Source organism: Solea senegalensis, linkage group LG17, assembly GCF_019176455.1.
Source record: "Solea senegalensis isolate Sse05_10M linkage group LG17, IFAPA_SoseM_1, whole genome shotgun sequence".
NCBI lineage: Eukaryota > Metazoa > Chordata > Actinopteri > Pleuronectiformes > Soleidae > Solea > Solea senegalensis.
In genome coordinates this window covers 10665434-10908205 of record NC_058037.1, presented here as the reverse complement: position 1 = coordinate 10908205, position 242772 = coordinate 10665434, and the positions used below count along the sequence as shown (strand labels likewise).

General features: G+C 41.2%; 10 protein-coding genes and 2 long non-coding RNA genes across 17 annotated transcripts; 7 read left to right on the top strand and 5 right to left on the bottom strand.

Annotated features, from left to right (window-relative positions):
- Positions 1 to 1634: 1634 nt before the first annotated feature.
- LOC122783826 (G-protein coupled receptor 6) lies at positions 1635 to 4203 on the top strand. Its single transcript, XM_044048712.1, has 2 exons — positions 1635 to 2119; positions 3133 to 4203. The coding sequence occupies exon 2, from the start codon at positions 3161 to 3163 to the stop codon at positions 4166 to 4168; it is 1008 nt and encodes a 335-aa protein (XP_043904647.1). The 5' UTR covers positions 1635 to 2119; positions 3133 to 3160; the 3' UTR covers positions 4169 to 4203.
- A 7767-nt stretch (positions 4204 to 11970) lies between these two features.
- Positions 11971 to 15419, bottom strand: ccdc167 (coiled-coil domain containing 167). The gene is made up of 4 exons (XM_044049655.1): positions 15305 to 15419; positions 15035 to 15129; positions 14591 to 14643; positions 11971 to 14097 (listed from the first exon to the last, which is right to left on the bottom strand). The coding sequence occupies exons 1-4, from the start codon at positions 15353 to 15355 to the stop codon at positions 13979 to 13981; spliced, it is 318 nt and encodes a 105-aa protein (XP_043905590.1). The 5' UTR covers positions 15356 to 15419; the 3' UTR covers positions 11971 to 13978.
- A 23-nt stretch (positions 15420 to 15442) lies between these two features.
- kif25 (kinesin family member 25) lies at positions 15443 to 22250 on the top strand. Of its 2 annotated transcripts, XM_044049654.1 has the most exons (16): positions 15443 to 15677; positions 15931 to 16141; positions 16270 to 16335; positions 16525 to 16647; positions 16775 to 16916; positions 18216 to 18319; positions 18427 to 18512; positions 18621 to 18660; positions 18745 to 18812; positions 19274 to 19348; positions 19514 to 19660; positions 19881 to 20057; positions 20268 to 20422; positions 20513 to 20749; positions 21107 to 21262; positions 21399 to 22250. In XM_044049654.1, the coding sequence occupies exons 2-16, from the start codon at positions 16001 to 16003 to the stop codon at positions 21548 to 21550; spliced, it is 1869 nt and encodes a 622-aa protein (XP_043905589.1). In that variant the 5' UTR covers positions 15443 to 15677; positions 15931 to 16000; the 3' UTR covers positions 21551 to 22250. The 2 variants fall into 2 exon arrangements, with proteins under 2 accessions (XP_043905589.1, XP_043905588.1); XM_044049653.1 differs by lacking the exon at positions 15443 to 15677 and having other exon boundaries at positions 15685 to 16141.
- A 1536-nt stretch (positions 22251 to 23786) lies between these two features.
- wasf1 (WASP family member 1) lies at positions 23787 to 73827 on the bottom strand. 4 transcript variants are annotated; one of them, XM_044049242.1, is made up of 11 exons: positions 73449 to 73825; positions 51470 to 51624; positions 51200 to 51334; positions 43525 to 43678; positions 39810 to 39927; positions 35400 to 35483; positions 31313 to 31369; positions 30471 to 30637; positions 28607 to 28786; positions 25938 to 26509; positions 23787 to 25537 (listed from the first exon to the last, which is right to left on the bottom strand). In XM_044049242.1, exons 2-11 carry the CDS (start codon positions 51600 to 51602, stop codon positions 25380 to 25382), a joined length of 1758 nt encoding a protein of 585 aa, XP_043905177.1. In that variant the 5' UTR covers positions 51603 to 51624; positions 73449 to 73825; the 3' UTR covers positions 23787 to 25379. The 4 variants fall into 4 exon arrangements, with proteins under 4 accessions (XP_043905177.1, XP_043905179.1, XP_043905178.1 ...); XM_044049244.1 differs by lacking the exon at positions 28607 to 28786 and having other exon boundaries at positions 73449 to 73827; XM_044049243.1 differs by lacking the exon at positions 35400 to 35483 and having other exon boundaries at positions 73449 to 73817.
- On the top strand, positions 30637 to 37509 carry LOC122784138. Of its 2 annotated transcripts, none has more exons than XR_006362144.1 (3): positions 30637 to 30697; positions 33660 to 33745; positions 35183 to 35353. It is a non-coding gene; the product is annotated as an uncharacterized LOC122784138 (long non-coding RNA). The 2 variants fall into 2 exon arrangements; XR_006362145.1 differs by lacking the exon at positions 30637 to 30697 and adding an exon at positions 37421 to 37509 and having other exon boundaries at positions 33160 to 33745; positions 35183 to 35224.
- LOC122784139 lies at positions 39864 to 43620 on the top strand. Its single transcript, XR_006362146.1, has 3 exons — positions 39864 to 39963; positions 40639 to 40722; positions 43062 to 43620. It is a non-coding gene; the product is annotated as an uncharacterized LOC122784139 (long non-coding RNA).
- Positions 73828 to 74302: 475 nt separating the features above from the next.
- Positions 74303 to 87749, top strand: cdc40 (cell division cycle 40 homolog (S. cerevisiae)). The gene is made up of 15 exons (XM_044049246.1): positions 74303 to 74732; positions 75011 to 75097; positions 76169 to 76298; positions 76401 to 76487; positions 76564 to 76703; positions 76781 to 76877; positions 77191 to 77330; positions 78065 to 78139; positions 78288 to 78333; positions 80269 to 80370; positions 81385 to 81500; positions 82498 to 82631; positions 84674 to 84750; positions 86591 to 86735; positions 87208 to 87749. Exons 1-15 carry the CDS (start codon positions 74541 to 74543, stop codon positions 87383 to 87385), a joined length of 1746 nt encoding a protein of 581 aa, XP_043905181.1. The 5' UTR covers positions 74303 to 74540; the 3' UTR covers positions 87386 to 87749.
- Positions 87750 to 87810: 61 nt separating this feature from the next.
- Positions 87811 to 115484, bottom strand: mettl24 (methyltransferase like 24). Its single transcript, XM_044049248.1, has 5 exons — positions 114846 to 115484; positions 101840 to 101938; positions 98480 to 98613; positions 93195 to 93420; positions 87811 to 88854 (listed from the first exon to the last, which is right to left on the bottom strand). The coding sequence occupies exons 1-5, from the start codon at positions 115167 to 115169 to the stop codon at positions 88537 to 88539; spliced, it is 1101 nt and encodes a 366-aa protein (XP_043905183.1). The 5' UTR covers positions 115170 to 115484; the 3' UTR covers positions 87811 to 88536.
- Positions 115485 to 120792: 5308 nt separating this feature from the next.
- On the top strand, positions 120793 to 128477 carry slc22a16 (solute carrier family 22 member 16). Its single transcript, XM_044049937.1, has 8 exons — positions 120793 to 121066; positions 122432 to 122908; positions 123670 to 123787; positions 124824 to 125385; positions 126112 to 126239; positions 127237 to 127346; positions 127915 to 128014; positions 128133 to 128477. The coding sequence occupies exons 1-8, from the start codon at positions 121023 to 121025 to the stop codon at positions 128292 to 128294; spliced, it is 1701 nt and encodes a 566-aa protein (XP_043905872.1). The 5' UTR covers positions 120793 to 121022; the 3' UTR covers positions 128295 to 128477.
- Positions 128478 to 129439: 962 nt separating this feature from the next.
- Positions 129440 to 133342, top strand: LOC122784506 (heme-binding protein 2-like). The gene is made up of 4 exons (XM_044049807.1): positions 129440 to 129458; positions 130398 to 130601; positions 131154 to 131334; positions 131619 to 133342. Exons 1-4 carry the CDS (start codon positions 129440 to 129442, stop codon positions 131800 to 131802), a joined length of 588 nt encoding a protein of 195 aa, XP_043905742.1. The 3' UTR covers positions 131803 to 133342.
- A 1810-nt stretch (positions 133343 to 135152) lies between these two features.
- On the bottom strand, positions 135153 to 231175 carry LOC122784562 (NHS-like protein 1). The gene is given in 10 exon segments (XM_044049879.1): positions 135153 to 136723; positions 139537 to 139669; positions 140585 to 141607; positions 141610 to 143892; positions 145806 to 145937; positions 148232 to 148427; positions 150454 to 150581; positions 154353 to 154505; positions 230394 to 230961; positions 231087 to 231175. Coding segments are annotated over 9 exon segments (5016 nt in total). The 5' UTR covers positions 230716 to 230961; positions 231087 to 231175; the 3' UTR covers positions 135153 to 136077.
- Positions 231176 to 233155: 1980 nt separating this feature from the next.
- acbd3 (acyl-Coenzyme A binding domain containing 3) lies at positions 233156 to 241777 on the bottom strand. The gene is made up of 8 exons (XM_044049463.1): positions 241483 to 241777; positions 239415 to 239556; positions 238913 to 239053; positions 238573 to 238731; positions 238131 to 238305; positions 237635 to 237875; positions 236682 to 236969; positions 233156 to 235666 (listed from the first exon to the last, which is right to left on the bottom strand). Exons 1-8 carry the CDS (start codon positions 241748 to 241750, stop codon positions 235452 to 235454), a joined length of 1629 nt encoding a protein of 542 aa, XP_043905398.1. The 5' UTR covers positions 241751 to 241777; the 3' UTR covers positions 233156 to 235451.
- Positions 241778 to 242772: the final 995 nt, after the last annotated feature.

Here is a 242772-nt window from a genome sequence, read left to right as displayed (position 1 = left end):
GTTGCCTAGTAACCAAAAAAAAGTGGTTACCATATTATTTCTACACTACTTTGAATCGCAATGTGATATTTAAGAGAAAGACACGGATGTAATATTGGCCACTGTACATGTGACGTGATGTTAAAAACGGAGAATGGAGAAAAAACTTTTGACCATTTTGAGGTGTTAAAATAAAGGTAATTCCTTATATTTGAGAATATAGATTCAAAATTCTTCAAACTAAGGAACAGAAATGATGATTAGAGCCCAAAATAACAACTTCTGGTACTATTGGCACCTATTGGGAATGACATGATGTTTGTTCCCAGGTGAACATCATTAACTGAGTCATATGTGCGTCTGTTAGAGATCACATATGCAAAACAGACTAATCAAACTGGGCTGGATCTGTTTCTGCAGGCTGGAAAACACTGATTTATGGTGACAGATAGTTCAGGGTTTTTGTTTAGATGATATTTTTAGACTCACAGTGATGTCTGTTTAGGTGAGTAAGAGAGGTAAGGTTGAAACGGTTTGGTCACATGCACGAGGAGGGATAGAGAAAGTCATTATATCGGACAAAGGATGTTGAAGATGGAGCTTCAGGCGGAGGAAGAACATGGCTGTTGTGAAGGAGGACACGAGGACAGTAGGCGTAACAGACGAGGACACGGGGGTAAAGACAAGATGGACAACTGTGGCAACCCTGAAAGGAAGGAGGAGGAGAAGGAGAAGAAGAAAGTGAAGAAGGAGAAGAAGAAAATAGCACATAAGAAGAGAGTGAAGAAGAAGAAAGAGAAAGCAAAGAAGAAAGAGAGCTGTCAGTTTAGGCCAACATGAGCATCCTCCATGGCTACTTCTTCCTCTTCTCTCTATTTCATCATCTTCCATTTTTTTTTTAAATTAGTCGGGAGCAGTCGGAAGTTAAGTCCTAAATCAGCATTTGACTAAAACTAATTAGAAATAATAAATAATTAAGTGAACCATTACAACAGCTTAAGTGATTATGCTGCCACAAACACACGTCTAACACTGCAGCAGGATGTTTTTTAAATATGGAAGCAGAGAAAACACAGAATTTTGAAAATCCTTTTAGCTGTACAATAGCCCAGACTTTACAAGTAATGCCACTATACAGTCAACTTAGATTGGACTGTACCTGTACATGCTATTACACACCCTGGTCACCGTCTCTTTGAACTGTTTCCCTCTCATAAGTCGTCCAAAATCTACTCCTCCAAAAGCAATATTGACATTAGATGTCAATAAAAATACAACAATGAACTATTAACACATTTTATTTCATGTCAACTGTTTTATCCAGTGTCCTTTGTTTTTTAACCATAGATTTTATATATTGCAATTTTAAAGCAATTCTGAATTCTGATGATTTTAACTTCAATTTTAAACACAACCGTGAAGGGGCCACTCGACTCGGGCAAGAAGGGACAGACACTCAGAAAGAGAGAGATAGTGATGCCACTGGCTGCAGGTAGAGCACCTGTAAAGTTGAGCCAGGAGCAATCATCATTTTTATATATATATATACATATATATATATATATACTTTTCAGTCTACAATCACCTATGAATTGTATGAATTGTTATTTTTCATTATAGAGAAGAGTGACATGAGGGACTTTCAGCTGCAACATGCAACTTCACCAATGAGATTTTTCGCACTGCACCTTTAAGCAAATCGACGGGTGAACTTATCACAGTGGCCAGTGAGTGCATTTTAAAATCATCAAGTCATGTTGAGTTATAAACTCTCTCTCTCTCTCTCTCACTCACTCACTCTCGCTCTGCTGTGACGTCGGTTTAAAGCTCTTCCCTCGTGTCCTCCGCCGGTTCCCTCTGGTCCTCCTCCTCCTTCTCTCTCCTCCTCTTTCCTCCTCCTCCTCACGTTCACCTTCACCTTCGTCACCAGGGTGAACACCGGCCGATGCTTCACAGCACCACTGCCCTGCGTGTCTGTCCCATGCGTGGGAAGCACAGCCAAAGCGAGGGCTTCACTCAAGAGTTTCCACGCGAGCGACGAAAAGGAGGCAAGCCGTTACGTCTTTTCTGGTTCGAGCTCTTCACTTTTTGGGCTCTGATTTCAGCAGGAAATCTCAGCTCGTGCCGTTTTCTCGTGAAGGTAGGCATTTTGAGATGATCAGAAATCATGTTCTTGTTTGTCATATGACGTAAAAGCAACAGCATTATGCGTGTGTGTGTGTGTGTGTGTGTTTTATTTAATCCAATCCCCCAAACGAAGTTATCAGAATAAAAAACACGGCGATATTGTAATAACTTTGGTAATATTCAAGTTACAAAATCGACACAATCAAGCAAACTCCTGATATTGAATGATGGGTTTCAGCACCATGGACAGCTCATGTGCGCTCTGCTACAACTGAAACTAAAACTTTAAATGACAATGAACAGTGGTGAATTTAGATTTTTCACATAAAATTCAACCATGAAAAATTAAGTTACATTAGCAGACATGTTCAAAATTGCAAAATTGATAGTTTAAAGGTGGATTTTTCCTTGGAACATGACTTTTGTAACAGATGTTCTACACGTGACTTCAGAATGGGCTATACATAAAGAATTTGCAAGTAACTTACTCTTGTTTCTTATTAATTTTAGTGACTTTAAGCAGACCTAAAGTGCTTCACTGGTCAGAAATGATGAGTACTTAAGAAATGATTCATTAAAGTAAAATAAATTGTGCCATGCCAGTGTTTTCTGTGTGGTAACAGTCAACAGTTGTTACACTAAGCCCTGAAATCGATCAATAAACTGTAAATTATTTTCTCAAATACTTCAGCCATGATGCAGCTCTAAGATTTCTCTGATTGGGATTTTTTTTCTTTTTGTTCAAATTCACCAATCAAATCGGAAGTGTACAGTAATAGTGTGCATGAGAGGAACAAAAATATATTTTATGGTGGATGTTGTAACATATGTTCTACAAATGACTCCAGAATGAGCCTTGAAATGCTTTGCTCTCATTTAGAATGCAGAATTAAAATAGTATATTGCTCTTGTTTTCGGTACATTTATTTTTACCAGTTACCCTGGTGATGTCATGTCACAACCTTTGTGGCATCTTTAACAAAAGATGTTCTGATCGACATACTAACCAATTTTGTTCTTCTTCAGGACTCAGATTCGACACCAGAGCAGAGATATGAACGAGTCACTGGTGGTGAATGACTCCTCTGCGACTCCTGTGGCTGGGGAAGCTCTCTCGTGGATGGAGGCTGAGTCTCCAGACCATAACGTCAGCTTGGAGTTTTCCACCAGCCCGTTCAATTTCCCCATCAACCCGTGGGACATTATGCTCTGCTTGTCAGGGACTGTCATCGCCTGTGAGAATGCCATAGTGGTAGCAATCATCTTCTACACGCCAACATTAAGGACTCCCATGTTTGTGCTGATCGGGAGTCTGGCCACAGCAGACCTGCTGGCCGGCATAGGATTAATCCTGAACTTTGTATTTCAGTATGTGATCTCCTCTGAGACCATCAGCCTTATCACTGTAGGCTTCCTGGTGGCGTCCTTCACTGCCTCCATCAGCAGCCTCCTGGCCATCACAGTGGACCGTTACCTCTCCCTCTACAACGCCCTGACATACTTCTCAGAGAAGACACTGCAGTACGTACACCTGATGCTACTGGGGACCTGGGGCGTGTCTCTGTTCCTGGGGCTGCTGCCGGTGCTCGGCTGGAACTGCCTGGACGAGCCGGCGTCCTGCAGCATCGTCCGCCCGCTGACGCGGAGCAACGTCGCGCTCCTGGCCTCCTCCTTCTTCGCCATCTTCGTGCTCATGCTCACCCTGTACTTCAAGATCTGCAAGATCGTGTGCCACCATGCCCACCAGATTGCCCTGCAGCAGCACTTTTTTGCCACGTCACATTATGTCGCCACGAAGAAGGGCGTCTCCACTCTTGCTATCATCTTGGGTACATTTGGTGCCAGCTGGCTTCCCTTCGCCACCTACTGCCTGGTGGGTGAAAGGGAGTATCCATCAGTGTACACATATGCTACACTGCTGCCAGCCACCTATAACTCCATGATCAACCCCATCATCTATGCCTACAGAAACACAGAGATCCAGCGCTCCATCTATATGCTCCTCTGTGGCTGCTTTCAGGCCAACGGGGCTTACCGGTCCAGGTCTCCGAGTGAAGTCTGAAAGGGCTCTTTGTGTGTGTGTGTGTGTGTGTGTGAGCGACAATGTGTAAGTACATGGGTGTGTGGTTGTGTGTGTTAATATGCAAGGAGAAAAAAAAGAGCAAAAAGACAAACACAAGTCACACGACCATCGACAATCTGCTTCAAGTGAACAGTGAATGCTTTACAATCACAATCAAAGGGTGTGTGTGCGTGTGTGTGTGATGCTGGAAACGCTAGTGTCTGGACCTCACTCTGTTTCTACACAAGTTAGGATGAACTCCTGGAAATGCTGTGAACAAGAAACGTCTGTAAAAAAAAAAAAAAAGACAAAACAAACCTGTGAATGTAACTCAAAGGAGTAAAAAAGGAATGGGGGAAATCTTGCACTTTATTCAATGTTTTTTAAATGCCAAAGCAGTATTGTTTAGCCCGTATTGTGTTTAAATGTTTGAATGTATGAGTACTGTGCCATTTTTTTTTCTATTTTGTATTGTAATGTATTTGATGTGCTTTTTCTACAAGGAGGAATAAAGGAATAAAAATCCAGCCGTGGCTCCATCATGTCTGTCCTTCAGCACCGGTCTTTGACTGGGTCCTTGTGTCACATGTTGACTTGATATTTTTACCTTCTCCTCTTATTCCTGCAGAGTGCAGGTGGGTCTGTTTGAAGAGACTAAAAGGCACATTGACAAAGCAAGTACTTTGCCCCAGAAAATAGCTGCAATTTACACCTAGACATACTTGAATCCTGTGTGTGTGTGTGTGTGCATGCATGTGCATGTGCCAAAACCAGCTCCTGATGAGGCAGACACTCATTTATGTGGCTTTGATTAAGGTTTGACAAGTAGTAGATATGGTTAGTTAATGGAAACACCTCTCCCTCTCTCTCTCCCTCTCTCTCTCTCTCTCTCTCTCTCTCTCTCTTGTAAATGGGTACATGAAGAACAGGAAAATGTAACTTAATCTTCATCAAGTATCGTGCATGAATGAGTGAGGGAGTGAGTAGTGGCGAGGTGATTATAGGTTTGGTCTGTTGTCTGCCAGCTGTGCAGTAAAGACTCAGAACGCACACGGCGGCCACAAACACAGCCGTTTATCTGCCAGACTGTTTAAACAGGGATTGGCTGTGGGCATGTGAGTTCCACACAGAACGTAGGATGTTGCTGTGGAACAGCAGCAGAACTGCTGGTGTGTTTGGACACATGTAGATATAGTACATCAGGATATTATGTCCATCTTGAAAAAGTTGATTTACGCTTACAGATTATAACTACACTCACTGGCTACTTCATAGGATTCAATACTGTTAAAATGTTAACACAAATACATAACCAGGCAATTGCATGCATTAAGGCATGTAGACATGGTCAAGACAAACTGCTGAAGCATCAGATCAAGCATCAAGGTGATTTCACTAAATATGAAATATGGCATGATTGTTGGTGCGAGGTCTTCAGGGGTGTCAAACTCATTTTAGGTCAAGGGCCACAACAAAAACTCCAAATTGTTCCCTTTGTTTTACATTCTATGTGGTATCTTTTTACAAAAACATATAATAAACAACCTGAAATATGTGTTAAGTTTACCATTTACACGTGTTTATTACAACATATGGATCACAGTGGCTCCACAAAGGGACAAAACATTTAGTTTAGTTGAAAAATATGGTATTTCTCATTAGGATTAGATTCAAACCATAATGTGAAAGTGGACCGGATTGGACCCTCTGGTGGGCCGGTTCTTGCCCGCAGGCCATATGTTTGACACCCCTGATTTACAGAGGGGTAAGCGATATTTTCTGGACAGAAAATTAGTTATGCGTTTGTATTTTAGTGTTTTAATCTGTTGGAATATTGAATAATTTACACGTTGCCACAGTTATTACCTGATTATGGGGGATTTTAAATCAGAGATTCAGACGGGCTCTTTCCACAGTCACTTGTTGTTTCGTCAGTCCCACACGTGTCAACAGTAAATAAGTTGGCCGCTGCACTTGTTCTTCACGTGGAACCATCATCCGACCCCAACGATCTCTGCGGTTTGAAATGTGTGAGTCATTTTTTTAATGCTGATCACAAACTGGGTGAAAGGTGGAGAATGGTCGGGATCACTAATGCACTGCACAATGAGGCAGAACATGTTTGTTCAACAGATGTTGCTCCTGGTCACTATACTCTAAATCAGGCAGCCATATGTTTGTGGACACGGCAAAGGCAACAACAGTAGAATTAGGGTCTGAAGAGAGATTTGTTATTAATATTTTCATCTACCAACGTAACCGTCACCTTCTAATGTCCATCAGTAAAACTTCTTTTAGTGTTAAGTGTTTTTGTTCTATTATAATAATTTAGTTATCTATTTTTTTTTAATATTTAAACCAAGTGAATGTAACAATAGAATCTCAACCACTATATAAAAAGGTTTGTTTGCCATTTAACAGCATATACACACTTGGGTTAACTTAAATTTAATTAGACTGAACTATATAATGGTTGCAAAACAACACGCAGCAACAACAGAGGCAACAAATAGCCTATAAATAACATATAATGCACAAAATGGAAACAACACAGAATGAAAAATTTAATATAGGAAAGAGCAAACTATATTAAAACCTAACACTAATACAGTGTAAGTACATAAGTGCTAAAATAAAGTGACAACACGTCAGAATCAACATGTTTCCTGTGTAAATGTTAAAAAATATCTATAAATAAATATACAAAATGGGATAAAAACTGTGATCAGTGACCCTGAGAGAAAGAAGACCAGGTACATTTGTTCTCTAATCTCACATAACCTTCAGTTCCTCAGTGTTTATTATAGACAAATAATTATTATTATGATTTCTTTGTGATTGCTTTGGAAATGCAACCAGTGCAACCATGATGACATGATACTTGTTGAACAGTCACTTCATTATGTGCCCGTCAGCCCCTGGAGCACAACCCACCCACACCTGCTTAAATACTTGTGATGCCACGTGTTACATCACAACTCGCTTCCATGAAATGTTTTTTTTACAGGAGCCAGCAGAAAATCTGTTGGCATCGCTAATGCACATCTGATACTTGAAAGTCCAAATGTACAAAAAAAAAAAATAATAATTGGTTTGAAATGCTGTGTCATCTCTTGTCAGCATCAAGGCAACAGTGAACTTCACCTGTGGACCTTTACTTTGATACCGCATCCATTAGCCTGAAAAACAGCTGGTAGCATTGTTTGAATTATGTAATGCTTAATCACCACAGCTCTCCAGGCAATTACCAAAGTACACAGCCGAACGATTCCCTCATTAATAACATTAATTACAATGGTGTAGCAAATGCTCTCCACAGGAACATTACTATTACTGAGTTTGGGCATTAGCTCGATGGAAAAGGTTTTAATCGACGGTGTAATCATTCAAATAGCTGCTTTTTTTTTGCCTCTCTCCTGGGACACTGTTTCATGTTGATATAGAACGTGGTGTCACAGGAATGTTTGAGAGGCAGAAGGAAAAGCAAAATACAGACACACACACACACAAAAAAGAGTCAATAGTGGCATTTATTTCTGATCCGACTCCAGGAAAAACCTCGGAAACCTCCTGCATGGTGATCGTTGTATCGACTCTGGGGTTTACCAAACTGAACACACACACACTCACACACATGCACAGACACAAACATAAATGCACAATTTATCTCTTGGAAAAGCACAGACGAGCCCATGTCAGCTGCATCAAATCTGCTTTGCAATAAATGCTGTCATCTATTGCTTTTGTCCCCCATCTGTGGGCTGTTCAAACACTAGTGTGTGTGTTGGTGAGAGTGAGTGAGTGAGTGACTGTGTAAATCAGTTTACACAGTCACAAAAATCAAGTCCCCGTAACGTAAATGTCTACATTTTAACGTGAAGACGTGTTTTCGAGTTTGGCTCAGGTCAGGGTCAGGTTAAGGTTGGAGAAGCCTCCAGGAAATGAGTGTAAGTTAATGTAATGTCCTCTGAAGTCATGGAAACCAGTGTATGTGTGCATGTGTATTACTTATAAACCTGAGGGAGTGAGGACATATTTGTTGGTCTTCACGTTCTGGCGCTTGTGATAGTTAATGCGTGGGGGTGTGTGTTTGTGTGTGTGTGTTTACACCAGGGGTCTCAAACTCTGGGGACAACAACCTGGGGGTGCCGTGGGAAATTAGCTGAATAAAATCATACCACAATGATCTAAATTGATATATATATACATATATGTATATATGTATATTTACACATATATATATATATATATATATATATATACTGTAATGCAATAATGTTTGAAAATTTAGTTTAGCCCCTCCCCCCCATACTGTGTGTGTGTGTGTGCATGTGTTGGCACAAGATGGTCGTGTATGAGTGTGCTTGTTAGTAACTTGGCTCCAAATAGGATTTGTCATGGTCAAATTGTCAGATCATGTATGGGTGTGCACGTGATCCTGCACATGTCTATACTGAGTACTGTATTCTGTGTGAGTCACTGTGTGTGTGTGTGTGTGTGTGTGTGTGTGTGTCTAGGAGACATTAACTTGCCTCACTCTGGTTTCTCAGAAAAGCACAGCAGTGTGAGTGTGGGTGAGGGAGATCTTTCAAGGTAGAATGAGCTTAATGAGTGCTCTGGACAGCAACACCTCGAGTGAGATTTTATGTTTTTTGCACCACCTGCTTATACTTTTGACAGCACAGAAGAAGAAGAAGAAGAAGAAGAGCAGAGTGTCACTTGTACTTGTACTCGACAAGGTGCTGTATTTGCGGCAAAAATATGGGATTTTACAGTTCCACTTTGGTAATTAAAATGTATGGGGGACTCTTTTTCTACCAGTTAATGAATGGATATCATTTTCTTTTATCACATACTATATTAGAACTGAAAATAAAGCCAAAAGACTTTGATAACAAACCTAAAACTACATTATCTGTGACTATTGATATGGTTATTTCATGTATGGACAAGAGGGGTGGGTTAGGATAAGTGGGAGGACAATGGTGGCACATGTAAAGCTATGAATCACTGGAATGAGCTGAATATTATGGTTTGTAATAATATGAGAAGAATACATTGTACCACCTCCTTTTTCTTTCTCCTTATCTTTTCCTTCTTTTATTTTTCAGTTATTACCCAACCAATGTATTTGTTCCATGTTATGAGTGGTGTAAAAAAAGAAATAATGTTAATAAAAAAGTAGATTTTGTAGATTATTGGACACAGGATAAAAAGATGTTCTTTACCTCACTGATTACAAAACAAAGCGTAACAAATGGAACACATTATATAGCCATGTACATAAAGTACATGTCTTTGACCACAGCATCATGAGATCTGTCAGCTGTGTAAAGGACACAATGAACCTCAGGATGGACAAAATGTCACTTTGTAAATCCTTCATATTGCTCCTTACAGACTCTTTTTATTGTTTGTTGCGCTGTAAGGGAATGGAACACGTCTGCTTTACAGACCAGTGGTGCATGACTTGTGTGTGTGTGTGTGCACACTGTGTATAGTATAGTGACATTGTGCATAGTGCATGACTGCAGCCAGTTCATTTACTGGGACGCCATCATTCAGCCTCATTACCCGCCATGTGCTCACCTTACGTCTCGATCCACTCATACCAGGCATGCAGTGACATGTGCGCATATGTTTCTAACTTTTCTGAGATTATGTTACCATGCCTCCTTCAGTGTTACGCTCCTGTGTGTGAATGAGTGTGAATATCACACAAAGGTCCTTCCTTCCTGCTGCTGTATGACTTTACAACTACTAGCAGTGCTCCCAGCAGACCCAGTCACCACTGTGATCACTATAATATTCAATTCTTATATCCACTGTCACAATTCTATGCTCCACCGTGCACCTGTCGTTGTTTTTCTTTGTTTGCTGTGCAAACGTATATAGAATTTGTGTGACTTTCTTTTTCTGCTGCTGTAATACTGGGAATTTCCCCATTGTGGGACAAATAAACATATATCATATTGTTTTGTATCGTATCGTATCTAGTGATACATTAAGTCGACTGAAACTGAGCATACGATCAAATTTAGACTCCATGAATGGTTCATAAAGTAATCATGTGTGTCATGGAATATCATGTCCTCATTGTCCATATTGTCGATTTTGTTGTTCAGGTTTGGAGCTTCTCCCACATTTAAATAAAATACCCCACTTGTCGGCTTTAACCTTTAACCTTTATGTCCATATGAGGAGACAAGACAAACTCTCCTATTTGACAACTACTCATCTTCCTTTTCTTTAGAAACCTATATTTACTGAGTAAGAGATTCATCACTGCTCTGCAGTCATGAAGACTAATGTGGAAATTAAGTGTGGAACAGAACATTTTTGGCGTGACTGGCCTCAGGACTCGGGTACATGACTGACATTAGTATCTGAACATGATGATTTAACTTCTTTCTATGACATGCTTTTAATTCCATGTGTCAGAGAAATCAAGTTATGGCTTTAAATAATTACAATTGACTAAAATGAACCACTTTATGAAATGAGACAATTATATTTACAATGTAGACACGTAACACTGTGAACTCAGAGGTGCCTTTACATGTAATTTAGTTATCTAAAATCTTATTTTTAACCTCCACTACATTCCAGAGAAAAATATCCTCCGCTAAATTACGTGACATTTGCAGTTACTTTGCAGAGATTATATTTATCAGCTTATAACATGAATTGTACTCTTTGCCCACAAAACATACACATCAATACCTTTACTATAAAAAGTATACTTAGCGATGTAACTACTACGGTGATTTTTAAGAATTGTGAAATGTATAGCTTTGTGAACAGAAAGGAATAGAAGTAGCAGTTGCCAGTTTCCATCAAAAGGTATACAAATCTGCAAATTGGGCGTGGTTTTGGCACCAGGTGAGTTAATTAGCACAGCTGGGGTGAGTTTAACTAATCACATCTCTTTGGTGGTGAGTGTACAATAATTTAAGCTTGATTTTTGTGTTTGAATCTGCTGTGAAAACAAAGCCCTCGGGGGCAGCAACTTTGCTAAATCAGTGTTTTGAAAATACCCTTTTTATTCAGTGTTATGTGAAGCATGTTCATCTGAAGGCTCACCTTTGTGCAGCGTGAGAGGCTGCATACATTTTGACTGAGTATTCTATTTTCTTACAGCATCACTCACTAAACAGTGGCCCAAGCTAAAAAACAAAACAAAACACTTTATCTTTCACTTGGTCTGATTTTTCTGATATTTATTGTTATTATTAGCAAGTTCCCCTGAATGTTGTAGTTGGCTAAATCACTGTCCTGACTGACTGATGTGCATGCGACGAGTGTGTTTTTGTCTTTAGAAATGTAGCATTCAATTTAGATTTTTAAAAAGGAGAAGATTAATCGCAATTATTGATAATATTGAAACCCAATACTTTTGGAATCACAATAAAATTTGGGATAAAAATTCAAATCACATCAGCACTGAGTTATGGCAGAAACAAAAAATGCATATTGTCCGAAAAGCCCTAATAACAACACTGACAAAGGCACTTGCTGAAAATATATGATAGGGCCAAATATATATATAGGGTTTTTTAAAAACTATTTTCCGGAGATAAATTATTTGATTATCAGACAGTGGATCTGAAGTCTCATTCCGACAACAACAGAGGAAGTTGGGATTGAAAAAAATAAAATAAAAAAAGGTTGACGTCAAACTCCCTCTGTTCAAAGAAATTGAAACCCAATACTCTTTACTGTATTTCTGTGTGTAAAAGATCTGGAAAAAAAAATGAAAAATATTTTTTTAAAAAACTGAATGAATGAATCCAACACAGCAGCATCATAATGATTTTTATTCTGAGATTATTCTTCCTTTGACCAAGTGGGGGAAAAAAATAGGTGAAACTGCTTTTTAAATGTACATAATGCATTGGTGCTTATACCTCGGATGACACAAATATGAAGTTTAAGTTACCATTTGACCAAACATCTGATCTAAAAACTTCATCATGTCATTTGACTCAAATGAATTGACCCAAAAGGGCAGTTAAAAAAAAAAAAGTTAACCAAACGACTGCTCAGCAACGTCCATAATCTGACCCGAGTGCGGCCACTAACCTTCCCCCTGCTGTGGGTAAGCTCAAACATCCCTCTGCATTACATCACACAGTATTTAAAGTGACAGCTGACATTTTGGTCCTCAGACCCATTCTTTCTCTCTTTTTTTGAGTCGTATCTAAACATGAAGCCACTTTAACACAATGAGTCATGAAAACTATTTTATAATAAAAAAATAAAAAAAGAATTCTTCAAACTTTGAGTGACCACAATCGGCCTCTCTATCCCACAGCTGTGTTGCGTAATGAGCTTGTTTACACTTGTTTTATCTGGGGAGGAGAGAATGAGTGCGTGTGTGGGCGAGACTGTGTTGGTGATAATAGTGTGTGTAGGAGGGAGGACACACAAACAACTGTTTGCTGAGCTTGACATACATTTTGGATGAATTGTCCCATCACACAACTATCCATCATCTAAAACACAGGCAAAGCCTGATCATATGTTTTTGCTTACTGGCAAGAATTGCTATTAAAAGACAGAATCCATAATCATTTTATGGTATGGTCTGATCTGTGAGAACGATTTGAATAATTCTGAAATGGGCTGACACATTGTAGGTAATTATTTATTTATTTATGATGATTTGTATCTACATGAAGTGTATCTTTGATTATAAGACTAAGAGAGGAAGGGCTACAAGAATAAAACTACTACATTTAAATGTTTTTTTTGCAACTTTCAAAGGCAGAACAGGAATAAATGTGAAAAAGAATCATCAGCTCATGTTTTACATGAGGCAGAAAAGTTGTATTATGAAAAAGAAAACTAACTGATTCACACGTTTCTGCCGTCATACAGTTGAAACTGGAATTATCTAGATGATTGCAATTAGGCTATTATTTTTAGGTCTGTTTAAGTCCTTAATTTGAAAATGTGTATTAAAGAGGAGACAGGATAAAATGAGTCTTGATTATTATGAAATGATTATGAAAGCCATACATTTTTATCCTGATGATCTTCTGTATTCATAAGAGTGACATGAAACTGTAAAACCATTAACAACAAAACTGCTCACATTTGAAAAGAAAACCATAACAATCTCAGTCTGTTGTGTAGTTGCTTACAGAACAGGGATCATGCACTTTAAAAACTGTCTTAATTGGCACGAAGTAATACCAATATATAACATACAGTAACATTACATTCATTTATTTATTTATTTATGGCACGAGACGATGTCTCTTGGTTCTTTGTCATCTTGAATGTCATAATTAACTGTAAAATAATAAGTCACTGCATATAAACTGAATTAAAGTCACTCTTGGGTTACAAGTGTTACTTTACAGGTAATTCAGTCGTGATGATGTGCAGATCCAGTCCAACATGTGCTTCAGGATTATCATGGGATAACGGGTGAATCACACATGGATGAATCATTCAATTTTGTTACCTGATAAACCACGTGTAACTATTCAAATAGCATGAAAAAAATGCTGCTGCTGAAATAATAAACAGAGAGACGTGAGATAAAATCAGCTCTACTGAGAAATAAATGTAGATGGAAGAACAGACCATTATCAACTGTTCCAACATGGTTAATCATCAGTTAAAGAAGCTGTGGTGGACTGCGGGATTAAAACAGACCAATGGCCAGATGATGAAATGCTGCCATCTAAAGGCAGATGTGAGGTGTTTCATCAGCACAGATCTGCACCTCTTTTTCACATATCTTAAAAAATCTAGAAGTTGTTGTTCATTCAAAAGGTCCCTTTAAGAAACTGTGTGACATCATGAGTTTTCTTCACTATCGAAAAACACAAAGTAGAGTAGAGCGCTGACAGCGAGTAGAGCAACCGAGAGGAGCATGTTCTTCCGATTCTCGCTTCTTAAAGTCGACAGCTCTTTGTCTAAAAAAACAGGGAGACAAGATATGGAAGTCAGAGTTTTCTGAGGAGAATCTGAAAAGAAACAGACTATATATGTTGTCTGTATTTTATCTTAGCCCAAGATATTCAGCCAACCATCACTGAAGACTAAACAATCCTGCATGTATTGGTGTTGTAGTAGTTTTCTTAAGTGATATAAATAATGTTTCAGTTAAGCAAGTATTTAATATATTTAAGACCCCAAAGCAAAAATTAGCTTTGTTTCTAAAGCAGGGAATAAAATAAAATAGCCACCTAATATAAGCAATGTTCAAACATCCAAGTTAAGACTAATATGAAGTGGGTGAAACCTTATAAATCACTACATACTTCTTATTCTAAAATTACAGAGATTTGTTTACAATAAACTACAAGACATATCAGTATTGATGATCCTAGTCTGGCTCAAACAACATTTTCAGTAACACACATTTTTTAATTCAAAGGAAAACTCTTGAGTGAATGTTCACCTCACCTAATTTTTGCACCCTTTCCTTAATGATTGTCATTTCTTCTTCCAGTTCCTGCCTGTGAAGCAGAAAGACAAACAACACAATCAAATGGGTTTTACTTTGTGATGATGGGGGAACACATTTATTATCATTGACCTTATCTGAAAAAAAATTAAGTCTATTAAAACAGTATGACTGTCATATTCATAATGAACATTAGTTGCAGCTCTAATCATCATCATACAAAGGGAAACTCCACTGAACGACTGATCCTCCATTTATTTTGCACCTTACTGCTTTGACAATGCATTATACGCATTTAAAATTCATTAATTTAATGTTGTGTGAACCCCTGCCCAATCAGCCCTGACTCCCACCAAATTATGCATCTCCACCACACTGGACAGGGTCCAAATGGAAAACCTCTGTACTTAGACGTGTTAAAGCTTTATCACCATCCTCCTCACCTCTCCATATCAGAGAGTTGCTCCTTCCTGCTCCTAAACTCCGCCCTGTCCAGGTTGTCCTGGCAACGCGCCCGTCGCTCCTCCAGTCGGTCAATCTATGATTTACAGACATTTACAAGTGACATGATGAAATCGGCTTAGTGAAATAAAGACACACGTCACAGTGACTGGAAGACATTCAAACAAGCTGCACGCGATCAAAATAAAGCCAAGCCGAGCTAAAGCGCTAATAGTTAACGGAAGGTAAACGGACATCTAGTGATGTCTCACCTCAGTGGCGACGCTGACTTTTTCTTTGCTTTTGTCTTTGATTTTAGTCATTTTTTAACGAAACCAACAGTTTAGACGAGGCTTGAATGAACCGTGACACTGCGGAAGTGCTTCTTCTTCTTCCTCTACGTAATGTTTAGTCTCCTCAGAGGCTCTGCTGCCCCCTGTTGGCGACAACAAACCTCAGAGTTAATTAGTTTAATTTACAACACCTGTGTGCATCTGAAGCCGTGACCTTAGCTACTACAACACATTAGCAAGATGCTAGGGCTTGTTAATTCTCAAATAAATGTATTGCATAACGCAATACTGTATTTATTTTCACAACACTGGACTGATATGAGGTCTTTTCGAGTCTTTTTTAAAGCCTACAGTAAGTATAATGTACAATATTAATGAATGTTGCTCTTTAACTGTTACTGTTTACCCTGCCATCATTGTTCACTCACGTAAAATCGTTTTCTAGAAGTGACAAAAATGGACCTACTTACTGTTTTACATGAAAATAGTTGCGTTTGTGACAACAATGAAATGTTGTGTTGAATAATTAATCGGGTAGCACATTTATAGACTTTATTTAGCTGTTGGAGGCTGTTAACTGTGATTTAACTGAGTGTCTAATGCAGAGAGGTGAGCAGCTGAGAGAGTTGTTATTGAGCTTCCCTAATCGGATTATCTGACCTGAGAGGAGATGACATGTTCGGCGGAGGCCACTCGTTCTTCTGCATCTTTTTACTTTTTCTTTCTCTCGCTCTTTTTGTACTGAAAATGCCTCTTTTCATAAACCGGGACCGAATATTTGCTCATCAGGTCCATCTGCTGGAGCACAAGCTGAGGGTAAACCAGTCATGAATGGCATGTCTCTATCTCTCTGTCATATGATGTGTTTGCTGCTTCTTGCTTTACTCAGTATAAACACAAATATTTGTAATGTATGGCTGTGATGCATTTATTTATGTATACAGAGCAAAGAAGAGCGAATACTAGAACTGGAGACGCAGAATGCGATTCTTCATTTAAGGCTTGCAGAGGTGAGAAGATATCTCTATTCTGAAATAGCTTTTTGTAATATTATTGTTGTCCTACTAAATGGTTTGACCCCTTTTTTGTGAGTGAATTGTACCTTCATGCTTTACACACCGTGTTTCTTCTAAGACACATACGTGTGTAATGTGTTTTGGGCCCTGATCATGCATGTAAACATTTTGTGAACATTTCAGTGTCTGGAGAAGCTGCATCTTGAACATGAAGAGGAGACCGAGGCCCAGAACCTTCAGCTGCAGCAGAGAAATGCACAGGACTTAACCCGAACAGCTCTCGTCAAACTCCTGTCTGAGGTCCAGGTATAAATACGTGTGTATGTCTGTGTGAGAGGACATGATGTGTTTTGAGTTGTCTTTATGTTTTATATGAAGATTAGACTGATGCATAACCTTTTCACTTGATGTGTTGTCTATGTGTTTGTGGCAGGTTTTGAAACAGGACCTGAGTGAGGTATTTGCAGTGTATGTGAGTTTTTCCACCGAGCTGGAGGAGCAGAGCAAACAGCTACTGGAGAAAGTAGAACGAGCCAGCACTTTCCTAAATGGTCACCATGGTGACAATGTCCAGGGTGAGTCAGTGGGTTTTGAGCCTTAAAATGTAGTGTCCTTAGCATAACCCCTGGGTCAGACCTCAAGGAATGTCAGTTTGATACCAAATCTAAAATTTGGACATCACTTGGTGAAGTGCTGGTGTAGTGTGTCAAGATGATGAGAAGAAAAGCATCTTTTTTTATATGTACTTTTACCTATATGGGATTTTGTCTCAGAACTAGCAATGGACATACAGCACATTATGTTCTTGCAGTTCCTAACACACCAGTGACTCGTGAACTGCACCTTTACTGTACACTCTGTCCTTACTACTGTGAAGCTGTGGTCACTACAGATAGTCCACTTTAAAAAGAATATCTTTGAAGATTTATATTTTGCTGTATATGAATGGCAGCCAGTAGCGGACTTCCCCTGGTACACAACCTCCAGGCACGCCACTGCTTAGAGGTTATGTCTCGGCTCCATTTAAGGCTTGTGTGTTTGTAATCCTCTCCCTTTTGTATTTGTCCAAGGTTGAATGTTGCACACTGTCCAACAAGTCAGCTGGTCCTTTAGGCTCTGTTGATAGGTGGAAACTGAATGTCGTCAAATGCTTTGACATAAGCCCGAGCACAGGCTCTGCACCACATAATACTAACATGCTGCTCCAAAGAAAGTGGCCTTTCTTTTTGTTGTCAGTTAAGAGTTGAGGAAGAATATAGAAATGTACCTATTTACAAACTCAATAGTCAATATATTGTGTGTTGTTATTTTGTGATCTTTTAAGGGTTTCTTTCCTTTTATATCCACACAACATTTACCACTGATTATTTGTTTTCACTATAGAGCTGTGAATAAAGTGGCTTCATATGAACGTTTGAATTTCAAGATTTATAAAGGTCCAGTTGCTCTGAGGCAGGTTGGTTAATCTGGATGTTGGCATATTCAAGTGAAATGATATCCTTAATAAAAGTTCCGAAACATTGATAAGTCTGTCACGTTTTTTTGTAAGAATGACCCAGGTTTTGTTGTAGGCCACTAACAAGAACTCGATTGCCACCACTTGACAGAGAAGATTGAGCTGCTTAGTCAGTCCTGTTCATTTATATTCAGCTCAGTCTATTCTTTAAAATGTCTCTACCTGTCCTGTGAGTTTGTTGTCAGGCGTGTCTACATGTGTACTGGAGGATCAAAGACTTTGCTTTACAGAACATATTTTTATTTACAGCAAAACTGACTCATGCTTGGTGGATCACTGAGTCCAGTGGAGGTTTTTCAGCATCTGTCATGTGTTTCTGAAAGTAAACATGTCTATAAACTGTGCCTTCCATACTCAGACCTGCAGGCCCGTGTTGCAGCTCTGGAGCGCTCTCTGGAGGAGGAGAAGGAGCGGTGCGGGGCCGAGAGGCAAAGGAGGAAAGAAATTCACAACACGCTGGTGGTGAGGAGGAAAGATAATTCATAGCCATGTTTGCTCTAAAAAGCAAAGTGTTCTAGTCAAGGTGACGAATCGTACGTGCATTTTTGTCCTCCTCTGTCTGGCGACAGGAGCTGAGAGGGAACATCAGAGTTCACTGCAGGGTGCGACCAGTTCTACCTTTCGACAATATACAGTCCTTGACCTCTGGGTCTAGGTGGGTCAGCACAACATGCATCATGTGTCCACACTACAAAATACAGCATGATAAAACTGTGTGGGAGCAGTTGTTCTTCCTTTGTAAAGTAATGTTGCCCTATTTCAGGCCTGCATCATCAGAGCAAGTGGTCTATGCGATTAGTGATGTGAGTTGCACTTGATTCTTAGATTGGCTTTAGTTGCTGCTCACTTGTCTTAGTTTCCTCACTTTTCATTATTTCTATTTTCAGGACACGGTGATGGTGAATTGCCAGAAGCCAGGGATGTCGGTGCAAAACAGGATTTTTGAGTTTGAGAGGTAGAATTCCATTCATTTCAAGCATCTTGATCAGTCTGATTAGAGGCAGTTAGTTAATAGTGGAAATATATAGGTGAAGACAACAAAACATAAAGGCAATACATAGCAGCATACACAACCATGCATGTGCACAAAGAGCCAAGTCAGGTACCAGGAGTTAATTTATAAAAATAGATGCAGTGAGTTGGGAAAACTATTACAACTGTACAAAACAATAAAATTGACTGCTGTGTGGACAACAGATTTGGAGTGGCAATTTATTTGCAAGCAGGTAATGCATAACATGGAGTTTAATGCCTTCCAGTGGCGTTATTAATTACAGGTAATATTCAGGTCTCTCTGTTCTATTCCAATACTTTTTAGAAGAGGTTTTTACAATATTGTTTAGGCTGTTCCTGTCTTTCAGGCTCTGAAACCAGCAAAAATGGAAAGTGTACTTTACTGGGTGATTATTTTTTTAGGGTGCATGGACCAGAGGATTCCCAGGATGTTGTGTTTGAGGAAGTCAAGCCCCTCCTTACATCCCTACTGGATGGGTAAGTGTTAACAAACTAGACTATATCTGATAAAAAGTTATTTAACAATTTTCTTTAAACACTACACTGCATGAAAGGATGGGGGATGGGGTTACTGAGAAACAGTATAACATGAGTGCATGGCTTCAGCATTATTTGAACCTCAGCTCTCTTTCTGCCCTGCAGCTATAATGTTTGCATCATGGCGTATGGACAGACAGGGAGTGGAAAGACTCACACCATGATGGGATCTCGTTTGCCAGAAGAAAACTCAGCAACACAGCAGGAGGCACAGCAGGGTATTATCCCCAAGGCTGCTGCTGAGCTGTTTCGGTGAGGGAGAATTGACTGTTTACATTTATTTATGCATTAAACTCCACAGCATTTGTTGGATAAATTCAAATGGAAAGTAATGTATCTCTGTGCTCTGCTACTACCTTTAATTTACAGTGTGTCAGAAACAAAGTCATAGCCTATTGTGTTACAACATGAATATATTTAAAATTTTACATTTACAGTGTTGTGTGTTTGTTCCCTTGTGTGTGTGACTCAGGCTGATTTCAGAGAAGCCTGAACCCAGCCACACAGTGGAGGTGTCAGTAATAGAAGTGTATAACAATGAGTTGTTTGACCTGCTGGCTAAAGATGAGCAGGGAAACGTGGTCGGCCAGCGCAGGGACGTCATCACCACCTCCTCTGGTACCAGCCAGGTCCCGTCCCTGACATACGAGTGAGTACTGCCGTATGCCGAATTTTTGTCAGCTTTTTGTTATACAGACTTTGCAGTTTGCAGAGAAAAAAATAAGCTCAATTTATTCTACTGAATGCTACCTGTTCTGCACCAAATTGCTGACAAAGTTTCCTGTGCACTTTACAATATCTTTCACATCTTTCAAGAGTCTTTCACATTTTTAATTTGCATTTTCTATGTGTTTTTCAGGCCAGTGTGTAACGCCTCTGAGGTGATGCAGATCATCTGCACCATTCTGAAACTCAGGACTCGTTGTCCCACCCTGGTCCACACTGAATCCTCACGCTCTCACCTCATTGTTACGCTCACTATATCCTCCAAGAGTCCCAATGCACTAGCCCTAAGTGAGACGTATTCATGTCCACTCACAGTAACATAAATAACTCCTGTTGGCTCCATTCTTCAGCACTGTGACCTTTTCTCCTCTTCTGTAGCCCGCAGGTTACAGAGTGCCAAGAAGGACATGCTGCACTCCACCATGAAGGATAGGTGGAGTCCTCGTTGTCACCGTGCCAACCCCACTGCCCACTACTCACTCTCCACAAGCCCCGCCTCCTCTCCCTGCCTTTCACCGCTGGATTCCCCGTGTCCTTCCCCCCGGCACAGTATCTCACAGACTCCATTCAGGACGAGGCTGCAGCTGGTGGATCTGGCAGGGAGTGAGTGTGTTGGTGAGTGTGTTAATTTGGTTGACGTCTTAAGAACACTGGAGTTTTCTTAGAACTGGCAAATAAACTTCTTATCAAGCCAAATTATAAAATTCAGTTCATGCTTAATTGAGATGCTGTAGTTCATGTGAGAATGGTCTAAAATGACTAAAGAGACAATATCTACTGAGTAGCAGTTGTTTCTGTGAAAATAACTGGTTAATGCCAGAGATCAGAGGAATGGACAGAGGGGGTCCGAATGATAGAAAGGCTGACTGAAGCAGATGGACCACAGCAGCAGAGGACCTTTACCCACTTTATCTGGTGTTCTTTGTACCTGAGAAAATGGCCAGTGAGTGTAAATGTGTGTTTGTGTATCAGGTATGTGTGGAGCCACAGGTGGTGCACTGTGGGAGGTGTCTTGTATAAACCGCAGCCTTTCGGCTCTGTCTGACGTCCTGGGAGCTCTGGCCGAGCAGAGGCCTCACATCCCGTACAGGAATAGTAAACTGACTCATCTACTTCAGGATTCTATAGGTGACGCACTTGAACACTATTTCTCTCTTTTTTTAAAGTGGGATCCATGTCTCTTATTCTTATCAACCTCTCACGCCCTGTTTGTCAATCCAACTGTTTGTGTTCCAATCTTGCTTTTCTCCATCTTGTCCACAAGGTGGTGATGCCAAGTTGTTGGTGATGCTGTGTGTGTCTCCCACGCAGCGCTACATCAGCGAGTCCCTGCAGTCTCTGGGACTGGGTACCCGGGCCCGTCAGGTCCAGAAGGAGCCACCTCGAAGGAAGAACAACACCCTCAAAGTTAAGTGACGAAACTGAGACAGATTTCTTACTTATTCAAATGCTGCAGCAGCATAAACCCTTCATCAGTCAGACCAACAGAGCAGATGTGAGTCTTTCAGATAACGTATACCTGCAAATTAGTTGTTACCTGAATATTAACTGTTTAATTGTATCAGTGAGATGGAATTGAAAAAGTGCTGAGCCTTATATGAGAAATGACTATAACTTACAGCATTTACTAGACATAATTTTTTACTTATACATATATTATATTTACTATTTTTATTAAAGGGGTGATAATGTGGTTTTGACAGCATTGATTGTATTTGCTTTTAATTAAATTGTTACAGCTGCAGAATCACACATTCTTGTGTCATTAATCCTGGCAGTTGTTTTAAGGCTGATAATTAAGTGCAAAATGTCCTCTTATCCAACACCAGTATTCAGACGATGAAAATAGTGAATAGTGTCATTGTAAAGCAATAGTGTTTTTTCTGAGGTGATGTACTGTATTTATCTACAGTATTTATACTGTAAATAATTTAAATGCATGCCTTCTATATTTAGTGGTTTCATGCATCAATGTATGTACAGTATTTCTTGTATACACATTTTCCTGTATTCTGTGTCTACTATATAATTTTTCTTACACACTACAAATCGTTGATATGACACCATGATAGAATATTATTATAGAATATTATTCTGTAATAAACTGTTAAACAGATTTGTGGTTTGATTCTTGTCTTGGTGAGTTGCAATAATCCAGAGCTAGAAATTCACGTCATTTAAAATGGCTTCTAAATTCAATGTGCAGTCGCTAAATAAAAATGTGATTTCATATACAGTTGCATTGCTTTCCATTAAAACTACTAGTTTTGGGATTGTTCCAAAGCAGCTGTGCAGAAAACAGTAGAGTAGAGCACAAGCTGCTAACACTCAAGCATCAGGGCAACAGTTTTATTTTTAATTATAGTATTATAGTAAATTATTGAAAACAGCAGACGGAGGGAATGTTCTCCATAGGCATTACTGCCCACTATGAGAGCACCTATAAGCCTTACACTAAACTTTAGTGGATTAAAAAAAAAACTATGGCAATCTCTTTTGAAGGTAAAACGTTGGACACTGTCCCAGACCCAGCATGAGTAAAATAAAACACTATAACTAGTAATTAAACTGTTTCTTCAACATATTCTTGTGTTTATTATGTCTCCTTGCATCAGCGCTCTGTAAACTGCAATGAGAGTTACCTGAAATGTATTCACGGTCACTCCCATACAGTCCCAAAGCTGTTTGTTTTTCTTTTAACTAAGACCTTGTGTGCTACTCTAAAGCATCTTTTGAGCCTGTGGATTTAAAAGGATGAAGTGAAAAAAGATGAAAATAAGACTGTAGCAGAAGTCACAAATTAAGAAATCATGAACTTCAGGCACATTTAGAGAGGGGAAATAAGGACCAAGTGAAAATGAGACAAGGGTGAAATGGGAAACAAAGTAACGGTGACGGCACAATGAAACTGATATTTTAACGTTGTGGTCTTATGACAAATACGACTTTAGCTCATCTCATCTTTAAGAGGGCATTTTCTTCTGTATGGTCCAAATGTGTATTATTTGGGGAAACTACTTTATTAAACTCTAAAGCCCTGTTCTTAACTGTTGACTCAAGTCTGGAGTTTTCAGTTCAACAGTTACTGCTCTCACCCCAACAAGACTTGACACATACAGACTGAGTCACAGTTCACTATTTAGTTCAGTGGTTCTTAAACAATTTATATCAAGTACCAACTGAGAGATTATCGAGCTTATTATCACCAACATTAAAATACAGTGGTGTAAATTGGCTGAGCAAAGTTGGCTATGGACTTTTCACAGGAGGTAGATATATTCCCAATAAGATCATTTTCTCTCAAACTCCTCTTCCTCACATCTTGGTATAACACAGGAGAACAGTATTTTCCACCAGCAGAGGAAGCTTACCACAGTTGAGAAACATGGATTTAGTTGATCTTTCCTATTATCTTTTCACATTAGTTAAATGTAATATGTGAGAAAAAATTCTTGTGTTGATATCATTGAAGCTGGTTGTGTTTTCAAACAATCATGTTCCAGGCTTGTGTCAAATTCCCAATAATCAAGTTTTTTCATCTTGAGAAACACAAAAGGAAAAGTGCTCCATAATAAATGAAGTCTGATTGATCCCATAATCCTAGTACAAAGAGGTGAAACTTGGCACAAGAGCAAACTATAACATGTCGAGCTGAAACATAACATTAGATTTTTATTAATTCAAGCAAACTGTTACAGTCAACAGTTACATAAGTTACATGTTTTACAGTATTGATCTAATCTGTTTTCTTTTTTTTTCCTTTCAAACCAGGGTTTCTGTCTCCCCCCCACGTCCCCGATCCCCTTTGCCCCCCCAAACATAGAAACAGCAAATCCATACAAGCGCAGGCAGGTAAGTAGTAACAGCACAGTACATTCATCAACTCAACGATACGTTTCATACGAACAATAAGGCAAGTAGAAGAAAGAACGAACAAACGAACAGAAGAAAAAAAATGGCAGACGCTTTCTTTGAAATTAGACAATCCTCTCTCAGGCCCGAAAAGGCAGTGATTATGCAGTGTTTGTTTCTTTTCTTCTTTTTTTTTTAAAACAACCGTTGCTGCTGAAGAATCGGACGAGGTAAGGCTTCTCGTTAGTTGGCAGGTACACAGTAAAGGGGCATCTGAGGAAAAAGCTGCCTTCGTTGGTGCTGAGAGATTTGTACCTTCTTTTTTTTTTACATTTAGAATGTTTTTCCTCAGCGTGCTGAATAATCATCTGGAACAATAAGACAGGTGGGAAATGTGGTGTACGACTACAGCATGTTATCAACTCCAGTGTCCATATGTGTGGAAAATCAGGAAAGAATAAGATGAAAGCTCCTTTCTAAAAAAAACAAACAAAGGCTCAGAGTTTATCTTTGACCGCTCGATGTCAAAATGAGCTTCTTCGAACCTGGACAGATGAGCTCAGTTTCTTGGCATATTACTTCCCTGGAGTAATGGTTAGAAGTAAATTGACGGATATGCACATACGTTGCCAGAATCAGTGACAAACTTTCCCCTCCTTCGTTTCCAACCGTACAACAATCATTCTGTGACCTTTCAGCACAATCGTATGCTTGTTCTTAGTGGTAATATCAGTCCTGACGGAGAAAAAAGAGAGAAAACAAAAGACAAACCAGCAAGTTTTCACACGGAGTGTTCATTTATGTAGTGGTCAGTATCGGCAACTACTGACCTATTAAAACTGCAAACGTTTCAGCAGGGAAGGGTAAATAAAAAGACGATAAAATGGCATTAAATCAATGCCATGGTCAGCCACCACATGGCAAAACTATACTGGAGAACTATAAGATGCAACTTGCCTTCATTTTTTTTGTATATAGACATACATAAAAGAAACAAGTGGTTTTTCAAAAAAAACAAAAAGTTATTGTCATGTATTAACAATAGTAAACATGGGGGGATTTCATCACAGGAAATCCAGCTGAAACAAGGTCCCATCGTAGTGCAGAAAACAATAAGTGAAATAATCTCTCTTGGAACACTAGAAAAATGGACGAGGTTGATGTGGAGACTGTCCTCCAGACACAAGCCACAACGAGACAAGATATAATGACGAGATAAAAAAGCCAGAGAGAGGAAAAGTGGGCAACAATGATGTTTCTCTTCTTTCTGGAGGAGTAAGGACTGATGGCGAGGTGTGGACTGCAGGGTTCTTTTGTGGGGGGGCACCTGAACGATTTCGTCTTCTCCTGCCATTGCTGCTTCTTCTTTTTTTCCCCATCTCCCTGGCTGCCATCACTCCATCCAGTCTCCTTCATCAAACTCAGACTCGTCCTCGGAGTCCGAGTACTCCACGGCGATGCGGCGTGACAAGATGGTGGCCACGTCGTTGCCAACTCGCTCGTGTTTAGCCTCTTGCTCTCGCTGCTCCTCCACTTTTCGCAGCTGGATGCCTGCAAGAGGAAAAGAAATAGAGAAATGTGTCTGATGATCTAAATCGTGACGTAGGATTGCGTCTGAGGAAAGTATCTGGGCAAGTTCAAGCTCCTTCATTGGAGTTTTGCATGCAAACCAAAATTTAAAGTTTGAAAAATGCTAATCGGTATTTGTAAGATCAAATATGAAATATCGAAAATACCAAACTACCGAATTGGGATGTCTGATCTACAGCCCAAAACCCACATATATTATGTATACAAGTATCCTATATATCTGTAATTCAAAAGGTGTGTAAAGGAGAAGAAGTAATGAAAAATTACGGAAGAAGACGGTGGCAGCACACAGGAAATCAAATTTATGAAGAAAACACAAACAAAAACATCCTCCTGAACTGTCAGCAAATCCATGTCCTACCTTTCCTGATCGCCTCCAGCAGGACACTGCGTGCATCGCTGATGGGTGGCAGATTGGCTGGATGGTGCCTCTTGGACCCCACATCGTGGAGGGTGTGGGGCTGCGGCGAGGCCATGGCTGCGGCTGAGGGGAAGGCCGGCACAGGCGGCGGGCCTGACAGACAGGGCGAGGAGCTCCGCGCTCCGGGAAGTGGCAGGGGGGGAGGCGGTGGGGGAGGAGGCAGCATGGTGCCATCTGACTGGGTCCCAGAGCCCATGGATTGGCCTTTGTCCAGGCCCTGCTGGAGACGTGCCGGGGAGGAGGAATGGAGAGGAGGCGCCACAGGCGGAGGAGCCGGGTGGAGCACACCCGGAGCGATCTGAAGAGGAGCAGGGGCAGGTGGGATGGCCTGGGGCTGCTGCTGGACTGGAAGAGGAGGGATGGGAGGAGGAGGGGTGCCCCGCAGGCCTGAGGAGGGTAAAGGGGGAGGCGGAGGAGGAAGAGGGGGAGGCGGAGGAGGAGGCGTGTTGGAATTGAGGCCTGCTGTCCGGGCTGGAGACTGAGGTCTGCTGTCGGAAAAACCCGAACTGGAGCTGGAGAGGAAGAGAGAGAGAGAGAAATAATGACAGCTAAGAAAGAGAGTCAGACAAAAACATCAAGGTCAAAGTGAAACATTATTGCACAAATCAGTGCTCTCTCTTTATTTCCACATCCTCTACACTGTATGCACAACAGAAGAGTGAAGCCCCAGTCTCTCAGTGTAGCTAAGAGGGGTGGAGTTTCGTAAAGTGTTAATTCCAAAGACTGTAAATAAAAATGGACATAGCCTCCTGGTTTGAAAAGTGGAGCCTAGGAAGTAGGACGGAAGTTTGAAGTCGTTGAGATAATGAGCAGTAAACATTTTCCTGAGGAACTAATGGTCTCTATTTTCAGGTCTTCTACATTAGCACATTGTGTAAATTGTGTTCACATTTATGGGAGAAGAAAATAGAAAATAAAACATGGCACCAAGTGGACACTGGTGAGACAACTAATTCAGTGGGTGTTCTTTCTGCAACCGAAAGACTATGTCCACTTTCTTTATATTCAGTCTAGTTGCTGAATGTCAGTACTGCGCAAGTCTTAAAGCACCATCAACTTTGTTGTTTTTATGTGATCATTGACATTTGGATTGGAATGGTGGAAAGTTGGTGTAGTATATTAGTTTAACTAATACAACATGTGTATGTAAAGCTCAAGCATGTTGTGAAATAACCATAGACCCTTTTAACAGCAGATATTATTTGACATACAATAGTAGGACAACAATTATTATTCTTTCACTCCAGGTTTAACAGAGCCAGGGTCGTGCTATTGTTGGCTAGGTCAGTGTAAGTGTAGGTCACACTAAATACTAAATACACTTTGCTCAAATAAGACACAATAGAAACTGTCAATGTCTTTGTTTAGTGGAAGAAATCATTCATTGAGCGGCATCATCATCATTCAAAGTGCAGTGTCACCACAGAGGTTCATTACTCTAATGAAGTGAGTCGAGTGATAGTGTATGGGAACCTCTAATTTGGCATATGGACAGTAGATATTATTAAACATGCTCTTATTTCTACTATGTATCAGTAGAGTGGAGTGAAATACTACTCAGCAGCTAACTCCTACATTAAAGGCTGTATGTTATGAATAACGTCCATTCACTGTTGGAATGGTGGATCGATCTACTAAAACCACGCCACTGCAACACAAAGAGCCACATGTTCACAATCAATTTTTCTTCCAACAGAGAAAATTGCTGCAGACAAAAAAAAGCACAACACGCGAGAGAGGAGTGAGAGAATAATGTGTTGAGTTTTTTCCCCTCCGGGCACACTTGAGGCTGTATCTGAGTAAATACCTACTCCGTGAGCTGCGTGATACGTGGAAACGATTTGAAAGATGGTTAAGTGAGGAAATGAGCGACAGAACGTGATCATGATGTTTTATCAAAAGGAGAAAAACCGTGAGAAATGCACAACGATCGGGGTCAGAAAAGGATTGAACAGTAAATAAGAACAGGAGGACCGACGTGGCTGGACAGATTTTGTAAGAAGGCGCTGCAAGGACCTCAGTGGAAAAAAAAAGAGGAGAAAATCAATGATGTTTCTGTGGTGCTGTAGCCGCAGCCTTAATCACCCCCTCTGATCTCTCCATTCCTTCAAACAGTGACATATGCAGCCAAAGAGTGCAGTGGAAAAACAACCTGTAATACGCTCAGTGGCCTTAACACTTTATTGATCCTGCCCTTCGCTGAACCTTTTCCTTTTTCTATCATCTCCAGTAGACAAAACCCTCCATCCATCCATCCAACACTTCATCATCCCTTCTTCCCTGGGTTTTTCAGTCAGGCTTGAATCCTCAAATAAATAATACGGGAGAAACTTTTATAATAGAAAGTTGCTCATGACAACTAGTCAATAAAAGGGAAAATAAAACAGAAATAAACCATCTTATGATGTAGCGAAAATGTGTGCACCTGGTGAAATAGTATCTCCAGTTAATTTTTCAAGCTTCAATCTGCTTGAAAATCTCAGAGCTGCAGCATCTTTCAGGTGCACAGATGTGCTGCTGTGCAAAAACCATAAAACAAAAATAAAATCACTATTGTTTCCATGAAAATTAGGTTACGTGTTGTGCGAGTGTGTGTCCTCCTGTCCCACCTGATCACAGAGGGAGGCTTGATCTCTCCCAGTGGGTGCATGGGGGGAGGTGGCGGTGGAGGGTCGTGCGGCCGTGAGTACATTCTGTCCCCGGTACGGTTCAGCAGCTCATTCATCTGGCTGTAGGGCAGCGCCGCCAGCGAGAAGGGCCCGTCCAATTGCTCCATGTAGAGGGGAGCCCTAAGCAGAGAGTTTTCATTTTTTTAACTCTTGGCCTTGACTCGTGTTGTGTTAGTTAGGTTTGGTGTGGTGTTTTGACACGCAGGGCGTATTGCCACAACATGTTCTATGCTACTATTTCGAAGTATGTGTGCAGACGCCTTGAAATAGAAACTGTTTGGTTTTTGTAGTGCTTTAGGTTCTACTTCATTTAGTTCACGTTCTGAAGCAGAAGTCTTATTTTGCAGACGAAGCATGGCAAAGAAGAATGAATGAAAGAAATGGCAGACAGTGGGAGAATGGAAGACTGAGTTTACTGAGCTGAGGAGTTGCATTCCACTGTCGTCTCACCAATAGAGGTCACTCATTCTTACCAACTGGATCTTTTAATATAGATATATTGTTACAAATAATATATTTATACAAATAATATGGTGCGTTAACAGTGCTGCAGTAATAACTTAGACGACGTGTGGGTAGAACTGTTGAGCTGCTCTGAGTTGTCTATTGTGTACACTGAGGCTGTTTTTGCTATCTCTCACATCAACCATCTTCATATGTGGCTTTAAATTGAGCTTGAAATCCATTTTCATCATCGCCTGGACAAACATTTTAATTTCAGCTATTCATGGATCTGACAAACCAGAGAAAACAAGCCATTTTCACAAAACCCTTTCTTATTAATCACATTGACTGGTGGGGAAATTATTGAATATGAGTGGCACTAGAGCTCTGAGTCACAATAAATGCAATCACAGCAGTGATGGAACTTAATCATTACTGCTGTAGCTGCATTTCCTCCAGTGCCAGTGAAGTGCAAATTGCAAGAACCCACTCAGTGGAGTGGGCACAATTAAATTTGTTCTTTTTTTTGCAGATCCAGGGACTGCTGACAAATAAGTGTTTATCCAATCAGCACTGATAAGGCTCATTGATATTTGAAATTGAGTTCTATATCATCTGTTTCTGTGGACACCAGGAAGCATTTTAATTGCATCATTTCAAATCTGCAACACACTGAATGTCACTGAACGACTGAAACAAAGCCCCCATTTACACCAAGTGGCAGAGTCAGGCGTAGTTCACAACATTGAAATTGTCCTCCCAGTTTTAAAAATAATCCCGTTCACGTTAAGATCTCAAAAATATCGTCCACAAAAAAACCCATGTGGTGACTGCTGTCAAACAAGCATGTCAAGTGTGGACAACAGGCATGTCCAGAGCATGTTTTTAAACAAAAACAAGTGTAGGATAGATGTGGTCTTATTTGCAGTTCAGTATATTATGCAAATAGTTCTTTACCATCGCACTTTTACACACATTTCTACTGGGTTACCTTGCTCAGTAATCTGGTACTAAGCAAACTGTTGTCTGTTAATTGGTCAACAGAGAATCGCATTTTGAGCGGACAATGCGAATGTTACCCTATTCATACCATGCGACAGAGCGAGGATTCAAGGCCATTTGTTTCTTTTTCAAGAAACGATATCAGCATGTAGCAGTGTGTGGTGTTCTTCTTGAATTTGTTTATGGGTGGGCTACACTGTGTCGTGCTGGTACGGTGACACATTTTTCACCATCTGGCTTACAACCCAGCAGTGGAAATGCAGATCAGGCTTTCAAGGCTAAACTGTGTTTGAGAGGAAAACACAGCTTAAAAAAACTGTTACGAGATGTGTGATAAATGACAATCATGTTCACATACCTGTTGTTGTGGTAATGTCCTGCAGATCCGTTGGCCTCTCTGTGTCTGTCTTCAGGAATGTCCTGGGCCAATTCTGCCCCCAGCGCCAGTTTCTGCCACTCCTTCTTACGATCGTGAGGTGCCCGAGGTACCTTCTCTGGCTCCTGTTGGCGGTCTATTGCCTTCAGCTTCGGTGGAGGAAAGCGGTGGGAGGCACAATGCGGCGACAAGGATGGTTTGGGTGGAGGGTGAGTATGAAATGGGAGGACAAACCCACAAGAGGTTAGTTTAGGGATGAGAGAAAAACAAAGTGAAGGAAGAGGGAGAGAAGACAACAGGTTAGCTGTTGTTAAACACACATGTAGAGATCTACACACTACAACAACAGGAAAAGGTGACACACAAAAATTTCAACATGGATATAAGTTGCTGCCGCTGGCTGTTTCTAATTCTACAACCACAAACTGAATCATCCCCCTTGCACAGTTCATTAATCCTGTATAAAGGCAGCTATATCCATCTTAAATAAATTAAAAAAGTGTATTGATCTTGCTTTTTTAAAAGGAAGCACTTTACAGAAAATAAAAATGTATGTCATACAAGCTTAGGAACAGGGAGTGCTCAGTGATGGATTAACTCAAAATCATATTATGTAACAGGAAACTTGAATGTTGAAATGTTATATTGAATTTAAAAAAGTCATCAAAGAGCACTCTCGGCTACCCAGACTCCAGTATGACTATGTGTCCACAAACACTTTACAGGCCTTTAAAGAAAGTAAGTAGAGAACTTCTGCAGCAGAAACACACACACAAAAAAATCACACACAATCTTTTAAAAATAATCGCTGTATTTTCACATACCTGCCCTGGAAGGTCTAAGTACCTATAGACCTGATCATACATGCGGGGATCCTGCAACTATAAGAACAAAAACAAAAACCACAAGAGAAGCACCAGGGGTGAGGGGAAGGGGTTCAAAAAAATCAACACAGCACAGGATTGAGCGCAACACTGCTGCACACAGTCAACGGGGAACAACAACAGAGTGGGCGGTGAGAGCAAGTGGGACAAAAGGGACGGAGGGGAAAAGAAAAAGTGCTGTTAAACAGAAAATGACACCGTGCACAGCAGTGGGGACGTCACAATGCAGGTTGGGACCCAGCTGCACACACACAAACACATAAACACACACAGTGGAATAACAAAGCCGGGGCTTCAGCGCAACAGAAGATGCAGGTAGAATGAGAGAGATCTCACTGGAATGGGAGGACAAATTATAAAGATGTGTTTCTATGTGTGTGACCAACGACAACAACAACACAACCTAAAGAATGACGGGAAGAACACACACACACACACACACGTGCGAGTCAACTCAGTAAAAAGCAGTTTTTAACTTCAGAAAAATTAAGAAGGGTCATTTCACAGTTCAATTAAATACTGATATGCATGAAAACACTTCACTTATTTATTCTAAACCACCTCAGGCATTTACATAATAAATGAAGTATCTATGCTGACAAGAAAAAAAAAACAACAGATGAAAACACACTGTCTGTGTTACAACATACTGTATTTCTAGGATGAAGAGTTTTTTATTCTACGATAAGTTTGAGAACAAATCCTTGGCAAGACTCGAGATAAAAGCAGTGCAGCACTAAACTTTCTGATACCCCCTTGCCTGGTTTTTAGTTTGTAAAATGAGTAAATAACGGTATGTCAGGGACTATTTTTTAACTGTGGATTATTACACATGTAGCGATCTAATGAGCTGTTATTGCAGTATGATGGTGTGCGTCGACTGTAAACAAGCATACACTTGCACACAGTAATTGCTCTTTTTGTTTTCTCCTGGTATTTGTTGATATGGCGGAAACGTTTTGTTCACACGGAGTCACTGTGAGCAGAAACCAACACCGTGGAGATTGTTTACCTGTGTGTGTCGGGCCAAATTTGTCGTGCTTCATTCCGTCTAAAATGTTTCTACATCAGGTACAGAAAATGCCCGAGAAATGTAATTTCACACAGACACTCCGCAACGGGTATGTGAGCGTGTGTCTGTGTGTGTGTGAGTGTGTGGTAGTCGTTTAAAAAAATCAAATGTGCTGGCTGACATGCGGCTGATTCATCACAGCGTGGGTTGTGAACAGCATTTCATTCGATTTGACTAAATGATGCTGATATTTGCTCATCCACGCTGTGGTCAGGTGGCCAAGAGTGAGTGTGGGAATAAATCCTGATGGTAATGCACATTGATTAGGTCCTAATTCATTATGGCCCATTACCCGTGATGAGCATTGGCTGAGGGAAAGCTTCAGAGCTCACTCACACACACACACACACTGAGATTCAGTTGCCTTATCCAAGACTCCTCCAACACATCCGTCTATCTGAACTGACTTGAGACAGCAGTGCGTCCTGACAACACTGTATCTACTGAGGCAGAAGACGCTGCATCACAAGTTTCACTTATCGTCCTCTCCCATTTTTCAAACTATGCTGAGCCACAAAATCTCGGCTGCATGCCTGTCATATAAATTAGAAGATTACTTTTACTCAGATTAACCTCTGACTTGCTAAAAGCTTTGCAAGGCACTCTCGCCTGGCAATATTTAAACAACCATTGAAGAGCACCATCTGCAATAAAATAAGTCAGCATACTGTAATAGATTTATTGGAGTATATTTAGGGGTTTTAACTTTGTTGGGTGTAGAGCAGGTAGATAACTGATAAAGAAGCAAAGTAGACTGTTTATAAAAATGGATAAAGTGTTTCGGTTGCAAAATGTACTCCAGAGATTACAGACACGTCCTGTTGCAGGGTTTCTCCATCCTGATCCTGCATGTTTTAGATGTTTCCCTCCTCCAACACACCTGATTTAAATAAATGGATCGTTATCAGGCTTCTGCAGAGCTTGCTGATGAGCTGACTATTTGAATCAGGTGTGTTGGAGCAGGGACAAGTCTACAACATACAGGGCAGTGTTTCCCCAGGACCAGGATTGAGAAACCCTGTCCCACTGGACATGACAAGCTGCTGATCACACTGTTGTTGTCCACTCACAAAATAGCACATTTGTGTGTTATTGCTGAAGACTTGAACCTAGTAATTGAGGCCATTAACTCCTGAAGAAACTGTTTACTTATGTTATATTTTATCATTCCAGTCTTCTTTGTTTTAACCGTCTCCTTCTTCTGTGTGTGTGCAGGAGCGACTTCACACTGGCTGATTACACAGAGTGCACCTGTGTTTGATCACCACCAGCTACCTGCTGTATAAAGACCTCAACCTACAGTGAGTGCTCACCCTACATTCTGGTATACATATCATAGCTGCTTAGTACATAATTGTGTTTGCCGAGTTTCTAGTTTGATTCTTACAAGATGTTTTCGGTTGCTTCAGTGTGGTTCCAAGTTGTAGGACCACTGTGTGACTCTGAGTCTGCGTCTGGGTCCAGATTACACAGGCTGTCGCACAGTTTTATATTCAGTCCATGGTAAAGTGCAAGAATTACATCTGTAAGGCCACCGAACATCACTCTGTCCAACAAAGTGTCACAGTGAAGGTCAGAGTGCAGCACTGTGAAGGTGAAACACAGAGAAAGGTCCCCTGTGTTTCTACAGTATGTTAGCGAAATTGTATCTGCGTGTTTGTTTGTACTAGTGAGTGTGTACAGTCTGTGTTGGTCACAGCTGTTCTATAGGGAGCTAATTTCAGAGGATCTGTGTGCCTCTGCCTGGTCGTCATCGTTCATCTGAATGGTACTGGCAGAGATGGTGTCGCTGTGTCAGCACTGTAACCGTGTGCAATACGGCAGTCGTAGATTTATGTTATATGCAGGATGCAGTCTCATGTGGCGCTCTCTACTCATATTTTTTTTGGTGCCTGTATTTTAAGTGCATGTTCAATGTGACATACTCAGCAGAAATGAATTCATGTTAGTGGGTAAATAACCCCCACACTGAGGCCCCACAGCCACAGGACCACCCTGCTGCTGCTGCTGACAACAACAACACAAACCCCCTCATACAATTCACTCATTTGCTCAGCACATACCACGACTGTATTCATCTGCAGCTACTGGCGTTTCTGATGAGAGCAATTAAGTCTCTATTTGAACATAAAATCATATTTTTGTTTTTTTACAAAAACAATCCAGTCAACAAATTTTACAAAAAACAACAAAAACATCTCTGCTTCAATGCAAGTCAGAATGTAAAGTTAGTTTGGCCACTTAACCACTGCAAGTAAGATTTACACTGCATTTAAAAAAGAGTTCCCATTCCAAAGCAATGTGCAGTTAGTTAGCCAGAATGTGGTGCGTTAATTTTCTTGTTGTTAGTGAATGTTCTACTCCATGGCTGAATCCCAACATTTCTGTACTGTAGTCCAACTTTTCTTTATGACACAAAGTAGCAGCACGTTTTACTTAATTTTAAAGACAAAAGTAATAGACGATTCATTGACTTTTGCAGTTAACGCGTCACTAAGATAGTGATTGTCTTCAGCAACACAACAAAATAAAGATGGACAGTCGCTGAGGAGAACTTCATAAGATTAAGTTTTACTTCTGTACGGTAAAGCAAGCCAGTAATGATAATCAAAACCAGTTTTTGTATCCAGTTGAAATTCACTAGGATACTGTATGATAAACCTAAAAATTGAATTTAGTATGTAGTATGTTTATTCTGTTTTTGGAAAATGACTGACCAAATGTTTCGATCTTTTCAGGACTGCTACCCCTGCAGAGGATTTGGAACGCAGCCAGGGCAGGTAAACACTGGAGAGTTGGGTTAGTAACATGTTGGAGGCAGGAAGCTCACTCGTCTACATCAAACCAAAGGGATACAAGTATTTGGGATTGAAGGAGGGCTGCAGGCTGCCATGTTGGGAGCAGATGCTCTGCCAGATGCAAAGTCAAGTTGGGGAGGGAGGGAGGAGGTCTTACCTCTGGGGTACTGAGGAAAGGAGGAGGGGTTTCAGAGAGGATGCTTATAAAGCCCTTGGGACACACAAGATAAGGAATATCCAGCTGCACAGAGTTAGACCAGGATCAAGAAAAGGTTGAGAGGAACAGAGTCAGATGGCAAAACTCATACATATGTGTTCTACCATAACTGAAATATCACACAATATCTCATACATGGAGCGATGGTGTTAGAAAATAAAAATCCATCACTCCTGATCTATATCAGTCCAACATTACAAGCAGTAGTACTTGCTTGCACCAAGACACCTCAAGAGGTATCTGGTTGGTAAAAAATCCCTCTCCTGGAGAGATCAGTTGCGGCATCCTGGGTCCTTTCATCTCACACACTGTACCATCGAAACCGGGTGGTCTTTTACAAAACTTGTCTGTCTGTGAAAAAGCAGCGTATCTGAGCTCACAATCTTTGTCCCCGCGGAGCAGCTGGCATTGACATTAACCTTATTTTTCTGTCCTTGTTTATGAAAAGATGTCGTTTAAGTGGAAAAAGAAAATCTGCTGTTCCAGCCAAGACATTAAAAAGCAAGAAACTGCCTGGTTTCATGCTGTAGCTGTGTTGTGATTACACAGTGATTATTCAGCTGCTGGACCGTGTTAATTATTGCAAACTAGATGTACTTGGTGCAATATCCTGCCAAAACATCAAGTAAAAATGTAAACATTTAATTAATACATAATTTTTTTATTGATCTGTATATGTGTCTACAGTTGCACATTCAGTTTAAGTAATCTGAATATGCACTTTTGTCATTTCTGCCTTTTACTGATATCTTGCCCCACAAGGAATGTAGATAGATTTAAGTTACGTAACATTATATATTAACAAATAACTGTGAAAAACAAAAGGGGGCAACGTTTGTGTTTTGTTTGAGTTTATTTTTCCCTATGTTTAACGTGTTAATCAAAACCATACACAACTGAAATGCTCCAAAAACTGACAAAACCCCCTACTTGATTAGTGGTTCTCTTTGTTTTGTTTTGTTTTCTTCTTCCTGGTTTAATGTCCTTGCTTGTTCTGCCTGGCTTTGTTTTATTTGATTTTTGTCTTGTTTCACTTTATTTAGCTCTTCTTCTTGCTATGTCACGTTACTTTGTCTAAGTCCTGTGTTTATGTTTGTCATTTCTAGCTTGTTTATACACCTAAAATTGGTGTACACAAAAAGGACTGTGGGCCTGCCTCTGATGACATGCAGCTGCTGTGGCTTGTTGCCGGGCACCATTTAGGTTGTCAGTCCTGGTTCATCTCTGTGTCTTACCACTGTCTCATGGATGCAATAGAGTAAGGGTTACTGATTTGAGGAAGATAATTTAATATGTATGTGAACATGTATCACAAAGCTGTAATGATGGAGGACGTTCCTTTATATTTATTGTACTTCCAATAGCTTTTGGCTTTAGGGGGAAATTAAACGATCATACACACTCCCTCAAAGTATTTTATTGACGAGCAGAAAGCGTTTATACCTGAACAAACCTTCCTGACCCCAGACTTAAAACAAACTAATACCTTTGTGGCTTTTGCTAAAGCAACTTTCCCTTAAAATTTAAGACGGATTACTCTTTACTGCCTTGTAGTCTCTTTAATATTCCGCACACATCTGCAAAAGTGCATTTTCATAAAATAAAAGCTTGTCATTTAATCAAGCTATGCAAACAGCACACAGCAGTGTTCCCATATGAATTTTAATAAGGCCCGGCAGGTACATATATAAGCTCAAATTCAGAAAGCATTTTATTCTTACTTCAATTTACTTAACAGTCTGGGATTGAAATGCCACTATTTTCAATGGAAATGCCAGCGAGTGCTGTCATGACAGAAGAATGGGACACAAAGGGGATTCTCCACAGGAGACCAAACGCTGAAGACAAACAGCACTCATCTCAAAGAGAGGCAGTGATGCTCGGTTTCTCTCATCTCCACTCTTACCAACTGCTTTCTCTCTTTCTCTTGGACCTTTCCCCTCACTCTCTTCATCACTCAGACTCACTCAGCACAGCCTAACACAGGAGCTAAAGAGATGGTGGGTTTCTTTTCCTTTCTCTTCCCTTTGCTGCACTTCATTTATCACTGGCTGCCAATCTATATGTGCCAGTTTTGTAAACTACTGAGTTATAAACTATTGACTGCGTAAGAAAACATGTGATGGTTGAATAAGACGGAGCAAAGCACAAGTGCAAAAACTCCCCTTCTCACAAACAAACCTCTACAGTGGAAAAATTGCGCATGGTAATCTATGCTCCACTCATTGTCAGGTAGCAATTTCCAGAAGTCTCAAATTCAGAAGTGGGGATTTAAATTACAGTATGGTCTCTCTTCACAGCCAGCACTCTGAGTTTATCTGCTCTGCTTCTATTTTCGACTACTTCAACACATCATTTCCACATTTTTATGCAGCAGATGAGTTTGTTTCAGATCACCACTTGTATTATCAACGAGGGCAATTAAGTCTGAGCCTTGGCTTAGTTTGGCCCTCTCCGACTGTTTAGATGACCATAAAATGTTCTAATCAGCACTGTAAATTCTGACCATATTTTCTCAGCTATAACTCGTAATATAAAGTTGGAAAACTGAGCAGGAGTAAAAGAGAGGAGACTGAATGAGTGGCACGGCTCGAACATTGTCTGCCACAGAACAAAATAATGTTGGCAGCCAATCTTAGGCAGCTTCACAGTGACTGACAGGAGGCACAGGCTGTCAGGTCCTCCACACTGCGGCTGCATCGTAGATCATGCTCAATTTACATCGTTATAGATTTGTCTGAACTGTGCGTGTGCATGTGTGTGTGGTTGTCTCAGTTTACAACACTGAAACAGACATGAGAAAAAATCTAGATGTGTAAAAGCAGGGAATATAGTGGATGTCTGTAATTTACTGGTGAAATAAGGCACAGCACAAAGTGTATACATAATTACAGCAACACACACTCAGTTTATGAACGCCGTGACCTGGGCATGTCGCAGAACTACTCATCAACAAACTGATGAAGCGCAAATGTATCAGTGATTCACTAGATTTCACCTGTTGGCGTATCCGTACATAATGTGAGAAAGTGTGAGCAGCAATCTTTATTTTCCACTCTTCACCCTTTAAATGACTGCATGAGTCTGCATGCTTCCCAAAGACACACACATAATCTCTCCACACTGTATTTACCCCCAAATCCTCATTCAGACCATTTATCTCCTGTGATGGTTACACAAACCAACAAATATGTGTGCGTAATCCCTCTAATCCATCCTGCGCTCCCTGTGAATGTCCTCTAGGCCTTTCCATGGGGTCTGTCTAACTGCCAGTGTGGTGAGGAGGGAAATGAATGAGGCTTTACAAGCCAAGCCCACCCGGGGCTTTAATTAGAATGAAATAACTGGAATGAGCTCTGGCTACAAGCAGTCATATCAACCTAACTCTTTGCAGTAAATAAGCTCTGCATGCCGTTGTAAATGAGCGTTGTTTCATTTTACATTTAGGGGCGAAAACAATCAGTGTATGTGTGTCTTTTGCTATTTAAAAGCAGATGACCTACAATGACGACGATTAGTCCCTCTACATCCTTCTAACAAATTCATGACCAAACACACCCTCTGCCTGCGACACCACATTCCCACAATCATTAAAAACCTCATAACCAGCAAATTATAACCTCTTCATTTACATGAGCCCTCTATGGGAAATCACTCTCCTTATACTCCACGGACATGACCGTAACGGGCTTTGATTGACTATGAGAGAGCAAAGTGAGGAGCACGCCCCGTGCTTCCCACGCAGGGAGAAGCAAGCTGGTACTGATTACAACTCCTGGTGTTGAGGGTGGGAAACCCCTCTCCTTTGAGTAGGGGGTGAGAGCTCTGCGTTTGATAAGAGAGAGAAGCATTCTGTGGATGTGAAAGAGCTTTTTCACTTAATTGGTGTGTCTGTGTTAATCAAAATTAAACAAATACAAGCGCAGCTGACTGCACATGTGTGCGCAGAGCTTCCTCATGAGGCTGCGCGTGTGTGCAGAGGCAGAGAGGTGATGCACACTGAACAGCAGATGCTCCCATTAATTAGATGCAATGATCACACAAGTAATAACTGAGAGGGCTGACTAGAGGAAGACTTGATTAATCTATGACTGGTGGCTAATTAATGCATTAGAGTACATGGTGCAAATCCAGGCTTATAAATCTATCACAGAATCACCCTGTCCATTTATTCAAGCAGGACACATCAATCTGTATCCACAGAGGGAACAGGAAGTCCTCCCACACACTACACTCAGCGTTTTCAAGGGTGCTCGTCATAAACACCTCCATCTATTAACAGAGTCGGCATGGAGAAAAAAAAAAACAGTACACTCTCGAGGCCCTGTGCTTGTCATTTCCAACACTTACCTTCTGTTTCCGTCTCTCCTTCCTCTTGTCCTCTGTGTCCTGCAGCATCTTCTCTCTCCACAGATCGAAGAAGTAGGATGGATTGGTGTAGAACTTCAGACCCTCCTTTCCATCGTCCCTGTGGACGGTTAAAGGAGACACTCATTTCACTTTGGTTGGTATTCTGGAGTAGATATACCATAGCAACCATGAAAACATCACATAAATGTGTCCTTTGACTACAACCTTATCTGCAATGGTTAGAGAATATAATTCTGCAGACAAGTAATTAGTAATAGCTTTGGTTAATTTTAATTTCAAAGCCAAAATATGGATATATCTAGAGTAAAAGAAACACTTATTTCAAATCCCTGTGTAACATATGTTTTACTGTACGTACTGTAAATGTTAGGGCAGCTATTGTCATTATCAATTTATTTGCTAATTATTTTAATGGTAATTTGGGAAGGAACTGTAAATAAAGATCTCCCAGATTGTAGTGATACCTCAAATAGCTTATTTTGAGACTATGATATACGACATTATCATTTTTGAGGAGATCAAACCAGGGAATGTTTTATATTCACATAAAAAAAATTAAATGATAGACTGATTATACTGAATACTGAAGTATTTCAGCTCCTCATACAAGTAGAAATGTGTCTCTTAATGTGGCAGATGCTGCAGAATCTGGACAAGTGAGAAACAAAGAGTGAGGGATATGTTTGATAATAATCATCACATTTCTGCTCCTCAGTCTTCCTTCCCTCAACATATATCTGTTCACCATCTGTCATGAATAATATCTTATGTCCTGTTTCATCATTTGTTCTCAACTGTTTCATCACAGAGGTCCTTATGTGCCCGGCGATCATTTGATAAAGCAGAGCTACGATGGCGACGACGACAGGGAGGGAAACAAAAGAAGACGACGGTACTTATATCTTATCCTACACAAGTGCTCGTGCTCATATGAGTAACTTCGTATAACGTCCACATATTGCTTTAATAAAATATCCGATGCACCCTGAGTGGTAATGTAATCACGCAAGGCAAAACGGACAAACAGAAAAACATGATACATATGATGCCCGTTCCACTATCACGATGATGAAACTCTACTCCAACCCGCTGCAACCGCTGCAGGTACAGCCTGTTAAGTTCTCAATTCTTTACAACCACAACTGTTACGACACATGAAGACTGATTTTCCTCCCAAGTTACAGTTGAGGAAACCAGTGGGTTAGGGGTTTTTAAGTTATTTAAGAAAAGAAAATTATACATTTTTGTTAACATTTCACATATCTGAAGTAAAACATTTTTGGAAATGTGTTCGATATAGATATAGAACTGTCATTTAATTTTTGGTTATTGAGTTTAGTGTGTGTTGGGTTGTGTATGAGAGAGTGAGAAAGAGAGCAAGAATAGATGAAACAGACGCAGTGCTGAGGATGGAAGTCAGGATCAAAGAGAAAAGAGAACACAATGAGCAGAGAGGGAGAGCGAGAGAGGACCAAAAGAGAAGGAGGATGAAAATGAAAAGTAACTGAAAAGATAAAAGTAAAGTACTTTAAATTATGAATCATGAGAATGTAATAATGGCTGTCCAAGATAATCACAATCAGCCATTTAGTGCATATGAACAAATCGGCTCTGGAGCCGTAACTAAATGAAGAGGGAACTAAAATTCACTAATCAACTGGAAAAAAAAAAAACGGAATATGTCTAATCATAATTTTTATTTGGCTGCACATGTCTGACTAATTAGATATTAACCATAGCTGAAATCAAAAGAAAATCAGATGAAAAGACCCCGATGATCCATTTGAGTTAAAGTTGTCAAAACCTTTGGTACTTTGGTAAATGTGAAGATTTCATGTGTGTCGATAATTCAGTGAATGTCTAAGGAGACAGAGCTTGTGATAGGTATAACACTTAAATGTTATAGGTCATTAACCGATGACCAATTAATAAAACATGGTCGGGTGAATCTATAATGACTTGAAGTTGCAGCCCTAGTATTAACTGATGTACACACTGTACATACAACAAGCATCTGTATGTAACTTGAAACTTGGCATTTTGAGGTTGATGCTCTTGACAGATTTAGATACCACTCTCCACCTGTAGCCGTTTCCTCAGTGCATGTGAGCCAAAGCTGTTTTCAGACATAAACTCCAGATAATAACGAGTTTGCTGTTGGCTTAAGATGAACGGCAGCAGTGGGAGAATGTCAGGGTGAGACCCGTTCAAAACAGCAGGAGAATCTCTGGAGGATCCAAGTGAGGGGGTGACGCCTGGCTTGAGCTCCAGGCATGACACACATCCATTTAATCACTGGGGATTATCTGCAGTTTCAAGGGAAAAGAGAGCTGGGAAGAGAATCTCTAAATTATGTCCAGAGCGACTTTTGTGGACATTTGCGATCACACATACAGCCCTTTCTGGACACACAGTACATTTCCAATGTACGGTGAAGTCGAGTAGCTCGACTCGACATTACTCGGTTAACTTAGGATGACTGAAGAGGATGAGCCTCTTCTGTTATTTCTGGGATCATAAAATGTGGAACATGCATTAGCAATTCCACTCCACTCGACTACATTATCAAGGTTTGTCACTCAGACTTTGAGAAATATGATTAAACGCAATTTCTGTCTGGCTAACACGTTTACATGTCTTTTAAAAGTCAATTTCTGGAGAATGTCCGAAGGTCAGTGCATTACTGAAGGTAGCTCATGAATAAAAAAAAAAGAAAAAAGAGAGAGACTGTGTTTGGCCTGAAACCTTTTTGAACTGGCTTGGTGAGGGTGATGTATTCAGGGACATGTCAGATGCTGGGCGTTGAGAAGAAAGAGAGAAAAAAGGGGAGGGAGGTGAGGAAACAGCAGGGTGAGAAAGCAAAGGGGAGGGAGTGTAAGCCAGAGTGGCCAGCAGACTTTTTTATGGATTGTTCATCTTCAAGATGACTCCCTGTATCACTTTGTCTGAAATCTTAAGAGACAAGAAAGATGCTGAGAGTGAAAGAAGCAAATGCCTGTCTGTGATGTATACCAACACATCTGAGTCTACACTAAGAGGCTCATGCAGATAATCACACATAAACAAACCATGTCAGCCCACAGACTCTACAACCCTACATCAAGTCAAACTTTTATTATGCTGTTATAGTGTCACTGAAGAACATTCAATGCTATTTGTGCACTTTTCTGTTAACTGAATGGGGAGTGACCATTTCCTCTTTGTGTTTCTTTTTTTTTCCCCATTCGTCAGCGTGGGAGTGGAAGCAGACTAATGTACCTGAAGATCAAAGTGGGTTGGCATCATGCTGGTCTCGGAGAAAAACTGCGGCAATTTAGGGGATACTCGCAGTTTTCAGTGGCATGATGTTTTCATTTTAAAATGGAACAACAGCACTCCATCATCACAAGCCCACTCTGGTCAGTACATTTCCACACACAACTATCCTAATGTCCTATACAAGCACTTTTTGTGTGTCCGCTTCCACTAATCTAGATGGCGAAATGCCGCCATGACGCATTTTTTGGTTGACCTATTAAAACAACATTAGCTGGTAGCTGGTAAAGTGTCTTTCTACCATCCATTAAATTCAAAATATTGACTTTTTTAAGATGATGTTGTATTCTTCTGTGTATCAGCTTCTTCTATTATTACTGGTTTGACTCCCAGACGCTTGATCTGGGTGTGTACCATGTTGACATGCATAGATTCAGACCTGTAGGGCGTGAGGATGTTGAGCGGTGGCGGCTGCTCGCAAGTGTGGAAGGTCTCCTGCAGTGGGATGGGCAGCGACGTGCGGTCGAAAAGCTGCTGGTCCTGAATAGTGGAACTCCTGAATGCCTTTCTCATAGTGATGTCCTGAAGAGACACTGGAGGACAGAGGGAAGAAGAAGTGGAAATGGCAATTATTAATTGTCAGGCAGTGATAGATGTGCAATAATGTGCAATAAGTTGTACTTTCCCCCTGATGGTCCCTTGGCTCATATTCAAACATCCACTACATTTCTGTTTCTCTCGTCTCTTGCAAACACAATAATTACTACTCGACTCTGCCTCATCGTTACTGCAATCAAAATCGACATTTATACAACGGTCACACTCAACATTACGGAGCACTAAACCTATTAGGAACCACTCATCACCTTCCTGCGGGTGAACTCTAAACTCTCCTTCTAATTGGCTGATTTCAATTGTCACCAAAGCAAAAAAAAAACTGCACACAATGACAGCAAAGCTAAACTAAGCTAGATGAGACCGAGGTCATCTGTCAGAGGCTGTGCGACTAATTGCCCTTCTTTCATGCAGGAACAGCTGACATTTTCTGAGCGCACAAGAATAACAGAGGAAAATCGATGTTGTGCAGCTGAAGCTTTTAGAAAAGAAAAGAAAAGAAAAAAAAAACAGGTTGGAGAATTTGCTGAAGGGAAAATAAAAAAGGAAAACAGACTCACGCTAACCTTGGTGGGGCCAAGAAAAAAGGTCTTGGAACTAAATCTAGAGCGTTGCAACCAGATCTGAATTATACATAAGGGAAGGACAAGTGGATACACCTTACTGCTGCCCGAGGGTAGAGTGAAAAGAGTCATGTGGCGTTAAGAAAAGAGTACTGTTATACGATATATTATTAGCTTTTCTACCACACACACACACAAAACAATGTACCACCACGGAATCCAACACTAACCTATAACCTCCAGAAAGTACTGTCGATCTGTGTACAACCAAGCGAGGAAAAGATTTCCTTTAATTAAATAAGACAAAGAAAAGGCAGAGACACGGGCTACAGCAATCTGATCCTCTCTATTGCAGCGGTACTGCGGGATAATGACTTCCACAGACTCTCAGTGTAGTGGAGGAGCAGCCACCTGAGGCACTGAAGTATCATTATTAACAAACACCATCAAGCAAGCAACATTTGTAACACAGAGAGAAAGAGGGCCAGAGACTGGAAGAGGGAGGTACAGAAGCTGAGGTATTAGGACAGAGGAGCTGACAAAGGAAGGAGCGGTGTAAAGGTACATGAGCGAGATGGTGAAAAGGTATTAAAAACAAACAGAAATCGGAGAAAAAAGGCTGGATTTGGCTTCACGGGAAGAGAAAGACAAGAAAGAAACACAAACTGGAAACAGCATATTGTTAGATGTAGATATAAATAGTCATCCACTGTCCTGTTCAATGCCATCATTTCATGAAAATAGTTTTTCGGCTTCCTTTCACCTTTTTTGTTATTCAATAGCAATTGGAGCTGAAGTGAATATGTTTGCCAACCTAAAATGTTGGGTTACAACAGAAAAGTGTGAGTAACTTTGGTGAGAAATGTCTTCTCAGTGTTCAGATAAGTGTGTTTTTTCTTAAAAACCTCTATCTGTATCCAACAGATTGTGTTTCGTTGCCATCTTATTTTTAGGGATGCTGCAGCGTTGCCAGATCTCAACTCCTCTCAACTCAAAAAAAGAAAAAAGAGAGAGATCCACGTGGTAATAAACTGGAACTATATTCTTTATTAAATACAGTAAATCATACTTGTATAAGGAAATGCAACAAACTCATATCAGTAGTGCAAGAGGTGACTAATGATCAGAAGAGCTGAAATCAAAGCCACAGTGACATGACAATTACACTCTCCACAGAGGAGAAATGAAAGTATGGTAGTATGGTAAGATTAAAAAAGAATTGAGACTCTCTTTCAATCTGAGGGGAAAGAAATATGGACTTTCTTTTCATGGCTTAGTGATCCCATAGATGAATTCTCTGTTTGCACCTTCCTTTCCACAAAAAAAGGTTAAGAATCAAGGTCAAGACAAGCTACAGGAAAGTGCACTCCTACTTACAAACCTACTGCTATAGACACATAACACCCTGTTGGCACCAGAAGTAGCCACTGGCTTAACAGTGATGTTGCTGAGCACTGCATGTTGAGCAAGAGCTCAGCGCTCTGCTGCCCCACAGCATTTAGAGAGAGCACAGGGCTGTCAGGTGATGTGACAAAAGTGGAAAAGTGAAAAACAAGAGACGGCCGGTGCAGAAGTGTGGGTCAGAATTTGCGGAGTAACGCAGAGGTGAACCTCTGCCACACAACACTGTTTCTGTAGTTTCAGAAAATTTCCCTAACAAGAAACAACTCTGAACAAGGATTTTATTAGGCTGATGGCAAGGTAAAACTGAAACTGAAAGAACTGCGTCATCATTTCCAAAAGTCTCTGTTTAAGACTGTCCGTAATAGAACACAGTCCCGGAGTCTTTCAAACAAAATGGAGCCAGTGCAGTTTTTAAATATGGGGCTTTAAAATGCCGGGGTTAGTGAAGACGACAGGCAAATGCAGAGCAGAATTTATGCATTCGAAACAAAAACATACACAGATACACAATGATAATTACAAATGGTTATTTCATCTACTAAATGATCGGTTCTGTTCATCCTGTTTGTGAGAGGATGAGTGATGAAGTGAGGGGTTGTAAGTGCATGTGTACATGTCTGTACCAATTGTCAAACAAACCTATGTGTGTCAGGATATTTTGACCTTGTGAGGACATGTTTTGAGGATTAAGTGTTGGTTGTAGGGTAAGTTGTGATGGTTAAGGTTAGGATAAGGGGCTAGGGAATGCATTATGTCCACACAAAGAATGCAAAACCAGCATGTCCGTGTGTGTGTGTGTGTGTGTGTGTGTGGAGGTGGAGGTGGAGCAGCACCAGGTTCAACAGCAGCCCTTGCTCTCATCTTGTCCGGTCCCCTTATCAGTAAGCGAGCGGTGGATAGTTTATCTCTGTCTCTTTCATATCTTTCTCTTTGACGGATAGAATGTCAGTAAAACACCCTCAACCAAAGTGAATTGAGGACTTGTCACTCCGGCACACACTCCTTCCGTCTCCTTCAGCCTGACTTGAAATTTGACGTTTTCTCCCTCTCTCTTCTTTCATCCCCTCACACGTATATAGATGCAGTCCTACACTGAGCCGCTGAAGATAAGGAAAAAGCACAGGCCGAGCTGTCTTTCATAATGCAGGCACAGCTCTATATCCTCTTGTATCTCAATGCAAATGTTGCCCTATATTTCCCTGCCTGCGTACTCCTTCCTGCAGCACTGAATCGCGCTTGCCTCTCTCTGAGGTCGAAGAGTTCAGGACGAGGCAGATAAATGGATGATAAAATTAACATGGAAACATGAAACATAAAAAGGAAGGACTGGCGTTGAGGAGAGCCGAGACAGTGTATGCTCCTTCTCCCTCTAAGGCTTTGCTTATTGTTCGTCCTTGTTAGAATACATTAAGTGTTATGTTAACCAGCTGTGTTTAGTATTGGTACACTGGATAAAGATTTACACATGTGTTGAGGAGTCACCGTGAACTAAGAACTGCCTGGGTGCCTTTGAACCATCATAACCACAAATTACACTGTGAATCTTTGAAGCATGAAGTTTCTAATTTTCCCATGTCCCTTTGCCAAATGGTGAGGCCTGATTGAGTAGTGCATGTGCATAAATACAAGCTGTGTAAAATCCTCTTAAGTAGTACATGTAATCCTATTAAAATTATACTTATTCTCACTTACTTACAGTCTTAAAAGCTACACTTGTCATGATTTTCCCTCAAACATAAAGTAGATACAAATACACAGTATATCTCTTATTAAAATGTGATTGCTACTATACACAAATCATGTAGAGTACACACTTACAGTCACTTATCTGTCCTTTTGTTTCACATTATTATTCTGATTTATCAAGTTATAAAAGTCTGAGGCTACAAGAACAATAGACATTACACATACTGCACTAAACTGAAAGCACATTTTTATCTATTAAAACGTGTTATTTTGAGTTGTCATTAGCACTGTATCATTAAAATGCTGTGCGTCGTACCACTGAAGCGATGAACATGGAAGCAGTATATAATATGAAAAGGATGGCAATAAATTCAACCTTGGCAGAGAGTATTTACTTGAAAATCTTCTCACTTCACCCCGTGTACACCAGAGAGAAGGTGCAGTATAACACTGAATCTCCTCTGAGCACACATTTCTTCTGAGGAATCTCCGTGAAGTGTTTACATCTGTAAACGTGACGGTTTTATACTCTCAATGTCTTTAGGCAAATGACTCATCTTTCTACCACAGACTTCAGCCATCACATGGGAAACAGACATGTCTGAATTACAAATAAAGTCATTTATCATGTTTATATATATGTGTGTGTACATATATATATATATATATATACACACACTGTGTTTGTTCAGGCTTGTTAGCAGTAAGATAGGTTTATTTGAATGGATTACAGACACAAAGACAGAGAGATGAAGTAATGTAAATTGTAGAGTCAAGGAGAGTTAACGTGCAATAAAACGAAAGAAAGTAGAGACACAGTTTACAGTAGAAGGATAAGAATAAACCCCTTAAGTCACCAGATTGACAGAGAAGGACTAATAGAAAAAAAAGGATGTAAAGAGCGACCGTAGAGTACACAAAGAAACATTTAGAGCCCAGAGGGACTCAAGGCTTTGTGGCCTTCCATAATGGCCTACAGCCAGTGCAATGATATAACAGTGCCATTACATAGGGGATACAGGTCATTAGTTTGCCTGGCTGGAGTGATAGTGGAAAGAGAGCCTGACAGCACACAAATAACATCCACACAAGATGGAGGGGAGATCAATCAGAAAGATGAGAGAGCTGGGGAGGACAACAAAGTCAGGGAAGGTGTGTGTGTGTGTGTGTGTAAAAGTGCGTGTGCGTGTGTGTGTGTGTGTGTGTGGGAGTGGGGGTATGGGTTGGCAGTCAGGAGAGGAGGGGAGAAGGAAGAGTGGATGCCTACAGGGCACAGTAAGGAGCAATACCATTTAAAGGCCAATGGGTCAGTGCAATGTGGGCAAGGTGAGTGTACGTATGAGATTGAATGTACATAAATCCATGTGACCTCGCACCACTGCACCGCCGGTGACACCGCATACATCACTCTGCTCTTCGTTCCATCTCACGTCTCTCCGACCTTCAGCTTAACGTATTTGATGATCGTCCATCTCGCTTTCCTTCTCTCTTATTATTTAGGCGAGTAAAAACGCACCACGTTTTTTACTCCAGTAAAAAAATACTGTTGTGATGTATGGGGCCAAACGTACCCAAAGCTGTGCAACGCTTAGAGGAGAGTCCAAAACTTAATTCTCGGTTGTCATTCATCACATTTTATGTTCTGCTTAGATTAAAAACATAATAATAACAAATTATTGGCTGGAACCAAACCTTACAATCATAATAAACAATTTAAACATTACCTTAAATGTAATTAAATAGTGTTTTGTGCCTGGAATCTCAGGGATAGTTAATATATACTGTACCTTTTTTCTTTTTCTAACCCTTGCAACACAACACATTTTAGTAAATATCAACATTTATTTTAAAAAGTATGTTAATCATCCACCCCTTTCAGAAACCACCTCTGCAGCCAAGTAGATAGCGTGTAATCTGTCAGCTGGTCCCCACATCTTACTGAGTCAAAAGGGGTAATAAAATAGCTTCATAGAGGCTTAAAATTCTTATTGTATCCGTGTCCTTTGTCTTCTCTCCTTCCCTGCCCCCATCCTCCAATCTTCATCCTGTACAGTCCTGATTTATGGTCCCACCCCTGCCTCTCTTCTGCTCCTCCTCTAATGTTGACCACAGATGCGCACAGATTATTGCGAGGCAAACCCGTTTGGCTTGTGCTAAAAGCATACACTTTGTACAACCGTTTACAGCGAGTGAGTGTTTGAGGTTTGGTTTGTGTGAGGGTGAGGATGGGGATGAAGGATGGCTTTTACAGGAAACAAACCCCTCTCACGACTGTCCATCATTCTGTCACGCTCATTTGTGTTTTATCTCTCTTTAGCAGGCAACGCACTACACAACGAGTGACTACACAACTTATATGTGCTGGATCTTTCAAATCTTGTATCTCATCTTAGTCGTTAGCAGGCAAGAAAGGAAAGTGAAGGTGAGTGTTTACAACCAAACTTCATTTGCGGAGTTCAAGTGAGTGGGAAATCTACACAACCTGCAGAGGAGGCCATTTCAACCTGGCCCAGAAAATTCTGCGGTGCATTCCTTTTACACTCCACTGCCTTTGCTGCAGTGCCCTGTATTATGCACCCACCCATCCTCCTTTCCTTCCATCTTTCTTACTGTCCTCTCCCCACAGCTCCTCCAGCCTACACCCACCACACTCTTAAACTGCAGCTGAGCTGATCCTTATCCACTGTGTCTCGAGCCAATACCTGTGGTGGACACTAAACTGGCTTATTCGTGATGGGAGTGGAAGCTGAGGACCACATGCCAGATACAGACACATCACTTTTACACTTACAACTTGTCCCCAGGAGTGAGTATGAACAAGTTTGCCAAAACAATAAAGAGAATTTGTTGTGTTTCCAAAGGTCTGTTCCTGTGATAAATGTTAATATCCCATCTTCTTTGTGTGTATGAACAAAAGTGTGTTTGCCCTGCAACTTCTCATAATGGAATTTCATTATTAGATCGGACACAATTATTTAATCACCATTGCGTTGGTATTTGGCAGATGGGTGATGAGTGGAGAGGACAGCAGAGAGCAGAGAGAGGATGGGGAGGAGCAAGAAGCAGGAAGTGGTGAAGAAGTTGAGTGGTTTTGAAAAAAAATGGTGCAATCCACTTCTGATGATGAATGGACAGGATATTTTAATCATAGGAGGAGGTGAATAAAAATGAAGCATGGACCAAAAAAGAATGAAGAGATTGTGGGTAACCTGGGCCTGACCTCTCTGTTGTGTCTGAAACAAAAACCCATTATTCTGCAAAAACAAAAAACAATAAAACAATGCGCAGCAACTACAGGCTAGTGAGCATTTTACCGTCTCTGTGTCAATGACAAGGAAACAGTTAGGGGGAGTAGCATTGTGCAAAGCTGTACACACTTTGCTGTTCCACAGAAAAATCGATTCTGTGCCATGAAGCATGGCATTAAACTGCTGTGATTCTTCTTCCTCTTACTTTACACCCACTGCACTCTCCTCTTGCTATGCTATCCTGTCATCCTGCCTTTCCTCTTTCAGGGCAGCCCGGCTTACCTCACACCCCTGTCGATTATCGCGTTCCTCTTTACTTACGAAACATACAGCTCGAGTAGATAAACAAGCAAAGCAAAGAGAGAGTCTGAACGTTTCCAGGACAGGAGAGGATTTGTACCATTGGGGTGGATAATGTCACCCATCGCTCTGCCTCTTCCCCTCACAGCAGCCTTTCAACTCAAATAACCCTGACTAACCTTAATGTTATTCTAATTTTTTCTCTTGATTGTGCTTTAGAAAATGAGATCCAGCCAAAATGTCCTCACAACGACACTGTAAGTAAGGGAAGAGTGAGCATGAGTAATTTAGTACTTACATTCCTCCTCTTTGGGATCCAGCTGTGTGACACTGATGGAGAGCCGGTCCACTCGTTCTTGGAGGGAGTTGACCCGGAAAGAGAAGGTGTGGGCCTCGTTGAAGAGCTCTCCAAACAGGTCCTCTGCATATTTACCTGCCAAAGTAATTGACACATCCAAAACACAAACATTATCAACAAATATTGGGATTGTATAAAAAAAACAAAACACATTCATATCTGTTCAATAATGGCAACTTTTTTGTGTTTGTGTGTCTGTGTGTTACTGACTGAGGCTGCTGAGCTGGCGAATGACGTTGGCCAAGGAGATGTTGGTCACACACTCCAGCTCGTTCTTGATGTTTCTCGGCAGAACCGTGTGGCACAGGTGCCTGGGCTCGATGGTGCGCTTCACCAACGGCATCCTTCTGCTGCAACACCACTAACTGAAGGAGACAGGTGACGGGGGGGATGGGAAGGAGAAGAAAACAAAACATTATTCATTTGTGTAAAAGGAAAAAGCACTTGTTTTACTTTTGCTCATAGCAATGGAAAGTATTACAACACAGAGAGGCCGAGAAAGTCATTAGTACAGGAGAGGGAGCGTTGTCAGAACAAGACGTGTGTTGAAGAGTACAACGGGCACAGAGAGAGGGGACACAGCATGAGGAGGAGGATTAAACTGAGTCCTGGAGAAACATTAAATGCAATGAAACTGCCGGGTACGAAATGTTTTGACATTGCTAACAGCCATGTGTTTCACTGACTTGGCACAGTCTTTTTCTTTTCATCATGCGTAGCCTGGCTAACATACCTCAGCACTTTGCCTGCCCACTCAGCCATGCTAATGGCCTGTTTCTGTTACTGTGCATGGCTTCTTACACCAACTACTCTTACACTGACACCAACATAACTATGTCGGCCACAACCACAGATGCCCCAACAATCTAAAACCCGATATTAATATGAAAATTATACTCTTTTTTGTTCATTTAATACAACTATGTGACACCTCAAGTAGTCACAATTAGTCTTTCACAGCAGCCATTTTGTTACATTACACCAGTGAAAAGCACAGGTGCCAAGTAACAATGCCTATGTTCAGTTCCACTATTCAGGATAGTGTGAGAGCGAGCCAACACACACACACACCCTGAAACTGAGAAAGCTAAATGGAACTCAGCCATCTTTCCTTTGATTATTTACACTAGTGCTTTTCCACTGGTGTATTGTCAAAATGACTCCTGTAAATAAGACTCATACACTTATCGAGTCAGCTGGGGCTGCGACAGTCATGGAATGAGAATGTAAATATGACAATTATGACCCCTTGAAATCTTAGCATACACCAGGTGACCAAGTGGTAGACCAATGTCACCACAAACGTCATAAATCGTTTGGGAGGGAATGAAACAAAAAAACGGTCAAGCAGACCATGACAGAAAGTGTCAAGCAGAAACCAACACATTGTAATAAAAAGGTGAGAACTAAAATGAGGATAATAAATCACCAATTACACCTTGGTTACAGTTCAAGGAAGCATGTGCAATGATGTGGAGATCAGCTGTTGTGATGGACAAACCTCATTAAATCACTAATTAGACTTTAATTGACATCTGATTTATTTATCATCCCACAGTATTATATAGTGAATTGAATATTAAGTATGATAACTGACCATATCCATAGAGCAAATGAGGCTATTCTGAAAAGTGGTCCCGCGATGGATGTATGGAAGGAAGAGAGAAAGAGGGGAGAGTCGTCCATTTGGTGACTTATCTAGGAGGCAACTCACATGAGGGCATCGGTTTCCTCTGAAGCAAAGAGCAAGCACCTCTTCCTGAGCAGCAGATAAAGTGGTTGGAATGAGGTGTGGGAGTGATGTTACTGTGACACAAACCCAAACACAGCACCAGGTCTCTGCCCTCCTCCAAAATAACATGACGCTCTCTACTCTTAAGAGGTTTTTTTCCTCCCACACTCTCTTCTACACAACATGAGCAAACACTCTCCTTCACCTCTGGATTGTAAGGGGCTTTTGACCCATTTTCCTTTGGTCACAGTAGAGTAACTGACACTCCTGAGGATGGAAGCGATTGATTGTGCACAAACTCTGCTTAGTTTTAAGTAGAAATGCAAAAATATTATATTCATATTAATTAGATTCATATTAATTCAAGGAAATCCACTTTCTTATGGAGCATTGGTTTAATAGATGAATACTCTCCACTCTCCACAGATAGCATGGCGACTGGGCTCTCACAATGATTTATTTCTCACTGTATATCCTCCCTTTAAATAAAAACAAAGTATCTGTTTTACACTTCAGTTTTCATATTGATTAAATAAACAAGATAAGACATGCAAATTAGTGAGCTTTAAGGTAGTTGGTAGGTGAATTTACCATCACTGAATAGAGACAAACTCACATCCACTTGTTTCCACTTTTCACACCTTTGTGTAAAGCTATGTCAGCCGGCTGATGCCAATCCATTCCTATCAATTCAACTAAATCTCAGGTAGGAAATTAAACCACTGCATGAACTTTCAAACTTTCTCTCTAATCAATTTGTATATCATAGTTTATGTCCTCAGTTTACTTCATGTCAACAGTTAGTGTTCTTATGTTGTACATTCTGCAGCATATCTCTTGGGTCCAAAGAAATAAGAGACATTCATTGGAAAACAATCTAATCAGTCCATGATAGCTGTATACGTCTCTGCTATGGTTATACAATAGCTTATTTAACACAAAGCACAGATACTCAAACACACACACACACACACACACACGATGATGACAAATGCATCTGCCTGACGGGCTCACATTGTTTTTGCATCCCTCCCCCTCCTGTGCTCATCTACCTCTCTTGCAAGGCCTCTCTCCTCCCTAATCTCCTCATAAAGACATGCAACTCATGGCTCGTGTGAGTTATTTCTGAGGATGAAGGAGAATAGATTTGTTCAGACTGGGGAAAAAAAAACAATGGGAAACTAAGCTTTCAGGGGGCAGAGGAAGAATGATGACTCAGGGAGAGAAATAACCACTTAAGCAAGTGTTGAGAGACAAAAAATGTCACCTATTTAAGAGAAAAACAACACCTTTACTTTTATTTGACTTTTTGTGAAAAACAAATGATTCGTGGACGACGGAGAAACATGGCCATAAAAGGGGGGGAATGAAGTCTTCATAAAAAACCCAGCAGGAGATGAAAGAAAATGATCATACTCTCCAACCCTCAAAGCCCCATCCAATAAAAGCGCATAGAAAAAGGTGCAAAGTGATGATATTGATTCTGCCAAACTGGGTTCCTCAAGTTGGTCTTTCAACTGTAAATATCGCTGACAGTTTCCTTTATTGGTCTCAAATATAGATAGATTAACAAATGGTTTAAAAAAAAGGGCATGCTCAGTATGAATGTGTATTGGCAAAAATCAGGTAACGACACAAATCCAGATACGGAGGTGACAATACAATATGTTGTGATTAGGATACAGTAGTGGTTGCTGGTCTTTGAAACAGGGGAAGCTCATTTCAGTCTCAGTTATTTATACATCAATTCTGCAAACAACTAGAGCAAGGAAACGACCAGCTATTTGTCTACAGACTTGACACGCAAAATCCACCCAGGACTGAGGCAGAAAAGGCTCTGCTGTCCTGTATGTTTCTGTAAATCAAAAACTGGTTCTGCCTTTCAGACAGTTCCTCCAATCATCTTGCAAAAACCCAGTGTCTGTGGCCCGCCCACTGCTCCACTGACTCCCAGAGAAGCCGAGCTTCTGTGGAATTCTTCTTTTTGCCACATTTGTCAAATCACCGTTGTGCTCATCGCAGTGAGACTAACCTATTCTGTGCCATCCCATAGAGAACGTTTTAATCAGCAAATGCTATGGGAATACGAAAATCACGTAAGACAATCCATCATCCGTGATAAACAGCTGATTTTGAATGAACTTGTTCGAAGCGAATTGTAGCGCACGTTTAGTATTGAAATGTAAACACAACACAGCAGTTGTCTGAGGGCAATCGACGCTGTTAGGATACTATAAGCAAGGCGATATGTTGCTATTTATTTCTCAGCTGAGTAGTGATTGTAACTCATTAAAGCAAGGTTAGATACATAATTACTGCATAATAAACATTAACTTGGATGACATCTCTTTCCTTTACATTACCATAGGCTCAATTACATTTCCTTGGCAGTTGCTGGCACGTCATTAGTTAGCCAACACATGCTTTTTTTTTATTTCAAATCCTTCGACTGTCTCACTGTGATTAATGTCTGCAGTACATTCACAGCTTTGCTGATTAGATGCAAGTTGACTCAAGACTGCTATCAGCAGTAGTGAAGATTTCCTAGCTGCACACACAGGCAATCACATAATGCACACACACACACACACACACCACTGAGGTTTCCACACCATATTATGACATGATGACATATGTTCTCATCTGTTTGTGCGTGCAAAAGCTCATGCATCATGTTAGTTCTGAAAGAGGGAGAGAAAGTAAAAACCAAAATCCTGAGTATGGATGTGTGAGACTGACAAGGAGGAATAAATCTGAACCGGCACCTTATTGCATGAACAAACAGGAAGCTCTTGCAACTTTCTACCAGCGGCACAAACCACTTAATGACAAATGACTACATAATAGAGCCTTTTGTGCTAACTGAAGATAAGGAGGCTGTCAATGACTTCGAAGCTCAGACATTCACACACACACACACATTCAACAGTGATCTGAAAAACAATCTTACATGACAAACACATTTAGAAAGCCACTCGTGCGGAATAGATGATTGTTAATGGACAGGTGTAGTGTGACATGGCAGTAAATGATAAATAAATATTCTCGATGATGTGCTGGGACTAATCTAAGTGTTGCTAGGGAACCTATTTACTGATAGCTAAAGCTTCAAAGTGACAGCCAATTACATATAAAAGAAATCCATTACACCTATGACTATGATGATAGGGGTAAATTAGTGGCCTACTTACGCAAGATTAATAAAAGAAGTCATCTGGCAAGATGATACCCTTTGACTCAAGCCGTGTGTATTATCTTTAATGTGACCAGAGGGCATTTCCCATCATCTCTGAGGAAGAGCTTTAAAGTGATCACTCCTGAGACTCTTAGAACACAATTAAGAATCAGAAGCAACGTTTGGAGATAAAGATTCAAACCAAATGAACCAAAACTTAAAATTTATGCTGACAAGATAATCACAGACGTTAAAACTGTAGTGCAGTTACACATACAGGCGTTTACTCCTTCTACACTTTTTGGCCGAAGGAGTTCCCGTACCTCTGTCGTCTCCAGCTGATAATTCACGGTGCTTTACTGGGCCAAAAGCGCACAAGGTATTTATGACTGCCAAGTGATTTCTCCCAAATTGATTTCTGACCACTCAGCACAATAGCTGCTCCAAGTAACAGTAAAACCCTTACTTACCCTTTTTATTTCCCATTTTAACCCCATTCAGGAAATACTGTAAGGTTGTGACAGAGCCTTGCCACATCACAGCAGCCCGTACATGAATCACACTATCTGACGTGGCCAATGAAGTAAGTCACGTACCTGCTATTTCCCTTCCTTTCCTTCTTTTATTTTTCCATCCAGACTAGCTGGCCTCTTCCCTCTCTGCACACGCTTTACAACAATCCCTCTACTTTTACGATCCATTCATCTAAGGCGGTGCTTCCCGCTGTCACCTGTCACCATGGCAGCAGCTGCAGTGGTGTCTCATTGGTCACTTCATGAAATCCCAAGAGAGGCAGAGGTACAGAGTGTGGAGAGGAAAAAAAAAGATGAACCAGTGAAGGGAGGAATGAATGAATGGGCTACCATCAGCAGTGTGTTAAAACAGTGATGGCATGTAATGAGTAATTGCGATACGAGGGAGTGAGAGGGGGAGACTGTGGACTCCTCCTCCACCGAGCACAAAGCAGAGTAAGGGATGGCACGTGCCAGTGCAGAGCAGAGCACGGGGCCTCCCACTGGTGTGGCTCATTGCACTTGGGACAATATGGAGGCTTTAATGAATTGACCCCTCAATATGGAGGAGGTCAAGCACCTTTTATTTAGAGGGCTTAAAAGAGGCACACAACCCTCGACACAGCATTAGCTGGGAACGATATGCACGTGCACTCATACACACACACACACACATTTTAAAGAATGATAGTTGTTATTTAGGAAAACAGGAAAAACAACAAACTGAACAACACCATTAAGCAATATAGATGCTCAGAAAGCACAAAAGACGACCTGCAGTGATGCAATTCTTTTAGCCCCAGTTTGCCATCACACTCGCACATTCTGTGAAACTGGGAAAAAAATATATTAAAATAGAAGGGGCAATAGAAAACACAACTAAAGCTATTATCCAGCAGCAAGGCAGCTGTTTGGAAGGGAAAATGAAATGGCTTCTGTTTTCAAATATTAAGTGATGTAAAAGTCATGGCCTGAAGCTTAGTCAAGCTGGTTTTCTCACCAAAGCATTATGAAACACAATCCAATGCTTTTCAGATGGAAAATATACAAAAAAAAAAAATACACTTTATATTAAAAATATAAACAACATAATTAAACAATAATAACTAACCTGATCTGGGAGCACATATACCAACAATTAAAACACCCTATCCCACGATATTAAAGAATGGGAAACAAATCCTTTATCAACCCCCTTAAACTGAGCTTAATGAGCTCTTCCTTGAGTTGTAACGCACATACCATGTTTAAATGGTATTTTTTGTGAAATCCCAATAATAGAAAGACATACAACATAAAAAACCCAACCTACTTGTTAGAGGTGGAGGATCTGTGAGAATGAATAAGTAGCAGAGAATTGATTTTCCTTTTTTTTTTTATCATCACTGCTTCCTGGCTTTTGTAGTGTGATGTAATGTCAGCGTGTGCTTCAAAAACTGATTGTGCTGACTCCAAAGTCCAAAACTAAAGTTCATGGATGCATAATGTCTCAAAAGAGCCCTTATAAATCATATAAAACAGCCATTTTTAACAGGAATTAAGAAACACTCTTTAGTACCTCTGAGTACCTTTTAAAAAACATCGAAATCAATGAAATCAAGCAAACAAACAAAACACAAACAACTGTAGGAGATGGAGGTTTGACCTTAACTAATTGATATCCTGCAAAACATGCGAGTCAACAGTACAAGTTCTTGTAAATACCATTACAGTAACCTACTCTTTAACAAACGTCTGAAGAGCCAACTATCAGCTGTAATGTAGCATTCTCTTTTCAAATCTTGTGTCCTTTGCTGGGGACATGTGCCTTACAATCAGTGAACTTGTCCTATACCGTTAACACAGAAACACACACGCCTAATCTAGGAACCTGGCAGAGCCACAGTAGCCAATGGCTGAGGGAGCAGAGATCAAACTGGCAAAGCTACCAGCAGCTGGTTTAAATCAGTTGTGCAGATATGCAGAGAAGGAAAACCCTCGCTGCTCATTTTCCAAAGACAGAGGAGGGGGGAAAAAAATGTACACTGTCAGACACAGACATGATCAAGCAGAGTGCTGTTGCCTTTGACTTTGTAGAATACGAGAGAAAGAAATAGAATGTCCAGCTCATCTTCATTTTAATTAAGGCTGCTATAATTTTTTTTTAAATGACTATTTGTTCTTTCATTTTCTCTCTCATTTGGCACGTAAGGTTAGAATTACGTCTGCGCCGCGTTTAAAACTGCTTGAATACTCAGACGCTTTTGTCACAACATCTGTAATTTGCTGTCTCACTACGGCTGTGACTGAATGAGATGTATGCGAGTGTAGTATTTTAATTCGTCACAGACCTCCCTCACATGCAACGGCATGAACTGATTTGCAGGCAGATGTCTCACGATACAGCTGTAGCACGGCTTGGCACGGCACAGCCCGACTCTACACAGTGTGGGTCATTTTTTTCCATTACCAAATATAGAGATTTTACAACTTTCCTTGCTAAACGTTGTAGATTAACACATTTTCTGGGATTTTTTTAACTGATCTACAGTTCGGTATTGTTTGGTTTGATTCCTGTGTCAAACATTGTGCTCATGACTCCTCCAGTGGCCGGCAGTCTTGACGATGTCACATTTAGTATCAGCTTAGCTCACTTGGAGCCTCACCAGAGCACGTACTGAAAAAGTACCAGATACCAGGTACTATCGCTAATGGAGAAGCCATGCCGTGCTACTACTGTATAGTGGCAAAGCACCATAAGATGGATGTTTTCCCTCCATCTTATGTTGCCGTTCACACCCTAACACTCCTGCTGGAGGTGGGTACAGAGAAGAGGAGTCGACATGTCTGCACAATAAGAAATCTCTGGTGCATATGTGCAGAATGAAATAAAATACATGAATACACTGACCATGTTGCATCCATCAAAGCTATATGCAAATTTTAAGCCAATATATAAATAATCTGACAAGGCATTTGATTGTATTATAACCTGAAGCAAGAATATCATGGTATTACATTTTAGAGATTACAGCTCTATCATGTCGCCTATTTTGGCCTTTTACACATGTGTACACACACACAACCTGACGAGTCATTAAATACAGCTTATACCTTTGGCACAGTGCGACAGAAGGTTTTAGTGATTTTGATCCCCTGACTTTTTAGAGCGTGTACTGGCAAATGTATATATATTATTATATTATATTATATTATACACCCTAAATTAAAAATTAAATTAATTGGCATTGGGGTGGGAATCACAGTGTACCTCACAATACGATGCATGATACCAATAATATCACGATACACAACGACTCTGTCAATATAATCACTATATTGCAAGACAATCATATACTGATACATCACGATATCTGTCTAACTGAAGAAAACGAAACTTTCAGTGAAAGGTGAAAAGTGCAGGATTTCTCTCTTTATTCACAACATAGAGAACAAAGTGCATAAAATCTATGTATTGAAAGTCTATGAATTTACCCAAACCATAACTGCAATATTGCATCACTGCCTGCGTGTTTTCCTACCAATTAAGATTCTGTACATACCCCTTTAGTGGTGAGATGACACATTGGAGGCCCTCACCAGTAAGATGCTTTAACATACACTCACACACACACAGATAGAGAGAGAGTGCTAAAAATACACCTGCAGCTCCAGCCAGCTGTCAGGTTGGGCCACACAGCTATGCTAACTAGGTTTCCCAGTGGGAGAGAACCTGCAGGAAACAAGTAGAAAACAAAATTATTTCCTCAACTCAGTAACTGCATTTTGACTATAACTTATGTCCCACTGATATTCTTCTTGACACATTCTTTTCAGCCTGCAGACTTGCCTTTTTGCTTTGGTTCCCCCACCTGAGCACAAACAGTGAAGCGAGGCAGTCATTTAGCACTGTGCCACACTGTCTGTCATGATGCAGCCAGCAGCAAAGTTAGCATCCTGGCACACTGGCACAGAGATGTAACTCGGGTGGCACTCATCCACTGACTGGCTGTAAATATGATGCCTCGCAGGTGTAAGCAAGTTTCAGGAGTTGCTTTGGACAAGTTAGAAAAAACAGCGTTCTGTGGAACGAGCTGCTAAAAACTCATTTATCTTCCTGCAGCCATGGGACGCACTGCTTTGTCTCCGTTCCTTCCTACGTTGCTCTGCAGACGACATCAAAGACGTCAAACCATTCATCAGATATTTTCAGTGTGTGAACAGAAATAACTGTGACTCATCATTGGATTTCTGTCCGCCACTCAGTCAACATTCAGACCCCTGTTCAATGTGGAGCCTTGCACTGCACTGAAAGAGCGGTTTGGACGCAGCTGCATGCAAATTAATTTATTACAAAGAGACAACATTTCTTTTGACTTTAATTAAGCAGAAAAGGTTTGATTCCACTATAGGCGAGTAAATATTCATGGTCTGTGAATGCCTCCAGTCTCTCATGAACAAACAGACTTAAAGAAGTTTATCTGCTGAGCACACAAAAACCCATTGGTATGAATAATGAAAGCCTGCTGCTCAATAATAAATGTCTGCATGCTCGCACTGTGCAGCTGCACTTGTTTGGCCTGTGAGCGAAATTTCATTGTGCCTAACTCCCTTGAAGGACATGTACACAAACTAACCACCGCAGCAAAACCCCCGTCAGCTCAAACTGAAAATCACTAAAAGCAGTGAATACTCAGCACTGGAGAGCTACAGCCAGACAGAAAAGACATGCACCTAAATAAAGTAGACATGCCTGCCAAATGAAATGTGAGCTGTTTCATTCATCGTGTCCCCTCATTTGTTAGTCAATAGATATTTGAAGGGTGTCCATGAACACACGATACTTTGTCATCGAAGATAGACTCATTATCTCAAGCATGGGTGATCCTAAAAGCCTGATCCCACTGGTCAAAGAACATGTTTAAACCAGGGTTTTTGACCAGCGACCACACAGGTGGGTTTTTATCCGCTCCAACTCTGAAGATCCAGGTGAACATGCAAATGTTTTTCTTCATCTGCTTTATTTTTGGAAACTCCTGCGTCAGTTCCATCGCAACGATACATCACACATTCATTTTCCCTGTCATCAGTGTAGCCTTTATAGCCATGAGTTTTGGTGACAAATCTTCAACTTGAACTGAAAATGTTTAATTGAAGAGACATAGACGGGAGGTAGGAGATACAGTGCGTCCACGTGCTGTGTTGAACACATTTTCCTCCCACTTCGAGACAACAATTAGAAGTCAGAAGAGCTTCAGCATTAATGAAAAGACATTAAAGGGGAAAAGAACAGAAGAGAGGGGGAATGGGTATTCATGCATAGTTTAAAAAAGAAGAAAAAGCAGTGAAGGAGGTATCAGTGGAGAGAGAGAGAGAGCTAGAGAGAGAGCGCAATCATCTTTCCTCAGTGAGATCAATGTCCACACCAGGGGCTCTGTGTCTGGGCAGACAGTCGGGACAATGAATGACTGAGAGAGTATTTCTGGTGGGCAAAAACAGTTTATACATCATTGATACAGCTTCTTTTTTTCTTCTTCTTCTCCTCACAATACTTTATTGTGACGCACTGATTCACATTCATCTGATGCAGTAAATGTCCCAGAGGAGAACATGTAAAAAGGAATTACACTCACAGAGTATAAAGAGACATGAATCACGAGATGTGGCACCCTGTCTCTTCACATCACAAGTGCTCTTTAAGCACTCACCTTTGCAATTGCGTCACTTTAGCATGCCTCACGCTCCTTTTTGCTGTTTGCCTATCAATTTCCCTCTGATCTCCATCTCAGAGTTTGTCTTAATAAGTAAATCAAAAGACAAGTTTAGACGATAAAGCTTGGAGGCAAAATGGATTTCCATTTCTCACACACCGCCGCGTCTTGCGCAGATGGAAATGTGTAAACATGTGCAGGAAAAAAGAGCTGTTAATTCTCCCACTTCTGAGAGCTCTGGACACAGCCTGGCCACTCTTAGCAGACAGTACATTTGCATGACATTAATTAATCAAAAGTTAGTTCAACTGAAATTGTACTCAATTGGAGCAACACACCCAGAAAATGTGATCTGGTAGTCGCATTACTATTGCATGTACAGTATGTCTCCAGAGCCAGACTCGATCTGGGCCCCAAAATAATATACAAAGCTGGTACATAGAAGATAAGACAACAACAAAACAACAAAAAGTGGTGAAATTCAGACGGTGACATTTTACTGACTACAACGATTTAATGCACTGTCAGCTTGAAGACTTGCATATTTTAAAGTTAATGGATGGTAGCAGGGCTCAGAATGATGCTGGACATGCTAATTATTAACCACAACTCCGAGATCAACCATCTAGCAAGCTGAAAAAGGACATACTGTGTAATAGAAGCGGACACACTTCTATCAGGGACAACGGAGGCAGGAGTCCAGTTGCACAGCGTAGATGGACCACAACCGTAGTTTGACTTAACTGCATGGAAATATACACAATGAGGCTACAAATAACGTTGTTTTTACTGCGCACACTGACTCTTCTCTTACACACTGTACCCTGACTTCATCTGAACCATATCCACATGCAAAAAAAAAAATGTTAGCAGCAACAACATGTATCCCCCATTAACATATGCAAGTACTACATGTGAACAATGATGCACAAAATACAGCTGGCTATCATGTCACTTACTTGCCTTACTGGACTTTTCCTAAAAAATGGAAAAAATCATCACGTAATGTCCAAAAGCAAACAAGCGAATGGGTCAATTTACATCCCAACAACAGAAACAATGATCCATTCAAAACCCTTCAGTCAACTGAGTGGAACTGGGCAGCAGCTGAAGGGTGGATATGCGGGGAGGAAAGACAGGAGAGGAAGCGGGGAGGATTTGAGGGATAAATTGGAGCGATCACACGGTGCCAGGGCAGCTGTGCAAATCTTTTACAGGCTGTCTCTCGACTGTGTGTGAAATGTAGTTTGTGTCTGTGCGTGAGAGACAGAGCACAGGGGACAAAGTGCTGGCAGAGCATGGGCGGTGAGGGTTAGTGAAGGTGCCCTTGCGCTGAGGAGGTCTGGGGTGATGCCAACGAAAACAGAGGAGCGATGCTGACCACTGTGGTGACACAAAGGTCTGCTTTGATCAAAGACTTTTCTGATTCAACTAAATGAAGTGAGCTAGAACGCTTCTTTTTTTAAAAAAAAACAAACTGCTTATTTGAACGTGTCAGACAAACATTTTACATTTCCTCAGAAACGGCTTTGGCCATGTAGGGAAAAATAAGAACCAAAAAAGAAATGAGTGTAAACGAAAAGAGAAATCCATCCATTATCAACGGCCTATAGCGAATTGCAGAGGGAACTGGAACTAATCCCAGCTGCCACTGGACAATTGGACCCTGGACAGGTCACCGCTGTCCATCGCAGGGTCAGCATACAGTAACAAACAATCATTCATGCTCACATTCACACCGACAGGCATTTTTAGAATCCCCAGTCTGCTTGTACACTCCACACTAAAAAGGCCCTGGATGAACCAAGATTAGAAAAAGATTATCTACTAGGTCCAAATGATTAGGGGAAAAAATATAATTGTGATTTTTCTGCTAGATATTCCCAATTACAACCTGATTTGAGATGTAATTTAACACAATTCACAAAGTGCAGTTTAATATTCACTGTGTAATCTTTGTGTAAAAGGAGCATTACAACAGGACATCTACCCTGTATCCTGATGTAAGGATGAGAATTTAAGGAAATGAATTGTTTTCAATATGCACGTGTTTGTTTTTGATAAATCTGTTTATTGCAAATAGGTTTACATATACACTGTATCGCAGCAAGTACAATTAACAATAAAGTAATAGGAAATGACTGCATAGAGGTAGTATAAAGCTAGCCAACACAGACTCTAGAAATCTGCTAAATGGTAGAATGTGACCAAATTATTCAAATAAAATAAACAATCAAATGACAGGTACATAATGCAGTGAGTCAGAAGGCAGTCATTGCAGGAGATTAAAATGAGTAATGAAAGCGTGCCAAATTTGGGAGAATTTCGCCCTTGAGCCTCTTTCTTAATTTGCATACAGAAGATTGAACAATCAAACCTTTAAGGATTAGGATTTAACACATAGACAAATTAAGGCCAACTACAGAATATCATATTCTAACGTCACACATGTGCTCACGTACAGGCTCTACAGGCAAGCGGGGGCTGGTCACCTCAGGGACTTCTTCCATCTATAGAAACAGTGTGCTAATTAGGAGTCAAAGAAATCAGCTGCAGGCCTCATGTGATCTGTGTCTCATGACATCTCTGCACCACCCTCCGCCCCATCCATGCACCCGCACACACACCCCGACATCTTTCAAGATGCCACAGCGAGGCCAACGTCGAGATTGAGACCTCCAGAGCAAAAGAAGACAAAATGTGGTCTAACAGGCTCGTATTAACAGCGTTACAGGAGACTGACTCAATTAGGACGTTTATACTGAACAGTGATAAAGTCCCTGGTTCATTCTACCTGCCAATTTTTTTTTTTTTGTTGAGATTTTTAAATTGAGGCAGTCTTAAAGTGTCTGCATGATTCAGTCTGCTATATTTATATCTACGCAGACACTCTGCTCATCCATATAGATTTGATCAGTGGATCAAGCCGGATGTTGTGTCTTGTCCCTGGTGAAGGCTGTATGTGTGACAATGGGACACAGAGTGTGTACTAAAGCACCTCTCAATCCCTTTTCTCCAGTTTGCTTTTGGAGCAGCCCGGGCATTGTGAGGCTCTCTGCTCATCTCCAGTCGACGCAGCTTGAAAGGGGAAATAAAATCCAAAATCTTCGTGCCAGTACAATGGCATCTCGCTTCCCCATTCCCTTCACTTGGTTCCCTTTTCTTCTTCTCTTATCAGTGGGCACATGCCCCCAGCATGCTCCCAAGTATGTTGTGCACGTGTGTGTGCGTGTGTGCATAAAACAAAGTTACCCAACAGTTACCCAAAGGATTCATGTTGACTGCAATAAAAAAAATCTAGAAATCAAAGTTAACACAAGGAAGAACTGAAGATAAAGTTCAAATCAATTGGTAAATTGGGGAGGGAGATTAAGGACAATACGGATGATGGATCACTGCACCAATTTAGTATTTTTTCTTATCACACTACAACATTTTTGTATGTAGGGTTTTTGAACCATTGCAACACACACACACACTCACCAAACCCAACTTAAAAAAATAACCTGCAAAGATTTTCTCCTTGATAAATACACTCTCCATTTAACTCTACTTTTATACTTGATCCATATTGTATTCAACGTCTGGCCTTGTGAACAACAGCCCTGTTATTGCTGTTTGAACTCGCCGTAGCTCTGCTTTACAAATAAAGTAATAAATAAAAATCTGGTCAAGACCCATACAGCAATGCAACAAAGATTTGACTACATAACTGGCAGGTGTCAGGGGCCGCCGCTTATGCAAGGTAGGAATAAAAATAAAAAAAAAGGAGAAGAAGATGGCATGCTGTACAGTATGAGCCTGATAGAAACAGATGGAGGCACAGACAGAGAGAGCAAACGCGCATGGACGCTGGTAAAGAATAACAAAGACGGCAGATGGAAAACGGAGAATCTCTGCAGTTGTCCCATCAGTGAGGCCAGTCTGTCAGCACCTATCTGTCCTCCTGAGGCTTCAACAAGAACCAGGCGCTCGCCTGGAGTTGCCTCTAACATTTATATAACCACACATAATAGTGAAATGACCTCTGACCTTATCGCCCATGTGAACCCATGCCATATTTAACTTGGGGGAGGAAGACTTTCCTCCAGGCAGCTCATGCCAAGCTCATTTAATTACAAACACTAGCTTGATATTAAGTCAGCTAATTAACTAACACACACACACGCTAATGGCATTTCGCTAAGTTAAATGAACAGTGTGGGGATCAATTGAGAAACATTCACCTGATTAAAAGATCAAAGACGAACCTGCCCCCTCATCCTGACCCGTCCTTTTCTGTGTGGTGTCCTACAATTCACACACAGCTCTCCATGTAGGTGTGTATATGACGTGTCTGTGATCACTTCCAAATAAATCCAGATAAATGAGTGTTTTAATTCAATTTAGATATAAAACCGTCATATTAATAGGTCAGGTAGTGGGTTGGCCGACTTTTGGTTGCAACTAAAACAAAAAAAAAAAAGAACACAGACTAATGTCTTCGTTTACCACCACCGAGTCTGGGTCAAGGCTCCAGCGACGGTTTCAAAGGATTAAGGGATGGATGGATGGTTTCTCAGATTCTGTAAATTGCCTGTTACTTAGCCAACATTTTCACCAGCCAACTGTCATCTGAGGCTAGTGTACATTGTCAAGGTTTTAAAATAGCACATCATTTAAAACACCTAGATTCATAGTGAAGCCATAAATATTAAGATTCATGCGTCGTCTCGTACCACACACACACGTACAGCATCATCTCCTCCTTGATACTATGTTTGAACAAATTGGCAGGCAAATGGATGAGTGGATGCACAATATGTTTGCAATGATCAATTTAGACAGCAAGAGCACTGTTGACATGGTAACCACATAAACCCATAGACTGTACATGTAAAAAATTGGCATAGTCTTCCTGTTGCAAAAGGAAAAGCTGCAAGATTTGTAATTCCACCAGTGCCTATTAGATGGTATTAGCTGTCAATCACACGGTGTCCACTCATATGTGCTGTGCTTTATTGTCGGTTTTCCTCTTTCCTCTAAATTAATATTAATATAATTATTGGTAGAACAAGCAGTGGAGATTCCAGGGATTTGCGATCTTACACTCACATGATTTCATGTCCGTTCCGTTGCGATACGTCTTGCAGGACACATTAAAAAAAGCCATCATACTGTTGCCATAAACCCACAAGTTTGTCCTCTTTCTCTACCGTCGTCTGAGTCCGGGAGACGGTCTGCACATTCATCCTCGTCGCACTGTAGGCAGCCCGGTCCACTCACACTCACTAGTTATTGCAGGGTTCTGTTCACACCCCAATCGCTGTTTAGTCATCAGTATCAAACATGTATGTAATACTTATGATTTGAAATCGGGAAGACTAATAATCTGCTCAAATCAGCCTAAAGTCAAAAGGGCACCCACTATCAGATCGGGACCAAAATCTGGCCAATTATCCTCTAGTGTGGGACAGATTTAGGTTAAGGGTTAACAAGTCCCCACTCAATTCACAGTGAACACATGCTGGGCCATGCTTTAGTCCTGATCATGTGTATTTTTCTTTCTCCAGTCCACGCTAACTTAGTGCACAGCAGCCATTCCACAACCGGCAGTTTCAGGGTTAATAACACAGCGCAGTGGTCAGTGGACATGTCAAGTGGATGATGGTTCACATTTACAGCTGGATGGTTGAAAGGCTACACTTGGACCTCCGAGGCAATGAATCTGATTAGCACATCCGCCATCTTGTGGTCCAACCAACAGTACTAGGGCAAAAAAAAAAAGGCAGAGGCACACACACGTGATCTAAACACTGGTAGACCACTGTTCCAGAGCGAGAACGAAGACACATTATCATGTCGCTGAAAATTGTAGCGTTGACTCTCTGTCCTATGTAGATGTGTCTTTGACCAATAAGACTTTCCTGACCTCCATCTGACCTCATCTGGGCAGCAATTATTTGTCTTTGAACCCCAGTGAACTCACAACACTGCAGTAAACTGCAGCAAACACAGATGAAATAGAAAGACTATTTAGAGCAGGTGTTCTTGGGAAAGGAATTTAAGTCCCTGTAAAGCAAATACAGAGAGATGTGTGTGTGTGTGTGTGTGTGTGTTCAGGTCCTCCACACTCTTAGTGCAGAAAATGTTGCTGAATTGTACATGATATGAAACCTAATTTTTTGAACACATTTTTTAAATCATTCAAATTTCGGTAACGTGGTTGGCAACACATTTGTCTGCGGGGTGCCTGAGTCAGAAGTGAGAATTTTATCACTTTGCAGGCTCTCTAAGTAAATCTGGCCGTTCCCGCTCATCATCAAAGGCGAAAGGAAGGAGGCCTTGCCTCCACTTCCGATCTCACCATCTAAGCTAGAGGAAACGTGTATACTCGCAGTCCCCGCTGGGCTTCAGTCCAGCCCAAAATCAAACAAGCCTTGTGTTCAGGCCTCATGGAAATCCAAAGCAGAGCTGGATCCTTGCTGTGAGCTGTAAATGAACAGCCAAATACTGGCTCCAAATAGAGATCAGCAGTTGTCCTGTGTGCACAGGAACCCCTGCTGTGAAACTGTGGACAAACACACTAGGAAGCTGAGAGGGTACTTCCCCTGTTGGTCTCCCTCTGTTTTCATAACACTTTCTACTGTTTCCCTCGGCCCCCTTGGTAACATAAGCCATGCTCATGGTCATTTGAGAGGTTATTTTTGTAAGGTAGACAAACAAGAAGATTGAATGTGGTCGTTAACCGCAACAAGACTAGATTTAAATCATAAACAAAGGCCTATTGCATCTTTTACTTCCCCCTTTTACCTCTTCCTTGGTATTCTTCGTACGGCTTTTTGGAGAAGAGAAATGGGTGCTGATGAAAACCCTGATGAAAATTCACTGTGTCTGTAATTGAATGCTAGCGTCTGAGTCCTGACAAGCGGGATTCAAGCCGCGTTCGGGATGAACGTGCCTCGCCTCCCATTTCTCCCGCTTCCATCAATCATCGCAAATCACCATGACGACCAGGGCCAGCTCAATAATCACCCATCACAGCACACTGATGTTCAAAAAGAGAGAGGAAAACTAAAAGAGGGCAAAGACAACATGCTGTGTTACCCATCGCGGTGGAGTTTTGCTTAACTTTGCATAGTCAAGTCTAATAGAATGCAAAAAACACTCTGAATGCGGCTGCGGAGACTACACGGAAGTCTGCTCGCAGCATTTAGAGCAATTATGCACAGATGTCCCAAACACAAAAAATACCTGAAGCATAAACATTATTTATGAATACACACAAATCCACTTTCAGTACTTTGGCTCCAAGTTTTTGAAGTTTATGAAGACGCTAAAAAAAAGTTTACTAAATGTGCCCATGACGACATGTAAGCGTCTGCAGATGTCCATTATCAGCTAAGAATATGAGCCAGATCACTTTCAGGTCAATATGCTGTGAATTTACCAATACAACATCCCGTCTTTTTTATTTTGTTTGACATCGTGTGATTACTGCAGCGCTACATTTCCGTACAATCTCACCACATACATTTAAACCCGGGAAGGCGTGAACATACCCCTGTGCATTTGGAAAGCCGCAACTGGCACGTATGAAATACCAATGTTTATGATGACAAATCTCTTCCTCGGCTCATTAGAGCCTGAAGTGACAGAACGTACATGGCAGCTGTTCTCTGAAATGTTTGCAAGAGTGGTTTCATCTCAAGAAGAAAAAAAAAACAAAACACATTAATAAGAAGACGGAGAAGCACAGCGGGCGGTATGTTCAATTTACAACGCGGACAAAACTGAGTAAAGAACTCAGCTCCGACAGTAGAGTAAAGGGAGCTCGGAGCTCAGGCACACTTGCTTTTTGGCTGTGTTTGCATTGGCAGTGACACACTCAGACAAGTCTATTTCAGAGATATCCTGTGAACTCATCGAGAGACCCAGACAACACCCTCTGCTCCCCTGAGTGAAAGTGAGAGGATGATAGGAAAGACCCAGAATGGCACAGGAGACAAAGCACTACAAGAAGACTGAGAAAAAACAAAACAACAAAGCAACACATAACTGTGCCACGGGTGTTGAACATATGAGATGGCAGATTTGAATTTGTCAAGTAAAAACTCCACTTAAATTGCTTTGCTTTTATCTCTGAAAATGGTACTTACATGGCTACACATGTATACAAGGCATTCTCCTTGATATATATTTTTATCTTGATTCCACAAAGCTTGCTCTACTTTATTGCAGAGCAAGAAAAAAAAAACAAGGTTAAAGCACATTATAACAACTCCTATCCACGAAGTTGTAGAGAAGTAGTAGAGCACTGTGAACCAGGACAGTACCTCAACCTGGGCAAGTGAGTTTTTAATAAGCAGAAAGAATCACGGAGAGACAGTCACTGTCAACACTGTCAAAGAGAGCGACATGTCAACACAAGGACGGACAGTTACACGGACAAAGAGGGAGAAGTGGGAGGTGGAGGCAGTGGCAGTAAGACACAAGGAACACTAGTCAAACTGAGTCAGGGCAGCTCAGATCACGGACAGAAGCAGTATTATAGAGCACTGGGTCTGGCCAAAAGGAAGAACAATAGCTTCTGTGTGTTGCAGTCTCTGGAGCGTCCTAACAGCTGGGAGATAGGAGGTCTGTCTGTGGTTCCAATAAATGGCATGTTAAGGGGTGTTGCACATTGCGCACACATAAATCTTCGCTCTCTGCTTTTACCAGAATCCCTGACCCACCTTCTTGCCACCTCCTCCTCACGATGAGAGTCACCACTGATGTTACGCTCATCTTTCTTACCCATGCTCTTGTGACACATTCATCCGTGAGAGATCGGTTATTCTGTGTTCGTTGCTATCACCCGGTTCCACCTCTGTGGAGAAGGCTAAAGAAAGAGAGATATTCTTCTTGCGAGCATGAGAAACCCAGGGACTGGCAGAGGATCAGAGCAATGTTAACAAATACGAGAGGTCCAAAAGCCCCCACAGGAGGCATGCCAAAGCTCTTCTTTCACGGCGAGGGCTTCTAAAACACATGGAAAAATGAGAACTGAAATCTGTGTAGGAATGTCATCCCTCGTGAAAGAGTTCACAACCAGCATCACATAAAACCAGGGTAATGTGTTTGGTTATATTCTGGGAATACACCTAAAGGTGAGGCCAGAACAAAGCAATCATTCGATCCTTACTTCCTAACTTTTCTCATTTTACAACTGTTTTCCTGCGAGCTCAAAAACATGCACCATGTAAGTAAGTACACTTGCAAAAGAGCTTTCTGTAAGCTTAACAGCAACGAGGACTGGGAGCCTAAGCATACATGTATTACCTCTGCACACATCCTCTCAAAACTGAGCAAATGTCTAAAGTTTACTTTGTTGAAATGCCATTTTTGGGAAGAGACAAAGACGGAAAAACATCTTGAAGCCATCTTTGTTTGACTGTACTGTATGTGCATGATACCTCTGAGATGTTGTGAAATCTACCTATAGCTTCCATTCCGTCACGTGACGATTTGGATGCCACTGCTGCACACTGATCATTTTAACAGCTGCAAGAGGTCTCAGTCTATTTTGTCCACGGAGCCTGGGCTGTTTTCACGTGCAGAACTCTTTACATTGGACATAAATCATTTTGTAGAGTTGTCTGGTTATTGTGTGCATTTAGCACGACTCCTTGATTTAAATTAAGATTCATAATCTTATTTCTTGTATTGGGTCCAGTAGACGTCTCATCTCTAATTACCTTGGCCAAGAAGGTTACGTTTTGGCCAAGTGTGTCCGTTTGTCCATCTGTTTGGCTGTAAGCAGTGTAACTCCGAAAAGAAAAGAATGTACGAAGATGAAATTTTCTGAGGATGTAGGGAATGGCCCAAGAAGGGAATGGTTAGATTTTGGTGGCGTTCCAGAAATGGATTTACGTGCTTTCTCTTGTCATTACATGAAGATGATCAAACTGACCTCACTAATCTACTGTCAGGAGCAGCATTTCTACCTTTTTTCTCAATGGCTCTGCAGCTGATGCTTCCAACGATAATTCATTCATCACCAACCAGCGAGCTGAACACACATTTTTTCTGCTGTTACACGTCCACTGTATTTCATGCAGGGACTGCATATTTCCTTATGGAGTAGATCATAATAATATGGTCATATACCACACAGCACCACAGGGACTGACACCATGTAATGCAAAGGGCTACCTCTAAACTGTCAACAACTGTAAAAAAAAAAAGAAAAAAAAAAAGGTGATCCTAGCCACTAAAAGGACACTGCTCCTTCTCGTGCCCACTTTTTTTTGTTGCTGCACTTGAAGTAGTACAAAGAAGGTTTCATATTTCGTAAAGCATGATTTTCACTGGGCTGACGGATTACCATCCCCCATGACTGCAAACCAACGCTGACTGAAATAGACCCCAGCCCCAATCCTCCTCTATCTGAGGCGAGTCGGTGCATTCTTAGTGGGGGAATTAAATCGAGTATTGCCGATGTCAGCGGTTCGTCTAAATTGTGCCGTAGCAAACAGAGAACTCAGCAACTCACGGGGGAATTGAATGCACTAACATATGTGGCGTTTGCCCCCTTCTTTCAGCTCATTTGTGTGGGGCATTGCAAATATTTGCACTCCGGTTTCTCACCAATATGATATGCCTGAATTATGTCAAGATGCTGCTGCTACTGCTGCTGCTGCTGCTGCAGGAGCTCCTCATGCAGATGTGGAGCGCTGCAGTTCATCACCCATCAAACCGTCCTGTTACACATCTGCACGTTTAATTACTCATTCCTAACCATGCACTTTGCTGATTCCGGGCCACACGAGAGTCTAAATCGTGTCAACATTGCCACCTTTGTCACCTGTGCCCTGGGTTAATGTGGCAGTAGTCATAAATGGCCAGGCAGTGTTGAATTACCGGGAGCGTTAATAGTCAAGCTGCTGCTGCTCCAGTTTAAGTCTAAGGTTACAACATGGAGGCTCGGTATTTTACGGCAGTTTGTTGGTGTTGTGGTAAATATGCAATAACGTTGAGGCAAAAGTCAGATTTTCAGGTTAGAGTAGAACACGTAAGTTTTCACGGTAAAGAATGTTAATATTTTTTTATTTTTTTTTACCTTATACGTTTGTTTAAAATCCCCGTTATGTCCTTTCCATCCTCACTAAGCAGCAGGGCATGCCTCCGAATCCAGCGCTTTAAATCCCCGGCTCGGATCCATGATTGTACTGTTCCTTGAATCAAATGTACTCCTGCTGGAAGAGGCGGCGGCGGAGACCAACCTAGGGACTTTTTGCCAAAGGGATTCTCCGATGAAATACTGATGAAAGTGGCAAAAACGTCCGTCTATTTGAGGCGGGAATTAATTAAGTAAAATAATAAAAAGCTTCACGTCCATCTATATGCGACACTTATAGCCTGGCCAACGCATAAAAGGCGAAACAGCGTTCAATAGCAGATGAACTACCCCGTTATTATCCGCGGTGATGGTACGAGCCACTCTATTGTTGGGGCGCGAGAAAGCATCCCGTGCAACTGATATGCGGTCGTGGGTTCCTCGTGGGACTGTTGCGCTCTCTGTGTTGGTTTATCGTCTGAATCTGTCACTTCGTGTTGTCTCGTGTTGTTGATTACAATGAGGAATATTCGATGGAATTCTTAATTACAGAATATGTCGACCTCCTGTGCTGTGTTGTTAGTGATGAACAACTGTACAAAAAAATGTTTCACTGTGAACATCTTAGGTTTTCTTTCATTATGCTGTGACATGTTTTTTTAAACAACTATTGACACACTGAAGATTAAATGCAATTTTATGATGCATGTTTATAATTCAGATTTTTATAATATTGCCATACTTTGATATGTGTTTTCAACCTAGTTTAATTTAATTTCAACCTAGTTAAATAAATTCATTTCATTTCAACCTAGTTAAATACATACAGATCTTAAATGTGATCCCATGTTTATTCTGATGTTATATTTATTTATTTATTTGTTGTGTTACAGTATGAATGTTTATATGCGACTACTGGACTTAAAGTGCTTTGGGAGCTAGCTAGATAAATGTGATGTAAAAGTACATTTTGGTTAAATTCTTCAAGTAACCTTACTTTCAGAAAGTAACGCTTTTGTTTTCCGTTTGACTTTTTATTGCTTGCAATAGCGGAAGTCCCGCCCTCCTGCTTCCGTCGAATTCACAACATCAAACATGTCTGCCGCCATAAGTTCCCTCGTTTCTTACGGCAACGATTCCGATTCCGAAAATGAGTCGGAATCTAATACCAGTTCCGATAATGTGGATCCGATGGACCCGGACGCTATGGCCCACCTCAAACCACTACCGTGTGGACAGTCGATGTCGTTGACTGTTCTCAATTCTGCCCCTGAAGTTGCCGTCAAGGTAAGCTATCCTAGCTAGCTATCGTTAGCTTAACATTAAACAACAATGGTGGCTAAATTCTTAAATAATACACACTGTCCCTTTGGGCAGTTAGATAATTAATGCATTTATATTTAATTTAGATAGTGTTAATAGTAAAGATTGACTGATTTAGTCTTTGGAATTAGTGTCATTGTCGAATTCGTATATAAGTTCTAATTTAAACGTGATAGAACAAAGTGAATTCTGCCTTTCAAATACTAAACATGCATTTACTGATTTGTGCATCTTCATGCCAGGAGTCTGTCGAGACAGGCACACACCTGGACCCTTCGCTGAAAGAAGTCACTCATAACCCCACATTTGAGACTCTGTTTGCACCCGAGGTAATGTAACTCCAAGATCAAGTAATATGTAACTCCAAGATCAAGTAATATGTATAATAACTTGTGTGCTAGGATACGAAATGTAATCAGATATATGCTTTAATATATGTTTAATGAGTTTGTATGACCTGTGTGATACCTATAAATTTATAGTTGCTGAACTTCTCATGCTGCTAAGTCATCACAACCAAATCTCAACTGTGTGATGGTGTGACATCTTTGAATGCTACATGTATGCACTCAGGCAGTGTAGTGGATTTTCCAAGATCAGGTCCTCTACCAGAGTTTTTGTGCAGTATCTTAGCTGCTGTTGTTACTGGAATCTGTTGGAGCAGTATGGTTGCGACTAACCATTATTTTTCATAATTGATTGATTTGACGATGATTGTCTCAATTAATTAAATACTTGTTTGGTGTGTAAAATGTCTGAAATTATGGTGTTTTTGAATGTCCTGTTTTCTCCACAAATCGAAATTATTCCTTTTTATTTGGATCAAAGAAACCAGAAAATTCAGAAAATTTCATTTTAGAAGCTGACAAATCAGCAAGATTGTTTTAATGATTCAGAATAAAACACTCAAACTGAATAATTGATTATCAAAATAGTTGATGATTAATTTAGTATTCAATAGCAAAGTTCAAGTTGTCTAGTAGAGATTCTGATGCTACTTTCTTTGGGTTTGATGATGGAATCTTCCCCCATGCCTCACTGTGCCCAATCTCTAATTGTGATTTTAAGTTCCTCTTGTGGACATCGCGAGCAGTGGACACAGCTATCAGTGTTTTGGTTAATCTAAATGTTGGGTGTTGAGGTGTCCACTGGTCCTTCATTCTCTGCCTATATCCCTTCTCACTGGGGTTTATCTTGGAGTAGCATTCTGTAAGATTTTTATTATCTCCTTTTGTTCATCTATGCAGTAGCCACCTTCTCATCAGGTTGTGACTTTTATTGTATTTTGAAGTCAGGCTCGTTAAGTTTGAATCAGTGAGAAGGAGCATAGCAGCTGTTGTTCCTTGTGAGGGTGCATAAAATGTAGCATTCTAATAATATCTTGTATCACTTTCTCACAGTTTGGGCCAATGAACCCATATAAAACCCAGCAGATGGCTGCCCCCAGGAACATGTTGTCTGGCTATGCAGAACCTGCTCATGTCAACGACTTTATGTTTGAACAGCAAAGGAGGACCTTCTCCACCTTTGGTAAGCCCATGTCTGACCTCTATCATCAGTGTGGGTGAATTAATCAATAAATGGACCCCCATTTGAATTTTAATGACCCTTTTATAAATCTCTCCACTCAAGGTTATGCATTAGATCCCTCTGTCGACACACACCAGGTATCCTCAACTGGCTTCATCGGTGCAGTAGATGAGGCTGAGAAAAATAAAGGTAATAAATAACAGTAATTAATTTTACTGTTTTGTTTGCATCTAAATGTGTAATGTCCTTTGTCTGTTCCCTGAAGGTTTAACTGTGTTTGAGAGTGGACATAAAAAATCAGAGAAAAGGAAAAAGATTAAAGGTGGAGATGCGGAAGAGATTGACAACTTCCTTGGACCCTGGGCTAAATATGCAGATGAGAAAGATCTGGCTAAACCATCTGAGGTATTTTTTGGGGTTTTGTATTTATTATAAAGTAATGTGTTCAGGTGTAACTCTGGTCGGTTAATTTCTCTTTAAAGGAAGAGAAGAAAGAGCTGGATGAAATCTTGGCCAAGAGACAGAAGAAAGGAAGGAATGAAGAAGATGCTCCAGCAGAGGAGAAGACCGTTCTCCATGGTATAGGGTTCTCTCTCATTTTAACATTTGAGTGTTAATGCACTCAGTGACATGATGAACAACTAAAGAGAATGCACAGAGCATTGCAAACAGCAGTTGCACACAACATCTAAGCAATCAGTCAATAAGTTGCTACTGTGGTGCTTTTGATGATATCAAAAGTTAGCTGGATTATATATATTTGCACAACAACTGTTTCCCTAGTTTTTGTAATCAGATTTGTTAATCTCATTATAAAAAACGATGCTTTGAAACAAGGTATCATGAAGCCACAGGATTTATTCACAGGCCTTTTTTCCACTTCTTCCCACAGTTAAAGACATGTATGATTACCAGGGGAGGTCTTACCTTCATGCACCACAGGACGTGGGCACCAACCTGCGCTCTGACAATATTCCAGACAAGTGTTATCTGCCTAAAAAACAGATTCACGTCTGGTCTGGACACACTAAGGTCAGTGGGAAATCTTTGTGGTTGTCTTTGAATGTTGCTTTTTCTAATCTTTTCACTACAAATGCGCTGCTTGTGATAAGGTCTACTACTGCAGTGTTGGTAAAAAATACATTTCAGTCATTTCATTCAAATACAAAAAAAAATTCCGCCCTTGTAAAAATGTGCAGAGGCAAACCCAAAACCAGGGCGCTTTTGAATAAAATGATAACACTGCCTCATACGCACAGTATGTTCTTGACATATCGGAGATTATTCTGTCTCATTCAAAACACTGTCTTTATGATTTAGATGTAAAGGCAAACAATGGGTAACTCCCAAGAAAGGTCTGATTCAAGCTGCCAATGTGCGTCAGAGAGAAATTTTAAATACGCTCCTCTCAGCTTTATTTGGGAAAATGCATCTCCTCCGTGTCTAATTTGAAATACAAAGAGTATGAAAGGCTAATAAGCATTTGGAAGTGCTGATGTTGAGATAATTGGCGGCACTGTGCTGCACAGAATCGGCAGAGTTTGGAGAAACTATATCAACTTTAAGAGTCTCTGTAATTGTGCTGCCCTGTTTGCATTATGACTCAAATGATATTGCCCCTTAAACTGCTTAATTAGCACAAGTCTGGTCCCTGTCCAAATGATCAATATCAAGATGATGAATATACACTGTTTTATGTGCTGGGAATTGAGATGGAAAATATAGAGACTATCATTTTTTGTTTAACCAATCAATGTGTTTTCTAGGGTGTCAGTGCAATCCGATTGTTTCCTAGCTCTGGTCATCTTCTGCTCTCCTCCTCCATGGATTGTAAGATCAAGGTAAAAACTTCAGCTAACCATCACAGTAACTGACACGTTGAACTGTACAAAATGAGGTTGATTTGGTTGGCCATCGTGATCAAGTATCTGGGCTTTGTGGTGTTGCTGGTCTATTTTAACTTGTTCATTTATTTACTTCTTTCCACAGCTGTGGGAGGTGTACAATGAGAGGAGGTGCGTACGGACATTTATTGGTGAGTAAGCAGAGTTCTGTTACATTTTGACATGCAACAGTGTTGATCATCAGCAAACGTGAAACATAAACTATGCTCAAAGTCTTAAAATGCAACTTGCCTTTTGGCAAATACACAGCAGTCACAAACTGAACTCAGAACTCCGTGAGAAATAATGACATGCCTGCTGACCGTTGACAGAAAGTGTGGAGTTTTTTTTCTTGACTAGATTGGGTTTGTGGGGGGGGGTTAGGCTAATGCATGCAGGTCACTCTCAGAGACAGCATGCTGTCAGAATAGAGATTGTTTGCAGCCATGGTTGTGCTTGTCAGCTCCTTCACAGAATATGCATAATTCAGTAGTCCAGGGGCAGAAGGAAACGAACAGGCAAGGTAGAGCACAGGGGACAGAGAGAACCTAGTGTACAGGAGGAGAGAGAGAGCGCACAATTTAAGAGTGAATAAACTGGCTGGAGTCACTGTCTGGTAAAGGTGGGTGTAGGAGAGGTGGCAGAGATGGAGGTATGGATGTTATTTGAAAAATAAATAATGGCAACTTTAGAAGTGAATGGTTACAATGATGAAAACATGCTGGGTTTTCACTTTGTTGTTGCTAATGTGATTATGTGAGTTTGATCTGTTGTCTGCTACATTCTGTCTTTTACAAGAGTACAACAATTTCCTTATCTTCCTCTGTGCTGCCTTATTCGGTCCCTCCATGATTTGGCAATGTTGCAATTGCAGCAATTAAACCAAATGCCATTGGGCAACCAAGTGACAGAGGCGGTTTTATCATTCGTCAGTGATCAGTCTTTCTCAAATGGTGGGTTAGGACCAAAAAGTGGTTCACAGGGACTGGATACTATCTGGATACGTTGTGTTCAGTTGCTCCTCGCTCCTCTCCACTCTCCACAAACTCAGTGAGCTGCAGACACTCAGACACCGGGGAATTTCTTTACTGTAGAATTCACTTTATTTTCTAGCGAGCATTGAACTCTGCCACTGCACAATAAGGAGAGAGAGAGAGAGAGAGATTCTGAATGGAGGAAATGAGAACAAACTCGGAGCAGTGACTCAGACACTGAACACATTTTTCTGATCATTATTATGTAGTGGTTACAATTAAAAAAAAAAAAAATGCAGTTGCCTCGCTCACTCTGTTCACAATCAGCATTTCCTAGATCAACAACATCGTTTAACTCGTTGTACTTTCATTTTAGACTTTTATGCCCAATAAACATGCAACTTCCTGCTTATTATCTTTTAATTAAACAAACCGTAATAGGAGTTTGAACATAATTTGAAACGCCTTTTGTCAGAATCATCGAAATTATAGGAAAACACGGGTAGAACTTTAGGCCGGGGGGACGTGTATGAATGAGTGCACATCATTATGTGTATTTTTATGAACAGATGCAGGCTGAGATAAAGGGTATAATTGTGTACCATATTTTCAAGGTTTTGTGTATTTGTGTTCCTGTGTGTACACACACACACACTTCAAGGCTGTCAGCAGCTTCAGTGGCATTGTCTTTGGTCTGTCAGCAAGCAGTGTAAGAGCTTGTGAACAGGTAGACACTTAGCCACACTGGGGCCTGTTATCGCCGTGGAAACGGCACAACCCCGATAAAAGCCAGCTTTAATAAGGGACGCATATGTGTGCATGGATCCCTTCGGGACCTCACATCACCTTCGCTCTACAAGGAAGAAAGACATAAAGGTTGCATAGAAGAGGATAAGGAGGAGTTTAAATGAAGAACACATGAACATAACTTTTTCTCTTTAGGTTAATTTTAAGGGTTCCACCTCTCTCCTTTGAAAGCCCACTTCATCTTTCCTTCTTTAAATATATTGTTAAATAAAGGGAGGAAGCAGAAGGAGACTGGGAACAAGACTGCAATGTTTTACCAAATATGTGTATCATTTAATTTGTTTGTTAATTTGCTCTGTGTCTTAGGCCACAGCAAAGCAGTACGAGACATTTGCTTCAACAACAGCGGGACCCAGTTCCTCAGCGCTGCCTATGACCGCTATCTGAAACTGTGGGACTCTGAAACAGGTAAGATGTTCACTGAGCCACAGTTTGTTCTTCTGTACCTGTACACATAGCTTCCAGTTCAGATCTGCTTCAAAAGTATCTCCTCTCCTCTGCATGTTTTATGCATTATTTATATAATATGTAGCTTGCAACAAAAATAAGGTTAGTCCCAAACCTATATTTCACTTTCCTATGTATTGTTAGGTTTGTTGAAATTCTATATTCTGTTGTAATAGAAGTGAATGACCGCAGACTAAGTCAGAACATCTTATATAATATAAAACACAGTCTGACACAAACTCAAAATGCAGTCGGCATCTGTGACTCAACTTCAGCGTGGGATTTCATGTGATCCATGTTTGTATCATTGTATTGAATTTTTCCCAAATGTTTTCTGGCTTTAGACAAGCGCTTATCTAAAAATGAAACCAAGTTATAAGTGATTTCCTGTGTGTGTGTCTTAGCAATTTCAATGGTCCCTGTTCTCAGTGGGGCTAACCTTTCCCCTCAGCTTTTTCATCTTTATATATCCACCCTCTGAACTCAAAAGTGCCATTCCAGCAGAGGGCAGACAAGAGTCAAATCCCTGACTTGTTGATTAAAGGATCCATGTGAAGCCATATGTTCCAAATACTTGTGTTAACAGTTAATTATTTGCTGCATTTGTGTAGCACCAGCAAGAACAGGGACCCTTACAGTTCACATACACACACGTAACTGTGTGTAGGAGGTAATATTTTCATCTTATTCCAGATTTGTGTTTGTCTACACCATAGAAAAATGGTGTTAGTGAAATTTTGATTATTTCATGATCAGCTCTAACAGTGGTGGAAGTACTTAGTACCCTAAGTGCTTCAACTTTGCTGAATGGACAAAAGCAAAAATGACTCAGTTGCTACTGTCAGCAAGAACAGAACATACAACATTGAACATTGCAAGGCTGTTGTTGCGTCTTAAACAACCTTTTTTTTATTCCTGAAAGGCCTCTGTGGATTATGTGTGGAGCTTTGACTTTCAGTTCTCTTTCCTCCACAGGCCAATGTATCTCCCGCTTCACCAACAGAAAGGTACCATACTGTGTAAAGTTCAACCCAGACGAGGACAAGCAGAGCCTTTTTGTGGCCGGCATGTCCGATAAGAAGATTGTCCAGGTAACAATGTTGTGTCCTGCACTGTGAACGTGTTTCCTCTTGTGTTTCTTAGCTGAACATAAACTTTCGGTTGCTTGTCTATACTCCCATGTGCCCAAATTCATATGAATTCCACATGTCAAATTTGTTCCAATGGTGCATAGGTTGATTGAGTAGACCAGGCGATTAATCAGTGTGGAAAAGGCATAAAGTGAAAAGCTTAATCTGTGAAACAGTGTTGAAATCCATAACTACATTACATTACGTTACAAGTCATTTATCAGACGCTTTTATCCAAAGCGAATTACAATGGAATTGAGTACAATCAGCCAGGAGTGGAGTCGAACTTGCAACCATTGCGACCATGATGTCTTTCGCACACAGGGTACCAGTCTTAACCACTGGGCCACTCCACCCCCACTCCACTCAACTACCATATAATACTGTCAGCTAGACAATTTCTAGCACTCAGAAAATAGTCATTATTGGATGGTGAACTCATAAAAGCTTGGATTTATGCAGCAGTAACAACCTGAGAGAGGAAATAGGTGTTAAGTGGAATACAAATTTACTTTCCACCTTACTTTCCTTGGTAATTATGTGTTTTAGAGATCCCAAACATCAGTTCAGCTTTAGTTGAAATTAGGCATTTATGTCCATAAACATAAACGTTATTATAAATGTCTATAAAGGTTCTGAGTACAGATGGCCACTTTTTGAACAGCCCAAAGAAAATGTTTTTAAATAAAGAGTAATTAATTTAATTACATTTAAAAAAAAAAAACAACAACATCAGTTTGGACTGAAATCAATCCTGTTTGTTTATTGTCTGAAGGCCAATTTGATGTGGTTGGATTAGTTTTTACATTTTAATGTTTCTAAGTGTTTCACCAAACACATGTCATTTTCCATTCACTCCCACATGCCCATCATTTGAGTTTATGTTTATATTTTCACAGTTTTTACCTTACTCACAGTCTTTTCCATTTCCCTTTGCCACCTTCTGTCCCTCTGACAGTGGGACAGCAGGACGGGCGAGGTAGTTCAGGAGTATGATCGCCACCTGGGAGCCGTCAACACCATCACCTTCGTGGATGAGAATCGTCGGTTTGTCAGCACGTCGGATGACAAGAGTCTTCGAGTTTGGGAATGGTTAGTACAAGCTCCTTAAATACTGACGCTGTATTTTAAATTTGACTGTACACCTTTATTGTGTTTGTTGCAATGATTACAAGTGTGGTATATAATCTCACTTCCCAATACTGACTTGCTTTGGGTTGCATTGTTAATATAACATTTGTATATGTGATTGCCAGGTTGTTGACTCTTTGTGTTTTAGAGGAAATGTTATTATTATATGCATTCTGTATTCCGCACCGTTTTGTGGTCAAGTCACGGTCTTGAACTAGGGCTGAAAGATTTTGAGTCTCGGATTGCGATTAGTTTTGACGGGATTTGTGATTGCGATATGATTTTGCAATATCAGAGTGATTAATTTCATTTTCATCTGGAAAAAAAACATGTTTAAAATGATTGCTTTGTGATATCTGCAGAAAACAAAAATTTTCTCTTCAGTCTGTAGGATGAGATGTATATAGGTCAAGACAAAAATTTATTTAATAACATTCTCCTTTTTAAAAATGTCCATCCAGTTTGTTTTTTGACATAGATACTTTAGAAATAAGCCATACATTTGTTTTTATCAAAAATGTCTTATGTATTAGTAGAAACTGTGGAAATTGAAGCTTCCTGTGGATTCTTTGAAGGAGTGCATTTTGTGTAACCCCCCCCCATCACCATTTTGTTATATGAAAAATGTATATTTATATATTTTTCCACACATTCTTTAAGTCAGGGTTAAAGAATTTGCCCACAAATATGTGGCGTAAAAGAAACATTTCCCCGGGGTGTACTGTAGGAGAGTTGGGCTCCCACAGTCTTTCTTTTTTTTGTAAGTGCAGCGTGGGAGCGAGCGGGCGAATGGTATGCTGGTCTAAAGAGCGGCTTTACTGTCCCTCTTTCTCCCACGGATACCACCTGGCTCTTGGCTCTCGTCTCCCTCCTCCTCCTTCGTTTAGCTGATCCTCCTCTTTAGAGCTGTTACATAGCAGCATTAGCCCGAATTGACCAGAACAGTCTCATAGTCTCTCATCGCAATAGAAGCTGATACTGGCAGAGGGTCAGAGGAAATGCTACATGGTTAGAGAAAGACCGTATTTGATGTACTTTGACTGTGCTGCCTCACAAAGTGTAGAACACACCGTTTCCAAACTCGGAATGAAATCACTTTAGCACCTCACCTCTTTTGCTTTCACACTCTCTCTCTCTCTCTCTCTCTCTCTCCCTCTCTCTCCCTCCTACCCCCTCTCATCTTCTGCTTTTCTCTCCAGACACTGAAGCACATCTCGCGTTTAAATGTGCCTATAACACATTCTCGGGGCAGTGGGCTAGATAAGCAGGTGTGCGTGTGTGTATATGTAAATTTCTTTTCTTTTTTGTCTCAGAGCATAGAAGCAAGGCTCATGCTGGTGCTCAGCTCATTAGCAGCTTAAAATATGTGTGACAGTTTGTACCTGACACAGCAGTATCGTGATTTATTGCGTTCCGCGTAGAACAAGTCACCATGCATTAAAGGTATTCAAGATGTAGCCCACTCCTACTGTATCACTCTTGACATTCAGCCTAATTGCTTTACTAAAGGTCAACCTAAATGCAGACATTACATTCGTTCTCAAGGCAACAAAACATATACAATGTTTATTTTTGAGGCTTAGAAGAGGGGACTAGAGTTTGCAGACAAATACCTGAGTGTGTGTGGTGTGCACACTAAATTCATGTGTTTTATCAACATTTCTCATTTATCTTCAGTTCTTCATAGGTCCATTTTTGGTGTTGCGTCCCGGAGATGTTAGTTCTCAGAGAAAGAGACAGCTGTAGCTCCACTTTAAGCAGATAACAAGATGAGTTTAGTGCTATTGCTGTAAGATTGATTCCACCTGGATTTTCTTGCCTCCACCACGGCCTCCTCAGCAACAAGCCTTTTTGAGATGTGAAAGCAGCTGCCTGTTCAACGAAATCACACTTTTTTTTTGAATGTTTTTCATTTGACGTCTTCGTCCTTCACGTCCTTTTCTCATCCAATGTGTGTTAACCGTCTTCCAGGGTCCTCACGATGCTTTGTGCCTCTTTTTCAGGGACATCCCCGTGGACTTCAAGTACATTGCCGAGCCCAGTATGCATTCTATGCCAGCTGTGACACTCTCTCCCAATGGTGAGTAGTTAAATCACAGCAAAACACTCACAGACACTCAGCCAGGCGGGCAGCACAGAGGACTCAGGAGAGCATACGCCTAGACTACCAGATTGAATTTTCTGGCCGTAGCTCAGCTGAACACAAACATGGCAGGCTCAGTTCAGTCGAATTTGAGGTACGAACAGGAAACATCCACGGGCATTCACCAGGAGCAGAATTGGGTGTAATTAGGCAATCAAGACAGGGATACATGCATTCATTCACACACACACACACACACACACATGCATGCTTAAATACATAACCGATTCTGTCCAATCGTTTATTTGCTCTGGGTGCGCCAGCTGCCACAAATGCCCCACAGAGCGCAGTTCAAACACTCCAGCGTGTCTTAATGCAGTGCTGTGAGGGAGTGAACAGCAGAGTACACAGCAGCCAGCAGTTTCAATTAATGACATGTCAGTGTGCTGCAGTGGGGATAAAAGCAACTTAAGCGAGTAAACACAGGGATTTAAGTTCACTGTCGCTGTGTTGACAGATTTCTGTCGGCCAGCCTGTGGAAATGTGTGCAATTCAAGTCCTGGTGATTCGGGTGATACAGGTTAACCAGCATCAAGGCGATTTTAGTGAAAGAGGGCTCAGAAAATTGCCAATTTGATGATTGGTTTTGCTTCGTTTTGGTGGTATTTGTCTACTGTTTGGGCAGAGTTGTGTTGTTTTTATATTCCAAATGAAGACAGGATGCACAGATGTAAGATAAAGTTGATATGAAAAAAAAAAACATAGGAGGAAAGTTTTGATACAGACAGTAATTTAGTACAATTGTAGCTTAATGTGTAGGAATTTCTTTGCAACCACAAACACAACAGGAGCAAATAACCAAGTTTTGTGAGCATCACGTCAACAGAAGTAACAGATGTCGACTTGTTTAAATCAGGAATTCCCTGTTGGATCCAACAAACATCGTCAAACTAAACCTGTCATTTGTTCCCCCTCTTTCTTTCTTCCTAGAGTTTCCCTATTATGTGCCTTTCTCATTCTCTTCCTCCCTGTGGGCAACATTCATATTTATCCCAACATGATTTGTTTCTTCTCTGCTTGAGATTAATGAAGGTGTTTTTAGTGACAAACTATTGCATTTCCTCTAATGCTCAACTGGCGCCATGCCCACACAGCCCCACCCCACAACCACATTCACAGCCAACCAGAGTCCACTGGTGTAATTAGAGTGAAGATCGTTCCTCATCGAACATGTGTGGGCTGGAGTGTTTTACTTACTTGTTTGAGATGACGATGTAAGAAGACGGCGCCTGTGTCTGTCTCTCACTCACTCACTCACTCACTCACAAACAAACATGCATAAAGTAGCTCTAGTGTGCTTTCTCATACCCCATTAATAATTTCCGTCATGTTTTCTTTCGGTAAGTGCACCGAGTCATGTAATGCTTTGACACTGAAGTGCTGGCTCTTATTGCCATGGAGTGACTTGGAGCTGGGGCACTTTATCAAATAGATAGGAACCAGTCATTGATGAAAAAACACTTTTCATTTTTTCCACTGCATTGCAACAATTTTGCCAATTGCAGAATGGCAGAATGAGTTCCCACCCCCTTTTTACCAGAGTGTTACCCAGTCGCACTCAAATCTTTTTTTTTGGCTTTTGTTGGAATTGTGGTCTTGATGTCCTGTTGTCTGAGCTGTTACAGTGATCGACGGCATCAAGATACCACATTAAAAATGTTACACATTAGACAAACTACACAAACCGGTCAAAAACCTAAAGCTTTAGAGAGAGACATTTATTCCATGATACTTATTGCACCGTGATACTGATTTGTTTGTCTGTCTCTTGCTCCAGGTAAATGGCTTGCGTGTCAGTCCATGGACAACCAGATTCTTATATTTGGAGCCCAGAACCGCTTCAGACTCAACAAGAAGAAGATCTTCAAGGGTCACATGGTTGCTGGCTATGCCTGTCAAGTGGACTTCTCCCCCGACATGAGGTAAAAATACGGGCAATCGTTTTGTGATTGAGGCTTCACTCTGAGAAAGCCCATTAACGGTTTATAATAGTTGATTATGATATGCTGCATTTTTAATGAGGCATGGAACCATTTAATTCCTTTGAAATTGGTCTGACCTTGTAAACTTGAGCTCTGGGAAACGGCCTTTTTACATCATCTGCCTTATAAACTCTACAAGGAGATGTCACTTCAACACATTTAGCCAAATGCACGTAAAAACCAGCCACATGCTGGTTTTTACATGCAACCATTTCAGCCACATGCACCCATGTTTGTGAACAGGTGTCTCCACTGCCTTTCAGTAACCATAGCAACACAGCAAATCCTGGCGAGACTAAATACCAAAAATTTCATAACTCCCACCTTTTGGCAGGTGAGAAGGAGCGCAAAGTCATTTTTAGCAGAGCAATAATCTTTTCCCTCTCTCTCTCTCTCGCTTCCTTTCGACCAGCTATGTGGTTTCAGGAGATGCAGACGGAAAGCTGAATATTTGGGACTGGAAGACCACAAAGCTTTACCACAGGATCAAGGCTCATGACAAGGTCTGCATCAGCGCCTTGTGGCATCCACACGAAACCTCTAAGGTCATCACCTGCGGCTGGGATGGACAAATCAAACTTTGGGATTAGAAAGTGCTCATGGTGTGAATGTGGGAGACCAGAGTTAGTTTGTCCCAGTTTTTTTTTTTTAAGTGGAAGCCACAGGACTGGTATCCAGTCTTATTGTAGCGGTGTCAGTCTACCCTGAGAGCTCAAGATATAAAATTCATGTAATATCTGTACAAGGATGAGTGCAAGCTTACTTTGAAAAATAGTTTCTACAGCAAGAGACACATTTGAGGGATACTTTGGCAGTTGTCTTTTTTTCTTTTCCTTTTTTTTATGGAACTGTTTTAATCTTAATTGGCAGTGTTGTGTGTGGTATAACTTTGTCTTTTTTGTTTTCATTTTTTCTGACCATCCCTTTGTGGAAATAAACATTCTGTGCATTTTACATTCTTAAAAGTGAAAGAAGCATTTCATCAATAATCCAGCGCAAACTTGTGACGACGAAATTGAGACACCTCTTTTTGATTCTTTGCTTTATTAGACAATAGTGTAGCACCATTATTGGAGGATCAAAACAAACAAATATATAATCAGGCCTGACAATTCCACAAAAAAAGCTTCTTTGAATGGAGAGAAATAGTTTTCTTCTGTGAAGCAGTGTGCACAAAACAGTTTTTTCAAGTCAAACATTCCTTATTGATGTCACTCATCCTCATTCAAATGGCTTCTTACGGAGTTCCTCTTCAGAAAAATATCCATTCATCCTATTTCACTTCCAGAGCAGCTCTCATCTCCCCAACCTTCATTTTACTTTTTGTGACATGTTCTGTTCTATTTTGCAGGCTGTGGTCTGTGTAGAATAGTGTAATCTGGAAAGATCTTCTATCAGGCTGTTGGCGAAGTCCAGATAGAACCACAGTGATGTGGGTGAGTGTGACTCAGAGGCTGACCTGCAGCCAGCAACACAGCCACTGTGAGGTAGAACACAGAAAGGTCCTCTGGAGGCAATTACTCTGACTCTCTGTATGAGTGAGGTTATTACAGGCCACAAAAGTAGGAGGATAAATCGGCAAATGGGTTTTTAGCTTTACAAAAAGGTCAAGCCATAAAAGAAAGTCTATTCTAGTCTAGCCACATACTTTTTACCTCAATGAACATTCACAAATTTGTCTTCATCATACAGTGGCCATTCCAGTCAAGTACGTTTTTTGGCTATCTTGGTTTCTCACCCCTCAAGGCTTCCACTGTGTGTTCACCCAGCTCAACGTGTAAGAGCTGCTGGCATTGAGGATGTTCTTATGCAGGAAGAGATGCGGTTTGGCTTGGTCGCTGTGCACGTGGAAGAGACGGAAGTTGGCGAGTTCCAGCTCTCTGAGCAGACTGAACCAGTACCGCACCACGGAGGGGTCATCGCCACCCACCTCGAAACCGGCCCAGTGCAGGTGAAGCTCCAGCAGCATCTGACCCACTGAGTCCAGAACTCCCTCCAGAACCAGGTTTTCCAGAATCTTCCACTCTGCACTCTCCATATCTGCCTTCAGTACATCCACCTATGGAAAGGAAGAAGGAAAAAAAAATCATGCTACATGCTTTTATTTCCCTCTTGTTCTTGCTCAGGTAATGATTACTGAACACAATAGAAGAGAATGAGCATGTGTAGCTTGGCCTTTGTTCTTGCTTTAGCAGTTTTAATGATAGATTGAGCCGGAAGGGCAGTCTGAGAAGGTTTGCTGTGCTGGAGTTCAGAGCCAATGTTTCATAAGATGAATGTTAATCACACCCGGAGGTCAAATTCATTTAAGGATACTCATGCATGCCCATCATTTATCACACGTCCTCGGGATCTTCAAAATTTGTCTCGAGTCGCCGGGATTGCTAAAGACACTCATTGTCTGACCCCGAGCTCGTTGGAGAAAGTGCTTTTATTCCATGTTTTCTCAGCTAGTTCATAATGTCGCGACTAAATCAGTCATCATACAACCTGAAGAGAGAGTGCCATAATGGGCTTTTATCAGGAAAATCAAGCATTTTATAATGGGATTCACTTTTTAAATATTATAAACTATATTCACCCAATTCACAATATTAATTCATTACATGTCAAACTTTTGAAATTAATTATTATACATGTGTTTTGAGTTTGAATAGTTACAGCAGCCATTCCCAGGATATTGATATGATATATGAATCAAAACTTTTACAAATTTATTTGGCGACCCAAATAAAACCTCCCACGACCAATGCACAGGTCCCGACCCAGTGTTTGGGAATCCATCTGTTCCTTTTCTACCGCTTTATCCTCCAAATGAGGGTTGTGGGAGGAGAGAGCACTGGAGCCAATCCCAGCTGAGAAAGAGCGAAAGGCTGTGGACCCATACAGTAGATGAACTTTTAGTTTAGTCTCAAATCCACACCTACAGTCAGTTTAGACAGTCCACATGCACGCATGAAGAACCAGGATCCGAACCGGTAACCATCTTGCTGTGAGGCAACAATACTAGCCACTGCATGCCCGGTCTTTGGGAACGACTGAGCTACGCGATGAAACAAACTGTTATCTTCAGCCTTTGGGTCTAGCTGATACAGTAAGCTGGAGCAAGTTCAGCACAGATACTAAGAAGAAATTCTGCTCCAATTCATGCCCGTGGTGGTGCTGCTGCTGCTCAATTCCCAGGTGTCATTAGTGCAACAGAGCAAGTCTCAGAAACTCAAAAAAAAAGAGAAAAAGTCTTATCTGTGGAGAACAAGTTCAAATTTTGTCCTCTGTCCTCCCCGTGGGCCTCCAAACTCCCACAAGCAGAGACATGTTTCTTAATTGGACAGAAATCTTTTAATGGAAAATAATGTGGCATCATTAGGAAGTGATGCATTCACTGACCTCTCAGGAGAGAGCGCGTCTACTTGTGCGTCATACTGGGCCAAATGTACGTGGATCGTCATTTTTTTTTGTTCACACAGCTTCATTTTGTCTGGGCAGTGTAAGGTCTCTTCAATTTTTCAGTGAATTTGATATAAATTGCCTTTCTGTCTCAGTGGTCCCACAGATCCAACAATATCAAGCCTCGCTGCAGGAAACTGGCAGGACTCCCGTCTGGCTTCAGCAAAGTCTGTGCGATGTCCGATTATTTGGAGACAACGACGTTGCTACACTGCTAAGCACAGTTAGCCGTGCTTAGTGATCCTCAATGTTGGAAGAATAGTTTCCTTTTGTGTTGCCTTGACATTTCATCTCAAACAAAACTAATGTGGGGGCAAAATACTACACTGTACCAAAAGATTTTGGCACTCTTGATTTATGTACAGCTCCATTTTTGCTCCCACACTCGCCTCGCTCTGATTTTACTATCCTCAACTCTGCTTTTTTGATCGACAGCACTCAATCATTCCTTTTGTCAGATGAAGTGATTTAAAGAAAAATGGAAGATTCAGGAGTGTCCGTGATTCACACATTTCAGGGGGGGGGAAACACCACAGGTGAGAGATCAGCCACAAGCAATGGGATTGGTGTTAATTGACTTTTTAGCGACTTACCCAGGTGAAAAAATCCCAGATTTGCCTCCTAAATTTAGTACACACAGTTGGTGTCACGGTTGCATGTGTGGGTATTTTCTCCGGTTTCCTCCTATTCCAAAAACATGCACATTTGGGGGACGAGGCAAATTGGACATTAAATTGACTGCAGATGTGAGAGTGGATGGTTGTTTGTCTATGTGGCCCTGTGATGGAGGGTGCATGCTGCCTTTTTGCCCTATGTCAGCTGGGATTGGCACCGGCGCCCCGCCACGACCCTCATGTGGAGGATAAAGTGGCAGAAGAGGAGTGTGCAAACGAGGTGACGTAACGGGTGTCGTCTCATTAAAAGTTAGCCAAGAAGGCAAAACCACTGACGGCAGCTTTAAGTTTTCAGAGTGTAAAACATTTGCAGAGTGCTCTATTGAACAGACCTCATCAGTTTTTAATGGTATAGGAGTGTCAGAATATTGAGATCGCAGCTTCACAGCTCGGTTCAAACATAGACAAAAGTAAACCTACAGTCTACACTCAGCTTTAAGGGCTCAGTAATTAACAGAATTTGCCTTGTTTTTGGAATAATAATCTTTTATTCTGAACAGTGTAATACAATTGTATAGCAACAATCTATCAATTCATATTCACCGACCAGGCTGTGTCCTCCAGTACTGGAGCTGATCGGCCTCTTCTGACTAAAACATGTGAGAAAGTAAGACTTGTCTCGTAACGGGACTTCCTGTCCACTGCTGACAAACTAATGTGAGAATATTATGCCCAAAGGACAAATGTATTCTACCAGTAAGTGAACAAAATACACTTGGTCATTTCTGGACAGCAAGCTCAGGATTAGGTCACCACTGCTTATGGGGACAAATTTTAATTTGGACGTGCTACTGTGAGTGTGTTTTGTCAGAAATTGGACGTTATCGAACCCTGGGTTTGTTAATTGAAATGTGTTTATCTATCTCCTAATGGACAAAACAGGACTTTTAATGTGTGTTGTGTGTTTTCCTTTCCTGTCACAGCAGCAAGTTTAATTCAGCCGAACAGTGCTGATATCGTTTCACTGCCCGATTCCCTCATGATCAGTGGTCCCTTCAAATTACTGAGATATGACTTGCTGCTACCGACATTTGTCCCTGTGGTGTCGGTGTCTGCTGTCTCAGCTGGTCACCGCCGCTCTGCCCAGTGGATGAGTCATTGTTGTAGTTATTAACCAAACCGAGATAAGAATCAGTCCAGCGTGCACAAATGAATATTTCAACCTTTCCATTACTCTGATTCTCTTGACTGCTGCTTTTTCTTGTCTCAGAGGCTGCGTATGATTCTGCTGCTGATGCTGATGTCGACGCTGATGCTGCTGCTGATGCTGCTGTGGCACACTGTGTACTCTCATTAAAACCTCATTACCAGGATGTCTGTGTGGTATATAAAACAGGTGAGCCCTATGTTATCTATAGGACAGTGAGAGAGGAAAAAATGCACATTTATTTACCAGGCGTTTTTTTTTTACATGTTCCACAAGAAAATTATACATTTAGAAAAAGTGCTTCCTGTTTTTTAGTGCAGCTAAAAAAAATACACTCTTGCATTTAAACTGGTTAAAAACCATCTCACATTTATTCACATTTCTTAAATGTCATGTTTTACATTCTTGTCATTCACATGCCAAATTGCTTTTATTCTAATGTTTTTCCCAGTTCATTAAAGGAATCCTTCACCGATTTTGCATTTAGCTTTGTATTACTAGAATAGGGGTAGTATTTTTGAGAAATATCTTCATTCTTTTTTTGTCGCGCGCCCACCAGTGACACTTGGTCCAAAACTGCAACGCTAATGCCGCACTTTTTAGACCCGCTCGTTGGGGAACAGGACTTTCCCAGAATGTATACAGTGTCCGCCATCCATGCTAACAGTTATGCTAAGGCTAACAAGTGTCACGTACCAAAGAAAAGAATGAAGATATTTCCATGTATATAGTTCGATATATATATTAAATACAGTATATGTAAAAGACAATTCAGATGTAAACATAGTCTGGCTCATTATTTTTTAATTAGCTTTTCCTCTCATGAGAACATACTGTGCTGTAGCTTTCATTATCTGTGCGAGAGAATATTTGTCTTTTTATCCCTGAATTATCATTCAGCCTGTTCCTCAACAGCCATTTAAACTGGATCTATAAGTGTGTGTGTGCGTGTTGATAATTATGCATGCTATCACTGGGTTTGGTGCATGTGTATATAATTGATCTTGTATGCAGTTCCCTATCTGATTAAATTAATCACAAACTATATAAAGAGCATTCAGAAGGAAGAAAATAATCGTGTGTGTGTGTGTGTGTGTGTGTTTATTGACCTGGAGCCACTTTAACTCATACCTGTCTGTGTCCAAAGTCGTTCAGAATGGTGGCCAGCTTCTTCGTGTTGGCGTACGGACGCTGGGCTACAATGGCGGGGTTTGGATCCCTCCAGTCGACAGAGAGCCGGTGGAGCCACATTTCATCCTGCTGCAGGTGTGGCTGCTTCAGGCTGGGATCAAAGCAGTGGACCTCACATCCTGACCTGGCTAAGGAATGCTCCAGTGAGCGGTCCTCCGCCCCCAACCTGCAGCCCAGACAGGAAAACCATCAGGTATGAAGGAGAGTGAAGTAGTGAACCTCAGTACTTTATTGGTTAAGTAACTTAAATGTTATTATATTCCGTTTCTCGCAGGTTTTATAGCAACAGTTTTATATAAATGACAACACCTAACACCCAACATAGTCGATTAGAGCAAAAGTTCAAATGTCATGAACATTCACCATCTGTATAAAAACACTCAAAACCATCTATTGAATGTATGACTGCGGTGTATAGCATTGCCACGTTCACTGAAGGACACTGCTGCACGGTACAAAGGGACTGGCTGCGTTTCACTGAAGTGGAGTGGGTTAGAGGTCATGGGAAATCTCATTCACATGAAACCACCCGCTCTCTCTTTCATGAAGTGATCATATCATAGTACCACAGGAAATTGCCTATTAGTGCAAAACAACAAGCGGGCTCCTTGTTTAGATTCCGAGGCCAAATGAGCGAGAACTTTATTGTTATTTATCAACTTTAGAGAGGAAATATTCAAAGGCCCAAATATGTTTTGGTGATGTATGAAAATTCTTAGAATAAAATGTCACAGACAAACTACATATCAAATATCTTAACCTACCTGCCAAAAAAATGAATTATCCAAAAATACTAAGACACAATAAGCTTGAGAGGTTGTTGAGAGATACGTCTTGTTTCCATCTGCCTCTTACTTGATGTTTCTCTTTCCTTTTCCACTGCTCTGCTTCTCCCCTGTGAGATATGATGTGTATAAATCCCCTGTCATGCCCAAACCTCACTTTCCTCACTCCCCGTCTCGCTGCTATTCTTTACCCCCCTCGTCCTCGTAATTCTTCCTCTCCTTTTCTTCCTCGTTATCAGTCGCCGTCTCCGCGATCCCCCTGCGTCTTGTTTGTGCTGCAGCTGTGTTTCGGTAATTGTGGGAAGAGGGGAGTGCATTTCACAGTTCATGTCTTTCACAGATTGGGCACCAGGTGCCCAAATGCATTCCCACTACCGGGGAGATGAGAGGCTAATGTAAGCACCACGGGCTGGATTGAGATGTGACTAGATGTCTCTCTTTTTGCTGCACTAAATATGACACAGGGAGATTCCCGTTCTCTGGTGAGGTGTTTTTTTGGCAGAGAAAATCACTGCAGTGACAATTAATATGAGAGAGATCAGAGATTACTCATACATGCTTGGGCTCAGGGAGCGAGAGTCACGGTACATCAGAGTCTCTTCTGGACGACTATGCTGACAAAGGCAGCAGTATCCTCTCTCTGGAGAGTGCATGAGCGCTAACACAGATACATACTGCTGTGTTCTTGGAGTGTGTGTGTTGTAAATCTGAGCTTTGGACGCTCTCGTCCTTGCACTGAACTGTTATGTCAACAGCCTGTCTGGATGTTGTGAACATTTGAGACCAGACCGGCTAACAAACGTTGGGTGGGCTCACAAACCACATTTTCCTTTCTGTCCACGAGCGTCTGATTCTGCAGCAACATCTTGTCTTATTTAGAGTCCCACAGTGCTCTCAAAAAAACACACTCTCCACCTTCTTCACTTCTCTACTCTTTACAACACCCCTTGTATTGCGTCGGCGTCGCATGATGAAAGAGTGCTGGAGTGCAGGTACGCCTTATTCCCTCGCTGTGCTTTAGCCTATTTAAGTGCTCTAAATTTGAACAACCGCAACATGGCCTACAGCAAGGAAAGTTTTCATGAATGGACCTCGTTCAAACTCGAGGAACAAAACTCTGCTCGGTACTTGCTGCAGTGAGATAAGGCTGAGCCTCAGCTGCTAGACGGTCGCCTCCTACAGTGACGCTCGTGGCGAAAAAACCCAAAACAAAACAGAGACAGTGATTTGTTGAGGGGTTATTATGTCTTTTCTTTTTTTACTCCAGTGATATCTGAAAGCATTTCCAGTATATTTGTCATTGGATCATTATCTCTTTACATGCTTATACACTCAGTTAAATACAATCATTTTATATTTATACATACCCATGTTTTTATTTCTGACTTCTTTGAGTGTCTGCTATAAAATGGCACTTGTATTGCTTCCTTTTTTGTTGTTATTTGTTGTTGCTTTCTCCTATTGTTGTTGTTGTTGATTTATCCTTTGAATGTGTATATTTCTTGGGGAGGTGCTTCTTATAAGCCCATGTAGGGTTTTTTAACCTCTCCTGCACTTACTATTCTTCTTTAATTTCTGTTTTTTGTATTGTCGGTTTTTTTATGGTGCAAATAAATAAATACAAAAATACAAAAATACAAAGCATAACAAATTACAGACATCCCGGTTTGACCCGTTCAGACTTTTTAATTTCAGACACTTTATCTGCTGAAACCGGAAAGGCAGAGGAGCAACAATAATAATATTCATTATCTCTCAGTTGCACTCTCAGTGAGTCTTCCCGATAAGCTATAACATGCACAATAAACCCTTTTTGATTTTGTTCAGGATATTTTGTATCACACTTGACAGATGTGCAACTTTTAAAGGGAGGTGTCACCCATTTTTCTTCCCCACTTGGTCAAATGAAGAATAAACTTAAAAGCATTATGATGCTGCTGTGTTTGACCAGTTTTTATTAATTTATTTATTTATTTTTTTCATATATAGGACTTTTGTTTTCTTTGAAGGAAGTGACTTTTATTATTTTTTTCAATCCCAACTTCCTCTGTTGTTCTGGCAATGAGACATTTATCTCAGATCCACTGTCTGATGATTAAATAACACATTTATCTCTGGGAATGAGTAAAAAAAAATGTACTGAGTGAAAATGGCCCAGTATCTTAGAATTAGGGACATCCAATGGTGAGACTGCAGAATGAAAAACATGATTCATCCGCTCACCCCTCCCTTTCTCAAGCATCAGGCACCAGGGTCTGGTTTTAACTCGTGGTATTTTATTCCTTTTTCATTTAAGTGTGACTGAGGGTAAAAGGGCAACTTTTGCCAGCAGCTTCTCTCTGAATATTGTTGCTTCTGATGAAAGCCCAGCAGATGACGGCAGGCATTTCAACATTTGCCTTTGATTGGCCAGAATGAATGTGCGCCGTTTATAGCAATGCATGACTCATCGGCAACATCCCCGTACATGGTTGAGCAAATAAGAAAAGAGAAAACTGTATTTGAGATCAAAAAAGACAAGCTGAGACAATGAGAGGAGGAAGATGGAAGAAGGTGAGAGGAGGACGCTTGAGTAGGAGAAGTAAACGGTGGATAATTGGTCATTCATGTGGAAAAAACTAAACAAAAAAAAAAAACCCTGACGCACTCCACCTCTCACCCACACCATGTGACTGACCAATCAGAGAGCAGCTCCTCATCCTGCCCAGGCACATCTGTCTCCGGCTCGTTAAACAGCTTGGTATCCAACGTACACACATTGACAAAAACACACAACACCATGCACGCGCATGTTGCATGTTCACGTGTACGTACATTCACAGGAGTAAAGGAGACATTCTAATTAAAGACAGTATTACAGCATGTGAAGCTGTGGACATTTAAGGGTTTTCTAAGTAAAGCAAAGGCAGAACCTTCATGGAAAGAAGAAACAGCATACCAGCATAGATTAAACCCTCTGCGAATGTGTGTGTGTGCGCGCGTGTGCGTGTGTGTGTGATGAATGTAGGTCAGACAGGGGACACGGAGAAGTAATCACTCGCCTATCTAGAAGAGAGAAACATGGGACAGTTTGACTTGACTAACTGTTACACTTGGCTCTGAGCATATTTCTTCTGTTACTGGAAAAGTTTTTGTTCTTTATAGAAGGGCAGAAAATAAAAAAAAACCTTGTAACAAGGGCTGTTTTTTAATCCCTGCTGTGGGGTTTACGTAGAAAGAAGAGCAGCGAGTTGCGTCTGCTGTGGAGAAACTTATCTTCTTTGTGGGGCATTAAAAGCCCCCTTCATACGAATTTCAGGGGCAATTTGCGATATTTCAAGGACACTTTGCCCTGGGTTCATGTCTGACTCTGCTTCATTGGATTGAATTTTTTAAGGTCTTCACACGATCCGGAGTTTCGGGGCTGAATTCACCCCAGAGGTTTTATTGTACCAATCAGACTGATAGAAGGGGAAAAATGGTAATGCAGCTTTCACAAAAAAATCAGAGTTTGAAATTTGAAAAATCAGAGCTCTGTCACATTTTCCAAAGCTGATATTCAGGTCAAAAATGTTAACGTATTTGCATAAATCTCAGCACTGACTCGTAATAACCTTTTCTTTTTTGAGTGCATGTCCGTGTAGGTTGTCTGCATGAGCAACTTTTTATCAGTCAGCCAGAGGATATCAGATATATTTCCCTGCAATCTGTGGGTTTGACCCCTGACATCTTCTCCGTAGGGAGACAGAAACAGCAGTCACACTGTCCCCCCTCCTCCTCCTCCTCCTCCTCCTCCTCCCACATCACTATCTGCACTCTGGCTGCCTGGATGCCAGCACACCTGTGCTGTCTTTCAACAGCCAAGTTAATAAGCTCCCCCTCTCTTCTGCAGTCAAATCCCATCAGACCTTTGCGGCACCTCGGTGCAGTAGAGACCCAGCAGGGCAGGATTCAGCTGACACAAAGCCAACTCACCCTCTAATGCTGAAGATGCTCAAATGCCTCGGTGGTCTGTGTGATATGGTTTTAGATTGTTTCCCACTTAATGAGGGGGAGCAGAAGTGGGGTTTGAGGTTCCAGGTCAGGCTCAGGAAGGAGCTTATCTTTCAGTACAGCAGTGCACAAAAGCAGCCCTAGGATGGCTGAAATGTGTTGGCACGGTTTTACTGTTGATATGACTCAAAATATAAAAGGCTTTCTAAGTTATCTCCATCTTGAGGGCATCCGATGTTTTCACCATGTCCATGTGACTCATCCATAATATCAGCATTGTCATTGTTTGTGAAAACAAAGACCCTAAATAAATGCATTGAAAACGCAGAGAAAGAGAGAAAATAAATGATGTTCCACTGATGTCACACATAAAGTCTTAACTACAGACGATAAATAATGTTAAATCTAGTAAAACAAGTGTAAAATGTGAGTGTTTGTGTGTGTGTGTGTGTGTGTTTGTGTACACACCCAAAAGAGTAGACCCTGCAGTGTTTGCCCTGTATCCTGTGGCTCAGGCTGTACTTGGGGTCCAGACAAACAGCCCACGGGCCTGTGGTCTCTTCTTGAGCAGTTTCCTCACCACCCAGCGACGAACACAACACCTGGGCACATGAAAACATTCACATTTTGTGACATTTTTGTCTCAGTAACAAGGAAATTAATGTCTCGCCGAAGCTCTCTGGGTTCAAAATGGGGGCCGTGCTTTATAAATGCGATACACAACCTTAACCAATTGTATAAGTGGATGAGTTTGCGCCGAGGGAATTAGTTTGTATTGATTTTCTCCACACAGTGCACATAGTACACAATACTTTTCCCTTCAAAACACAATGCTGGGATATAAAAAAGAAAAATGAAAGGTGATTGTTTGAACTGTGTGATCAGTTTATGCAGTGAGCAGTCAAGGACACGAACATGGATTGTGTACATTTGACCTTCTAAGGCCACAATGGCATCTCCACAATTGCGATCATTAAATGAAATGAAGCTTCTGACTTTGACCGTTTGGACCTCATGCTTCATATCTGACTATTATCAGCAGATTAAAAAGCTGTATGTACTTCAGTGAATGTTCTTGAACAGTCAATAGTTTTTTCTTCAGTCTTTATGAGGACTTGTCTAAAGTGTCCTCATGTAAACTTGTTAAAGTGGCTCCAAGAAATGAGGGAAGACTTCTATTTTCTCAGCTTTGTGTCGCTTTCTCAGTGCAAACGCCTTTTCATGCAGAATCTATAATAATTTCAAGGACCAGTGTCTTTAGAGATTAATGTGAATGATTATGCAAAGCATGTTCCAGCACACCATTCAAGGATAAACGGCATGTGTGTGTGTGTGTGTTTTATGAAGAATAAAGACAATTAAAAATAAAGCGTAGAGACATGATTCTACCAAAAGAAAATATAATTTTGTCGAGGAACAATGAGCTCTGCTGTATCCACCCTCTTATTAAATCACGTCTGCAATTCACTCAAGATGTTTCCTGTTGAACCTTCATTATGAAACAAAAAAAAACAACGCATATATTCGAAGAACAATAAGTGTATACCGCTCATGTGGGGGTGCAGTAACGCACTTAAACTGATATGAATCACGCTTCATTATTCCCATCATTGCCATCATTGAAAGCATTCAGCGGCACACACTGTGCTTTCAATGCCAAAGAAACCCACCCTTGATGATTTTGCTACGTTTCTGGTGCAGACACATCGGTGTCACTGAGCTCACCGAGGGCCGAGCAGCTGCGCTGAATACGAATCTGCAATGCTTGACCTGAAAGGATGTTTTCATTACAATGAATGAAGGCTAATGAGGAGAGAGAAGAAAATTGGCTATACACATTTAAAGATCATGATTTAAAGTAGCAATAAAAGTCTGGCAGCAAATCTTCTATATAGTATGTTATTTGCAGAACCGTATACTGAATTTCACTGTTGTGTTTTTTCTTTATGCAGCACCACTCGGGCTGCAGGAAATGCTTTTATAGGAGCACTCCCTCTTCTTCATTTACTGTATGTGCTGGTGCATGAAGACATATAAGACACACCGGCTCCTATTGATTGGACAGTTGTGAGCAGACCTCTCTGTGAGTAACAGCTCCACCAGCACCGTGTCACTCAGCATTACAGCTGAGGATGCTGCCATGTATGCCTCCATCGACTCCCTCCACCCGCGCCTGTCGCTGCCTATGATGGACAGTTCTCTTCAGCAGCTTCCCACAAGTACGCACACACATGCACACACTCGTCAGAGACAGTCTCATACTGTCTATGTTCTTGTCCCTGTTCCTTCCTTCCTTCCACACACAGATGTGGCTGCACAAACCCACACACACACTCACAAACCTACAGTATATACTGCAGCTAATTCATTACAGGCTGCTTTGTGAAAGATACAAAAACAGTGCTTATTCGCTCCGATGATGCTGTGTGAGGGGGAAAACACATTATTCACTACGATAAAAACCAGAGCTTGCGTAACTCAAATGTTGTCTGTCTGTGTTTCAGGCAGTGGGGATGAAATAAAACTTTGCCTGCACAAAGAAAACGTTCTCGATAACCTCCGTATCGGTGAGATTATGATACAGAATATCTTAATCGATTTACAGTATTTTAATGCTGTGATAGTCCAACAAACAGACCGTAACGTCTCATTGATTAAGTATAAAGACAGGGGCTGGGAGTTCCATCTGTGTGGTAATCGATACAATAATGAATTATGTGTGCGCCGTCGAGCGCAGCCAATATTCTATGGCCGAGCTGAATGTGAACACGGTGCCAGTGTATCTCAGTCACGGGGGCTGACAGATTCAGATTCACTACGAGATGCATAACAAAGACCTGTCCAAGTAATACACGCCCTGACCTTCAGTGCGGCAACAACCACTCCACTTATCTGTCGTCAAGCCCGCTGCCTTATTTATGGTTAATATCAATTTGAAGCAGTAAAAGTCAAATGGAAATTTAAGACGTTATGTTCGCAGATGGAACGCAGGCCTGTAGCGAAAAAAACAAAAGAATCATAAAAACATAAAATCACGCAGAAAAAAGTCAAGTTTTGTATCCTATGAAGATACAGTATGTTCTAGTTCTCCTTAAAGAATCCTCTATTCTTCAGTACTGCTGCATTTCACACAATCACATGTATAGTGAGTGAGGAAAACTAGCTTTCATTAAAATCTGCGGCAATTCATCAAATAACCAAAGGAGTGAAATTTGCAACATAAAAACTCTATTTCTAGTAAAATAAATGTTATTATTTGTCAAATGTACCTGAAGCAGAATTAGAGCAGAATTTATTTGATTGATATGGCCTTTTTTGTTTGGTATGTTATGCATTTACAAACATAGCTATTAAAAGAATATAGTGTACTCTAGACTACACTATATTCCAGGCATGTCCAATCATGGCCCTCGGGCCAATCACAGCCCTCAGTCAGATGTTGTACGGCCTGCAGCTAGGTTAGGGTTAGCTGTTAAAGAGTTGACTTCAAAATCCTCCTGTGACAGACACATTTTGTCTATTATGTTATTTGACTCCAGATGTGAAAGAAAGGCAGATTTTTTATTTCCATTTTTTTCACTCCAGCATGGCTTAGCTTTGGTTAAAGGTGATAATTGTGACTATGAAAATGAAATTATTATAAAACAGTGCATTTGTATGTTAAGTTTAAAAGTCTGAGAGACCATTGGCCCCCGGAAATCAGGCCCTGCGTTAAAATGTGGACACCCCTGCTATATTCGATATACTAGTGTAGACGAGTAAACAACGTGCAACGTTTACTAGTTTCCTTCAAGTCATTTTGAATGTCTTCACATGATTGTGACTCACCTGTGGTGTTGTGATGTAGCTGAGGAACCGTTTGGCTTCTGCCTCCAGAGAATGACTCTCACTGGCCCAGGGCTCCAGGTCTATGTGCCACCGAGGAGTCTGCCATCACACACACACACACACGGGACAAGAAGGTAAATTGACAATTAACATGGATCAAAGTAGGCCACTAAAAAAAACAATAACCATCCAGTGCAAGGACGACAGCAAAGAGAGCTTTATTCTTTCAGGTATTATAACCCACTTGTGCAAAGCTATTGATGGAACTAGGTCATATTGTTCTCAGTGGAATTTCCACACTTGTGTATTAGTGATAAATAAACAGCAAAAGTACATTGCCATTGTTATTTTTGCTACTTTTCAGTCTTATATGTGCATTTTACAGAAGGTTACCGGTTTAGAAATGTCCAGCTGTGTTTGACGGTGGAAAACCGAGACCTTAACATCAGTGGGTTGAAGCAGCTCAGTGCTGCAAAGCCTGGTGAAATGCTGCTGTGTGATTACATTCCTGAAAGCTGGCAGAGCTCTACTGTACCGCCTGCTTCATTTCAGCAGGAATGTGCCTGTTTATGGTTAGAGGACGGGCAGTGAAGATGCAGGGCGAACAGGAGACAGAATAAGAGACAGACGTGTGATGATGTTCATTAACAGCCCTAGTTTAAATTATCATGGGTCTATTCATAATAGGCTGCCTTGCTGTGGGACGCTCCTGCCTTAATCAGTGTGTTACGAGCACTGCAGCTCGTAATGCGCACATCATTTTTGACTTATCTATGAGATCCGATTTGTTTGAGGCTGTGGGCGCATCTGCTGACAGCAGGTCTGTTTAGGAAAATAACCCCGTGTTGGAATTACTCCCCGTGTTTCCGTGCCCTTTTCCCTCACATTGACGCTCCTCAAAGTTCAGCTTTGTAATTTGCACGCGCCACACAAGGACCTTCACAGTTCAGACACTTCAAATTATTATAATCACCCACTCCAGTGTGATTTTACATGAAAGTTCAGGCTGATTATCTGCACACATTGTGAACAGATCATCCGTCACGTTCATTTGTGTAACGAAGCTGTGAATAATGCACATTTTATTCAAGCGCATATGGTTTAAACATATTGTTTATTCCAAACATCGCTCAAATCGCATGGAGACATGCATGTGAATGACACTTTGACATATGTACACATACAGTGTATGTACATCTGTAACCTTGCACACTCTTAGAGCACCACAACATTATTTATGACAGCGGCATGTGTGTCATTTTCTCTACTGCAGTCAAACTGATCCTGGGTCTGCCATCACATTCTGGAGAACAGCTACAGATTTGGATCCACGCACACTCTATTCATTGTTTGGCATTCAGCCTTTAATCGATTTGCAGCGTGTCAAAACAGCTGAATGCTGGTGCCGTGCCTCCACTTCTCTTTTCTCCTCTCTCTCTTCTCAGCATCATCCCTCTGTTTCTCTCCCTGTTTCTATTCCTCACCTCTTTTTCTGGCTCTAACACTTCCTTGTATATCTCTTCCTGCCACCATCTCTCTCCCTCTCCCTCTCTCTCTCTCTCTTTTTCTCTGTTTTCTTTTTGATTGCAGCCATGATGCATGATCGACATAATTAGACTGCAGGACAAGTATGATGATGCATGAGTGGGTTTAACACCATAGCTTTTTTATTTTTAGCCGTTTGATTTTGACTGTTGCACATGTTTCGGAGCAGTTTACACAGTGTATGACAGGAGTGTAGTATGTACTTGTTTTAATTTTATTTTAAAGTATTTAATGCTTTTTACCTCAGCCTTCACGTGATGTATTTTTTTGTAAAGTGGTCTGTATTTATAAAGCGTTTCTAGTCTTGATGACCACTCAAAGCTGCTTTACAGCTTTGCCAATCATCGGCATGTAGACTAGCTGAGCTGAGAATCAAACCCACAACCTTCTAGTTAAACAACAACTCGCTCTACCACTGAGCTACCATCCCCCATTTCTTCCTTTAAATTTAGATTCGGACAATGTAGAACAGATTTTTCCCTAGAGCCTAAACTCGGACATTCCCACAATTAAGAGAACATAAATAACTATTTCCAATCAAACAGTGCTTTAAAAATGCAGTATGTGACTTGGAGAGTTTTCAGAGACACAAAGACTCTGTCCTCATGCTGTCTTTGCATATGGCTGGCTGGTACAGGTTGGGACAGGACTGCTGATCAGTGGGCAGATATGTGGGACAACTGGGAGGTTCCACATGCGTTAAGTGTAGCCGAGCATAAACAGAGGAGAAGCTGAAGACACACACGCACAAACCCGCCGACATTTGAACTTTACAGGGATATAGAAATTAAATTATTAGCTTATTTTGTCAAAGGAGGAGATGTTTCTTACAGTTTTAAATAGTAAAAGTAAATATTCACATTTTCAGCGTAGGACTGTGTTCTTCATAGGTTTTAATTTTGAAAAGAGTACTGAAATATTCTACCCAAGTAAAAGTACCACTATTTTGATCAAATTGTATTTAAGTACAAGTAAAAGTACTGGTCTAAATGTACCGTGTTCAAAATTTACTCAGAGTAGAAGTTACTTTCTTGTGTCTTGCAAAAAAGGACAAGGGGACACAAATCTCACATTAATTGTCTTTTCCTTAAAATGGGTCAAAGGTCACAAATGCTTTAACTTTCTCACCTAGGGTCCCAGGGACCTTAATTAATTCACCTGTCCTCCTCATTCTCCAGTCCTGTCATCATCATTCACCTGTCCTCATCGTTCACCTGTCCACATATTTTGCCTGTCCTGTCCTCATCGTTCACCTGTCCTTATCATTCAGAGCCAAAGTGTCTGGTGCGTGATTTTTATTCCATATTTTTTTACTCAGTAACGGATGTGAAAATGACTGAAAAAAACTACTAATTACAGTAATTCAAGTAAAAGTAATTAATTACGTTCCACCTGTGTAAAAGAGTAATGTGTAACAGTCAAACCAGTGTCAGATAAGGTCACACTGACGCATACAGGAGGCGACTTTAATGACAGAATGAGCAACATTGTCCTGGTAAAGTGAGAAGGCAGTTTGACGGGATAAACACTTTGTGCGCTACCGCTGTATACACACAAATGCTCCCTCAGTCAGGTCTGACAGTATTACTCTACAGAGCAGAATAATAACTACACAACCAAATGTGATGTGCTGCAGCTTTAATGTGCTGCAGAATCGGAACACATCTGTTCTACTCCTTTACCACATACCTATGAGCTCTCATACTACCTGCTGAATCATCGGTGAGTGGCGATGAGATAAGTGTTAAGCCCCATGTTCAATCAAGCAACAGCAAGTCATCAGCACCTCATGGACGGCAAGATAATAAACACAGAACATGAGTCAGAACAGACTGTTTCCACCTTTAACCGCATGACGTTAGGTATTATTCAGCACAAGTTTTCCAGGTAGTTGCCTTTATATAATCGGGAAAAATGAACATCAGAGACAGTTATTATGCTAATACAATATGAGGAACTACTGTATTGAGACATTAGCTCTCTCCTATGAGGTCTGTCACACTGACCTTCACACCTATGTGTAATAGAGTCTGTTGTTAGGCAGCATCGTCTCAGGAAGCCATAAAAACAAACCTGGGCTGGCACAACAAGATCAGACCTTTAATGAGATGATTGCCTGGATTTATTGACAGAGCAAATTTAATCTAAAACTCAATTAAATTTTATCATGATACTCTATCCCAATGCAATATTGCCTTTACTCCACATTTATGGGGCCTTACTGCATATCCTGATGGAGCTGTGTGTGTGTGAGAGAGAGACAGAGAGAGAGAGAGAGGTGTGAGCAGCCAGGCTGAGCCTGAATAATCCCCGGGGAGTTAAGGATGGATGGGTGAACAAGAAATGACTGGATAAAACAAGAGAAGACTGTCTGACAGAACGATGACGACAGGCAAGAAGAACAGGGAGGTAGACAGTAGATAAAAAAATAAAAAATAAAAAAATAAACACACAGATGGAGAAAAAACCTCGCTGTGAAGGAAGTGAGCTACACTTGTTTATAGATTTATGCCACGAATAGGCAAAGTCAATAGCAAACAGTCAATGGCGGCGTGGTCAGTGTATACGAGAGGGCACAACACAATCAGCGCTCGAGGAAACAAACCATCACCGACGTATCAGATGTCACGGAAAAGAACCAAGTGTGTCTGGACCACAGACTGTATTTGCAGTTGCAAGGCAAGCTCCCATTTTTAGTGGAACATTCACACCTGCAACCAGGCATCGTCTGGATGATAAAAGCTGCCAGTCACACTGCTGTGTGTGTGTGTGCGCACGCTGTGCTTTATCATCTATCTTTCTCAAAATGGAGACGCAATTTACAAAATTGACGTCATATTCTATTGAGGAAACTAGCAATTGAGGCCAATAACTCTTCAGGAAAATGTCAAGTGGTGTTGTAAATCTAGTGAGAAGAAGAAGAGTTATTTTTCCTGGCTTTTATTTTTCAAACTGGAACACTATGTTCCCTTTTTTTGTTACATATAGGCTATGGTCTGGGCAAAGTCAGCCCTGTCTTCTGGGAAAGTGCCAGAGCATCCTGCTTCTCTTGTTTTTGTGTTTTTTGTTTTGCTGCTCTCACTTGAGTTTAAGTGCTCGAGTTAAAACACCATTGTGTATATCTGTGATCTTCAAAGTGTGCAGACAGTGAAGTTGAGGTTTGATGAAACAGCAGGCGTCTGATTCACTGTGACTTCCTCCTGGTTTCGTGCAGGCTGTGAGAGAGAGAGAGACCATAACAGAGATTTGTGCTCCACAGACCTGTGCTAATGTGATTTAGGGAAAAGGCAAAAACAAAAGACGTTTTATAGGTGATACTTGTATATGTTTGGTGCAATGCAGCAATTCGACAGCTATTTAATCTCTACATACCTGCTTCACAGTGGGAGAGTAATTACTTCATAAAAACTACTGCTTATAAGAGATGGCTACACAGGAGGAAGGAAAATTGAGGATCCCATCATGAATAATGTAGCTATGACTGGCATCACATTGTTATTCCAATGAAACATAAAACAGCTGGATTATGTGTATCATTATATGTATGTGTGTGATTGAGGTGACATTGTTGAAAAAAACTCTATCATTCTGAGTAATCTGGAAACTGGAAAGACTAGAAGTCAGACAAGACCCAGCTGTCTTCACTTCCTGCAGTGTTCACTATTCCCTTGACTCCTCTACCAACCCCAGCTCACTGCCAGAAGAGACACAGGGCTGGTTAAACAGAATTAACGCTGTGGATTACGCCGATTATTTAAAAAATAATAATAAAGGGGGTAGTAATCTCAGGAGAAGTTTAATCTCTGGTCTCAAAGGTAGAGCGACAGGAGGGACGGATGATCCGAGAGTTGAATATTATTTGACACTGACTCCACACACTGTTACAACACAACACACACACACACACACTGCTGACGTCCTGACACCATGTGAAGTGAATTTAAGTGGATTGATGACCGAGCAATTTGTGTCATCACCGATACATGACAAGAGCAATTTACATCCATGTAACTTTAATCAAATCTGCCTCCTTCAACCATCTTCCAAGAGCAAGGCTGGATTTTTGCTGTTGTTGATTTTATATACATATAAATATATATGTATATATTTATATGTATATATACATACATATACATACATATATATATGTATATATACATATGTTTTTAGATATAGCCATTGTCTTCAACTGTCTTGACGTGAACTGAATCACTTCCTGTGTGCAGCGTGGGAATGTCGCAGGGCAACATGGGACCTTAACACAGCATTATGGGAACCGACGTATTCAAAAGTTGCCCACCTCGCTTTTATATGAGGAGCCTTGTCTCGCTTTGCGTAGCAGTCGTTGTTTAAGTGAAACGATGAGGAGAACCAATGCATTGTGCAGTTTTGCTTTGCCATCAAACCTGATCTATTACAAAAGGAGGGATCATTATTATTAATGGCCTTGAAGAAAAGGCTTGTTCTGAGAGACTTCTACGACCATTTCTCTCAACATAACTAGTAACTGCTCGCATGTGAAAAAAAAAACCAGGCGCCTCCTTTAGCATAAATCTGTATTATATGAATTGAAGTTCTCTTGTATGATCTCCGTCTTCTGACGTGTCCTGGTAAGTGCCTTCAACTTAAATCTCTGTGGAACTGCCTGTTGCCTTGGAAACACAGACCCCTTCCAGTCACATCATGGCAACGTCACTCATGCATGCGTTCATAAATGCATGGCGGCGTGTACAGATGCTTCTCGTCGGTGTTTATGTGGGTCGGATAAAGGAAAGATTGACACTGCTTGTTGTCTTGATTTGATTTTGTTGTCGTTGCGTCAGGCCCGCCGGTGTTTTAAGAGACAGATGGGGTCTTGCAGTTTTGCAGAAAAACCCTAAATTAGCGTCTGAGTTCATCTGTGCGCGTGTCATCCTGGACAGTATCCCAGATATGAGATCTGTGTCTGATGTCTCACTGGCGCGAGAAGAGGGAGCAAGCTGAGCACCATATGATCCTCACTTCCTGACAACGTAGGTAGAAAAACAGGGACGGGAAGTCATCGTTTTATTTCTCCTCTCATTATAACACCCTTATTTGTCTATTTGTGTCTCGCACAGATGTCATTGCTGAATAAAAAATAGGGAAAGAAAAGAAAGATAGTGTTTATTTATCCCCTCAGCATAGCATGATTGACAATGTTCACGGTTGTCTGTGAGATTAGTGGCCTGTCATCATTAATACTGCACACTGTCTCCACCAGCAGTCCGTTTGTCACTTGGTTTTAATGCATTATCAAGTGTGAGAGGCAGAAATAGCCTTGACACACCGAGACAAAGGCTTTTAAACCTCTTTCAGTGATTGTCCTTGTCGTTCACTGATCTTCTCTGTTGCTTTTGGGGCTAAGTGATGGCAGCTATGTCTCTTTCGCTGTCTCTGTTGTCTTTGCCAAATGCCACTGAAACGGGGTTTCTGCAAACCTTAGATGTCTCAGTGACACACAAAGTGCCATTAGCCTGATGGTGCAGTGTAGAAGTGGCATGGATGGCGTCCCATTTCAGAGGTCAATGCACTCATTCATATCAGCTGGGAGGGAGGCTGCAAGTTTTCTGGAATGTTCCAGACAAGGCATCCATGTGTGAGGGGAGTATTGTTCAAATCGGGAGTCTGGATTTGACATTTTGACACTGCCTTTTCCCCCCCTCTCCAGTGAGTGTCTTTGTCTGATGGCTGTGAGCACACACAACAGACCCACTGTTTATTCAGTCAATAGCATAAAGTGCATTAAAATGGCCTCTGTTTCAGCAACATGTGGTTTTGATCAGCGTGTTTCAGGACGCTTATGTGTGAAGCTACATTTTTAAAGGTTTTAAAAGGGATCAGAAGAGGTGTTTCACAGATACAGTTTGAGTTTCTTTTTGGGGCGTCCAGTGCATAAGGAAATGATTATGTTTTTAAGGTCAGTTTGTGCTTCACACCCTAACTTGGCCATGACTTCAAGTATCCCTGTTTTCTTTTTGGACTCATTTGTACACTAATTGCTCTTTGCACAAGCACACGTGTGTGTGTGTGTGTGTATGTGTGTGCGTGCATGCAGCTGGTTGAATGTCCAGAGGGAGCATACACTGTGATACGATGCTACTTTGAACTCAAGCTTGTGTATCATGTTTATGTCATGAGCTGATTATAATTTTTATCTTGTTTTTGCTGCATTTTAGGGGGCATATCTACACAGAAAGCTTGTCAATCATCTCACACATGTCAGATGGTACAGTCAAGGGACCGTCCAGCATGTAAAACTGCAATTTACTCACTCACTCATCTTCTATTACTTAATCCTCCACATGAGGGTCGAGTGGGTTACGGGTGCCAATCCCAGCTGACATAGAGTGAAAAGCTGGGTACACATCGCAGGACCAGACATAGAGACAAACAACCATTTAGAGTGTCCAGTTTGTCGAATCCCCAAATCTACATGTCTTTGGACTGTGGGAGGAAACCAGGAACCTGGACCCCCCACCCCCCCAAACACACACACGGGGAGAACATGCAAACTCCATGAAGAAAGGCCGAGACAGATATACAGATATATAGATTATACAGATTAGACATACAGCATATCGCACACTGACTCGAAAAATGATATTGCATCAAAATGCAATTGCTGTGTCTTGCCTGGAAAAAAATCCCAAGCACATATATTCTGACTTGTTTGGCCCTCTATATAGATTTATACCTCGAGACAGTTATGACAAACCTCACAGGGGGGAAAAAAGAAAAATGACTTATAAAAGTCATGAATCCTTTTGCTTTTGGGGACTGCTTTTGTAGAATCAGCTGGTGTACATATATATATATATATATATAAAAATAAGTTATTTCCACTTGCACAGGACTGTAGGGACTGTTTGTGATGTAAAGTTATAGCTCTGGAACATGAGCGACCCAGGTGACATCAGCCTCTCAGTCCATGATGTCTTGTGACTGCCTGCTTCCCCAGATGCCCCAGCAAAAGGTTAAAGATGCCTGAGAACCAACACCAGTCACACCTTCGGGATTACAGAAGTGAACACCACAGCCCCCATCTCACCCTCTCTTTCTCCTTCATGTGTGTTGAGCTTTCAGCTTTCCAAGAAATGACCGAGGTCACTGGGTTTCTGCATTAGAAATTCCACGGGTGGGGGGTGGTGGTGATACTGGCTGGCAGTGGTTGGCGCAGACATCACAAAGTGGCCTTTTTATTTGTTCTTTCTTTATCCCAACACTGAAATCACCGCGCTGATGTTTATTTAATCAAAAGTGATTAATACTTGCCTTGTGTAATTAAATGAACTTTTGTGCCATCTAATTATCTAAGAAATAATTTGAATATAAGGGCAGGCTATTCTCGGTTATCAGTGTTGTTTGACTGAATCAATTACTGCTATCAGACGTTTTATGCTTTATCGGAGTGATAAAGTTAATGCAGTTTATTTGAATCTCCTCTGCTGGATTCTAAGCTGCCGGTGAATACGTAGAAACCGCACTTTTATTTCTGACAATCTGGTATTATCCTATTGCACAAATTGCCTTTTTTTCCGCTGTCATTTAAAAATAACTGGATGATAATTTGGGTGAATTGTTTCATGTTATCAGAACTGAAAAGGATCCATGGTGCTGCTTTTCTTCTCTTGCGCTCTCTTTTTTCCCCCTCTTACTGTCTGCCCGTGGGCTTTAAGGAGGAGCGTGTGTGACATGTGAATGACGGTCTCTTCAAACAATTCTGACACCGGGAGAAGAGTTTCTCCACAGCGCTCACCTCACGGTGAAATGCTGCCATTTTCTCCAATGAGCAAGGATATTAACAATTGATAAGACGGATATGCAGTGAAATGACTATGTGTGTGTATCAGTGTGACATTAATAATTCATTTCTACACTCATTTGGATATGTCTACTTTTGGCTACTTTCTGTGGTGGACGCATGAGAATAAATCACTTCCAAGCAGCAAACTGAGGATGTAGCCTTTGGAGAAATAAGAGAAAAGAAAACTTTGCATATTTGAGGGAGTAAAAGCACAAAGACATTTAAATGTTCTCGCTTTTTATTTTATTTTTTTACAAGAAAAAAATGTGTTTAAAATGGTCTTGTTTCTATTGCTGTAATAATCCTGACATGTTCTTCCACGCCTGAGAATACAAAAAAGTAGAATTAAATATGTATTGCTGTTAACTGCTGTGTGAACTATCGTTGCTGTATTGGCCTAACGTGGACTAAACCAACCATTTATTGATTTATTTTGTAACGTTTAAGTGGATGCATGTTTTTGTTCAAGGCAATTTTAAAACCTCAGTGTCCGTTAATTGAACACAGAGAGACGGGACACAGGAAGGTGCACAGCCTCAGATTCATTAACCCCAATAGAGCTGAAACAATTACTTGATTAATGGATTATTAATCGATTACTAAATTAACCGTCGGTTTGAAGCTTTTTTTTTCCATGATTAAAACAAGGTTTCTGATAGTTTCAGCTTCTGGTTTCTTTGCACCATTTGACAAATAAATCAACATTTTTTTTAACATCTTTCGACATTTTATAGACCAATTGATTACTCAATTCATCGTGAAAGTAATCGACAAATTAATCCATTAGGAAAATAAGTAATCGTTAGTTGCAGCTCAACGTCCAACGTCATCAATCAGTTTGTGTCAGACTGAGAACTTCCACTCCCTGACGCACTGCTTATCCTGATGCTTTGTGCAGATATGTGCAGAGATCCCAACAAAAACATGCTTTGGCAGGAAAAAAACAGCTGGTAAGACATGCATTAGTTGTGTGTTGTCCATAATGTGGACATAACATTATGGACAAACACCTGCTTCATATTGCGACCGCATACTCCGTATTTTATGTGGAAAAATAAGTTTGTCTTCCTTCACAATCACTGACTGTATTGTTATGAGCTTGTTATGATACAAACTGTGAGTTGGCATGTTGGAGAACCACTGCGCCTCAGTGCTGCTGCATAGTTGTGGTACACGCTTAGCTCATCCATCCCAGTGTTCTCTCCCTTTGCCATTGGCAGTAGGTCAGTGTGATCATGCACATCTGCATGTGTGTGTTTGTGTGTTTGTCGCTGTGACTTCGGGGTTTGCAGTGTGTTTATAATTGGGTTAAAGGAGTCAGGGGTCTGAGTTTCCAGTGAATGCTGCTCCCTCTGTCTGTGTCTCTCTTTCCCTCCCTCCATCGCTGCTGCTGCTGTTTTTAGGTGTGACACATTTCATGCCTGTCTACAATTAAACAACTCATCGCTCCTCACTTTTCCCCTCAGGGATAAGGCTGCAGAAGGTAAACGATTAAAGGAGACATGTGTGAGTTTACTTATGTGGAGATAAATTTCCTTTAGATTGGTTATTACTTCCTCTGTGTTTTCCTGTCATCTTCCCACACTAAGCTAAAATAAACACTTTTATTTTGAAATTCTATAAAATATTGTCAGAAATATTATAATGATTGAATGTCGTGATATAGTTGTGAGCTCATATCACCCACCTTGACTGCTTTTTTCCCCCAAAAAGTCAGATTTTTTTCCCACATGACCGACCACCTCCTGACCAGATTAGATGTTTGGCGGCCCTCGGGTCACCTGAATTTGAGACCCCCTGACTTAAACCATTTCCAAAGTGCAACAAGGTTGACAGAGCGGTCGTGTCACTTTGTCGTTGTTTGTGCTGCAGTAAAGATGTCGTCAGCAGGAAAGTGAAAATATTATTTAATGATTGATGCAGTGAGCAGACGAACAACGGACCGCTCAAACTCTAGTTTCGTCTCGTTTCTTCTTCTTCCCTTTGGGGCAGAACAATGTAACCCTTTTGTGATATTTGATTGCTCTGCCGCAATCAAGCTATGAGCATGTTGAAACTTATTGAAAGAGGCCACCAGTGATATTTGATATGGATAACACGGACATAAAATACCACTTTTGGCCTAACCTGATGACCAGCAGAATGTCAAGAATGATGTATTCTCAAGAAACCAGAATTTTTAGATTTATTGTCTGCTCAGACTGGCGTGTCATGTTCTAACCTTTACTGCAAATAAGCTGTTCAAACAAATATCTACTTCTTCACCTTGCCCACCGATAACTACAGCCTCCCTGAGTCCCCTTCATTGTTATTCACCAAGGTCACCTGAGGCGTCATTCTCATCCTTTGCGGAGAGCAGCAGCAGCAGCAGTCCTGCTTTATTTCATCCGCCGTGCATTAATATGTGCTGAGGCGAGACGAGAGAAGGACAGAGGGAGAGGAGCTGAGGACAAGGAGAGAATCTAAGAGAGATGTGAATTTGAAGTGGGAGGCGAGAGTGTATTTTAACACCGATGTAGACAAGAGAGATGAAAAACAATGAGTGAGAACGAAGAAAAGACACGTGCTAAGCAGACAGACCAAAAAAGCAACAGTGATTATCGAGATGAGAGTCGGGGAGGAGAAGTGAGAGAGTAGGTAAGAGAGAGAGAGAGAGAAAGAATTAAATGGCAGCAGTACATGACAGAGATTTTGTCAAGGGGCCCTCGAGGGCATGTTATGAGACAAATCTCTGTGTTAAGAAACAGGGAGAGAGAGCATATGGTGGTATGCATTATTGATGGTGCAGGAGTGCCTATCTCTCTCAGCGTAGCATAATAACCCTGCAGTGATTTCCGTGGCATTTAAAAGTCAGTTGGTTTAAGTCATTAAAGATTTAAAGACAAACACGGACAAAGCCGATCTTACACCAAAGCAACAGAAGCGAGGAGATGCAACCCCGAGGAGGACGAGCAGGACTGAGGTGTGTTGTGGCAGTGGGAGGGTCAATAGAAATTGGCAGTGAAAAGGGAACAAAAAGAGAGACGGATGGACGCGGAGATCAAATGACACAGCAAGGGCCACTCAAGAGAGAGACAAAAAAGAGCAGAGGGAAAAAAGAAGAAGGCACAGTGAAAGAGAAATAAGTGGGAGTTTTGTTAAGCTGGTGATTTAACACACCCTTCATGGGTCAAGGGTCAAGCCCAGAGCTGTGTTTACTCCAAAAGACATTCCAAGTGAATTGTCCTTTTTCAACTCTGACTTTGTTTTACACCTGATACACGAGGACATTTTTACAAAACAGCCAGTGTTTGTGTTTGATTTCCACTTTGTGTTGATCTGACATCTGTTCAAATTTCACACTTCAGAACAGTAAAGGCAGCTTTGCCAAACTCTGGTGACAAACTCTTCTTTTCATCTCCCCAGCACATCAGAGCGTGCTTTGAACATGCACGGAGTCTGCTGCCATGTTCTTCCTTCATCGCCCTCGTGGGATTACAGAGATTTAAGGCACCGCCTCACAGAGATGGAGTGAAAGCTTCTTATTGAGCTGTTCCGTCCTCCACTACACTTATTCAGGATCAGATAACCTCACAACAATATTAATCGTGGCAATTACGAACCTAGACATTGATGGGATATTAAACCTGAGCGTACCTTTCTGTGTGAGCGGAGACGGGGGCAGCATGGAGGTGAGAGGACCTCACTTTCTTCATATCTCTTCCTCGCTGAACCTTCCTTTTTCAGCGTCCGAACATAAGAGATCCTCCGTTTAATGCTCCTGTCCTGTTCCTGTCCCTCTGCAGGGACTCCACTGGCTCTGCCGTGTTTGCCCAACTTCTGATGAGTCTGGATGGGACGTCCCAAACCGGGGGGTGCAGGTGTTCTCCACCATCCTGTCCTCAGGTAGACGTGAACACACACGCACACAGCAGTGAACAGAAGACCCAACCGCAGCAGAAACCCCACAGATAGTCCCATGTCCTTTAACTGTTCTGTTCTGTCCTCTCTGTCTCTCTGTCCTCAACTGGAAGGTGTTTGGTTTGTCCATTGATTTTCCTAACCCATTCTTCTCTTCTCTTCTCTTCTCTTCTCTTCTCTTCTCTTCTCTTCTCTTCTCTTCTCTTCTCTTGCTCCGTCAGGTCCAAAGGTCCACCATCAATCCGGGGAAGTGAAGTTAATGAAACACTCACAAGATCAACACGTGTGCAGTCTGCATCTCAACCTGAACAACTGTGTGCATGTTAGTGTGTGTGTGTGTGTGTGTGTGCGGCTCTCTTTGAAAACTTTGGGAACTCCCCCCTCACACTCTCAAGTCCCCTTCTTCCCCAAACATACACGCCCCTTTAATTTTCTTCCTTTTATTATTTTTTTCTCCCAATGCGACTCACATCACACTTGCGCACACACACTCAGTCTCTTGTGTTGCATTGCTCCCTCCTGTCCCGCCCCACACACTCTCGGGTTACTGTGTAACTCTAGCCCTGGGCAGGGCCTGCTGCTCCACCATGGGTCCATACAGTTTCTGTCCCAGCATCTGCATTCACTTAACTCTCATGCAGCCTCTTGGATGATATTACAGTAGCTCACATTCATTCTTAAGTCTGATATTTATATATTATTTTAGAACACACAAATTTGATATTTAATTGACATAAATCTATGTCTTTTTATTATTAGGGGCACATGTAAAAAATAAACTCTGATCAGAATAACTTTTTCTTTAATTTAACTTACTAACTAACTAATCTCAGAAATCTGACTTTTATGTTCTGACTTTAATCTCAGAATTTTGACTGTAATATTCTGATTTTATTCTCCAAATTCTGACTTTAATCTCAGAATTCTGACTTTAATCTCAGAATTCTGACTTTTATATTCAGACTTTAATCTCAGAATTCTGACTTTAATCTCAGATTTGTGACTTCAATCTCAGAATTCAGATTTAAATCTCAGAAATCTAACTTTAATCTCCAATTTTGATTTATATTCTGACTTTAATCTTAGAATTCATGCTGTTTTATTATTTTTTTCTTTCTTTCAATTTTTTACATGTGGTCCTAATACTCTTCCATACTGTTGAAACCTAATAATAATAATAATAATAATAATACTAAAATTTTATTGCAAGGGTCATCTTTCTTTGCCAATAACCACTATTCACTCTGTCCTTGAAATCACATTGTCTTCATTGTCGACTTGGGTCGACTTCATTATCTCTGTCATTGATTTCCTCTCAAAGGCCGTTAATGCTGCTGTTTATGAACAAATTAATAATCAGTGCACCAATTTATCAAATATGTTGCTGCTATTCAGTCTAAAATAGGACACAAAAACATGCAAGACAATGAAGAGGCTGTTTTCTTTTAGCCCCGAGGAATTAATAACAAACTCTTATGTTTGGATATTGGCTTAAAAATTATGATTTTTCTACTGCCTCGCCAAAGATGATCCTGCTTCTGTCCAATCATTGAGTCCAAGGTTAAAGAGTCATGGACTGAATTAATCAATTTGCATGAGGACAATGCAGATACATCTAATCACACACATATTGATCAAAGTAAAACTTGTAAAATTTGAGGGTAAAAATATAGAAAAGACCAGTGATATTGATCCTAAATAATTTATTACTTTAAAGTAAAATTGCCCAACAAGCACCCAGACAATAAGCCTGCCAGTCAATCAAACTAGTTCTGTGTAACAGTGTAAATAAAATGTTTGTTTATGGTTTATACATTTATACAGATGTGAATTATACATTATATACACAGTTAGGAAATGACGATAGTCTCCATCAGTCATGTTTGGGTGCAGAGTGGCAAAGAAAAAATATTCACAGACACACAACTGACGACCTCTACTGCCATCATGTGGTAGCCATGAATCCTGAGCGTCATATGGATTGAATTATACGTGGAAGCCATTCCAGGTCTGTAAATGCCTGAAGTGAAGTGGGTCAACTGTTGATACCGTTGATCATGGTGCTGTTCATGCGATGAGAGAATGAGGAAAGAATGCAGAGAGTTAAAGTGAGAGAAGATTCTTGTTAGAGAGCAGTGTTGTTGAGAACAACATGATGCAAGGCTCATGTATCTCTGTATTTGCACTCATTTGTGACTACGTGTGGTGGTAAACCTGTGTGAGGCTACAAATTCAAGAACAACGTTTTAGAAACTGGCTTGCCATAGAAAACAAAGTCGATGTTTCTTCTCTTAAACACATTGCAATGATTTATTAGGATCTGGCAAAACTATGTTAATGTGACTCCGCTGTTTTTCCCTCCCCTTTTTCATTTGTCCTCTTTTCTCCCCAAATGAGGGCCAGATAGGAGAAGTCATGTGACCTCAGTCCGCCGGAGCCTCCCAATACAGCAGTGTGGAGAAAAACCAGTCCAAAGGTCAAACGGAGGCTGTAAGAAGTATTTGCTCTTTTAACGAAGTGTATGAATGTCATAAAAGTTGTTGGGTGCTGACAAAACATGAATATCATGCAGAGTTTAAGTTCTAATAATAAACAGGAGACAGTGTTCCTGTTTGCAAACATATTCGGTGTAAAATCAAACTGTTAGAGCCTCCATAAGAATGAGTGGAGAACAGAGGAACAAGACCATTTACACCTCATCCGCAAGATGAAAAGTGTCAACTCACAATAGGATTAGGTGCACATGAGATTACAGGATATAAAAAGATGTGTTGTGAAATTCTGAGATTTGAATTAAGGTAAAGTCAGTTGAGTGTAAGTGTCCCAAACCAGCAGTTGAAACCTGACTGACCTGGGCAAAGTCTCTTTAGAAAACTTAAGTTGTTGGGTTTTTTTTAAAAATCCCTGAAACTTTAGTACCTGTATTGAACATTTTGCTCTGTGGGAAGGAGGCAGTTGTGACAGGAGCAGGCAAAGGTTACAACGTGTTTGCTTTTGACTGGGGCCACTCAAACCAAGCATTATCTACAGTTAAACCTTTGTCCACTGTCGATGTGTTGAGGTGACAGAGTGGAAAGGACATAAAAGGTCATTTAACAAATAATGGACACATGCAGCTTCTCAGCTGCCACATTTTATCCTTAATGATCGCAAACGCAAAAAGGTTTTATCAGCTCCCTCACACACAAAAAGACTGACGGGTCAGTGGGAGGAGTTTATTTTATCAGCAATACAGCTATTCAAACACATGCTTTGTGAGAAAATAGGTCACTGCATTACTAGTTTAGCCGATACTGTACAATAAATAACTTATAGTATTTAAGCTATAAAAGTATAATCATGAAAAAAAATAATGTAATGTATTTCTGTGAAGGTTCTCAGTCATCCAGATCATAATAATTTGGAAATGACAAGGTTATAGTGTTTATAAATTGTCATGAATTAGTTTTAACTAATTTTTTTCTTTTTGTTTAGTTATTTAAGTGGCGCAGATGTCGTGTCAACGTCATCACAAAAACAAACTCTGACAAAGTTTGTCGTACTTTTCCTGCTGAATCCGGCCAAGGCAAGGTGCAGTGAGTCAATACAGCCACAGCATACATGTATATATATAATCAATTATTAATCAGAGATCCTATTAGAAAAAGAGGCGCTGGAATTCTCATGCACACTTGCATGGATTCAAAATGAATCGGACTCTTTGCTTTATACCGTTCATGCAGTGTTGTCTGGATTATAACAGGTCTGATTTACAATGAAAAACTGTCAAGATTCATTGTCTATATAATAAATTTCATGCCCAATATTTTAAATGGCTACAGAGCATGTTACTAGTTTACCAACTGACCTCGTGGTGATTGTGAGCTTAGCAGATCGTTACTACTATGTTTAGGTTGTAAAATTTACAACCTAAACATAGTGATACGTGGTTTACAATGCAAACGTCATGCATATTTGCAGCAGCAGCAGCTCTGCGATTCAGGGAATGTAGGAACAGCTATAGCGTGTATGTCTGTACAGCATTTTTCAGTATATGTTTAATGATACTGAATGATACTTGTTGTCGTTTTTTTTTAGGTCTTTTAGATAATATTTTTCTATACTTTATTGATCTCTGATGTATAGTACTTTGTTTCAGCTGTTGTTTTTAAAGTGCTTTATACATAAAGTTGGATTGGATTGTGCATGTTTTTGTGTACATGTGCAGAAAGTCTATTTGTTTATAAATACACAGTAACACAGATGTACAATTGAAATCTACAAACTGGCCCACATGTTTTGTATAGCGTGGACCTCCTACCTCCTTGAACCCCACACATTAACACTCTCTGTGAATTAATTTCCCTGTACCACATTACGACTTTGACACAAATACCTCAAAAGAAATACGACTCTGCCATGTCAGGCTAGTGTTACACTTGCAGTTAAAGAGCATGCAGGGCCAGTCTATTTAAACAGCCCTTCCTTCAAACTGGTCCCCTGAAACCCTGCAGGCAGTGATTAGGTGACATAATGTGTTTAATCTAGTTTCCTCTCAAGAACCACTTCATTTGAAAACATTGTGTAAGAAAAATGTAATCAATGTAGTGATGCAATTTGATGTGACAGAGGTACAAAACGGTTATGCAAATCAAAAAAATAAAACAACTAAATACAAATGATGTATAAAATAACATAATAAAACAACGATAACAAATAGACCAAGACAAGTGATGGTGATGATAATATTAATAATTATTGTGCGGGCCCCCATAGCCACCGCCAGTAGGTGGCGCTATGCTATGTCTAAGTTTTCATGTGTTTATGTTCTCTTATCTCACATATGAAGTTTTGTACAGATTGGTGAATGTACAGCAAATTTTCGTGGCAAAACACCAGCTAAATTCAAAATGGCTGACTCACTTTTGGGTCAAGTTCATGTTTGTAGACGTGTTCAGGGTCTGTGTCTTGTGTCATATATGATGTTTGGAGCAGAACAATTAATGTTTGTTTATTTACGAAAAGCAAATTGCCAAGATGGACACAACATTTAAAATGGCTGACTTCCTTTTGAGTTGAGCTGAAACATGTTTCTACCAAGTTTCGTGGAATTTGCTAATGTTCCCTTATCTCACGTATGAAGCTTTGTACACTTCCTGTTTCGTGGCGGCTAAATTCTACTCACTGTTGGGTCAAGTTCCTGTCCGTAGACATGGTGTCTAGGGTCAGTGACGGTGAAAGTATCTTACCAGAAAATGACTTTTGTAGAAGTTAGTCACCTTTTAGAATATTACTTGAGTAAAACTCTTAAAGTACCTGACATTTATTGTACTTAAGTTTCAAATGTAATTTTCTGATATAAAATGTACTTAAGTATTAGGGGTAAAAGTAAATGGCTGGTGCCACTAAAAACTAGCGACAACAAACAGGCATTTGTCACCAACTCAACTTTTATTTTGTAGTAAGGTGTAATGAAGATGGTTAAGGGAAATGTATCAGAGTAAAAGTACACATCTGTTAGCCACTCAGCTGTTAGCCACAGATTTCGGCTCCAAGTGGACTTAAAGCACACCAGCAGCTCGTTGTTTACCGTGTAAAATTACATATATATTTAGGAAATGTAGTGGAATAAAAGTACAAGTTCTCAGAAATAACGTAAAATAAGTAAAGTACAGATATTTGAAAATTCTACTTAAGTACAGTAAGTATTTGCGCTTCGTTACATTACAACACTGGTAAACATCATAGGTGTTATTTAGTGCTATTGGTTGAAGGTGCCTCCCGCCGTCAGGCTGCTGCTCCGTGAAGCCACACTTTATTTTCCCTCAGCACTTACCCGAGTTACACTGGCAGCTGGAGAGAGAGAGACAGAGAGACACTCACACACACACACTCAGGCACCAGGAGCTCAGCTGCACTTAACCCGGACTGAAAATGACCGTTGAGAGAGTATTCGACGAACTCGGGCATTTTAAAAGGTATGGACAAGTCTTTTACTCGTCTCTAGAGTTGTGAAGTATGACAACTTTTCTCTGTTTTGCGGACAAATTGGGGATTTTTTTCCTTTATCATTAGCCAGTTGGTGTTTTGAATCACAAACCCTCAACATCTGAAATTAGTTTTAATCCATGTTTCAACATGCTTTCGACCCATTTACACTCCCCCAGAATTGTTTACTGGGTCTTTTTTTCCCTTTGTAATATAATAACCAATAGCTGTAGAAGTAGAAGTTTTTTATTCCTGCACATTGCCTGCCTGCTGAAAGTTATAACTATTTTTGGCTTGCTTTGCAAATGTCCCACTATACAAGTAGGGCTGCAGCTAATTTAATTACATCCATAATCGATTAATCTGTCGATTGTTTTTCCTCAATTAATCAAGTAATCGTTTGGTCCATAAAATGCTGGATAATATTGATCAGTGTTTACCAAAACCATGTTCTCAAATGTGTTGTTTTTTCCTAAAACCAAAATGATTCACTTTTAATGACATCTTTGTTATATGGAGGAATAAAGAAAACAAAAAATCAGAAAACTTGTTTTAATTCTTGATACATGATAACCAATAGTTGACGATGAATCTAGCTATGATTAATAGTTTCAGCTCTACTTACAAGTCATACAAAGTTGTGAATTTACTCACAATCCTTTACTTCATTAACAAATCACAATTATTCCCTTCAACACTGACCTTATGGAGTGATTTTAAACTAACTTGTAGGTAACACTTGGGAAGCCTTTTTTTCCTGCTTTGACTCTCGGGTCAGGAAAACGTGCTCTGACACAGTCTATGATTGCAACACTCCATAGCAACAAGTGGAAATCTAAGAAGAAGCATCCTGGAAGTCCTTACTATCTCTGTGGAGTTTTGGCTCCGGACTGGGTGAAGTGTTGTGCGATACTTGGAAAGGCTTGGAATAGTTTTATGGGCTGCAACTGCTGCAGAAAATGTTGATGAGGATTTCTTTGTTATATGGAGCAAAGAAACCAGAAAATATTCACATTTAAGAAGCTGAATAGAATCGGTTATCAAAATAGATGATGAATAAATGATTAATCGACTTATTGTGAGATGGAGAGACCCATGCCACTGACCGAACACTTAAAAGTTGCATTTATTTACATTTAAGTATGTATTTTAAACATAAATGGGTGAGATAATTTCACATTGTACAGTGCAACTTGTCCAAGATATAATATGACATGTAATAATATATAACATAGGTGTAATAAATATAATATTGATCATTTAAAACTGATGAGGTGAGATACATGACTGCTACGTATTGTGTTATCCGTCTAACAGCTCTTTAGATTATTAACTTAATTTGGTGTCTTTTCCAGATTTCAGGCATGCCTGTATTTTGCTGCAGTCTTCCAGTCCATAGCCTGTGGCATCCATTACCTGGCTTCTGTTTTCCTGGTAGACACTCCAAACTTTGTGTGCAGTGTGCCTGGCAACATCACTGATGTACTGTACGGTAACCTGACTGGATCTAGTCTGGAAGACCTCCTGCCAGTCTTCAAATCGGGGTCCGGGCCAATGGTGGTGAGGACGGCTGAAGGAGAGCAGTGGGAGCTCAGCCGCTGCCGCTGCGCCCTGCGCATCAACTCGACTGACTTCACATACTTCTTTGACGGCAACAAGACAGTGAAGGCCTGCGATGGAAACTTTGTTTATGACCACTCTGAAATTCAACAGAGCATTGTGACAGACTGGGACTTGGTGTGTGAGAAAGAGTGGCTGGCCAAGCTGTGTCAGCCCACGTTCATGCTGGGGGTGTTGATCGGAGCGCTGCTGTTTGGGGACATTGCTGACAGGTAAGTGAGGAGGTTGGACTTCCTGCAGAGTTAGAATTCATGCAGAGGAAGTTAAACTATATCAAGCACGCGTTCACCATTTAAGCACATTTTCGTTTTAATTAAAAGAGTCTGTCTTCAGGAGACATGTTTGCACTTCTGGCTTGACACTGAACATGTTTTCTCTGTTTTCTCACTTCCTTAGTGGTTGTGTAAGACTGAGGGAAAGAGATGATTTGAGTGGCAGGGATCGTGTGGCCGGTGTGGATGATGGGATTCAAAGATGACAAGTTGTATCTACACAGCCATCTTTTAGTCTGAATCACAGTTAAAATAGTATGATAAATCACAGATGGCCATGTATTTTGGGTGTTTAATTGCACCTTATTAATGTTTTATGATGTTTTATTCATGGTCAGTGGCTGAATGCCTTCACTGTGGAGGCCATTGACACTGTCATGGTCCCTTTGGCTCACATCGTCCAAGTTGTTTGTCAGTGGCAACTGACGTCAGTTTTGGACGAACCATATTTTCCAGAATTCACAGCTCATTCTTGGTTTAGCTAAAAAAGCAAAAGTGAGTTTTCTGATGTTTTGTAGATAAAGGAATTAATCAGTTAATATAAAAAAATAGTGATTGATAAAGAAAATTATCATCAGTTGTAGCTCTAGTACTTTATCCAAAAATTACAATTTCTCCAACATATGAACGCTGTCTTTCTCTTTCTCTTTCATCCTGGTTTTCCACCTCTCTCTTCACCTGTATGTGTCTCTCTCCTCCAGAATTGGTCGTGTGAAGATTCTGATGTTCACCAGCCTCTGTCAGTTTGGGATCGGGGTCGCTGTAGCGTTCTCTGGAAACTACTATTTTTTTGTGGTGCTCCGCTTCCTGCTCGCCATGGTGAGGTTGACATCCAGGTGCACTTTTGTACCATGTATGGTTGTGCATTTTTTGTGTGTCTCTATTCTTGAATGCCCTGAATGGCCAACCAGATCACATGACACTGGGGTTTTAAAGAGAATGCAATTCATTGAGCAAGGGCTCTTTTTTTTAATTGATCCATATACATGGAAAAGAAAGAAAATGAACCCATGTTTTCTGGCTAAACACCCCACACACACACACACACACATAGTTATTCATAGTGCAGTCAAGCAAACATTTAAACCAAAGCAAAATGTTTTTTCCTAGCTGACTAAAAAAAGGACATGATTATATAACTATATATAGTGGATTTTCTCTTCTCCTCTGTACTTTTGACACATTTTATATTAGATTGTGTTAGGTGTGAGGTATTTAATAGAAAATAGGTAGAATTGCTGCTATTATAATATAATAGCTTTTAGAAAGAAATGGCATTTAGCTATAGGAATTTATATATTAGAAATGCAGGGAGATGCATATAATGTGAAGGGTAAATAGAGATTGCTGTGTAGATGTGATTTGGGGTTGAATGGGGGCCTTGACTGCACCTTTATGTTTGTTTGTGTTGTTTTATTTACAGAGTTGCAAGATATGCACAAGAATAACATTTAAAAGGTCAAAGTATGAGAGACATTATGGTTATTACAAGCCACGTGGCAGTAAGATTCGAGCCTCTACAGTCGACCCTGTGTTTCACTCCTCTACGTCTTCTACGCCCCCCCAGTCCTCCTCAGCTACAGCTGTTGTTTGTCACATAGAGTCAGACTCAAATGTTGAAGGCTCATGCTGCACAGGCAGAGCAAATTCTGTCTTATGAGAGGGGTCATAAAGTCTGATTACCACTATTTTCATTACCTATATTCACACCATTGAATGTGTTTATCCTTTAAGCTGTACATATAATATATACATAAAATCCTGAAGACATTTAACACCAGTGTTTTAACATTTCATAAACAAGAGTTTATCTTTCTGTAAACGTCCTCCTTTGCTCCCTCTTTGCTGTCTGCAGGTGTCCAGTGGTTACCTTGTGGTGGTGTTTGTTTATGTTACCGAATTCACTGGCATCAAGGTGCGCACATGGACCTCAATGCACGTGCACGCAGCCTTTGCAGTCGGGATCATGGTGGTGGCTCTGACTGGTTACCTGGTGCGAGTCTGGTGGATCTACCAGATCATCCTCTCCATCTGTACCTCACCCTTCCTGCTCTGCTGCTGGAAGTTCCCCGAGACGCCCTTTTATCTGATGGCCAAGGGACGTTACAAGGAAACTCAGAACCTGCTGGATGCGATAGCCCGCTTCAACGGCCTTGAGTGCAGGTTGAAGGCAGAGGAGCTCCTGCGGCCAGAGGAGCAAGAGAATGGCAGAGCTTTGCTGGAGCAGGAGTCAGAGCAGCAGCAAGTGCAGAAAGAACAGAAGCTGTCCATCCTGGATCTGTTTGGAAGCTGGAGGATGGCGAGTCGTACTTGCACGGTGTGGGCCATCTGGTTCATTGGCAGCTTGGGCTACTATGTTTTCTCTTTGGGTTCCGTCAACCTTGGAGGAAACCAATACGTTAACCTCTTTCTTGCTGGTAAGAAGAAAATAGTCACACTCTGGACTGATCATAATCTATCACTTAAGCTCATAACAACAAGAGGACACGATATTTGGAAGCAAAATAAAAACAAATATTTCCCCTTTGCTATAACCAAAGATTTTGGAAGTTTTTTCTCTGTGTTATTTGTTGCAGTAAACCACAACAACCGCTCTGTGTTTGCCAACAACTTTCAGGTTTATTTTAGCAATAAAAAAATGTATTGTACTGTATTCATTTTTTATCAAACAAACCGAAGCCTTTCCATGGTAAACTTAAAAGGTACTTTTAAGGTACTGAAAACAGAAAACAAAAAAAATACTTATTTAAAGAAAAAATAAATACACATTTGTTAAAGCGTACAATTGTGTTGATTGTATGAATTTGAATTGTTGAATGAGCCTTTTATATTTATCATCAGGAGCCCGGCCACCATTTTGGACCACAATGTTTTAATAGCCTACAATGGATAGATGAATTTTGATAATAACTGAAGGCTTCATAGGTTCTCCAACAATTGGATGGGAAAGGTGAGGTGAGGGTCATTCAGCTACAACATGCTAGTAAATATCGTCATGCTTCATTCACCACCCAGTAAAACCCCACTTATTTACTCCGGTAACAAACACTAGAGCACATTTAGGAAGTTGAGTTATGTTGGTTATTTACGTCCCTGAGATTGAATATCGCTGCATCAGTGTGTCTGTGATTGGTTGGTTTCAGGTGCTGTGGAGCTTCCCTCATATCTGGTTGGCTGTTTTGCAATGGACCGGATTGGACGGAAGAAGACCTGTGCTCCGTCTCTGCTCTTGGCCGGAGTTGCTTGTATTCTCATCATCGTGGTGCCCGCTGTACGTACGCAGAGCGTGTGTGGTTTTTTGTGCGCGTGAAAGAAACACAGTGAAAGTGTCAATAGAGTCAGCTACAATATTTTATGCATGTCCATTTTTGTTGTACCATTTAAGATCGGTTCTATTCTATAAAAAGCGAATAAGAATTTGCCACAAAATTTAGATGACTTAACCTTTTGCACAGACCAAATCAATGTGTCCCATCACTTTAATGTTTATCTGCATCAGAGGTGCTACTTGTGAACAGAAATAGGTTGAGTTTTATATGTTGAAAACATTTTCTGTAGAGGCACAGCCTGCGTCCACTGCGTCCTGACACCTCCCGGGTAATTTGACCACTGTTACTGCGCTGATATATGATACATAGAGAGGGCATCTGGCTCTCTCTCTCCCTCTCTCTCGCTTTCTGTGTGTCTTTTGACCTGTGAGATAAATCACAGGAGTTCAGAGTCCAAGTAAATATGACGATTGACTTTCGGAGCGCGTCGGTAAATATCTGTGACATGGAAAACAGTGGAAAGCATCAAGCGTCTTCTCCACCGACGTAAACCCCTCTGCACAATTTAAAAACACTTGCACATTCCAGAGTGCGTGTCACTTCCTTTGGTAAACTACGTAGACAAATACGTCTTACCCCTGTAAACATGCCACTGTCTCTAATGTTACTATGAAGCTTACTTTAAAGACTGGAAATGAAACACATCATCCTTCACGTCTATTTACGCGTGATCTCTCGTTTAGGTTTGAACAACTTTGGTACAAACATCTAATTGTAATATTTCTGGCGTATACTGAGAATGACGATATACAGTACATTTGTATTTATACTGTGTTATAGATGATACCATTAAAATATATATATTAACTACTATTCTCTGAGAACTTTTAAGATATGATTTTCTTATCTGTTGTATTTTAAATTGGCACAGAACATGGATAACAATATGATTTAAATGAATAAAGTATTAACTCAAGCTCAATTATCTTCCCTCCACAGGACATCTACATACTGGCCATCATTCTTAGCATGACGGGAAAGTTTGCCATCGCCATTGCCTTTGGTCTCATCTATTTGTACACCTGTGAGCTTTATCCGACAATTATCAGGTGAGAACAAACAGCCTTCTGGAATGTGAAACATCTGGACACATGATTGGGTCGTTTTCCAGTCGGAAGGTCAGGCTTCAATCGCCGATTGCGGCAGTCTACACCCCAGTGTGTTGCTTGGCTAAATATTCAACTCTAAAAATGGCCGTGGCAGCTGTGCCGGCAACAGATGAACGGGTGTGATAGGAAATGATATGTGTGGTAGAAAAAAGGAGCTTTATCAGTGTGTGTGTTTGAATGGGATTGAAGGGTAGAAGTGTAGCACGTTGAGTGGTAGTCAAGACTGGAAAAGTGACATATAAATACAGACCTGTTGGTTGAAGTTTTAATATCATCCCACGTCAGACGAGAGTGTAATTTCATTTTTTTTCCACTGCTGTTATGTTGACACTCATTTTCTTGTTATTTAAAACCATAAATAATGGAACAAACGTGTTAGTGATATTACTTCCTGCATCTTGCGACCATGAGGCCGTACAGGTTTTTCTTTATTTTGATGGTTTTGTCTGTACCCTAACAATACTGTCCTCTCCAGTATTGCTGAACTTTACGCATGATCACCCTCCAGGTCTTTGGCAGTGGGAAGTGGCAGTATGATGTGCCGCGTTGGCAGTGTGGTCGCCCCCTTCTGTGTGTACCTGTCAGATGTGTGGATCCACCTACCTCAGGTACATGTGACCTCTTTTTCTTTTTTTAAAAAATTGAAATGTCCTGTTTTCACCTTGGCTGTTCGGTTGTGTCTACAAGGGTTGAATAATTACATCTGCCTTATTGACGCCTCTTAAGCTCATCGTGGGAATCCTGGCATTTATAATTGGAGTGCTGACTCTGTTCTTGCCTGAGACCCTGGGCATACCTTTGACAACTACCTTGGAGGAGGCTGAAGCTCTGGGACGTCAAAATAAGAAGGACGGTCTGGAAATGAAACCGCAGGAATCCAAAGCCTGAGCTGTGCACTGACGGACAGAGAGAGACGAAGAGGCACTTCCTCAGAAAACACCTTTGATTTACTGGATTGTTGGGAGACAAATGGAAAAAAAAAAGAGGGAGCTTTCATCAGAATACAAATATCAGTAATGCAAACACAGTGCACAATAACATTCTGTATAAGGTATATAACTTATGTGGAAACATGAAGGATTTATAATGGTCGTTTCAGTTCATGACGTCAGTCTTATTTTTCTAGTTTAGCTCACGTTGTCTATTAATTATGATAAAAGTGATTGCAACATTGCCATGGCAACAGCCACAAAGGTCAAAAATGAACAGTTGGATGTTCAGACAGGTTGAAAACTAACCCGACGCAGTATTAGAGCCAAACTTTTTTTTTAAATCTTTAGAGAATAAAGTTGTAATATTATGAGAATAAAGTCATAGTTATTATTCAAGCACAATCTCAGATAATCAGCTGCAATCTGCGTCAAGATGAGGAACGTGAAGCATGTTATGACTGAATTTCATTACATCTTTATTCTCGTAAATTTTTTTCTGTTTTTAATCGTAATATTATGACTTTTTTTAATATTACAACTTTATTCTCATAACATTATGACTTTATTCTCGAAAGATTCAATTACTCGTCATAATTGCAGGTTTGGATGGTTATGTTTAATTTGTGTTTTGTTTATAACCTGTCAAATAATCTGACTGTTTCAATTATTTTCCTAGAAAATAAAGTAGAAAAATAAGACTTGTAATAATAATTTCTGCTCCATCACTTACAGTGATAGAGCTTGGTTGTAGCTTGTTTGTTTCACACTTAAAACATCCTGTATATAACATTATTATAAAAAGAAAATAATTGCATGTATTATTCTTTTATCAAATACGTGTTTTATTGTTTGTTTGAACGTTTATCTCAGGGCATCCACTTGGATATCACTGTGAAAGTATAATTAAGAAGAACATTTTAGCTTACATTTTTGTTTTGATATTATTCTCAATTCCATCTTTTAAGATGCCATTGCTGAACTTTTAACGTCATTATCCATATTAATGTATGTAAGTTAGTGTTCTATATGAAATTGAGATGCTGGGCATATTGAAGGAAAGGTGTCTTAAGTTGTTTTACCATATGTTAAAAACTCTCCAATATGTTTGGACCAAAGACAGGTTTGAACCAAAACAGTATGGAGTTGTATCCACCTGCTTAGTGATAGTGAAGAACATAACATGCATGTTTTCATTTAAGGAGAACAAAATTCACAAGAGTTTATTATTTTCCATCAAAGCTTCAGGTTCTGTGCCCAGTTGTGAACAGTTTTACAATCAACTCTTTATTTTTTGTGTGTGAATTTGTTAATGTTTTTTTTTTGTATTTCATCATGGAAAAATAAATGAAACACTGAGCTTGTGGCTCCTTCAAACTATGGTCTCTTTTTGCAGAGCAGGTCTGGGAACAGACCACGATACAACAAGTTTCCTATTTGCAGAAGGAGAGGATATCTGACTGCCGCGATACCAGCCACCACTGTACCACCCACCACATGAACAAACTTTCTGTGTTAATGCTCTGTCGATGCATGAACGGAAAAAAAAGGAAAAAATTGGTCGTATGAACTGTGCCAAATAAGGTGAATTTTTGATTGGAAATCCCAAATAAGTGAGCATAAAGCAGTCCTTATTAGTCACCCCAGGGAGTGGGATTGAAGTATTGTTTTTGGTGACTGTGTGTGTGTCTGTTCTTCCGCACTTCCTACACTTCCTGTATGCTGTCCAAAATCACTCAAAAAGTCATTGTATAGTACGTCGTCCAAAATGTGACAAAAAAGTCATAGTATAGTATGTCATCCAAGATCACTCAAAAAAGTCATAGTATAGTATGTCGTCTGAAATCAGCAAAAAAAAGTCATACTATGACTTTTTTTGGTGATATAGTATGTCGTCCAAATTTTGACAAAAAATTCCGAGGTTAGTATGTCGTCCAAAATGTGACAAAAAAGTCATAGTTTATTCTGTGTGTCACTTGACAATATGAGCAGCAGAAAGAATTTTGACCATGACATGAAAAACAGAACCTTCCGATCTGGAGCCAGATGCTCTACTGTTGAGCCACAGTCTATTACACATATAGGCTGACAGAGGCTATCTATGATTGCCTTGTTGTTATTATATTGCAGGGACAAGACTATGAGATTCGAACCTACCACCCCACTAAGTGGATAAGCACCTCTCTGAGTGGGATGCAGTTGGATGCAGCCAATAACACCGGCTTCCGCAGGCTCTTCAACTACATTCAGGGAAACAACCAGAACAGTGAGTTTGAGCATTTTAATCACCTGGGTCTGAGGTCCGAAGTTATGTGTTGAAAGCTGTAAACTTGACTCACAAAGCGAGTTATAGAGATGTTGTTTTGCAGGAAGTTATGAATAATCTCAGTTGAACAAAATGGCACCAATGAATAAATACAAGAGAAAGTGCACTTTAGTTCTTGCTCAGCAGTTTGTGTCGGCACCACTGGCTTTTGTCTGACTCGACACTTTACACCAGCTTTATTTATGAGAATGTATATTGTTTGTGTTGTCGTCTGCTGTGTAAGGAGTATGTGCTCTATAATCACGTTTAATCTGCTACACAGTCTGGTTGTAGTGTAGACCCACCACCTGGTCCGTCTTTTCGTCTTCTGCCACCGGAAAACTGAGATGTTGTTATTTTTGTGATCAGTTAATCTGTTAGACTTCAAAAAATCACTCAAAGTGATTATTATAACAGTTGTCAGTTAATTGACTGGTTAATTGCTAATTAATAATTGCAGCAGCTTTTTATTTTTTGCTTTTTCATCCCCCCTTTGTATGTTTGTAATTTTAGAGGTCAAAGTGGAGATGACGGCACCTGTGACGTGCTGCGTCGAGCCTGGAGCAGGACCTGCATGTGAATCTAAGTTCACTGTGTCCTTCTACATCCCAGAGGAGCATCAGGAAAATCCACCAGAGCCCAGCAGTCCAGAGTTGTTTGTGGAGCACAGGAAAGAGTTCACCGCTTACGTCAGGTAGCATTTCACTCTCAATAGGAAAAAGGTCCCTCTGCTAATTCTACCTGATGTGTAAAAAAGTTTGATTCCTTTCTATAGATTTTTTATTACTAAATGTTGGTGAAAATGGACAACACTCGGCACACAATTCAGAACTGGCAACATGTTTTATAAAATAAGGTGGTGTAAATGCTGGCAGGGCTTTAATGAAATTCTCCAAACTCGAGTCTCCAAGTATATTGCAAAAAAAGAATGTATGAAGGGAATTCATAAAAATTGCTGCTTTTTTGTTGTTCTTCCAGGACATACAGCGGTTTCTCCAACGAGAATATGAAGCGTGAAGAGCTCCTGAAACTTCTGGAGAGCCTGCAGAGGGACGGCGTGCCGTATGTTGACAAGCCGTACTATGTAGCTGGGTACGACAGTCCCTTCAAATTGACCAACCGCAGGAACGAGGTTTGGGTTCTGAAGGAAGCGCAGAACTAGATGGTTGCACATTTGCAGCTTAACAATCAGGGATAAAGATGTTTTTCACGCTGATGTCACAGCACTTCAATTCACACAGCTCGACCAATTAATTATGATGAAATAAGCTGAAAGTGAAATTAAACAAAAAAAACACAGTGGGCTAATATTTCCAGCAGAGGGCGCCAAGTAGTGAGAAGATTTCCCTCTGCAGGTGTTTGACAAAAATACATTATTTTCAGCTGTCTGTTAAATCTAAATACTTTTTACCCTTAAATCTTATTGTAACACAGTACTTAAGATATGTACACTAAAAGCATATAATGGAAGCACTTTTTCTGTCCACACAGAGACAGAGGCATCCTTTACTCTCAGAGATGAGAGTAAATGATGCTTTAACAGTCTGTTAGACAAAAGTTAAGTTCACAGCATAGCGAGGAAACTTTGCTAAAATACTTGACCCAATGTGAAGTCACAGACTTTTGCCTCTCTTCATAAGCAGGGACTGCTCTCTAACAACCAGAGAACTATTCTATTTGAGTCATTAATGTACATATGGCAGCGTGTGAGTATTTCTAGCAAGTAAACAAGGGGGAAAAAAAACTGTGAAGCTGGTGTTGTAGGAGGAGGAGGCTCTCTGACAATATGTTGTCTGATCCCACTCATCACCTGCCGTCACCAGCCACATCAATGACTCATCTATCATCTCTACACACAACAAACAGAGTCCCGATTAATTGAGGTGTGAGCACTTGGTCGCCTTGTGGGTGTAACATATCGACAGTTACTGCAAGCTAACATACATATATTAAGCCTTTTTAAGCATGAGTATATAAGATTTTATACATTAAATCATGTTACTGTTTACATTTTTAGTTTCTGATGTTCAATGAATGATGTCACTAATCTTAAAAGGGAACGGCGAGAAAACTGCACTAATATGAGTTATTGGAAATATTACACATTTTTCTTAATGTACAATTTAGCATAATCAATAATAAATATAACACCTCATCAAACGATTGATTACTCTGATTATTTACGACCCTCGTATCTCCAGTGGAATCATGTATTTGTCATTCATGTTTTTTTTCTCAAAGAGATGTTAATCTGATTTGTAGTGGATGCAGTTTTCTCATCTGTCCTCCACACTTCGATCGTTGTGACCTTTTATCAGTGAATGAAACCCTTGCCACAATTCACTTCACCCTCTATTCTCCCTCACCTCCTCATGGTCGTCTGGTGCTTGCGTGCTGAGTCATCCATTTTATTTGTGGCAGTTTTCTTCCCAATATCATGTTCAGGAACTAAGCAGACGTGACCGTATTTTAATCCTCCGCATGTGTGCGCGCGCGCACACACACACTTGTCCACTCTGGCTGTACTCGGTGAGGTGAAGCGTTGCTGCAGAGAGGAAATGAGTCTAATGAGGCTTTGTTTTATTCCCAACATCAGTCGTGAATGTTAATGTTATTTTATTTACCCCCTCCAGCCGAGTGGAAACCTGGAGCTGACAAAAAAGATTAACTCTGGAAAATTAAAGTGCAGTGATACATTGTGATGCAGTTTTTTTTTTATAGGCCATGATGTAATTAGCAAGTATTTTTGACTAACTGAAGGCTCCAGTTTCTTCCCACATCTCATAACAGCAAATGAGGCTAAATTGAGCCTCATTTGCTGCCAAAACCCTCTGTGTGATTTTGTCCTCTGCATTTTCTTTTTTTTCCAAATGATATTGTTGGCAGTTACTTTGCAAAGCAGACTGTAGTGTTTATTTATTTCTTCCAGAGTGCACACTTGGCTACTTTACTCGATTCAGTTATTTAAGAGAAGAAGTTTAAATTTACAGGCACAATTTTCTAGAGTTGTGTGTTGTCTTTTAATGTAATTTTATCAGGAGAATCATATAATGCCTTGTTGCATTTCCAAATCTTAGAGCATCTTAGTGAGGTAAAAGACCATGAATGTGTATGACAAATTAAGGAATTTAAGTTGCATATTCCACAGGGTTAGCTGTGTGTGTGGGTCGTCCCTTAATTTGTCTTTGTGAGGACATTGTAGATGAGGTGTAGAATATCAGAGGAAATGGGAGAAAGCACTAGGTGTCAGTAGTTTGATTACGGTTAAGAGGAGTTAGTATTGATTTTTATCTGACTGCCAGCTGGACGCCGTGTTCACGGAGCAGCTGACTCGGCTCTATCACAAGTGCAGGGACTTCATTTAAAATGCTAAACGGTTGTCACTGTGGTGTTTGCTGCAGGAAGCTGCAGAAACTGTTGGTAGATGGACGTTAACAGTCACAGCAGCATGTAACAATGAGTCTTATAGTCACAAGTGTTTAACTGTGCAATGGTGGAAAGGTCTATTACCGACTGAGCCTGTGATTCAGTGTATGTCCAGAAGGAGACATGACTGATGACCTTTCAGGGCGCAGCACTAAATGATGGCCTCCGGAGTTTCGCAGATGACAGACGAGTTTGGGTGCCGTGGCGATAACCGACGAGGAGGTGATTCAGGGTGTTGGTCTGGCAGCTGGCCATTAATCATCCCGCGGAAGAGAAATGACATGCAGACAAGATCTTTAAATATCACCTCTTTTTTTTTAATTACACAGACGTACATATGAGCATTAGCAGCCTTCCCTCTGCTCCTCTCACACTTCACGGCCTTCTCCTCTTCGTCTTCTTTTGCAATAGAGACGTTTCCTGTCGGGAGACGAGACGGGGCCCCGAGTGCTCAATCATGGCCTGGCAGGAGCTGGAGGGGAGACGCACTTTGGTCACAGGTGATTAACCACAGGGTGTTATGGCTGTTAGGAAGTCTCACGCCTGTCACCTCAGTTTATGTCTCTGAGGAGAACACATTTACTCAGCTGTGAACACCACTGTTGTATTTGCATGACTCAAATTTAAGGGCACCAGAGGGCTTGAACATATATATTGACATTGTTGGAAAACCATAAAAAATAGAGAAATAACGCAGTAAATGTGGCCCTTGTCTCAGCTAACTTGTCCTCTGTCCCTCCATCATCCTGCTTGTTAACAATATTACATAAATAATCTATGTTAAGGAAAAAAACACAGGGCTACAAGTCCTAAGTGAAATGTTATGTAAAAATCTACTTACACAAGTATACAAAACTGTAAAGGGATAGACTTAGAAGAAAGCTCATCGGTATTATGGAAATCATTTAAGCTCTCTGTAAACTTACCGGCAGGAGCCATGAGTACGTAGTAGATTGTGTTCACGTCTAGATTAACTTTGCATCATTTCAATGACCAAAGAGATGAAAAAGTAAACTGTTCACCTAATATAATCGTCACCTGTGGATTTAAATTTACAGATTGATTCTTAAGTCCCAAACACAAGGCTTGACATCACTTTGTTTATTAAAACAATCTTTAAAACATACTTTTATGTCACAAGGAAAAGACCTATGCACAGTGCAAAATCTACATACTAAAAGTTAATTGATAGAGGTTTTATGGGTCTTTTTCTTTTTTATATATATATATATAGAATACATCTGCTGTTTTGGTTGAACCTTTGTTTTACCCCATACTACCTTCTGCGGACCTCTGACTATTCACCCCAGCTCTGCAAACTAAAGAATTGAACAGTAAGAATGTAAAGCAAAAAAAACCTGGTGATCACTGTAATTGAAGTTGTGCCACACGTGGAGCTGCTTGTTGTACCACGTCCTCCAGTTCTTTCCACAATATCGTGGGCTGCTTGATGCTGACATGCTTTCTGACACTTTTCATAAACAAAAAGGGCAGAAATGTTATGAGCGAGCCTCCAGCACTCCTTTACATTCCACTCTTTCCAACCGCCTCCCTACGTAGCACCACAGCAGCAAAGTGACGCAAATGACTTGTGACTTCAATTCACCTTAGTTTTGCCATCTGAGCCTCGTCCTTTTTAAAGAAAACTTGTGATGTCCTGCATGTTAAGGACAGGGTAAAGTAAAACACAACAACGGCTGAACAAATAGAAAACAAACTAAGAAGGAACACTCTTTGAACACAAAGCGCGAGTCACCAGTAGAAGGACAGAATGAGAATCATGGGAGGATTGAAAAAGCTGCAGCACAACCAGTTCTCCATTTTAGACCAAGTCCAGCCCAGTTCATGATGGGGTGACCGCTGATCTCACTACAGGACCCGACATGTCCACTCCTTAAGAGGCAGCGGAGAGGTGTGGGGCTCAGAAAGTCTAGAGCGCTTGTCTCCTGCCCCCTACCTGGTTATGACAAATGAGTTTGTCTCTCTAAACCGATGGAGCTGCCCTTGCTCTTTAGCTTCTGCTCTCTTCTGATAAAGTGCCATTTGACCCTCGGTACACAGGGAGAGTCTCTGTGGTGTCTCCATACTCGCTCTCGGCCAACTCCCCCTCACGCTCACAGATGACAGTCATTGGGCTGCTGAGGATTCGGCTGCGCGCGTTGTACTTGCTGCTCGCAGCAGAGGGCGGTAAGCGAGAGCGCCCGTACCTAAAGCCGCTCATTGAAAAGGATGGTGACGTCGGCGAGGACAGAACCTCGTAGCGGCTCCACTCATCTGTTGCTCGTTTACTGCGGCCGGGCGACACACAGGGGCTGTGAGGCGCTGTCGGAGAGGAGGGCGAAGAAGCGGGGGGGTCAAGTGCTGACTCGGACCGTGTTCTCTGGAAGCGAGGGTCGGTGGAGCGAAGCATCTCGGCAGCAGACATCCTGAAGCTGGTCTCCGAGCGGCTGCCCTTCTTGAGGAGCAGGGCCTTGAAGTTGTCGCTGCTGGTGGAGGACTTGCGAAGGTTGCGCTGTATAGAGCCCGCCTGCCTGGACAGAGGAGACACCGGGCCTGGGGACGTGTTTGTGGGTGTGGCAGGCGGAGACTGTTGTTGGCTCCCCGCTCGGGACTTGTCCTCCTCTGACTCTTTGCGACCCAGGACCTTCCGCTTTGACCTGGGAAAAGATGCAAGAACATTAGTGACGTCATGACGACCAAACAAATATGCAGAGTGGATGAGTGACAGCAGGGTTATAATTAATGAGTGAGAAAAATGTTGATTTGACAAAGAAAAAAGTAGAAGATCTGTCAAGAAAAAAAACAAAGGAAGCAGCTTTGTCAGGAAGTAAGCACGTCAAATTCAGTTATTCAAACTAAAATTCGGCTGCAGCATGAGAGCAGAAACCTGGTCCAAACTATGTTGTTGCAACTATTAAAAAAAATCCCTGCACCTCATATCTTTGTCCCAAATGTTCACATGCCAGCTTTACCCCCACAGCAACTTAAAAAAATATAGAATTTCCATTATGGAGCACTGAAAAACCAAAGAGACCGAGACTTTTGTATTAAAGAAATCCAATGATTTCTTTTACAGGAGAAGCTGCAGCAATTGCAACTCTGCAGGAAAGCACGGAGTCGCAATGACATTAATCAAACACTCAAACTGGGAGAATGGCCCAAAGCTGCTTAAATCAGGCACAAGTCCGTCTCCTCTCATCGTGGGGGGGGGAGTCAGAGTTGACTGCACCACTCCCGTTTATACTGTCAATAACTCCTGCACTGAAACATGGCAACAAAGCTGCAACTGGCAGAATACAGAGGGATTAGAGGTAGCAGCAGGGAAACAGCTTTATTAATCTCTGGTACAGGGGGGGTTACTCTGTGGGATTACTGCAGGTAATCTAAAGGTAGCATGGCAGAGACAAGGCTTGCTGATTAAAAGGGAAGGGGCTACTTGCCACTTCGCACCTCTCTAGAAAGGATGCACCCACCCACTGCATTCCTCCTCTGTACAGTGGTGGAGAGAGGGAGACAGAGACGATTAAAGGCATGAAAATTACAGATTGTACGATAAGGGGGAGAGAGATTTGATGCTGCAGGTAAAAAAAAGGTGAGAAGGACACTGTGAGGCAAAATCCCTAATCCTCTGATAAGATAAATCGAAAAATAAGTTCCTCCACAGAGGAGAAAATATACTTGTGAAGGTCAAACAAGCGAGGAGGGCTGAGGGAGATCTGGTCTGTGTGAGAATCCGCCGTTCCACTCAGACTGCAAAATGCGTCTGTGCCCTAAATTCAACCTCCATCTACTATCGTCCCCTGTGTGCATTACATAAGATTTTTTTTCCCCTTACACTCACTCCCACGTACAAACATCCTCACACACCTGAATTGAGTCACCCAAGGCGACTACATATCAAACTCAGGCCGGTGATGAAAGAAAAACCAAAAAAAAAAAAGAGGCTAAAACCGTCACAAACGCACTCATCACCTTTTCACAGGTAAGCAGTGCTGCAGGATTAAACACAGCTTCATCCAGCTCTCCGCTGTATTATATTTGCTTTGTGTCTCCCTCCAGACAAGTTGTATTTTCTGCTGCTGTGGTGAAGACATTACATTCAAGGTTCTCATCGCTCTGTTTCTGTTTTTCCCAGAGAGAGAGAGAGAGGTGACAGCATGTGGAAGTTAAATGACCGTGTAAATTAAAAAGTATTGAGCAGCTGAGGAAGAGACGAATTAGGGAGAAAGGGAGCAATTAGACATCTGTTCGTACCAGAGGCTGTAGAGAATACAGACGCAGTCTTTCAGACTGAAAAGTGAAGTAAGGGCGGGAGTAGTTGTTGGCCACTAGGTGGTGCCCTAAGTTAATGGTGTCAATCACTAGTTTCAGGTCGTCTTCAAAGGCACATAATGTCAATTTTGATTCCATTTAGAGGACAGAGGATGATGATGATGCACGGCACACTTGAGTGATTGACACCGGAGTCAATAGTGTGTACAGATTTTAAGTCTTGACGTCCAATGTTCTTCTATTTAAAAACATTAAATATAAAACAATGTATCTAAATTTCTTAAATGAATGAATACATTTAACAACCTATGTGGGATAAGGGAAGAGCATATTCTCGCCAAACTCACAGTAATGTTTACACACGTTACCTTACACAATCCTTACATGTCACCGCTGCACACATGACATTGGCACTATAAATACACAGGCGATCTGTTCGCTGCAGAAATAAAAAATGAAACGCGATGCACAAACGGACACTGGCTGCCTCTGCTGCTGCTGCACGTGACTATGAAACACAAACTGATGGACGGCATGCGAAATTTATGTGCGTGCTCCCTTTGAAGCTCAGATTCATATATGCAATATATGTCAGGGGGAAAAACGAGAAGAAAAATGCATGTGTCAATCTCTCCAGTGGCCTCTAACCTAGATTAGGACCAGAGGGCTTTGAGTAGGTAAATAATAGATGAAGCAACAGTTTTTTTTTCTCCTGCAGAGAACGAGCATCTCACTTTTGTCACTTCCGACGATAAACATGTGACAGCCGACTCATATTGCTTCCACAGTTGTTGACCTTTCTGTGGCCAGAAAAACTCATCTACACTGGGTCAATAAACCCCAGAGAACAGCCATTTGACAGATGTGTGTGTGCTTGCAGATCAGCGCTGGGTTAAGTTATGACGGAGAGGTGGAGGGCAGGAAGAGGAGGAAGAAGAGAGGATGATGACAGCGAAGGAGGGGGGAGGATGGGGCAGAGATGGACCTGGAGTTCAGGGTCACACATAGGGGGTTTATGGCGAAGAGGGGGAGATGGTAGACGTAGAAACACAAACAAACAGAGCTCAATGACAGAGTAGAGGAGGAGAAATACACTGGCTCCATGGGATAAATTATGTATCAGGTGTTGAAGTGGGAGTAAAAAAAAAAGAAGAAAGAAGTGACGAGAGGCATAAAAGAGAGCGGTTCATCGCGTTACCTGTGAATGACGGCAAAGAGGTCCTCCGTGGTTCTGGGTCGCGTGGAAGTCGGGGTCACCATGTTCTCCTTAGGAGTCCCGTTGGTCAACGGGGCCGGAGATGATTCAGCCGTGCTGGATTCAAACACCTCACCTGATGTGGAGAAACGCACAAGTTAACGCGCATACTTCAGGCTGTCCACGTCCCATCACACTAACATGGTAGGCTATAAAATCAGAAGTGCTACCAGGGAGGTGCAGGACTGTCTGCTTACATTCTCGCTCCGTCTCTAGATATCCTCTCCTTTCTTCTCCTCTAGTTCAGCCTCTTTTCTCCTGCTCCTCCTCACAACCTCCTTACTCACGTCTGCGCTTCAACTGCCAGAGCTGCTGCATGCAGTCTCTCTTTACACTCTCCCCCATCCTCCCCTTCATCCCTTTACCCGATCTGTTCCCCTCCCCTCTGATATGATGGAGCCCCTCCCCCGTCTCACTACAACAACGACAAGCATCTGCCCTGGGACTCTTGTCCCCCCCCCAACTCAAAGACAGAATGAGAGAGAGAGCAGAGGATGACACAGGATAAGAAAGTAAAAAAGGGAGAAAAAAAAATAGAGAGGCTATATTTGATATTTGAAAATGAGGATATATAGTGGAGGGGAGTTGATTTGACACTGGATGCTGAGGTGTGTGTGTGTATGTGTGAGAGTGCAGGAAACACAATGCGGGGAAAAGCCTCAAGAGATGTCTGCATACAAAGTATAAAAAGATTAGTAGAGGAGAATGAGTGAGGATAAATCCGAGGCTGCAGCTCTGCTGTCCCACTGATAAGCTGTCTCTCATGTGCCATTTTCACAGTTTTCAAATCTTTAGACACTTTACTGTTTCAAGTTTGGCTCCTTCACTTTTAGAGGCAGAATCAATTTCACAGCTGCCTGCAGAGCTGCCTACAGAGCAGCAGCATCGCTGCTAACGAGGTAGGCTGATGATGGTTTAACAAGTAACAATATTTATAACCGGCGTTACAGTGCTATTTTTACTATGTAGTGAAAAAACACATTTGACTCACCGGCATCGTCTTCCTTGGAGCTGATGGATCCAGTCGTGCTGCTCGCGCCATCTCCATCATCCTCCTCTTCGTGAGTCTCTCCGTTCACACACAGTCCATTTTCACGGGTTGTCTCCAGGCGAGCAGAAGTACAGTTGTGGAACTCTTCTTGGATCTCCGTGAATGATTCACTGCTCTCTGCTATCAGCTCTGAGAATTCTAAAATCTCCTCCTGATGCTCAATCCCATTCTCTTCCTCCTCTTCCCTTGTTTGTCTTTGCAGAACATCTACCGGGTCCTGGGTTTGGGACAGGCTGCTGCTTGTATCCTCATGCTGAGCTGGAACCTGTTCATTGATGAGTTGTGAGTTCAGAGGTGGGAGGAAAGAGAGTTTAGGTTTCTTGAGGACCGCTGGCGGCTTCTGTTTGACAGGTGAGCTCTGTGAGGGACTTGGCAGTGATTGTTGCCCTTTATCTTGTTCTTTTCCATTTGAGAGAAAGAAACTCAGATTTTCATCTTTCCCATTGAACACAGCACTCTCTTGTGTCCTATTTGTGATACTGCACTCAAATGACAATTCCTGTAAAAGCTGTGACTCAGGTGACGGTGGGAGATTGTATGAGTCATCTTCTGGTGAGCTGTTTAACGTGGGTAACACAAAAAGACGGTCCTGGGAGTGAGACTTCTCCTGGGTCTGGAACTGAAGGAGGTCCACTCCTGTTTCCCGAGCTGTGGTGTCATCTGATTTGCCATTAATCTCCTTCTCAGGGCGCTTTATTGAGCGGAGCTGAACACTCTGTAGTGCAAAGGGGGTAATCAGGGGCGCAGGTGTCTTTGTGGGACTGATGGAGACAGCTGGTTTGGGGGCATCCTTCACTTTCTTTAGAGATGGGGAGGAGGAAGGTACAACAAAATTGGGCAATGGAGGAGGTGGAGGGGGTCCACAAGAGGGCATAGGAGGAGGAGGAGGTGGAGGAGGACTGAAGCTCCCATTGAAGGACAAACTGGGGTGGATTAGTGTTTCAGGAGATGGAGGAGGGGAATTCGGGAGGTGGAGCAAACAGGGAGAGAACCTTGAGACATTCCCTGTGGAGTGGGTGGTAACGGGGAAGCTGGTGGAGGAGTAGGGGGGCCCGCGCTTAAACCTGGTGGAAGAGGGGGAGGGAAGGGTGGGGGTGGGCTGAGAGGGGTGTTGGGAGCCGAGGAGGAGAAGGGAAGGGGAGGAGGTGGTGGTGGAGGAGGACCGTAGCTCTTCAATGAGTCTGAGGTGTTGGAAGAGAGGGAGGTGGAAGAGGAGGACATGGATACAGAGGAGAGCAGAGACGATTTCCTCTCGGGCACTTTGGGCTTGGGTCGGCTGGAGGGAGACATGGACCTGACAAAGGAGGGCACTGGGGTCCCAGCTGTAGGGGTGTTAGACTGGCTGGAGTAGCCACTGGATGGAGAGGTCAGTCTGTGGACCCTGTCTGGAGAAGAGGTGGACATCTTGGGCTTTACTGCGACCACTGTCTCCTGGCCTGAAGCTCGAGAAGCTTGGCTGTTACTATGAATCTCACCTCCATTCTGTAGTTCTCCTGTGTGAGCCCCAGGTGCCATGTTGTCTGTGGCCGGAGGGGTCTGCACTCTTTGGTCTCCATGGTTACGAGGATCTTCCATGTAATAACCCCAGGAATCAGCGTAGTCAGAACGCAGGCTGCTGGTGTCACTGTGAGCAGGTGTCACGTGGCATAGTGAGTACACATTAGACGCAATGCCACAGTTCGGATTAGCTACCAGTGACGCTGCGGAGCTACCTGCACTGATGCTACTCTGACTGCGCGGCCGTAGAATCCAAGGGTCATCGTAGTCGCTGCTTGGGCTGTGAGAGGGTGATGACGGCGAGGCGCCTTTTCCGTTACCTCCCCTCAGCCCTATCTGTAGACTCTGCTGCAAACTGGCAATTAATGTCTCGTTAAGCATGGCGCCATTTGGTTCGTTAGCACCACTGACAGCACTAACCCCCCCGAGGGGCTTTTTCGCACCAGGCTTACGTCTAAGAGAGTCTGTACGGGCTGGGGGCAGTGGAGGTTTCTTGGACTTGCGAAGGGAGATGCTGCGAGAAAGTGAGTGATCACTGTACACACTTCCAGAATCATCTTGATTTGCCATCTCCCGGCACTCGTACATGCTGTGTCTGGTGGCTCGTCCAGCTGTGCCCCTGTGTCCACTGCTGTGGCTGCGTGAGCGCAGACCAGAGTCCAGGTGCATGGAGGTGAAGTATCCATCATTGTCCTGGGAATAGACAGAGCTGGAGTCAGTGGTGGTCCGGGAGGAGAGGTCCAGGCTGCTGTACATCTGGTTCATGGGAGTGGAGCAGCTGGAGGTCAGAGCGCGCTGTGGGACCACCACATTTTCAGGTGTGTCATAGATCCATTGCTCCTCCGGCAGACAGGAAGGAGGTGTGGGGGCCAGGGTGCTGTGGCTGTGGACACTGCCGTCCGAGTGTCCTGACTCGTTAGCAGGTTCTGTGATGAATAGACGGCCCCCCTGTGGTGTTTGAGTGGGGGTGGATGTGGCCAAAGCTGGACAAGTGGAACTGTGGCTGAAGGCTGATGGATTGGAGGTCAGAGAGTCATTGTTGGAAGTGGAAAGCAGACTTAGTGGTCGGGCTGTGGGATAACTTGAGGCTGGGGAGTGGGAGGGCTGACCGGAGGTGTTGAGGGTAATGACTTCAGTGGAGCTGGACAAGGTGGCATTGGGGATGTAAGAGGTGGAATAGGCAGCATGTGGGGAAACCACACAAGCTGGACCCCCACCCCACTCGCTGGACTGTGTTCCCCTCAATTCCTGAGACTTTGGCCGAGTGAGAGTGCCGGTCCTTGGGGCGTTTCTCATGTGCACCACTGTGTCATCGACCTGAAGCTTTCCAATCTGCCGTTGAGGCGTTGTCTGCTCCTCTGATTTGATTGGGGTGCTGCTGTAGATGGGATCGGCACTGAGTGACACCCTGGCACCCTGTCGAGGCAGACTGTGGAAACGAGAAGGGTCTCCGTTAAACGGACGCGGCAGCATCAAGATGCCAGAGCTGTCACTGCTGCAGATGGATATACTTCCTGTTGAGGAGGAAGTTGAAATCCCAGCCATCTGAGCAGCGATTCCCTGTCCTCTCTGTGCCCGAATTCTTCTCATGGATGGAGGTACAATCTTTATTTCTTCTGTCTGGCAGCTCGTGTCTCTAGTCACTGATCGCCGGAGTGCTGAGTTAACACTCCCAACTCGACCCAAAGTGGAGTACTGTCCCGGGATGAACATGGAATGCGGTCGGAGCTCTCCACCACGTCCTTTTGCTGCTGTCAAAGGAAAGAAAACAAGATAAATGTGTAACTGATTCACAGATTTCCTGTTCTTGCTCCTCTACATTGTCTTTTCTGCTATTACTTCCTCAGCCTCATTGCCTTCTGCCCTTCATGAGGTTTGTCAGATGAGCTGTGGTCACAGGGTAGCTAATTAATTTGATTTGCTGTAACCCTGTCTCGTTTGTAAATAACTTCTGGTCGTCTTCATTAAGGAGAAAGGGATATAAGGGGAGACAGTGACAAAGAGACACGTCTCCATTCTATAATTCTATCCTGCTATTTACTCTAATAGACAGGCAAACAATCTCCTGGGGTTCGGGGCAGACATCTGGTTAGGCAAGAATTCATTGGACACAAAAATACACGTACATGGTCACTCACAGTTGTACAAGACAGGACATAGAGAATACACAGATACGAAGACATACAGAGACGCACAGTGAACATACCAGCTAGTAAACAAAGAAATGGAAGAAAGGGCTTTAAAACGAGAAAGGACGTGAAGTGTGTCTCCCATCTGTGCTGGCTCTCCTGTTGACGCTCATATCCCGAAACATTCACTCCACTGCGTCCTTTCTCGTCTCTCCTCTCCCCTCTCCTCGTTCTCTCTCTGAACCACATACACTCTGTTCCTCTGTTGCTAAAAGCCGGAGTGACAGCTTGGCTGCTGCTGCTGCTGCGATAGATTATGCTGCAGGTCTACTTCGCAGGCAGTACTAGAGCAAAGAGAGGGAGGGATGAAGCAGCGGGGCAATTACCCCAGCCCAGTAATCATGACATTCAGACTCTGTCGTCAGCTTTGCGCTAACCAGACTTTAAAGTTCTTCTCTTATCGAGTGATCTTATCGCACAGAGAAATGACTTTCTCCATAAATACCACTGTCACCCTGAAGCACAGGGACTTGTTCATAAACATCAGTGTGTTGCGCAGTTAGCTCACTGTCAGCTTAGTCAGCTCGGTTTACCCTTGACACCAGGCTCAGCTATGTAACTATATGAGTATGGAACTTCCGTATTTGTTATTTACTCCTCATCTCTTCAGTGTGTTTGAGGTTAACATGCTCGGAAAATTACAACAGTAAGAGAAGAGGGTCAGGTGTCAACGATCAGGGCACATGCTAACATAATCAACACGGCCTACGGATTAAAGCAACGTCTTAGATACACAATTAACTCTCACAGTTCACATAAATGAGGTCACACAAAAGTGATCTCAAAAGATTATGGCACAATACCACAGACTGATTATAAAAATAAATATTGTCTTCCAGTTCAGAAAGTGAAGATCAGGAAATACGATGACAATTATATCGCAATTGTCCACCAGGGGGCAACTTTGCTCATTGCAGTTTGAGTGGGAGTCTATGGGAATATGAGCCTACTTCTCACAGGGTCTCAATCACAAGTTTCAGGTCTTCTTTTCATGGTGTCAGTTTAGTAAATTGTGTTCCCATTTAAAGGAAAATAGACAATAAAGCATGACACCTAATTGATGGTATGACAGCCATTAGGTGCCTTGTTTTGCAAACAGGAGACATTGTCCATTTTTCTACATGTATTCAGTCAATACCTAGCTCCAGGTGTGAATGAATGAAGAAAAGGGATTTTGAATACAGTTTAACGTGGAGTGGAAAGGAGAAGTATGAGAACACTGTGTGTGTGGCTGAAAAAAGTAAAGACTTCACAGCTGCAGGGCCTTGGTCCAACACTGTGGACTCTAACGAGTCACTCTCTCCACATTATGACAAACCCAGAACAATACTGCTGCAGAGAGCTCACTGTCCTCACTACATACACTTATGTTGATGAAACCATGACAGTGAGACTATAGAAAGCATGAAAGGAGGAGCGCTGGCAGAGGTCTATGGACAGTAGAAGGCGATGTACAGCCCCACAATGATCCATACCTAGCTCCAGGTTGAAGTTGTCAGGCAGCCCTGATATAGTCTTTCTGCGTTTGACCTTCTTGGGCCGGCGGGACACGGTGTCAGTGTTAATGAGGGAGCGCCGGACGCTCGCCTGTCGGTCAAATACTGCCCCTGTTAGCCGGGAGGGCGAGAGCAAGGCAGGCGGACACACAGGCAAACAGCAGTCGGTTAGTCAGAGGGAACATACTCAGCAACGTGCAGAGGGTTTTTGGAATAACATTATTGAGTTAAACATGCAATGGCAACACAGCGGGGATTCTGAAGGGGAAGTTCAGTGACATGTTTAAAAAACACAACTTTCTTTCTCTTCATTGTTAAATCTAGCTGATTTCTTTTGCCACAACACTGAACAATTGTAAATGGTATTTATTAGTTGTTCCACTGGAATATGTTAAGCAATTGTTCAGTGCTGTGGACTGCATAAATAAAATCAATTTCAACTTCATTTTATGAAGATGAAGTCAATCTCTAAGACAAACATCTAAAGAGCTAGATTCAGTAAGTAAGTGAGTTGAATGTTTTTCTTTGTTTTTTTTAACCACCAGCCAAAGTGCCTAAAACAGCCAGATTAATTGGAAAATGTCCATTATTTTAAAAACCAAGTTTAGTCACTGAATTGGCTGATGGTTCAAATTCCAACCCTGATTCTCTGAGTTATAAACATACACGTTAGATATGTGAGATGTACAATAAACATGCTATTATCATGCACAGGACAGATGAAGGATGAAGAGAATACACACGTGTGTGCACAGCACACACAAACACACACACTACAGTCTTTCACTGTTGTTAATATCCTGCTCACCCCTGGTTCAGTTTCCCTGAGGGGAGAGCAAAAGCACACTGTGTGGACCACTCTTCTTTTCTTAATTTTGGCTCAGTGGGAACAGCTAGCAGGCGAAACCGACCAAGGGCAGATATTGTCTTATCACGTGTTTGTGTTTCCCCTCAAACTGACAGAAAAGGCCCTGATCGCTCTTTCTCGCTTTCTTTTCCCTTTTTTTTAAACTCTCTGTCACAGTAATTCAAAGTTACTGCAGATGAAGCAAACATCTATATATCTATATATGGGATGGGCCTTTGTAGTTTCACACTTTCTCATTATACAAGAGTCTAATTGTGGATTTGAGTTACTATACACACACATGAACTGTGTGTATTATATATATGTACTTGTATACATATATGTATATATAAGTATGCATATGCATTTGTCATACGTCATATGACAACAAGTCAGTGAAAAGCCTGGACACTCGTGTACACGCACACGCACACACACACGCACGCACACACACAAAGGCATTTGAAGGTCAGTCTCAGAAGTTTGATGGAAGGGAAGAAAATATGCCGAGGTAAAATGGAGGAGGCAGACATGCAAGACTGTCACATAAAGTTTTATCCTCTGTGGATGAGTGGGTACAGTAATTGATTCGTCTATCCACTCAACCATAGAAGAGTTGATTAAAGGAACAATCTGACAATTTTGCTTGATGGGCTGACGCAGTCTTACTGAGAGTCTGAATGGATGATCAGTGTAATCAAAGAACAATGTGTAGATGAAAAAGCATATTTTTGTCATATGGGGAAACATCTTCTGTGTTCCCAGGTTAAATATGTCATAGATTTTAGGTTATGTTTTCATCTTTCTGTCTGTGAGCGGCACAACTTGATGAAGTTGTCTAAGGATGTTGGTTCTGGTCCAAGAAAGAAGTCATGAAATGTTGGTGGCCGTCTGGACACAGATCCAGAAACACGAGAATTTCAATCTGGTGAGGAAGGAGAGTGTACTGACACTATGGAAAACTGAGCTGCCTTTGTGGAGGTTTATGCTTTTTTAGCACATTATATATCTGTCTGTTACCAGCACAACTCACAAGGGACTCATTTTGATAACATTTTCCAGGTATGCTGGATAGGGCCCAAAAAAAAACCTCTCAAACATTAGTCTGACTTTCTAGGTTCAAGAAGCTGCACAAATAAACCTTTTGCGAGTTTGAAAAATTCCACTGCGATGACAAAATTGGTTGGCTGCTTTATCTCCTGCTCCAGTTTCAGTCCGGGGCTGGATTCCTTCACTGTCTCTCCTATTTTCTGATCAAGATCATCCAAAACTCAGTAAGACAAACGTGTCAAAATATGTCAGAATGTTCCCGGCAGACAAAACAAAACTAAAAGTGTGACTGATGGTTGAGAGGTTAATGTTACAGAAGAGACACCGAGGCCAGAGCTAACTCAATGTAGTTTGATATGTATATATTCTGAATCAATGTGGAAGTAAGAGAAGCAGGATGTGTGTGTTTTCCACTACCAACACCAACGAGGGCTGGTTGCTACTCACTAATGGTTAAGATATGGACAACATGGTTGAAAGGGAGCAGTAATTAGGAGATGTGCTGTACCTGTGACGTTAATGGCAACGATATCTGTGGGCACAGCCTGAGCCGCCTGCCTCATCTTCTCCTCCGGGGTGGGGAGGGGTGGGGCCTTGTTCCATATCACCTGTCCGTCAACCTCAGAGCCTTCGCTTCCTCCTTGTGGAGTCTGAAGCCTCAAGGAGAGCTGGGATTTGTCATCCTCCCCTGATGAAGCTGTGGACTGGATAAGAAAGAGGAAAGACGGGTTATGGAGACATTAAAAGCATGTAAGGAAGAAAATTAGAAGATGAAAGAGTTATTTAGACAAAAATGGGGGAGAGGGACGAGAGGAGAGGAGTCACAGTAAAAGAGATCCAAGAGAGCTTAAGTAAAATGTCAAAGGTGAATCAAATACTATAGAACTTAATTGACCGCAACTACGACCATGGCAATGAGATTGTTGATATACTGGCGCAAACAAACAAGACTGCTGTGACCTTTCAAAAATCATTGTGTCATAAACATGTTTTATGATCAATCAGACCCAAATAGAAACGCACACTTCAAAACACACGCAGACACAGATCAGAGTAAACCAACAGCTCCGCCTGAAACGGTGGGATAAAAGCAAACGAGCAACACGGGGGCGACCAAAACAAAAGAGCAAATCAGTTGTGCGTTAAACTGTGTTCGCACAGTAGAGTTTACAGCAGAGAACACATGGAACACATTTTCCTGCAGCGTCCAGGCTGATGATTAACAGCAAAGCAACCTCACATTAATACCTGTGAAAAGCAAGACCAAAAACTCCCTAAATGTGCTGGGATATTTTAGGAGCAAAGCAAATATCATCTGTGCTCACGTCTTCATCCAAAATGCATTTGTCTGCATCTGAACCACCTGAAGCTTTTCCACTAGCACATAATCTTCAGTGTTAGTTTTGGTTTAGTTTTCTGACATCTACCAAATATAACAACAGCAATCAGTCTCTGATTCCACAAGCAATTCTCCTGACAATCCAAACCATCAGACGGGCTGGAGGGGATGAGAGCATGCATGGATAGATGGGTAAATAATAAGTGGGAGGCAACAGAGAGGGGTGGGGGGGCGGGGGTTTTCTGTGGCTGTTGCATAAAACCCTCAGTTACACAGTGTGTGGTGACAAACATGGCTTGTTATTTTGTGAAATGTTCATATACCAGGAACCCTTTTCTTCTTTTGTAGCTGCTGTCAGTCAAAGTTAGGCTCTGTGGCCTCAGGACAACAGGAAGTGATGAGGGAGGCGAGGGGAAGGCGGACAGACCGAGGAAGAGGATTGGCTGGGTTTGATGAGAGGGAGTTTGTGTGTGTGTGTGTGTGTGCGTGAGCAGAAAGTACAAACACAGATAACAAGAGATGAGAGTCGACAGTTTAGAAAGACAACAGCATGTTACGGAGGTCAGGGGTCGCGGCAGGCGTGAAATAAGGGGCTGGTCATGAGATGCTCCGGGGGACAGAGGAGGCACTGTTAATAACAGTGAAGGAAACTGATTCTTTGACTCTTTCACTACCACAAATTTAATTTCTGAGTGTTTGTGTGCAAAAGATACAACTACTAACACTATTACTAAATCAACCATCGACTATTTTGAGGGTTTCTTAAAGAATTAAAACAAGTTCATCTGACTTTTCAGCTTTTTGGGTTGTCGACAAACCAGGTTTGAAAAACAATGATTGACATTTTCTACACCAAGCAATTACTTATTAATAATAATAATAATAATAATAATATAATAATAATAATAATAATAATAATAATAATAATAATAATAATAATCGATTATGAAAATAAAGATTTGTATATTATAATGGAAAAATCTGTGTGTATTTAGATCTGCCTTGAAAACATATGACAAGGCGAAGAAAGAAACTACATTTAAATAGATTGAGATGAACCATCTGTGGTCGTGAACTTTGTCACAAAAACTTGAATAAAAACCTTTATAAAATACACTGGACTACACCCATTTCTTTATACTAATATTTACAAATAATAGGGTAAAAATGGGAGATGAAAAGGCTAAAGAGAAGCACAGCAGAGAGAACAAATGACCACTTCCTACCACTAGAGGGCACACAGATATTGATAATATCACTGAAGGCGCGCTAAACGTCCTGATGTATCCACTTTAGACATTTGGCTGCAGTGCCACTGCCTGTACCTGGACAGCTGTGTGTTTATTTGTGTATAATAGTTTGTGTGCCCCTGTGCATATATGAATAAATACCTTCTTGTCATTTTCATCCTCCTCCTCGTCCTGCAGGCTGCTGGTGGACTGGTCCGGGTCAGAGAAGGTAGGACCCTGAGAGTAGTACTGCGAGCTCCTGAAACCATCTTTCCTCAGCTTGTCACAATCTGGAGACAGCAAGACATGGAAACATATTTATTTTGATGACTATAATCTTGAGCTCAAATTAGATTCTTCACAACATCAAAAAAGTGAATTAATCATGCACACTAATACGGTAAAAAATAAACACTTGCTATGTTAATCCCAAGGGGAAGCACGCTGCACATTCAGGCAAACTTGTGCATAAAATATTCAGAATAATTAAGCCAATAATGACACTGTACAAATGATGTGTGAAATATTTATAAGACACAGCTGTGTACTACTCTTCACAGTGTACCGTTGGCATTCTATGTGTGTCATGTCAGTGAAGTCCCTGGTGAATGCTGCCAAGTTCTGCTCCCACCTCCTCACGTCACCACCTGCCATGTTATGGTTGTGATGTGCGTCTCTCTCTCTCTCTCTCTGTGTGTGTGTGAGTTTATAAATGAGCGTACATGTGTGTGCGTTTGTGTGAAATGTGAGGAGGGGGTATCAGTTTCAGTCTGTCACACACAGATGGCAGAACTGTCCCCCTCTCCTCCACCACCCCTCCTTCTCTTAGAGGGTATTTAGCACATCCTGTCTCGTCTCCTCCCAGATATCTAATAATTTTTGGTTTAGCATATTACACTTTCAAAGCCTCGACTAAAACAGAGCAGCAGTCATTTTCTGTGTCTCGAATGTGTGCAAGATAAAGAGATTTAGTTAAAGTGTGAGGAGGAGCTTTACAGTGCTTGTATCAAGGTCCGTGCCAACAGTGGTATCAATATTTTGTGTTTCCTTATTGTCTTCTACCCTGGAATTTCTATTTTCATTTAGTGTGTGAAAAAAAAAAAACTTTTTTATTACACGCGCACATCCTTGTAAACCTGGCACGGCTAATTACAGCCCAGTCTCTATGGAGAGACACAGCGGTGCATGTTTAATACTGTCACTTAATGGCTCCTTATGGACCTGGCAAACACAGATACTGTAACCACAGGCTGATGTGGAAGAGAGACTTTTAGAAAGCATCATGATAATAAGGCCGTGATGACAGGAAGTGGCGATGTTGAGAGAAGTGGTGCTACATGATTCGGAGATGGTTGATTTAAGGGGGGAAAAAAAGAAAAACTGTGTTGAGCTGCTTGTTGCTAGGCAGAACTTAAAAGGAGGGGCACGTGTTGTAAGCAGAAAGAAAAAGGGATACTATATGCACTACTATGTACAAAAATAATATAATTATAAAAACAAGTTATATGAATCTATATTTACATAATTTAATGTGCATTCAACGGTGTCTATTGATGCTCCAAATAGGTGCCAAACATTTAAATACGTGGAATGTCAAATGAAAGACTAAACCTATGCAGAGGCTGTAGTAAAATACCAAAATATGACCATGTATAACATAATCCCAGTTATGCGCACACTATTACTCAGTGAACCTATGAACTTGCAGGTCTCTTCACTGTTGTACCAAACAGCACACCTTAGTTTAATGTCTAACTTATCTATGATTTCTTCATTTGTGTCATTTATTCCTGACAATAAATGACACATGAATGACGTCACTGATTAAACTAGCACACCTTCGTGGGGAATAATCTTATCGACTGTTGCATAAACTTCCCTGCTGTATTTCGTCCTGGTGACACGTTCTCTAACACGCTGCGAGAGTAAACCCATGTGAGAGTTTAACGGGGAACCAATAGCGGATGCGCGTTGCCATCTGACTGGTTATCGACTTTTCAAAGCAGACTTGTGTACCTTGCTGTGGTCACACTGGTGTCACATGGAAATGAGTGAGCGTGATAGCAGTGCAACATCTGAATTATAGAATATCTTGTAAAAACTTAAACAAATATGTCAATTATTATAACCATATAGGGGAACACTTACTTCTACAGGTACAATGTACAAATAACAATGGAAAATGTGTGTGGGACATACAGGACGAGTTTCAACTTCATAATAAGGCAATTATCAATTTTGATTCATGGGAAGGTATTACATTAATGGTAGCCTTAAGTAATTCTCATTACCACACTATTACCTTGATATGTTTTCGAAAATAACATGAATATAATTATTTACCTACTATTTACCATAAATACTGTAATAATGTTACTCCCACGAAGACAAATAATGTTCAGTAACTGGACTAAATGTATTTCCCCAGAGACTGGGCTGTAACTATGGGTGTGTCATCTCCACTCTCAGTTACCCTTCCAGGGGGTGGAGGAAGAATTTAAGTGCTAAAACACACATCTGAACTTTAACTGTCACAACAGGTGCTCCCATTGAACACCTGTTGGTTTTCAGTTAGGACCCCCCGGGGGCTGCGTGGTTGTGCCAGTGGCTGCATTAATCCCACCACTCAGGTGGTGTTTGTGTACCTAGAAACATCAATATTTCAGGAAGTTATAAGCAGTGATCACAAGCATGGGCGGGGTTGAACAAAGACAGACAAAGAAACCTACTGCGCGTACGCTGGTGTCTGAGTGTCTGATAAAGCAAGTGACTCAGGCTTTACACACCGAAAGCATCAGGTTACATTCGCCTCCTCCTCATTTATCTCCCTGTCTCCCTTTATCTCAGTGTTTTTTTTATCTGCTGACACACAAGGCCACCCCAGCCTATAAACAACAAGCCTTTTACTACAACACACCACTTGTGTTCACACACACACATCTTTATCTGAGACATGGTTGAAAAAGAAAACTTTTCCCCAGTGCCAGTATTTACTACTATTCCAGCTCTGGGAAAGTTGTTAGTAATATTAAAATGTTGTCACTCTGTTGTGACTTGAGCCCTTGCGTTTGTTTGACAACAAGGCAGGACCTCATAAGTGTCCAACTGTGCGAGACACACAGGAAGAAGATGACTTCACACTGTTGTGTTGTTTACTAAACACAAATTACAAGCTCGTATACACAGTGTACTTAGGTCTTCACCTTAATGCCAGGACTTAAGTGTTTGCCTTGACAAACAGAGGGTTCTTCAAGTGAAAAAAGGTGTCCCTCAAGGCTCTGTGCTGGGCCCATTATTTACATAAATAATCTTGGACAGAATATTCCAAAGTCAACTTTTCATTTTTTTTACATTGATGACACTGTCATATACTGAACATCTTTATGTTCCCGACGCCACATTCATTGGTATGTGTTTATTTACAAAGCCATTCCAGGTATCAATCCTTTCTATTTGTCCTATCTTTTACCAAGGAAACATGAAAGTCACAATCTCTTTACATTGATGGATGCAAACTGAACTGGGCAAGAAAGCATTTAGGTTTTCGGCACCTAATACATGGAACAAATTACAATCTGAACTTCAACTTCAAGCCCTTGTTTCAACACTCTGGTGAAAAGTTTGCAGTTTCCCTTGTCTGTGTGCAAGTGTTTTATGTAAGTGAGTGTTATGTCTGTTAATTTTGTCTGTTGTTTATTGTTTTTAATGAAATGATGCTGCTGCCTTCTTGGCCAGGTCTCCCTTGTAAAAGAGACCTTCGATTTCAATGGGACTAACCTGATTAAATACAAAAAAAACATGCCAACGCATATGGCATTTTGGCAGATACTTCCTCAGAGTCCTCACAGCATATTGACTGTCTTTTCATGGTGTGAAAACCATGATATAATCAACCAACAGTCGACATGTGGCAAACCAATTTTCAAGCATCAGACAGTGATGTTTTTGTTTCAATCCAACTGCTGTCAATATTCCTAATATCTCATTAACCTACGCCAATGTGCATGTCAGTCTGAATCTAGTTAGGGTCAGGTTAGTGGTCTAAAGAGATGGAGTCTTACCTCGCAGTGCAGTCTTGAGGTTAACTTTGGCCTGACGGTGGAGGTCTTCTACGCAGGGCGGCCTGCTGCCTGGCAGAAAGACATTCTCCTGCTGATGCCATGGTGCTGTGTAGTGAACCGTCCACTTGCTCTCCTCGTCAAGGTTGGACACAGCTGGAGAGACACAACAAGTTATGGTTAGTTTACACTTAGTTAGCTTTCACATATGATTAACTGTTGTGGGGCTCAAGGATACTTTCTTTTAATCATTCAACTTCTACAGCACATAACTGTAGTTGGAACTCAAAATTTCCGAGGGCATTCCTTGAGATTCCTCAGATTTCTAACTTGGACCAACCTCACGTACCCAATGTTCAGGATTCGAAGCGGACTGCCACCACACAAACACTGCTTTGCTTGTATTTATTCCACAGTACATAAGTCATATACATGGTTCTGTTTAATTTGCAAAATACACCAATTCCAACTTTGATGTGAACAGAAGGCAGCATTAAACCAGTAGAACTGGCAACAGAAAAGAGTTTTTTTGTTTACATTTGTAGAGGAAGAGGAAGGGGGAGTGCTTTGTGCCAAGGTGTTAGTCCCCACACCCGCAAGGTGACACTCATCTGAGACATTGCACAAGAACTAGGCCACACACCTCAGAGGCAAAGGGACAACTTGGAGGTAAACACTGACCAATGGGTAAAAGACTGTAAACACACTACTGAAAACTTACAAAGCCGAGTCCTATTCTTCAATCAAATGAAACCCATATGCATTGTGACGAACGCTGCTGACAAAAAAAACGGCTCTTCATCATTGTATAAGCTTACATATGCACTGTATTAAATAACCCAGATCTTTACACCTTTCAAGCTCATGCTATATTCAATATAGAAACACAACAAAAAAACAACGTGTTATGTTAAAACAATGCCTACAAAACAGACAATCCATTTACCTAATTAGCATGTCTGTAATTCAGGTTTGATTGATGATAAATTGGGATGCATATTCTCATATGCTTAATAACAAATTCTATGATTATACTCATTACAATAATACCAGTGATGAAACGCACAACAAGCTGAAATCTTACCAAGTGAGCGTATCCAATCTAACGTTGGTGATCGTGGATGGAGTACTACTTCCATTTAAAAAGCCAAATGTTAGTCAGGACCTCTATCATCTGTGTCCTTGTCCTGGCCAAACACAACATGTCCATCTGACTGGGACAGAGGCAGAAGTCTGGTGGGACCAGGAGGAAGGGGACGGGTCATGCATAAGGGGCTGGGGGGAGAATGTAGACTGTTTTTGTTGGAGGGGTTTTTCACAGGTGCTAATGAGCCACAGTAGCATACATGACGAGTGTGTGTCTGGGGGGGAGGATAGAGAACCAAATAAGGTAGAGGTGTAGGTATAGGGTGGGTGGGGGGTATATGAGTGTGAGACAGTAACTAACTGTTCTGATATACAGATAACTCCTGACTGGCTACACACTCTTTAGTGACAAGTCCAATTTACATGTCTGTGATTCTGCATCCTTGTGACTCTAGCAAGGTTAAACCTAGTTTTCTGGCAGGATTTATGGGGGACATTTCAGTGTACCACACCCAGCTGCTGGTAAATAATACCACCTACATGTTTTGACTCCACAGCTCATTGAAGAACGGGCAGACGTTAATTGCTCCTCCAGCAGAGAAGGAAAACGGCATATGTTTATGTTCCAAAACGTTTTAGGCTTTTCTTCGACCATGACCAGTCTCCTTCTAACAAACTACTATTTCTTTAACTTCCCATTCACATTTGACGCATGCAACAAGCCATAATAGACAGGGCACATCACCAAAGGCAACATAGGCAGCTGAAATACAATAAAGAGGAGATAGAAACAAGCAGTTCAACAGTAACAGTAACGACATGAGTAGACAGCGCTCGTGTTGTTACACATGTTGTCCTTTAACGTGCCTGCACTGGTCAGAATAATCAATCGAAATACAGCATGAGGCCAAACTTGCTTGACCACAAGTTTGGATGGGATTCAGTTTTAACAATAAATGTGGAGGTTAGGTCTTTAACAGGATGCCCTCAACATTAACTGTTTGAAGATACCTTTCACCATCACACAGCCACCTCTGCTGCTGTGTCTAACTTAAATAAACTTGCTTTTCTATTTTAAATTTTTTTCTTCCATCCCCCACACTCACACAGGTAACCCTCCCCCACCCACCATTTTGGTGCCTGAATAGACCTCAGTCAGGCTATAGGCAGACCAAGGACATGGGGACTGTGGACACAAAGCTCGTATTGTCTCTCTGCATCGGCCTTCACATCAGGCCTTTCAGTGCCACAATGCCCCCTAGCCTCTCATCACACACACGCACACACAGGTCTGCGCAGCTATCCTTCTCAGGACTCGCAAAGACTTCCATTCCATTTTCCATTCCATTTGGACAGCCTAAATAAAGCCTTATCCCTAAACCTAACCGCCATATTTAACCTCGACTTAACCTAAACCTAACCAGTTTTTCAGAAATGAGATTCTGCCGTATTGGGACCAGATTTGGGTCTCAATGGTCAGTGTTTATGCCAGAGAAGGTCCTCAAGAGGTAACAAATACACACATGCACACACACACTGGACTGTGGCGCGAAAGTCTTTCTGAAGTCCACTAATTCCTCTGTCCATTGACCATCAGCTCTCTCAACGGCCACTGACAAACACAGAGAGAGGGCAAACGGGCTTCTGAAAACTTCTGATGGATGAACACAACCTACAAGCTGCATCACAGCCAACAACACAAAGAGTTACGTATAGTAATCCCCAGGAAACAGCTTCTGTACACCCACACACACACACACACGCAGGATTAGCTGTCATGATCGATAACAGTGATCAAATTGTATTGACAGCATCTATGCTAATCCAGAACTGGCTCCATGAAACTGATATTGATTACTAACTTCCATGCTTAACACATCCTTCTATGTGTCACTGGGGTCAGCATGGCCTCAGTTTAGGACATTTCTTTTGTTTTAATGCCATATATTATTCATATACAGACAAAACATTGGCCAGGTGTGGCCCACATGGAAATGTCAGATCCTCCAACAGCTGTAACGAGTGTAACATTGGTGCAATTAAGAGTTTAAACAAGAAAATACAGCTCTGTTGATCATTAACATTTACAAACTGTTTTCTACCTGTCAAAGTGCACATGGTAAAATGACAGTGCCTTATTATAAGACATACAATTTCATTTCATTCTATGTATATTGTGTGTCTCGCTGCTGCTACACTCTAATTTCTCAGTTTGGGTTAATAAAGTACATCTGTTCTATTCTATAATCTTAGACCCAAGAAAAGGGTTGATCACATGGTGACATACCTTTAGAGAAAAACCCACTGAAGGTGAGCAATGCTCTGTTTAGAAACCACCATGTTTCAGCGAAGAGCCAAGGTCCTTGGCTCAGGAGCAAAGTGTAGACATGTGCACGATGGCGAGATATGGAGTGCAAAACTGCTGAGCTAACCATTAACTACCTCAACTCAGCCTTGACTTCAATACGCACAAACACATACACACAGGCTATAAATACACCTGAGATTATAATTTGCACAAGCAGCTTCCCATCATCAAGCCGGGGTTTGTCAAACAAACTCTGATTAATACACCGCCCGTCATAAAACACGAATCGTCATGGTATCTTTACTACGGAGTTTGAGTCAGCTAAATCTATTGTGCCACAATAAAACGGCCATGATTTTCAGATTCCAGCTGCCTGTTGTCGGGTCATTAAATGCTAATAGTTGTCCACTTTGGGAAGTCTTGGCCCAGTGGTTACCTGGTAACAGGGTGCAGCAGAGGGTTGTGTTTGGGCTCAGCAGAGGCAGCAGTGGAGGTACTTCACAAAAAACATTAGTTGTAATGAAGTTATTTAAAACCCATTAAGGCAAATGATTGGGGCAATTTGTCCCACAGACTAAAAGCCTTAATGACACTATATAGTTACTTGAAACAAATGAAAAAGCTATATGAAAAGTACAGACGCTCACATCCCAGTGACATCCATGTCAGAAAGAGTGGAAGACAAGACTGGGAGTCTATTTAATTCAAACAAACTGCTGTTCATTTGGAAAGTAACAACAACTCCAGACACTCATTAATGACCCGCATGGATGGAACACAAGTAAAAACACCTTACCCTTCCTTTTGAAGTATTTAATCACGGATTTTAACGAGGTCCCGATAAACACCATTATTCCCCCTTCACTGTGTGTGTGTGTCCTGCACTTGAAAAAGAAGTGCCCTAGTACTGAGGCACAAAAAAAAGAAGAAAGATAAATCCAGGGGAATAAGATGGAGAGGAAGTGATGACGGCGTGGCTGGAGTCGACTCCTCTCCGTTCACATTTCTGTGTGTGTGAGCGTCAGCCACGCTCACAATGAGTCTCTACTCCTATCTGTCTCTGTAAACACACACGATTTACCACCACCACCACTCCTCCCTCAGGCAGTCCAGTCAGTTCTCAGACGCACACACACATACACACACACACAGTGGGAGGGGTGTAGGATCGGCCCCTCTGTTCCTCTGTGCTTTGGTTACCAAGGAGTTCTGACTGCCTCTCCCTTTACTTCTCATCATCAGTCATTCTCTCTCTTTCTCTCTATCTACACTCCCTTTCTTTTTTGCTCAGCGGGACTCGGAATTTAGTGTGTAGTTAAATCTGTGTTATTAGACCTAACAGGTTAAGATTAAGATTTCTCTCTATTGTTCCCTCTTGCTTACTTTTTAGAGCTGATCTGAGCCGTTGGATCAGTGAGGCTTCCTCTGACTGAACTGTGGATATATATATGCATCTAATTATTATCATTATCATTATTGGGGGATAAAATGTTCTCACAAGTGTTTTTCTAGGAGGATGCAGCTTCCACCTGCATGCAAAACGAGAAACATCACTGTATATAGTTTTTGGGGGGGTCTATATTTGCATCCTTCTAGGGATATTGAAACATTTTCGTACACATTCTACAATTAGAAACTTCTCTATCTCAATATCTTTATTTAAACTCTATTATTTTCATAAAAATATAATAATAAGCCTGCTGTGTGTGTGTGTGTGCACATGGCCACTGAGTCTGTGGCACATGAATATAGAGCCCATACAATCCTCCTATTGTCCAAGTTATCAAATGCAGAAACACACATAAATGCAGGGTCGCCCCTCCCTTGCGGTCGCAGTTCTTTTCAGCCCAAACCGCGGCGAGAAGCGGGGGGGCTGGTAAGGGGCAGGTGGGAGTGTGTGTGTGTGTGTGTGTGTGTGTGTGTGTGGGGGAGCACAGCAACAGCATGAATGGGATTGCAAATGATCCTTGAATTTGCAGTTTAAAAAGGATTCACTCCCTCCTCCCTTCCTCCCTCCCTCCAGTCCCTCCTCCCTCTGCCCTAGACCTTGTTGAATATGAATTCATATTTAGCAATTCATATATGAACATGAGCACCATTTACATTTTGTTACTAAATATTCTGTACTACTGAGTGCTCACATGGTTTAACACGTGTGCTTCACTGTAAATACCAGACGTCAAGTTCAACAATGTTCAAACCAGTGATTTAGGATAGCAGGTGAAGCCATCAAGTGTTGTTATTTTATATAAAGATAGCTGATATAGATATAGTTTTCGTCAATATTGATTCAGCAACGGTTTCAATAAATAACACAATCATAGTCATGCATTGTTCATAAAACAGACACAACACATAATTGGCATGATTGTTTTGCCTCAGATGCAGGAAATGTTTGTTTCATGTGTCTTTCATTCAGGAGCAAAATGTTTTAACTAGTAAAATCCCTATATGTAAGATGTATTACAGCTTTTCAGCATTTTATAATCAGTCAAGAATAACCTCACATTTATCTGACATTAATTATAAAAAAGACTGGATTTCACATTAAAGCAGAACAGTATTAAAAAAAACAACCTACTTTTGGCCAGTCAAATTGGCAGTAAAGACAGGCACGTGTCCAACTTTAAAAAAATAAATAAATCTCCATTTCTGGCTTGCACACCTTGGCACGCGTGCAACATTAATATAATTTATGCAGGCAAGAGTCCAAGCAACATCACTCATTAAAGAGTCTATTGTTTTCAGGACAGTGTCAACAAACGTTTGTGCACGTACAAGCGTGTGCGTGCACACACACAGACACACACACACACACACACACAGTTTGACAGACAGTTCAACAACTCAATCCGCTGAAGGAGGGCTTCATATCTAGGCCACCTCGAGGATTAAGGCTAACTGTCCATTCACTCATACATCCTTATATCCTTCTGCTTATTCACTGAAGGATGGAAGCTCAGAGTGAACCCCAAGTCCAAACAACATCTATTTTACATCTGTTCACTCTTCAGGGAGCGTGTGAGGGAAGCGCTTGCTCTCGACTCTGGACGAAGCTCTGATCTCAGTGGAAGTCAGTGGTTAAAGCCCAGCTTAGCCTTAAAATAAGGCAGTAGTTGGTTATTATGTCTGTTTTGCATCTCCTACTGTATATAATGTCACTGGCAACTGGCAAATAACCTACTTTAATAAGTAGGTTATGCAAGATAAAACTAATAGCAGTTTGATCAAACAATTGTAAATGAGTTCACCTGTGTGTGTGGGGGGGGGAGACACACACGGGGGGGTACGTTCATTAGTATCGAGCCCTGTGGCAAGACATGCAATTATCCCGTCTTGCAAAACAATCAGCGGCATGTCACAGAGTGAGGAGAAGAAGAATGAAGGGGAAAATGTGAATAATTAACAACTCGTTTTTTGAATAGGAAAGAAACTGAGGGAGATTCACGCTCTTCCTCCTCACATTGCTTCACTTTCATGTTCTCCTTTCCATATTCACACCTCATTTGAACGTCACCATTCACCTTCCTAGTGTTTTTCACCCCCAAAAATATACACCAAATGTTTTTATTGAACTCCTACATCTTTTTATTTATTATGCTACCACAGTATATCCTTTCCCAATTGACTACTTCCCAAAACTAGTCAATCCTACACACACCACACGTCTGTCCCCCTTTTCATGGCACACCTCAGCTTTTATTTTCCTAATTGGACATGAGAGGAGAGAGCTAAGCCAAAGCCGACCCTCTAAATCCATCAATGCTACCTGATTCACAGGTGTCAGATCTCTCTCTCCCTCTTTTTCATCTTCTCCCCTTCATTTAGACATAGCTTTTTTTTCCTGACTGCCAATGTTACCTAGCTTGTATTGATTTCAGCCTTCACCTTGATTCTCCTTTTCTAAGATGGAAAATGTGAGGAGGGGAGGGTTTGAGCTTGAGTTTTTGACTCAATAACACAGCTTCATCGCTACAAAGACAAAACCTGTTAGCAACAAATGATTCATATTTTTGCCCTTTAAAATATATAAAATCATAAATACTAAGTAAATAACTTGCATATGGACTATTGGCATGGGAAAATGAATACATGAAGTTACTGCCTTCATCTCCCGCAGCCTCTTTTCTGTGAATGAAGATCTATAATTCATAGCATGTAGAGCAACATACTCGAGCCCCACCTTTTATCTTCACATCTGTGTGAATGAAAGCTTGGCATCAGGGGTCAGAGGGAATCTGATCGCTTTGGTCTTCTCTCTGAGATGTAGAGTAAGGACATGAATAATCTATCAGTGAAGAGTGAAGGGGAGACAGAGGGAGAGCTGGTGTGCTATCATCAAGGTTGTGTAACTACAGCTTTTCAAAGGCAGGATTTTTTTGTGCACTAATATAGATTCGATAGTGTCACTAGTCATCAGTCTTAAATGCTATTCTGTCAATAACACATCATAATAAAGGTAAAAAGCAACATGTATTGAAATATAGTGTTGTTTTGATGATAAACCTTTGTGATCAGTCAGGACGAGACAACTCTCCACACCGCAAATAAATAGACAGTTAAATGCACATTAAACCTCAAACTCCCTCCTGAATAAACACACACTTTCTCTCAAACATCGCACACACTCAAGCCATGGTGACAGAGGCCATCAGCTGAGTAAACAAGCAGTGATAATAACGGTGTTTCTACTGGAGCTAATGATTTTAGCATGGGGTAAAGTTCTCGCACACCACTCACTCTCTACCTCTCTCTTACACACACACACACACACACACACACACACACACACACACATGCTGGCTTTGCATTCTTTGTGTGGACACTCATGGACATAATCCATTCCCTAGCCCCCCACCACAACTAAATGCCTAAACCCCAACCCTAAAACCAGGTCTTAACCCTCAAAAAGCCAGTTAAAGTTGTGTGGACTGAACAGCTTTTTAATACATAAACATAAATTTGACAAAGTCCCATAGTAGATGTTTGACCTTTTTCTGACACAAAACTTCTCCCTCTCTCTCCCCCTTTCTTCTGTTGCACTTCTGTCTGTTCAGCAGACAGAGGTTACTGGGTAACTCCAGTCCACTCCTCACCCCCCCTGTCTTTCCTCTTCTTTCCGTCTGACCTGCTCCATTGAAGCAGCAGGGATTCCTTCACACACACACACACACAGACACACACACACACACACACAGACACACACAGACACACACAATCCTACAGCTGCTCTCATTTAATCAGCAACAAACACTTTGGCTGACTTATCATCAGTGGCAGCAAACTATTGTGTTCACAATGACAGTCAATGTGGCCACATTGTTTTTGATGAGTCCATCAGATGATACGCTCACCAGCCGCCACTTTATTAGGTACAGAAGAGTCAGAGTTATTAGGGCACTCGGGAGTGTCACCTGGTGTGTGGACTTCTGCTGCTGGGGTCCATCTCCTTTAAGTTTTGACATGTGCTGTGCATTCAAATACATAACATGGTTACTGTTGGGAGTGAGTTCACTGTTGCCTCTCTACCATTTTAAACCAGTGAGGCATCAAAAAGGCTGGATATCAATGGATATCGTCTCTCTTTCAGACCATTCCTTGTAAACCCTAGTGATGGTTGAGCATGAAAATCGCAGAAGATTTTTGAAATTTTCAGCATAGCCCATGTGGCACCAACAACCATACCATGTTCAAAATGTCTTCAATGCCTGTTTTGAACTCCAGGAGTTCATCCTAATCATGCTTAAATGCATTAAATCACTGCAACGTTGAACAGGTGCACCTCATGAAGTGGCCAGTGAGCATATATGGCATATATGGGGAAAGATGCATGAGTGTATTTTTGGCTCAGATGGACTTCAACCTACTGCAGAGGCTCACAACAAGTAAAGTAATTAGGTTCACAAGTTCACAAAGAAAACCGCTGCATTTTGTGTGTGAGGGCCAGGATATTCTGCTGAGTGAAAAGCAGAGGGGGCCTCTCTTCTAAAGGCCACTTCTCTTTTGTGATCCATGAGAAAAAAAACAGCAACTTTGAGTGACACCCTGCAAACTACGCCCTGAGCGTGCACACAGCCACACAGCATCACTAACAGAATCAGAGCGTGTTCTTTGTGTTTGTGTGTTTTCTGTTTCACATACACATGTATGTGCATATCCCAGGCTTGATGTGGTGATTTCATATTTGTGTTTTCTGTTCAAACACCATGTAGCTGTTCTCTCACACACACACACGTCTTTGAAAAAGGGGGCAGCACAATATGATGGTATCAAAAGCAAAACTTCTCACAAAGACTTGACTCAAAAAGAAGGATGAGAAGAAAAGCAATAGGAAGTAAAGTTTGTTGGACTCTTTGATGTGGTAAATGTGAGGCCATTTTTCTGAGTATTGACATGAGTCAGGATAGAAAAGACTTTTAAGGGACAAAAGAAATGAGACAGAGATGAGAATAAAGGAAGATGGGAGGAAAAAAGTCAGGGGATCAGCAGACCCAGGTAGAAGCGAGGGAGAGCGAGATAGATGGAGGATGAATGCAAAGCATCCATATAGGCAGACGATCAATAAAAACAGATATATATGCAGGAAATCTGACACACAAACGTACACAAAGGCCCAGCAGGCTTTGGCGGTCATGCCTAATTTTCCCTCTCCTGGCGTCTGACCCAGACACTCTCCACTGAACCCCCTTTGATATTTGATCCAGGATAAAAGACAAAGAAAGACAGTGGACACAGATACAGGTTATACTGTGGACACACATGAGTGCATTAGCAACTGCTCGTCTGTACTGAAAAACACTGCAGTGAAACAAGAACCGACTGAGAAAAGCCCAAAAACAAAGATATGGCCAGCTAATCGCAATAACAGCTTGAAGTTACACGAACTGACAGAGAGGTGTGCAACCGTTAAAAAGGTCCTTCCTTTGCACTCATTCAACGGGGAAATCTTTACAGCCAAATGTTCGCTTCAACACAATAAAAGGCAAGTCACTATTAATATGTACACGCCTGTTGAGCAGCGAGTTAAGTGCTCTTTTTTTATGAGCGAGCTGATTTGTACGCCTCAGCCTTTGGTGCCTTCATGAGGGTGGCAGTTTTGTTGCAGTCTTGGGGCGTTTTATGTCACAGTCAGGGTGGATTTGTAGCTAACCGTCCGTTTCCATCCTGGCAACAGGGCTTTAAATCTAATGCAATCTAACCCCAGTGGCTTGTCACCCCCCCGAAGTTGGCAAGACAATAAACTGAAACTGAACCAGGCCTGTTGGGCGAGTAGATATTTTGTAGGTTGGCAGGGCAACATTCAGTGCATGTTTTTCTGGTTTACAGTTGGGGTTTCATGCAAGATAAAGAGCATGGACGTTACAAAGGTGGCTACACTTCAATAATAAAAATAAATACTGACAAAATAATGTGTTGAAATCCAGTTTGGTATAGATGAAGTCAATATTTTTTGAACGGTTCCAATTGAAAGACCCATAGCATGTCTATGTTGCTGGCTGGAATTGTGGCAAAGATACATGGTCCATGATACCAATAACATCCAACGATTCTGTGATAATCAATATATGGCATTACAATCATATAGCTTCTGTGAAAAGTCAAACGTGCAGGATTTCTCTACTTAGTCACAACATGGAGAACAAAGTGCATAAAGTCTATGTATTGAACGTGGATGGAGCATCTCTTAACCAAGTTTCCCCCATTCACTTGAGCAGCGCCACTGTGAGGAGACATGAAGAAGCGGCGCCCGTTGAGTGAAATGTCTGCATCTGTTAATTAAAATATTGATATTTGCCCTGGTGTATTGATATCATATGGCATGAGGAAGGACGATAATATATCATTAATTGATTAAAAGTCCCACCCCTGAACGGAGAAGAGGTCTTGAGAGCACAACAGAGTCTGAGCTGAGTGAGAAACATGAAATTCACATGTACAAAACATACTTTGTATGTCAAAAATTAACGCAATACCAAAAAACACAGCCTGTCAAACTGCCTGTGAATAATTTTCTTCAGACTACTCTAAAAAAACACTGTGGCTGGACAGACAGCACAGACATTCATTGTTGACCTTGTCACACATGTCTGACACCTATTAAAACACCATTACCCGCTGAAAAGTTCCGTACAGTAACTGTCTGGTCGTGTAAAATAAAGACAAACCCCTGGCAGTCCTACACTAAGACTACATTAAGAGCCATTACCATCCAGCCAAGCTGTCTCCACTCTATTGACTTCTGGCCCTTCTCACTCTCCAGTAAACCCTCTGAGGAGCTGCCACATCAATAACCACAAGCTCTAAGTGTGTTGTGTGAGTGGGATGAGTCTGAGCATGTATGTCATAGACCAGCTAATGACATATCTCACTGGTCCGTAGTAGTATAATGGCATACAGCAGGCTTGTGTCATTCTGCGTGTACAAGTTAATGTCTGTGTGTGTGTGTGTGTGTGTGTGTGTGTGCCTGCGGCTAACTCTACAACCTAAAGAGACGTTGCCATTGTTACACACACACAAAAAAGGGTCTTATATTTCTGCACCTTTTATCTTTTTGTCATTGTGTCTGTAGCTGACATGTAGGTTAAGTGACAATACACATGCCTATAGTGTACACATGCATGCAAGCATGTAACGTATCATCCATGCATGTTACATGTGCACACATCTAAGCAGAGATGCCTGCACGTACATTATGTCGGCTGCCATGCAGTTTCCTGACCTACATTTCAACACATTCTTTCCTAAGGGCCTGTGTGTGTGCACGTGTGTAAGTTTGTGTGTGTGTGTGTTTCCTCCCTCTTGGTTCATACAGCACCTCACAATCATTAATCCAATTTTATAATTAACTTCACACATAAAGCCATAAATCTGACATAAATATACACACAGGGTTGTGTTTGTAGTGGTCCACTGTGACCACTGCGTGTAAGTGTATGCTAAAACAGAACTGTGTTAATTAAAAGTGTGATGTGAATAATGTGCAAGCAGGGATACTCACGGAAATCAATGTGCAGCAGCTGGAATATTATCGTTTACTTTAACAATGTAATTCATGGGCATCAATATTTCACCGCTTGTTTCACACTGCAGGATTCCAGTTTACACGCCAGTTAAAAGTGATTCCACACAATGACAGCATTGTTAATTTAAATCTCAATCAGGCAATAAATATTCCTTATTTTACACAGCAAAGGAAATGAGCTTTAGTAAAAAAAAAAAACTAAGTATAAAGTAGAGTGCATCTGGTGTCACCATGACCCTGGTGCTCAACTCGTGCTGCTGTGCTGCAGAGAGGGTCTTGTCTGATTTAGACTCAGCAGCACAGCGACAGATTGAGCTAATTTAGGTTAAGTGCCTCCAGTAGCTCAAGGGCGCAAAGCAACAAGCCACCTGGGGCAGGAAGGGAAGCGGTGCGTGCGCAAGTCAGACTCACGGATACCAATGGGAAGTGGGTTAAATCATATTAACGACACAAACCCAGTCTCTCCACCACTGGAGCAAAATTGACGCTGCAGTGTTTGACCCATTTCCCACATCGCACCTCACTTCTCATCGGCAGCTGCAGCAGGTCATTTGGGGAGGGGAAGGGTTTCATCACCAAAGCAACCAATCGAAACCCAAATATACTGCACAACCAATCGTCCAGTGACCACAAATGTACAGTAGGAAGCCAGCAAGATGATAAGCCTCAAGCTCTTTGCACAATCAGGAACTTTAGGTCGGATGTGAGTTCTGGTGGTTGGTATTGATGGATGTTATTAACCAACACAATTACAATGTATCACCGCCTTTGGCTCCGTTCAATAGGCTTATTACATTGATCCATTTTGGATGTCCTCTCTGTTAGTCGGCTGTTAATTGATAAAAAGAGCAAGCTCATTGTTTTCACATCATGTAAAAAACATACTTTCATATCAAAGATTTGACATTTATGGGGTCTGGCAACAATTTTCAAATGAGAGCAGCAACTAGGGCTGAACGATATATCGTTATCGTATCGATATCTAGATATGAACATTCAAGATATTCATATCGAAAAAGCAACGATATAAACAAAATAGATTTTCCCCCGCGCTCGCCCTGCATGTACAGCTCTGGCGGTCACAATAAACTTCATTTTTACGATTGCCCTTGAATGCACCACTACGGCCAGCCAACCACAAACCTTATTTCATGCTTGCTGTGGAACGACAGCTGAAGCCAACCAATGACAAACATAGGAGGGCGGGAGGGAGACGGAGACTGAGACACGCACATACACACACACATACACACACACACACGACATACACAGCGGGAAAGAAAAGTGACAGAAGATAATGCGGCCGGTGGCGATTTTGTGCCAAAACATAAATCATCCTCCATTATTTGGAGGTATTTTGGATTTTAAAAAGGATGTCAACCCGAGCGAGGTGTTGTGCAGGTCGTGCTTGGCGAAAATTGCAACGAACCAAGGTAGCACAACAAACATGTTTCACCACCTGAAACAACACCATCGCGTGCTGCACGAAGAGTGTATTACAATGAGAGAAACACCGGGGACTTCTCAGGTATCCCAAAAGAAGCCCAAGTTAAGTGTGTTTACTGATGCGTTCAGTAGTGTTACACCATATGAGTCGACGTCCACCAGACATAAAGGCGTTACAGACGCTATAACATGCCACATTGCAAAAGACATGGTACCCGTGTACACAGTCTCACAGTGAGTTCTCATCAATAAAACACTTTCCATGTGGAAAGTTTCCACAGTCTTTTGTATTATGATGTTTTTATTTTTCTGAAAAATGCTTGCTTTTCACCGAACCCGTAGTCATATCGTATCATATCGATATCGAGATATCTGGCATGAATATCGAGATATGAAATTTTGTCCATATCGTTCAGCCCTAGCAGCAACATGTTTGGGGTGTTGAATTCCTGCAGCACAACAGTATTTCATCAAATTTCTGCATCAAGTAATTGCAGTGTCTTTCGATTTGGATGTTGCACTTAGTCCTATTGCGATTTCGAGTATTTTGAAGCCCTAATATGAATTTGGCACAAAATATGAAACAATCTCTTTCATATCATATTATACAACTATCTTTGACATAACAGCAGCACTACTGCACAACCAAAGAAGAGTATAATCATCATCATCATACAGTGATGTGAGCTGTATTGCAAAATCTCATGGCGGTCACAGGGTCATAATCAACTGCAGCACATCTCCTGAGCTTGAATCAGTGACCCGCTCACAACCCCATTTTTTTCATGGTGTAATTTCGCTAAATCTGGTTAATTATTATCAGACGCACTCTGTAATGCAGCTCTACCAGTGTATTACAATGACTGAGTCTGTGTGTGTGTAATCCCAGAGTAAAGACAGGGAGGGTTAATATGTCTCAGGACAGGCTTAGCAGAATGACGTAAATCAGAATCATCTGTAAAACACACACACACACATTATATGTGCACACACAATAAAATGCATGTGATTGGTGACGGTGTCGTTTGGCTTATCAAACAGACTCTGGGATGCAGTTTGCAGATGTGTGTGTATATGCATGTGTGTGTGTGTGTGCACAGGAATCTATTACATCTGGGTTCCTTTATTGATAATCCGAGGCTGAGACCTCATCTGGGAAAGAAGCAGGACCCCAAATCCACTTAACCCCTCCTCTCCCTCTGCTTCTGCTTTAATAAAAAACCCCTTCACCTCCCTCCATGTCTCCACCACTCCCCCTTCTGTCCCATCTAAGCAATAATGGAGGCAATGGAAGGACAGAGGCATTAATGGATAGAGCAGACCTCCCGGACGCAGTGAGTGTGTCCTCCTAATGGGACACTGGGGAAACGAGACAAGCTGATCAAATACCCCCAAAATTTAGAGCTGCTATTATTCCAAATTAAATTACTGGTGACACATTATGCATCTTTTTGGTGTACATAAATGACTGCATAGTGTCTGATGGCAATTAATTCAACCCTAATTCTACCAGGTAATTACCATAATCACAATTTAATCACATTAAAGCACATGCGTGTTTGCTGTTAAGTAATTTATTCACTGGTTGAACCTAAATGATTCACAGATGATCGACTTTTAATCCACAAACTAGAACCACTGCACTGTCCAGTCTTTCTGCCTGGCTGTATTATGATGCCCTCTTGTGGGGACAACATGCAACAATAAGCAACTCTCTAAAAATAGTTGAAAACTGTTTATTAATTTAGTTTCTGCTAGAAACAAAAATAATAAAATTAAAATGGTCATCGAAACACACTTCACTGTGGTTTTACAAACAAACTGCATAACAGGGACTTCCTTTCCTTTTCCACTTTTCCATCTTTTTTTTTTTGTCTTTAACCCTAACCCATCTCCACATGTGGATTTGAAAAGAGACGTTGCCATGGTGAGGACAGCTCATTAATGAGACAGGTTTAAAGAGGCTCTTAAAATCACTTTCTCCCCTCCCTGCTCTCTCTCTCTCTCCTTGTATAATCAGTCTCTATGGGGGAGAGGAGCTTTTCAGAGGCTCGGCTTTGCCGTCTGAGGCTTAATGGAAACTCCAGCTGATTGGGACACGAAGGAGACTGTGGCTGAGGAAAAGGTGGAAAAGAGGCGACTCAGACCAGGGTACACGGTGGAGTGACACAAAAGATGAGACAAGTTATTAAGTGTTATAACCATGTCAGGTGGTTCTGTTAATATTTATCTTGATAAATATAATCGGTCATATAAGTTTGTTTTGGTTTTCTCAATTGCATCAGTATGAGTAAAGGACAGTATGCGCAACAGTAGATATTTCTAGGCCTTTTTAGGAAATATTATTTCTTATAAAAGATTATAAAGAATATTGCAGACATGACTAAATACACGATAAAAAGGACTTTATATAACTGTTTTCTCTCTGAATTATTTTCTGGCTGTGTGTAAAATATCAGAAAACAGTAAATCACTTTCCTTAACTCAGTGAGATGTTTTCAAATAGTTTCTTTGGTCTGACTGAAAGACTTTAAATATAATAATAGAGGCAGATCATTTTCAATTTCTTTAGCATTTCTTTTCCCTGTGCACATTTCCAGAATACACCAGTGTGCAGACAGGGCACAGACTGGTCAGTGGGGCTCACAGGGCCAGAAACCTCCGAGGACCAGGCTCAACAACAGCATGAGGTGGAAAAAAGTAAGCTCGCCTCTAATAGCAGAGTTCATTAGAGAAATGAGCTGTGACTGGGCTTGGCACAGCCACAGAGTGCTCCAACACACTAACCCTGCACTACAGCACAATTAGATCTTTAAATTAGATCGTCTAACTAACAACAAAACCACTGTTGAACTGATTGGGGGTAAAGACGAGGCCAAAAGCTGTTGCTGGAGCTAACTCAGGCCAGATTAAGTCTAAAATAAATCACGTTTGTTTCCACAGCCCAATGGCGCTTTGATCGTGTCAAGACAGATACTTGCATTCAGCATGTTGGTGCAGAATTTCTGTTTTTATAAATGAGTGTGAAAATCTTATGTGTGTCAGCTGCCGCTGCATGACACACATAATGCCACTTTACTGCATGTACAGAGAACATCAGGAAAACACATACTAAATGCATAAGTGCATGAATTGTTGGTCACTTTGGAGAAAGGTATCCATTCTTTTCTTCTTCTTTTTTTTCTACATACAAAACATGAGAACCCAAAATTAAGATGAGGACCCACATCTTTATCCTCTTGAGTCAGGGTGCCACATGGTGCAGTAAACATACCTAACCTCAAGGAGGCACTCCTGTCAACAAGGACACACTGCACAAGTCAATACTGAGTGAGTGAAGGACCAAAGACAAGACACCGAGAACTAAGTAAGAGCGCAGACGTACAATAATTACATTCACTTGTTTTATTTTGTTAAATGGGACTAAGATATTTCTTTAAATAGACCAATCCATCCTCTGCTGTCTCCTCTGTCCCATTTAGTCAATAATAGGATAAATGTCTCTGTAGATTCCAGTGATTATCTGGCTGTTACTCTCTGATGTGATAATCAAGCCATTAAATAAAACTCAATTGTACACATACAGGGTTGTGAGGTTCTATTACACCTGATCCCTCCTGAAATAAACACTGACAAACTCAAACTCTCCTCTCTCCTCCTCCACCACTTCTAGTCTCCCAAATGAAAAGCCAGCTGCGCCCAGACCCACTCTATTAATCTGACCACATTATCTGTTACAGCCATTTGTCAAGCAAACAACACAGTGTGCTGTGCTGAAAGACAAAACCACTTCCCTGGCAAAATACAAATACTAGCTCGCTTCCCACTGAGTGACATTTGATCTGATTTAAAAGACATAATTCAAATATAACTACACCAGTTTTTTTAATATTATTGTACTATTCTAATTTCATCTCACAATTCATATTTTATTATAAGGGGTAAAAAAGGGAACCTCAAACATCTTTAGCTTATGGAAAAACTATTAAAGAATACGGACAGAAATTCGTGAATTGTTGGGCGTTTAAAAAACAAGCAGCACTAAACTTACTCACATATTTGTCTGCAATAACCAGAGTCACAGCAGTGGTACTGCTTTCAGATGTCAGTCATTTTTGTTGTTTCAAACACGACAAGCCGTTACGGCACAAAATAAAATATTTAATAAAGATTCATGAGAGTGCACTCACACACACACACACAAGACAGACAAAACACACAACTCGATTACCTCCCAATATTTGTCAGTTATGGCTTCATTAGCTGTTGGTCACACATGATGGAAGAACCTGTTTAGCCAATCACAAGCCATCCAGTTCCTTTTAGGCCTTTAACAAGCTGGCAAAGCCATTACTCACTAGAGTACACTTCACCTCTTATTTTACACTGCACTAGCTTGTATACTCAGTGGAAAAACTAAAATAACGATCGGACATGCACTCATTCACACAAACCCCAAACTAGGTTCAAGATTTAATCAGTGAAAAAAAGGGTATAAAGAGGGAGACAGTGATGGAGATTGAAGTAGACAGAGTTGCTTTGAAGGGAAAAACAGCGCCTTAACCCAGTTTACAGTTGAGTGACCCAAACCAACCACTGACCCCCAATTCACTAAAGTGTGTGTGTGTGTGTGTGTGTGTGTGTGTGTGTTAAACCCGTATTTCTTCTTCTCATTAAGCTATGTGTCATGCGGAAGGGGGGGGGGCATGCACATTCAGGACCAAGTGTGTACTTGTCTTCACTCATTTGTGATTAAAAGTGTGTATGACTGTAGGTGTAAGCTGTGAAATGACAGCTAACGGATTTCGCTGTGTTCTTTTATGAATGGCTGAACTAAAATCCCTGAGTCAGAGGAGACAAACACAAATTTAGAATGACTTGACTTGTTTTTTTTGCTTCCTGTCTCTAAATCCTTTGAGGAGTAAGAAACTCTCCACTTTCATCTAGCACCCTATAACCTAAATAAATAGTTTATTTGGTTGGTGGATCACTTTTTATAATTTTTCTTACCTCTTTTACATTATATTCCGTTTGTACAACTGAGAGAAGTTGCACTTAAATAAATTGATAATGACAATGAAGGCACTCTATTCTATCCTATAACTACAGCGCCATGGCGGCAAACAATTTAAATGCTGGGTGGATCCACTTCCAGGGCATACAGCCCAATTCCGAGCATGATGTTATATTTTGTGTCATCTGGAAAATGGGAACAAAGAGCTGGAGCTGAGACCAAACATCCCCCCTCTAAACATCCCCACTGCTACAATTATATTAACCTAACTGATTTTCAGCAGCGCTTCCCTGCATAAATGTGACCAATCCATTTCATTTGGCCTCATCTAGTTACTCTACAAGCCTGGCCTCCATCAGGTGATCCTCCCTGGGGAGCCATTGGCACTAACTGGTCGATAACCAGACCTGCCTTCCTACTGAAGGATTATGGGGGATCCGGTAAAGCAGCTGCTCCACCTCTACACTGATATAAAATAAAAGAGGAAATATAGTGGCAGAAGTAAAGGGAAGAACAAGTGATGCCGTTTTCCATTCTCCAGTGAGAAATAAGAATCAGGTGACAAATGTCAAAAGGATAAAATAAGTCAAGACACAAAAACAGACATTAGTTAAACTCTATGTGTGTATTGTTTTGTGTGTATGAGGGACGTCTGATCAGCAGTGTACAAATTCACATTGCAGTGTCCAGCTTAAACTCTATTTGCATATCTTACATATACCTCATTTAAGATTCTACCTGCGAACAGACACGGTCACTCATATTGAAAGATTGCGTAACCCAGACACGGGTCAAAGTCATTTCTTTCATCACTCTCTCTTATTCTGCTGATGGCTCCTTCATGTAGTGACCAAGGTGAAAGTGGGTCACCTCCATAACCCCCAGCAGTCTCAGCTCTTCCACCCCCCCCATACTGTCAACTCTGTTACACTTCCCCTGCAGGCCTGGTCCATCACCTCCATCTGCCAGCTATTGTGTCTTGTTCCCAAGGGTGGTGGTCATATTCCTCAGCAATGTTCTACTGTCCCCAAAAGAGGACCAAGCATGGTCTTGATGCTAGAATGCACATGGGCACATATCCATGCATGAACAACACTAATGGTTAAAAGATGATAAAAGTAATAGGTGCAAGAGTGGACAAACCAGGCCTTTAAATATGCATGTGATGAAACATGGCGGCACACAAATAAGGTATAATGAAGACTTTACTGATAATAAGCAGATGGTTGTCTTTCACCCTATGTCAGCTGGGGTTGGCAAACCCTTATGTGGAGGATAAAGCAGTAGAAGATGAATGAATGAATTATAATGTATGGCATATGATGTACTGAGGAATTAGTAATTACACCTGCCAATACACCAAAGGCCAAAGGTTTCTGAGGTCACAAAGCCACTATCTACACACAAACATGGACAGGTGGCTCGGATCACTCAGTTTTCAGGGGGCTGGAAATCACCTAATAAGAAGAGACAAAGCCCCAGCTTGAGAAAAGCTTCTTCCACATGTGTCGTGACTCTCTGGCACTGTGACACACAGTGTGTAAGCACACTAATAAGCAGGAGTCTGTTTCCCAGCCAAAATAAATACCACAAACATGACTGTGGAAAAACAGCAATGTGGTGTCCTGTAAAGCCTGTTAAGTCTTACTAAGAGGCTCACACAGATTGCTACCTAGGAAGTCAAGCTCTGAAGTTGTAGACATGAACCCAGTGATCATCGTGTCTATGAGCAACTTCTGATGACAGAGAAGAGAAACACTGTCAAATGTTGACAACAGTCTGGGGTAAACGATGTGCACTACGATGCTCGAAAGTTGCACAACATTCAAAATCTCCAAACACGCTGTAAACTTTCTGCCAACAACCTAATGACACTGTCGTGAATATATGCTACTCTCTAGTCTTTACCTTTGCCATCTTGGTAGGTTTGTGTTTTCCCAGGTGAGCTTTTGACGTCCAGCCCGAGCAGCGGTTTAGGTGTCCAGAGAGTTTCCTGCTTCTGGTGGACCTTTGACACCGAAAGCAGACGTTTGCGTAGACATCCCTCAGGCTTGGCGGGCCTGGGACCAGGGATTGCCTCAGACTGGAGGCTGTTCCCCATCTTGTTAACGGGCTTGAAGGAGCACAGAGTTCTTCTCTCTCTGGAGGGGTCCTCATAGCAGGCCTTGTGCCAGCAGCTGACCACCGGCTCCGAGGAGAGGCAGTGCACGTATGTGATCATCCCCTGCTAAGACCTAACCCCCACCCCCCACAACACCCAACCTCTCTTATTCTATCCAGGACCCAAGCGCCCAACTCCTCCTCTTACTGAAACAGCCTGGTCTCTTCCTTTTTCTCCCTGGACCCTCCACTTGAGGTGGTGGGGTGACTATGTGTAGAAGACCTCCCCCCTTTGCTCTCAAACTCTCAATAGGCAAAGATGGGACAGAGGTTTGGAGGTTTTTGCAACCCACGGGGGACCCAATCCCCCTCTGTCCCTTCCTCAGTCTCCTCCTACTGTTTTTGTCCTTCCGCTGCCTCTCTCAGGGGATCCTATTGACTTGCAATAATTTGCTTGACAAAGGAAGGCTGTGCACAGTGTTAGATTACAAGATTTAACTCCAGAACAAATATTGCAAGGAACTGTTGCCGCATACGGCTATTATCCTGCATAAAACATAGCCTTCATGACTGTCAGTGGGCTGCCTGGTGGACATCCTGGCAGTTTGCAAAAACAAGACCCCAGGAATGACCACAAGAAATTTCAAGAATACTCCATAAACGCAAAACTAACATTTAAAAACAAAAGGGCAGTGCCTTATTGGAAATACCTGTGGTCAGAGAATGTTGTTGTGCCTTGAAATGACCCAGAAGGATACACCACAAATTGTACAAAAGAGAATCCAAAAAAAAAAGTTAAGAGACCATCCAGTCTTTAAAAGTGAGTCGATGCCTTGTTTTGCTAAATTATAGGTGAAAAAAAATCAGTACTTCTAAAAGAATGCTCGGACAAATTTGCAGCATCGGAGAGCATCCTTCTTCATCTCTCTCCATCCATAAAGTCAGAGCAGTGACATTGTCCAGTGGTGTCCACATGGCTTCTCCCCCTCAGCTCCTCCTCCTCTTCCCTCTTCCCCCTGCTCCTCAACTCTGCTGTTCTAATCTATAAACCCAGATTATCCAGCCTCCAGCTCCTCGCCTCTCTTTTAAGCAAACACACACACATATATCACAGATGGACGCCAGGCTGTAGATAATTAACTACATCACCTCCAGTGGTCAAATGTGTGGAAGTTCATCAAGACTTGGATATGGATGACGCAAACCCAAGCATGAGGAGAGCAGCATTGTGGGCCAACATGTCAGACCATTGCCTTAGGTTTCCCCTTGGCCTGGTTGTTGTACCAAAGCACAGATCCAGTTGAAAACACATGCTCCATAATGCTTTGAGGTGGGCAAAACACCAGCAGTGGACGCCAGATTCCCAGCTTTGATGAATCTAATTGGAGTTAAAGTTGTAGGGTGAGGCAACAGATGGACTGAGCGGTAATGGTTAATTTAAACACGGACAGATGCCAGTACGACAGACACCAGATAAAACGACAAGAGGTATACAAAGACTAGACACAGATTAGCAAACATGATGAGAGTTGCCTCAAGTGAAACAACTTAGACCAACCTGCCAAGCTTTTGTGTACTTTGGCTGTGAGGTCTAAAAGTAGAGGATAAGATAGCCATGGCACATTAGTGCATAAAGAATATGTCTCCAAATTGAGAAATTCAACAAAATAACAAATACTCTGAAAACATAAAATTTATACGTTTTTGTTTTAAAGGAAAAAGGAAGTACTAAGAAAAATGTCTCCACCTAGTGGTGACTGACACCTGCACTATACAACACCATGTACACCTCAGCCAACTCCATTCATAGTGTGTACACTCACCCTAGCCCCTTACCCTAACCTTAACCATCATAACTAAGTGCCTAACCCTAACCTAAACCGAATTGTAACCCTATCCCTAAGACCAGGTCTTAACCCCCCAAAGGCCCTTTAAAAAATGTCCTCACTTTCCCAAAATGTCGTCACTCTCAAAGCTACAAATACAAGAACTCGCACACACAACTTTAACCATAACCACTTAATGTTAACTGTTGACCAAAATTCAAATCTTGAAACAAACCAGCATGAAATTCTGCCTCATTAGGACCAGGTTTTTGGTTTCCAAGAGGACTACTGGTCCTGACAAGGTCAGTGTTTATACAAGAAAAGGTCCTAAAAATGTGACAAATACAAGCACAAGCACACACACATTTAACACATTCTGCGGACTGAGACTCTGGGTAAGCCACAAGATAGTGATTGCTGCCTAAATTGCAGTTAACACATAACAACTGTGGTTCATTCAGTTCACACTGAAAACAGCAGCAGTGGACGTGCAGTCATGCAAATCTACACACTAACACACAATTGCACCAGAAAACATCACAACATGGAGTGTTTTTACAATGACGCAGCATGCACACATGTAGTAAGTTACAAGCAGGTACATGTAGGTTTAGAATATCCATGAATTACCTGCACATTTTGCTTTTTGTGTGATACTGACGAGGGGGAAACTGGAGCGGAAGGCTTAGGGAGAGGGACAATGGTAACCATAGATATGCAGAGGTTTGAAGGAGAGGAGCACCTGCATGCTGAGTTAGTCCTCTGTGTGGGGAAGTCATCCACACATCCACAGGGAGTCGGTCATTGTCTTCACAAACTTCTCTCGCAGCAAAATCTTTCTAGCTTTTGTCCCTCGAAACATCACGTTCTAACACTCTAACTACTAAAACAAATTACTTCTAGTGAGCGACCGGTGAGGGACCCCATTATGAACATCCAGGCATCCTTCTTAGATTTTATTTAAAAAAACAAAACACCGTTTCTCTAAGCTTCTGTCTGTCAGAAGACAAAAGGTTCACTGGAGTCCTGACAAGGTCCGTTTACAGGTCACAGGAACTTCACCGCCTATTGTTTACCTATCAGGACCAGGAATCTCCTCGTCATTCGGCTCAGGGTTCTCTCTCAAGGCTCCAGGCTAATTTACATGTTTGGAGAGTTAACTAATAAAGAAATCTAGCATTTACATTTATACAAATTGTTTTCAATGGCATAAAATAAACTTTTTATGCTCCACACAGCAACTGCATCATTGGTTCCACAGTTTCGGGTAATGCTTAAAATTTCTTCAAGTGTCTTGATCTTGATCCGTGTACATTGTGTTTTTGGAAATATGATTCTTGGGTAAATGTCTTTAAATGTGTCGTTCAGTTTTGGTTTCAGGAGGAAAGGAAAATTGCACTTCAGTACTATCGACTCACAATACTTGTAGAATCGTAATACAAATTGAAAGTATGGTGATAAAATCAGAACGCAACTGCCTGCAGTTCAACACCTCTTTACCATCCTTCCCACTCCTTCCTTCCTTCCTTCCTTCCTTTTCTCTGGAAATACGCAGCCTGCCACTTTGAGTGAGAACATCCATCAACACTGCTACCCACAAGGCCAGAGGGCAGGTAATGGGTCAGCCTCGGGTCAAGAGGTCAGAGTCACACCAGAAAAAAACAGCACAGGTGCACTGGTTATTGACGGTATGTTCTCTTACAAGTTCAAATAGGTTAACAAGAGACGACTTTAACGAGCTGCAAGAATAAAGTGCTGTTATGTTCCATTATACATCTGCCTATATATATATATATATATGGACACACTGAAATTGACTGCAGTTAATAATTGTGTTGATTTTGATCTAACCAAGAAGTATTATTATAACTCATCCATTTTTGCTCAGAACTGTGCTGCACTGTGTGATGTCCAGTCCGGTCTGAAGTGCAGGAATGAGAAGTAATAACTCAAAGTGAAATGCCATGACAGAGTTTAAGTTAAATATAGGTTTAGAAACATAAGGCTTCACGGGTCACTGCCCCTGTAACACAAAAAAACACCCCGGGCCCTTGCTGCCTTCCCAAGAGTTTGTGGAACTCACTCATGCACGCAGATGTGCACACACACACATACACACACATGCATACCAACATTCCTAGAACGCATATGATTGTAAAGCATTTATAACTTCAATCTGTCTTTCAATCAAAGAGCAAATAAATATCCTATGAAAAAAATAGACAGTTTAAAAACATGGGTCTGTATAAGACATCATTACACACCACTACATCTGGAGAGAATTAGTGACACTGCATGCAGGTGGCAGCAAAGTCACTGGTTTAAGACGTCGACTGTCAGTATTTATTATTAATTCTGTCATAGAAGACACGCTGAATGTCTTGGCAAGAGACATTAGACCACATTTAACTTATTCAAAATGGATGATCCAAATCCACACTTCTTTACTGGAACATCTGGCCGAGTCGACACATCTGCACTTCCCACACGACTGCTGCCCACAACCAAAACATGTGAAGCCACTACAATGCTCGCACATCCAAGTGAACTGCAATCAGAGTGGGAACTTTGTCCACTCCACTAAGAGCATGTTGTTATAAACTGGACGTGGCCCAAGCTGTCCTGAACTAACCTTAAAACAAAATGGACGAATGAATTCCCAGCAAAATCGGAGCTTGGCGAGGCCTACATTCACTTTACATTTACGTTACATTTTCATTCCTGTGCTTGCACTGTGGGAAAACTCCAATTTTACAGAGAACAATGTTTCCAAAAACCACTCCAACTAATCCACACTCATTCTCTTCTTATGTACTTGAATACTTAAGTCATTTCAAGTGCAGAAATAACGTACCTAACATACCAAAAGCTGCAACAAGTGGTCTGGCTGGCTTGCAAAAAAATAAAAGAATCCACTCTGGATGCGGCTGTATGTGAAGGAACATGGACTGAAAGTGTGTCACATCTGCTTTAGAGTTGGCAGCCCAGAGGGGGCTTGAATCATAACATAAGCAGTTACATTTTCTGGCAACCAATGTGGAGTAATCTACCAGTTGGATCACAGATTCAAATTTGAATGCACAGTATTTGGGTCAATTTGTCTTGTCTCTTGACAGAAAACCCAAACCAGTGCATATGACTGTCCCTGCAGCTGATGTACAGTACGCTTTTAAACATCTCACAGTTGTCTGCAAGGAACAAAACAAGATACTACAGGGCTGGTTTGTGGATTAAAATTACAAAGAGAGAAAGTCGAACATAAAAAAAAAAAGTAAACCTGGCAATCTTGTTGAAAAATGGTAAATTGCTTAATCTAACACAAGTGAATTTCCTTCCAACAGAATTCCCACATGTGCTTCTCTCCGTTGTCCAAGTCAGACTCGAGAGTCACAGCGAGGAAACTGTGTAACTGACAACGTAAATTACTGCATACAGCTGACGAACTGGAACTCTGCCTCAAATAGTTGCACTCTTCAGTATATATTACCTCATTTCTTGAAGCCATGATTCTCCAGACTACAGAGGGAGAAAACACCGTGGGTTACACAATAAGAACGATTTCCTAATCTCCAAGATAAGATTTGAATGATTTAGTGAATTCAATTTCACTGCGCATAAAATGTTTTTCAACTTAGAAATCCACATATTTTTCCATATCAGTTATGCCGATATTTCTTGGATTTGCAGAGTTTGTTTTGTGCTCAGTACTATGTTGGACGAATGTTGCTGGCCACTGCAACAACAAAGAGAGCCAAAGTAGTATAGCAAATGTTATTCTTTCTAACAACTAATACAGAATGAAAACAGGTCTACGAGTTACTGCAACTATGCATACTGTATTTGACCATTTTAGTCCAACTATATAGAAATTATAAAGTCCAAAGGCCTGGAATATTACTAAGGAATGTTTTTATTCATAATATGCGTAAAAAAAAAGTGACGAAAGCCAAACCCCTGATGTCATTATGTGTGTCTCCGTTTTATGTTTCCATTCTTCTTCTAATGATGTTGGTGAAGTGAAATCCATGTTTGTTTGTGGGTGTGCAAAACAAAGAGGGAAAGAGGAGCTTGAGAAGAATTCACTAAATAGCACAGCACTGACCAAAGACCAGACACAAAGAAAAATGCAGATGCAAGAAAGAAAGAAAGAAAGAAAGAAAGAAGAACACGTTTTTCCCTGTATCACACTTTAACTGGTCAGTCCAGTAATGGCCAACACATGGCCTCACTCTCCAAGACCAGCAACTGCTGCTTTGCCAGCTGTTCCTGTGCACGGCACACACCGAGACACACAAACACACACATCACATCACTCGTCTACTTTCAAATACACGCCAAAGTTTGACAGAGAGAAAATTCAGAGCTCCTACGGCAGCTGTGCTTGAAGCTTGAATGTTTTAAGACATTTTTTTTTTCTTTCAAGGATTTCAAAGAAAAGTGACAAGACATGACGAGTCATTAAAAAGCAAATAGAGGAGGAGAAAAAAAAGGGGAGAGGTAGGATTAAAGTCAGTCAACTTATAGAAGTCCAAAACAGAAAAAAAGACAACAAAGAGAGAATAAGAGCAAAAAGGAAAAAAAAGAAAAAAGAGAGGGTTTCCTTCACTCAAGAAAAACACATGAGGACGGATATTAAGTAAAGGAAGCTTCTGTGACAAGAGATTACTTTCCACACAGAGGACAGAGATGGAGTTAAACTTTTCTTTGTCTCAGAGAGTGTGAGGGAAAAGTCCCTGACCGCTACACACTCCGCTACACACTCTCACACACACACACTCACTTACCTTTCAGACAGAACATGTCTCTTCCCTTATTTTCCCATTTATCCACAAGAAACGTCCTTCTTAGTGTTTCCACACTCTCCTCTTCCTTGCCCTCCTTTCCTCTCTCACCCGCTCACTTCTCTCTCTTCGCGGCTCAGTCAAAGTCTTCACACATGGACACACACATCCTGACACCAACTCCTCTCCACCGTCAGCCTCCCTCACCATCTCCCTCCCTCGCAGTCTCTCCCCTCGCACACATATCCACACACACATGCACATGCTCTGAGTGGCAGATAGCCAACGTCTACACTGCAGGAAACTGCTTAGCGACCACCCCCAACCCCCAATCTGTGTCCCTCTCTCTCCCTCTCCTTCCCTGCATCTCTGAGTATCTCTCTACCACTCTAACACCCCCAACTCATCTCCCTCCCATCTGTGTTGACCAGAAGCCAAGCAACAAACTAAAACTAAATCTGCCATCACCCTCAACTGCTTCATACAGATACAAAAGTACAAGTATGTTTATTAATGTACATATTTAAGACCGAGCACAAAAACACACAAACACAGGAGACTGCGAGCCATGTCGAGGATTGTGACTGTAGAGAATCTGACCAGTCAGCAGTTCAGGGTAAAGCATCCAGGCCTCAGCTTGAGGTCGACACATTGTGCACTGATCAAACGTAATCGCTTTAATCCCCGCACTTCAACAGTTTGTTATCACAAACTCTTACAAACGTGATGCATCACCAAGCCCTCCACGCTGGCCGCTGTGAATGAGCAGAGGAGACAAACACTGACTCACTCGCAGTCTACGGCAACACAATTAGCATGGTTTAGTGTTAAGCCGACGCTTTCATCTCGTGAAGAAGAAGAACAGTGGCTGTACTGTAGATCATCGAGAGTAAGCAAAAAAAACCTGCAATCCATAATCACTCAAAGAAAAAGAAAAGCACACAAAGGTAAAGAATATACATTTAGAATGAGTAGAAAAGTATATTATTTCTGGAATTTTGTGATACAAAGTTCAGGCTTTATAAACCTTTTTCAAGGTCAAATTCAAGCACTTTAAAGGTCAATTTTATGGTGCTTTTCCACTACAGACCAGCACATCTCGACATTTTTGTCAGACTGCCGTCCACCGATTGGTCAGAGAGTGTTGTTACTGGGAAAGTCATGAGCGCGATGTCCGACACAAGAATCCACCCGAACGATGCCGAACTGTAGATCAATTAAAAGGACTTAAAAATCCTGAAAACGTACGTTAATCTCACACATTTAGCAGGGAAATTTCTAAAATCTCACATTTAACAGTGGAGTCTGGTGTATTTAGTGACCACAGCGAGCGGCGAGGTGAATCACAACCCCAGACCCTGTGCTCCGGTCATCCAGGAAGTACTGAACGAATTCCGGTACCTTAAATCCTTTTTTTAAATCACATTAAAAGAGTTTACAACAAAACTCTGTTTTATAAAAGTCACAGTTACAGTCACACACACACTCAAGCAAGCCCCAGGTGGAGCAGTTTTCAATTAGACTCTCTGACGTGTTCAGTCACATTGTGAAAGAAATATAGTCACAATTTCAAGCACTTTATCCAAGATTCAAGCACTTCTAAGGACTCTTCGAAGCTCCCACTTCGAAGCTCCCATATCAAACCAATTATCAGCATCATCAATGGTAAATCAGTATCTAATCAGCACCGTAGCACAAGTGCCCTTTAATGGGAGTGGTGAACCAAAATCCAAGACAATGTCAGTAGGAAATTAAAGTGTCACATCAACACAAGGTTCGACTTGTTCCAGGCTGAATAGCTGATATGTATTTATCAAGAGCGACTTATCAAGTGTGTGTATGTACAGTCTGTGTGTGTTCTGGACATGTTAATCGGACACAGCATAGCTTGCAGGCTGTGACATGTCTGTCTCGAGCATATGTCACTAATTATAAGCTGGGTTAGGGTTAGGATTGGTGTGCTGCGTGTGTTTGAATATAAGAATGGAGTCCCCTCTGCAAATGGAGGTGGATTCAATTAGAGAAACCACAAAATCACAACCCTGCAAATAATAAGCAATTAAAACACACACACAGTCCTAAATATACACACACCTAACCAGACAATAAAAGCCAACTTTATCAACCCTTCACCTTAATTGGCTGCTGCTTTGCCAAAAAAAAAAAAAAAGAGAAAAGGGCTTTTACAGTACGTTCACCTTCATCTTGTTCAATTCTTGGCGCTGAGTTAATGACACTTGAGGTTTGTCTAATCACTGCTCTCACAAAACTGAGAGGCTTGGTGTGTCATAATCTCTGTGATGAAAAAATAGTTTGGGGTCTCTGTTTGGAAAGATTAACTTATGTGTGGATATGTAGGATTCCTAACATTTAAAAAACTATTTTCAGACCTGGAGGTCAGGGCCCTGTCAAAGGATATAAACACTTCAGCCTTCAAATAGTTTATGGCTTTTCTATAATGTTTACTTTTCTTTTGGAATAGTAAATAAATATGCATTTGCAATAAACATGGCATGGGTCAATTATTTATTTTTATTTTCCAGATACTCCCTCCGTATGCATTATCTCTTTAACAGGAGACGGCCTGAAAGCCTGCAGTCAAACATCACGGTAGCCTCTGCAGGATTTGGTTCATTAGTGTCTTTAAATTGTGTGTTCATCCATTATTAATCTAATGAAAACTCACAGTATGTTATTTCTCTGGGGCCCTGTCAATCAAAGCATTAACACAAGACCGAGTTCGATCATGTTCTGATGCAGCACACGGCAATGAGTAGTTGTGATCCATTAGTGACAAATATGCACAATAAAAGAAAAAGAAAAACAGACAACACACCGGTAACTAACAAAACCGAATATTTGATATCCTCACTCTGATGTTTCATAGGACGTTTGCCCTGGAACACATTTGTTATGTGCTTCATGGTTGACGGAGAGAATGTTGCACATTAAATCTTTAAAAGTCCAATTGTTTTGATTGCATTATATAATGTTCATTACTGTATTTCAGTCTTACAACCACAATCGTGTTTATGTAGTACAGTGGCTGTCACTATTGTCTGTATATTGTATTTCCCACTGTGATGTCTGAGATATTCTTCAGCAATGTCAGACGTGGCCACCCTCTTCTGGGTTTAAATAACAGTCTCTTTTGACTTTAACTACAGGATATAAAGCCTATGTTCAAAGACTTCCCAGCTGACCACTGTTGTTATTCTCCAAAAAAAAATACAGTCTTTGTCTGCTGATAAAACACTATCATAAGGACTAAATCACGAAAAAAGCACTAGACACAAAGGCAATATCTTCACTGTGACTCACTGCACATCTTAAGTCATGTTCCCTACAGGAAAACACACAACACGCTGTCACCGCATGCAACAAGGTTTGCGTCAGTGTCGAGATAAAGCTACGTAACACACACACACACAGATAAGAACTAGTGTTGCTGGAGCAAGACATGCAATGACAAGCAATGTGTAATGGCAATAATTTGAGTCTATCAGGCCTCTTATTTAAGCCGATTCAGCAGGAATCCACAGTAATAACACACGCTGTATCACTGAGAGAAGAAAACATGACTTAAATGTTTCTGTTCACATGATATCATCACTCGTGCATACATGATGAGGCAGATTATATAATCTCACCTCAATTACACTGTGGTTTGTGTCGGAGCACCACCATATGAACATAAATCCTTAACCTTTATCCCCTTATCATGTGCACAAATATAATCCCTTGGGTTTTTTGTTTTTTTTACCATTGAGTCTGTTCAATTGTGGATTATATCTCATGCAAAGGTAATACGATACGTACAATGTGACACAGAGGTGGGTGAGGCAGGTTGGAGATTAAGATGAAATAATGCGATTTATTTCAGGCTAAAACTGAGCTTCTGCGTGTACGAGGCTTTGTAAGGAGGTTTTGGCAGTGAGTCTGATCTGGGATCAACTACAAGAGACATACTGTAAAAATGAGGTTATGTGGGTCAGAGGACAAAGGATTTGACTTACCTGAAGATCAAGAGCATAATCGTCAGCACATAGGAGAGGAAGAAAGGAGGAGAGGTGATTAGAAACTGTTCAAATTCACACAAGTAGCAAATGGAATGTACTTTCTGCAGGACTGTGTGTGTACACAACTTGGATTATGGGCCGCCCCTTGCAGCAAATTATCATTTGCTAATCTGGATTTAAACATGCACTAAACACAGTGATGGTGAGTGTGTTTCTGTGTGTGAGGGAATGTGTGTGTAACGTGTCCAGACAACCATTCAAAAGACTGTTATGCACGTATTTCAAGCTCATTTGAATCCTCTCAAATTTCACTAAGTAAACCCCACAGACAGATATGTCCAAAAAGAGCTTTTCATAAAGTCTAAACAGCTCATTAACGGAAGACCCAGTTCTGGTTGTGGCATCCACGACACTGGTGTGGCCAAGGTATTTGGGTCAATATGTGGTTGCCCTAAATGTAATGTATAAAAAAAAAAGTAATCTACACTGAAAATACCAAAAAAAAACACACACATACAGTAGATCAAACACAAATTCTACTAAATTCTACTAAATCCCCAATCTCCCAAGTCATGGAGTTCATTTAACTTCGTGACTTCATGTAGCCTACACATCATACAGTATATGTAAGCATGTAAGAAGCAGCACAGTAATCATGTAAAACCCCAGATTCCCAGCTGCTGCTCAGACTCATTCCCTCTGAGTTTTGGAGTAAAGAAGAGCCCGACTCTTGGATCTTTTTCTTGACATGGGCTTTCAGGACAGCAATTACTGCATGCCCAGTCATTGATTGAGTCAGACATGGAGCCACACAGGGACGATCAATCGGTTGACTAAGGTGATGGATGAGGGCTTTCTGTGCTGTGTGTGTGTGTGTGTGTGTGTGTGTGTGACAGACAGAGCAGCTGAGATACTATGTTACCAAACTTAAAAGTCCAGTGAGGAAGAAGTAGTGACATCTAACAACAGTGGCCTTCACATACTGGAAAGGATGTTGTTCTTTGTTTGAGGAGTAAGTTTCCACTTCAAAATGCAAGACACACACACACTTTGGTTGGTTTGACCATTCGGGCTGCTATAGATATGTGACGGTACAAGATGGTCTCAATAAAGCAGGGCCCTTGCCCAAAGTACACATTAAAATGCTTAATCTAAGCCTACAAAGACCAAGCTATTGATGTGATTAACACTGAAAAAAACAAACCTATGGGTAGTATAATCAATTTCTACCAATAAACCTTTCTAAATGTTACTCACTGGACCTTTAACTGACACTACCTATTGTGCTATGCTATTGTCCAACAGTATATATATTTTTTAGTTCAAACGTAGTGAATACAACACCAGTTATTTGGCTGATTCTAATTGTAGGCAACCCATGGAACGTCATTTTCTAGTTCCAGCCTATTTGTTTTGAAGTTTTCTTTGCCTTAACAGTAAATCTTCATGAACCTTCTGATATTCATTTCTATAGCTCAAGAAAAATTTTTTTTTACTCCAAGTTACAACTACTGTATATATTATCAATTAACCTCTAAACCTCTGTAAAGTCTATTAAAGTTAAACACAACAGCGCCCGCTTACACATGATAAGTTGAGAGTTGTCCCAATGGTAAGGTCAAACTGAACCACACCAGGAAAGACTCCCTTGCACACAAGTTACCCTGGCAACCAGGGCAAACACCCAACCAGTCAAGCTGGAGTCTGCGTCAAAATTGCACGTTTTGGAGCCACAGCCACTCATTTTAAGGCTATATTTGCACACAGGCACAGTGCACGACTGACCATGTATCTTGTAATGGGCACTGGCAGGCGTGTGGAAGTAAGATCCAGCTGTTATAAATACGCTGGGTTTATCCGGGGAGATATTGTCATGAGACGTTTCCTGTGGTGTGCATCACACAGCACTGTATGTGCACGTTGACCTGTCTATGACACTGTCTCTGGTCTAGAATTTACTATAAAAGATATAGACTGTGCATATGACTGAGAGAAACAGAGACGCAGAGAGAGAAAGAATAATGTGTGTGAGGCAACGAAAAGTGCAGATGGAGAGAGGATCAGTTTCTTTTGCTGCACACAAAAAACAACTTAACCCAGATGGTAATTGATGTTTAAGTCAATTTCTTCATCAGCTGGTGCAATTATCTCCGTCTCCAAGCTTTACTGTTTAATAATATCACCTACTCAATGAGCTCTCAGCCTTCCTCCATTGGACATTTTACAAATAAATGATCAATCAATAATAGGAATTGACCACTATGGATTTACTTCCCGTGTTGTGACGATGTTCCAAAACAGTGACCATTTTATTTTTTGCTTGGCTGCAACTTCTACACTCTGTCTTAGAGGGGAAAAAATGTCAGGACCTTAAACCATTTGAGCCATGTGCAGCCCTGAGCTGTTTTAGGAAGGGGCAGGTTCAGAGGTGACGGAGGGACTTGGAAGGATGCAATAAACGACAATAACAGCAGCAAGCTCCGTGTTACAAAATGGCAACTTGTGCTTCGGTTACACCACGTGTTTAATCATTTGTTAAAAGGAACCACAGATGCGTTAAGGTATGCAGTTATTGGATACGCTTCAAATAAAAATACTCAGTAGCTGTAGACTGAAGAGGCTGCATATTGTGTCATGTATGTGGTCCATTGTCAAGACAAAACATATAGCTTTGTGATCACTGGAAGTCACTGTCAGACAGTCACTTGTCTCTGAAACAGGGGAATGTCATTTCAGGCTCAGTTATGTACCCATTAATTCTTGCATAGATTCTGCAAACTATAACAAGGAAACACGATCATTATGTAAAAGTGTATATGTACAAATGAAAATGGTCTATATCGCCGAGCAAATAACGTACAACCCCACCCATCCCCATCGACTTTGGAGGAAACCCAGCTTCCCTGGAAGTGACGTTTTTGCTGCATTTGTCCAATCACCATGGAGCTCACTGCAAAAAAAAAATAATTCTGTGCCCATGCGTATCTCAGAAGCTGAGCATCCAGTGGTTTTATTGTGGAGGCTGCTACGGGAATACGAAAGTCATCTGTAATAAACAGCTGATTCTGAAGAAACTAGTGACACATTCTAATCAAGTTTAGTATTGCAATGTAAATACAACACAGTACATACTATATTTTAGAGCAATCGCCACTGCTGGAAGGTGATTAAACCAAAGGGAGTATGAACTATACAAAGAATTAGGAATACAGTGACAATGAAAATGATGGATATGTGTCTTAGGTGATTTGAGTTCAGTTTAGAGATGGCAGCAGTTCGTGTCAGGGTATCTATGTCTTTTTCCACTCTCAGGTAAAGGTTTTGGCTACAGTTACAACCATTGTCATCTGACTAAATACACACACTGGCATGAACACAAAGCTAATTAGCTGATTAATAAGTAATCGGTCTAGGCCAGAAACACAATACATCTGAAGTGCTAAGAGAAGTATAAATAGTGGTCTTACCTATTTCTAAGCAGGATGTCATCCAAATAGAAACTGGAAATGTCACTTAAGTAATTCAGGGAAGTGAATTTATCACTAAAATAAATCACTTTGTCTGAGCGATGCATACTCCAAGCCTCCACACAAACAAATGCGCCCTCTCCCTGGCACAAAACCTCATGCTCACATCGCCACCAGCCGGTGACATCACCATGCCCGTGGCATCAAATGCTCCCGGCCTGACACATCATTGTTTACCTATTGTACACAAAAGGGCCCTTTGACCCGCTAACAATCCCACTGACTGTGCATACACCTCCCACCTGCTTCCTATGGCAACCAGGAAGTGTCAGGAGCATGTAGACGGAGAACAGGGGGGGTCATTAAAAGATAGTGGCCCACTTATTGCTGTGCTTGTGCATGTAAACAAGTCATTCACTGGCTTCCTTGTTGAGAGTGAGAACAAAAACCCATTCACACACGAGCTGTGTGAAGTTGTGATGCAGTCAAACATAACATGTGTTGTTTTTGTATTTTTTTTTAGACTTTACTGCCGTGTGGGTAAACATACAGTAGTTTAACCCTTTTCACTTTCTTTTCATTCTCACCTATTTTATGTTGAGGCTGGTACACCCAGTCATCATCATCATCATCATCATCACCCTCGTTTCCGTCCGCAGTGTGGAGGTGAGTGTGTGAGCGCGAGTATGAGTGGCTGCTGTGGACGGCGTGGAGCTCGCTCTGGCTGTGGAAGATGCGTCTGCTCTGGCGGGAGAGGGTAGACACGCTGAGCCAGCTGAGAGCCCGGGACAGACCCACGGGTTTGTCCTTTCGAAAGGACGCAGACCTCCTGTCTCCTCTCATCTTCACTTCGATAGGAATGAGTCCAAGAGTGGAGGACGAGAATGTCTTTGAAACTAAGTTTTAATCTGGAGATAGATTCCTCAGTTGTACGGTCAGATCCTTAGACTGCTTGATAGATATTATAGAGAATCCAAATCATGAGATTCCAAACATTTCCAAGTAGAGGATCCAGATCTACACACATGCAAAAATATTTCAAATTTCACACTTTAAATAAATCAGTTCCAGGACACAGTCTATCCTTTTCTTTCACTTTGCTTGCACCGTCACACATCATGACTGTGACCCGGGAAGTCACAACTTCAAAATTCTTTCTCCTGCAATTTATCTCACTATCACAAGCTCAAGACTAAACCATCCCCTTCCTTTTCTGCTCTTCCTTTGTGCTTAATGACTGCAGGCGTGATTCCCAGCCCCAAAGGGGTAATTAGGCAATCCAGCTATCTGGAAAATCACCACCCCTCTGCTGCACACACTCAAATAAACACTTTTGGATGCACACACTCACTGTTGGCTGTAATATCTCTCAGTGGCGCATGACAGGGTGGAGTGAGGTTTCCAAATTACACTCGGATACTTTTAAATCAAATCAAGTCAGCGGTTGTTGTTTACGATAGTGCCCTGGAGTGTCGTTATCTCCACTTGTTAGCACACACGCAGCTGAGGCGCACAGCCTCACCAGCAGAAAACACCAGGGGGTGAAAAAGTTTCAATATCCCGAGGTCTTTCCCCAGCTCGATGTGCACACAAGGGCAAAAACAAACATCCCATGTGAAGTCCTCGTGCTACAAACTTCCAACCAGAAATCCTTTCCTTTGTAACCTGATGTGGTAAAAGGTCCAGGTGTTAACAGCCGCATGGAGCTGTATCTCCGATCAGCTGATCAGCACAGGTGATAAAGCAGAAATCGGAAAGAGAAGCTTACACCTGCTGAACACACACACACACACACACACACACACATGCAGAGCACAACAAAAACAAAGTACGTTGCTGGCGAGGATTCCCTAATTCCATCTCTTGTCAGTCCTGGAGAGTGTGACTGTGGGAGTTGACAGTGTGTGTTGTGAGTACAGGATTAGGGTTACACCCAGCTCTAGTAGCCACAGTACTGAAATCCGAGTCAGTCCGTCCCTTCTTCTGTTCCTCCCTCCTTCTTTCTGTTTTCAGTCATCGCTGATCTCTGCCCCTCCCTTCCATTCGTTTGCCGACATGGCAACCATTCCTCTCTCCTTCCTTTCCTCCCCTCACACCATCAAATCCCACTTGGCCTTCTGTTTATTTTCCTCGTTTTTCATTGTCACCTCTCGTCCATCGGGAGTTTTAATTTCCTCACAAAGACACAGAATCACCTCTCGGCTTTATTGTACAGTACAGTTACTTAATTAACTAAATAAAGCAACTGCAGAAGAAGAGTTAATATATGGTAGATGAGCAGAGTCAAACACATTTCTCTCTCTGGACAAGTAGAAGCGCAAGAAAATCAGTTGTGTTTAAATATATGTTTCAAACACACTCATAGAATTACAGTGGCTGACATTTCACCCGAGGGACTGAAGCAACTGGTTAAACAACAAATTTACTAGATAGAGATGAACATGAAACCACGCAGCGATGACAACAACCACGCAAAAACTCATTCAGAAGCTACCCATATGTTGAGGTAGCGTTTTAATAACGGAGCCAAAAAAAAGGCTTTCTGGGGTTTTTACTACTGCATTAGGGAGGTGGAGTTTTCCCACCCAAGTGTAACCACAGAGTGTGTGTGTGTGTGTGTGTGTGACCTTCAAGGTGTGTGTGTACTGTTGCACACATGTTACAGCATGCTCATAACCCCAATCAATACCTTTCATCGTCTTGTACTCAAATCCGAAAACAGAGGAAGTCATTTTGGGTTTAGATGTGAATGTGAAGCAGCAGCTCTTTAAAGAGTGTTGCCTTTTGTGGATTCATTACACTGGCGAGAGCGTATCCTAGTTTTGTGGCTTGGGTGGATGTAAACCTAGACTTAAACTGTAAACCCCCCCCCCCATCAGTTCCCCGACCTCATCTTATTTTTTCCCTTTAGAGCGGAAATCTACTGTCTCAGCACTTGCTGTTTACACAAAGGGACAACTGGCAGCTACTAATGAGCCAACTAAACTTAAAAACATAAAAAAAAAAAAAATCAGGAATGCACATACAGTTAAATAGAGTTCATTTTTTTCTTATCTGCGATACATGTGACACAGAAGAGCAGCAGAATTATACCTCAGACTTCCTGCCTGAGCGATTTGTGCCAAAGTTGCATTGCATTTCCAATATTTTTAGCTGCACACACCACATTTATCAGCTCCCACCACCACCAAAGGTGTTTGTGTATGAATTTAAGGGATTAAAATAACAAAGAGTGAGAAATTAACCTGCCGTGATGACGGTAACAAAAGTCATCATGAGGGAACAGCATAAATTATGTATGGACAAAAAGTATACAGTCAGGGCCAGTTTAGCCTATTGATTTCCCCGTTTTCCTTAAGAGAAACTGATTTAATGTCATGAGCCCCAAAGGGAATTAAAAAGAGTCAGAGGTCATCATAAGAAGTCAGCTTACTAGTTCAACCCCCACCTCACTTCCATTTGTCTTTCACACACACAACCGTTTTTTTCATTTCCCTGAAGCTGCAGAGAATCGACAGCAGTGACAATCGTCAATATGTTCGACTGGATATCAATACAAGTGTAGTGGACATTTAAAAGCTTTAGCCTGGCTGAGGAGAATGCCAAAATCAGTCTTTGACAAGTGGCAGCTCAGCTCTTATCTCACACCTAAATATGTGCAAATCAATAACATCTTACCATGTTATATATTAAATAATTATCTGCATCTACACCTTGTTTATTACAGCATTAACATACACAAATATGAGTCATTTTCCATTAAAAAATGTTAGCAATTCAAGCAATGACTGAATCTGCAAAAGCATAATTGTAGAAGTTATGTTTACACAGACACAACGGGACGATAAGAAGGGAGACACGTGGCAGAGTGAACAAAATTAGAGTAGACAATGAAGGATTAGACTCAAACTACCGTGTAATTAAAGCTTGATTACAATGAATCAGACGAGATTAAAGGTTATGTGAAGATTAACTGGATTCACACACACTCCTGCTTCAAACTGATGCTGACACACACAAAAAAGTCAGATAATTATGAATGAGATTAATAACAGATGACAGCCTTCATGCAGTAAATGAGACAGTCTTTGAAGCCACTAATTATTGTGATAACAAGTGTGAAAAAACGACGTCCGTTAACTGAATTGTCTAAACAGTCTCTCCTGTTAGACATCTCACACACGCAGTGTGGTTTCCATGACTTTAGAGGAAATGACATTGACTTACATTCATTTTCTAGAGACATACTCTTAACTTAACCATAACTACTACTAGGGCTGAATGATTACTCAAGGCGCAATATTTCTTAAAGCCAAAATGTGTGTCATACAACCATTTGAGATTAAATATTGCCCTAGCATACACACAGACTGAAGAAAAGATCTTTTGTTTCTCATATCACACAGCAATCATTTCAAATATGTCATGGAAATGAGAATAAATATCTAAAAATGACCATTCTCTCTCATATTGTGACTCTTCCTCTGTAAAAATGCAGTCAAAAATGATGACAATTTCACGACTACTGGCCTAATCCTTAACCTAACCCTGACCTCATCCTAACCATATGACATGTCTCCACCTTAAAATATAATAAGTTACTTTATCTGGACTTGCTTTTGGAGGTCAAGTCCCGACAATGTGACTGTGTAGACAGATGTAGGTCCCCTCAACATGACTTATACCTGGAACACACACACACACGCGCACACACACACACACTTGACATGCACTTGCGTGAGACACACAGAAGACGGGTGACATAAGACCCTGGTGGCCTTGTTGCCAGGTAATCGGACATCAGAGGCAGGCTGGCACCTGATATCGATACACAGTGACCAGACACGGCACCAGAGGTAAATATAACGGATAGACAAGTCTACCTGGATGAAACACAAGAAAGCACACGTGGCCACACAAAGTCCACACAAAGAGTATCATTCAGTGCATCCACGAGTCAACTTTTTTCTTTTTACCAAAAGCCTTGGCTGAGTGTTTCTACCAAATTCCAGGTCCCAGTAAATACAGTTTCACAGCGTGTGTCTCTCGGGCAGTAATGCATTCACAGAGCCAGTTAAACACAGGGGTTTCGTCTCCGGCACAGAGGAAGGCTTTTATTACCACGCACCACTTCACATTTAGTGTTTGTGTATAAGTCTGTTTCTGTCCACTTTGTCTTCTGGAGACAAAGTGGACCAAACCTGTCGAAAAGACACAAAGAGTTTCCCCAATTTGGCATCGCTTCGTCTTAAATCAGACTGATCTAAAAACAGCATCAGATTATGGTTTGGATTAAGTATCAGCGTTATGGTTTAAATTAGGGGGCACGTCTAGGGAAGTAATGTAAGTCAAGGAGAGTATGCTCCACCTCAGTGTGTGCATGTGTGTGTGTGTTTACTCTAAATTCTATATCAGGCTCCTACAGGAGGTGTTGGAATCTCCACAGATGGAGGATAGATGGCCTCTCCTCCACACACACACACACACGTATTAGATGTACACATGTTGTTTGTGACATAGTAAGTCTACAGACACAAACATGTATGCCTTTACCTTCATACGAAATGTTTTTTCAGTGGTTCTTAATGTGTAATTAAAGCCCTTAAGTAAAAAACAACGTCAATAAACAGAACTTCCCCAGTACACTAATAAGATAATAACTGTATTTCCAGCTGGGCGTAGTCGTTAAGCCTGGGGGTTGATTGGTCTATTTTATATAGCAAAATGTACTGTTACTTCAGTTTCTAGCAATTTTCATCTTGAGAAGAATAATAGTGAACATGTTAAGGCACAACACTGAATTCCTCAAACTACAAACAGAAGTAGTTTTGGTTTGATTTAATATCTTTTCACCTCAACGACATACTTGAATCTTAAACAGCACTTTTGTTTTCTTTTATATACAACTGTAAAAAGAACAAATTACAGGCTAGTCTGTATTTGGTTGTAAAATTGTGGACCAAAGTGGGCGACCAAACACGACAACATGCTAAATAACTAAACACTGTTTATGGAGGCCAGAGCTGTCTTCAGTGAAATCTAAAAGAAGAATAAAGAGCAAGAGTAGAGCACATAATAAGGGAAACATGTATGAAGAATGATATTATATGCGGTATAATACAATTTAACTATCATACTGAGTGAGTGCACTCTATTCTAGTCTTACCAGACCGACTGAAGACAGTATTATCTGCAGCCATCACCTCCTGACTGCAGTTTGACCTGTGATACTGTGAATACTGAACCCTGACCTATTGTTGAACCTGGGAGTTTAGCCTTCACCTCCACTGACAGCTCATCTGTCTGCCTCAGCCTTTATCTCATTCTCACTTTTGTGAGATTGTTCCCCAACAGAGATATTAAAAAAACACACATACACATATAAAACTTATGATAGGTACTGTATGGGTGTGACTAGGGCAGCATGATGCACCTAGAATGGTAGCAAGTTGGATGGGTGGGGTGGCTGAGACTGACTTTAAGATTGTTGGGTGTCACGCTTCTGCTTCACAGTACAATGAGTGAGACATAAACAGAGCATCTCTGTAAATAAGGAAATGGCTCTCGTGTGTAACTCAACCATGATCAAACTGCAGTCAGGGAGTGAGAAGGCAGCGGAGGATAATGAAGACAATGACAATGAAGACAGAAAACAAGGTCAAAGTGAGTCACACAGTATAAAATGTCCCTCTGTTGAGTTAGCTGATGAGGTGGAGAAGGGCAGAAGCATGCTGGTGCTCAGTGATCGCCCTCTAGTGGCGTTGAAAAGTGCTGCTTGAGCTGTCAAGTTTAACAGTAGAAATGGTTGTGATCTAAACAGCAGCCCATTGTGTTTTTCTGTGTATTATGTTGATAAATTCATGTGTTTCTATCAAATCAAAACCCATCATGCAAAAATGATAAACATTAATTAGGGATGGGAATCAGTATTGGTTAAAAATCACTGGATGTAATATCAGTCAGTCAGTAATATGTCACGTGCTTCACTATGCTCAGACTGTAAAATTGTAAATAAAAATCAGCAAAAGCATTTTCAGCCGAGTCATGTTTGGGCTGATTATTTCGTCCTTTAAGGAGAGAACAATATTTGTTACGCAGTTAGAGAATTATGTCTTTGAAATGTGTTTCTAACAGCTTCATAGTTCATAAATGAAAAAAAAATGGCATCCTACCATCCTTAACATTCATTTGCACATTTTCTTCATATGAAATGGCAGCTCCTTTGGCCATCGTATCATTATAATCACAGCCTTAGATTAACTGCTCGCACCAAACCTGAGAGGGAGGCATCATTTTTAATGCCACACACATGTTATGACAGAAAATCTTGCTGGCTTTGCCTTTGATACCTTGAAACCAATTATTGGCCCACACTTAATGAGATGCTTCTAAATCCTTGAACTTTAATCTTTTCTTTGAAGTATTAACAAGCAACTTCTAATTAGTTTGTAACTCTGGGGCATGATGTTGAAATTGAAAATGTTGACGACACATCTGATCGGTTCAACTCACAGCAGAGCTCCCACATGTAGTAATGATGGAGGAAATATAATATAGGCTAAGCTATATACAGTAGTATGTTTGATAGGGGTCTAAGAGCATTGATTTTCTCCAGGCTTGTTTATTTTGTAATTGCCTTTTCTGACCACAAGGGGGTGGCAGCAGACTGACATTCCTCTGAGGAGAACAGCCTCGTGTTCTTCGCTTATCAGTGGAGCTTTGGGACCCTAATGAATGATTAAATGAGCTGCAAAATGTGTGTGTTTATAAACACAGACTACAGTGGATAAACAATACACAGCTCGCTCTCTCTGTGTGTATGTGTGTGTGTGTGTAGATATCAATCTTCAGTGAGGGATAACAGAGCTATTTCAAACATCCAAGGACTGAATTCAGGCTCGGAGGAACAACCACTTTGAGGACACGCACATGCACACATGCGCACACACAGAGAGAGAGAGTCTTTTTGAGTTCTTAGACCAAAACAAAGGTGGTCCAAAACCCCTGGAGTCAACTCTAGTCAATTCATTGTGGTTAGAAGACAAATCCCCTCATTCCACTGGCCACGTGCTCCATTATTCTACCGTCTATTATTCCAGGCTAAAAGCTCTGTGTGTACATGTGTGCGTGTGTCAAACTATTCTCAGGAACCCCTCATGTCTGTGTGTATCCACGAGTCATGCATGTGAGTAACGTTTATCCACAGAAACAAAGAGAAAAGCGAAGCAGGTATTGAACTTTGACACGTGACTCTTGACCACAAAAAAGCAGCAGCTGACTCCTGGATTAACTCGTACTAAGGGTCAGGCTGAGTGAATTCCTGAACACACTCACTCAACAATTGTGCCATTGTCAAGACAAAGACGAGGAGCCCGGGTCGGTTGTCCTGCATGTAAAGCTGTGAACTATATGTGCGAAGCCACCTCTGTTTGGCCTGTGCTTTTATGATGTGAGAAACTTTGTCACCAATATGCAGCGAGCAAGTGAGAAAAAAGGAAAGAGGAAGACAGAAATAGAGTGAGACTGTGGGATTAAAGGAACAAAAGTTTGAGGAAGGAGTGGCACCAAAGCGTATAAGACAAATGAGCTGTGGTAATCTGAGCGGGACATTTTTCACACACACACACACACACCCAGGAGGTCTGTGTCCAGTAGTTGAAAGGGAGAAAGGGTGCGGTCGACTTTGTACATTCCTGATCAGCCGTGCTTAAGTTGTGGAGCACGTCCAGCAGACAAGAGTCCAGATGTGGTTTGCATATGCAATGAACTTTTCACACAAAGTATGGCATCTATAAAATGTACAACTGGTGCAGGAAAATAACTTTTAGGATCACACGTGGAAGCTTCACTGCTTTTTATTTAGCCTCTACACGACTTAGTCGTGATCATTCTATGACTACAATGCCTTGATTATATACATAGAAAATGATTTTCTGTGGCACAAACGGCACAAACAATCTGGAATATTCCTCTGCAAATTGTGCTCCAGTGAGCAAAACTAAATCAACACTTCATCAGGGTGGGTACTCAACATTTTAAAGTGAGTCAGCATGTTTGTCATTGCAACACGGGGCCGCAATTAATGTGGCTAAACCCGTTTTAATATGCTGCTGGTACAAACAGCACCTGGAGGAGCAAGCATGTGTGCGGGTTCCATGTATGTGTTTTTTTTCTCTACCTTGGATGATGTAGTGCCAGCAGTTCGACAAACAGCTGTTAGAGGGAAAGCACCCATCACAATGAGGGGAATTTATTGCACAGACTGTAAATACTGTACGGCAGGGTGGAGTTACTGTACAGGTATGCACACACACACGTTCCACTTCAATATAACTGTAAACACAGACACTTTATGTGCGTACATGTATATTCTTGTATTGTTTTTCCTGCACATGACACGTGACTGCAACTTGCATGCCTGTTACTGACGTGTTGTGCTGTGAAAACATGCTGAAAAAAGCAAGTGTCATCTATACACAACAGTGGCCTCCCACAGTGACACTCAGATATTCCAGCAGAGTCAGTGCTGAAGTAACACGACCATTTATAAGACCTGCTGCCTGCCACACTGTTTCATGTTTGTCTTACTATACACATACAACATACCTTATGTTGTGTGGTGGATTTTACCATGTCATCCATACTTTTAGGACATATTTCATTAAAAAAACAAACTTGCTGTTTACCCAAATGGGGATGTGGGGATGTTTTTACGGCATATTTGTATGGATGCAGATTATTTCTGAACAGGAACTCTTGTCTAGAGACAGTTTTTTGATCTGAAAATGTTTTAGATATTGGACTTTTTGCCAATAATCCATATACATATATGCGTTTAGTCCCTTCTGTAGTGAACATAACATTGCATTTTGTATACTCATGTCGCAGCAGATGTAGTTGTACATTTTCTTCATTGAGCAAAATAAAGAAACATAAAATAATAATAGTTGTAGAGGGTGTCAGGATAGAAGTCGAAGAGGTAGTAGACTATTAATGTTGTAATCATCAGTCATATTGGCAGATCTGTGTGTTTGCCATTATCCAATAATACATTTATTAATACCAATATCTGCCGATATCTTGCCAACAATATCGTGCATCCCTAGTATAAATGTAAAAATCAATGAATTGCAATTACCTTTAAAAAATAATAATAATAATGACAATGATATTATAGCAAAAGGTGAATAATTACATATAATATTTTTCCTTCAGTCACAGGACTGTTCATCAGTCATTACCTAAGGACTAATGCAAAAATGGACTCCAGTGTAAGTAATATACTCCTTATCAGAGATAATAAAAGTATGGACAGGGACTTATTTTACTAATGATTTTCATTCCCTTTCTTTGCCAAAACACCATAAATAAACCCTTCTGGGTCATAGTTCACAGAGGTTTGGATTCATTACAACAAAAATGAAGCTCAACTCCCAAGAGAGACAATCTAACAGGGGAGAGAGAGGCCTGGACCGTTAGATGGAGTCAAAGACAAAGTTCAGGTCACGTGCTGACAGCCAATCTGGCAACACACCAGGAGTCCAATCTGGCAACACGCCTATCAATCCCCACTGGGATCTGCCTACTACAGGTGCTACCACCCTCTGCTCAAGCCTCTTTGTTCACGTGTGTGTGTGTGTGTGAAAGAGAGAGTGAGAGACACAGAGATAAAAAGAGTGTAGCAGGAATGAAGTGGACAAAGACAAAAAACACAGAAAGACCACCAAAAATATGCATTAATCTCACTAAATACTTTTACTTTTCTGTTGTCTTTTGTGTCTTTTTTAAATTGTGCTGCTGTCTATCTTGACCGGGTATCTATTGAAAAATGGGCTCCTAATCACACTGGGGGGTTTTCCTGGTTGAATAAAGGTTAAATACAACAATGAATACAAAGGTGTGTTTTTTTAATCAGGACGTTTACAGCCTACAGATGTGCGAGTATTACACGGCATGTGTTTACATTCATAAAAGTGTTTTAACAAGCACACAAGAGGAGGAAAACTCTAATAAAAGCCCCGGGATGTGTGAAATAACAGTAGCAGCAGCCTGGCAGCACAGAGTGTGCGAGTGCGTGTGTGTGTGTGTGTGTGTGTGTGTGTGGCCCTCACCCATAACTCCTGTGACTGTGTGTGTGGGCACAAACACACTTTCTATCCACAACTCTACAGCTGATTTAGAGAGGAGAGCAATGTGGATAAGAGGACGGACATAAAAGTGGAAAGTGATAGAGTGCAGCAGAACAAGTGAGAGGCTTGGGGAGATGGAGAGCATGGCAGAGATGGAGAGAGAGAGAGAGAGGCTGAGATTGAGAAAGAGCACAGAGAAAAAACAAAAAAAGAAAGCAGGAGTGAGACAAAAGGGAAATTATGCTGATTAAACAGACGGCAGGCCGACCGTTACTGCGACAATAGGGGTTGACTCTGGGTCTGGCATTTTGCCCTCTACAGCTGTGAGCTGTCTAACACACACACACACACACACATACACAAAGAGGCAAAATTGTTGATTCTATGGGTTCATCCCTCTTATCCAGGCTCACAGTGCTGCATCAAGCCAGCACAAACCTCCTTTTAAATGCGGGACTGAGACCAGCTTTATTTTACTAACACACATTCAAACATGCTGATTTTTTTTTTGTCTGCGGCCTCTTTCCTCCCTGCTGGCTCACTTTCCTTACTCCTGATCCAACAACAGCTCCCAAAGCAAAGACCCGATCAGCAGTTGTTGGCCAGAGCAGCTGGCAGTGCGGAGATGCAGCCGTTACACACTGGGCTGTAACGGCACATTACAGACACACCAATGGTGTAATAATGGGGAGCGCGCACACACGCTCACACAATAGATCAACTTTAAATAGAGTGTCTGAGAGGGACACTCCCACACTGAATAATGCAAACAGACAGGGAGTGTGTATTTGCTGCACTATGATTAACCATTTAATGCAACATGGCTGTCAAACCACCCACGTATCCAAACACACACGCACCAATCAGAAATAGACATCCCCGAAAAACATTCCTCCCACGAGCTGTCAAAACTAAGAGAGCAGAGTTCCATCTGGACGCCCTCCATTTCTCTCCCTCTTTCCTTCTCCCCCCCATCTGTCTTTCTCCATCTCTCCACACCTCTTTGTCATTTCTCCCCGTCTCAGTCTCATCTCATCTCAAATGTCCCCGTAACATCCCAGAAATCACAGTTTCAACATGTCTTTATCCTTCTCCCGTTATCTCGCCGTGTCCCTTTTCTCAAACACAGCCTTGCTTTTTGTCTCCGTGCTGAGGGAGTGGAACGCAAACTCTCAGCCCACCTCGGACTTGGAGCCAAAGGCCACTGCTTGTGGCCACCCACCCACGGTGGACAGACACAGTGGGGACTTTCCATCTATGTGTGCATGTGTGTGTGGTTGCTGTTTCCGTCTTTTTAATATACAGCGTCTCCTCACAGGTGTGTGTGTGTCTCTGTATTGGCGTCCATGTGTCTGGGGGGCAGCAACATGTGATTTTGTATACACTCGTCTATGCATGCATGCACTGGTGCGAGCATGTGTGTCCGTCTTTATAATCCAGTCCGGTGACCACCTCCTGCAGCAGGCACACAACAAAGGACTGCCGATCTCATGGAAGTCACTCTGTGGTTCTCAGACTCCACACCTTACAGCTATCATAACAGCACACATGCATTTAGCTGCTAACCAAAGGAGGATACGGGGTTTTTATTTACAAAATGAAAAAGAAGAAACCATGAAATACAACCTCACACAGGACAGCTTTTGTGTATTTTTTTTTTTTGACTGTATCTCAAGTTCCACCAGTCCCTTCTGCTCCTCCAGGGCCTCTGACTGTGCTCAAATCAGCTTATGTTTCCGAGGTGCATGGGAAGAGAAACTCAGCTGCACATTTCATGTATTACCTTTGCACTCTACACAACTGTACATTTTCAACAGCTCAAGCTCGAGCCATTTAATTGCACTACTGTCCTTGTCCCAGTATACAAGCACGAGTGAGGAATCTGATTATTATTATTATGTCTGTTTATTAGTCCTTACGTATGGACACCAACAGAACTGTGCTGTAAAACATGAAGACTAGGGCTGAACAATTTATCGATATCGCAATACACCCTACTTTAATTTTGAAACTGCAAGAGGCGCAATATTTGTTAAAGCCTAAATGTGTGTGGAAACATCATTTTATTACAGATACAGATGAAGTATTGTCTGGATCTATACACATCTTACAGTATACTACGGACTGAAGAGAACTTTGTTTCTCACAGATCTGCACAAATACCACACAGTAATCATTTCAAATATGTTTTTCCGAATGAAAACGAGAATAATGATGTAAAAATGACCTTTCCCTGTGATATCGCAAAATCATATCGCAATTCCTGACAAAATAACCACAATTAGATATTTATTCAAAATTCTTCAGCCCTCATGGAGATCAGTGTAATGTGAAAACATTACAGTTCAGCCTTCACTGACAGGCAAAGAAAACCCCTTCAGTATTAAGTCCGAGCGACATGTGACACACTGGTAACAGCCAGACATAATTTAGAGAGGGGAAGATGAGGAGCCAGAGAGAAGTGACTGTGTCTTACTGGCAACACATGGAAATGACAGCATACAAACCCAAATCCTTTTAAAGATGCTGATAAAACTTTTGAAATAAGGAAAAGCAAAAGCAGTATTTATACTCTTCAGGAAATTGTGGGGATTTGAAGGAAAAAAAAAAAAAAAAAAGAGCCTAGACAGAACTCCTCCGTTAGAGAAGTCAGAGAAGTGATGTCTTCAACAACTCCTGTTTCATACAGAACATAGTCTGCAGAGCCAGCATAAAAGTCCAATCATAAAATCGGCAGACCATAATCTAACACTGACGCACATTATTTAAGTGACGGGTACAGCCGTGGCCGGTCAATAGTGTAAATACAGTTATCTGTGGATGCCATGTACCTCTGTCGCTGTGTTTCCAGAGGCAACCTCTCCACCTCCCACTCGTCTAGACAAATATTCACTCCATCATTAAAGTACAAGGCGTTGGATGCAGATTTCCCCAGATGAAAGACCATTGCCTCACAACTGGCTTTACTTCAGCGTCAAATAATGACAAGGATTTATAGCTTCTTTCTTTTGAAAACCGCAGACTACTTCTCTTTTGTTAACTTGTATTTTAAGCACAAAAGTTCAGAGGCAAACGAAGCAGGAAAAACTTTTCCTCAGAACTTTTCATTGAGTGATGGCGTACTATATGAAAACATGACTTTGTCCCAAAGCTTTGTTGTGAGTATCTTCAAAAGTCTGGTGAAAAGTCTGGTGAAAAGTCTTCCGTAAAGGCTTAACAAGTGAGTTTTCAGATAACTCTTCAGATAATTCTCTTTTTGGAAATGTGTAACTTTTGCTGTAAAAAAAACAGGTTTGGAGATTTTACAGCTTTAGAGTCAACAGGAAGGAAAGGACAGAATGAGAACGGAGGTAATCTTGTTCATGCCCAAAGGCTCCTACAGTATGATGAGTTTAGAATAGGAAAACTAACCTGTAGAGACACAGGTGCGTTGCTTTGTAGCCTATAGCACTACAGTATAGCACATATGCACACGCTTAACCTCATTTCAAGAGGAAGTGAAACAGACACATTGACATTTGCATACACAAGCATATGCAACAGACATAAAATTCTGATACGATCCCAAAACATTTTTTTTAAAAGACTCTAAATATTCAACTCCAGTTCAATTTGCTCAACTGTTATATTCCATTATTCATTTAAAAAATATATAAATGGTGCTGATCTGTGGTGAATCATGACAAACCTGAATAGGTGCATAACTTATCTTCAGCCTATTAAAAACTAATTGGGGCGTGAATGAGATGTCATAGCACAACTTTGTTCGCATACTTGTGAATACACTTCATACTTTCCACTCCTTCCTCTTCCACTTCCTTACAAAAACACGTATTTTCCTGTTTGCGCGTTAATCTTGGATATAAGTGGACAGTTGAACTGGTTGGACAAGTCAGCTGTAGCTACAGGCTGCTGTGCTGGAGAGAAAGAGGACCGGTGTGTAGAGAAGTGAAATGGGTCATAGGAGTGTGAGAGCAGGTCGGCACACAACAGTGAGAAAGCACTTCATGGCTGAACTGAAGGAACTGGAGTCTCTGTGGGTGATGAGCAAAAACGCTCCCACTCCCTGTGAGTGAACTGGGCAGAGAGGACAACAGGCTCCACATGACACAGCATTAACAAAACACACACACTAGGTGCTATTTCGCTTTCTCACGTCAAACAGGGCAACCTTAATGCTATTCCCCATTACCTTAGAAACACACTTAAAACAGAACGACACACACAGTTAAACTGCTCCAAAATACACAAACAAATGTCAGTCATTTAGCCACAAAACTCACTGCACATCTTGCAGCTCCAGGGGGTATCTCCATAAAGCAAATCAATACATTTGCCCCTCATTTTTGGAACGTTTAAAAATAGCTTTATAACCTGGATTAGTGGCCATTTTCACAGTAACTGTGAACTGTGAATAGCGGTGGAGAGATGCCGATGATTTAATAGCAATAAGAGCTTAAGTTTCAACTTTAATAACAACATCTGGTCAGATCTGGAGAGAACGCTATGCTGTGTTGTAAATCTATGGAAAAGTTCTACAGTGTAGGGACAAGCCAATGCAATATTTAATATCAGTATCTGTCCAAAAGCACTGGATTTTATCAGAGAAATAAAAATTTAAAATCCTGTGCAAGTCATAAACCCTAGATGAGCAAAATGCAAATGTCGGCCACACGTGTTTTTTATTGTTTTTTTGGAAGGCTGGTGGTAAAAATGTATCAGAATAGATGTTTAAACTTGCTTAAAATAGGAAAAAGACGGCATCGGACTGATATCTGTAGTGTACATGCAAGAATTCAAGGTTGTGATATCAATATTGGACACAAATAGAAGCATTGTGCTACTCCTAATACACAGACCACAGTGTTTCAGTGAAAAGCACTTACCTGTTGAGTTGCACAGAGAGTGTCACACAGGGGTCAAAGAGAGGATGGGAGGAGGTTACAGCAGAAACGGAAGCCATGGGGAGAGAGAGAGGAGAGAAGATTAGATTAGATTCATTTGGCAAATGTTTTTGTTTTTCACAGAGACAGACATTAAGTACATTCACTCTGACAAAATATGTCTCAACGGGGAAAAAGTTGCCTTCAGAAACCGAGCGATAACAGCACCTAACACAGTCTACTGTACATATATGTAAATTCAGTGATTATCTGCCATGAGAGTCATATTGTGAGACATTATAAGTCAGGTCTGGGTTCAAAAAATAGATTTTCTCTTGGATTGATATTGTATTATATGCCATTTCCCGACCACCACGAGCTGAAATACCACTTTTTAGATACTTTGATGTCACGATTGTCCACTCAACAGGACACTTTCTCCACTGTCCCTGCAAGACAACATGACAAAGAGGGAACGGATGCAGTTCCAAGCTGCGCTCACAGCACTTGAGAAACTTCCTGCTGCACTTCTAGGCTGTATATTTTGAACTTGAACTGAATTATCACCCAACGACTGTATCGTTGAGTTTTACTGTGGGGTCATATTCAGTGAAAAGTAAGGTGGGGGGTCAATTTCTTTATGACGCACCAGGTTTGAGATTTCAAAATGTTGTATAACTTACAGCTTTAACTCTGTGAATACTTCTAAAAGAAGCAATATCCAACTGAAAATGAAATTGAATTGGGACCTTGTTAATTGGATTGATTCAGGAACTCAGTAGCAATACTCAGCCCTGTTACAAAGAAATAAAAAGGTGGACAAAGGTGAACAAACATGTTGTTAAAGCACATCAAACATTCCCCAATGTGTCTCATATATTTGAACTTTCTTAACCACGGAGGAAAACACTTAAGATGTTTGTATCACAGGTTGGATAACAGTAAAAACCCTCTGAGAGTACATCCAGATCTCACTGAGCAAATACCACCCTCAGGAGATTTTTTAATTGCAAAGTGTTGAGTGTTTCCATCAAGTGAAAAGACACATGAGCTCAACAAGAAGCTGACAAAAAAAAAAACTCATCACGACTGATGCAAGTTTGCCAAGCCATGTCATGACGCTGAATAATACAGAGGTTACATGATGACGAGCACTTAAATGTCCCGTGTGACTAGTGTTTTTGTGGAAAGAGGCAATGTTTGCTTACTGGCAGCGAGACGTGAGATGTTGATGTGCCAGGTGCATTGGACATTTGATCCAAACGCTCTGGTGTAATCTGTAATTATTACTGACACTTCTCGAGAAGTAACACGCAGTAACGGTTATTCAGTATATCTGAGAAAAAACAGTGGTCACGCCTACAGTTTGACTCAGTCTCGTGAACTTTGGGAGAGCTTATTTTTAAAAATGAGAACACATCGTTCTGTGAGGTCATTTCGGCTGCTCTGTGCTTTCATTATTACAATTTTACCACAGAAGGCAAATCAGAGGTGCAAGTTGACTCTTGGTGATGATTTTCCAGTAAATTCTAAATTATTCTTTTAGGTATTGAGGAGAAAATATCATATTGAGCTGTGGACTGAAATACTATTTGATTTTGAGCTAATGTAAGTTAAAATGATCAGCTTTTGAAGCTGTGATTATTTAGTTTTAGTGACATTTTAACTATAAAACTATAAAACAAACAATGTTTTTGTTTGATAGACAAATCATATTGTGATAATAGTGAGGCTATTTCATTTGAAATTTAATCTCCTGCAGCCTCTTGTCAAATGACCATTCGTTATAACTACAATGCCAAATAGTTAAATTAAGATTAACATTCTTTTGATCTAGCTTCCTGGCCTCACTCCTCATCAAATTATATAGTCTTCTTTATGCTACGTTATATTCTGCAGCTATCCAATATCGGCTTCTTAAATTACATAAATAAATTAAACACCTTCTCATGTCCAGCACACCCTCTCCTCTGCGGGCACTCCTTTTTCAATAAGGGAGCGCAATAAGATCAAAAACACAGCACACTCAGCTGGAAAAGGAAGATGATAATAAAAGAGCATTCAGAGAAAGGAGGTCAGAAAAAGATCAAAAACATTCTATGTGTAATAAAATAAAACCAGAGGGCTCTGCTTTTACAGCAAATAACAGAAAAATAGGAGTGTGAGAAATGTGTTAATGAGTATTTCAGCTGTTAATAAGCAAAGTCACACCTTTTAAACATGGTTAGTAAGATGATGATGATGATAAGGGCTGTGTGTGCCCTTATTTCTTTAGGACCTTTTCTGGCATAAACACTGACCTTGTCAGGACCACAGCAGTCCTTGTGGAGACCAAAACCTGGTCCTAATGAGGCAGAACCTCATTTTAGTGGAACTGGTTTAGTTTAGGGCCAAGAGTTGAATTGTGGTTATAGGTTAGAGTTAGAGAGGAAGTGTCCTAAAAAGAATGAATGCAAACCTGTGTGTGTATGTGGCCGGCAGTAAAAAAACAAAAACTCTTCCTCTACAAAAGGGCTGAGGAATGCTGGACTTCCAGGAAGTGTTAGGACCAGGAAACAGTTTGATTCAGTCCTTGAGACAATTCATAATTCCAAAACAAGCAGGTGATATCAGAAATATAGCCTGCTGGGTCCAAAAGACTAATCTCAAGCACAGAACTGGAACTTGCTCTCACAATGTCAAAAAAACAAAAATCGGAATATGTTAATGATGATTGTAGTTAATGACCAGAATCAGTGTATCTGAATTTAAAACCTTTGCACACTGACTCACTAAAACACAAACCTTAAATGGAATAACATTTTTTCCATCCTTTAAATAGTTTTTGCTGCAACTCACATAACACTCCCAAGATTCACATAATCTGTGCATTTACCTTTCTTCTACTAGAGGAAGGTGTACTGTGGTCACGTGCTTCCAAAGCTGAAATTAATAATGCAATAGTTCAGGTTCAGTTATGCAAATGGTGGATTACAGGAATAATATCATCAAGTGGACTGCACTTAAGGTGACACTCTCTGACTTGCCTGAACATCCAGGACCATCACTGGCACTAAATACTCTTTAAGCACACATACAGCTCCTCTGCTAATGGATACAATAAAACAAGTGGTTAAATCAAAGGAGAAAGTAAATCCACCTCTTAAAATACAAGTTCCATCAATTTAGAAAAGAACATCACCTTTAGTGGACACTCCATCTATACCTCCATCAGCTTCCATTCATCCTCTTGCTTACTCCTGTTATCCCAGCAAACCAACGACCTGAACAAAGCAAGCCTGAGCCTCCACTGCACTCGTTTTGCATCGCTATCCCTCCCTCATCTCCTTACCAGGTTCACACTGTTCACACGTTTGTCTTTCTATTTTAGCTTTCAGCCTGTCTTCCACTGATTTCACACCGTCGCCTTGCAATCTTTGCAGGCATGACTGTTAAACTCTGCCAGGACTGGTTTATCTATATGAGCTGTGAAGTTGTAATGTGTGTGTGTGGGTGTGTGTACAAATCATTAGCTTAGACACACGCCACAACCATAAATTACACACACACACACACACACTCACAGGGAAACAAACATGCAAACCTGTGTAGTATTTCCTCCTTTGCTTCCGACTCCATATCTTAATCCCTCTGACAGGCATGATGTTATGGAATCACCACGCGACTGCAAGCATGGTCCAAAGTTTGGTCCAAACACAAATCTTAACATACCATGATACTCCACACATCAGTTTAAATGTACACACGCCCACTCACCATCACACTGCCTCGCTGCACACGTGCAGAACCCACACACACACACAGCGGTCAATCAAAAACCTGTCACAAAGAAAGAAGGGTGTGTGTTCGGAGGGAGTGGTGCATTCAAGGGGGCCCCAAACCGGTGGAACCCCCCTCCACCCAGGCCCCCCCAACCATCAGGTTGCTACGGTGAGGCGGTCGCTATCTGCCAAAGGCTGCTGTTGCCAGGGCGATGCAGCAAGACTCTCTTCCAAACGGGTGCTCAGGCCTCTTTCATTTCTCAAATGGTGGGTCATTGGCACACACACACACTCACACACACATACACACACACACTTTTGAAACAGATTCTTTGTGCAGTTAAGCTGCTGAGCAATCGAGCCTAAAAAACATCCAGGTTTAATTTGCTGAAGGAGAAGGAGGCCTTCACTGAACTCTTATTTCCACACAGGTGCTTACAAAGATGAAAATATAACTTTGTGTGAAAGTTAAAGTTCATATTATGCACATTATTTCCTGGGTATGTTGATGGTGTGTTTCCACCAAGTTCAGTTCTGTATGGTTGCAATCAGTGTTTCTTCAACACACGCAGTCTATTCTCATACAAAGTTTGACGTCTTGTTGAGAAAACAACCAGAAACAAAATAAAAATAAACAACTGCTGGATGTCCACCATTGTTGTCTGTTATGTCACGTTCGATGGCGATGTTGGCGCACACGTACAATGTCACACTACGGATTTCGCTGACGCAGCCATCGGGCAAAGCACACACACCCGCAAGCCTGACAGGGCTTTACCACTCCAAACCGTACCATACTGTACCATACTGTACCATACTGTACCATGATGGAAACACAGCTTTAGGGGCATTTTCAGCACTTAACACTCCCAGACGTTCCTGTCTCCATGTCAACATGACAAATGCAGCTTTCATCACTTCACTCTGCTCCTCGGACTTTCTTCTGCTCTCTCAACAAATGTCTACTCTCTCCATTATCTCGTCTTGGGTTCTCAGGCAGACAAAGAGGTCTCTCCAACTAATTTGATTACTTTGAGGGCTTTCACAACCACTCACACTCATCAATCAATGTTGCCACTTTTTCACGAACCAAGTCTTGGTCAGTGAGATCAACTATAATGTGTTTTTTTCCCAAGTCCAGTTGAAGAAAGTGATTTATGTGTTTAAAACGCTTCTGAGATGTGAAAACCTACACTGGGTTTTGGAATTTTCACATACAACTCTGGGAAGTTATCACAACTGTTCTTTTCTTTTTATCCGGACCATCTTGAAAGAAAACAGAAAAATGACGTATGCTACAAAATGACATCAAGTTGCAATTCAACTTTTTAACCTTCATGACCGCACACAGTGCCTGTCTTTCCAAACATAGCCTTACGTCTGTGAATAAAATCAACGCTGACTGATGTTTAAAGCCACTGATAAAGATAATTATGTGTGTGAACAACTCTCAGTCAGCGTTGCTCACATTGTTCGCCTTAATCATAACTTGCAAAAGCATCCGCAAACATTATCTCTTTTCCCTTTTCCACAGAGCAGTTTATCACTACTGTTCTACTTTTCCAGTCCTGCAGGAAACAGCAGTGAGAGACGTGTCACATCCTGTGACTGGTGACGCTGCTCTGGTCAAGTGAACAATCAGCGGGAGGTGAGACAGCTGTCCAATGGAGAGTATTTTTCCTCTGAGGTCTGTGCGCTGGTCAAGGGTCCAGGGTGCAGAGAGGAATGGCGACAGGGACAGGAAATAGAACAGGACACAGTTGACAACAGCATCTCCCACAGGATGCTGGGAAATGCATGTCTGAGATAGGAATTGGTTCATGGTTAATGGCCTGAAGTGTGGACAAGGGAAAGAGGTGAAGTGAACTACCAAGGCAAGGCAACACAAAGTGCACAAAAACATTTTGTAACTAAAAATAAGTAACTGGCCAGGTGATATCTCAGGCCTGTGATTGGTCATGTGACTTTTTTCTCTTGTCTCAACTCTGAAGAATCAAAACATTCATAACCTCACTTGCCTCTCAATCCCTGTCAGTAGCTCCATTCACCTTTGAACAAAACACACACACACACACACACACACAGTATTCACAAACATTTCTACAAAGTAAGAATGTCCTTCTTCCATTTCCCCTCCTTCTACCTCTCTTTATTTCCCATCTCACTTTACGTGGACCTATTTAAAAAGCCCTGGTGTGTAAAAAGAATGCAGAGACTGAAGAGAGACATTAAGATGAGCCCGGAGGAGATATAGAGTCAAGATCTACTGTAAATTAAAAAGAAGAAAGTCAAAGAATAAACAACACGAAAACCTCAAGAGCCCCGAAAATTGTGAACAGGCCAACTACTGTTGTTTTTTTTGTTTTTTTTAAATATGACACACAGAGAATCTTTGCTGCTGTGGTTGAATTGGGTTTGGTCTGAACTGACATGCTGGAGTGAAAACACTGCCACATGGGCTGCCTTGCATTTTGACACAGCGCCTTTGCGCCGAGGATGTGTGTGTGTGTGTGTGTGTGACCAGACCTTTTCTCACACTCTGCAGCATTTGATGCCAAATTCACACTCATTAGCAGCATGAGAAAAGTCGACAAGGCCTTCAATCAAACACACACACAAGGACAACTGGAAATACAGACGCAAACACACACACACACACACACACACAGAGGACAGACTTTGCTGTCTGGCACCAGAGAGAGACCACATACTGAAACAATTAAGATGTTTAAGAAACATTTGATCATTTAAAAAAACACAGAAAAATTCAGACTCTGGGTAAAAACAAGTACCAATTTGTCTAATTTGTGACACCGATTGAGTTGCCATATCGAGAGACAGCCGTGTGTGTGTGTGTGTGTGTGTCTGGAGAATATCAGCGGAGGGCAGCAGCAAAGAAACGACAGTGACATGCTACTATCGGTAAATGTCACCACCACACAGCTGCAGGACACACTGACCATACTGTGCCCATGTCAGAGGTTCAACTCATGACAGATGTTAGAGTGCAAAACCACAGAAGTTAAGGCACAGTTATGGTATGTGAGCCCACAAATTCACCCAACATATTACTGACATTCATTTAATTAAAAATAATCAAATTAAAGAAGAGAGAGAATAAATGAAAACTCCTAAAAATGACAATAGCATACAATATGATCCATGCACAACAACCAGATGTGACATTCGTATCAGGGTGAGTGAGCTTGTATGGTAATCTAACACTGTGTTTGCTACAACTATACTAATATCTTCATTAGTCTTCCTGCATGGCTGTATGAACGTGTGTTCATTTACAGTGTCCCAGTGACCCAGTGAGTGTGTTACTACTGTTCATCTGCGCTAAAAGAGAGAAAGAAAGAGAGAGAGGCTGGTAGAAAGAAGCTCACACAATGGGCTTCTGTGTGAGACCAGGTGATGAGGGGGAGAGAGATTAAAGGCTTGGCAAGGCAGCACTAAATGTAAAAAATTCTACTTCCAAATCAAAGCACTGTACTGTACTGTACATCAAACATGTTTTTAGAGAGGTTATTTATAACATGATTAATTACAGCTACAACTTAGCCAATTGTATTACATCATCCCAAAAGAAATTGGGGGTAAGACCTTTGATTGCTTCAGCGCACATGTGGCACAACTCAACTACACCCAAACGCACTCCGCCCCAAATGCTGCAGAGAATGGGAACGGGAAACGGGAATACTAAGGGGGAGGGTTGCGCCCAGACCGCAACTAATATGAACCCCGACTTATGCGAGTTTGAATCAGAGACAACGGGATGAGGCGAAGGAGGAGGAGCACAGCAGGAGAACTGCTTAGACATCGTGTGTCACCTCCCTGCTCCTGAAAGTGCCTCCCCTCCCTTCCCTTCCCCAGACCACAACAACCACATGAAAGGACAAATGGGTTGGGTTTCCATATGGTGAGGAGACACTACGAGGCTATGTGTGTGTGTGAGTGAGAGAGTGTGTGTATAGATGTCTTAACTGGTTAAGGAGCTCCCTCCGACCCAGTGCCCTCAGCCTTAAGAAGCCAAGGGGGCAGCTGTTTTCCTGAAGAGCCTCTCACTTACTCTGCTACGCACACACACTCCTCGCAGCCCAATTAGGACGCCTAGTTATGTTGTTAGTGGCTGTTTAACATAAACTCTCCTCTCTTCCTTCATCCTGCCCCTTCTCCTCCTGACCTATTCACTTTTCTTTTTACAGAATCGTCTCTGGATTTCCAGAGACTCACTTCCCATGAATACATTGCTTTTTTTTATTAAGTGTAATATGAAACAAAAAGGGGTTTTGAGTGATGTGGTGGGAAAAGCTGTGTTATCTGGGGAATATAAGTACTACATTTTCATATTTGACACCATGATATTCTTTGATCCAAACGTGATGTGAAAGGTGGCATTACTCAGTTACACCTGGCATTGAACCTCCCTCTTTTTCTTAATGTCATTCACTTCTTTTCTTACTCTTTATCCTGTCACCTCCAACCTTATCCCCTCATTTCCACTTCATCCCTCCCACTCTTAGCTCCATCTCCGTCTATCGAGTCACTGTAATGTGACAGATGCAGAATGGTCGGCGTGCTGGGAGGGATCAAGTCTGGCCAAGAATCTCTGCGTGTGTGTGTGTGATTTTGGGTGTGCAACTTTGCTGTACTGCCAGAAGGAATTAGCCTCACTTTCCCCTCACCACGTTGTGCATAGGCCTGTCTGACTTCTCAGCCAAAAATACTTTCAAAAAAGACACAAAGAAAAGAGAGCAAGAAGGGGGAGAAGGATAAGAGAAAAAGTGGAGGATGAAGCAGGAAGGAGGAGGAGGAGGAGTAGAGTAAAGGGGTGGAGGAGATGGAGTGGGCTAAATAATGCTGCAGTGGAAGTGAAAGGGGTTTGGATGAAGAGTCAAAAGAGTGAACTGAAGGTGCAGACGAAAACATTTTCAGTGTGAAAACTAAATGTGTGCCGTGTCAAACATTTACTCCCTACCCACCACTTTCACAGCACTCAAGTACAACATTGCTTATGAAATCAAAATCTCCACTGATTTGGGTTTAGCTTTATAGTTATGAAAGCTAAATCTGTAGGATTTGTGAATACTTCTGTTGGATAAAGGTATTTTTATTGACCAAATATGCTCCAAATAACATCTTAAGATGAGCAGACAAAACATACATAGGTATCGGCGTCAGAATCTCCTGAAATTGATATGATGTAATAATTTCTCTTGTAAAAGCATGTTTTTAAGTGCAAGGAAAAGGCTAAATCTGGTTCAAAAATGTCCTGACAGAACTGCTGTCTTCATGCTTAGTCGTCACAACAAACTGTATATGTTGTCTTCCTTTTCCCAAGTTATTATTGTTCTGTTGAATTGACCATAATCTGTGAGAATCGGGCTTTTGTATGGAGGGAAGATAAGAAGGTTCCAGCCAGGTTTTTACTGTTGCACTACTGTTAAGCGTCTGTTCTGTTTTTACTGCACATGTACAGTGTGAGAAGCAATCAAAGCGAATGGAGGAAAAAAACAAAGATATGACAATAAAGTGCGAGAGAGGAGACAACATAAAAGACAGAGAAAAAAAAATGGCAAAATGGACGAGAAGATAGCTGGATAAAGAACAAAGACCAGACTCATTCATAAATGATTGATAAAAGAGAAAGATTGATGGATTTCTCTTTTACTCCCAGCCCTGGGGGATCTGACATTTCTATCCAGACCACTCATCAGTGCCTCTGTCTTCCCACAACAAAGACGTTCAGTCTTTTCTCAGTCTTCTGGGGTTCATGGGACTTCTGCTCCCACAAGGCCAAGAGCCCTTACTGTGCTTACCGACTAGCCTCACTAACCCTTCTTCTTCTTCTTCAGGGACCTTTGGGCTTCGAAATAAAGTTTTTTCCAGCAGTCTTGGTGGGATGGTGCGGAGGGTGAGGTGAGGCCAGGCCCTGACAGTTTTTGGAGACGCAGCTGATGGGCGGAGTTAATCTCGAAGCTAGCCGACAGTAGGGGCGCATTGTTGGAGTTGAGGACTCTTAATTGAAAGGACAGGGGGGATTTTCTTTTATGTGGTCTTTCCTTGTTAGTTGCCATGGGCCTCACTGAGGTAAACGTATCAAACAAATGAGGAGTGCATTGCATGTGTGTACTTGTATTTATATCTTTGTGGGGCCCAAAAAACATACAATCCTATCTTTGTGGGGACATTTTGTCAGAGCCCTACAACTTTAGAGTGCTTTTTCAGAGTTAAGGTTTAGGGTTAGAATTTGGTTTAGGTTATGGTTAGGCATTTAGCTGTGATGGTTAAGGTAGAGTAGAGCTGCAACAATTCATTGTTATTCAAGTAATTATAAATCAATTACTAAATTAATCACCAGCTATTTTGGTAATCAATTCATTGTTTTTAGTGGGTTTTTTTCAATAATGAAAACAAGTTCTCTAACAAAACAAACAAAAAACTGAATAGTTTTGGTTTGTGGACACGATTTAGGAAACACCCATCAATATTTTTACATTTTCTGGTATTTTTTATCAGTTATGGTATCTTAGCTTTACATATAAAATTCAACACCTGAAGGCAAACAAAACCCAACTGCAACTTGCATTATATGTTCAAGTAAAGCAAACATGTTATTAAAATTACACCATTAAAAGCTGAAACTCTATAACATTACAGAGAAAAACACAAAACCAGGACACAAATGTTTCCATGGCTCCGAGGAATGAACCGGATCCTCCACAAACAACCGTGAATCCAACTGCAGTGAAACTGCCCTAGGACGTTAGCCAACATGACGCCGCTGACGGATGGACAATAACAGTTACTTGATACACGGGTATCAAAAGACTGCTTCATCTCCATCAACAAGGACCAATGTTTTCACATTCCTTGATAAACATTTCCTCTGCATTCATTGTACATCGAAAGCGGCAACGTATAATCTACAAGGTCTATCGTGTACTTTCTGCCATTCTCAAACAAAACAATAAAAACAGACCTAGTTTGATGACACATGACAGTACGCGTGGGTCAAAACATCAAAGTATTGGTGATATATTGTTGTCCTTTCTCGTGCAATAAAATAATCGATACGCCAGGGAAAATATTGATATTTGAATTAACAAATAAACCCGCTCTAAAGTGAATGGTCCCTGCCAGTTTCACTCGCCAGGCATCACTACTTGATGTCTCCTTGCGGTGGCACTACTCAAATGAATGAGGGAAACTTAGGTGGAAGATACCTGGCAAAGAAGAGGGAGTTTACAGTGGGATAATGGTGGAGAAAGCTATGTTAAGAGATGCCCCATCTACGTTCAATACATAGACTTTATGTTCTGTGTTGTGAATAAATAGAGAAATCCTGCACTTTTAACTTTTCACAGACGTTTTGTTTTCTTCATGATGTATGTAAAAATGACATGTAATGACATGTAATGTATCGCTATATGATTGTCTTGCAATAAATATATTGAATATGACAGAGTGGCTGTATTGGTATCGTGGATCATGCATCGTATCGTAAGGTACCCTGTGACATGGGAGCAGTGTGGGATCGTGAGTTTTGGAATCATTCCCTGATGAAGTGAATGATCCTCTGTATTTTTCCCAAAGTTACTTTGAATATAAGCTTTCATATGCCACACAACAATAAGCTTTCATTACAAGTGCTACACCAAAGACATCAATATTTGTTTATCTGAAAAAAATATATTATAGGTGTAAATATGCTATTTATTATAACATCACAAATGGTAAAAAAAAAAAAAAGATAATTAAACATCCTATCTTCACAAAAGCTTTGAAGAATTAAATCACCAGATGGCTGAAACCTTTTTGTGATAAAACACCTGGAGGTAGGGAAAATACCTAATCACACACGCACACACGCACACGCACATTACGCAAGTGTCTCCTTCCACAGGGAGGGAGAGAAGGTCAAAAACACAGCTGAGTCAATATGCCAGGACATGAGGGTGCAGTAGCCTGAAGAGAAGACACACAGATTTGTGACCATTCAAATCCCAACTCATTAAATCCATCAACAAAACTAGGCTGAAGTAGACTGGAGGAGTCATATTTGTCTTGTGATTGTCTAGGTTTATATTTATGATGCACTGTACATCTGCAGACCTGCACAGGCCTCAGCTCCTGGGACGAGAGAAAACTCAGGCCAACAACAACAACATCATCATCATCATCTAAAAGACAGTGTGGCTGTAATGCGTGACTAGCACTCACTCAAAAAAAAAGAGAACTGATTCAACGTGACTCATCTTATCTTACAAAACAAGCCTTAATGTGAATATTCAAGCAAAAGGTAAATAACTAATAATTACTGGAATCCACAATCACAAGTCTGCACACCCGTCTTGTTTATGGAGCAACAGGTAAGAACACATGCACAGACAAACACAGGTTGTTTCTCATCATACACTCTGTCTGTTCAGATTAATTCTCCTGCAGGCTCCATAATGGAGCAGAAACAGCAATGGCTCCAGCGGGGCTTAAGGAGATTAACCATTCTGTAGCCATATGAAATTATATTCCTCATAATCCCTCCACCAGCACTGACTCTGAAAATCCCCTCTCACTGTGTGGCATGAGAGGGCTTCTGTTAAATGTGCTCTTTTCTTCTTTTAAACACACGCACACACACATCTACACAAAACATCTGGATGTTAAGAATAACCCTAATATACAGATGTGTAATTTTACAGAGTGTCTACTATGATTGTGAGGACACTCTGCCTGGTCCTGACAAGTCAGGGTTAAGACTTGGTTTTAGTGTTAGGGAGTGGAATTAGGTTTAGGTTAGGATTAGTGTTAGACTTTAACTGGTTATAGTTAAGGTTAGGGATTAAGCTTTGGTAAGGCTGACTCAATTAATGGAGATAATGTCCTAACAAGATTAGATGTCCACACATGTATGTGTAACTCTTTTCTAGACCAGTAGTCCTCATGGAGACAAAAACCTGGTCCGAATAAGGCAGAACCTCATTTCTGAGAAACCCAGGTTAAGTTTAGGTAAACTTTAATTGGTTATGGTTAAGGTTAGAGATAATGTTTTGTCTTCAGTGTGTGCATGCATGCATATGCGTGTCTGTGTGTGTGTGTAAACCCTTTGGCTGAATGTTTACAATATTCAACAGTTGCCAAATACAAATAAGGGTGTGACAAGTAAATAATGGCATAAATACACCAACATGATCATGTTTTGCTATGTATATGTGTATAATGCTTCTCTGCGTGTGTTTAAACATGTGTAGGAATGTATACTGCACAATGTCTGCTGCACAATGTACTTCAGCCCTACAGTATACAACTTACCCAAGTCATTGCATTCCCCTTTAGTCACACAGAAACTATAGCTGAAGTAACTAGTTTGACTTGTTCATGCATAGTATTCTTCAAATTAAAGTTTTTGGAATTCCTAAAGCATGCACACATAATATAAAGTGTTACAATGACAATCGATATGCATCTCTGTCCATGTTCTTTCCCCATGATGCTGAACTAGTGGATCAAACAACAGGTGGTTTGGATTTTCGTAAAACTGTGTACTAGGAGAGCAGAGAGCATAAGAGGAGAATATTCAGAGGTCAAAGAGTTAATATCTTGAGACGTTTTATCGTCATTCATGGGGTTGTAGTTGAAACACGGACGATAAGAATGAGCGAGAAGGAAAACATGAGATTAGACAGGGGACAAATTAAAAAGGGAGGAACATTCAGGTGTGTGAGAGAGAAATAAACCATGGGAAACAGGTTAATAAAAGATAAAAGGAAGGAAGGAAGACAAAGGCTAATCATACTAATATCACACAAGGACACGCAAACAGGTTCTTCACAAATGCAACACATGTAAGGAGACCGACTTGGCAGCAAACCTAAAACAACTATACAACTGACACAGTAGACCATGACAGCAGTGTCTGTGTAATAAATACTGAAGCATGGACGTTTCAAGAAGGATAAGTCATTTTCATCGTACACATGTACGAGCGCATACACACAAAAACACGTGCACAATGAGGTCTCTGTGGAGGAGGCAGACGGCTAAAAGCTGCTACAGAGGAAGATTCAGTAGTCAGTTGGGATTCCTGTGTGCAGTACGTCATATTTCACAATAACTTTCTCAGACACAAGCGCATACACTCGCACACAGTAAAATGTTCATGAGAAGATGGGATGTGACAAATGAGGAAGGCTTTGCTTCAGGTAAGAAAGGGGGAGAGACAAAATCTGGTCTTTTGTGACTCATTTTAAAATGAATCTCCATAAACTCTTGGCATTTGCGTGTTTGTGTGTGTGAATGTGTAATGTACATTACACACACACACACAGAGCGAGAAAGAGAGAGAGAGAGAGCAACATGTCCCCAGTTGCAGGCTAAATGTTCAACATACTCTGAAATGGAGGGGACAGAAAGAGGTTGAAGTCCCACTGTGGTCCAAGCGAAGGTAGTGATGCAGTAGTAGCTTGTGCCCGATACTGATACCAATATCTCAAACTCGAGTATCTACTGATACAAATAACAGTCCGATACAGTCATTTTAGACCTTTTTAACAATTTCAAGCTATTTAAAAGACATGATTCTCCAACTGTGTAACACATATTATATTTCCACAAGAAAACATAAAATAGCCCACAACAAGACTTGCTAAATTTTTAGAGTGTGTGCACGATGAAACGTCCATGGATTTTGACCAGTACCAGGCCAATACCGATACAGAGTATCATAACGACTCATCCCTAAGTACAAGTTCAGTTGATGACACTTGGATGATATTTTAATAGTCAAAGAGACAAAGAGAGTTCAATCCACTTCAGTAAAACAGTACAGCAGACAGAGGCAGAGAGAGAGAGAGAGGACAATCAGTCTTTTATATTTACTCTGTTAAATCTTAACTGACAAAGTGACAGGCAGGTTTGATGAATGAGTGGGTAGGTGAAATTTTTGAAAACTGTCAAAAAAACAGGATATATTTGAGTTGCGGTTGAATCAGGACAGTCTCCGTGATTTATTCTAAGGAGTCCCTGTTTCACTGATTTAAAGGGAAAATAGACACATTTGAAAAATGAAAAAGGAAGCAGTCAGACTCAAGTTCTCGTTACATTGGAGATGCAAACTCCGTACTAACCAACAGATATCACAAATCAAGTTCAATTAACCAAAATCAAATACTGTAACCTGTATTTGTGAACAAGTATTCTATTTTTTTGTGAATAGAGAAGTTATGCTTGGTCAACCTGTTGACGATGGGCCTTCTGGCCACAGGTAGATCAACAGGTTGTGTTGCCATTCTCTGACACACACAGGGCGGTGACCAGGACAGGAAATTATGCTTTTGTCTCATAGATGTCAAACACTTTTATTGTTATTGTTAATCAAGAGAGATGTCCCTCAGTCTACTGTATACCACCTGACCATGCTTCAACGTATGGAACTGCTTGTTATTTATAACAGTTTTTCCACTAATAATAATGAACATGACAGAAACCCTGCCTCACATCAACTCACTATCATTGCTTACAGTTGATACAAATGTCCTACTGACTCAAAATTGGGACTATTCCGTCGTTGAACTGGGAGAAACCAGGCTGCCTAAATCCCAACTAAATTAACCTACTTTTCATTTGCTGAACAGTTAAAAATAGATCAGTCTAAATGTAATGTTTTCTGACATAGTGAACGGGAGAAGAAAGTCTGAAAGCCTGAAACAGAAGCTCAGTCGCCCTTTTGCTTATCCACCTAATGGTGAGTGCATTCACATTGTCTAAGGTCACCGATGTTTACAGGAGTTAAAAATATGCATGAAAAGAGCCAAACGAACAGCTGCTTCTAAGAAATGATCTGCTAAACCAAATATGGCCGAAACTCTACTCAACCTTTTCTCTTCTCTCCATGACAGGTTTAAAGTCCAAATGTGTAGCTACATCAATTCAGCGGTTTGTCTTGTTGACCTTGATAGCAAATTTAGACCAAAGTTTAGCGTGTTTGTTCCTCTTCGGGTCTATGTTGATATTTTGTGATGACACATCCATTACACCGCTGCAGCTTCTAATGGAAATGACGAGGAAGGCCACAGGACGGACCACTCACCGAATTTGTGTGCATGTTGTTTCCACGTGCGCCACGATTAAGTGGCACAAGTGACAGATGTGGCAGAAAATCCCTGTTTATTTTTCCTATGAAGTCACCGTGTGTGTTGTGTGAGTGCGTGTACAGTGTGTTATCAGGTCTCGACTGCAGTAAAGTGCAGATAGGGGGATAACAATAGACTTTATGTTCCTGTAAGATGAGCTCCCACCTGCTGCAGTATGTCATTATGTGATGTATGGATGTGTTTGCCTGTCGGGCCCCCTTCCTACTGTACACATCGCTGCTAAACCCCATGTTCACACACACATTTGTCCTCAACGTGAGAGTAATTCTCCGTTTAGTCAGAGAGGATCGTCTCCACATACAGTAAATAAGAATTACAGTAAGTTTATCACAATGCAGAAACTCCATGTTCACTCTACTAAACTAAGGCTGAGCAGTGATAAGTCCTCATCAAAAACAGAATGAACAGTGCTAATACCAACAAGATGTTGACAGTTGGGAAAGAGGCATACTTATCACAAGCTCATTTACGCTGGCTGTCATTTAGTTCAAAAGGTTTCAGAACCAAAATTAACCATGATAAAGAAACAAACAAAAAACGAGCTTAGAAGTTGAGGAGAATTTACAGGGCAAACTTTACAGAAATAAATGGAGCTATAATTAAAAGTGTGATAATGCTATGGAGCGCTGGACGTCATGTTTGTGTTCACAGGAAAAACCTCTGCAAAAATGAACATCGCCAGAATCCACAGCGCACTTTAAATTCCCGGAGATGGAGCAACATATTGCAGAACTTGATAGACTGAATATTGGTGTCTCTTATAATGCCCGTGTGGGAAACAGCCTAACATGATTCCAGCCCCTGAAAAATGTCAAAATCTTCCACTTTCTAAGACATGTTCCGTTGTCCTACTCTGGAGGATGTAAAATAAACAAGATATTCAAGCTAGTAGACATTGAATTCTGTACCTGATACAAAGAGATCACCACTTGTGGGTTCCCATCTTTCTACATCTATACATCTAGTGTGTTTAGTGGCAGTGATCCGCCCCCACTGACTCTCAGGATCTTTGGTGATCGGTAAAATGCTCCCAGTGCAACACCTATCCACCATCTAAATGTTTTCACTCCTTCACAAGTTACCTGGCATATTGCCTAGTATATACTGTATGTTGCCTAAAGAAGAACACTAAAGAGTCTTTAGTGTCTATAAGTGAAGCTGTTTTCCTTTGTCTTTAGTGAAGACCAAAGCTGCACGAGACAGCTGGGAAATACACAGCTGTGTATCTCAGTGGTGGTGTGGCTTGATTTAGAAAGCCATCTCCAACAGGCTATAAATGTGCTACCGGCTTTACAATCCGTCAGTGATTTGAACCCGATTATCAAGTAAAAGTATACATTGAAACACACTCCTTCTGCTGACATTTTAAGGGTAATCCTTATACAATGCAGCACACAAAGGGGCAAAATGCAACATGTATAATATTAGATGAATCATGTTCAGCAAGGCATTGTCTCTCTTAATCGCACTACACTTCTGCACTTACATGAGGTTGTGGGCTAAAGCTGCCATGACTTTCAAAAAGAGAGAAAGAGAAAAAACAATAACATCCTTTACTCAGAATGTGGCTCTCAGCAGTTAATGTAGTACATTTATCACCAATGTGATACAGAGGCACCAGGCCACTGTGCACTGTGCATTTGTGAATTACTGGTTACTCACACCCATCAGGTTGGGATGAGGGGGTAATTACAGTATACTGATTTGGTGAAGATGCAAACAGAGGGAAGGGCTTATTTACCCTGAGAACATTTCAACATGCTTCTAAAACCATAATTAAATGGTCTGTGGGGGAAAAAATGGAGAACATGATAAGAAGAGTAAAAATATGTTTAAAAAATGAGATACACAGAAAATAAAACATGTACTCTATAGAGCAAAAACAAAATGATTAGAAGGGGAGACAAGAGAAAAATAAACAGGACCCTCGTCTCGGCTGTGGTCAGCGTGGTAGTATGTGGGTTGACATCAAAGTGAAGAGGGTGGACAGAGATGAGAGAGGAAAAGGTCTGGAAGCCATACGAAACAACAGGAAGGAGAGAAATATAGGAATGGAAAAAAAGAGAGAGAGGAAGAGGGAAAGCGGAGGGGGGAAAAGAGAGAGTGACTGATAATGGAATATGCCGAAACAAAAGGACACATCTGCGAGCAGAGTCACTCACACGCACTCATACAGTGAAAATGGTTTGTCACATTTTTGGATGGGAGCAGATGCTGCATTTGATTTTCTCTTGAGACAGAGATCTATCATTACCCTTATTGTAAGACACATAGCCTGTTTAACATTTAGTGTACACAATAAAGTCACAAATGACACATTTAAAGGGACGTAATGGACAGAAGTGATGAAAACTGACATTAAGGTCACCTTTCATGCCACACTGTGACCAAACACGGAAATATGGAAGAGTTATAATATGAACAAATCCATTTAAAAGAAGTTAAAGTGCTTCAATACAATGAAACACACAGGCTATTGTCATTCTGTTTAGTGTCTTTGGCTCCGACAGATGAATTCTTATGGCTGCTTCAATTATCTTCTGAGGGCTTAAACCTCAGTCTGCTGCCACACTGGAGACTAAAATTACCAACGCCACTTCAAGATGTGCCCTTTTCTGTAAGAATACAATCTTTCCAAAAGTATATTTGTTCATCTTTAATTTATGGGCAGCAAAAAGCCCTGATGAACTTTTATCGCAGGCTCAATCTCGTCTCCCGAGCACTGTTGCCAACAATTCAGCTCGTGTTTGCTTTCTCAGAGGAAATGCAATCATAGCAAACAACATCTGCTCTTTGTGATACTTTACTCCAAAATAGTAAAGAGGTTGAATTCCTAGTAGTGTGTAGTGTGTTACACTAGACTTAGTGTGCCACACTAGACTTGTGGTAAATGGTGACCCACTCCATCACTGCATCCTCGATATGACCAAGTTCACAGCAGTGGGTATTAAATCTTGCTCATCTCCCTGCTCGCTGAGTAAACCCTGGATTACTGACCAGCACACACACACACGACTAGCGCCAACCTGTATCTGGTTTCTCTAAGTGTGTGGACGCAGGCACGTGTGTTTGTGGAGAACACTAATCATACCCACATGGGGTTTTTTCTTGTCCATAATTAGCTAAAATCGGTTTATTTGACACATACAGCTGTACTAAAACCCTGCCATGTTTAGTTTAACTCTAATAGCCAGCCAGTTTCCTAAAAACAAAAGTTTGTGACGTTGTTACTTTTGCACCTATACTTTACACCTACTCTAGTTGAAAAGGCAGAATCCATCTTCTACCACATCATGGCTTACTGATTTACTGACTTTCCTTTCATCTGAACAGGTGAAATATTCTTTGAGACTTTCATTGGCCAGTTTTTAAAAACATAGGCACCTGTAGTCTCATATATTAATACTCTTACCTCCCTGATTTCCATCCGTTTCTCACTGCAACCATTACTTGAAGTACAAATATCGTACAACATCTCCTCCCTGTTTTGTTTCATTATATTTCGTTTTCGTTTTTTTTGTTTTTGTTAATTCCCCTCTAATATTTACATTTGTTTGGGTTGTTGGAGCTGTCCATCAGAACAGTCTGACAACAGTTAATAATCAATGAAATAACCACAAAATCATCATCTAATATACGCATGAAATGACTGCTGGTGATTGGTGACTAATATGGGGCGGCTTTGGCTCAGTGGTAGAGTGGGTCATCTTCCAATTGGAAGGTCATCAAGGTGGTCATCAAGGCCAGATAAGAGATATATAAATATAGAACATTACCACTTAATAATATAACCACAACTCAACCATAGTTTGCACAGGCTTATCAGTTCTGCTCAAACCAGAGCTTACACACAGTCAGGCCTGCACACACCTACATTATTAACTTCACTATCTAATATCAACACAAATCCGTCTCTTTGCAGACTTGAGTTTCAGTGGAGGACAAGTGCAGAGAAGAAGCAGCTGTACATGTGATCAACTATCCATTATAACACTGACAGGCCCCGCTGAAGGAAATGCATGTGAGTTCATACACACACAAAGGATGAAACACCCAAGAGTGCATTAAAAACAACACGCGCTTTCATCAGTAACATCTCCATTCACTCCCCAATACTGCGTTTACATCCTGGGCGGTCTGTACAGAGTCATGAGAGAGGGCTGTTGCATACGTACACTAGGGCTGAACGATATGGACAAAATTTCATATCTCGATATTCATGCCAGATATCTCGATATCGATATGATACGATATGACTACGGGTTCGGTGAAAAGCAAGCATTTTTCAGAAAAATAAAAACATCATAATACAAAAGACTGTGGAAACTTTCCACATGGAAAGTGTTTTATTGATGAGAACTCACTGTGAGACTGTGTACACGGGTACCATGTCTTTTGCAATGTGGCATGTTATAGCGTCTGTAACGCCTTTATGTCTGGTGGACGTCGACTCATATGGTGTAACACTACTGAACGCATCAGTAAACACACTTAACTTGGGCTTCTTTTGGGATACCTGAGAAGTCCCCGGTGTTTCTCTCATTGTAATACACTCTTCGTGCAGCACGCGATGGTGTTGTTTCAGGTGGTGAAACATGTTTGTTGTGCTACCTTGGTTCGTTGCAATTTTCGCCAAGCACGACCTGCACAACACCTCGCTCGGGTTGACATCCTTTTTAAAATCCAAAATACCTCCAAATAATGGAGGATGATTTATGTTTTGGCACAAAATCGCCACCGGCCGCATTATCTTCTGTCACTTTTCTTTCCCGCTGTGTATGTCGTGTGTGTGTGTGTATGTGTGTGTGTATGTGCGTGTCTCAGTCTCCGTCTCCCTCCCGCCCTCCTATGTTTGTCATTGGTTGGCTTCAGCTGTCGTTCCACAGCAAGCATGAAATAAGGTTTGTGGTTGGCTGGCCGTAGTGGTGCATTCAAGGGCAATCGTAAAAATGAAGTTTATTGTGACCGCCAGAGCTGTACATGCAGGGCGAGCGCGGGGGAAAATCTATTTTGTTTATATCGTTGCTTTTTCGATATGAATATCTTGAATGTTCATATCTAGATATCGATACGATAACGATATATCGTTCAGCCCTAACGTACACACACACACACATGCACCAAGTCAGTTACAGTTCAATGGCAATAATATCCTTTCACTTCTTGGAAAGCAACAGCTTTTTTTTCCCCATCTTTCTCGCCCACTTGTCTCTGTTTCTCTGTGTCTCTGTCCTACCCCTTCTCTTTTGTGTCTCGTGAGACCAGGGCGACCTCTAGAACCAGCCAGAGAATGAGCCCAGTGGGAACTGACTTGTGGATTCTGGCTGCGTAATGACTGCTCTGCATTGATGAATGAAGGGGTAGCGCGGCCAGCCCGAGTGAATAGCATCTTGGGGGAACTGAGGTGAGGCACACAGGGGTGTTAGTGTGAGAGTGAGTGTGCGGTGGTGTTTGAAATCACAAAATCTAGCCTATCCCGGCATAAGGACACATTGTTATTTTTTTTGTCACGCGATAAGGGACACACCTTGGATCTCAATTCAGGAAAATACAATTCAAGTGTTATCATTACTGAGCGGAACTGTTTATACCCAAACACCAGTGTACAGTTGTGCCAGCTTGAGTCAAAAATGACCATCAACAAACAAGTCCAGAGTCTATGTGCCCACACACTCACACACACAGCTCCTTGAGAAGTACTTGGATATACCAACGCACACTTAGCATGATGACATGCTGCAGATGAAAGATTGTCAGGCAAAGATATACATCTATAAATATCACAAGGACAGTGAAAGGAATGCACGGCTTGTCCTGTGAGTCTCAGAGAGAAAGATGGACGGCAGAATTCAACGGGTCAGATGTAAACCTTTGAGTGAATGTTATTTTCTTTCATTGTCTGTAGCTAAGCGCCATCAAGATATCTGACGGGGAGGCCCGAAGATTCTTTTGACTCCAATTAACCTTGACTTGTTTGACCTACTTTCAACGTGAAAATAGAATACTCCCTACACAAACCAGAGTTATATTTAGCAAATAAGGCTCAGAACTTACCATAAAGTTAAAAGCAGAGTTCAGTTAAAACTTAAGGTTCAGTTAGTTCATCTTCTTAGGGAAATACAGCTGAACTCTCGACCTCTGATATTTGACAGACCAAAGAGCCAACTGCTGATTAAACAATAAAGATAATCATGATTAATTTGCAACAAGTCTAAGAACGTCATGTGAATGCTGTACCAACAACACCAGGGTCATCTCTTTACACAATTAGGTATGTTTTGTAAGGAAAATTTCACTATTTTAACTCCTTTTAGCTGTAAAAACTTCCACACTCATCAAGTCTCATTTTCCAAAAAGCTGTTGCCATGGCTCCACCTGGGGACTGTACACACTGTATCTTCTTGTTATTGCTCTCAGGGTTTGTGTCTGAACAAAACTGTCCTTTCGGAGTCCCATTGTGCTCCATGTCATTATTGCATCAGGGTGCGGCAGCAGCAGCAATATACTCTATTAAGTTTGCCACAGCCCAATGACCATATGCTGGCCTGCAGCAGTAACCAATGCTTGGCAAACATGACTAGACTTTGCTTAAACTCTTGACTCTGGAGTGTCAGGTGTTCCTACTCAGGAGTCAGAAAAAAACGCCTCTGGCCTTTGCTCTTGTGACCTGTACTGCTGCACAAATAGATGATCAGTGGCATGAGATAACCCAAATATGCATGGGCAGGAAATCCCATTTGGCTATCACTGTTCAAACTGCCACTGGTGATTACCTTTGGCAGTTTAGGTAGACAATCAGACACACACACACACACACACACACATACTTTGTCCTTCCCTCAATGTCAGTCCCCCAGCATATAGGGGCCCCTCTTATTGTCCCCCCTCACCAGTAATATGATCCATCTTCAAGCTGAAGTTAGAGAAGGAATCCTGACCAACACAGTAGTTGAAGATACAACAGACTGACCAGTCACAGTTTAATGATTTAAATGCCTACACTCCTAAAGCCAATATGTCACAAGGTTACATTAAAACGTACCTGTTATTGTCCTCACACTGGACTTAGCACAGTAAGAAGGACATGTGCATTACACAATAACTTATGATTCAAATGTGCATTCAAAACAACTCCACCCACTCTTCTACATCCTGACATATTCAAATCCATCACTCACTTCCTTCAACGTGGAGTTTCATCTTTTTTCTTTCTTTTTTTTAAAGAACAGGTGTTTGATTGTGAGTCATGTGAACATATGTCACAATGACTCTTAAGTCATTGGTTCAATCCAGCCAGCATTTGGTCTTGGGGCTGTGAGGTAGCTGGCAACTTCACTACATCACTCCAGACGTAAAACACACCGCATTCCTGCCTAATCTCTCACACCTTGTCTTTAGCTGCTGGTTTCCACTGAGTGACTGAGTGAATGACAAATGGAATCAACCACCCTCTGACTGTATCAAAAACCTAAATGCACAGCGGGAGTCATCGTGCACAATAACACAGATTAGTTAAACGTCTGGAAGCTGTCATGTAGCGTGGTACCCCACTAATCACAGCGCAACTGACTAATCACTGTGTGTATCTTCAGTCTATTGCTCATCGTACATCACATTTGCTTAGGTCTGGGAACTGTCTGCTCAGCTTATCATATCCCTGCAACCTGTTTCAAATCTGTGTGTGTATGAGAGCGAGAGAGTGAGTCACAGTCAGACAAGGCAGGGTGAATAGATGGGAAGGACAGTTTTCAAAAAAGGAAACAAAAGGCACATTAGTCAGAGTTTAAATCGCCCTCTTTCGCCAGTGTTCAGTGGAATTTGGCCTCATCTACTGAAACCTACTTTGCAACATATTTCAGAGGCAAATTAGATTTTTTTTTTTTGAAAGAGGCCATGCAGGGAATCAATGGGAAACATGATCCCTTAACTACAGACCATACGACAACCCCATTAAAGAAGCAGCAGTATATAATGACAGACGTGAGCCTCCACATTGTCTACTAACAAACTATATCTGAGCAAATAAGGTCTATCTTTAAATCTTTATGAAGCTGGCGGAGGCTCTATAGCATGAGTCAAAGTTAATATGTAACATCTGATTGTGAGACCTGAGTAGATCGCTCAACAACAAAAGACAGTGCTGGGCCACAGCAAACGAAAATTGACTTCCCATTTTCCATCCGTGTGTTGACCAACTTTGTTTACATGCATAAAACAGCATGAAAAAAGTGAGTGGGAGAAGACAGCGAGGCTTCCTGTGATCTCCCCATGTCCTCTGACGACTTAGAAACACAGATGGTCAGGGCTTTGAGTGAAGATCAATCACTTTTGACAGGACACAACACCCCTATTACCATAAACAAAGCCATGTGTTCAGGACACACTGGTCACTCCTGCCTGCTTCTGTTATTCCACTGAACAAGGTGACCATTGCCTTGAACTTCACCAGTTATGTAAGCTGACAACCACATTATTAAAACAGTAAGTTAAAAAACACCTGCCTTACACTGCATGTTTGTCATTATTAATGTTTGTCATTATGTCATTATTATACTACTTTATTTTATTAGTATTCTTTGTATAGCTGTGGAGCATGGTCTTATGTTTTGGTTTTTTTACATATTTCATTCACTTTTTTCTATACTTTAATATTGTACAGCTGTTGAGTATGTTCTCATGTGTATATTGTCTCTTTAGTCTTATACTTACTAACATGTACATTTTGTATTCCAACTCTTTCAACATTGCATTTCTCTTTTGCAGAGCTATAGAGTAACTTTCTTTTAGTGCATTTCCTTCTATAGTTTACTGATATATATTATTTTCGAAATAATATATTATTATTATCAAAGTGTACAATTTGTATTCCCATGTTTCTTATATGTTCCAGGTTTATATTCTAATAGTTTGTGTTTGAACTATGCTGCTCTAACACAAATACGTCATAGTTAATGGATGGATAATACATACTTCTTAACTTCGTGGGTCTCTATAATGATGTATATAATCTATGTGTCACACTGCAGTGACCAAGCATTCAAACTTACGTATTTTGACTTTCTTGGGATCGAAGTTGCAGACTTCATCTTGCAGAAACTGCAGGCGTCCCTGGATCCTGCAGGATCTCCTGAACACCATCCCCGCCTCCATCTCGATGCCCAGGAAGATCTCGCTGGCATGTCGCGAAAGGTCGGAAAGTTGGTAGATGATGTTGGTCAGTGTATGACAGCTAACCTCGTCCAGAGACGAGAATAAAACAGGCTTTCGCAGTTTGCGTCTGCCCGGTTCTTCTCCGTGTGTCCAGCAGCCATCCCTCGCCGACAAACGACTCACGCGCCGCGGCTCGACACTCCTCTGAAGAAAGGGCATTTTTTAAAAATTCATAGCAATAACTCCAGTGGGGCCTCAAAAGTGTTCACGTAGGAAAAGTCACACGTTTAAACCCAACGCAAGACACGCTGTCGTCCGTTGTGAAGCAATATAATCCTCTCCAATCCCGCCATATTTTTGTCTTTCAAAGCATGCGGACTCGGTGTGTGCAGCTGCCGCTGTACTCGGGAGACGTTGCCTCCTCAAGTCTATTCAAATTCAACCAGACACAGGAGTGAAGGAAGGCTGGAGAGAATGGAGAGAGAAAAAAACAAGGAAAAGTAAAGGAAAAGTATGAATCAAAACCCGGGAAATACTACAACCACCTGTAGCTTCTGGAACAGGAGCCAGATCTACAGAGGAGAAGTTACCTGCCTCCCCTCAGAGTCGGTGGAGCGGGTTGATGGAAAACGTGGACTGGAGTGTTCAGAAACTTCACCGGGAGTTGTTCGCCTGCCTGTAAACAGAGGTTTAGACGTTACCAGAAAGAAAACAGCGTGAGATTTTAAATAAATAAATAAATTCGTGTATTTTTACACCTTAAAGATCCAGTATGTAACATTTGGTAGGGTAAATTGGCAGAAATTTAATATAATACAAATTAGCATGTTTAATATAAGAGGATAACTCCAAAAATTGCTGGGGTTTTTTGTTTTGTTTCTTGTAGCTCTGTACATCCCTTATATGCCTAAAAAATAATAAATAAATAAGCTACAATGATAAGCTGTGGTTGCTGTTTTACTGTGCGACGTCCGACAAAAAACACACAATATCTGTTGTGTTTATTGACGTATAGACGATTGTTGTTTTTATCAGTTTAGCTTGCTTGAGTGGCTCAATGTAAATTGTTTATTTTTAATATGCGATTATCATGGCTGCAGCCTGTGCTGCTTGTGAAGTGTAATAGATAGTGCCATCTTCACTGATCAACTAAAACAGGGGTCTCACACTCTAATGACCTGGGGGGCCACTCAGTGTCTACTTTGGTCAGTGGGGGGCCAATCAAGTGAAAAGAAGTACAACTTTTTGACATGGGAATAATAATAATATTTATGGTGATATTTCACATCATTTCAAATTAAAAGTGTTTGTTTTGATTACAGGAACAATTACAGGAGCCAAGAGCGGCCATCGTTGCTACTATATTATTTTTTACAGTCTGTTATCTCAAGATCACATAATAATACATTTGTTATCACGGGATAACGGTCCATTTTCTTGTGACTGCAATTTTGGTTGTATAATGACAATAAAGAGAAGGAAAATACACACTGTGATGTTTTCTTACAGTTAACTTAGCATTAGCCAAGTCAATTTGTAATTTATTTACTTAGCTTTATATTTGTATTACAGTAGTAATGCACTTAAATACTCAAATTACATAGCAACTGATAAATTAAGCCAACAGTATTTTAAAAGTGTTATCCAAATGTTCTATCACAGCACTGATTTCAATCAGAGACACCGTGAGAGCACACTAACAGGTTGTTGTTTTTTTTAAGTTGTTCATACCTTTTAAATAACACGTGAACAACACACTCTCTGGACACTTGTCTCTGATTCATCTCCTCTCTCTGTGTGTTCACACTCAGAGCATGTTTGTCCAGAGGCCTTTGTTCAGTCACTCAGTCCTCTGGCCTCACATTCCCAAAGCTGCTGCTCTTTAAATCCCAGAGAGCAAACTCCCATCACCAAATAAATAACATACCACTGACCCGGCTCAGTTTCAAAATACACAGGCCACAAGTTCAGTGGAATCTCCAGCAAAGTCTGGATAACAATGTCCTCTTAGAAAAATAAAAAGGTGTGGAGTGCTTAATGCGCCCCCTGGTGTCAAAGTGTCTAATTTTTTTGGAATCATTTAATCCAGTCCAGCGTTTCCACAGTCAAAACAAGATTTACAAATTCCTGCTCCACTGATACATGCTCTGCAGCAATAGTTTAACTAATTACACAATACTTGTTATAACGCTGACACAGCTCCCTCACTACGAAAAATTGTGACATCCCATTTCTGCATCACAGGACAACATTGTGGGCAAGGCGTTTCCTCCTTCAACACGAGTTACATCCACATTTGTTCCTCTCAGACACAGAATGATTTCACAGGAAAGCAGCGCGAGGATGACAAATACACCACTGCTGGAAAAAGGAAGAAGCTTAATGGTGCTGTGTTGCTCAACAGCCTTTTTTTTTTTGCATACTCCCTTTCCCAAAAGTGGGTCAGTTCTCTGCAAGGCACAGCAGAAAACACAGGTACAACAAGTAAGGCTGTTTTTCTGGATTCATTTCATTGTTCTGCCACCAAAGGTCAAACTGTCACCTAGGGGGAAAAGCCTGACATTGTTTTGAGTCAGTACATCACGAAAGACTTGAGCACAAAGCACTTAAGATGTTTTACATTATGGAATAAGAATTTAAGGGTAAGAAAACTGACCAGTTCTGGACATGAACAAAAGTTTAATCAAGATTAAATATATGCCCCAAAAGATCTTGCAACTCAGAAGAGATCCAAACAAGTCAAAGCAATACAAAAAAAACAATGAGCTTCTCTCTCTCTGCCATGTACAATACACTCTTATAGTTTTATACGTGGTATGAATTCTGAACTTTCATTCGCCTTAGAAATTCATACATCTCATTCACCATATTTTACAGTGCATTTATTCTCACAATAGCCTTCTTCCACATGTAAAATCCCATACATAAACTCATTTGTAGAATTATTTACATACAAGGCTTGAACAGGTCGACTCAAACCCTCTTGGTGAGCAATTAGAAATAAAAGTAAAAACAAACATCACAAGATGGGAACTTACTTGAACGTTACGGTTTGGTCAAGCCAAATGCGGTGGCATTATATTACATAATTTACTGAATAGACAGGACGCATGAGCAGCCTAATTAAATAATATGATAGCCTGACACATTTAGCGAGGGACAGTAGCCAACTTGAAAGATATTCCATCTATCCGTCTTTTCAGTTTGGTTGCATACATACATACATACATTAAAAAAAATGTACAAATACAGTGTGATAAAGTGACACCAAATGCCTGATGCCCACTGAAGACACTTCCCATTCAACAACCATTGCTCAGAGTCAAACAGGGCACAGTTGATACGGCACTGTCCCATAATGCACCTGGGTGGTACATACAAGAAACATGCATGTTCAATGGGAAACTGAACAGAATGAATCTAAAGTATGGCAAGAAAACAAAAAAAAGAAAGTTGAAAACATTAAGATGCCATAACTGAGTTAATAAGAAGCCACCCAAGTCACCCAAGACATTTATAAATCTACATCATCTTAGTTCATTCACAATACAATTTCTGAGGTGACAATTAGAGTTGATTCATTCCAGGAAGAAGAAAAACAAACAATAAAAACATAACCAAAATCCCAGCACTGTATTTGTGTTGTAGTTTTTCATTTTTGAGCGCAGCAGAGATGTAACAGTGTGTCGTGACCTCCAAAACAGCGAACATTTATAATTAGGTGTTATTTGTGCATCAGAACTGAGAACAGCAACAAAAAAACAGTGATTTAAAACAACCCCAGACAGCAACACACCTGTCATAATCCTGTGTTTCTGTTTGTTTTTCTGCAAAAGAATTGATTAGCAATTGACCACTAAGGATTTAAAGAAGCGTCTTTATGGTGTAACGGTGTGAAGGTGGAATAAAATGACACATCACACCAAAAAAATGTTGTTAGTAGAGCGGGAGAACAAATATTTATGATGTATTTTATTTTTAAACTGTTACTGAGCAGAAGTCTCACAGCCATACTTCTACCCATGTACATGTCAGTTTAAACTCCCCCCAATTTACACCCGTTACTTCATTTAGAGTGTTACCTAAATCCTGCGGTGACTTATCATCGGTCCTTCATACATTTTGGCAGTAAATAAACAGTGTTGTTCAAATTGTGTCAAGTAACGAAGGTGGAATTCACACTGATTCTGTAATAAGACAGAAAGAGCACTGCTTTCACTACACTGATCCCTTCATCCTTCATATATGCTTATGGTAGCTGGGAAAGAGAATAACGCACTGCTGTTTAAAAACTAAAAAGGACGATTAAGTGTGCTTACCCTGGTGTTTGTAAAGTGTGACCGAGACTTGGCAAAGACCAATAGATCTCTGTTGAACTTGGGTATAGTGTTTTGAAGCACATTTTCAATATAATCTGATTTTCAACAATGTCTGTGTTCTCCTGGGATTAACAACCACCATTACCGTCAATCAGGAAACACTTGGCTCACAGAGCAGTGGAGTTGCCTGGTTTCCGTTGACGGTTATGAAAAAGCATCACTCAGGGCAGGAGGCAGCCACAAGGCCACGTTGGACAGTGGTGGGCTGAGGTGGAGACATAAGAGGAGCCCAGGGTGAAAAGTGGTAAAATACTATATGTGAGTGCAGCAAGGACAGGTGGTGAATATACAACAGGAATACACACTTCCTCTTCCAAGGGCTTGATGACAGGGGTGTATCTTGAGACACACTTACACATAAAGTACAAACATATTAGTCGCATCTCCAGATCAGGGCTCTAGATGTGCCTCTTTGTCACCCTCTGGTGGGTTTTTCCAGAATGCATCTGGTGTCACATTCTTCACACACAAGCACACACACATACAGGCTGCCAACAGACATATCTTCACTAACACACGCACGCACACACACACACACACACACACTCCTTGGCTCCCCTGTGTCTGTATTCAGGCTTATCTGGTGTAGTAGACTCTGTAGTAAACACTCTTGGAGCGCCAGAGTGAATAGGAGTTGTCAAACTTGAGCAGGTAGACCCCACGCCCGGGGTACTGGTGGCTGCCAGCGTACACCTCCTCATGACAGTCTCGCCGGTACACCGGCACTATCTCATCCACCTGGGGCTTCCCAGCTTCCTTCTTTGCTTTCTCCTCCTCATTGGGAGGTTCACCTGCAGACACAAGGACAGTGTGTCAGGTTGGGGAAAAATGCAGGCGGCACACAGAACCGATGTTTTTGAATGACACATACACAAGGCTCTTTGTAACAGCTTAACTGTAACCATACAATGCTATTATTTTAGTGAGTCACAGTAGCAAAAGACAACTTTCCTGTCCCTATCACTTCCTGTTTAGGTACAAAACACATCTGCAGTGATCGAAGAGAAAATAATTACACTGATTTACACAGATAAGAGAACACAGTGAATGCATGGCTTACACGGGAGCCATGCATACACAAATATTACCATATTTGTGTATTTTTCCTATCATCATTACACTATGCAGTTCGTTTGGACCTCATACTAACAAGTTATAAAAAGCTGTTTAATATTTATTTACTTTGTAAAAACACACCCGAGATTATCCCGGGTTCAAGGATTCTCAAGGATTCTCAAGAATTCTCATTGTACACTGAAGATTGAGGCATGAATCTAACAGTGTTTTATAGCAAAACACCACTGAAATTGACTTTAGGTTTCAGAGATTTATGAGATTTATGATGAAATTATAGATTAAATGAACGGTGTAATGAAAAAAAAGAGTGGCATATTTGTCATCACTTTTCCACTGACGTCACTGCTCTGGAGTCCAACAAAAAGCCCAATCAGGCCTTCCTTTTTCTCTAAGAGAACCAGTGAGTGTTGGACAATAGTGGAGGCAAATTGTGAGCACAAGATAAGATTGATTATATTCTCTTCTTACCGTTCCATAAGCAAAGAAGAGAAATTGACATTCCTACATAAAGTGCTTAGAATGGAAGAGCCAATAACCACCATGGCTTAGCTTAGCAAAGAATGTGGTACTACAGTATCCATATAGCAAATAGTTAAATGGTTATTTACGGATCTTAATCTTATTTTTTTTAATCATCACTATAGCCTAAATGGGTTGGCCTGGCATTTCTGCCACACTTATGCAATAAAATAACACACACTGCTGGCTTCTATCACAGCTGCTTCTTACCTTCCTCATCCTCATCCTCGTCACTGGATTCAGACACATGCACGCTGACTGAAGCAGAGGCCGCATCCGTCCACTCGAACAACACTCCAAAGCCGATGTCATAATAGTCCGTGGCAAACTCCCAGAACAGGTAGGCGCCCTCCTCGTGGGTGGGGACCCGCACCGTCACCACCTCGCCACGCCCCACTGTGATCACACTGTCTGCGTCCTGTCGGATTTTCTCCTTGAAGTCCTTGATCTGTGGCCGTGTCCACATGGAGGGAGCCGCTATGACTGGTGGCGAGTCAGCTGTTGTTAAAAAGGAAAAAGAGACCTTTTTAAAATCACTAATTTTATTACAATCCATCATAGGGCTGTGAAATAGCAAGATGACATAATACATAATGACATGACAATACAATATACTGGTGTATTTATTGGGATAATATAAGCAAGTCGATATATTGCAAACTTTCCCCCAGCAATAGTATATTTTATTTTATTATGTCAAATGAATAAATGGTTTATATATGGTAATATATGGTTTTCTCTTCCTAGTATGGAGTGGAAAGAGTCAGACATCCAAAAGCCTGATGCCAAATGCAGCCAGAGGCTTAAAGACAAAACAAAATCACCATCAGAAAATCTTTGATCACTTCAAAACAAAAAAATGTAAATAGTGTCGGGCTATGAAATATCGCAATTTTATTAATATCACAACCAGCTTTCGCAAATGTTTATTTTGAGTGAGTGCAGCCAGTCGGCATAAATCACCCAAGGATAGATGTTTCAGTAAAAAACTAAAGCTTGTTCCTGATTTCACATTAGTTTGTTTACTCTTCAGGATGTGTGCTTAGATGATAAACTACTTCTTCGAACAACTGCACTCCAGGTCACATCAACAATACGCAAGTCAGAATCGGGTTTAAGGGTTTGGTTGGTAACAAGAAAAAATACACATGCAGGGCACAAACCTAATAAAGGTCCATTCTCTGAGACTTCCTCTGCCGGCTCGGGCTCGGGCTCTCGCTCCATGCTTTCAGAAAACGAATCTAACTGGGCTCCATTGATTGTAGGGGCTTCCCCACCAGCAGGCGATGAAGCTGCACATAAAGGCCCAGCTGCTGAGGCAGCTACATGTTCACCACTGTTGAAGTTGCAGGAGTCAAGAGTCCCATGCATACAATCAGCCTGCTGCTGTTTCTGCAGGGCGGCCTGAGATGGAGGGAAAGACAACACCGAGTCAAAACACCAAAACTAAAAGCCAAAAATGTTACGTTTTCAAGAAGAAGAAGCAGAGCACGACATTGCTTGTTTATGGCTGAACCCATTATCCTGATCAGGTGGAACACTGCTGTTTGTTACAATCAATCTTGCATGTGATGTAACTAATTCGTACACACTGGACCTTTAGTTTTTAAAAGAACAAATGTACAAATAAAAGTCTGATTTTCAACAAAGACATCGTACCTGCTGCTGCGCCAGTTGAACCTGGTAGAGCTGCTGCATGTACTGCTGATAATGCTGTTCCTGGAGTTGACGAATAAGGCCCAGCTGTTGCTCTGGGCTGTTTGGGTATTGCTGAGCAGCATACTGTTGGAACTGCACTGCCGTCTGAGCATTCAGTGCTGCCATTATTTGTTGTCTGTGTAAAAAGGACACAGTAATGCAATGTTGATGAGTATAGAGACATAAATAAAGAAGAGGAAACTGAGGTGAAATAGAATACTGCTGTTTTTCTTAGAGGGCAAGTAATGAAGAACACTTTTGCCGTTGAGCTGTCACAACTCCAACTGATGATGGCACTTTACAGTGTCAAGAAAGTGTGACAATTATGTAATAGTGCTAAAGTTAAAAAGAAAAAAGCTCACAAACATTATTCACACACTCTCCATCACACAGGCACACATACTTCTGCTGCTCAACCCGTAGCCTCTCCTCCTCTGCCTGTCTCCTTTCCTCTTGCTCTCTCCTCAGCCTTTCCTCCTCCTCAAGCCTCCGTCTCTCCTCCTCCTGTCTTTGTCGCTCCCTCTCCTCCTCTTCCCTCCTCTGGCGCTCCTCCTCCTCTTTCCTGGGAAAGAAAAAAAAAAGACATGATGGTTAAGTGATAAGTGATGCAAATTATCTATTCATATGCATAGCATGATAAAATAAATCTCTAAAGTTGACCCTGTGGCCTCCCAGTGGTATAGCTTTATACAGGACAAACTGAATTTGAGTCTGTGTTTAGACACTGCAGCTGGACATGTTACCTTTTCCTCTCCTGCTCCTCCCTCTCTATCTTGTGTGAGATGACGTAGGGTGCAAAGAGGGTACAGCACTTATTAAGTAGTTGGACAAACTCCACCATGGCATCCTCTTTCTCCATGTTACCCAGGGAGGCCCACTCTTTCCTGCACACAGAGTGAGGTGGAAGTGAGGACAGATAACTGAGGCAGCAGGGGAAACTGGGTTCAGCCAATAAATATGCATTTGATTTACCCTGATGTTTCACAAGAACAGCAGGGCAAACATAACAGAAAATCAATAAAATAAAGATTAACCTGTGAACACAACAATGAATGTGGTGCAGTACAATGTCTTTTAAATTCATAATGACATAAAAAGCAACAATCAAGAGGTAAATATACTTTATCTTCAGTTCCTTTTTTTTATGAATGGAAAGACATGCGTGTATTTTTCATGAAACACAACTAAACTCGACTATGGTTCAAAGGTCACAGGTACACAAATGCAGTCGTTTGATGGTGTTACCTGCGGTCATTGCCTAAGACGTCAAAGAAGCCGACCTCTGGCGAAGCATCTGGATTATAAGGGCCCAGCAGCACCTGTTTGTGGAGAGCCACCAGTCGAAGCTTCTCCTCATAGGTCGGGTGGAAAGCTTTGCCATCTTTATCTGAGAGGAGCAACATGGAAGTAATAAGTTCAGGGGAGTTTTGTTTTGTTTACTTTTTCAATTCTTATTGTAACAAGTGCTTAATTAAGTAGCATACATGGTATTGTATTCTGGTTTTGCAATTGCAGAGCAGAAACAATTGCACTGTGCTCTGGTCTATTAAGCTTAGATTAAGGACAGCAATCACCTGATTATATTATGTTTTTTTGTTAAAGCCAAGATGAGACACAAACAACATGTAGTTAGTTAAAAAAAATAACTGACAGATCAATCAATGCCAAAAAAAGTAATTAGTTGCAGCTCCAATCACTAAATAAAAATTGCATGAAATTATGACATGTGAGACATGTGCTGGTTTGACTACATGAGCAGGTCATAATTTAACTGGTATTATTTATAGATATATATATATATATATCTTTTAAAGAGAATTGTATTGACTATAAAAAGTGACTTTTCAGTTTAAAGCTGGGTCATTCAGGAGCCCTCTCAACCTCTAGAGTAGAAGCAGCATGGGAGTGGTATGGATAGGAGGAGGTGACAGTGGGGCAGTAAAACAGACAAGGGCCAGGACTAAGGACTAACTTTATTCACAGGTCAACTTCCTCCAGCACAGAAGGAAGAGTAAGATTTGTGTTACAGACTAAACTGACTAACAGGCTCCCTTCCGACAACAGTAGTGGCAGGGCGTGTTTTCCAAACAAAACAGAATGCATGGGCTGCTTTAATGAGCAGTTGCAAGACAAGTTGGATTACTCTGCTGAAACCCAAAAAAATGAACAAAGAAGGGAGATAACATGAAGCAGGCCACACACATTATAATGAACAACTTGGATTGACCAGCTTGTTTTAGCCTCAGGCTATGCAAATATCTTTTATTGTTTCAAGTTATGGTAAAAGTTCTTCTCTATGCCGCTACAAAGGTATAATTATTAGCTCCCTGAAAACCCTACATACTTTGAAGTGCATGCCCCATGTTATTTGTATTTCTTCTTCTTAACCTTTCCTTAACCAGAGAGGAAAAAACCCACTGAGACTGAAATCTCACATGGCCAAGAGGTCGGCAGCACACATCATACATTTGTAATAGATTAATTCAACTTAATATAAGTTACTCTCTCTGACTCAAGGTCCATGGACTTGCCCGAAATTGTAGGTCTCCAGGACTATATCCACACAAATATTGGTCACAAGATCATATTTGTGTGCATTTATTTCCGATAGGAGACACATCTATCCGGAAAGACACCAGTTCCCTCTATCCAAACTGCCATCATGTTGGGCAGGAGACTGCAAGACCCACAACAGAAGTCCGCTTGTGTACCATCTCTTACAGACTGGCAGAATATGCCTGCCAACGTGTAAGAGGCATGTTATAATTCCGTTTCTCTGCTAATTTTAAAAGAGAAGGTTATCTTTAGCTATAGCAATCCCCCTTGAAGACACGTCTATGGGGTAGATCCACTCTGTATACACTTTCTAAAGCATACGCATTTCATCTGCTCTTTTTGACCCTCTACGACGCGACCTCGACCTTTTTCAATATCTATATAAAATATACATATTTTCACATTTTTCTTTGTAGATTTGACGTTTCAATAGTCCAACTCAGTTTTTTTTTCCTGTCAATGCTCTGTGTCATGGTGCCCTCGGTTACTTCTGCGCTTTAATATTCAATTAACTGCCCATATTACCACAACAAAAAGCGACCTAGTAGCTTATTAGCTAAGCTATGTGGCTAATTTAACATTACGGCTGACAGCAGCAGCAGTCCAGGCTGTGACAGGTAGCGGCTAATGTTAGCTACATGCTAACCTCAACCACCGAAGTGAGTAGTTCGCCTGACCGTTTAACGCTCGGTACCAATTCAAAACTGCATTCCTGCGGTGCACCTGTGGTATTATAGCACATATATGTATACAATACCTTTGAAAAATTTCAGGGCCATCCCGTACAGCTCTTGTAAGGGAAAGCCCCATTTCCTCTCTAACGCAGATTTAGCAGTCTCTCCATCTTCGCCCTCAACGGCTCCCGGCGTCTCGGTTTGGGGCTCCGCGGTTTCGGTGACCGGCTCTTCGACCTGGCCCTGGTCACCCTCCGAGTCAGGACTGAGGGTGAGGCCGTCGATGGAAACTTCGAGCCGGCTAGATGTAGCACTGTCGAGGTCGCCGCTCTGAACCTCTGTCGCCATCATGTAGACTGTCAGCTGAAGCGGCCACGTACCTACTTCCGGCTAGTCTTAGCGGAAATTCCGGGATACTCTTTTTCTCTCGATAAATAATGATGACGCTTTGAGAATTCTTATTTTTTCACTTTGAACTGTTCTATAACCTGTAACGTTTTGCGTTTTTACTGTACTTTGACTACAACGTGATATATATGTGATTATTTATGACTACAACTGACTCGCCATAAGTATAGGTGAATTACCCCAATTAAAGATACATATACTGTCTTTTCCATATATTAATAGTCTTTTCCATGTATTAAATAGCCAAAACAACGTTACAAATGTTTGTGACTAAATCATGCGCTAAATATTTCCATGCTGGAAACAGCGACAATCGTGATACAATTAGATTTTTACTATCCAGTTGTAGATATCTATGGTTGTAGACGTCTTCTTTTCCCACGTATACCTCTCACAGCGCCCACTAGCGGCAATAAGTGGTAACAACATACATTTCATCAGTGAAGGAAATTTACTCTCATGCCACATGGAAATAATGTTTTTATCTGTTTTTCGGAGTAATTTTTTTTCATGGTTGGTTCTTCGGTAAAAAAATATCATGGTTGGTATTTTTTTGATTTACTGAATAGTTTTTTTCTGAGTATAGAGCGCATTTGAAACAATTTCTGTTCATCTCCTTGTAGAAATAAATAACACACTGACTGATAATAGATTAGTAGGAACCATTCCAACATTTAAAAGTAAATGTTTTAGCAATAAGGATCATCATCAAATAATGGTGACCAAGATGTTTTACAGTTTTCTGGTAGATAAACTACATGATAACCTTAAATCTTTGGCATGTTAATTGAATGTCTTGACACATTTGTGCGGGAATCTTCCATGAGATGTAATTGAATATGAATAATATGAATTCACATTATAGCAGCTGCATCATTAGCAGTATTCAGGGCCCTGAGTTCATAGAGGATGTATGTACACGACAAAAATGATCACACACAATTATAATACTGCATCAGATAACA

Excerpts from the sequence above, each read along its gene's own strand:
- LOC122783826 (XM_044048712.1), top strand. The coding sequence starts at position 3,161 with ATGAACGAGTCACTGGTGGTGAATGACTCCTCTGCGACTCCTGTGGCT.
- ccdc167 (XM_044049655.1), bottom strand. The coding sequence starts at position 15,355 with ATGACTAAAATCAAAGACAAAAGCAAAGAAAAAGTCAGCGTCGCCACT. Across the intron at positions 15,130-15,304 it reads AAGTCAGCGTCGCCACTGAG|ATTGACCGACTGGAGGAGCG; the intron begins GTGAGACATCAC and ends TGTAAATCATAG. Across the intron at positions 14,644-15,034 it reads CAACTCTCTGATATGGAGAG|GCAGGAACTGGAAGAAGAAA; the intron begins GTGAGGAGGATG and ends TCTGCTTCACAG.
- kif25 (XM_044049654.1), top strand. The coding sequence starts at position 16,001 with ATGTTCGGCGGAGGCCACTCGTTCTTCTGCATCTTTTTACTTTTTCTT. Across the intron at positions 20,423-20,512 it reads TCCCAATGCACTAGCCCTAA|CCCGCAGGTTACAGAGTGCC; the intron begins GTGAGACGTATT and ends CCTCTTCTGTAG. Across the intron at positions 20,750-21,106 it reads GGCAGGGAGTGAGTGTGTTG|GTATGTGTGGAGCCACAGGT; the intron begins GTGAGTGTGTTA and ends TTTGTGTATCAG.
- wasf1 (XM_044049242.1), bottom strand. The coding sequence starts at position 51,602 with ATGCCGTTGGTGAAGCGCACCATCGAGCCCAGGCACCTGTGCCACACG. Across the intron at positions 39,928-43,524 it reads AACATCCTCACGCCCTACAG|GGACGATGGAAAGGAGGGTC; the intron begins GTCTGAATCTAT and ends AACCGTCCACAG. Across the intron at positions 25,538-25,937 it reads GCTGGAGGCGATCAGGAAAG|GCATCCAGCTGCGAAAAGTG; the intron begins GTAGGACATGGA and ends TTCCTCTTGCAG.
- cdc40 (XM_044049246.1), top strand. The coding sequence starts at position 74,541 with ATGTCTGCCGCCATAAGTTCCCTCGTTTCTTACGGCAACGATTCCGAT. Across the intron at positions 78,140-78,287 it reads CCATGGATTGTAAGATCAAG|CTGTGGGAGGTGTACAATGA; the intron begins GTAAAAACTTCA and ends TTCTTTCCACAG. Across the intron at positions 82,632-84,673 it reads AGTCTTCGAGTTTGGGAATG|GGACATCCCCGTGGACTTCA; the intron begins GTTAGTACAAGC and ends CCTCTTTTTCAG.
- mettl24 (XM_044049248.1), bottom strand. The coding sequence starts at position 115,169 with ATGGGACTATCTGTGGGGTTTCTGCTGCGGTTGGGTCTTCTGTTCACT. Across the intron at positions 93,421-98,479 it reads TGCAGGGTCTACTCTTTTGG|GTTGGGGGCGGAGGACCGCT; the intron begins GTGTGTACACAA and ends TCTGGGCTGCAG. Across the intron at positions 88,855-93,194 it reads ACGACTTTGGACACAGACAG|GTGGATGTACTGAAGGCAGA; the intron begins GTATGAGTTAAA and ends TCCTTTCCATAG.
- slc22a16 (XM_044049937.1), top strand. The coding sequence starts at position 121,023 with ATGACCGTTGAGAGAGTATTCGACGAACTCGGGCATTTTAAAAG. Across the intron at positions 126,240-127,236 it reads TCATCATCGTGGTGCCCGCT|GACATCTACATACTGGCCAT; the intron begins GTACGTACGCAG and ends TTCCCTCCACAG. Across the intron at positions 128,015-128,132 it reads TGTGGATCCACCTACCTCAG|CTCATCGTGGGAATCCTGGC; the intron begins GTACATGTGACC and ends ACGCCTCTTAAG.
- LOC122784506 (XM_044049807.1), top strand. Across the intron at positions 130,602-131,153 it reads TCAGGGAAACAACCAGAACA|AGGTCAAAGTGGAGATGACG; the intron begins GTGAGTTTGAGC and ends TTGTAATTTTAG. Across the intron at positions 131,335-131,618 it reads GAGTTCACCGCTTACGTCAG|GACATACAGCGGTTTCTCCA; the intron begins GTAGCATTTCAC and ends TTGTTCTTCCAG.
- acbd3 (XM_044049463.1), bottom strand. The coding sequence starts at position 241,750 with ATGATGGCGACAGAGGTTCAGAGCGGCGACCTCGACAGTGCTACATCT. Across the intron at positions 239,054-239,414 it reads GTCTTAGGCAATGACCGCAG|GAAAGAGTGGGCCTCCCTGG; the intron begins GTAACACCATCA and ends CTCTGTGTGCAG. Across the intron at positions 238,732-238,912 it reads GAGGAGCAGGAGAGGAAAAG|GAAAGAGGAGGAGGAGCGCC; the intron begins GTAACATGTCCA and ends TTTCTTTCCCAG.